The sequence below is a fragment of the Lingula anatina genome, chromosome 3 (genome assembly GCF_051362555.1).
Source record: "Lingula anatina isolate TDL-2025a chromosome 3, LinAna3.0, whole genome shotgun sequence".
NCBI lineage: Eukaryota > Metazoa > Brachiopoda > Lingulata > Lingulida > Lingulidae > Lingula > Lingula anatina.
The window spans coordinates 20,814,574-21,058,366 of record NC_141769.1 but is presented as its reverse complement, the minus strand read 5'-3'; the positions used below and the strand labels follow the sequence as shown (position 1 = coordinate 21,058,366).

Genomic DNA, 243,793 nt, shown 5'->3' with positions numbered 1-243,793 from the left:
AGGAAATAATGAAACACATTTAAAGATTAAAAAATATACTCTGTTTTATAATTATAATTTACATGTGCAAAGATAAAATTTAACACAAAAAGTTTTTTATTTGTATTAACTTTACATATGCAATATATTTAGCAATCACATAATTACGTAAAATGAATGCGTTTTCGAACATTAATTTTTTCTCTATCGAGTTTCACTATCGTTGTTTTCGGGTTACTTTTAAAATGTCTTATCTTGTTTCACTCAGGCTAATTGCCCCATTCGCATACCAGGTTTTTTCCTTTCTGCGATAAAGAGATTCTTGGACAGGGAAACGTACAAGTCCATCCTGTGAAAATAGATCGCTTAGAGTCTTCCATTCGTGATAGTTAGCTTTTGGCCTTCACTTTCTTTGTCTGGACCTGGGCGGAGAAGTTTTTATCTGCTTAGCTGCCTCTTTCAGCAGGTTGCAGTCTGCTATGTGATGCGCTTCCTTCGCTTTGGAATGCAAGGAAAACAAATACTCCTGGTGGCCGCTGTGGCTGTGACAGTCCTGTTCATTTTCTATGCCGTCATCAGCAGCAGGATAGAAGAGTTGGAGAAGACAAAGAACAGACTAGGTAAGGTGCTGCTGTTAGAATCAATGTTCCCATCCTTAATAAAATAATATTAATAGTTGCCTCAATGGCATTGGACTAGATGGCAAGGACGACTTGGTCATTTGTAATCTCTACAACCAACAAAAGGGTTCAATCAAACTGCCGAACGGCCTTACTGAATGGACTGAAATCAACTGTGGTGTGCGACAGGGGTGTGTGATGAGCCCTGATATTTTCAATCTTTATAGTGAGCATATACTCCAACAACTTGAGGACACATACTTATTCATAAGACAGTGTACTGAGCAGTGGAAGGTGCATCAAGAAGAGCAGATATGCAGACAACCACACTTATAGCTGACAGCAAGGAAAGCCTCAAAAGACTCCTAGATCTGGTTTGGGATGCCTGTTTGAAAGGAGGACTGGGTAGTGGGAATCAACTACAAGAAGACCTGTAGTATGGTTATCTCCTAAGAAAGTCAACCTCCAACATGTCACCTAGTATGGAATCCTGATTGAACAAGTCCATTTTGTCAATTACCTCGGGCCAATTGATGTCAGATGGAAGGTGTGAAAAGTTGATCAGAAGACAAATAGTAATGGCAAAAACTAGTCTTTATCAAATGTCTGCAATATTGAAGGATCAGGGAATATCAAGGGTGCTAAAAATTAGACTTCTCTGGTGGTTTGTATGGTCTGTACTTTGGTATGGTAGTGAGGCATGGACACTCGGCTGCAATGACAAATAACAGAGGCTGCAAAGATTTAGTTTTACTGTTGAATGCTGCATATTTCATATCATGCTCATGTTCTATCTCAGTTCTCAAGTGAGTTGGACAAGACCAACAACTCCTGAGAATTATAAAGGGGAGACAAAATTCACCAGCCATGTCATTAGAAAAGGTCAACTCGAGGACCTCATCCTTGCTAGAAAGATTCCTAGAAAGAAAACTAAAGGCTGACAAAGACTCCTGTTTCTAAACCAACTTAAAAAAAACGCAGAAATGAACACACAAAGAAAAATATGGGATACAGAAATGAATCGGACACTGAAACTGGTATCAAAGGTCACCGAGGGTCAAATCAACCATGGCACTAGAGAGAGAGAGAGAGAGAGAGAGAGAGAGAAAGAATAGTTGGCTCAGTTTGCAGACTTGACTCTGAGTGTGATGTGAAGCAATGGTCACTCAGTTCCACTGTTTTGTAATACATACATTAAAGGCACACAAAAGAGGGGTTTGGCACCAAAATTCATATTTAACGAATTATTTAATGACATTTTTCTTGGATTTACCAACCTTTAATCTTCCTTTCCTGACACTGGCCATAGCTCTATAACAATTTTGGAAAAATCCAGTGATCAAAACCCATGCTTAAGTCCAGATATTTCACATATGCCATTCATTTCAATTTACTCGACTTCCAGATTTTGCGAGACTCTCACCGTAAATTGCGATCTTTTCAAACTGTGTCAAGATGGCTGACTACTGAGGATGGACAGGGGACTGTGAATATGATTATTTTGTGATATTGATTACGGCCATTTATCTGTCATTTTATGTTTTAAAAGTTTTTATTGTCCTCATCTAAGTTCAACAAGAAGCAATCCATGCACTAAGAATTCATGCATTTGAAATCCTACCTTGTTTGGCTTTAACAACTTGGATGAAATACAGGTACTGGAGATGATGGTTTAAGTGGTGTGAGTGACATCCACATAATATTTCTGTTATGTTACAAAGGAGTGTTCTTTAAATGAACATCCATCCACTGAATGAATGGATTCATTTTGAAGTTGATGGACTTCTTGCTCTACCATCCATATAATAATATGATATGACATAGATCCAAGATTAATCATGTTCTTTGCATAAATATTTCTAAGTGAGAAATGTCTGTTTTGTAGTTTTTTATTGTGATGTACTACATGATCATTTTAAATTTCAGAGCAAGCTGTTGCTAAACTCCAAGTGGACAGAGTCAGCTGGGGACAGTTTAAGAAACAGACAGATGTAGAAAATGCTGATGTTGATGTGAGTTGTCCATAACATTAGCATACTAGAAATTATGCATCTCTGACAGTTTGAATCTGAGAATGTGACTTAAGGAACAAGCTTACTATAGCTGGCAGCTTTTGAACACGAGTCTGAGAAGTTACGGGTTTAAAAAAGGAATTTTTCATCATCCTTTTGTTAATTAAAGTGAGTATAAGATGGGTCTTGGAATATAACTTTTCCATGCAGTATTTATATTTGTGGTACAAACAACATAGTCATCATGTTATTTTAGTTGGGTTCTGTTTTGTTATGTTATTGTGCCACATTGTAGATGGCTGTGGCTGATAGTGATGACCTGGTGGTGATTTACAACCGAGTTCCAAAGACTGGCAGTACGTCGTTTGCAGGAGTAGCATACAGTTTGTGCTCTAGGAATAAATACCATGTTTTACACCTCAATGTCAGCAAGAATAGTCACACTATGTCCCTCGCAGACCAGGTAGACATCTCTCTTTGTTTCATTTCTTTCTTCTTTTTTATTAGATTATCTGAATATGTAATCTGAAGTGTACTGATATTTCCCTGTACTTTTTGAACATAATGCACAAATATTTTTAATGTTTTTATTCACAATTGTAAATTTCTTTAACAGCAACCTATGATTTTAATTGACTTATTATTAATACTATATATATGTGAACTTCACATGAGTTAATCTGATGTGAACCAGCACACACCTTGCCTTGAATGTGAGCCTGTCTCTTGGGATTGATTTCTGGAATTAAATATGTGTTGGGAACATTCCACAGTATTTTTCCCCTGCCATAGAATCATCATTTTTAACATCTGCTGGATTTCAACTTTATGCAAAAAGAAAATAATAACTGCAACTGCCCATCACTTTAAATTGGTTATGATAGAAGTGGAGTGCTAAACTTGTTACATACATGTATAGTTTAAAAAAAACTTTGGAAGATCTACTGGTAGGATTTTTCATATGCTAACTTCTGGTTCTTATTCAGTTGAGGTTTGTGAAGAACATCACTCGCTGGAACAGCATGAAGCCTGCCTTGTACCATGGCCACCTGGCTTATCTGGAGTTTGGCAGGTAGATCACTTTTCACAGTTATGATTTGACATCAGTGTTTGCAAGTACTACCTTATAACACAGAGAGCACTGAGGAAGTGTTTCATTTTTAAATGTCGAACATGTCTAAAGACTTGAAAGTTGTATGGACATTCGTGTAAGTTATGTGTCATTAAATCTATTTCTACATATATCTGTTTATTATTTTTTACAGGTTTGGTATAAGAGACCGCCCTGTGTACATCAACATAATTCGAGATCCTCTGGACAGGTTGATTTCTTACTACTACTTCATGAGGTTTGGAGATGATTTTAGACCTCACCTGAAGAGGAGGAAACAAGGGGATAAGGAGGTAGAGGTTGTAACTTGGCTGTTTTTGTTTTAATACTTGCAACGTTGCTTGTCCAATCTTTTGTGGAGCTCTTTGACAAGCATGTGCTGGAGGTTATGGGATCTCTCCTGTGCTTTCTTTTTATGTACAGACACAGATGTGTCTGTACATATTGCCATCACCTGCGTCTGTCGTCGCCGTCGCCGTCCCTGTCGCCGTCGCCGTCGCCGTGCACTTTCATCGTTAACACGATAAGTGGAAGACAGTTTTACTTTTTGGCTTTATATTTACAGAGCTGATGAATATTCATAAAACGCAGGTCAAGTTCGAAAATCAGCATGTTTGGGCAATTATTGTAGTATTTATGCTGTGTTTTCACTTTTTAGCATATATGCAACACTGTTAACACATTTCAACCGATAGGCCTGTTGTCATGAAACTCACAGGAGTAATTAATCTTACTAAAACGCATATCAAGTTCGAAAATCGGCATGATCGGGCCACTATTTTAGTAGTTATGCTGTTTTTTTCACTTTTCAGCATATGTGCAACACTGTTAACACATTTCAAGGAAAACCGATAGACCTGTTGTCATGAAACTCACAGGAGTAATTAATCTTACTAAAATGCAGGTCAAGTTCGAAAATCAGCATAATCGGGCCATTATTTTATAAGTTATGCTGTTTTTAAACATTTCCTCAGATTCAATTCTTAGGCATGTTAACAGTCTCATTATTTAACTAATAAGATTCGTAAAAGTGTTTGTTTGACATTTCCTGCATCTTTACAACATTGTTAGTTGATTATGTAAAAATGATGGTAAACTTGTTATCATGTATTGTATAATAGAGTTTCAAAAATGGAAATAAACTCATATCATTGCAGTTTGTCAGATTCATTCATTCACTATGTTCAGAAACTCAGAATGGAGGAAATTGGACATTAAACACTGTTCTATTGATATTTTTCCCATCTCATCAATTTTCATAGTTGATCATATATAAATGGCAGTAAATTGTTAATTTTGTTATATGTTAAAAAATTGTTAAAAATGGAAAAAAAAACATTTCAAGACAGTGCTGTCTTGTCTACATTTTGGCATTTTCAAGGTGTGACTTTGAAGTTCCTTTGGCCTGAAGACCTTTGCTAGGAACATTTTCTGAATATCCATGATACTAATATTTTATTATTAAAAATTGATGGTAATTATCCTGTTAAACATTATGTAATAGTGCATCAAAATTTGAAGACACCCCTATTTTGGACACTGCTCCCATGATGACCATTTAAGGAAAACCATGTCACTTACTGTTCTCAAACTTACAGGAAGAAACATGGGACTTAAATAAAGCTTCAGTGGGCAATGCAGACTATTTGGTAAATTTTTTTGGCAGTTAATCAGTTTTTTGTGAAAATTTAATTTTTCACATATTGGCATTTTCAAGGTGTGACTTAGAACCTCCACGGGCTTGAAGACCCATGCTAGTCACATTTTCTGAAAATCCACGATACGGATCTTTTATTATTAAAAACTGATGGTCATTATGCTGTTAAGCATTATGTAATATTGCATTAAAATAGAAGAAAACACAATTTTGGGTGCTGCTGCCATGATGACCATTATGGGAAAACCATGTTACTTATGATTGTCAAACTTTCAAAAAAGAAACAAAGGACTGGACTAAAATGCAGCCTGAGTTGGAAAAGCAGCCTAATTGGCTTCTTTTTCTGGAAGTTATACATTTTAGGGAAATATTCATTTTTATCATGTTGGCATATTCATTGTGGGACTCGAAGCTCCCATGGACATGAAGCCAAATGGTAATCAAATTTTCTACATGTCCATGCTATTTATAGTCAATAATCAAAAATTGGTGATAATTATTCTGTAATTTATTTTGTAATGTTACATCAAAATTGACAAAAATCTTTTTGCACTGCTACTACAAACATTATGAAAAGAAAACTATGTTACTTATTATTATTTTCAACTTACAAGTATGATTTGTAGGATTGGCATGCAGTTCAAATTAGAAAGCCAGCTCAAATGGGTTATCATTTATTATTGAATTTAAGCAGTTTTATGTGAAATTTTCATTTTTCTCATTCTGGCATTTTCAAAGTGTGAACTTAAACTCCCATGAGCCTGAAGCCTTACGCTTGTTACACATTTAACTTACATTGGTATTACCTGTTGAGCATAATTAAAATTTGATGTTGAATTTGCAGTTAAGCATAATGTACTTTTGCATCAGAATTGACAGTAGCCTGTTTTGTGCATTGTTATTGTCTGCTTTTTGTCTGTACATTTGACAGCTTTGCTGCCTTGTTTTTAATTAGCAGTCTTAGTTATGCTGACATGATGAGCTAAAATGTCATTGACAGCAACTATTTTGTTTTCTAGACATTTGACCAGTGTGTGGCCAAGGATGGCAATGATTGTGATCCTGTCAACTTGTGGTTACAGATTCCTTTCTTCTGTGGACATGCAGCAGAGTGTTGGTAAGTGTGGTGTGTTTTATTGGCTGGATGTTTCCAGTGGACAGACGCCAGATAATTGTTGCAATGGATCAAGAGCAGCTATTTAACAGCTTACCTGGGAGAATAATGCAAAGTAATTTTTCTGATAAATGGATGTTTTTTTCTTTTAAAATGAGCACCGATTAAAAACGATTAAAGACAATAAGATTTAGTTATTATAATTGCAAGGACAATGATAAAAAGTAAGGAAATATAATATTATTCAGGGTCCCTGGCAATGAGTGGGCTCTCCAGATGGCCAAGTACAATCTAGTTAACAATTACCTGGTCGTAGGCATCACAGAAGAACTGGAGGAGTTTGTGGCGGTGCTGGAGGCCACTCTGCCAAGGATGTTTAAAGGAGCGCTTGATATGTTTATCTCAGGTATGTTTACCACAGTGAAACCTGTTTCACAGAAATTCATTTGAAATTGATATTTGCCAAGACCTTTTAATGGCACAAGTTTTATTGTGAGTCAGAAACCTACCAATCCACCCAGCAGTTTTCTTCATAAATTCAGTCAGGAATGCATGGAAGGCTTTATGAACACTTTCTGATCTTAAGGCTTGTGTGTGCACAAACTAAAGGCTGGGTCACACTGCGCTTGCAACCTTTTGGCAACCTCTTTGCAACCTCAGTCGCAAGGAGGTTGCCCTAGGTTTTAAAGTGGTCGCATTAGGTTGCAAACAGGTCGCCTGCGATCGTTGACACACGAAGGCCATTTTTTTGGCACCGACAACCAGTGCGACTGATAATGAAAACGATTGGTAACTGAGAGGTTGCCTATAGGTCTCCTCTTGGTTGCCAGTAGGTCGCTGTAACCAGACTAAAACCAGTCGCATACCACCTGTAACTGCACGGTCGATTGACGGTCTTTAGTCGCTTAGTTGCAAATAGGTTACTAACCGGTTGCAAGCGGTGGGCAGCAGGTCGCAAGGAGGTTGCAGTTGAAACTTCATGGTCGATTAACGGTCTTTAGTCGCTTGGTCTCTAACAGGTTTCTTACAGCTCGCATGCACTCGAAAACATGTCGCGAGAAGGTCGCAAGCAACCGTGATAAAATAAGCGTAGGATGGTGGCCACTAAATATATAAATATATTTTTCATTTATATCATGCCATTAAGGCTTTCTAAATACCTTGACAAAAATCGTTATTTCTCAATTAAAACGTAGATTGTATTTGTTGTCATCCTTTTAAATTTATTTACAAGGTTTTCATAAGTATTTTTTTTCAATAAAATAAATAAATGTATGAGTCCCTATCAGCCACCATACTTGACTAAAAGTGTTGTAAATAGAAGCCGCTGAGCCCGTGTCTTCAGTCCCCAGTATGTCATCCAACAGCGTGGGAAGGGTGGCCAGAATGTATTTTGAGAAAGCAAATGCCCGTGAAGAAAGTTCTTCACAAAGTTCCAACACAGACTCTGCTTCCCACGAAGAGGATCAACCGAAAGATGATGAACGCGGAGGAGACAGGGAGCCTAAATTTACTATTAAAGAGGAATAAGAATTAGTTGATTTTTTTTAAGGAAAACGAGTTTTTCTATAACCAACAATTGAAAGACTTTAAAAACAAATCAAATAAAGTGCCAAAACAATCAATAATGATTATCACAATGTAAACGATAAACTGTTATCTTTTTATCCATTCCTATATCATGGTTAATTTTTGACAACTATTGTTGTCAAATCTACTGGAAACATTTTTAATGACTAAAGCAGCCGGAAATATCTTACTTTTTAATTTGCCAAGTCATAATTTGCCAAGTCACAATGGAAGAAAAATTAAGCAAATAGGCGGGCGCAGAGAAAAAAGTAAATAGCAAAGTTTGATTCATTCTTTTTACAATAAATTTAATTGTCAGGCATTTTTATAACAGTAAAACAGTGTCACCAATATAAAGAAGGTCAAATAAATACAAATTAACTTCCTCCCAGTACTTAGAATTCGTACCACAAGGACGGAAACAAATTGATGACGCGCAGGATCCTTCACTATTTAAAGATGTTGTATTGTAAGTGTAACGCTTGGGGCTACAAAGACAAAGGGAAAACCACACAATCGGTCGCAAATCAGTTGCTAAGCAGTCGGCGACCTTTTAGCAACCGGTTGGATACCACAAATAGGCTTTTCGGTCGCCAGGAGGTTTTCGGTGCTGCACCGAAAACCGGCGCGACCGGATAGTAACCCAGCGTTCATTTGGAGACCACTTTGCGAGTTGTTGCAACTTGTCGCCCACCTTTCTGCAACCGGTGACAGTTGCAAGTCGCAAGGAGGTTTTATGTTCAGTGTGACCATAACTGCACAGGCCTTGCGACCTCAAAGATACCAAGTATTGAAAAAAGAAACTATGCATGCCTATTATTACATTAATAAGGCTGAAAAAACATCCAAATATGTGTTTTATTACACCACTGGTTTGATATAAATGCCAATATATAGTACAAATATATTTCTTATTTATTATTGTAAGTTTGACAATATTGGTAGTACAGAAATCGACTGTGACGTTATAACAGAATCTCATAGCAGAATCATACTTTAATATTCAAAATATTAAATCATTTGAAGCTGCTACGGAACGGATCCAATCGTTGTATAATAATGTTTAAAATATTCCCTCTGTTGTCATCCGAGAGGGAAATTTACGAGAAGGTAGCTATCGTCACAACTTATAAAATATATATAGTCTGTGCAACCTTGCTGCTACCAGTTGGCAAGCGATCGCTACAGTCCTGCAACCGGTTTTCAGTCTCCAAGTGGTTGCTGACAGGTTGTTTATCGCTCGCCTAACGGTGTGCGACTGGTAACCTCTGACTTGAAGATTGTCTGTAAGAGGTTGCAGATACCATACTGTAACCTTGTTGCAACCGGTTAGCAACTGCTTGCCGATCAAAATATGCAAATTAGGTCGCAAAGTGATCGCAAGCGACCACCAGATTTTGTGGTTGCAAAGAGGTTGCCAAAAGGTTGCAAGCGCAGTGTGACCCAGCCTTAAAACAACTTTGTATGAAATGTATTCTTTCAATATACAAAACTAATTCTGTCATCGATGATATTTTGTCTGAGTATTTTTCCCCCTTTTTTAACTTTGTGCATAATACAGTAACATTCATTGTTAAATGTGTCTTTCTACAAAAATTTGCACATGATATGAAGCGATAAGTAATTAGATGGTTTTGCCTCACATTTCAGGAGAAAAATCTCATCTCAGGAAAACGACAAATAAAAAACCTCCCTCAGAAGAAACAGTGTCTAAGATACAGGAATCAAACATATGGAAGATGGAACATGATTTCTATGAATTTGCTAAGAAACAGTTTCATTTTATTAAAAGTAAAACTTTACAAGGTGACAGTTTAAAACCATTTAAGCAATTGTTTTTTTATGAGAAAATCAGACCCAGGTGATCCAAGTGGAGGTAGGACAGAGGGTTTTAGCAAAGTGCTTTGAAACAGGTCAAGTTGGAAATGGATGGGTGTAACTGACATAATCAGCTGGCAGTTGTCTGGCTAAGGTTTTGACTAAATTATTAGAGAGTAAGTAACGATAAACAAAGAGGAAGGGAGGGGTAAGTAAGGATGTACTGGGGAACTCTGCTGAAGCATTATGGAGTAGTATGTGTAAGAGAGAATGGGAGAAAATTGTGGAAGAGGTGAAGTTTAGTAAAGTTTGCAAAGGAGAGTGCAGTGTCAAAATAGTAACATCTCACATATTTTTATATATATATAGGACATTTGTTTTAAAATGTTCAACGTTTCCACAAAGTGCACCCTGCAGGTGCACTGAATGACACTAAATTTCAGCTGTCACTCTCACGGATTTAAGGTGCAATTTAAGGCATTTTCAGCTCTAAGGAAATAAACAATTTTGTAAGAATGGGCATTTTTATTTCAGTGCTGTCATCTGAAATTGCATACACACAGGGATGACAGTGTTCCAACCATCAGCCAACATTTTGGGACCTCAGGTCATATATTACAACTTTTTCACTAAATGACAGTCATTCCTGTTAGCATTCTGGTTCTGTAATATATAATTGTTTTATCAATATTACTATAGGCATTTAGAATACACCATAAGTGTTAGAATCCTGGTTCTATGCATTGAGATTAGAATGATAAACTATTGAATACCCAGAGTAAACCCTGCAGGCCATTTAGAAAGACGTCATTTACAAAGGTATACAGTTAAATGAAAAAAAAAAAAAAAAAAAAAAAAAAAAAAAAAAAAAAAAAAATTATATATATATATATATATATATACTCAGCAGTGGTCAGATATTTGCTTTTTTAATCTGAGAGAATTTACAATAATTTAGCCTTCATGTCTTTATATTAGAAGTTTGATACAAATAAAACATACAGATTATATAAAACCAATGTCATACAAAATCAGCATTATTTATGCAAAATCAGCGTTATTTATGATAAAAATACACAAAACACATTAGGTCTACATGCATTCAATACAAAAACAGCACAACTCCTCCAATCTTACTGAGCTTGTTACAAATATGTACAATCAAATATAATTTAAAAAATCCCATGAACACCTCTCTGCACATGCAGTGCTTAACAGAGGCTGAATGGCCATACATTTTTCTGTTGACCAACATTTGACAGAAATTCTTTATTGCTATCATGACAATCTAACTTTTAACCAGAATGATGTATAACATAATATTATACCAAACAGCCCTACCTGAGAGGATATATATATGGCATGAAAGCAAAGAAGTCATAAATGCAATATTCTGAATACCTTATATTTACAATACAAAATCTAAAACTTCTATATTTAGTTATAAAATATAATTTAATTTGAACACAGCTGGTTTTTGCTGGCCCATCAATTATGAAGGCCACTTAAAATGTTTACAATAAAAATACATTTACAATGCTGAAAATAATGAGGATATTAAGACTACAAACATAACAATTTGCTACATCAAAGAAATTGGTCCCAATTAAAATTAAAACTACAGCAATGTTTGACATTTAAAGCCTTAAAACTACTCATCATTAGCTGTGTAATGTAGAAGACTAGACAATATCCAATATAGTTGTGGATAATAAAGTCTACCATGTTCTAGTAACAATGCATAAAAGTTTGACCTGTATATTAGCCGTACAGATGATTCTACTGCACTTGAACTAAGCCAGAATTTTCCAAATTAAAAAATGCTCATAAATGTGATTGTGAACAAATAATAATCATAAATCCATGGAATTAGAAAAAAAATCACCCCCACCCCAAATTATTGACTTGGTGTTACTTGCATTTTACTTGATAAATACAGGCTATCTTAAAAGGAAATTAGACAAATTCAGACAATATTACCTAAGATGCCTCCCAAACTGCCAAAACTTCACATGTAGCTATACTATGACAAATGAAATGGCAGGTGCACACTCTTTAACCTGCTGTCCCTGTAAGTACTTGTATTGGTAAGTTTTCTTCACATAAAAAGGTCAATTTTCTTTTCTGCCTATAACACAGTAAAGTCACTCTCAAGTGAATACACAGCATCAGTTAAACTGTGGGGGAACTGAAAATACCTCAAGTTTAACAAACAATGGCTCTTTAAAACTGACACCAAAAGGTAACTTGTAGTTGCTCATAATATTAAAATGGTTCCAGTTCCAAATTAAAAACTACCACAAAACTCATTTCCTGTTTCTACACATTTATCTTTAAGTCACTGTCCGTTTTGAGTTGCCAGTTCTGGCTACAAACGTGACTGAGATAGAGAGCCAGGCAAGGTCTGCAGCTTGGAGGTTAACTTGGAAATCTGGAAGTATTTTTCACTGTTTTGTTCATAGTTCTCTTGTGCACTGTTTGATTCACTGAAACTGGTGTCTGTGGACCTAGTAAGAAAAAGAAATTATAAAAAATGCAATTAAAAGGCTTTTGAGGAGACTGTGGAGTCAAGCTAGGGAAAATGAACAAGAGCACATCTACTAAACATGCTGCTGTTATATCAAATACTTGTCAAAATATTATTCAAATAAAATCAGCTGGTCAGACATTTAGAAATAAATCGTTCAATTTGAAATTGTATAAACAGACACGAGCCGGGTTTTATATAAAAAAAATCTCAATCTGCATCAAAGTTGAATAAAACTACACTGTAACAGGACCTAACCACTGAATTTTAATTAATAATACTCTAACATGTTCTAGCAGTACAGACTGCTAACGAAATAAAGACTACAAAAGATAAGTCTGCAGCTTTCAAGTAATCAGTTTGTTGTCAGGGCTACAAATTGTTTTTCAATCAAGTGGCAGGCATAAGTGGAACTAGCTATTTAGATTGAACTGGTGTAACATGAAAATCTGACTCTCTCTCCCACAAAACTTTACAAATCTTGTTTTATTTGAGTAAATGAATTTTATCTTGTAGTATGTGTAATGGAGGATATATTGGCACTTTTTGTTAGTTTGCAGGTAAGTTTGTATAGATCTCCTAGAGTGTATTAGTCTTCTTGCCTTTATAATGAGAAAAGATGTGTTTGATAGAAATGTAGGTATATCGCCTACATAGTATGAGATTTCCGTACTGATATATAGGGTGCCCTTTAAAGGGCATTCCATGATTGATACAATTGAGGCATCTCACCTCTGATTGTGTTAGACACGGCAGTGTAGTGGCACTGCCTGTCAGGGGAAGGGGAAGGGTGGACTGGTTACAGAAAACACTTTCCGGTCAACAAGCGACCTTCATCAGCTGCAAGTCCAAAGGGGGAAAAAAAAACCCAGGGGAAGAAGGGGATCGGTCAGCAAAAGTGTCTGGCTTTTGTTTTGTGAATTTTCATATATGGTATCTCGCCATTGTGAATAATACAAGTCATCTCAACTTAACAGTATCATGCTTGATCACCGTTCAGTCTAAGCTGCTATATCGTGTTTTTTTTTTTCATTTTTTTAAACATTGCCATGTCTACCATGATCAGAGGCGAGAAAAAAAAAACTTCTCAAAAAATGGCCTGATCTTCGAACTCAACCTGTCTTTATAAATATTCAACGGTTCAATAAGTTTGAAGATAAAAGGTAAAACAGTTTTGAACTTAAGAGTTTTCACTGAAAGTGCACCCCCACGGCAATGGTGATGACAGACGCAGGTGAACGCTTTCTGTACAGACACATCTGCCTAGGTGAATTGCTTATGCAAGACCCCAACCAGATGAAAACTCAATTAACATCTCACTTGGAGGAGATGTATTCAAACAATGCAAATGACAAGTGAAGAAGTATTAAATCTTGGTTTACCCTTCACATTCCATCCCACTGTCCCCAGTGAGGCAACCTTCTTCCTTCTCCTCCTCAGCAGCTACTTCACTGTCCTCTGACGCACTGGTTCCCTCTACTTCAATATCCCCTGACTCAGTTGCTCCCTCTGTTTCGCTGTCCCCCTCTGTGATATTTGGAAGGTCAGTGTAAGAATAAGTACCTGGTCTCCTTTTGTCAAAGGAATGTGATTTGTGAGATATACGCCACAAGGGGGTAGTAGGGGGACAGCTGTAGTACAGGTCCAAGTAATCTGCTACCAAGCCACGGCAGTGTATAAAATCACAGTCACTGATCTGAAAAATAAAAGTCAATGTCTCTTCAAAAAAAGTGACACATCTTGGTAGTTCTGAAATGTTTGCAAATTATTGTTCACTTCAATGAAATAACCTTAGATCGAGCTATAAAAGACTAGAACTTTAACATGATCACTTACATACAGAAAACACAGCATTTAAACATTTCTTTTAAGGCTGAATTATGTAAAGACACAACAGCCCACAATACATAAAAACATTTAATCTGGGTACTAATTAACTTTTGACAACCTGTTTCCAATTTAATTTCAGAAAATTCTCTTGCATATTCGTGTTTCAAGCAAATTCGAGATGGCAACCTCATTTAATGTCCCCTCTTACACTGATGAGACACCATGTGAATCATGCAGAAAACAGGTGATGCATGCAGTAAATCAAGCATGTCTATCAAATCAATTTTAACAAAACAAATGCAATGTTTTGCAGTACATTGTACTGGTTAAAGGCAGAATACCAAATTTTTATATTGTGCTTTGGTGGGCCCTACATAGAATAAACAGTGCTACTTCTTACTTGGCAGTATATCTGCAGTTCTATCACAGCTGCCCAGAGATCCTTTGGTTCTATCTGGGTGTCCTCTAGAACACAACTTAGCACAGACAGGGCTGTGGTGGCAGCCTGAAAACATGATAGTGGCAGGACTTAACATACAACTTAATCAGTCTTAGATTCATAATTTTAAACATTAAGTGGTTTGTAATTCTTAATTTGTAAGGCATACAAAGATTCTAATGGTGCACACCATATTAATAAGTGGGTAGGCCAAATCTGTATGTCTAATATATGGCATCTTAATGAGCATTAACATCCATCTTATTAAATCTATAAATTCTTTTCAAAAATATGATACTAATTTCATTCCTGGAGATCGAAACGAGTATTACACTTGCATAAGTTTAAAATAGTTATTAAAAAGTGACAATTCAATATTTTAGTATCCCAATTCTCACCTGATGTTTTATAAGCTGGAAGTAACCCATGCAAACTTCTAATCTGGCAATCACCATATGTAAGAGCACATTATCTAGATGATCTGGAAATCTCTCAGCTAATATATCAAACAACCTTGCCAAAATGGTAAGAGAGTTAGAGGCATGTAGATTCCAGCCGAGTTTACCTAGGATGATGCCTTCCATGCGAATGAGATCTTTCACAGTGCAGCCACTTTGACTCATGTATATCAGGCCCGTAGAGGAAGGAATGTCCTGAACATTAGCAAGAACAACTACTTTCAACACACAAATGATCCCATCAGTTTTCAATATCGCTCATACTCAGGCAAAGTTCAAACACAGATCAATAATTTTCTGATATATGTAATATATATATATATATATATATATATATATATATATATATATACACAAACAGCATCTATTTGATCCATCTTATCTGATATACATTACTGGGGTCTGTTTTAACAGGACTTTGGAATAAGCTTAGCAGACTGAATACAGAATTAAAACAAATGTAAATGTTAAGCAATAGTGGTCTTCTGATAGCAGCCTTAATTGCCAGGAAAATTACAAGAGCATTATGCCCAATGATTACAGAGGCATTCAACCTTTATACTTGGTGGACCATGAACATGTAATCTGGTTTTAAAAGCTGGCAGTACAATCAGCCTGCAGTTTACCTGGGACTCCTCCAATACTTTGATTGCAATGTAATAACAGCTAGTCGTGATGCAGTGGAGGTATTTAGGGTGTGCCTGGAAGAGAGGACAATATTTGTGAAATCACTGTGGTATAAAGCAGACATGAGCCTGGAAGAGAGGACAATGTCTGTGAAATCACTGTAGTATATAGCAGACATGTGCCTGGAAGAGAGGACAATATGTGTTAAGTCAATACAGTATATAGCAGATATGAGCCTAGGTTAAAAAAAAAAAAAAAATCTCCCAACATTTACCATGTGACAAAATAGTTAATCGACTTAGGATCCGGGTCTGCCTTAGGTCCCATAAGAATCGAATCAAAATTCTAAGAGTTCCATGATTCTGCAGAAAAAGCATGTCTGATATATGTCTCATTCTACAATTTGTTACAAATGCTACTTCTGACCATATTCAAAGCCAGACATTCAGATATTTGACCACTTTTTCCAGGTCTTATTAAAATAAATTTATCATGACTAGATATCTTAGTGAACTGGATGTAACTACATAGTATTTCACATGAAAAATCCTTGTGATGGCCATGTAATATTACACGTAAAATCTGTGATACAGATTCTGAAATCCATGGCGATACGCATGCAAAAAAAAAAAAAAAAAAAAAAAACACAGATACCTTTAAGTAGGCAAACAATTGTTAGTAGTATTTACCACTAGTGCACCTTAAATGGTCTTAAAACTGCAATTTCAGATCAAAACTGAACAATTGGTCTGAAGAGGTACGCAATCAGTTTTTGGATGCTTCAAGAACAAGTTGATCTGCAGACTAAGAGCCCATTCAGAACAGAGAATCCTCAGATCTACTTATATGCGGATCAAATATGGCGCGGACCCTACATGAAAGAAACACTGCTGATTTGGTAATGGTCTCCCCAATATAAATCAAAATTAATACAATTTTAAACCCTTAGTGCCTCTAGAGAATTTCTTTCAAAGCTGCTCATGATATTCAAAAGCAGATATTCCATCCTACTTACTTTCAATGTAACAGTGAAAAAAAAAAAAGCCCTGTATCACTAATTTTCCTGATAAATTTTATATTTTTGTTATTGTTTACAGTGCTGATTTTAAAAGTTGCAAAATAACAAAAAATTAAAAAATTAACAAATAACTATTCATTTCCAATATCCACATCTTTCTTTTGAAAGAAAAGACTAAGTTGCATGATTGGTATCAGACATTCCATCATCTTATACTTGGTTTTAATAAATAAGTCAGAGTCTACTTTCTTCAACAGTCCTTTAGCAGCAGGGTGATGTTGTCCAGCTAATTTAGAAGCATGTGGCCTACATCCGACATTAACGCTATAAAATTTGACTTGTGTTTGATCACCTTCAATTATTTTTTCTGTCAGTTTATGGTTTTATTATATTAAAGATAGTAAATGAAATTATTTCAGGTTACAATTCTGATTGGAATAATGGCATTGTATTGGAGTACAGCTTTTATCAGAATGAGCTATTTTTAGCACGTATGCAATAAACCTGTTGCGCTTTTTGCTAAATCCATGCGCTATTAGCACAGAAATGTGGCCCAACCTAATCCGTAATCAAGAATAGCTGAAACAGCACACACAGAAACACAAAGAAACTATATACATTCAACCAAAAAAGTTAGGATTCATGAAATTGTTTTCAATAATTAAAAAATTATGTAATATTGTAGGAAAATCCTCGGTGTATATAAAAAATTAACAAATATTGGTTGCATTATCCATCAATATATGGTTAAAATATTGAGCTTATAAGGTTATCTTATAAGTTATAATTATTCAAAGTAACAATGTTTCCAAACTTTTTTGGTTGAGCATATATCATACTTACTTTCACTTTCCCCAGGAATCTGTCCAGTAGATTGACAGCCAAAGCCAGAGTTTCAGGACTGAAGTCATAGAACTTATGCAGACAGCGCAGTCTGTTCACAGAAGAGTCACGCTGGGATGGACTGACCCTCTTCAACTGGATGACATATGAGTAAAGGTATGTACAGTAACTATAAATGTATTGCAATGTCCCAAAGTCAAAACAAAACTAATCAAGTTAATTTTCTCTCTAAATTCAAAATTAATGCAACATTTGGCAGATTTTCTAATTCTAAAGTTACTATTTTATATATAAAAGAGATTATAACCAAAAAAAAAAAAGAAACTTTTTAGAAAAAACCAGGGACTAACTTTGAATGTAAAAATGGATTCATTATCCATTGGTAAGTATGGAAATTGTTGTTTACTCCAGGAAAATTCATTTTTTGGCCAAAACTTAGAGTTATTATCCCTTTAACTGCTTTCACATCTGGTAGTTGAATCAAGTCTGCCAAATACACAAGCTTGTATCTAGTCAGTGCAGCAGGTTATCAAAAAACCCAATATACTCTTTAAAACAGTTCAAGCATGCATGTAATTAGTACAACTGTCACTTTCTTATTAAGCCAGACAGGGAGGGGGGGGGGGGGATAACCTAAATTGCTCCTGTAATTCATTGTTACTTTATTCACTAATAAATTAGCAATAATAATTAAGTTATGGGATAATATGAAATATTATTAATTTATATTGCCTTCATTTTAGTCAACCAACATTACACGAACTGATATGCTATAGCAGGTTACTGTTTATGTTAACACATATATATATATATATATATATATATATATATATATATATATATATATATAAACCAATCCAGCCATAGTATCCTGATGGGTCTGGAAACTCTCTATTGCTTGTTATATGCCACATATATGTAGTTTATCTTTTAAAAAACTTTTTAACAGTGACTGAGGTCAGATGCATAGACATTTTATATTTGTACTGCCTAAGCAGGAAAAGGAGAATGGAAAGCAAGGCTTATCACTTACACCATCTCCTGTCTCTAAAACCTTTGCTTTGTATTTCACTGCCAAAGACAATGCTTTCTGCAGCTGTTCCCACAATTCCATCCTCTTTGATGTGATCATAGTCTTCTGAAATACAACAAAAGCAGTTGATCACAGTTATCAATATTTATATCTTCCATCATGTTTGACAAATAAAAGTTTACTGTAAATTGGAATCCCCATGCTATCTAACACAAAAACAACAGGTCTTCCAGTATCTCAATGATAAAATCAACAATATCGAATGAATTGGACAAAAACACTTTTAAGCATCTGAGAAAACATGAACTTGCCTTCACTTTCTGTGCAAGATTTTGGGGTCTCGCCTCTGCTGGACATTCCTGCTGCATCCTCTCCTCAGTCAATTTCTCGCTCATTTCCAATGAAATCGGGCCCATACCTCTCCTCCAACACTCCCCGCTGGCTCACTACCAACTTTTCTAATCAGTATTTCATGTTCATTTTAGGCCGTGCTACAAAAATATACGTTGTAAATTAAAAAGGTGCCTCATCAGCTGATGTGATTGTGAAGTCTACGTTTGAAGAGTCCGCCTAAAGTTAATCCCTATCGACGCCTTCCTATTGGTTACTTCATGGCCTGCTTTATTTTTAGGTTACGCTATTGGGCTGTGGTCCACCGCAAACAAATTTCCAAATCTCCCTTATACCCAACATCAAAAACTTAAATAAAATAAAACAAAATAACCTTGTTCTTATTTTAATATCGCTTGAATTCCATACTGTAATGCTTACCCGTTTACAATTAATTAGACGTCAAAAATTCCCCCTTTGACAGCTGGGTCGACCTTTCACCACCGCATCACATCTTTCAGCCTACACCGGGGCACTTATCAAAAAATAAGTCGTAGATTACTCAGTCTGCATTTAAATATACCCCAGTAAATATAAAATTTTTATTATTGTTATTTTATAGTGTTGTGAAATAAAAGATATACTTTGATCAAATTTCTCCTTCTTTTATCTTTATAATGAAAACGACCTTTTTGAGCGGAAGAATCTATTCAACAGCTGGCGACGCAACTTACGACGCCATTTTGTAAACACTTCCCATCACGAAAATTACCCCTTTAAAATTTCCCTACCATTTTGGAGGTTTTACAGGGAAAAGTCAAACATGGAAGCGACTAGATTGTAAAAAGTGACTGAAGACGCGTTTATGGCAAACTTAGTCGCCATTTTCCTTAATAGAGACCGTTTGAACGGGGAGGTAAGTAATACTAGTTTAACTAAGCAAGTTTGACAGGTTATAACTAAGTAGGTCAGAAATGACATTTCTCGACTTCTCTCTTTCTGTTTATGGTTATTCGATGTCTTTTTAATGACGAAAGAATGGTTATCTTTAAAATCATTTTGGATACTTTTGCAATATTCCCCCAACTGGTGAGAGTCTGTGGTTTTGATTTTCAGTGTTCATATATGTGGTGACTTTGATCAGGAAAGTCGGGCCTAAAATTAGAATTTAATGTAAATTGTAGGATCTATTTTGTTATATGAAAGGTATCAAAAAGATAAAGATTTAAGTCAATAAGACAGTTATATCAAAAGTTAAAACCTTGAATAACAGGAGCAAAGTATTCCATGTTACAGTGCAGCTTTCTTCAGGATTTGGGGTACAGGTACTAGTAGTCCATTTTGTGAATCTGTAATTTCATCATCAATTTTCAGGGATCCCATCCCATCAATTTCCTAAAAATTGCGTAAATTGTACAACCGTCTTTGAAAATATGGGCCATCTTTTGAGGCCAATGGCCATCCAAATCAGGAAGGGCAACTCTCTGGAGAAAGCCTTGCCGTGTTATGAAAAAGGAGCATATATGTCTGGTTTATATGCCCTGAATTATGGACACATGAATATGGAAAACTGACCTCATTTTATTTTTGTTATTTTATTTATTTTTTATTTTTTGGTAATTAATGCTGTTCTATGTCCAAGCTGATTAATATTAACAGTGTCATATCTATAGAATCGTACCTCTGACTCTTATCAGAAGACACATTTGCATATGTCAAGTCAAGTAACAACTGTGATAGATGTGTTACCTTCAACAAAAGATGTGACCATGTAAGACTAAAAGAATAAATACATTTAAACTTTGAAAGGGGAGGAGAAAATGGCATGAAAGGCTACATTTTTCGTGGAAATGACCTTGTCTCATGGACAATTCAATATTTTATTTTGAGGTCCTTATTTTTGTTTTATATCATTTTGGATCTCTCTTCCATGATTTAAATATTTATCTTTTAAGGAAACGATGCCTTTTTATGAACAGACTTGCTAGATATGTAGCCATCGCCTGTACTGTTGCTGTACACTTGTGACCACTATTTAAGAAAATATCTTTTTATTCTTTAAGTTACAGATATGATTCCTAAGTTTTAAATATAGTACCAGTTTAAAAAAAATAGTTTGATTAGATTGATTTGTATCTTTCAATATTTCTTTTAAGAATTTTGGCAGCAAATGCCAAGAGCTTATATAATATAAAATTTTTAGGGCCCAGAGTTTGTATATTGGGTTTGGGAGGACCAGTGCATTTATGTTCAAAAGTTAGTTTTGAGACTTGTCTTTTAGTTTTATTTTCAAAATTTCTTAATTTAAATGTGCCTTGCTTGGGGTCATTGAATTAATATTCATGTTTCTGCTGCAGTTTCTGAGGCCGAGGAGGTGTGTGGGTGTCCAGGATGAGACTTCATAGTGATATGGGCAGCATGCAGCTGTTGCACATGCTTGAGGAGGCCCTTCGCAAAGAAAGGAGCTATTGGAAGCCTAATACTGGCAGATCACAGCAGAAAAATGTAGGTATTGACAGAAGTTCAATTGTAAAAACAAATTAGTAAGAAGCATTGTACTGGTATCTGAAATGATGAAGCCATCAGAGTTTTTCTGTTGCAGGTGGAATACAATGGCTAGATTATTATGTCATCAGTTACCTGTGTGCACCTGTGACATTTATTGCCTTTTGAAAAACCAGTCTGATTGCATACTGTTTCTGGAAGCTATGCAGTTATTTGAGAAATTTTCATTTTTAATATATTGGGTTTTTAATTGTGAGACTTAGAATTGCTACGGGCATGAAGCAAAATTGTAGTTACATTTTATGAATGTCTGTGTTACGTAGAGTAGATGATTAAAAGTTGGTAGTGATTAATCTGTGAAGCATTATGTAATATTGCATCAAAATTAAAGAAAACTCTATTTTGGACACTGCCACCATAGTGACCATTTAAGGAAAATCATGACATTTACTATTTTTAAACTTCCAAAAAAGAAACAGAACTCAAGTACAGCTTGAGTTGGAAAACGGTTCTAATTAGTGTCTTTTTCTGGAAGTTATTCATTTTTTGTGAAATGTTCATTTTCACATCATGGCGTTTTCAAAGTGTGACTGAACTTCCATAGTCCTGAAGACTTTTGCTAGTCAAATTTTTTTAATATCCATGATACATTAATTATTTTATTCAAAAAGGTTGGTGATTATGCTGTTAAGCATTATGTTATATTGCATCAAAGTCCAAGAAAACCCTATTTTGGGCACAGTTGCCATAATGACCATTAAGAACAAAACTTATAATTCTCAAAATTTCAGAAAAGATTCATTGGACTAAAATACTGCTTCAGTTGGAAAATCAGCTTTTTTTCTGCTAAGTTTAGCAATTTTTTTTTCAGCATATATTGTGCATCATTTTTTTGCTTTTTGTCTGTGCATTTGACAACTTTAATGCCTTGATTTTAGTGGCATGCATTTTAATGAACATGTACATTTTAATGAACATATACATTTTAGGAAACAGAAGTTGTCCAAGAACAGCGAGATGAAATGGTGAGATGGTTAACAAAACTTAGTGATAAATTTCACTTCCATCCTGAAACATTTGCACTTGGTGTCAGTCTTTTGGATCGTTTTCTGCAGTGTGTGAAGGTAAGGGGATATTGTACACAATGGCCAAATTTTAATCTCTCCCCACACCAACTTAACTTGAACTGTTGTCAAACAAGAAAATAAATAAATAAATAAATAAATAAATAAAATGCTGGGTACAAATTTAAAAAGCATGTCAAATGTTAGCTCCCAAAAAGTTCCTTCTGTGTGACATAAATCTTACATCTTGTACCTCATAATACCTTACTGACATTCTGGTCCCATACCATCCTACTCTACTTGAACTTTATACATGCTATGTTATTGTGGACATATTGGCTTTTCTTGTACACACACAAAAAAAAATAGAAAGATAATTAGCTTGAACATTTCTTGATTCTAGGCCCGCCCCAAGTATGCTCAGTGTATAGCTGTTAGCTGTTTGTATTTAGCTGCCAAAACTTTGGAGGAAGACGAGGTAAGGATACACTCCAAGGAAAACTAGGATGGGAAAAAGAGTATTTTGGAAAACTGAAGTTTGTGAGGATGTGGTGCTTGTTACTGCCTGTTAAGTAACTATAAAGCAGGAAGAGAAATTTTGGAGAACTTTTGTGAAAAAGAGTAATTCCCCCTGTAGCATAATTACATGTTATGTCCTCTCATATAGTGTATTCAGAACGGCACACTAACAGATCCAAAGATCAAATATGGCCGACCCACTTGAATGCCTGTTGTGTAATCCTCACGCGGAATCTGTTCAGTGTCTAATTGGAGAAACAGATAGCAAGCTTTTTTAGTGGGTCGCCATATTTGATCCACAGATCTGTTAGTCCAATGTTCTGAATGCGCTCACAGTGGACCAGAGATAAATCCAGATGAAAAGAAGAATGTGTAAGGATAGGCAAGAATGCTTATACCCCCTTTACACTGGACGGCGTCCTTTCTGCATCCTTTCTGCGACCATGAAATTTGGCATCGCTGTGGTCTTAATAAGGAGGCACGAGCATTGATTTTGTATCAGAATGAATGCTCTATGATCGGCCAGTTGTCGGCACCTAAAGTATTATACTTCTTTAACTCTCAAATGGGGCCGTACTGCTGGACGCAGAAAGGAAGCCATCCAGTGTAAAGGGGGCTTTATTAAGTCAGCGCTAAGATCAAAATAGAATTACGTATTCCATTTATCTTGCTCAGTTTTAATGATTTTATTACCCTGGACATGTTAATGGTGATCTTACAGGTAATTCCTGGTTCCTTGGACTATGTGGTGGACAGTCAAAGTGGCTGCACTGTGGCTGAGGTCCTACGTATGGAGAGGATTATACTGGACAAACTACACTGGGATTTGCTGACAGTTACAGCCATTGATTTCCTGCACATAGTAAGAGGACTTGTATTCTTTATTAGTTTAACTCCCGCATAATTTATACATATGCATATTTCTTTTGATCTTTAATCGTTTGTGTTTCTCGCTTCCTCCATCTTTTTGTGTCTTTGATAACTGCAGTACCTTGGAATACTTACTTAAAGGGTATTGTAAGGGTTTTTTATCACCCAAATACCGTAAATGAGTTTTTTTCCTGCATCTAATTATTCAGTAATGAATCTATTTTTGTGCTGATTAAAAACAATAAAATTAATCTTAACGTGACCTTGAATTTGACCTTTGGCCTTCTTTTCGCCATTGAATGCACTTTACAAATTTTCTATCCCTTATTATATTTATCATTAATATTGCTTGGTGGTTCCATAATAACAAATTATAAGCTTGTTATAAGTAGTGTGGTTGGTTGTGGCATAAATTATTATTCTATGTAATATATGTTCCAATTTTGTTGTCTGCTTTCCTGTTTATTTCACCCTTTACTCATGGTAATATTATTTTCTTAGTTCCATGCATTGTTGTTGACCAAACACCCATATCTGCTGAACAACCTGATGCAGATGACCCCCTCACGTCAGCTGTCCTTGATGACCCAGAAACTGAAACATTGCCTGGCTCAGCACCAACTGCTGGCCTTCAAGCCATCAACACTAGCACTGGCCCTGGTCAGCCTGGAACTGGAACTGTTTGCCACCAACAACTGGCTGCCAGTGACAGTCAGGATGCAACAGTTAGTCAAGGTAAGATATTCTCAGTGAGGTCCAGGGGGGTTTTGTTTTATTTCTTTTTTAAAAGTAATCTAAAAATTGCATGCTTAATTACTTGTACTTATTTACATTTTTCTCCTAACTTCAAAGAAAAATGAATTCATTGTTGCATCTTTGTTCTATTTCTTCTTCAGGTTGATAACGTCCACCTTATTCGTTGTCGTGAAATCATCTCCCGTCATCTGGCCTCCAGTCGGCACATCAACACAGTCTATATCTACTCCACATTAAAGGACAAAGCCACCAAGCGCAAAGTGGACCAACTAGAGGATGAGGAAGATGTGTCTGAGAGCATCAAGAGACTGTACAATGAAGAAGGTGAAAACAGTTTGGGTCATTGTGGAAGTGAGTTCAGACAAGAACTAGATGAGAACTCTTCTCCTCTTCAAGCTGTTTCTGTTAAGTAACCAATGGTAATGGCACTAAGAAGAAAAACAAAGAGTTGGCATGCAAAGATAACAATAGTTCCTCATCTTAGTGATTAGGATTTACTTAGTTCATGTAGGGAAACTGTGATGTTAAGTAAGTATACTGTGGAAAAAAGGTGTATGAATGTATTTTGTATGGATGCACTGTTATTATTTCTATTTTAATGCCTTTCTTATTTTATGGTGTTTTAAGTGAACTTACTAAGCTTATCTTTTTGCTGTACCACACTTGAGATTATTGTCTATTTTGTCTAATGAATGTAGTTTATGGTAAATGAAAAAGGTTGTGTGAGGAATTGAAAATGTGGATGTGACATAAAGAATGTGCTGTATTTAAACAGAAATTGAAAGAGATGTCATTATAGTGTAGCGTATGTTGTCATCAAGTGAATGTTTGCTTCCTACAGCTAGAACAGCAAAGATTGGTAGTAATTGAAAAGAGCATTTTCAGAATAACATGTAACATTTAGTGAAGTGAACCGGGTGCAGTAGCTTGATCTGCACTTCAGTGCAGTTTTTTCATCTCATTTATTCTTAGTTTTATCTTGGTCTTATTAGAATGCAGCAGACAGATAATTGGTAATATTGCATAGGGTTTGAACAAGGGTGACATTTTCCTAGATATTTATTTATGTAGTACAGCTTGATGACCTTGGTGTCTTTCCATGTCATTTGGCCTACTGGGGTACTACGCCATAGAAGATATGGGTCAAGTGTCCTGGTAGAGCAAACGATTTGGGCACTGGTGACGACTTTCTACAGTGTGTAAACAGCAGTGTGGAAAAATATCCCCTGCTTTTCTCCTTCTGTGAGAGGCTGTAAACTAAGATATCTTGCCTGGAAGTTCTGTAGAATTCCTCTTTGTCATTTGTAAATTTGAATTCTGCAGAACTGTTTCATTTAATAACTCGTTCTACTGGAACAGTCAAGATCATTTTAACTTAACATTTGTATATACTTAAACCAACCGCGTCTGTTTTAGCTCTTCATTTTATATGTATAATACCCTGAGATTGAAAGGTTTAGATAATCATATAGTATGTCTGTGAGAGGTTGGAAAAAGGAAAAAAAAAGATCAAAAGTCACAAAATAATACTGCAAAAAAGTCCTTATTTTATGTTCAATTGTATTTAGCATAATGTAATCCACAGTACTCAATTATTTTTGTCATTCATTCTCATTATTCCATCTTTTTGTTACAACATTTAAGTGAAAATTATTTACCTTATATCTTTAATATTGCTGGTAACACATCTGTTTTTAACTTGAACTTTTAAATGAATGGTTGAAAGAGTACAGTTTTTCTGTTCTGAAGAACAATGGGACAAGACTGTAGTAATATATTTCATGAAAAAAAACTTTGTGATTGTATTGTGTCCAAGCCAGAATTGGGTCTGTGTGCTAGAGTATATAGGTGCTAACTTCTGAATTGAGTGCTACACTGGACAGTTAATTGATAACCATGCTTTTAGCCACTGAATTTTACTGTTCTTTATTTGAATACATTTGCAGATGTGTTACTAGCTGTAGATTTGATAATGTGTTCTGCCTGTACTTGTCCTAGTTGAATGTAATTGTACTGAAAATGCATATGCTGTATATTTACTCAACAACACAGTTTCCTTTGTCAAAAACTGGAAGTGAAAGAACCATTCAAGACACAATGACTGACAGTGTTACAAAGTAGTTAAGTCAAATTATATTTGTAGGTTTCTTAAGATCTTTTTTTCATAAGTAAAGCAGTGGAGCAAAGTGTTTGTGCATATGGATATGTGTATATATACACATATTGCACAGATACTGCTCAGAGCCTTGTATCAAGGTATCTCCCAGGTAAACTCCACACTCTGTATCTGTCACTGCCATACAGAAGACTGGGTAGCTTTGGTTGTTGAGAGTCTCAACAGTGACAAGGTGTATATACAGAGAAGATTGGGTCCAACAGATAGACCTGTGGGGTTCATGAGTAGGTACATCAAGATTTCTCAGGAAAATTTTCTTTAAATTTGCAAATAGCCACTGACTGCAATTTTCAGTACCACCTTTTGGAAACCTACATTATTTTTTAAAATTGTTATTTATTTCATTTTTAAAACAATCTTTTATGGACTTTTCACTTTTCCACTTGGAAAAAAGGACTTTTAAGTGCTTTGTGGCCAATAGTGACTGTGTGTCCAAAGTGGAAGTGTTCATATCCAGTGTTTATGGTAGGTGGGAGAGTTTCACTGGCTGGACCTCTCAGCCTAACAGTAATACAGAACTTCCAGAGTACATGTGGCTTATTTCATTTTTATGGACTTCAGTACCAAGTCTTGAGACATGGAACAGATTGCACATGGTTACTGCAATTGGAAATATCTTTACAGAGATCATATTGAGTTCAACTTTATGTCCCATTCAGAAATTAAAGTCTTAGAAGCAAAATAGGTTGTTGTTCTGTTTTAGATTTCGAATAATGAAAGTCTTCTCTTTTGTGCCCAGATTAATAAATAATTATGCCCTGGTGTTGTATGGGGTACTGGTACTCCACGGTCACCTTTTTGCCAAATGATTCCAACTCCCAAGGCACTTTTTATGGTGATACGGAACCCTCTTCATTTTAAAACAAATTGTGAAGTATCGGGAGGAAAAAAAAAATGGCAGAGAGGTCCATGTTAGGTGTCGTGCCAGGCCCTCTGTCTGTCTGTCCTCAGAGATCTGACATAAAAAAAAAAGGTGACACATTCGGAAATATTAAAAAAACAATTCTCATGAAGTATGACAAACATTTATTCAAAGCCAAAAGATACCACATTTTTATATGAATCCTAAAGCTCATATATATATATATATATACTATATATCCCAGTTCCACTTACAAATTGTTAATCGCATACACCTGATCCCTAAAGCAATATGCAGTATACTAGGCTGAATTGTATGACATGCTATCATTTTTCTTTAAACGGTGTCCCTGAATGGTAATAAAAATACTAAGGTTCCCCACTTCAATATATTTTTACCAATTCTTACATATCCACAGGATTGACTTCAACCAACATGTCAAAGTGCAACAGATTTCAAGATGAATGACATTGCATACATGAACAATTAGTAGTATAGTGGCAAAAAAGCTCATTTTGAATTGAAATTGCTGCAATTAGTCTGACAATTATTTTCACATAAACATTTCTAGCAGCTGAAAGTTCATTAACCATTTATAGGTGACATTTCACAAATATGCACAGCATTAAAAAAACATCTACTCTATCTAAGGCTACTTTACTTGAAACTAATACCCTTTGGGTTGCCTGGAATGTTAATATATACCAACTTCTAGCCATGCTTGTGGCAATGCCTCAATATCTTCCTGTGACAATATCACCCTTTCTTCCGATGATTTAAAAAAAAAAAAATTCATATATTAGATTTCCTATAAATGAATGCATACTTGGTTGACCAACATCACAGAAATGTACTACTAGGATCCATTCTACATCCTTTATAAGAGATGTGGAGACAATGTCTTGGGGCACATCAAGATTTATGTCTTCAATAAGGACAGTGTTTAGAACATTGAAAAACATGTCCTAGCGTTTCTTAAATCATAAATTACAAAATACAACATTTGGTTTAACCATCACAAGGCTATAACAGCAGAAATAATTTATATGTCATCCCAAAAACATTGTCAAGAGAAATATTAGTATCCTAAGTATAAGCAATGTTATCACAGGTGTTTCTTCCTTTGCCGCATTGAACAATGTACACCAAAACATTTGTAATAGAACTTTAGGAAAGGCTCTACAGGCTCCAACAAGATACAAAGGCAATAGGCAGTGTACTGCTCAGGAAGGCCATGGTCGGAACAGGTTCAACAAAAACCTTTGCAAGACTTCACTACATTTTTTTTTCAAAATTTATTTAGTGGCTTTGTTGAGCAAATTGTGGATTCAGTTTTAAAACCAGCTTGATCATAAGATTTCTACGCAAATTTTTATACTTAGTTTTTGGATAAATATTTGTGATGTTAGCTACATTAGCGCCAAATCACACTTATGTAAAATAAATTTACTGGGGCGCTTTAATTGATGAGCATGATCATATAATTTTTATAAGCATTCTATATTATTTTGCTTTTTGGCATTTATATTAGTAATATTCCTTTTTTTGTTGGCTGTCTGTATATTGCCAGTTTTGCAGTCTAGTTTTAACTATCAAGAACAATATCAATATCAAGATATTGAGTTCAACAAGGCATTGAACTAAGCAGCAAATAAATTTAAACAAGAAAATATGGGAAGTGCAGTTAACTTATGTTACTGTACATAAATACACTCTTGAATATTTGGCCACCATTACAGTGACACCTATGGACATGTTCAATCATAATTCAGATTAATATGACAAAGAAGCCTCGTCAGGGTTTATAAGGTTTGTTATCTAAGTTTGCTTCTACTGAAATGCACAACCTTTATTTCATACACAAATGTAACTACTGCTCAATGCTTTTTCATTTCAAAGAGGAATATCAGAAAAAGATGCATGATTATAATGGACAGATTACTGACCATTAGTAATAACTGCAAACTCTGACTGCACTACAACTTCTTGGGAAACAACATGGCAGTATCAGAAGTCCCAAGTACCACTTGGTTCTTATAAACAGGTTTCACTTAAAGAGATAACATCAAAGTGTTTACACTCGATTAAAAAAATTACAATTTCCAATAAATGTGGTCCCCTTGTTTACAGTAGAAAAGCTCACAGCATTTGCCAAAATGCACGTTTTCTTCAATCATGATATGCTGCATGATAATAGTGTGGTTAGAAAGCACAGTGACATCAGTTAGACTGCATTACATTGCCAATCAATCATTGCTCAATCATTTTTGTGTAACTCTCACCTAATCGTGATCAACAAATGCACCACACTGATGAAAGATTGCACAATGGCATTATCTAAAGTCTTCTGTAAAAGGGAAAATTGAAAAGAATATCAACAAGCATTTTACATGCTTTTCTCCATACATATGTTCTCCCAATTTTCATAGGTGTCACAACATAATAATAATAATAATAATATTAATAATAAATCCTGTCTTTATGTTTTCCCATGATAGTAAACTGGAACTATTTGACCTTTTGTTATTTCTCTATTAAGACAATGCAGTATAGGTACTGTAAGTGCAGGAAGTTAACTATTGCAAACCAAGGATGAGCACTACAGCTGCCACCGTCTCTCAGCCTCATGGCGACCTATCCATATCTATCCTGGAACTCGTGATGCCATTTATTGAAGTCAATGTTGAAGACCACTATGCAGCCTGTGCCCATGCCGGCCATCAGGTACCTGGAAAAGTGAACAAAAAACACTAACAACCAGGTCTTTAAGTTAGTTATTAATCAGACAGGTAAAATGTTCTGTGCTTTAAAGAGTGAAGCTAGACTTGAGGGTGGGAGTTACACAAAAACTGCTTTCAAGTTAACCTTTCATTATCAAAAACCACAAATATATCCTCTCAAACACGGGAAAGCAGGGTTATTTCAGCTTCAGCATGCTTACTTCTGGTCATGTGACAGAGCCAGGGAACAGATCTTGCTGTCACACTGGGGGTAGGAGTAGAGGATGTTCAAGTCATGTGTACGCCAAATGTCCACCACACCCCTTTCTCCTGCTGTCAGGAGGTACTGGCCATCACGACTCAAGATCATGTGCTGCAAAATATAAAGGCGTTGAAATTGTTGCACCTGCCACCATTCAATGGTCATATGAGGCAAAACTTTCGATGATCAGAAACAAATACTTTGTAGACATTGCACCTGACCTTCCTCATAGACCCACACAATAAACACTATTTCTTACTACAGACAAAAAATGTAGAGAAATTTCTACTTAATAAAATGTTCTGCCTTTGTGAACTCTGTCAATTGTTAACTTGCAAGAGAAATGTATATGTTCAAAGTTGACAAAAAGAGTTTTTACCCATCTGCTGTCTCTCATTTTAACAACAACAAAAAATATGCAACTATATGTTTAGCAACTATATTGTTACCCGATACTTTATACATTTAACCTGAATAACAACCCAATTTTTGTCATGTGAATTTTAAATTGTATATCAAGGGCTGAATAAACTCTTATGTTATTTTGTCACAAATGTATTTAGGCCTTAACATAGAAAAAATTTAGTAAAATATTACCTAGCTTTTTTGCAGTTAATGTAATGTTTAAAACATTTATATATCTAACACATAAAAGCAATGAGATCCACCCTCACTGGACTTACCCAAAGGTTATCACTGTGTTCTGAATGTCTTAGGAACTTTCCACTAAGACTGAAGAGACAGACATTTCCCTTGTCATAGTTAACGATGATGTAGCCTTCCCTGGTTATGCTGAGCATCTTGGGAGAAATGCAGGACTTTGGCGGCTCCAGTGACCTCAGCAGGTCGCCATTGGTGGTGTGCACTAGACAGGGGCCATCTACAGGACAACAGGAAAGAAAAGATGTCTTTTAAGAAAGAGCTACCCTTTGGCAAAATAAATGAGCATAATTTGTATTCGTAACTAGCAAAGCTATCAAATGGTGAGCATTTCCCCCACCATGCCTCCCATTGTTCATAACTGAACCCCAACACTCCTTGTCATCCATAAATCTCTCATATTGTAAACTAAACTGTCAAAATTTCATCATATCCCTTGAATATAGACCAAGTTATTACAAATAACCCAAAACATGGTTTTTTATTTCCATTCTCTTCATTAAATAATTTTTTGGTTAATTTTTCCTGTAAATGCCTCAAATTTGAACTCGGGTGATCTTTGCCCTTAGACTCACTTTAATTTCAATATTACAGAATAATATATAATATTAAAACAATCTTTGAGCTAATTTCAATATTACAGAATAATATATAATATTAAAACAATCTTTGAGCAAAATAAATGAGCATAACTTGTATTCACAGCTAGCAAATCTAGCCAATGATGAGCATTTCCTTCCCCTGCCCCCATTATTCATAAATGGACTCAAATACCCCTACAGCACTTGTGCCTTCCATAAATCTCTCTTTGTATAAAAAACTGCCAAATCTCACCAAACCCCTTTCATAAAGGAAAAAGTTATAAGAAATAATCATAAAGCATTAATCTTGACTTACATTCTCTTAAAAGATAACTTCATTGGTTTATTTTTCCTGAAAATGCCTCAAATTTGACCCCTGGTGACCTGTGACTTTACTTGAGTACAGGACATTCAATATTACAAAGCTCCCTTCAATGATTTCTTTAGACCTATAATTCAGCTGAACAATGCTACAAAAATCATTGCTTTATCTTATCTTATCTTATCTTCATAATATGGATGTGTTCCTTTCCTTACCCTCATTTTTAGATGCGGCCAATTGAGCAACAGGGTGTTATATACGTAATGACCATTTTTTATAATGAAAGCTACCGATTTGAAACTGATTCTTGATTAAATGAGCTTTCACCTGATAACAGTGAACCTTTGGTCAACCACCTGGTGCAGGTGGACCCCTCTACCTGATGGACTATTAGTGACCATCAACTAACTTCCATAGACTATTTTTATGTGGCTCCCCATCATGCAAGCAAATTCTTTTGCTTAGATGCATGTCTATCAACTCTTCAAGAATGGAAGTAAGAATGGTGCAACCATTTAAATAAGCAATGCACCATGTAAAAAAACAGTTTGCTGTCATGTTATTTTATTCCTATTACTTTAAAAGAAATGAAATTAAACAGCCCATCACTTGCCTTTTGATCCACTGATTACAAGTCCCAGTTCTGTGGACACTGCCACACAGGTCACTTCTGTGTGGTGACCGGTCAGTGTGGCTTTGGGAGTAGGATGGGCAATACCTGACAAAGCGGGGATAGCAATACATGTAAATTAAATTAAGAAAAGTGTGTGTGTGTGTGTGTGTGTGTGTGTGTGTGTGAGAGAGAGAGAGAGAGAGAGACCAAAACTGGTTATACGTACATTTGCAGCATAAAAATTTGATCAATTATGTGATCCAATTGTTAATATTTTTTAATAATTTAATAGATGTTTTACCTGTGTACTTTTACTAACCTCATGAGGGTCATGGGAAGATAAATTTTAAGATAAAGATGTTTATCATGTTTTTACCTTCAATAAATTAAGTTAAATAAATAAATCCTTGTATGCTTACTTCCATTGTCTCCCAGAATGGCAGCATTTTTAGAGCTCCAGTGCCAGACCATGATGGTACAGTCCTTGGCTCCAGTGACAATATAACAGTCCTGGTTGATGCTGCACTCCGAGCGACTGATACAGGTGACAACGTCAAAGTGACCAAATACAACCTGTTGGATTTTGGCTGAAATATTAAGACTAATATGAAATATTGTTGCCAAACTCATACTGCAGTAAAGTAACCATACACAAACACACTTAATCCATTTTATATAAAATCATTTCACAGCTTAGTTCCATTACTTAAAACCACATAAATAATTATATAAGAAGCAAAAGCTATGAAAAAACCTACTCTATTCACAGCACCCCAAATTTCGACTATAACATAAAAATACCAAGAAAAACTCAATATATGCATGACAAAAAAGTTTACCAGTGTCCGAATGAAAGACCCTGAAGCTTTTGTCCCAGAATTGTGTGGCAAAGATGTACTTGTTGTCCACTGTGGTCACAAATGTGAAGTGGTGTGGCTTGAGACGCTCATCAAAGTTATCGCCCAAGTTTCTGCGATTCCCTGCACTATGTTGGACTGAAAATGACCAGTATACCAGTGTCCAGCTATACATACTGGTTCAGTATGTACTAATGTACAGAACTACATACAGTATGTACTACTGTACAGGGATACATACAGTATGTACTAATGTACAGAGATACAGCAGAATGCACAAAGATACATACCATATGTTCAAGTGAACAGATATACATACAGTACATACTAGTGTACAGGGATACATACAGTATGTACTTGTGTACAGAGATAAATGTAGTATGTACTAATGTACAGATCCTTATACTAAATAGATATATACTGGGCACAGCACATACTAGTATATAGTATATATATATATATATATATATATATATATATATATATATATATATATATATATATATATATATATATATAGTAAAGTACAGTTGTATAGTTTATGAATGGGGATGTTACTGGGGTTTGCCCTTTTTCAACCTTCTATACATTTCAAATTATTACATTTTCAAGGTAAATTATAAATAATATTCCAATAAAATATTTCAAACTAGTAGATGACAAAATCATATCAACATTTGAAAGTAAAAACAGAGCAGTAAAATTAAAATTTCAGAAAAAGTATTGTAAATTTTAACCCGACTCCATCTTTGGCATGCAATGGGTATTTTGACTTTGTTTGTAGACTAGAACTGGACATGTATAATGAGTCCAAGATTGGAATATGTTCACTGCATGGATTGTCCAACAACCCAATAAAGTGTGGCTATTTTGTGCCTATTTCAACTTTACAACTGCCCCATGTATGACATATGATCTTATATTATTCAATTTCAGGGCTTCTTGTTCATTGTAGTAAACTAAAGCAACAGAGTTCTAAATTGGATGCAATATATTACTATAAACAAATCCATGTCATTTGTCCAATCTCTACAGAAGCTGCACTTTCTAGAGTGTCACTCCCTGCAACCTCAAAGTATTTTCCAAATGTGACATAATTACCTGTCATACCCTTTACACAATAATTAAAATCAATGTTATACTGTGTATCTAACAAGTATAGTAGCAACCTTGACTTGGCTAGGAATGCATGCCTGACTTAGGTTGTGTGCAAATCTCATTTACCTAATGCCTGATCCATAAGGAGTGGGAGGCTGGGCATGCTCTCCTGCTTCTCCCCAAGACTGGGCTGTTGGGCAGTGGGAGGAGCTATAAATCAAAAGAAGCACTTGACAACATTCATGTTAAAGCAACTGAGGAGAAACAACAGAACTAAGCACAAGATAAGACAAAACATGCTCACTCTGATCACCAAGGCTAATTGAGGACTATGGAAAAGATTGGTTGTGCTGGAAGTTGTGATGTTGAAAGGTGTAAGAAGTGAAGATTTTAAGCAGGAGCTACATGGGATCTGAGACATGAATGCAAGAAAAAGTGTTTTTTATCAAGTTCTGTGGTAAGTCAAGGGATTTATCCATTCCCCATTAGTGGGTAAAATCTTGACTTATCACAGAGGTAAATAAAAAACTCTTTTCTTTGCACTCACATCTCACTTCCCGAGTGCCTCCAGCCTGAAATGTTCAGTTCCTAAACCATTTGACATCACAACTGCCACAATCTATCTTTTCAATAGTCCTTTATTTCCTTCCAAACTTTTTTTTACCCCAAAGCTCTCTGTAGCAGTTCTGTCTTGTACATAATGCTGACACATCATGTTGAGGAACTGCAACAGGTAACCATGGAGCAGTCAGTGGCGGTCAGTCTTGTCATTTAATAATAAGGTTTACAGAGTTGCCCATGCCAAAATACATGCTGCATTCATGTAGTTACTGCAAAAATCTCTATGTACATGTAGACCCACCAATCCTCAGCACAGAAAAGATCTATAACAAGGCAGCAAAGCTGTCAAATGTACAGACAAAAAGCAGGAAATAACTATGCACAAAATAGGCTACTGTCAATTCTGATGCAAAAGTACATTATGTTAAACTGCAAATTCAACATCAAATCTTAATTATGCTCAACAGGTAATACCAATGTAAGTAAAATGTGTAACAAGCATAAGGCTTCAGGCCCATGGGAGTTCAAGTTCGCATTTTGAAAATGTATAACTTCCAGAAAAAGAAGCCAATTAAACTGTTTTTCCAACTCAGGCTGCATTTTTAGTCCTGTAATTCTTTTTTGAAAGTTTGGCAATCTTAAGTAACATGGTTTTCCCATAATGGTCATCATGGCAGCAGCACCCAAAATTGTGTTTTCTTCTATTCTGATGCAATATTACATAATGGTTAACAGCATAATGACTGTCAATTTTTAATAATAAAATATACGTATCATGTATTTTCAGAAAATGTGACTAGCATGGGTATTCAAGCCCATGGAACTTCAAAGTCACACCTTGAAAATGCCAATATGTGAAAAATTAAAGTTTCACAAAAAAAACTGTTTAACTAGCAGTAAGAATTACCAAACAGATTGCATTGCCTACTGAAGCTGTATTTTAGTCCCAGGTTTCTTTCCTGTAAGTTTGAGAACAAAAAGTGACATGGTTTTTCTGAAATGGTCATCATGGGAGCAGTGCCCAAAATATGTTTTTTTTCAAATTTTGATGCAATATTACATAATGTTTGACAGCATAATGACCATCAATTTTTAATAATAAAATATTAGTATTATGGATATTCAGAAAATGTGACTAGCAGAGGTCTTCAGGCACATGGAACTTCAAAGTCAAAACTTGAAAATACCAAAATGTAAACAAGACAGCACTGTTCTGAAATGTTTTTTTCCCCATTTTTAACAATTTTAACATAAAACAAAATTAACAGTTTACTGCCATTTTTATATGATCAACTAAGAAAATTGATGAGATGGGAAAAAATATCAATAGAGCAGTGTTAAATGTCCAACTTCTTCCATTCTGAGATTCTGAACATAGTGAATGATTGAATCTGACAAACTGCAATGATATGAATTTATTTCCATTTTTGACACTTTATTACACAAAACACGATAACAAGTTTACCATAATTTTTACATAATCAACTAACAATATTGTAAAGATGCAGGAAATGTCAAACAAACACTTTTACGTATCTTATTAGTTCAATAATGAGACTGTTAACATGCCTAAGAATTGAATCTCAGGAAATGTGAAAAAACAGCATAACTTCTTAAATAATGGCCCGATTATGCTGATTTTCAAACTCAACCTGCGTTTTAGTAAGATTGTCCACTCCTGTGAGTTTAATGACAATTGGCCTAACGGTTTTCCTTAAAATGTGTTTACAGGGTTGTATATATGCTGAAAAGTGAAAAAACAGCATAACTTCTACTATAATGGCCCGATCATGCTGATTTTCGAACTTGACCTGCGTTTTATGAATATTCATCAGCTCTGTAAATATAAAAGCAAAAAATAAAACTGTGTTCCACTTATCGTGTTTACAAGGAAAGTGCACGGCATCGGCATCGGCATCGGCATCGGCATCACCATCGGCGACGACGGCGACGACAGACGCAGGTGATGGCAATATGTACAGACACATCTGTGTCTGTACATAAAAATTGGATGTTAACATCTGTGAGATGATATAAAATAGATGATACAATTAATGCACGTATAATAAGTTCAAATGCCAGCTCCTAGGTACAGCATGTCCTGACAGTATGATTCCTATTTTTTAAGGGAAAACAACTCTTCATTTTGGAGGGAAAAGTGCCATAAAATTTCTGGTGTAAACACCTATGTTCCCATACTTTCCAGTGATTAATAAATCAGTTCTGACATTCAAAGTTAATCAATTTTTTAAAGTGTGTTCGCCGGAGGAAAGCCATCTATGAAGGTACATGTGTTCCGATGGCAAGCACAGATTTCAAAATTATTGTGATAACTGCAGTTCTGGTGGAATAATGAAATTTATGGTATTTCCATGTGTTGTTTACAATGTATTTATTGTGGAATTTTGAATCTCATATGAAGTGTTGTTATCCCTTTAATTCTCAGTTTTATTAACTTGCTGAATCCTACAGCAGGTAAACTGAATACAATATAAACCCTCGCCCAGCACTGATATATCCAGGACAGCCATCACATGACTGCTAGTTGTATTTAAGCACCACCATACAGATAGCTAAAGGTAACTTTTATATGATGCATCTTTGGATTTGAATCTTGCCTAGGCAAGGCTTTGTCTTTGGCACCTTGTTTAAGCACATACAGTAGCAAATCTGCCTAAATGAGATCCCAACAGGAATCTTGACCAGGCTAAATCACAATTGGCATCTCATCTAGGCAAATTGACTATCTGCCTGTATTTGAATCTTGACAGTGACATATTGTTTAATAATTTAAAAAAATGACAGTTAGGCATGCAAATGCACAGCACCATTATCTATAAAGCAACAATAATAAAACATAACTTGGTGCGGTCTGAACATAAAAATCCCCTCTCTCCCCACCCCCCTCACAAAATGGACAATGTTTTGATCAGTCATAAGTACATAAAAGCTCAAGAAATGGATGACATATAGAAGATGTCCCAAGTTTTGACAGACAGATAATTCTAGTATACCTGGATTATTGTTCCACTTATTTATGGAGAAGTTATGGTTACTTGCAATGGTGACCACAGCTGGGTTCGGAATGAAGGGGTGTGTGTTGGCCGTGAGATGAACCACAGGAGAGTTGGACAGAAATTTCATGATCATACACACATCATCCAAATTGTTTGAAAACATCATTGGTGTCTGGAAATAATAATAAAGACATTAAAATTAAAATAATATTGAGGAATGATACTAACTGAGACCAAGATAGCAAAAGTGGCACATACGTACACAGTTATTACCATAAAGGTATCCCATCTGGGATTTTCCAGCCAAATCCAATTTTCCCTGGAAAAAGTAATTGTCTCCTACTCACAAATCATTGCTAGATCTGTCCCTGCACTCTGATTTTATATTCATACCATTTTAATTAAATAATCATGTCCTATATGACTAACTAACTGAATAGTAATCAAATTTTCTACATGTTTATGTAGATAATTAAAAATTTGTGGCGATTATGCTGTTAAACTTTAGGTAATATTGCATCAAAAATGACAAAAAACCTACTTAATGAACTGCCACCACAAACATTATGACAAGAAAACTGTGTTACTTATTATTTTGTAACTTACAAGAATGATTCTTAGGATTAACATACAGCTCATATTGGAAACCCAGCTTGTTTGGATTATCATTTTTTTCTTAAATTTATGCATTTTTTTTGTGTAATTTTCATTTATCTCATTCTGGCATTTTCAAAGTGTGAACTTTAACTCTCATGGGCCTGAAGCCTTCTGTTGACATTTTCAAATGCAGATCGTATATTTTAAGCAAAATCATTGAAAAAAACATTATATGGCAAAATATATTGTAGATGAAAAGTTCATTCAAAAAAGAAATTCATTAAAGGGATAATAACTCTTCGCATGAGATCTATATTTCACAATAAAAACATTGTGAACAACTCATAGAAATATTATATATTCTGTTTTACCACAAAAATCGGCAGTTATAGCTATTATTCTGATATGTGAGATTGTCTTTGGACCACCTGACCTCCATTGATAATCTTAAGAGATTATAACAAAAAACCAAACTATTTAGAAAAAAACCAGGGACTAACTTTGAATGTTAAAATGGATTAATAAACCATTGGTAAGTATGTTGTTTACTCCAGGAAAATTCATTTTTTGGCCAAAACGAAGAGTTATTATCCCTTTAATTTTCATTGCATCCAAACTTAAATGTGCTTGAAAATGATGCACACTATATTTTGGTATTCATGAGAAAATTGGTTAAAATTTCTTGGAAAATCATCACTTCTTCTAAAAAACCAGGATAGTTAACAAGATATTCAAAGAAACTTACCACATGCATAGCAGAGCTTCTGGGAGGATGAGGCTCAGTGAGAAGCTGTGATGGGGTCTGACCAAAACTTCTGATCTGGTTTTCTATGGCCTAGAATAAAATGGAATGAATATTTTTCATAAAACTATATAAACAAATGATCTAAGAAACAAAAGTAAGAAAGATGATAGTCTAAATGTGGATGGAATGTAAAAGGCAGCTCATTAAAATCTTCAGAACTATTAAATTTAACTAAAAATGATCTTTTTTTTTCTACTTTAAAAACGTGCATCTTTCTTAAAATTTACTTCTCATATAAGAAAGTACCATTGAAAGCCGTTACTTGAACTACATTGAGGTAACTTATTAACTTGACACCAGTTTCCAGCTTGAGCTGGTATTCTGTCATCCACATCCTTTGTCCTTTTCCATCTTCTTCATACTCTTGTACAAATGAGCAGGGCTATATTTCATCTTCGAATTCTACATGTATGACTTTAGGAGATATTTCTACAATGACCTAGGGCTTTCAATGCAGTATTACACTGTTTTGATTGCTTATCTCTGCTAAAGGATATTGTTAAAGGATATTGTTTATTATCATCCAGATACCAAAAATGAGTTTTTTCTTGCATCTAATTATTCAGTAATGCATCTATCTTTGTGCTGATTTAAATAATGAAAAAACTCTCGAAAATATAAAATATCAGTGTTTATATTTTTTTTGTTGCAATAAATAAGCATAGGCAACTCAAAGCTTAAAGTGTTTATTTAATTCCTTTCTATTTTGAGGTGAGATAGCAATTGGTATGGGGCATAAATTCATCCCTGAACAAGATTTTATCATGAAAATTGGCATAGTGGACTGCAAGTGTATGAGTTACAATCCCGTGCCAGCATTTTGTTTTAAATGTTTTTGTTATGGATTTATGAGCCCGTAATTACAGATTTTCATTAAGCAAAGGCTTTATCAACAATTAAATCTGAACTAAGACTTATAAGAAAAATTGTTGGCAGGGTTTCGGAGTGCTAAATGCTGTTATGAAATTGGTGTTGAAATGGTGATCATAGGTGCTCAGGTAAAAGAAAAATTTGAGAAACTTAATTTTCAGTTTTTTTCCCCCAAAATTGCAATTATGACATCATCTGATAATGACATCATGTGTGTAAATGTTACTTAATTTAGTCACTGATAACTGAAAATTTACTTATTACCCAAAAGAATGTATGTAAGGCAGTTGATAAGGAGTTTTGGTCAAAAGGTGACAATAGCCTTAAAAAGTGCTTTTTGGCATTAAACCTTTTTCACCTTCAGTAGGGTTTATATTGCAGCATACTGCATTTATGTGGAATATTTTAATTCTACATAGTACAAACTCCATGTGTTACTCCTTATATTTTATTGTATAAGAAATTAGTAGAAGTGGTTTGAATGCATTACTAGGAATTCACGTTCATTTAACATGTATCTTTAAGTATCAGTTTCAGGTCAGATGGAGACCCACTATTTGGGAGGAGTTCAGTAAGAGCTGGAGACTATATACCCTTTTTGTTTAGTACCTCTTTCATGACAGGATCCTTCATGTTTTCTAAATCCACACTGCCTTCATAGGTCAGGTAGTAAAAAACATTGGCTGCTCGCACTGCTTCAGGTCCTAAAAAACAAACAGCATTATCACTATGTGCTAAGTAACTGACCATTAATTACAAGGTATATTATTAACCTAAGTAAATCTATAATGAGTTCACGTTTTATGTTTAACAGTACAATGCATTTCATAAAAATGATTAAGCAAGTGATTTTTTAAATTCTGTTTGATTATAAATATACACACAATTAGGTCACAGAGAAGAAGGTAAGTGCTACAAAAGATTGCACTATCAGGATATATTCTAACACTAATTTTCCTTACTTTTGTCTTAAAACAAACAGTATTACCTCTCTGCTTGTAACCAAATATCAAATCAATCCACTGGTGTAGCTGGCAGGAAACAAATTCAGATTCTAAAGCCTGACAAAAAAATTAAGAAAAAAATCAGTTTGGAAGCGATATTACAACATACAAAAAAATCAAGAAATAAATCACGACAGTTTAAAGGAGGATATAACAACATACAAAAAAAAAAAAAAAAAAAAAAAAAAAAAAAAAAAAATCAAGATACAAATCAGTTTAAAAGTATAAAATGTATAGTTTATATAACTTCAGATTAAAGTATGTGTAAAATTATACAGTCAAGTGATCAAAAACAAAAAGCTGTGTTTGACCCCCTACCATTCTGTTGATGCGGACAAACTCCTCCCCATTCTTTGCCCATTGTGGCAAAATGACATCATTAACAACTGTACCGTCTTCTTGTTTGCCAAAGTTAAATCCGTTATTGTTGACGAACATCTCTGGCAGGAAGAAAAATTCTGGAAGTAGCTCCTAAAATCACAACAGGGAAAAACAATTAAGTCATCAATGAACTCAAGTGATGGTGTTTTCAGAAAACACTCACTAGTTATTGCTATGGTACCACTCAATTATTTTATGAATGCATATAAAAAGAGAAATGAAACCATCAAGAAACATGCACACAGCTAAATGAAGAGATCTTTATGTGTGTTAAGAATTATGAAACCAATTGCAAACTGCATGTCAAGATGACCAGAATAGATTACATCATTTGAAAGATGCACTGAAGGACAACTGAGCAGGCTGATGGAAGGAAGAGAAACCATGAATTTAGAAGGGGTTACTATAAAATATGCTAGAAGTAATGGTGAGTCCTCAGAACTGCTCAGACTGCTAAACTACCATAGACATTAGTGTGAACTAAATAAACATACATTGTAGCTAAAGCAATCTTAAAACTCCCCCCTCCCCAATATTTACCCTAAAATACAAATGAAAATGCTGTTGACAAAACAAAATAGGTCATAGTAGCCCAATTGCTGATGCCATATGACAATTAACTTTTGACCAGAGGATTTGTAGTGCTAAAACTGAGAAATCAATATCAGAATCCTAATAGATTTTTAGAAAGAGGCAACTTATAAAACAAAGATTCCTCTTAGCTTCATCTTAGACCAATTCTTGACTTAACAGAATCTGTGATGTGTCTGTCAGGCTGGTAGTAGCAGTTCCAACTGTACCTTGACATCAGAAGTATCTCTCTGGCAGTTCTTCCATGTCTGTGAGATAGAATGGAAGGTTCTGTTGGCATGGTCAAACTTCCCGCCTTGAAGGTTCAGGAACATTGACGTAAAAGGCTCCTGCAAATAACAGAGATAATATATCAAATCATGGATTAACTGCACCTAAAGTTTTGTAGTATTTCAATAGAAGTTAATTTTCTGGGCAGGTTGCTTTTTTCAGAGAGATGCAAATTATATTTCGGATTTATTTTACAAGCTGTGTTATATACTGCAAGAAAGAGTTGCAAAGTGATATATCCATCAAATGTGTGAAATGAAAAAAGAAATTTAATTCACAATAGATCATTTCTTAAAACAGAATAATAAATCATAAATATGATTATCATATATTAGGTAGAAGAGGGCTACTATCTTACTATCCTGATCAGGAAGTTGAGTACAAATGCAGATGTTGAGTAGTGCGTCCCATAATGGAAGGGTGGAATAGACTCATGCTCCCAGGTAGAGTACCGTTCTTCAAAAAATGCACGTCGACTTGGGTTTAAGGCTCCAATAGGCTGCAAAAACGAATCAGGTATTATAAAACTGTGAACATTATTGTATTCTACTGTAAGCTAATACAATGCTTATGTGATATTTACAGTTATAACTCAAGTTTGTGCTCCTGAAGGGATCAAACAACCAACTTCTCCAGGTACGTATTGTATGTACATTTTAAAAACTGTCATTCTGATATCTTCAGAACAGTCCTCATTTGTTTAAATGTTCTTGTATTAGAAAAAATGTTTAAGCTTCTGGACCTTTTAATTTTTATCACACACAATGTTAAAACTGAAAATATGAAAACAATCTTGGAAAAAAGACAACAATGAACTAATGAAATGATTTTCACAAATTCAAAAGCAGGCTAAACCAAAAACATTCCAGGGATTGGCCAATAGCACTTTGTTCTTTTATCTTTTGAATTTTTTTATTTTTGTGCTTTTGTGTGGCACCACTGTAGTCAAAATCTAGAGAGCAACCAGTGTGCATCAAAGTTTGTGTATAGAAATACCAAAGTACCAATGATACAATGATAAAATAAGGTACCAGTAAGATGGCTCAGCCTCTAAACAGAGGAGAGGACAGAAGGTCGCAGCTAGATAAGTTTATTTAATTTTGTTTAGTAAAAAGCTACACTATCTTTACAGCCTTATATCATTAAAAACATAAATATGATTAATCACTAAGACAAAATTTTGTGAAAATACCCTGTTTTACATAAAAAAAAAACAAAAGTAAAAATAGTTTATTGATTCATTTGAAGTCAAATCTTTGCCATAAAATCCAACCAAATGCCACTATATAGGTTGAAATAGCATAACTTATTTAAATCAGTATTAACATACCAAAGGGCATCCTTTTATATATCCCCCAAAATGACATTTGAATGGGTATTTTTTGCCTTCTTTCCGTGCTATAGAATCTACAGCCCTTGATCGTTTTCAGCAACTCATTTGAATAATTGCATCTGCAGCAGCAATGTGCCATACATTACTTCACCATTTGGAGGACTTTCAAGAACTGGAAGGGCTGATAAGTTGGCCAATTTATTTATAAAATTGAAGAAGGTACAGTTTCAAAGCTCTTTTATGACTGATTGAGGGATTAATTTGGTATATGTCTAGGCATATCGACTTTATTTGAGTCGTGTCAGAAACTTATACAAATGGTTTATATGCATTATAGGAAATTTGCGCTCACTTTAAGTTGACATGAGAACCTGTAGAGGAAACTGAACTGCTAATAGGATATTTTTGGCCTTTTTTGATCATTTTGTTTGAAACAGTTAAATTGGACCTGAAATACATTGCCTATTTATTTATTTATTCTTTTAGAAATCAGGCTTCTTGTTGTATACATTATTTATTAAGATACAATGCCACACTGTAGTCACAGGTGATGGCTTTATGTCCAGACAAATACTGACTGTCCATCAAAACTATGAAATACAATTCATATATACATATATGATGCCATCTTTGTTCACTAAAATAACTACAAACATTGAAATAGAACTAAGGACAAAGTGTCATCAACCTACTGAAATGGCACACAATGACAAGACAATTTTTCTCTATATGTTCTTTGATGTCAATTACATACAACTATAATTTATCATACTTTATTTCTCAAACCTCTGACACACCTTTGATAAATCTCTGTAGTTACTAGGCAGGCTGAGGTCCAGTTCACTGGAGTCATAGTTGGATATGATCCACGGGAACACTGGGTACTGGTTCATGTCATTGTAAGTACGGCCTGGAATACAGACATATGTTATGAGATATACACACATAGTAAACCATTTATTGGTTATCTTATATCAAATTTTAAAAAAATGAATGCAATTTTATAACATGCCACTATGAACACCCCCAAAAAGATGATGTTTTATTCAAAGACACAGAAAATCAACAGTTTAGTATTCGAATAGCAGGGAACAACTGGGTCAGTGACTTAACCTGTCATCCATATCATAAGACAGAACATTTCATGGCATTTTTTCAGCATGAATAACTTATGTACCAGTTACAACAATTTTCAAACTCAACCCGACTTTTTTTTAAACATCAAAACATACTTATAACTTTTAAGTAAAACAAAAATATGGTTTGATAGTTTTAGATGTTTCAGACAGTGACTACAACAACATGGACTGATACAATTCTCAGAATGCAGACAAACACATACAGTGTCTGTACATAAAAACTCCATTTCAGTCACCTGCTATTGTATTCAGATACATGAGATAGTCATAATTGGACAGCTCACGACGTCTCCACTTCTCTGTCATATTGGATAACTTGTACAGTTGTTTGGCTGTGGCAAGGGATGACTTTCTGTAAAAGACAATGAAAAGGTTTCCAGACAGCAATCATAAAATGTGTTAAATATATATTACCTAAAAATGTGTTATGATATCTTATTACTCATCTGCAACAAAGTCACCTTTAAGTGACTGTTATTGTTGGATGCTAGCACTGCCTCTTACAAATGACCATTTCACAAAAAATTAGACAAACTCCAACAGAAGTTTCAGATACCTTCTTTGCGGCAATCCATACTTGACTCCTATCCCCACTGGGGGCAGTGCATTGATCACCTTCTTCACAGTGGCATGGTCAGGGAAGGCAAACATCACCGCAGCTAAAATAGTTAGATAGCTACATTAAGTAAGACTATCTACATAACATCAGCTACACAGCAAGGCTAATAGATCAGTATACAGTCTTATAACATAAAAATAAATTTTAATAATGTGTTAAAGAAAGAATTACACTAGGTACACAGGTGGATATGTTTGGAATTAACAAACACAGTGTTTCAATCATGAAAATTCTAAGCCTTACAAAAGTACAACTAAAAATACATGTTACAAATGAAAAGTTTTATTCAGAGCTGAACATAAATTTACTACCTATGTCAGGTACTTACTCCTGTTGGCCATAAAGATCTCAATGGCCACATTCTGCAGGAGATACCTCCGGGAGAAAATGGCACGTATCTCAGAGAAGTGCCACTTGCCATGAGCTTGCTCTATATGCTGCAGCAACTGGAAGAAAACAAAAACAATACTGTGAACATCAAGACCTTGACTTGAAGCTTTTGTACATAATTTCCTGATAGTTTAAGTGACATAACCAGCAGGAAACAGCATAGGGAAGTGCAAGCCACATGTTTGTAAGAATTATGTGCCCATATATTTATTGTCTGTACATAAGAAAACAGTTTCTGACGTATAAACCATTATTTGTAATGTGTACGATGTTAGTAATTAATTCAATCATAGCATTTCAAACAACATAAGTCAGCGACATAAAACTAGACATTAAATATAAGACACACATACACATTACACAGAGCAATTCAAAGGAACAAATCTCCACCTAGTGTCAACTAACATACTGCTGATTGTGCTGTCGACCACTGATTGCAGTTTCGCTATCATAAAAACCAAGTCAATTTCTTTGGGGTCCAGAACAAACCCCCATATGGAATTCTACATTTTTTTCCTCTCAGAGAGGGAAGAACTTTAATAGCCTTCCTATGGCATGCCTTGTGTTGGAGCTTAGTAATCTGCATGCATTCTGGTTTGGCAAGGCATTTGTATCAGTCTTTCCTCTCTTCCCATCTCATTTATATCATGAAATTGCACAGACACACCACTGGTGTGTTAATAGCTGAATGAGCAGAGGTGGAGGGGAGGATGGGGGGGGGGGGATCTGCATCAAATGGATGAGTGGAGTAGGTGAAAAGTTAAAGTGATTTTCTGTAAAATATTTTGGAATGATCACTGAATACCATTTTCAATACATTATACAATCTGAAGACATTAAAGAAAATAGAATTTGGCATTCAAACTACGATGCATTGTAGAGTTTTTAAATGCATTTGGCAATGTAAATATTAAAAAACATTATGACGGACAAGTGCAGTTCTTGCAAAAAGTGCCATAAATTTTGTGAAAATTAACCAATCCATCTGATTTTAAAACTCCCTCTGCCTTTTCAACAAAAATGCCTAATGGTAAACTAAGGGTTACACAAAAATATGGTTTTGCTCTTACGAAGCTACAAGTTAACTTCTGTAATTTTCTGAAAAATAATCTTGTCATGTTGATTTTTGAAAGAAAAATGCGGGATAACGTAAGCCCAGACTTACGTCACATAAGTGCAGGGATAATTAAATCCAGGGTTAGAAGTGGTGAAAAAGAGTGATTTATCATGGAAACCTCTATTACAACTAGGATACAACAAGTAGCATATTAATCCAACAATCTTTCTACCAGAACATTTCATACTTCATTTTCACCACCTCAGCCATTCATTATGAAAATAGAGGCCGTTTCACAGAAATTAAAACAAATACCAAACTAGAGGTTCTTTTGTAGCACTGGAATAAATTTCACAATGACAAAATGACAACTGAACAGTCTTTGCAGAGATTTACTGCTTGTTGTTTCATTCTGCATCAAGTGTGTTCTGGCTCACTCTCCATTATTCCACGTAACCCATCTTATCAGTGACATCTCCCTTCTTCCCAGCCAACAGCTGCACTAGCACTGGCCCTGCCTCTAATTCAGCTTAATTGAGAAACCTAATATTTCCACAGCAGACTCATAATTTGCTCATATTTCTAGGATTTCAGTTTATGACTGTACTTCTCTTTATTATGTGTATAGAAAGTTTTTTTCCAGAGAAGTGATTAGGCCTTCTAAGGTTTCTGGCCCATTCTTGTTGCTGGATTCAATTTGGGATACTAAATGAAAACTGGCTAACACGATGACATCATTTCATATTTGTTAGATTTCTTATAAGGTTTTCATTTCTTGAAAATATTTGCACTTAATGTAAATGATATCAAATATATACACATGTAAAAGATTTTTTACACTTATTTGTTAATGTTATTTTTTTTAAAACCGAATTTGAATAACATTTTACCACAGCCAAATGAAAGCTTTAACTAAGGAATATTAAGATCTTTCTTAGTGATAAAAACTCAAAATGTATTTGAACCACAATCAGGCCAGTGGTTGGAAACTTCAGGTCATCACATATAGCAGTTACAGAATTTCACCATGTCTTCAGAATAACTAGGCCTAAGATTTCCAGCAAAGCTAAAAAGAATCACTGATGGTGTAGCAAAGAAAGGGTCCATTGTGCAACTTTTCTGTTCCTCTGTCACTGCTCATTTTGCTATGGCTCTAATTGGCTTGGTTTGCTGATCTCCCTCTCCCTAGGTCTCCACCACACACTGAGGGAACCAGATCTCCCCACACTGGCCCACTCTTCATACCAACAATTTCTCAGTCAATTAGACAGAGAGATGATACAACAGGTGTTCCAACAGAGCTAGACCGACTTATGAAATGAAATCTTAAAAGGACATTTTCACGGTTTTTACAGTAGGTCTTCTAGTTTATCTCTGGCGTAATATATAGGGTAGCACCAATTACTGATACACAAAATGTATTAAATATCATGTATCATTTAAAGGAAACTGAATTATTATTATTATTATTATTATTTTGAGAAATACAAAGCCAATAAAATACCAAAAACAATATAGAAAAAGTGAATTGACAGTCTTTAACTTAACATATCTTATTTTAATGGGGCAATTTTTTTCCTATTTTTGAAAGAGCAAACTTGGCTTATTATTGTAAGGACATACCAGTAAAGTTGAAAAACTCTAATTATCATGATAATCCATGGACTGTTTCTCTTGTCAGTTTGTCTCATACTTTCTAAGAATTGAAAGAGGCCCTTCACAAATGAGACTGTCAATAAGCATTAAAACATATACTAGTGGGCACCGTTAAAACAATTAGAAAAAAAAGTTAACCTGATAAGAGCAAGTTTGTTAGATGTTTCAAATGCTGTGCACATTTCCTCCATGCTCCAGCTCTGGGACCCGACCATTACCAGGCAAACCCTACTGATCAGCATTGCCAGTGTGCGCACACAGCCACAACTCCTCCATCATTGTCATAATTGTCACTGTGGATTCACCAGTAATATGTTACTCTAGTCAGTAATGGAAGGTAATTGGTGAGATTAAAAAATAATGAAGCATCCTAGGACCAGTTCTTTCTCCATGAGCAGACACACACAGAGAGTCCTGGACAGAAACATAGATCATCTCACTCCAGAGAATTCCCTGGGGGGACTGATGATGAAACTGATCTCACAATATACAAAACAGATCTGACCCTGGGGAATACAGACCATAAAAAAACCTCACTTTTCTATTCTTTATTGGTTCATCTATTTCTATACTGGCATGGCACTTTGTTTCTCTGTAATTAGATTTTAACTGCTATGGTGCTTGGTTACATACAGACTCAAGCAGCCAACCAGAATTTTTATTTTTCCATTCCATGACTATTAATAATAATAATAATAATAATAATAATAATAATAATAATAATAATAATAATAAAAAAATTCATTCTTCAAAAAACTATGTAAGATGCAACTGAAACAGTATCATTTACCTTGGTAATTATCAAATACAGCCCTAAGATTTTATCTATTGATGTTATCATTCATAATATATTAAAATCTTTGAATCATCAGTATTTTGAAGATAAAGTCTGAAACAGCAAATATGCCTCATTCTTAAAACATTTTACAGAAGTTTCTAAGGCTTTAAAACCACGACTGTGTACTGGTGACTTATGGATTTTATAGCAAATGAACTGAGACCCATATTTGTTCCACTCTGATTTGTAACATTTTAGTATCTTATTTCAGTTCTGCATACAATGGAATTTATGATTGTGATAGGCCATAAATCAGAGGTTTTTGCTACCAAACTGCTTAAGTGACATGGGAAATTATCATGACATTTTAGTAAATGTGTAAACAAGGGATCTGATAATAATTCAAGCACACATGGTATTGAATTTCCATCTCAAAAGACAATTGGCAAGTTTACTACTAAGTCTATACAGAAAAGTATGAAAAGTTATACTTCAAGCTTTATGTGAACAGAAAATATGAGTAAAAAACAAAATCAGAAAACACTATGCAGTAGAAGTTTGCAGAGTCATTTTCAAAATAACAACAATAACATATAACAAATAAAAAATCCAATAAAGCAAAATGTTGAAAATGTGATCTGTTTTAACTGATTCAGTTTCTTTTCATTCATCTGCCTTAGTAATGGCCCACAAAGACTATCCTCCTGTATGGCCATCTTAGGAATAAATCCAAGCTGTAGGCTGTCCCATCCCTCTAGCTCCCCAAGCCCCCCCCCACCCCAACCCCCAGGCAGAGGACCTCATCTGCTGTCACTTATAACCTTTATCTTATCCTAACAGCAAATAGCTAGTTTAATACATCAGTGACAAAAAGTTGAATGACACATTGTCATATTCTATCCTAAAATGCAGTGTGAAAGGCTACTATTTATTGTACTACTTTTGGAAAGATTACTGCAAAAATCTTTTTATTCCTATTGATTTCAAGAGTTCTTAATTTCTACTCCTAAAATACAGTACACACAATTTACAAAATTTCCAGTTAAGCCTACTGCCACTTTAAAATCCCCACAAAACAACCTTACCATATATTTCAAAACTTTGAGAATTAAATCAATGTAAACTTTTGAAGTCTTCCCTTTAAAAGTTGATTTGATCTGAGGCATTCTATTGGCTGCATCAGTGTCATGTGGGGAGTGAAACTAAACAAAGTCCCCGCTGCATTCAATTAGGAGCATGGCGCCAGAGCTACTAGCCCACTGCATGCAGGAGAAAACAGCCAATTGAAAAGGGCACATGCTGAATTTTTTCATGTCAGGTCCTTTTTTTTTCACTGTTGTTGTTGTTGATATTTACTGAACATAAAATGTTGTTTGAATCTCAGCACTGAATAGTGTGAACCACACAATAATTTCCAATGGTTATGCACCACAACAACTATAAATGTACAAAAATATTTTGATAGTTTTACTAATTTTCAATTTAAAAAAAAAGAGATATGAGTATTAAATGCAGATGGCAATATCCACCAATAGCCTATAGTTCCACAGGCATAGTTGTATCTGACACTGCCAATCATTCTTTTTTTCATCATGTACAAGTGCCTTGCTGTACTCGGGTCAATGCAATGGAGGATAAGACGCACACAGCTTCAAAGACAAAACTTGCTTTACCTAATATCCTGGAGAAGATGAGAATTAAGAAAAGCAAATTTTGGAGCCAATTTGCCCCAACTTCAAGGCATTCTGGTGGAAAGTAGCATAACATTTGAGGTAGACAAGCTTCTCCTAATTGCCTCCCAGGCCAAGAGAGGTGCTTCACTGCTGGATTCAAAGACTCCAGTACAACAGCACACGTCCAGGGAGAGTGTGAGAAAGTGGCTGCTTGGAAATGGAGTTTTTGATGCAAAAAAAGTTGTTTCTGCTAATTCAAAAGCAACAAAATCAAAAAGTCAAAGGCTTGCTTGAACCAAATTAGGTCCAATGACTGATCAAAGTAAATAATAAAATCCTCACTTTTTACTTATTTCTAAGGCAGGTCTGTTATACTGAAAAATAATTTGATAACCAAAACCTATTCATTGAAGACAGAATACAGTTATTACTTGATCTTTTAAATGGGGGAAAATTGTGAATTTTAAAGAAACTGTATTTTCTTAAATCATAATTTCTTATAATTAAAACACTTCTATTGAGTGGTAGCAACAAAATTAAAAAGCAGGCTACTCTATAGTTCTATTCTATGTCAAAATCACCACAAATGCTATGCAGAAACAGAATTCTTATAATTATAAAATTATGTATCTGGAAGTTTGATAATTTTTGAAAAGTTAATTATTTACTAAGTTCAAGTAATTACTCTTTAAGCCAAAGAACCATAAGATCTTCCTTAATGAAAAAATATTTTTGAATATCAAAAAATTACAAACCATCTGTCCTGGTAGAAAAGGGAAGGGGACAGTGTCAAACAGTTAAAAATTAAAGGAGGTGGCTTCACTTTCTTTTCACATTTTTACTGATTTCATGATAAAATCATCCCCCATTTTCAATCTTGATTCAAGATTCTGAGCAGGGTTGCTGGCATGATATAAACATACTTGACATGACAGCAGACAAGTCAGCATAAAAGGAAGGTATTCTCTTGACTTATTTTCTCCACAGGACACCACTCAGGGCCAAAACAAATAATTCCGGAATCAAATGAACTTCATGACAGTCAGTGGACAAATCAAAATAAAATGTTAAAAAAGAATCCATATCATTGGGTTACCTGGCTGATAAGCTTTGAGGCAGGATGCAGAACAAGATCAAATTACAATGTGTGTGTGTGTGTGTAAACCAACAGCAGCATGCATGCACGATAGCTCATCACATGATCTAACCTTCCTCCAGCTGGTCTGTGTGTCACACTAAGCTCACTGTCATGGCTTTTGTTCACTGTGAAAGGTAAACACACAAAACTACATGTTAAAGCATTGTCACAGGTTGACCCAAAAGTCAGCATCCAAACTAGCATTCATTTCACATGCAAAATTTCTGCTGACCTATTAACTTTTATTCTGAATGCATCACCAGTGGGAACCGATTACTAGAATCGTCTTCTAAGAGAGAATAAAAATGTGCATTTGGATTATCTCATGGAATGATTTCCTTTCCAACTACTGCAAACATACCCCGCAATGTATGATGATTATATTACTTGATTCATTTTCCCCAGACTGTGACAGTGAAACCAGTTTATGATATAATCATGTTATTGACCTCAGTATCTTAACTGGAATCCCCGTAACAATATTTCACAAATGGAGGACTAAAGGGGTCCTGGGTTGCATGAAGACTGTCCATCTTGGCTGCTTACATTACACGGTTGATAACAGTCACTGGGAAGGTGCATCTAACAGGTTTGCATGACAACATGCAACTTTGGTCTGAGATGTTTAAACACGCACACTATGGCTGAAGCAGAGGACAGGTCTTCCATGTAGTTGAGTATCTAAGAATTCACTCCCTTACACTGTGCTAGCCTAGATATCACGCAGCTCAATGTACCTAAAAGCTAACTTGTACTGAGAAGTTTGAATAATCAAAGTTTAAGTTTAAATGATGTAAACTACTAATGTTAAGTTGAAGTTTCGTCAGTTTTATTTTTAGAGGTAGAAAAGGCAAAAAAAAAAAAGATTTCTTATGTTCATAACAACTTTTGGTGAAAATTCAAATCAGTTTTATCTGTGCATAAACTAAAAGACACGAAAAAAGTCCTAACACATACACTTTATAGTATAAAATAATGCAAGTTTTACAGCTTTTACCTCAAAAATAACGTTCCATGATTTTTTTTTTTTTTTTTTGGAAACAATAAAGTTTTTTTTCAAATTTTTAATGGAAACAAATCTCATTTGACAGTATATAGCACTGGATTTTTCCTATACTGTAGCAGATTATTTTTCATACTATAAAAAATCATTTCTATCATTTAAAAAAATGTTTAAACTTGGAAGATAAAGTTAGAGACAGGAAATTGTTGTATTCTACCAACCAAAACATAATTCATGCAGACTACTAGTAAGTCAAAATTAAATAATTAATTTTCCTCTGCATGAAATATTGCAATATATTTCAAATTAAAGATTTCAAACACTCCCATTAAAGGGGAAATGGTTTTTGGAGTCTGCTAGCTGGATACAGGATGTCTCTTCAAAGACAAACACATAATGGAGTGAATCTGTCAGGCAAGCCAAAGACACATTAAACTCAGAGTGTGCATGAGAGAGAAAAATGTACTGTAAAAACTAGCCCTGCTGCTTTGAGTTTTTTTCTCTGTGTCTATTCCCAGTTGTAGAATGAGTGAGAGTGGAAACAATGAGAACTGACAATGCAGAAACAGAAGCAAATAAATATTGATTAAGAACTGAAAATTGGAACTACTGTGTAGGATAATTATTATCTCTTTTCACTTTCTCCTTCTTTCTCTCTCTTCACACACACACACACACACGCACACACACACACAGTATATAAACACAAAATATTTCTTTACATAAACCTTAAAATGTAAAAAAAATGCAACTGAATTTTAATGCCACTTCAAAAAAGAATTAATTTTTCAAATCTTCATTAAATTTCAAATCTGCATTAAACCTTAAATAAAATTCCAAAATAAAAACACAATACAGAGTCTCAGTAAAACTATAGGCGTATGAAAAAAGGTGTCTCAAGTTTTCCAGATATTCTTAACAGTTATTGTTGTGAAGGTGAGTGGGTGCCCTGTGTGGTAGGCTCCCCTTCCTGTGGTCCCTAGCCTCAGTGTATGCTACATGGCACAAACTTAATGCCTAGAACATCTCATCTCTCCTCCTCCTAGTTGATCAATTAAAGGTAGTGAAAACAACATACAGAGTTGAACAGAGCTTAATAGAAAACTGCAAACGATACCAGAAACTCATTTAGTACTATTTTGTATTTTCAATCAGACCTAACAGATAGCAAAGATTAACTTCCAGTCCTACTCCACGGCTTCCATCAGGGAACCTTGTCAGTTCTCAATAGACAATTGTTGTGCACAGTGCATTATTGTATGGTTTTTATACTGTGTTCATCCGCAGTGAGACCAAAGCACAAAAATGGGCAGTGCTCATAATGGGACAGAGGTGATGAAAAGAGAGAGAGAGAGAGAGAGAGAGAGAGAGAGAGAGAGAGATGACTAAAACCCTAAAAAACACTACAACACCTGAATCATGCATGATATATATCACTCAAATAAACAAGTCAAAAATACCCAGGTACTCTTCCTGATCCACTTCTACCCTGCGCTACAATTGCCTAAATAACATTCCAAATTGTCATAACTTTTAAAGTCAAGCTATAAATATTATTTTTGTTGACAGCTGTGAAGCATAACTTTACAATTTATGGCCTGAACTCCCGTAGAGCACCATCAGGAATGATACAAAATGCTTGTATTTTTTGCGATTGAGTCAAATGAATTCAATGTGCCAGGCCACCTTGGGATGGCAGCAGTAGGGCTAGCCAAGGCAAACCCAGCAGAGTCACAGTTGGATTAGAACAACGTCACAATGCTGCAGCCCCGGGGGCCCTCCCCTGGGGTCTGTCTCATACACAACCCAGCTTATCAGAGCTGATTATACAGATATACACCGGTACGTGGTCGTCAATTGTAGAAAATAATAGAAGTAGCTGTATGGGCAATGTGTGACAAAAATCTGCCGAGACAATGTGATCGATAAATGTAAGGGATGGGGTGGAGATAGCATCTGGATAAAAAATTCAGCTGAATGATAAATATGATATTGAGACAACATATTTGGTTTTAAAATGTTTTCACTGAAGAATTAGATCTATGCAGTCATTTTTGACAGCGGCACTACTTCCGTAGCTATTGAAAGAAAAAAAAAACAGATGAATAACAAAGAGTTTCAGGAAATTGTTGAAAACTGTTCCTATCATTAACTTAAACTCATCAATATCCCTTCATACAAAACCTCCATAGGAGTGTAATTTCCCAGATATTGTCTTAATTAGCTGTTCTAGTGTGTGATCACAGAGCAGCACCAATCTGATGGCTATCACTTTTCACACAGTAATTATGTAAAAATGCAAATATTCAGGCTAGAGTGCCTCTTCCATTGTACTCCCAATCACCGTGGAGTCATCACACTGAAAATGACCCATCTGCCAGTGAAAAAAAATGGATGGAATATCATAAATATTTATTCAAACAACTCCAGTAACTTGGATGTCTAAAATGTGACCATGATTTTAGTCATGCAGTCATAACATTTATATAAAATTTTGTTATCAAAATCAAATAAGATTTACTTTTTATACAGGATTAGAAATTAATGCAATGTCACAACAGCAGTCTTCTGGATCAGGGATCAGAGCTTATTTTCATATAATATGTAGTTGCAATTTACTTAGTAAGTTAAGTAAAATGTAAAGTAAAGTGTAAAGTAAAAAGTAAAATGTAAGTAAGGAAAGTAAAATGTTATGGTTATTTTTAAAATTCAATCAATGAAATTCTGCAGAATATACAAAAAAGCATTCTTTTTAAAAATCATCAATGATAATAATACTAGAAAATGGCATACTAACATATGTATTTTTAAGTAAAAAAGGACTTAGTATGGCAAATATTACTAAAAACTTTTGCAAAAATATCAATTTCTTATCATAACTGACAGGACAGGAAAGTATGCAAGTACAGAGAAGAGTAATCCCTTGCATTATCCCTTAAATTATCCCCAACATTATCCCTTACATCACCCCCCCCCCCCCCCCCACACACACACACACATTATTCCTTACATCACCCCTTACATGACTCAATATTTTTAAAAAATCTCTTGGTTAGTTCTTCCTCTACTCCTCCAAAGTAGCAGGCCTTACTTCATAAGCAGAGTGATAATTTCCTAGAGAATGCTAATCAAAGTCCCATTTACCCAGAGCCTTGGCTAATGTAGCTTTGCTTGGTAAGCCCATTAAGGTAATGGAAAGTCTATTAGATTAATTTGGCATTTGTGGTTTTAGGGAACTACTTATTTTGCATTCTGCCCATTTTCAAACCATATGCACAAGTTTAACATTAATATCTTAAATTAAGGAGGGTGTTTTTATGGGGGTGACTAATTTAGTTGACTTGTTTATGTTAGCCATCTAAACAATTTCCATGTTTGAAAACAGATCATTTTTTATTTTGACCCAGCGAAAAAAAAAAAAGAGAAATTGTGTTAATATACCATCCATCCATTAATAAACAATGCAGATAAATAAAATGTAAAACATCTGAAGAATAAACAAAAAATAATTCAGTCAATCTGTCAGCCTGAATGGAAAGAGCTGGACCGTCTGGTAAGTGCCAAACAAACCTAAGCAGCACTTTTGCCACATTTCAACCCCATCAAGCCCCAATGTGAGGCTTTTAAGAAAAGGAAATACAATCAATTTTCTCTTGCTGTTTCATGGAAGAAGTCTAAAGCTATACAATTTGTGAAATCCTGTATATGACATCTTGTGATGGATTTCATAGAATCTGGGTATTCTTCGAGATCTAGAAAGAAATGTTCTCATGAAAAGCAGCCACATGTTTCATTTGTGTGCAAATTGTGCATCTCCTGTGTACGACAGCCTTCTGATGAATTTGCAGTAATGGAATCACTCCTACATTATTGCAGAGGACAAAAGGAAAATAGAGACATGTGACTGCTGGAGGTGAGTTAAGAAATATGTGTTCCCTGAGCTGGATGAGGGATCTGAGTGCCTGCAGAACAACAAAAAAGATAGCATCTCAGATATTTAATGAAAACTGAAGGCTTAAAGGAAATTTTAAAATCAATTTTACCTGGGTTACATAGTCTTTAAAATATTTTTTATCAAGTTACCAAAATATGTTAACTTTTACCTTTAATTTTCTGGTGAATCCAAAGAAATTAAAGGTAAGAAAATCAACACATTGGGTGATTCACCTGGAGAGATAAACTTTAACTTTTCATTTAACTTACCATGCCCATTTACAATTTTCATTATTCATACATGCAGAGTTGAAATATGATGATAAATAAATAAAGATACAAAAAGTTTGTTTTTTTGTTGTTTTTTTTTTTTCATTTTCATTGTATTTTTGGATTTACATACAATCATTTGGTCTGAAACAATTTATTAAACACAGCTCACAGTATGACTGAGATTTTTTTAGCTCACAGAGATTCAAAATAGGCCCACAATTATGCTACTCTGATTGACATTTTGTCTGAAATGCTGCAAATCTGTTGGCGCCTTCCATCAAGTCTTTCCAACCAAAGTCAATATAAGGCAGTGAGGCATGCTTATCATAAACTTGGCCATGCTGAAAATTATCCTTTGATTACTACCCTGTGAATATCTCCGCATAATGTGTGTATAGAGAGAACTCAATGAGACATTAAGAGATTAGCCAGTTTGGATTATTACCCAGCTCTCTTGGCAAATGAGCTAGAAAATAAGAGGAGGTTTTGTATCCCAGCGGAGACTCCTTGGTTGACATGGTGGCAGCTCTGAGTCCTCCGCCTCTGCCACACTTCACTTGCCTCACTCTGAACACACTATTGACGGCAGCACATTTGCTGGTTTCTTAAGATCTGTTGACTGTGTTTCATAACATAATGATGTATGGGTTGGCAGAGCGTGCCTTGCCGTGCTGTGCCGTATGGTCCCCTGTGTATTTGATCTCAGTCACACTGTGCCACCTGTCTGTCCACAATAACCAAGCTACCTGGCTATGTTTACACATGACATAATCCACTCCGGCCTTCATCTATAATCTGTTGATTTATTATTTTACTTAACAAAAACAAATTAAAATATTGAAGGCAGGACTACCTTAATCCTGTTACAAGACAAAAACTGCAAGTTCCCCTGCCCTAGGCTGGCTTTGTAACATTTGTTACTACAATACAGAAATTATAAGTAATAGTGTTCTGCTGGAGCATGGTCCTGTATGAGTATTTCATAAGGCACAATAATTGATCATAATGTGAAATTAAACTGTCACCTCTCAGGCCGCCTAGCTGACCACAGGCACCATGTAAACAGTTTACTGGACACAGATCCTTATGGAAATATAAAGCACACAAATCAATTAAAAAAAACTGATTTTAAAACAAGGAAACAAAATCTTGAAAATATTTTAACAAGGAACAATACCATTCTACTTTTGGTTGAACAAAAAAGTAAGGTAAACAATTCATGACTGATATCTACAAGAAGCTACAGCTATAAATATCAAAGTAAATTCCCTGCATTTAGTTAAGACTTAATAAAAGAATGCCACATAAAATATACTTAGTTTCTATCAAGAAGGCATCTATATCACTGGTTTATTGAAGGAGGCAAAAAGTGTGCATGGTTGTATGTTACATCCACAACTTATCTATGCCCTAAGTAGTAGAGGCATATGCTATACCTACTATGATGCCTGTCAGCTCTTTAATTCTTGATCATTCCCTAACAAGGACCCAGTGCACTGCCCATATGGTATGTATTCTACCACAGATCATCATTATAATCCCCAGTTCCTCCTCCTATCCAGTCTACCTTATTACCACATTCCTCCTCCTATCCAGCCTTCTTAATTACCATATTCCTCCTTCTATCCAACCAATCACTTTCTTTCCCACTGTTGCTCTTCTCTATTGTACTGCCAACCTGGGCATCGTAACATCGACTTTAGTCTGTGCACTCAACACGTCTAAGAAGATTTTTAATACGTAAAAAAAAAAAAAAAAAAAAAAAAAAAAAAAAAAAAAAAAAAAAAAATCAACAAGTATTTGACATTAAAATGTATTTTATATGTTGGATTTAATGGTTAGTCATATACTTCCTCTAATGAACAACTTACAAACTTGGATATAACTGAAACTTTCCCATACTAAAAACCTATCTATAGTTAATACAGACACGTTTCTACACTGAACCTGACATCATCCCTAAGGCTATGACTGTAGCTCCCCTTTGTTGCCTCACTGAGAGCTAAGAAACTAATCATAGTTTTCAAAATTAGAAGTAAATGCAATTGTCTGTCCCAAGAGCATGTTTATACGACTAGAAAATGAATTAATTTCAAAATGAAAAATGTGGCCAATTTTATTTTTTTCAGAGTTGCATTTCTATTTTTATTTATTTAGAATGCACTGCATGATATATTAAAGGCAATGGGGTCTTATTATAGTCATAAAATGCTGCTTAAAGCCTTTTCAAATATTCAATTTATTTCTCAACTATTAGAATGCCACCTTATTCAAAAACTGTGTCTTAACCTGCATTGCTAATCACTTTCATGTCAGATAAATGAAATTCATTGTCTCTCAACCCTCAGTGATTTATCCTGAGCCAAAATAATGAAGTTTAAATGTTTAAACAAGGGATATATAAGTTATGTAATGGTTATGTTTATCTTTAGAATATATTGGCAGGGGCGGACCCAGAGATATTTTCTGACAGTCTTCCACATTATCTTTGTTGATCCATCTAAAATTTTTGACCGTCTTCCGACAGAAAAATTTAGGTACTCATCAATGTAAACTTAGAAATTTGACCGTCTTCCGGAAGACCCAGAAGACCGCCTCAATCCGCCCCTGATTGGATATATATAGGATACCTGTAATAAACTAATCACCAATATATCGGTTGTGCTACTCTCTAAAATGTGTTTCAGAGCATAATCAAGACAGAGAGAGAAATAGAGAGCATTAATGACAACATAATGAATTCCTAAGCACCAGCTGAAATCTAGATTCTGTGATTACAATTCCTTCTCTATTTAGACCCAAACATTCCCTCTTGGCCTGGTCTTTCTTCAAAAATGAAACTAGTAATTTGGTGCAAACTCAGAATGGTAGTCAAGACAACTTTTTCTTACACTTCCAATATACATTTCATTACTAAATCCTAATTCTTAAGAGAAATGTGTTTTTTTGGCAGATGAAAAGACAATAAAATGATGATGCCCTTAAATGACTTATATATATTATGTAATGTAAAAGATTATAAGATATTTATAAGCTATAAATTCCCCTCTTCGTGTAAAGAATTATTGTGAACTCTATAGTTATAAATACGCACAGTAACACCATAGTTATACAATATCTACTTCCACCTGTCCCTCCCACCAACACAAAAATTAAGTATAACCACAAATATCAATTATCATTTACAACTAAGTCGATATGCTTTAAATTGTGGCATATCTAACACATGAAATCATAAAATGTGCTTTAAAATGATCAAAAATGCCATCCTTTCCCTACTGACTTTACATTTATGAGAGATACCAATTTAATAGAAAACATATTTAAATAGTTTAATCTTAACGCAGAGACTAAGTTTTAACATGTGTCCTTTTGTGCTCTGAGGTTTGGGTTGTACAAAAGGTGAGTGCAGCTCCAGTCATTGTATGGGACAGAGAGATCTGAGAGGCGCCATTTAATGCTGTGTTCAGTAATAGCTAGGTAAACTGTAACTGGAGTACTCTTTAACAGATTGGAATGAAGGAGAACCGAGGAAGAAGACTGCGCTGCAGCTGACGATGCTGTCAAACCACCATACAGCTTTTGACTTTTGCAGTGGTGGGTCATCTTACTGCCACAAGATTAATGAACTGATAACTGTGTGATCTGTCCCCACTCCTGACGTGTCATTTGAACTGGGTGTGAGTCAGTGCAGTTTTGGTGACACACACCAATGGACACAGACTTCATTCCTTTACACAGCACCAAAATATGCACAAACTTTGTGTCCAGCGGGAAATCTCTACATATTTTAATTAAAATTTAGCATCAGAAATGAAAGAAAAAACATCTTATTTAAAACAGCAAGCAAAGAGCTGAGTATTTTTTTTATAAAAAATGGCAACCGCAGCCAGTGGAAATCTGCATGATGATCATAATATCTGCGGCACAATGTAAATGCAAATATTGCATGAATCAGAACTATCTTCCTACCAAGTTGATAATAGAACGCAGGATTAATTATTTGTATCCCGATCTAACTTGTCATTAATTTTGTCAACAAAAGCGTAGCCAAGGTACCGGACTTCATTTCCTTCACATCAACACAAGAGATGAGAAACAAAGCTCAAACTACTCTAGAATGCAAAAAATACATCAATAATGACCCAGGACTAATTTCCCATAATTCAAGTTCCATTATTTCTCCATTTGACTAATAAATTTGTAAGTACGGGAAGAATAATGGGATTACACATGATTAAAGCTTTCAAGAGCTGTGAGCGATTAGCTTCTGCAGCAGACTTTATTACACAGAGCAATGGCCTAGAACTGACACAATCGGATCAGTAACAGGGAATTATTGTTGAAAAGTAGCAATTTCCCATCTGAAGGTCCCTAATAACTGGAAATTATCCCAGAAAGGGCATGATATAAAAGTGTGAAGCAGCCAGAATATCATCAAGGCAGTGTAGGTAAAAGCCTACCAAATGTACATTTTCAATTCCCCCGTCTCACCGCATCCATCTTTTCTGTCATAATATGTCAGCTATTTTCAGGGAAAATGTCTGGGATGTTCTTCCTCAGTAAGCACTGCCTAACCAATTTCAGGACTTGCTCTAACTTTCTCTGCATAATTTCCACATTTCTTGCTTTTTCAGCAATGTATTTGTTGCTTTTACTATAGCATGAGTCTTGCTATGTGCAAATGTAATTTAGGTAGCAGTCTCTCCAACCTGCTATATAACATATTAATTAAACAATAGAAACCTTACCCCAAATAAAATTGCACATTGGATCCCTTACTGTCCCATTAAGCCTGGGTTTTCTGTCTTAGTGCTCCACCATCTTACCCCCACCATACCCCACCATCTTACCCCCCACCACTGACCCCCACCCCACTATCTTACCCCCACAACTAACCCCACCACCCCACCATCTTACTCCTACCATTAACCCCACCTCACCATCTTACCCCTACCCCACCATCTTACTCCTAACACTAACCCCCAACCCACCATTGATCTGATGTTATGTTGCCCTCCTTTGCTGCTGTGGTCCTGGAGATTTAGGCTTCATTCACATGCAATGTCTATTTTCTAAATTCTATTTTCTATTCGCGCTATCTTATGATCACGGTCTGTGCCCTGAATATCCCGCCGCGTAATTACTGGCAGCGCGAGCCAGTTACTTATAGTAACTTATAGTAACTGGCTCGCGCTGCCAGTAATTACGCCGCGGGATATTCAGGTCACAGACCATGATCATAAGACATACCTCGAATAGAAAATAGAATTTAGAAAATAGACATTGCATGTGAACGAAGCCTAACTAGGCCTTCAATTTGAATTCATCAGTTAATAAATAGCACTGAAGCATTCCACTAAAGTGGCCAAAAGGACCGTTATTTTAAAAAGGACACTCTTCAGTTTTTGGGAACATCACTTCACAAAGTTACAATTTGTTTCATGACAATATAATTCTTGCGGTAAAATGGGGTTTTCATTGTCTTTTCGGGGCCCATCTTTTCAACAATAATAATAAAGCAGTTATGATTTCTATAGAGACAAACAATTTTAAACCATGAGGCATGGCATTTCAACCCTTCTTCAAACACATTTAAACACATTTTTAGTCTTTTTAGCAACAATTTACTTCTTTTACCAATATAATATTTTCAATAAATTTTGTACTTTTCAGATATAAAATCCTAGCTAACAGTATTCAGTCCAATAATCTGAATGACTTTTGTGAAAAAAATCATAAATTGAGGTCATTATATATCAACTTCATAAACAAGCACTCTTTATAACAATACAAAAAAAGAGATCATGTTAATATTCATATTGGAAATTGCATCAAATAAAATCACACAAGATACATACAGCTAAAATACTGCTAAAAATTATTAGTTATATCATCCTGTCAATGTACAAATTGGTTTCAAAGATAAAATTCTAAAATGGATTATTGAAGAAAAAAATAAACATTATCTATTCTTTTGCAACACAAAACAATAAAAGTATACTCTGTTGTACTCCTATCATATCATAATGGACAAATTTCAATCTTGAAGCAAGTTCTCTAGCAAGATGAGGAGAATTTGTGATCAAAAAACCATTAACAAAAACAATATTTGTAATATGTAGATAAACATACAGCTTTCCGAGATTGACATTCAAGCTGCAGTCAGTATCACAAGCCTTGCATATCCTTTATAAATATACATGCACCTGAAATTCTTCATCTCAGTTACCTTGGTTTAGACATGTTTGATGTGTTGACTGTGTCATCACTAAGGATTGCCACAATTATGTCACAAAGCCATCAGCAAAAGTTTGAAAAATTTTACAATGAAAATCAATTTTTAAAAGGGTCAAACGGATATAAATGTTGAGAAATAAATAATCCCTAAAAACTGATAAAATAAAAAGTCAGAGTTATCCTTTTGAGATGATGCAAGTTTTCATCACCTCTAAGTAAGAATGTCTTCCTAGTGCTGAGGGGCCCCATCTTCTAGTTGTAATTCGAACAAACTTGGGTGGAATGTCAGAAAAAGGGTGAAGACCTAGGTAATGAAAACCACATGAAACTGAAAGATAAAACACATAAAACAGAACAACCTGAAGTGCTCACAGTGGTCCTGAGACCAAAGGCAAGGAAATGAAACCCTTAAAAATATCCTAGATCAGCGAGCTTACTTTGAGATATCCAAGTAATCACAATAACATGATATAGAGAAGGCGCCACAAGTACTTCACCACTACTGCTGTCACATGAACTCAGCACAAACACACACACACCCCATTTCTTGAAAGCTTTCTTTCCCACAATTCTTCTTTAAAATCATTAAAACTAAATCCATAACCATATTATACTAACAACATAATAAAGAAGAAAAAAGTGCAGTATCACACTCTAACAAAAAAAGCCTGTGCAACTTTTCAAAGGCAATTTTACTAAAGTTTTTTTAATAAAGAAACCAAAGAACAAGCGTCCAAAATGTTTCATTTTCTCAATGATTTAAATATTGTCAAGAAACATTAATCCCTTTTAAAATAATCTTGCTGTAATCTTTAAGTAGAGTAGGCAGATGCACACAAGAATTATACCCAGCTTCTCCCCATGCTGTATTCAATTGGATATGACAGTGTATGCTTATCTGTCATTACAGCTCATCTTAGCTTCATAAACCAATCACTTGTGATGAAACAAGACAAGCGTAAAGGTCACATTTCGCTAAGGGCTTCCCCCTCATTAATGGTCCCAGTATCTTGGAATAAAACTCAAATTGAAAACTGTATGTTGGCATAAAATTAGCCAGCAGGGCATCCTGCCTTTGATCTTGGTAAAATAACACCTTGCTCTGACTGTTACAGTTCTCAGCTCAGGCAGGAGAACAGTGATCAGCACCATAAATAACTCAACTGAAGGAAAAGTTGTTTTTTCTTAATATCTAAAAATTATAAAATTATAATTTACATTCTACTAAAATGTTTAAATGCCGGCAACTAACAGTCTAACCTTTCAAGGCTAGCAACTCTGTTGTTAAAAAGGATAAAGCAGTCCCTTGAGACACACAGCGAGGTTATCTTACAGTTAAAAAAGCAACTTAAAAAGTTGGCTGTACCTTCCCTTCACTTGCTGACACAGGCAGATATATATATCAGGTGAACCAAGCTGAGATGACGCACGAGTTTATATTGACATATACAAACACAGCTTCAAACAAAGACACCGAGGAGTTGACTACAATATGAAGCGCCAGATAAATAAACCAGCTCAGATACACACGTATCCTTTACATGGCACGTAAGAAGCAAACTTTCCATCGTAATATTGCTTCTCTGCGATGAGTGACACGCCTTTCAGAAAGTTGAAAGAAGGGCTGAATTTTTTGTGCTCCTCTAAAAGATTTAAGAGGTACTTTCACGGCAGGCTATTGTATGTCGGGCACACCAGAGACGCGTTTTGCCGTTTTGCGCTTTTTACACGCAGATACGATCTGCTGAGAGAAATAAGCAATCACATGGAACATCCAAGAAAAACAAACGCTGAAGACTTGTATCTTTTGAGAAAAAGTTCCCATGAAATCTAATAGGAAGTAGCTAGAAATCCGGCTTAAAACAGAACGATAAGAATCCTTCCTCTTCAGAAATCAGGGCCGGAAAATTAAGTGACGTGTGCCATGGAGTGGTGTGCCGTAGACGGTTTTATTTTTAAATTAAGCTCTGGGCTTGGAAACAGAAAACGCGAATTGAAAAATGGATAAATGCTCCCCAAAAAGTTCGCAGCCCCCGCCAATTACCGGCTGGCCACAGCGTCTCCGTCTCCTCGCGCGCCCATTAGAGCCGTCAATCGTGTGCCTAGTCGCCGCAAAGTGCAGGAATTGGTAAGACAAACACAGCCACCAGGCGGGTCGCCGTGGAAGCTTTTCCTTCTAACTAACTTGATGCAATAGTCTACGTTCTTTTCATGAGTATTAAGATGGTCCTACACTACAGGAGTTCTTACGATGAATTTTCAACAGAGTATTTTTTTCTGCACACAGGAGAATTGTAGCTGAAATTAAACTATAACTAACACTAGTTTATTTCAGGAAAAACTCCTTACTGAAGCAATAAAATGGCTACCAGCAGCAGCTGCGACCACCTTGCCCTTCACCTACAATACTAAACGAACCACCACATTATACTTAAATTATAAATGAAATTATACACTGCACGAAAATTTACTGTATTCAAACATAATAGACCCCTTTTCTCCTTCCCAAAAATTATCCTGCATCTAACCCAAACATAGATGAGACTAGTCGGGGGCCCTATGTTTACAAGTATAAATTTCAATTTCAAGCGTTCGCTGATTGATACAAGAAATGCTTGGTTTAACTCGCCTCGTAGTTAGCGTCTAGATTACGGTGGCTTGATGAAAAACGGCCTTGGCATTCCACGATAAAATCAACTATATAAACAGATAAGCTGCACTGTGCGGTGCCTAAACCAGTGTCTGTTTACGTAATATTACTGACTGACGAATTAAAGATACCGCTATTCGCGGTATGGAGAAAAAATTCCAGGCTTTGGAATATTGGAATATCTCATTCAGTTTTCCTCTATGGCAGCAAGATTCTAAAATTGTTATTTCAAGATCCTAACTTTTGGCGGTGCATCATCGGTCTTTAAAATCACATTGCTAAGACTGCATACTCAACGCTATGGCCCATTGCCAATGAAAACAGACATTTATCAACAATTTAGGAGGGCATGTTTTACGTTTTTTCTTTGTTATATACATATATACATATTCGTTCTAATGAACAAATAATTTAAAGTACATGTACAACAGGGATCTATAATAATCTATCTTGACCGACGTGATCTTTATTAACGCGGCCCTAGTGATGTTATATCGCCAGCCTGTCCACGTTGTGTTTTAAAGCCCGTAAAACCTAAACTAAAAACTGCTCTACGTCGGATCTAAAAAAAATCAATATCATAAATAATTTCCCTCTTGTCCCTGTTCCCCGCAAAACACCGCGATGTGCTGTTTTTCGAACTCGACAAGTGGCATTTTTCTGCCAATTAAAATTTTCACCAAATTAAACGCCGGCAGACAGAGCTCCTCCACGTATAATTGGAAGCACTTGAAACATGGCAAAAACATGCGAGCTTATCACACGAGTCCATCACCCCTTGACCCTTCCCCATGACAGAGGATGACCACATGAAATAGCAAACCTAATTATGAGTCGAGCTTTGAAGACAGTAACAGTCCCAGGAGAACGGGAGGGCACGCGACTGCCTCGAAGCCGCCGATTGCGAGTTCTCTGGTGTTCAAAGGTGTTTGTTTGTATTATAATCAGAGCAGGTTCATCGGGTTCATTTTTTTAATTGATAGAATTAAAGAAAAAAGAATAACTATTACACCAATTCCAAATTTTTATACACAAATATATGAATACTAAAATGCAAAATGGTTTGGCTTTGTCAAACTGAACGCAGGCATTTCCACTTCCCATGAGTTTTGCCTAGTGTTGTAATTAAGCCCACTTCAAACACCCGATACAATAGTTTGTCCCTGACTGAGGCGGCTTTCAAGTCCCCGTGTTAGCGTGACTCCAGTACCATAGCCAATAATCCGCCCAGCCAGGGCACCGCTCCTCATATATAATTAGTCGATCCGTGCTATACCGCTTATAATTGGCAACAAATACTATTTACAAGGATTTAATTCCTCATAAAGCACCGCAACTCACCGGGAGCTAATCTCTCCGATTGCCATAATAACAGCCAAGTCGTATATTTCCATCCTCTACACTCAACCCGCAAATATCAACCGTCATGTACTGAGATATTATTTTTTTTATTTTAAAACAAAATTTCACAACGTTTTGCACACTATATTAGGAACAACTTAAAGAAGAAAAGATAAATAAATTAAACAGCAAATTTTGTGGAATCTCAAATATCAAACTAAACCCCTTGTATTTTTCTTAATTTCTCACAATTAACATGAAATATTGACGTACCCTGGAAGACAACAGACAGATAAAATCAAATTACCAGGCACACTCTCCCCATACCACTGGATTAACCGTATCAAATGAAATTTCATTTGTCTATAATAATTGCCTTTAAATTGGTTTTTATTAAAATAAAAAAAACTTAGCATAAAACGCTATTGTCTTAATCTTAAATATGAAATGCGGGGCCTACTCGAATATGTGCACTTGGCAACTAAATACAGAATACACTGCGATAAAATCAAATAATATTAATATTGATTTCGTATTTTATCAACGAACCTCAAAGAAAGATAATGAATAAATAAATAATAAAAAATATTAAAAACGTATTATCATATTTTTGGTTTCTTTCAAAATTACTTTCCCTTTGAAGAAAAAAAAAATCGAAAAAAAACTGCTCCTCAATGCGCCTGCCCTAATTCTTGCGTAAACCCTGTAATCTAACCCCAACAAACTTCAAACCAAAACAACACCAGCAGCAGACCATCAACTACCGACCTGGTAAATTTCGCAGAGCCGTCAGGTGCTGGGAATTCCTTGGGAGAAAACTAAGTATAATATTAGACACTGCGCGTAAATGAACAACTTTCCTTGCATCGACATAGTACTGAAATCGGGTTTTGTTTTTACGCCCTAGCACACACACAAACTCGGTACAGTCACTTCCACGGCGTGTCGTTCGAGTCGGATGGTGCGCAAGGAATTTTATTCTTGTCAGCATTAGTGCAATATTGCATTTCACCATCGCATGTATTAGGTGCTAAAATGACTAAAGAGTAAATACCTTGGAATGGGTTAATAGATGTCCCGTAACTGACTGCTGTAAACGTCTGAGGAAATCGTCGGAGAAATCCTACGGATAAAATTCCTTCAAATTCCGAGCCATCAACTTCCAAGGGAAATCCCTGCATAGACGCCATCCAGACTCCAAGGGGTGTGGCTAGGCCAAATCCGCACAAATTACCGTCAATTACCAGCAAATAATCACGCTGGATTAGGCCTGCAGTCTCTGCGCGCATGTAACGCTGTACGCTATTGGTCGATTCAGTGGCATGGTTGTCGGTGAAACATGGCAGAGGTTCAAATGACGGCTTTCATTGACTTCTATGTGACGTAGTGTTGATGGCAGTGGGGGAAGAAGTGAAAGGCCATTCTAGCAGTCCAGTCTGGGCTTTAGATACGTAAATGGCGAGTGTATTTCTCACAGAGATAGAGTAGATGACAGAGACGAATGAAGAGAAGGAGCCCACGCATCATGCCGTGCTGTGCTGCATGTTAAATACGAACTCAGGTTGGTTACAGCAGAACTCGTCCTGCCAGTGACAGATTGCAGCACTAACACTCCAGTGCCGGGAGTTACACACCACACACTCTTCAAACCTGGACCATCATCAGCTTGGGACGGGCTAGAGCCGGGCACGAGTCAGTTTCATCCTTCATTCCATCATTATAAATTGCATTTTATCACTCGGACTTAACGTACCAGTTCACGCACGCCGGCATAGCGTGCTAGCAGAGGCGTCCCAATGCGTTTCGAAGAACTCGAGTACTGCGCACCGCCCCAGTCGTATCCTCCTACCAACGGGTCCTGCAGCCCCATCTCCAGCACAACCACCACCCCCGGGGACAACATGATGGCCGCACAGTCCAAACTACTCTTCCAACTCAATAAATACTACAACGAGCGGGTGCAGTCGCGGAAGGGAGCCACGACTAAGACGGTCCGTGAGGTGTGTAAAGTTGTGCAAGATGTACTGAAGGAGGTGGAGGTGCAGGAGCCACGCTTCATCAGTTCCCTCAGTGAAGTGAACGGTCGCTTCGAGGGTCTGGAGGTGCTGTCACCCACGGAGTTCGAAGTGGTGCTCTACCTCAACCAGATGGGGGTGTTCAACTTCGTTGACGACGGGACGGTCCCAGGGTGCGCGGTCCTCAAACTCAGCGACGGCAGGAAGCGCTCTATGTCGCTCTGGGTGGAGTTTATCACGGCCTCTGGGTATCTCTCAGCCAGGAAAATACGCTCACGTTTTCAGACTTTGGTCGCACAGGCTGTTGACAAGTGCGCCTACAGGGACTGTGTCAAAATGGTAGCAGATACCACGGAGGTGAAGTTACGAATAAGAGACCGTTTTGTTGTTCAGATCACCACGGCATTTCGGTGTGCCGGTATATGGCCCCGCAGTGCGGCGCACTGGCCCATCCCACACATCCCCTGGCCCAACCCCAACCTGGTGGCGGAGGTGAAAACGGAGGGGTTTGACCTTCTCTCCAAGGAAAGTATCTACATGAAGGATAAACAGTCCTCAGCGGAAGGGGACGCTTGGGTTTTGTCATTTAACCAGGCAGAGAACAAGTTACTCCGGGGTGGCAGTCGTAAGAGGTGTCTGAGTATTCTGAAGACACTACGAGACAGGCATCTGGACATCCCAGGCCAGCCCGTGTGTAACTATAACCTCAAGACTCTGCTTTTGTATGAATGTGAAAAACACCCCCGGGAGCTAGAATGGGACGAAACGTGCATTGGTGACAGGATTAACGGCATACTGCTGCAGCTCATCTCCTGTCTTCAGAACCGCCGCTGCCCGCACTACTTCCTTCCCCACCTCGACCTCTTCAAGGGAAAATCCCCCTCTGCCATGGATACAGCCGCTAAACAAGTGTGGAGAATTCTACGAGAACTTTTAACCAATTCTAGGAGCTTAGAAAAATTGTAACTAATAGCAGTCGCCGTCACTTTTTCAAAGGAAACTAATAGAAAATCGTGCGTAATTTTTTATCAGTTTTTCAAGAAACTGGCATCTTCGGGAATTTTGAAATGTTGCAACTTACTAAGAAAGTCGGATTACTTACAATAACGTTCTCATTCATGGAAACATGGTATAAATACAAACAAGACTCCCAACTTCATTTTCCGGTGATCAACGACATCGTAAGTATTGGACAAGGCGATTGGTACTCATATAAACATATTTATTTACCGGTGTAGTTATCAACCTTCTAATTGTACTGGAAAAGCCGATGCAGCATTATGAATAATTTATTCTACTCCCATCACCTATATTATTTACTTAAAGACAACTTCGTGTTATTATTACCGAAGAGGAAGAAAATGTCAATTCTTCGTGACAAGTAAGTAATGTCACTCCTCGTGTCCTCGACATTTTCTATCAATTATTACGGAAACCACGACGGTGTTGTTGCGGCGTCCATTTAACTAAACATAAATGTCAAAGTTCTCTTATCTAAGTGGACTGCGTCATTCCTAACATTAGAAAACTTTCAGTGACAACAAAGCTTCGAAACAGCTGAACATGATGTTATTACTTGGTGTGGAATACAGCACTTATGGAATATTACTACAGATAGTTTAGAGATCCCTTCTTAAGTCTCTGAACCGCCACTACAGGACAACGCATGTCCCACAAAATTGGCCAGTAAGTGACTTTTCTACTAACGATAAGTGCTAGTAGCAATTCCTATCTAATCTGCCGGCAAATGGTTGATGATAGGAAGGAGGGGCAACAGGCCTTTGTCAGAGCATTGGTTTGCGTAATGCGTTCCGCGCCTCACGTCCCCCATGACAGAGGCCACGAAGAATTTTTGAAAGGAGTTTGATTCTATTTTCATCTCAGACTGAGCGACAAGCCAGGGAGTGTCGAGTTGTAATATAGTCTCACGTATGAAAAACTAAAAAGTTGTCGGAATCCCGTGTACTAAAAGCCAATTGCCCTTCATTCCAACATCGCTTTCTTTATGTCCATTCGCCTACAATGTCATTCGTATTAATGGACTATGTTATGTGGATAGTTATAATTTTGTCCATTTTAATTTAGATATATCAAAAATGCCTGTATGCGTTGATCCCAGGGTCACATAGAATTCAGCGTGCCGAAGTCACTTATTCACGAAGATGCCATACAATAATTGATATTTTATGTAGCGGGCCCAGTCCATCCCACCTTAGACTGAACCCATGAATTCCATTAAGATAATGATATGATAACTGGAGATAAGGCCAACCAAGACGTACACCTGGCTCCCCTTTAGATTTTTAAATTTTTGGAATTTAATACTTGGCTCTCCTTTTAGTATGCGTTTTGTGTTGAAAAGAAGAAGCATGTGTGTAATTTATTATTTTTCCAAAAGAAAAAATATCACATTTTAAGATTGTTGTCACTTTGTTTTAAATATCATCATATCATATTTGCTCTATTTTATTCATTTATTTATCTATCATTACTATTTTGTTATCCGGTCGTGTAAGATACTTTGATTCTACACATGTTAAATGTAGGAGAATTCTCCAAAGCATATTAAACGTGCCTGGCAAGTATGGCACTTAGGCTTTCTATGTACAACTTAAGAAAAGCACAGAACATTTGTGTAAAAAAATTTACTCTCAATTTTCAGCATTATGTTTTATGTTGTTCGTGTTTGGCGCTTCTATGTGAATGTAAATAATAAAGCGGTAAGCTCTTTCTTGGTATTCTAACCTGATATTCGTCTGTTCATATGATCCAATTTATAGGAACTCTCTAAATAACCCCGAGTGATGATTCACGGGGAAAACCAGGGAATAATTATGACTGGGACAAAGCAAGATACACAATACTGAGCAAACTGTCAGAAACTTCTCATTAAATAAACACGAGATAATGCAATATCAATTTGAAATATTTGAAAAGAACTGAGAACCACAACAGATATGTAACTAATCATTCAGTGTGAGACAATATTCCGTGCGACTGGGCTATCGGCTACAGGGTTCACAGAAAACGCGGGTCTCTCTATTTAAAACTGCAATCCACTTCGCATCGCACTGACAGTTTGTAAAGCGGGTAAAAGCTTCATAAATTACAACAATATACTGGAAAAGAAAATAAACAAAGACTTCGATGTTTATTTTAATTGTTAACCTGGACCTCTTGATTGTGAAGAGCACTTTGCTACTCGCCGGCATTGGACTGGACATAAATATTGTCGAATAATTCCTATTTCCAAGTGGGATATATTTTCATACAAGCCTTCACTCGTAAACTGTGAGTTCATATGAATATTTTTATTTTCTTGGTAATTTTACACCCGTTTCAGTAATATCGGGTACAGATAAAATATTGCGACCTTTATTTTTATGCTATTCGATCCGTTATATTGCATATTCTTGCCACATTATTATATACACTGAGACAAATATGAACGTCCAACGAAATTCTTCAGAAAATTATCAGTAATATATATATATATATATATATATATATATATATATATATATTCCTCCGAAGACTTACACACACGTGTGTATGTGTGTGTGTTAGTCTTCGGATGCTTCCTCTATTTTGTCTCTGTCGAATAGAGACCGGCGACGGTTCGCTGCCGCTAAGCAATCCATTCAGAAAGATTTTGATCCCATTTTTATTTTGTTCAATTCCTTTTGTAAATTACCCCTTTTCTATTCATTCATTCATTCATAATGCCGTTTCCAAACTTATTTTCTACATCATTTAAAATATTTTAAACGGCCAAAACTGAATTCATAGACACAACACTGTAATGAACAACCTCGACTTCTGCTGTACGATGTAGAATACCAATTAGGTTGATGATATTTTTACATATCGTTTTTAGATTATTAAATTTTATAATATTAATCAATTTCAAATCCCGCTAATTTAGATACGAAAAGGCCTTAAAGAAATTTCTCAAATTTACTTAAATTCAGTATGTCTATTTCATAATATCAAAATTTTGTCCTATGCTACATACACAATCGGGGTCTATAATTTACCAAAACTGAAACATTTGTTGCTGACTAACAGAGGTAAATAAGATAAGCATTTTATGATATATGTTGAGATATCTAAAAACAAATAACGCACTATTTTTTGTAAAATATCACAATTCTGTTCAGTATCAACGCACCCAATGGTAATACTTTATAGTAAATAACCAAAAAAAAAAAAAAAAACTATCGTCAGTACTTCAACATCGGATACTTATATATCTGTTAATAATATTTTCTTAAAATTTGTTGATAAAGAAATGAAACAAATGAATAAGCGGAATTTTGGCCGCAAATGTTCGTCACCTCACGGAAAATATCAAATGTCTCTATAAAATATCAAAACAGGAAGAGCTTGTAGAACGTCACACGCCTTGGTGAATGTGCCGACTAAGCTTCTGGTAATTTTCTTGACAGTTATGGTTGCCGATAATGCTCGCGCAGATTGCAATGAAGTCTCTATATTATACAGCTAGAGTTAAAATGGTACAGGGAATCTGGTTTTTCTCTGGCAATTTTTTTTTTAGAAAAATCCAATGCCTTTTCTGCCGTATATTTATGAAAAAAATTGCTTTCGGTCATACACCCAATGTGATGACACAAATAGTTTAAAGCGAGTTAAAAATAAAATAAAACTAGTTTCACCGATTACGATCGTAAATTTCTTTGTTAAAATGTTCTAGGTCGGAGAGATAGACAAATGAAAATTAACCAAAAAAAATCAAATCTCAGATTCACAATGCTGGAATTTAACACTCCTGTGCATGGAACATATTTAAATTACATTTTCTTAATAAAAACAAATAAATCAATTCACACATGTAATAGAAATAAAGTCAGATCACAATAGGAAGATCGCCGGAAACGCTGCGTTGCTAAGCAAGCATGCTACGGCTCCAGCCTGGCGCGGGTATGTTGTTCCCTCACATGGGAGTAATTCAACTAAATTATACCACTAAGGCTTTCACTGTTGGCTTCCTAGCACGACGATATCAACTATTCAACACCAACATTATTTTTCCATTAGATCATTTGATTCGCATTGTGGTCATCTTCTGTTGTGCCAATCAGGAGAATTGTACGAAAGACTCAATGAACATTCAGAAAAAAAATGCAGTATAATGTCCGAATTTATTCTCACTTAAACGATAAAAATAATCTCGTTATTAAATAAATACTTATTTGATCCTATTCAATTTTGATATTACCTGAAATAAATTTTACCAATATTTATAACATCACTAAATAACAATGATATATAAATAATGGTATTTTCTTGTTGAATAAGACAAAAGTCAAAGAAATTGTTATTCAGAAATGTGGCATTTCAATCTGAAATATAATTTCATAAATCTTTTCAATCATATTTCGTCATCAAATTATTATTTTACAAAACATGATGCCGATTCAAGCAGTGGGACTACCACACTATCAAAAAAATTCTTCGAAGAGTGCATTTTTTACGTTCGTCAATGCAGTGAAAACATGCTTAGGAGGAATTAGAATTAAATGCTTGAATTACAAAAAGAGCAATGAGATCATCACAATCTTCATCATCCTCGGTTTAACCTTAATGCATTGCCAATCACTAGAACTCTTTAATCTCCAACCTGAGTGTGTCTGTCTGACGAACTCAAAGTTATGAGACACCGAATGTTATCTATTTACGTTTCGCCCTTCTATATTATAAAAGCCACATCCACTCCGCAGACGTATCGCACATCTTCTGTTTGCCGTTGAAAAGCTCCGGCTGTCCACGGCGTGTAGAGGCTGGCGCCACCGCCGCCATACTGACAGTAAGCAGACCCTTCTTCTTGTCATACGAGACTGAAAACCGCGGTTCATCCCAAGCTTAAAATACACCAATAACCTGCTGTAATTGCGGCATGCCAAACGTAAAACAGACTGGTCAAATTTCTCTGTTAACTTCGGTGTTGCGATACGCTCAAATTATAAGTAGAGGAAAACGTCACATCTATAATAATTCTTTCAATAAAAATAATTGATATTGTCCAATTCTAGGTTTCAATTTCGCCTGCATACTGCGACATAACCGATTTTCTAGGTATCATAATTACAGCCTGCGCGTTTTACTTTTGACGATTTCGGAGTTTTCTTGATAAAACCACCACATCTGTTGAAAGAGATTTATCAGTAATATCAATACAAAGATATTTTTCTCTTTTTGCGATAGCTTTGCAGAACAGTTAGTGCAAACTGTACAAAACGCTCAAGTAAATAATGAAAATCTGAAATGCAGCTTATGTTGAGAGAAATACATAAATTTGGAAACAAGTAGATGTAAAGGTCCGCAACGTTTTAATATTTCGATTTCAGACGTTGTGTAATCGAATGGACATAATATGGGAAATGAAGACAGAACTATTTATAATTTAGAATTCATACATCATAATTCTGTTCCCAATGGCATATATAATACAACACAATGCGAGCGTACATGAAGCTGGGAAAATCAATTACAATTTACTTAATTGTTCACATATTCAGCATTGTTTTTGACAAAAGCAGGACAAGGAGAGTCCCATATGGGAGAGTACCACCCAATGTTCTAGCTATGGTCCTAAAGTAAGGTAGCGTGGGCCCTGCGACAGGTGAAAGAAGCAGACCGGGCAGGACCACGTAACATACGCGCCCCGACAGGAAAATTAATGAGTGTATTCCGTGTTTTCCATATTTGATAATTTGCTTGCTGTGCTCTACTCCCTAGTTGCTAATTAATCAAATCTACTGTCTACATAATACTTTTGCTATTGAGCTTTGTTCGATAATTAACGCCCCTGAACTTAACAGTAACTGCGCACATCAATAATCAAGCATGCACTCGTCTTTGACAAGAGAACCAATAGCCGTGGAAGAAAATGAACTTCGCGGCCGAACACTTCAACTCGGAATTAAGTACAAGAGAATTCATGGCTTGCTTCTGACTAGACCAAATATATATTCAAAAGCTGAACATTTAAAGAAAACTTAAATGTTTTCTTCTGTAAACCGTAAATGACATAAAAAATAAAAAATACAAAGGCTAAATAACTATCTGCACAACAATTTACCCATTTTAAGCACAAAAGATATTTATTTTTGGTTATAACTAAAGTTTCACGTACAATAAACCATAAGAGAGAGACTGAATTATGATTTAAATTCAAGACATTTTCTACTCCGGTGAACGTGTTGTTTGCGGTTGTCTTCGTGGTATTACATATTTCAGTGGGAGTGACAGAATTTACGTCAACAGTGGAGAAGGCGTGCAGAATATGTGGTTTGTGCCTCTGCAGCGAGAATACGAGAAGATCGGAACAATATCGGAACAATCTGAAAGTGAACCTGGCTAACTCCGTCCATATCGATACGGATATAATCAGCGTGTCAATGACGTTAGTTTATAATACGCATAATGAGCTACAATTCATACGAAAAAAAAAACCAGAGCGCCGAGTTAGTTTTTCTTATTGACTAAAAAAAATGCAAGTGAGGATTTAATGGAAACAAAAATATAAGAAAGTGTGTGTGTGTGTGTGTGTGTGTGTGTGTGCGCGCGGGGGGGGGGGGATCCCGGTTTACAGTAGAAACCCGGTCTTTTTGTGGTGCAATTGCACCCCACCTTTAATAATTACATCCTTGATTTCAGTTAATATTCATTACGTTATTCTATTGTCTTAACCTTATCGCATAATTATCTTTACTTTCCCCGTGTCGAGTAATTCGGTGACTCCCTTCGCCATAACAATTTTCACGTAATTATTTAATAGAGCAAAAATGTCTTTCCATCCCTGTAGTATTATAAAAAATATTACACATCACTAGCATTTAAAAAACACGTTTTCCTCCGCCTATCGTGCCCACTTCTCTTTTGAATAAAATAAGACAACACAAAATTATACTATACATCTAAAACACCCATAGTCTTTTTATCCTAAACAGTGTTGTGTCAAGGATCGAAAAATGTTTTTATGGCGTATTTAGGAGGTCAATTCATCCACAAATATACTGGAGACCACGAGGCACACGCAAATTATGGTTGTGCGTTTCAACTTCTTTTTTACTGTGTATGGGGCGAGTGCAGCGACCAAAATTTGCGCGCATTTCTTGGTTGACAAGCAAGACAATCTGTTTTAACAGCAACATTGTCCAATAAAAGAGATATAGAGAGGAGAATATTTTTAATAACCGAATTCTTTTTTATGTAAGAAAGGGTGATGCTAAGTTACTTCTTACGCTTGTAACAGACAAATAACAGACATTTCATTTGTTATTCAGAATGTTCGCAGGATTGGCTCATATATTGTACAAGACATCAGCCTCAACATGACCTTGGTTAAGATCCATTTGATAAATAAATTTGATTATTAACGCTACGTCTAAAATGAGCATAAATATCCGTCATGCAAAACTCGTGCATTCAGGACATCAACACGAGTCTTGTGCCGGTCTTTTATACAAATCTATCTTTTAACATATATTTCTTAACAGTCGACCCTGTAAAATACTGACTACATCCAAGGGCATCCATATGTATATCGACTAGAGATATATCTACACTACAGTAAGACAGTGCAAGGCGTGCCGTTACCGGTAAACGTGCGTGACAAATACCATTGGCAAGCTTGTGTCACTGGGCTAGATCGTATTTTAATACGACAATGGTTTTATATTCTACAGCGTCTTCAAAGCAGCCTAAAGTTGTTGCCTTGTCATATCAGTCTTGGCAAAATTATGTTTTCATATATCTCATCCTCGTAACAGAAACATATTAAGAATCATATCTTTCTCAAAGCTATCAGTTCCGCAAGAAACCTGTTCTTACGTTGTCATAGTTGTAATTATTCTTGGTGTATTTCCATCTAAAATATTTACTTAAATCACATAAATATATTTTAATCATATTTATATTTTTCCCGATTAGGAAAAATTAAAATAATTCAAAACCGTTTCTTCTTATTATTATTAAACGAGGTCGAGCCCAATATGCCAGTCCCTCAAAGCAGAAAATTTAACTTTCAACTTTCCAGTTAGCAAAGCAAACCAGGTAACGATTCACCTCGAGTATATCTAACTGCTTTCAAAACTCAAAAATGTTTCAATTCTATACTCTCATTTTCAGCATAGTTAAATCTGGAGACCTATCCCCGGAGAGCAGCTTGCATTCTTGTATATTCGTGCGCTTTCTAGGCCGAGGTAGACGCCACTGGATGCAACTGACAACACGGATTACTCGTTGCCATGCCAACGTAAACAATATCCATACATTATCTGTCCCGAGAGATATGGGGAGAAAAGGTCTAGCTGAAAATCGACTTGAAGCATGAATACTGGTGCCCTGTTTTCCTTTGTTGATACAACGGTGTTCACATATTCTTATTTAAAAACGGGGTCACTTCAAACGACCGATGCTTGCTTTAAAAAAACGTAATGCTTAGAAAATAAATCTAGAGGAAAAATGTTTCGAAACGCTAAAATTTAAAATGTTCAAACTACCATTTTTTCGGGTTTCGTTTATATGAATTAATTTTGTTGTATCGAGTGCACGCACATTTCCGTTTATAATATGGGAATATTAAAGATAAAAAGCGCACGATGACCTAAAATCTACATTTAAAATACATTTTACGGTGTATTGGCGACGACCACTTTCGTCCCAGCATGATAAAATACTGTTCATGTTCGGACGACAAGCACCAGGGTCTGAGTACTCCGCCAGACGGTCCTACAGTGAACTTTGGGATGCGACAATTTTGTACATTTTTGCTCGATGTCGGCGCCGCTGGCCAGCGCTCGCAGCGGGACCCGTTTGTACCAATTTCTACACGCGTTAATCAAATGCCTTTCAAATTCTAGGTGAAAGCTAATGATGAGGCCACTTGATTTCTGAACTATTCATGAAACGTGCGGTAGGAAAGTCAGCACAAATATGTTCTTAAGTTTTATTACATCCGCCATTACCTTATAAAACAACGTCGGAGTGCACTGGAAAAATAATATAAATAGCATTTTCTATATTCAGGGAAGAACAGTTACATAGTTAAAAAGAAAAATCAATATTTAAAATAAAATAAACAGACCACTTTCGTGCCCTTTAGCCTCTCGCCTTATTCACGCCTTATCATTTCGCCTTGGCATGGAACGCCCTATAATCTGACAAACCCTGAACCACTTTCCTAATGATGCATAGCCCCAGTCTTCGAGATAAATAATTTAAATTCCATTCAATCATCTTAATCAAAACGTAATCAAGATCAATCCAGCCTTTTTTGTTTTTTATCAAAGGTCGCTGGATTTCAAAGAAACCCTCTAATCAAACTGTCTGATTTTATTATCAGCGAGTGCCGTCTCCAAGTCGATAGTACTTTGTTTATAAATAATTGCATTGTATGTCTGCTGCAATCCGTAAGTTAATAAAAAAAATATCCCAAGGAAAACAATGTAAAGTAGCCCGGCGTGTAACAGCCCAGCGTGTCAGCCCCGTCTGGCATTATGAAGACAAAGCGGCCGAGGTCAGATGGGAAGCTAATTAAAACTATTGGGTTTCAGCGATTGGTGATCAATTTCTCTTTGCTTCAACAACTGAAAGCAAGAATGCACACAAACAGAACGACACAAGACGCGAAATGTGACATTTTTAAAACGCAATAAAATGACTTGGAAGGGGCAAGGCCGACATGCTGGCGCATAGTTGGAACTGCGTCTACCACACACAGCTCCAGTTTGAATAGCTAGCAAATGTGTCATGGGCGGGTCTGAGGAAACTGAAAAGAAAACTGAACTTTCCCCCTCTTCTGATATGGAAAAGTAATGATAAAAACCGTGAAGAGATGAAAATAATACAAAATATCAATAATTTTGTTTATTGTCTGTCATAAACAGATCTCTGGTACGCTATTTTTAGCCATTCAAAAATGTTGAATATATATATACTAGTTTTAATTAAAATAGCTAAGAATAATAACTGTATTCTGTTATAACTATAGCTAAGCATTGCAAAATCCAATGACAAATTGTGAATTTTACAACAGGTACAGTTCAATAATGACGCCATTATTTACTCAATAAAAATAATTTATAACCATAATGTGATAAGAGAAGTGTTTTTCTTAAAAAAAAAACAATTGGAAAAAAACAACATTTACATTGTTGTCCATTCATGATATTTTCGGGTTAGTTAAATATAAAGGTATAAAGGAACTAAGAACACCATTTTATGTAAATATTTTCCTATGAAGGAATTAAGAACACTGTTTAATGTAAAGATTTCCCTATTATTTTCCAATAATTAAACTTACATTTAATAATATATCAGACATTTAGTCTTGTTGTAAATATTGCTAGTTATTAAAACCATCTTTGGTTCTTGGGCCCTTACAACTGACTTTTCCTAAAAATAACCAATAACAGAATTTTTTTTTTTTTGAGAAAGACAGTAACAATTTTCAGTGCTAACTAACCATGCCTGCATGAAGTCCCAATGTTTGAAATGACTCAAAAAATGACATTTTTATGTCACTTTTTTCAACTGGCTTCAGCCAACTGTGTGGTTACAAGCATCCCATGCATTTTGCTAACTGAAAAAAATTGTCCTAGGGTTCTTTGCTTGTAAGTTTTTTAAAAGAAGCAACATGTCTTTTGGACACAAATGTGCAATCTAAATATAAAAGGATAGATATATGACAACAAAGCTCCAACCAATGCTAAAGAAATAATACAGTAACAACATTTCGAACTTGATGTGTAATTTCAAATCATTCTAAATGCCATATTTGATTTCTGTTCCCTAAATCTTACAATTTCAATGCAACATGCCAATGGCATCAATATAATTTTCAAATAAATATCAATAGATAATAACATATAATAGCAAGTTAGATTAAATTTTCCATGAATGGAAACATTCCACATCATTTTCAAATAATTCAGTCAATGAATTTTTCCACTAAAACCTCAGACCAAAGTCCCTGAAAAATAAGCAGTTTATCACTTATTTTGCTCTCACCAAATCACCTGCGCTAGAGAAAACTATTGAATTTGCAATCCCTGATATATCAGAACAAAAAGGTATATGGATTACTTTTAAGTCACACATCTCAAATGAATTTAAGAACAGCAAGAAAAAGGGAGGAAAGCAGACAACCTCGTGGTGAGTCATGCTGCCTGTAGGATTGCTGCTAAAATAAGGAGTCATTTTGCTCTCCATAAACCAGTTGTCATGGCAGCAGTGACAGACAGGTGTCACTACACAACCTGGCACTGGAGAACAAGAGAACAGAGTGATGGATATCCTCCATTACACTGAGTTGGATTTGAATTGTTCAGTCTGGAACTGGTAAGTATTGCATGCAAGTTTGACATGAACCAGTTGGAGCATGCTTGAACACAATGGCTGTCACAGCCAGACCAATCTCAACAGATGCAATCAGTAGATGAACTGTTTTAACATGATTTTTATTTTAGATTTTAAAGCTATGCTATCCTATTTAACATAATATTGTAACAGAAAAATAGAAGGTATTAGTAAATTAATTGCAATAATCATTCACAATTTCCTAATCATAAAGCAGAGTTATTTGTTCAACAACATTCCTTTTAGTTTATGGAGAAAAATATTTTAAATTCATCTAAAGAAACTAGCATACTGACTGTTAAAATGCTTTTCTTTAGAATATTATCATATTCATAAGCAAAGGGTTAATATTCACAATGTCAACCATTTTTCAGCCATAACTGAATTATGTTCCCCTAACACAACATGGGTGCATAGCCAGGATCCTGTCAACTCACTCAATTCATGCAGACAAAGAGAAAACCAAAACAAAACACTCAAAAATAACTCCAACTGATACAACAACAAGAACACTTGACTTACCTTTTGGTCAATCTTCTTATTGCTGGCATCTTCTTCATCAAGCTCGAAGTAGAGCTCAGATTTAGTGATGGACATTGTGCCGTTGATGACCACCCCTGGGGCCACTAGCTTGGAGGGAGTGGTCAAAGCTACAGGACCTATGGTAATAAACACAGCCCTCACTATAAAGCATACTGACTAACCTGATAAAAATGACCCTCTGTGGCTATGTAAAATTGCATGTTTTTGATAAACTGTTTTGAAATAAATTAAGGATGGTAAGCAAAAAAGCACTTCCTGGATAAGTTTTTTTCTTTGGCTATCTTCCTAAAACTTTCAAAATGCACTTGTATATTGGTATGAATTCTATGACTTTACTTTCATTGGCAGTACCAACCAATCATGGCTGGGAGAAGAGAAGAGGCAGCAATGGGTAGCTTATGGTTTGTAAGGCAGACTTGGCTTAGATGCTTCATAATTTTATCAGCAAAATAGTACAAATGAAAATCAGTCAGGTGTTTTAAGACACAGAAATGTGTTAAATTTCAGCTTTAAACAATCATAAACATCAACGAGAACAATTCAATGAAAATATTGTTTAATAATGACAAACAAAATTGATCTTACCTGCAAATTCAATCTCTAATTCTTTCTCATCCACTGCCATGAGTTCCTCATCAGTAAAGTCTGGCTGTTGCTGCTGTTTCTGCTGCATGGCGGCCAGGTGTGCATGGAGAGCCTCCCGTGCTGAGTTCACAGCATCCTCAGCAGCCCCTGGAGGGGAGGAAAGGAGAGGAGGGGTGTTTGATTCAGAATTAATGCATGTGGAATAAGAAATGTCACTATGGGGTTCAACATACTACACTATATTATTTTTAAAAAGTTTAAAATTTAAAAAAAGCTTTTCTTCATCTTAGGGAAATTTCACAGCACAATTCCATTACACTTAGTTCCACAGATACAACTGTCACCTGGATACAACATGAAGTTTCTGTCAAATCTTACCATGTTCTATTGCAGCTTTCAGAGCAGCCTCGGGATGTGTGGAACCATACGGATTTCTGACAAATCTTCTCCGTCGTCTAGAATCATCTTCCCATGAGTCCAACTTCCAGAACTCTTGGCCACTACAATGAATATCATGAAATCCCAGTCAAATGCAGTAGTGGGCAGTCTGTACAAATACAGAGATCCTTCTGCCTTGTACTTGTGCTTAAATCACTGAATGTTTTATTAAGATCTCTTCCCAATTTTTTTTCATTATGTTGGCATTGAAGTGATTTATAGCATACAAAAAACAAACTTTATACACCTCATATGCTCACTTCTTCATTTTTTTTTTCATGAAAAAATCTCCCCCCCCCCCCCAAAAAAAAAAAAATTGTTGGAAACAATAAAGGTATAGAAAAAAAAAACAAGGGCAATATGATAAGATAGTGAAAACTATTGGAGGAGAAAAAACAACACACCATTTCTGTAGCCTAATTTGTCCAAATTGTAGAAGTAGAAGTTACAGAGAGTGTACAGTTTACTTATTGTTAGGCTTTTTTATAAAAACTTGTAGGTCACATACATTCCCTCCTGGCTTTTATTTATCGATTATTTCCAAATGTAATTGTTACGCATGGAATCTACAATGAATGATCTCCTAACTCAATTGCAGATGGGCTTCATTCAAGGCAGATACATAAGTAATAACATTTTAGAAATATATGTAGTCAAGAGTAAATAGCTTCCTGGCCTGCTAACGCTGCCAGCAGAACAGTAACTGCCACTATCCACCAACCTCTGGTCTTCAGAGCCCCAAGCACCATGTTTGTTGGTCATAATGTTGATGACTTTGTCCCTCAGTTTGGTAGCTATGACATGGTCCCTCCTCCTGGCAGAGCTGATCAGGTGGTCACATAACTTCTCCTCCTCACGGCGCTCATGCATGCTCTGAGCACACAATGACTGAAACCAACAGCAGAAATTTTATCATTTTTCAAGTTTTAATTTTATTCAATCACTTGACAGGAATAAACCAAAGAAACAACTGATAATTATAGCAGCATATGAAATACATTTACAACATGATGCATTGACAGGTTATGGAACTGTGTATGACAACTATACCTCAAACTGTGCAGGCTATACACCTGTGTATGACAACTATACCTCAAACTCTACAGGCTATACACCTGTATATGACAGCTATACCTCAAACTGTGAAGGCTACACACCTGTGTATGACAACTATACTTCAAACTCTACAGGTTATACACCTGTATATGGCAACCATACCTCAAACTGTGCAGGCTATACACCTGTATATGGCAACCATACCTCAAACTGTGCAGGCTATACACCTGTATATGGCAACCATACCTCAAACTGTGCAGGCTATACACCTGTATGTGGCAACCATACCTCAAACTGTGCAGGCTATACACCTGTATATGTCAACCATACCTCAAACTGTGCAGGCTATACACCTGTATATGTCAACCATACCTCAAACTCTGCATGTTTCTGCACGTCCTCTGCTCTCATTCTGTTCAGAATAAACTCGGCTTCATTGGCAACACGCACCACATGGTCCCTGGTAGCATGAGCCAGCAATCTGTAGAACACACAGGAAATGATATATGTGTATAACAGAGGTGATTTGAAGAGATGACAGTACATACAGGGTATCCTACCCACCCCACTTCTGTCAAATGCTAAAATCATATACTGCTTTAAGCTTTACTTGACTCAAGAATCTACAAATAAAACATTCACTTAGCTTTCCTAAAAATATGTTTTTGTAATATTTGCTTTTATAGTTCTCAAACCTATACACAATGAACCATATATATATATAACTTCATCAATATTTTGCTATATAATTACCTTCCTTCATTGACTAGCTCTATGAAAGCCAGCCCGGCATGTTTCTGCAGGGAGTTCTGCCATTCCTGAGAACACAGCAGCATCACCAGCTCTACTACAGATGTGCTCTGTTTCAGAGTAACCAAACCTTAAATACAGAGGTACATTAGTGCAATAGCAGCTTCCTGGAGAATATCATCAAATATATCAATAAAAAAACTCAGATCAGTGCAACTCAAAAGCATTATATTTGCTTTTCTTAAGATGTGTGTGTGTGTGTGTGTGTGTGTGTGTGTGTGTGTGTGTGTGTGTATGCATAAGCACATGCAAGCAATAGGAGAGAGAGAGAGAGAGAGAGAGAGAGAGAGAGAGAGAGAGAGAGAGAGAGAGAGTTTTGAACTTAACAATACAAATATTTGGCATCAATAGGGTTAGTAAGTATGTTTCTAATGGCACAGTGGCCAGTTACCCCACTGACAGTAACAGATGAAAGCTCTACATACAATATTATTAGCCTAAGTTTTTATGTGGGTCTGGAGTGCACACTAACCTCCCACCAGCAGCTCCTGTCCATGGGACCCCATCAACGTCTTGGACAAGTAAGGAGCAAAGTCCACAAAGATCTCCCTGAGAAGTGGGGCACTGGTGCCAAGTGCTCTCTCCAGTCTCTCTGTTAAGGTCCCCTCATCCTCTGGTGCTGGTAGATTTTCTACAGTACCTGAGAACAATTTTGTTATCGATAAGTATGACAGAAACCAATTTTACATGACATAATATCTGAGATATGATATAAAATTGTCAAAAAATGTACCTGTTGTTATCAAATTCAAGTATACAAATTCCCAATAAATTGCAGTTTTATATTGCGAAGTCACCACAAACAGAAGTAGTCAATGTGCAGGTTTACCATACTGTACAGAAAAAAGTGACACTAGCAACACAAGCTGCCCCAAAGTTAAAAAATAATGTGGCACAAAAAGCAATCTAGACAATCTAGACATCTGTCATTAAGACACTTTACCTGGCATATGTTTGCTGAAGTCAAAACTCTCTGGCCTCTTACATTCCTCTTTCCCATCTCCTCCCCCACCTTCTGCACTGCCTGCAAACTGAATTGAAGCAATGGCATTCTCTGCATGAGGGTCTGCATCCATACGCTTAAATTCCTCCGGCTTCACACTGTCTCCAGCATCTGGTGCAGTATGTGGTGGTATCTGCTGCTGTTGCTGAGCTGTCTCCTGATGTTCAGGATGTGGGAACTCTTCTGCTTCCTCCTGGCTGCCATCTGAAGGGGCAATATGGTAGTCACATTTAGATGGAAACAAGAATGTAATATTCAACAAAACAGCAAATGTTGCAAATATAAAAACACTTAACAGGAAGTACATGTAGCTCTAACCGATGTTTGAACTCAATTTTCTTCTCATCAAATAATAGTCTACTAGCAAATTTAAAGAATTATAATATAACAAATACTGTTAAGCATTTATGGAGAATCTATTCATTAAAATCATACTCCGAATTTGCATTATATTTGTATTTTCAGTCCAAGGTCTTAAAAATATTTTTAACTTGAGAAAAAAAATTAAGTGGGTTGTAGTTTAACCTCAAAGGCATTCACACAATATTCTATTCTGTTATATACCCTGTTCTGGCCTGTCATTTCTTCTCTCCTCCTCCAAACTAACTTCTTCCAATCCAACAGGTTCCTGTGTTTTTTCTGTCCCACCACTGTCATCTGTAGTCTGATCAGATGTCTCAGGTTCTCCATTCTCCACAGCTTCTTCTACAAAGTGAGCAGTATAAGAGTGGTGAATTAAGAGGTAATCATGAATAATCCTAATATGTTTTTGTGCAATTTGCATAATAAAATAAGTTATAACAGTTCACCTTACTTCTCTTGAAATTAATAAAGAAAAATGAGCATTTCTTGTCAAATAAATATAAAACAATCTAGAAACAAGAGCTGTCACTGATATCTGCGTACATTCATAATTATTTGCACTCTTACACAGCTTAAATTGATCTTTAGGATGACGGGGGGGGGGGGGGGGGGGGGCAAGTACGTGGCTATCTTCTTAACCAATCAAGATATGCCAACATGTTGCATATCAATAGAAAGCTTATTCTAACAGCTTTTCATTTCATATCCTCATTATGTCATCTTGGACTTTATTTTCCCCCCACCCCCCATGGCTAAACAGTGGCCATTCTCATACAACCCCCACTACAGTAAGCAGTGAAAAAGACAATTCCTAATCATGACCAGCCCAATGACTAACCTTTTTCTGTGTCCTCTTTCTCAGTCTCTCCTTCCTCCATTGCTTGAGCAACAATATCTCTTAAGACATTAGCTTTATCACCTTCCTCGTCCACTTTAGCCTCCTCACTCTTTTCCTCAGATTGAGAGTCCAATTTCTCATCTGCAGGTTTGGTTTCTCCTTGCTTTTCTTCCTTCTCAGACTCGTTTACTTTGTCAGCATCTCCTTGTGAGGCTGTCTCTGTCCCTGTGTCATCTGGTGTGGGCTGTGGAGCAGGTGGTTCTCCTGAGGACAGGGTCTTCTCCTCCCCAGGCTTGCTGGCAGCCACCTCACCATTTGCCCTGCTCACAGCATGGTCCTCAGGCGGCCTCATGACAGCTACGTCTGCATCTGGTCTGGTCACAATCCTTCTGGGTGATACAGATTCTGAAATAATAATAATAATAATAATAATAATAATAATAATAATAATAATAATAATAATATACATTTCAATGTGAAAAATTGTAAAAATAGTTGTTATGTATAGCAATGTGAATTCTAAATATCTTTTAAAAATGTATCATCATATAGTCACAAAATCAAAGAAAATGGTGCATTAGATAGGTGCGTACATATTTGAATCGAGTATACAGACTATGCACTATGTACATCTGTGTCTGCACATAAATGTTAAAGTGATAATAACTCTTCGTTTCGGCCAAAAAACGAATTTTCCTGGAGTAAACAACAATTTTCCCATACTTACCAATGGTTAATGAATCCATTTTTACATTCAAAGTTAGTCCCTGGTTTTTTTCTAAAAAGTTTGGTTTTTTGTTTAAATCTCTTAAGAGATTTTAGCAGAGTATAGCCATCAATGGAGGTCACGTGGTCTAAAGACAAGCTCAGATATCAGAATAATAGCTATAACTGCCGTTTTTGTGGTAAAACAGAATATATTATATTTCTATGAGTTATTCATAATGTTTTTATTGTGAAATATAGATCTCATAAGAAGAGTTATTATCCCTTTAAACATGATTTACCACAAAACTCTGTCCCCTTCTAATGGTCAGCTGTAAGGGTTTCAGGCAAATGCCAATGCATAGCTCATTATTTTCAGTGTATTTGAATAAGGCATTGCAGCACTTCCATTTTTAGTAAAATGAAAGCTTTTAAACCAAATTTGACAATATCAGTCACATAAAAAATCCTGTTATGGTTTCCTACAATCCATCCGTTTTTCTTTCTTAAGCTGCATTTGTGTCTGTGCCATAAAGATTATCACTATGTGTAAAAATCTATAGACATGCACATAAATACTTAGCAACAACACTGATCTACCACAAGTTTAAAGAAAGCATAAGCCTGATTACCAAATATGAAGAGAGAGTAAAAAATCTTTAAGAGTTACATTCTGACAACATCAGTTATGTATTCTAACTGCCAGGCTGTTACCATATTCTGTGTCAGTTGCATGCACAGAGTGCAAACTTGTTTCATTCATTATCTCACATGCTCTCAGTTTGCCAGACACCATGGACTTAATTCTACCATTTTTTTCCTCTTTACAAGTCTGCCATGCATTGGGTGCAAGATTGCCATGCTGAAGTCCACAGCCAGTGTTCACTACAGACAAAGACCTTGTGAAAGCAGCCATGAACTACCTTACATGACTGAACCCCTATCCTAATTATCCTCACCACTGTGATCATATCTGCTGTCCGTAACCCTCCAGGTGTCTTCCCTGGTGTCACCATCACCACTGGTGTCACTAGCACACATATGCGCCAGCACACCACCGCTGTCAGCACCTGTGTACACTACCACTACAAACACAAGGCAAAGCCCAGTCATTTGAAAACCACTGGATGGTACAGATGATCCAACAAACTAAATGTAGACTGAGATCAACTTTTCAAAGCTTATTATTTAGTTTATAATTCATTGCATTACCACACATTTCATCCACATATCCTGTTTTAAATGTTACACATAATATAAGTAAGTAATAGTATGATACTAAATAATTAAAACCTTTTAAGATGAGCTGTTTTACTCAATAAAATCAACATTTTTAAGATACAAAGTAAAAAAACACTTTCACTATTAAAAACATCTATTTTACTTTGCACAGATAAAAACAATGGGTTTGAAGAGTGCATTTTTCTCATTCATGTACACTACACTACAAACTTCATAGATTTAAACAACTGCCAAACAAGGCTCAATATCAACAGTTCTCTAAAAGTTAAAATACTTCATCATAAACTTATTATATTCTGCAAACTCCATCAAAGTAACAGTTGCATGCACTTTTTTTTCAAATCCAAAATCACTAACACATAAAGCACAGCACCACATTTGCAAGAGAGGAAAACAGAGTAAACAGAGTAGGACATGTAGGAAGGATGTTGTGTTATATAAACAACATCTTCCATTTGAGACACATCCACACAGGCCAACTTCACTAAGACTTAACCTCAAAAATAATTGGTTCATCATAGTGGTTGATCAATCTACTTTAAAATGTCCAACTGCTTCCATAACCCTGAGCACTCCGAGTTCGTACATGAAAATATATTTTTCTTTAAAGAACAGTTCAAGAAAAGTTATAGCTTATCAACAGAATTCATAGGTATTATGAAAAAGATTCACTCATTTCTTTTATCAGTAAAACAGCAGTTGATCTGAGACCTACAATTTAGAGGTATACCCTGCAACCGTGTTTTTTTTTTTTTTTTTTTTTTTGGACAAGTCATACATGCTTTCTTCAGCCATGTGTTCCTCAGCCTTCATTTAGCTGTGGTCTCTCAGAACCTACCTTCTTCCTCCTCTATCTGTGAGGCAGAGCGGCCTATCCTGACGCCCACCGTGGACGGTGTGGACGGAATGCTGGGCGGCTCCAGAATGTCGCGGTACTTAGAAACCATCAGAACAGAGACAAAGTACACGATGGCTAGAGACAAGAACTGAGCTTGCTTGGTTTCCTCCTAATAATCAATAAAGAAGGAGAATATGGTAAAAGATGATATATAATGATATGCATTCCTGATAATATATATATAATACATATAATGCAGCAATGAAATGAAAGAGAACAGCAACAGAATCCAACATTACAAACACTGCCTACTCAATATGTGTAAAACAAGTGAAAGTATTGCAATCAAGGCAAAGGTAACATCTGTGCAGAAAAAAGAAGGATGAACCTTTTTACCACTAGAAGAGAAAGATTGGAGGTGAAAACTGACACTTTGGAAACAGAGAAAAACACTGTTCATGAGCTGTCTATCTGGACATGGTTTGCTGTGAATGCCTGTGCAAACTTTGTCAATGTGAAAGTAAAGAGCATCAGAAATGTGAACAATGCTTACAATGTCTCTGTAGACCACAGCACGGAGTCTGTTGATGTCCATCTCCTGGAGGAGTTTTTCTGGGTCCTTCACTGGGTTCTCCTGGCTGCCCAGGTGTTCAACTATGTTCTGAAATAAGATTTCATCATTCAATAGAAGTGTTTTATTGATAATTACATTCAATCTTAGATCATTTCCTTAATTGTTTGATAGTCAACTCTTTCCAAATGAACAGAAGTTTTTATGATAATTAGCATATTAAACCAAGAAGCAATGCCACAAGGTGACCTCATTGAATACCAATGTAGAACATAAACGTTCTTAACAAAAACAAAAGAGAAAGAAGAAACCCAAAAGTAATTCTTTATATTTAAAAATATATTTTTCTTTCTGTTACAGAAAATACATTAATAACTAAATTTCAGAAAACAACTCTCTGTAAAGTGGCTTACTTCAGTGGATGGTCGGATTCCATTGATAAGAGACTGTATGATGGGGTTGGCCACCTGGACACCATTGGGACCCAGTCCAGTGGGGGACGAGGTCACTGATCCTGACCTTGACCTTGTTCTAGTCCTACCGCGGGTGAATTCACGGTGACGACACTCTAGACAATTCCTTACTGCAGCTGTACAAACTGTTAAATATACAACAGAAATTTATTGCACTGAATGAATTCTTATAACAAAGTCCTAATTTATTTCATATGCAAACATCCTTGAATTGGCAATATTTAAACAAGGTGACAATAATCATATCATAATCTGTCCTTTTGGACCTCACCCATTCTCAGACATTGCCTAAGTATCCCTCCACTGGCCATGTTCTTCTCTTGTTCCAGTTCTGGGAGACTAGCAGTGCTGGCAAATAACATAATGTCTGCCAGGTGAACAAGGCGATGTAGGAAGGAAATAGCTTGCTCCAAGGTCAGACCATGGCTGGCTTCTAGTATCTCCATCTCCCCCTGATGGTGGATACATACAGTTAAATACTGGGGATACTTATGTTAGAAAATGTAATGATATACAAGGTACTTAAGAATATAAGAAGTGAATATGAAAGAGAAATGTACTGACAATGAAGTAAAAGAGTAACTTTTTAAGTGCCTCAACTGCATGATCCGATGCAGTGCTTTAAAAAATTTAATTTTTGTTGTTCACTGAGGAGTAGATTGCAACAAATACGGCTTTGTAGCACAATGTCAAATGACATTTTACCTTTAATCTCATTATTAAAATGATTTTGAAAATACTATGGTTTTAAAGATCTTGTCAACAGTTTGACCAACAAAAGCTGACTAGTTGACAAACTGGAATTATGACATCACCTGTAAGATGACGTGCTTGTAAATGTAAAATTTAGTCACTGAACACTGTGGATTTATCTGTTATCCAAAAGAATGTATGTAAGGCAGTAAATAAGGAGTTTCTGGCTAATGCATACAGATTGCTTAAACCACTCTATAGTCAACCCAAGTTAAGGTGAGATAAAAATAATGGTGTGTAACCTGACCAGTGTGCCTATATGCTACTTACTGATGGCGATGTGGCAGCTGCTAGCAGTGGCAGTAATCCCCCGCAGGCTGTGATCAGGCCATCAGCGAGCTGGGAGATCATATGGATGGTGTTAACCACAAATATGTGATTATCTGAGGCATTCACAAAATCTAACACTGTCTTACTGCTGTGACTGAAAGAGAAGATGATGGTTTAAGGTTGAGTAGGGCATCCAATTTGGTACTGTACACCAATTTATTGCTTCAATCACTGGCAAGCTGCTGAAATGTTTTCCAACATGATTCTTCTGAATACCTGCATATTTTTATTGTATTTTCATTTGTGAGCTTTAACCTGATCTGTATCCAATGCGACAGTAATTCTCCCAGAGTTATGGGATTTTTAGAATTAAATGACAATGTTTGATTTTTCATGTGCAGTGTTAACAGATTATAATAATCATAAACCATAAACATAAAAAGAGGTCTTAATCTCTTAAGGTTTCGTGTTCTATTTTTATAATGATAAAATTTAAACAAATATTTCAACTTCTAGCATTCTTTTCTTTTCTGGTGAAGCTTAATCTATTTCTTTAGTTTGTTTTCAAAACATGTAGGTATAAATTGTAAGAGCTGGCTGTGTGCTATAACTTACGTCTTCCAGACCTGGACATCTTGTTCCACTGCAAACAGCAGGTCTGACAGCAGCAGCTGGTGCAGGGTGGACCAGTTGAAGTCTGGGATCCTAAAAGGTGGCGCTCTTGGTCCTGGGCTGAAGTGGTGCTGCCCCCTGGTGCCAGCAGGGCGTTGTTTGGCACTGTCTCCTGTCTGATCCTTTGGTTGTGACTGCTGTGAGCTGCTTTCATGTTCAGTATGCTCCTGGCTTTCAGCTTTATTGTCATGTACTCCAGCGAGTGTGTCTTTCTCACTCTCCACAGAAACCTCAGTCTTCTCCTGAGCAACATTTCTGTCTTCCTTGCCATCTTTACCTTCTTCCTCAACTTTCTTCACAGCATTTTGGATCACTTCATTCAAAAATTCCCTCACACCTTTTTCCAATTCAGCACCATCCATTTCAGAAACACTCTTCACAGGTGATGATGCATTCTCACTAACTTTGGAAGGACTGTCCTCTTGTTCTTTATCTCCACTTTGTATTTGTTCTTTCCCCTCAATTGTTGATGTATCTTGTACTCTTTGTTCTGTTTCTGTTGATCCTGTGCTGTCTGCACCAGTATCACCATTCTCTTTGATTTCTGTGACAGTGACAGTGCTCTTGGGAGCTGGCTTGGTGTATGTGTGTTCATCTGAGATGCCAGATATGGTGCTGACAGGATGGGTCTGCCTGGCCTGGGGGTCCGAGATGTGGTCCACACGCTGCTGCTCATACTGACGATACACCTTGCTCATGTGAATACGGAAGTCTTCATAAGATATCTGAAAGAGGAACATATTTTTTACAAGGCACTGTCACAGGATCCACTGCACCATTTGTCAGTGAAGATACAGGAGGCCAGGATGTGACATGTACTTAGGAAAACTGATCACACTGAACCTGGCATACGTAACTTGTAATAATACTAGACATAACTCACCTTTGAATGTAGAATGGCCAGGGTATCAATCCAGACCCTCCACCCCCCATACTCTATCTTAATGGCATGGTGAAGCAGCATCTTGAAGAGAGCCATCACCATGCCTGTGATCTTCCTCTCTTCCTGGTTCCTGGGGTATGTGTAGGCCATGGAGAACAGCCAGTCCTGCCACACAGACATCTGCAGGATGGTTCTACAACGGTCAGTACAGATTACACACTTAACATGCTCTCCAGGGGAAATACTTAATGTAGAAGGGCTTCTTTAATTGATAACCATAAACTGCATATTTACGTACTGTTAATTTTGTTGAGATAGCTAATGAAATTATTTGAACACAAGAACAGGAATTGAAGCACCAATTTTATGCTGTCTACAAATATGTTCATTATCATCCAAATTGCAGTTTTCATTTTTCTTTTCAAATATTTCTATTCATACGTGGTTATAATACCTTCTGTTGTCTTTGTTGTTATTACAGAGAATCATGAGATCAGAGAGGAAAACTTTCTTGACCTCCATCAAACTTTCTGTCTGCCTTGACTGTCTTATTAGAGTGGCCACTACCTTTAAAATCACTGAAACAAAGAAAAATATGACTTTGTATACTTTGCATGTGGTGTGATACTTGATCCAAGTGTGATTACAATCATGGTACTATTTTTATAAAACTTTTTTACATTTCTTATTGTAAATAACTGAGGAATCAAACAGAACTTCTGTGAAAAACCACCATAAAAACAATAAAAACAATTTTTTCACTCTCTGAACAAAGGCAATTTCTCTTTTTCTTTTATCTTTGCTTTAAGAAAATAATTAATATCTTACATGAATTTTCTATCCTAAAATTGTTATCTGGTTCTGGGTGTTTGCCTTCAATCACAGTTTTGGACATTCTCTCTGTCAACACCTGAAGTTAAAGAATTCCAGAAAGAAATAATTTCAAGGACAAGTAATCAAGGCAAGAAATAATTTAGGTACCTTAACAGACATACTGAGCTATAATTTTGTACCCACCCTAAACAAAAGGCTCATGTGTCACAATTCATTTCACTTTCTCTTTCCCACATTACACTTTACAGTTACACCCCATTTCCATAGATTAGATCGACCTACTTTAGATCGACCTAACTCCCTGGGGGTTCACGCTAAATAGCTGTCAGCCGGGCGGACACGAAAGTTAATTACCCCCTTAAAGCTTGTAGAAGGCGGGACGGACATTTAAGTCGGATTATCTGAAAGTAATCTAGTGAGACTCCCCGCGGTGATAGATCGATCTAAAATCTATGGGAATAGAGCCTTACTCTCAAGTACAAAAAGTTGGTTTTAACTTTGAACATCATTTTACCCTCATTATGAAGAAAGGAAATATATTTGCAAACTTACTTCTTGGTCAAAAATTTTTTTAAAATATTTATTGATTAATCCTCACAACCAACTTTGGTTTCTATGCCCATTTTTTGAAAATTAATTAAAACATCTCATTCACATCTAATATGAGACAAAACCAGACCCCTCTAGTGAATTAAGGTCCATGTATTTTCCCTTACCTCAAAAAGCATATTGTATGTGTTCATGGTGAGCTGGTTGCTATGGAGACACAACCTCTCAGAGAGCAATGAGAACAAATTGTGTGGACCCATGGAGTCATGTTTGCGCCTGGAACAGTGACCAGAACTATTTAAAAATTCAGTTTATTGCATTCATTTATTGCATTTTGACTAACTATAATTCTGTTACCTAGAGAAAAATTTTCTACTTGCTTAAGTAAATCAACAATAATTTCAAAAATTGACTTTTTCCAAACAATTTATGTAGCGAGAAAACTAGAAATTAAAAAGTAAATTACAGGAATAATTTTACCATGTTCTAGATTGGAAGCATAACTTATAGACACACCCTTCAAGAAAACAACACTTTCAAGAAATTGACAAAAACCGGTACGTTTTTAGCTGTTCCCAGCACAATTAATGCAAACGCCCTGCAATGTCTGATACAAAGAATCAACACAACATTTACACGTTTGCTTACGATGTCTACAATATATTACAATGTGTATAGTACACTTTGTTCTCAATGACAATGCAAGGTCAGAAATACACAATTCCATCAGTCTTATTACAAGTTTAAATTTTGATTATGAAATCTTCAATAATGTGCATGGTTTTTGTCTCAATATTTGCATAAGCTATAAAAAGCAACTTCCAAAACACAATGGAATTACATCATGATGCACTTTAGTGTTATGGTTTGCACCAAATTTGAAGAATTCTATATCAAAATTTACCCAACTGTTTCAATTAAAACTTGGTACATAAATTTGCTATGTGATTTTGCACAAATTTGCAAAATTTGATAGTTTTGTCTATTTCTTGAAGGGTGAGTATATGAATTTATGAAAAAAATTGAAATGGTTTATTTTTAAACATTATTTTTACTTCTATATTTTTTAAAACTGCTTACTTGTGTGTACTTCTCATGAGGAAGAATCCTAAGAATTTGAGTGTATTTATCCGGATCATTTCACTGGGAGATGCCAGCAGCTTAAACACCGTCCTGGAATGAACAACATTATATACAGCACTGCAGGCAGGGAAACCAGGCCCCCGCATCAAAAAAATGACAGTTACAGGATCACCTTAATAGAAGGGGATTACTTGAAAAGTGATGAGTTTCATAGTTATTGTATGTAAAATAACTGATCATCCCAGAGAACACATCCAATGTTTTGAACTAATAACTATTGTGATATACCCAGAGCTACAGCAGTAAAAGATTCTCTCCATGAAATTTACCCACCACAATGAATTTCCCTGGGATGAAGGGCAATTATTTTCTTATACTTCCATTTCATTGTTCAACCTGTTCCTGCACTTGGATTTGACATCTTATTCCATTTTTCATTTTAATAATTTAGTTTTAAAGGACTGGCTAGTCATTTAGAATGACATCTGCCTTCACATACATTTTCTTGTTTTTACATAAGAAAATGGTGCAGTGTTTTGTATTGCAGCCATGTGCTGTGTACGATTCAGACATTGTGTGCTGTTAATGGCTACCAGAGAAGGCTACGAAGATAATAACAACACTAGGTATGTTTCAGATAATAATGGATTTTATAGTCTTTAAGGTCTAAACTGGGGAAATATAAGAAGCTTTCCAGGGCATAAATATTAATAAATAAATATGGGGGATAATCAAATGCAAGGAGTTCCTTTAAATAGTAAACATGAAAGATTTTCTACAGTCTGTCTTGTCTAGAAACAATAACCTACATATAAAATGTACTGCTTCCATCAAACACATTCAATATACAAAGCAGTCGTCCTACCTGATTCCATTCTTCCTGTCAAAGCCAGGCACCATGGAGGAGGGGTGCTCTGCCATCAGTGTCACAACAAGACTCAACACATCCGACAGATTTTCATCCTGTAAAAATTCTTTATGTATCAAACATGCACTATTCATAAATTCTGCATTAAGTAAATACATACTGACTGCTGTGTTCAACACAATCATTATAATTATTCAGAAAATAATCCCAAGAATGGTATATTTTCTTCACCAGGCTGCCTGACCAAGATAAGCTTACTATGAGCAGCAAAAGTAACCTCTCTGTTCCTTCACTTGCCACCTTCTCCACTGTTTAATATGCCAAACAACTAACTTTTGAGAGGTCACTGTTTCTGCCCATGCTCATTGATCATACCAACAAGGTTTTAAACTCTCTCTGCAATGTGCACAAAACTAGTATAATAATTCATACAATGAAGGACTTGCCTCGTGCACTGTTGTCAGGAAGTTCAGCAAACTCTGAAGTTCGTCCTCGTATATCCCAGGCCCCCTCATGATCAGCTGCTTCAGATAGGACAGCATCAAGCTTCTCAGCTTAATGATCTCTTCTTTGGCAGGACGAGGCCCATCTGTCAACCATGGCAGCAAATGTAAATTTAATCAATTCAAAAATTAAGGGGCAATATATTATAAATACATTCTGTTTTTAAAAACAGGTTATATGTACCTATTATGTTTAATTCAACTAGAAGATCAGAGAAGCACTGCTACTCCCTTGGAATTATTTGTGCCACAAGCTGGGTTAGGCACATCAAGGAAGGTGTCGCTCTTCAAAATGCAACAGTTAATATATATGTGCACATGCATGTTTTGAATTATTTTCTGTAAATTCTTATTTTGTCAACCAGATGGCCAATGTGTGTATATATGTGTGTCTGAATACCCACGGTCACATTAGATTCAGATAGAACGATGATGTCATAGGGGCCAGACAAAACAGTTTTCAAGAGCACTATAATGCTTAAAATGAGTTATTTCTGGTGTATCATAATACCCTATTTTTCAACCAAAGCCTCCACTCTATGTATGTGAGGCATTTGTAAGACCAGATAGTACCTGTTCCTTTGGGTGTGATGCCGCTCCTGTCTTTAGGATTGGTCACCCAGTAGTAATATTTAAGAGAATGCATGGTCTGCAGCACAGCGCTGACACGTCTGATGTTGGTGTAGATTTGGGCATCAGCAATGAACTCTGTAGACATGTATGTCCACAGCTTGGTCTGCACCTTGAAGTGAGAATTAGCTAAGTGAAACACTAGTAATTTCATCTTAATTCAAATATACTATTTGCCTAAAACTGTTTGGTTATTTGCCTGAAAAAATGCCCTCTTGAAGTGAGCTCAGACATCAGTACAATGGTGTATCTGAAGGTTCACTTACTGCCACAGGGCTGTGTATCCAGAGAGCAGGGTTAAATAACACATGGTCAAATAACTGCTTCAACAGTGGTCCACCATTGGGCAGTCCCACCAAGTATTTGGTCAACTTCAGGAAAGAGTTCAGGACATCTTCACTCAGGTGCTCACGTGATGCCTAGAATGCAAAATTATTTCTGAATAAATTCTTCTTCGAGATGACACATGGAATGTTGTTAGATCACTTTAAATTAGTGACACTATACTCAAATGCACCTGCACAAATTTTGCAGAATTTAATTACTTCGTTTTTTTTTTCCACACTATTTATTATATCTTATTAAAGCCACTAAATACAACAACAGTCATCACAAGATCCAGTTTTACTAAATTAAAAAAAAAAGACAAACTTTACAGCAATTCCAAATATAGCTGTATATTCAGTGCACCCTTAACACTGGTATATGCTATGGTATAAATAATAAAATATTTATAACAAAAAATAGTTTTAAATGTTAGAGAACCAATTTTTCTTTCAACACTAGTTAATACGAGTGTAATGAAGGCATTAACCATGTTTTTTGCCAGCAAACATAGGCCCTGCATATCATAAGAAGTTGGGGGAGTCCATGCTGATTGATATTTAACAAATCAGGCACTCTGCATTAAAGTCATACTCAGTATTTGCTCAGAGTGTAGTCCAGGCTCTACAGTTAGTAAGAATTGTCTGGATTAATACAGGCTACAGTTGCTCAATGTCTGTGCTGTTCTGAAGGCAACAAATTAAATCATGAAATTAAATGTTAAGTCTAGAATAATACCACCCGCACAAGCCAAGTGTTAGTTGTAGAAGGCAGATTGTATGGGTAATCACTTGGTTTGAGTTGCCATTCCAAAGATATCAGGTTTGTCTAAAAAATCTCTATCAATGTTACAGCATTCACGTGAAAAAAAACTACCAAGTGTAATATTGTGTCAAGGTTATTGCAATATGCTGGAAAAAGATGAACTGTTTGAAAGCTGGTTAGTTCTAAGGTGGAGCAGTCACCACTGCAACCGCATGCAAATAGCACGGTGTACAGTGTCCAACCAAACTGCAGTTATAACTGCATACTTACTGCATCACAGGTTTCAGAGGACCTCACTATTGCCTGGTGAAAACATTGGGAATTATATACACATTTGTTACACTGCCATTGTATCATATATGCTAATATCACAGTTATGGAAAATTTAACTTGTTTGTATTCAATATACTAAATGCTGACAATAAGCCAATCTTACTGGTCAATTTATATTCTAATTCCCTACACTGGTCTAATTTTCAAATAAGGAATCTATATCTAAATCACAGGCTACTGAATCAGTGAATTCTAATGGCATATATACGTCTCCTGATTCTAGCTAGTAAAGAAGTAGTTGACAGTCACAGCCACCCTGTGCCTAAAGATGTCAGTTATGCTATACGTAGCCTGGGAAGAGCTACAAGTTATAACATACATGTCCTCTGCCTCAGAATTTTTGTGCCATTACTGAATTGCAAAATTAAATGGAAAGAAATGCACAGAAATACATGTACATGTAGGTGGTGACCTAATGGAACCAGCATATTTTAATATAGAAGCAAAGCACTTAATTTTCAGGTTTCCAACCGTATTTAAATCAGATACATTTTGAATATCAAACCCTGACCATGTACCTTATTACTACCATACTCCAATAGCAATAGCAATGTGACACAGGTAAAGAGTTAGAAATCCACTTTCACCAAATGCTACATTAGTGAAGAGAATGGATATTATAGTTGCTGATAAGGTTATTTTTAAATGAACATCAAGTTTCTGAATGTGTGTGTGTGTGTGTGTGTGTGTGTGTGTGTGTGTGTGTGTGTGTGTGTGTGTGTGTGTGTGTGTGTGTGTGTGTGTGTGTGTGTGTGTGTTTTTTTTGTAACCTACAGATACCCCTGCCACCTACCTTCTCCAGCAAGTAACTTATCACCAGAAAACCTCTGTTCTGTAACATCTGCTGCTGGATAGTCACAGAGCTCTCTAGTAAGTCACAAAGGAGGGCCAAAAGTGTGGAGCTGAAGAAGACGACCCACAATCACATCAACAATCTAACCCAAAAGACAGTTTTAAAAAGTAATTAACATTTAGCGACAATGTTAATTGACAATAACATCCAATGATAAAAAGCTTAATTTTCTAATCCACATTTAGTAGTCTAATAAATATCACTGCTGTTTAGTTAATGATCAAAATATTGACATCATTTTAACAACAATTGAATTACCCTCTAAAATACCTGTATTTATCCATTTGAAGCTAAGTTATCTATGTAAAAAATTGACAATAATGAAGATAAACATCAAATCAAATAAAATATCTCCATGTCTGTAGTACTTCCAGCTTACCAGACTGTGTGATCTACTTTCTCCTCCTCACTGGCACTCTCCTGTACGCAGTCTAACTGACCAAACAGTGGGAACAGGGTCTGGAAGAAAACTCACATGTAATTTTACTTTTGCTTTTCAAATGTAAAATTTGTATTACCATATGTGACTTGCTGATGATACTCTAATGATGGATGAAGAGTGTAAAATGTAACATGTGTGATGTTGTATTCCACTATACCTTACCTGTATCATGTGTGATGTTGTATTCTACTATATCTTACCTGTATCATGTGTGATGTTGTATTCTACTATATATTACCTGTATCATGTGTGATGTTGTATTCTACTATATATCTTACCTGTATCATGTGTGATGTTGTATTCTACTATATCTTACCTGTATCATGTGTGATGTTGTATTCTACTATATCTTACCTGTATCATGTGTGATGTTGTATTCTACTATATCTTACCTGTATCATGTGTGATGTTGTATTCTACTATATCTTACCTGTATCATGTGTGATGTTGTATTCTACTATATATATTACCTGTATCATGTGTGATGTTGTATTCTACTATATATATTACCTGTATCATGTGTGATGTTGTATTCTACTATATATATTACCTGTATCATGTGTGATGTTGTATTCTACTATATATCTTACCTGTATCATGTGTGATGTTGTATTCTACTATATCTTACCTGTATCATGTGTGATGTTGTATTCTACTATATATATTACCTGTATCATGTGTGATGTTGTATTCTACTATATATCTTACCTGTATCATGTGTGATGTTGTATTCTACTATATATCTTACCTGTATCATGTGTGATGTTGTATTCTACTATATCTTACCTGTATCATGTGTGATGTTGTATTGTATTATATATTACCTGTATCATGTGTGATGTTGTATTGTATTATATATTACCTGTATCATGTGTGATGTTGTATTCTACTATATCTTACCTGTATCATGTGTGATGTTGTATTCTACTATATATATTACCTGTATCATGTGTGATGTTATATTCTACTATATCTTACCTGTATCATGTGTGATGTTGTATTCTACTATATATATTACCTGTATCATGTGTGATGTTGTATTCTACTATATATATTACCTGTATCATATGTGATGTTGTATTCTACTATATCTTACCTGTATCATGTGTGATGTTGTATTCTACTATATATATTACCTGTATCATGTGTGATGTTGTATTCTACTATATATCTTACCTGTATCCCCCCTAGGGAGTGGAGAGTGCTGTGGATGGAGTGGGTCACTACTGCTTTTACTCCCTAGAAATATATAGGCTACTATAACTACATTTAAATACACATGCAAACTCCAACAATCTGCTGTACAGGAATTTAATAGTTTAAAGCTGTGTATCTTAGTCTTGTGCTGGCAAACATTCCCATCAGATAAAAGTGAATAATCCTGGCTAGAAAATATACTTGGAGAAAAAATTATGGGTCACACTGTTATTGATTGTGGAAGTCAACTGATTACAGTGGGCAAAAGTGGTATAATGGGATAGAATATTTATTAATAAATAAATAAATATATAAATCATAAATTTTGGACCAGTCTTGACTTAGTTTAAAACATTCATGTAAAGCCAGAGGGGCAAAGGGTAATGGCACCTGTGTCATAGTATGGATAAAGAAAAAATATACAAACGGGGCCTGTGCAATGCTGTGTTTTACCAATATAAATAGGGTGGATGGATATTGATCACCACCAAATTCGGATTATTTATTCTTTGGTCCACTCTTTAAATTCCATCAAAATCTGTCCAAAACTATTCACATAATGTTCCTAACAGACCAAAAAAAAAAAAAAAAACAAACAAATGGAACATTATGTTTGGATTCTATCAATTATACTAAGTGTTCTACCGTCATCAGTTCTATAGTTTAATCATATTATTATAAGTGATTTTATTAAATTCAGGTAAAATGCTTTGGAGATCTGATAGTTTTTCTTGTATTACAATAATATTCAAGTTAGACAATTTAAATATTATTGTAACTGGTTTTTAGACTGTCTTTAAAAGGCAACAGCCAACAATAAAGTTATAAGATATTATATTATGATAAAAAATATCCCAATGAATGTGTACCTCTAACATGAGAGCGTGCGGCGTGTGGACAAATATGGAAAAGTTTCCTTTAGGCGAGGACTCCAGGCAGAGCTGTCCATCACAGGCTATAGGGTTGTACATCATCACAATACTGGAGTGAAACTTGTCATCAAATAAGATCTGAAATCACAGTCAGATGTTGACTATATTACAACCAAGCTAACCCTCCAATGACAACCTAAACATTACATGCTCTGACAATTATTGGCTTTTCATTGCATGACAACTATAGTGGCAAAATAAGTAGCCATTATACATACATGGGTGAAAGTTTTAAAAACTTAAAATCCTGAAAACGTTGCTTGCAATTTCTCAATTGCATATACATTATTTGAAAAATATTATCACGAAGACTGAAAAACCTTAAATCAGGGATAATCCTGAAAACTTTAACCCATGTATATACTAGGAGTTATGGAATGTTTTTCCAATAAAAAAAGAATTAACAATAATCAAATAAAAATCATGAAGATGCTATGAAAACAAATAATACATAGAAATTCTCTCCACCATTAACTGCTGAATAAGTTCACTCCCACAATTATTGTCTTCTCATAGTCTTCTTAACCTTTAAGTACTGGTGGTAATGTTTTCATCAATATCAATACAGTGTTATTGTGTATGAAGTGATGGTGTAGAAGTGGAGATTAGTGTTATAGCAACTCTGCCTTACCTCATGTCCCTGAGTGTCGCATTCATTGGTAAACCGGAACTGGCTCTGAAAAGAGGTGACAATCAGTGTAAGAAGATACACTCCACAGGTTTTTTGTTCTGCTCTGAGCAATTTTTTACCACTATGATTATGTCTCAAGACTGTTAGATGTATGTCTTACTTTCAACTCAATGCCACATAGGCAGCAATCCAAAGAAAACATATGTCAAAGTCAACAACAGCTAGCACTGATGTGTCATTTTTATTTCACATGTACCTAAAGATAAAAACAATTTGATAAAAATAAAACAAATCTGCAGAGTAACATTACTTTATATGCTGGTCCAAGGTGATATATAGCTTCTATGTACTGAGGCTGGAGAGCTTCACTGAACATGTAGATAGTGGACATCTGACCACAGAACATGCTCTCTTCTTTCTGCTCATGTGTGGTGCCTATAAAACACTTGTTGAATGGCTGGAAATAAAACACAACAAGCCGTGTGAATGTCATACATTATTCTATAGCTTCTTCCTATGAATACTGATTAAACTGTTCTTGCCACACCGTCTCGTACTCAGTAACTACATCTTTGGAAAACAATCCATTTCAATGGGTATATTTACACATATTTTCTCAGATGTGGAAATTAATAAAACAACACACTTAATTTTGTCTCACTAGGAATCTGGTTTAGCAGCACGACCTGAGCACAAGTGAATCAAAATTAGTGCATTTAATCAAGATGGTAGTTCTGTCTTTCAATAGTGCAGCTGTCCATCTTACCTCATTCCCACTGACCAACCAGGACATCTCTGTGGTGGACACCATCTGACCATCAACATACACTTGGACTTCACTCTTCCCCCATAGCCTGTACACATGGACCAGAGTGACCATGTACCACTGGGAATAATACCAGAGAACATGTAGTCTGTGATATACATATAAATATACAATTCACCGTATATAATATATACCAATATAAATATACCACTGGAAACAATACCTACCAGCACGTAGTCTGTAATATAATACACATATGTACCACTGGAAGCAGGTAGTCTGTACATACATATACAGCTTAATTGTTAAGGAAGTATAAATAAACACTAAGATAAATGCCAGTTTCATCATGAGAACAACTGCAGGTACACTCCAAGCATATAAAAATAAATATATTACAGATTTTTTTTATAAATAATTATCCTTGATATTTCATGTAAAACAAATAATTCTTACCTTTTTGGGTTGAAATTCAAAATTGACACAGTGCTGGAATCCCTTCCCTGCTATCTTCATGGCGGTGATAACCAGAGCACTTCCTATGAAGTGTGCCGAGTAGCCCAGGCCCTTGGCTGTACGGAAACTGAAATATCACTCAGCTGATACAGAGCTTGTCATATCTTTACCTATTAATAAGCTTGTCTGAATTATAGATTAACATGAATTATAGATTAACATGGCATACCTTCTTCATATTAAGGAAGTTGCAGAGAAGGTCGATTTTAAATTTCTATCCCGCTTCCAGTAGCTGCAGGGATCATCTTTGTCCCATGCTGCTCTCAGCACCAGTTCTTACACTGGCATGCTCAGTGGATATCAACATCAACAAGCCCATGGATCTTTTAAAATCGAAAACATTTCAACCATTAACAACACTGGTTGCATTCCTAACTTAGCAGACAATGTAAATTCCCATAGACTTACGTGTACAGATATGGTTTCTCTCTCTCTATGTTCCCTCCTGACACTGGGTCCAGCCTGATCCAAGTAGAGAAGGTCCAGCCATTCTGGTATGGCCATTTGGCAATAGGGGGCAGTGCTATACACTAAATTTGAAAAACAAAAATACAGTATTACACTTTTAGGGTGCTTTCCCAGAGATTTAGATCGATCTAAAGTTAAAGTTTTAGATCGACCTAACTCCCTGGGGGTTCACGCTAAATTGCAGTCAGCCGAGCGGGCACCATAGTTAATTACCCCCTTACAGCTTTTAGTAGGCGGGACAGACGCTTAAGCCGGCCAAGCTGACAGTAATCTAGTGAGACTCCCCACAGGGATAGATCGATCTAAAAATCTATGGAAATGGGGTGTTAAATTTCTGGAGAAGCAGACTATTGCAGAAAATAAGAAAGGAGAAAGGCTGAGCAATAACTTTACTTGTACTTAGGATTTTATACTAAGGGAATTTTACATCAAATAGTCGTATCGCTGTTGTTAAGATAGCTCTTTGTGAAACTTACAGCTCCTGTCTTCCCTGGAAAGCTGAAGAACTCGTCAGGTCCATGTCTTTGTGGCATGTGTCTCAAGACAGAAATCAGCTTGACAGCATGCCGAGGCTGAAATATGAAGTGAAAGCTTGCTAAATATCAATAACAAGAATGCCAAGGAGTGTCCTTTAATACATATTCACCTGACAGTAGGAGTGAGTCTATACTAATTACTGACAGCCTCATCCTCAGCAATACTGTTGATCAGTCTAAACCTACACAGAACCACCAGTTGTTCATTAGAATTTCTAAACAGAAACCCACCCATTTTCCATTGCTTGCTTTCAGGAATCCAAACAGCAGTTTCAGTTCCTTGACGGTGATGCTGTAACTTGCTAACACGCCCATCATGTCAATGAGGAGATCTAGGAGAAAACATTCAATACTAGGAACTGTTTTAAACTAATAAAAAAACACAAAATAATGGACTGGGCAACGGAATCTAGTTATAGATACCAGAGAAAACTTCACACAAAGCCATGAAAGCTATGGCCCTCTATTGTAGCAGTATTGTTATAAACAAGCTGCACTTGACATCACATCTGATGGAATACCCACCTCCCACCACTTCATCCGATTCCTGCAAATGCTGCAGTGCCTTCTCAATCAGACCAACCTCTGTGCATGCCTGCAGGTTACGTGTGCTCTTGCGCAAGATGGCGGTGAAGATGCTCCATATCTCAGCCTGAGAAAGATATTTTGTTGGTATTATTTGCAACTGTTAGAAATACAAAGCCTTCTGTGCACATGAACATTTTAACTTGCTGGAGTCTGCACTCTATGTGCAGTCTTCTATTATAAATATCAAAAGAAACATATAATGGCATACATTCCAAAAAACCATCTCTCACACATGTAACAAAAATTATTTAACTACATATGTTACAATCACAAAAACATAAAATTAATTCTGTAAAACCTATTACTTCCATTCACTAGTACTACATACACACCATCTCTCCACATATAAGCCAAAAGTAATATCTTTATCATTCATTTAGTTTTTATTCCCTCTGATAAGCCTTGTGCTTTGATAAAATGTAAGCGCTCAATCTTATGGTATACACATAATTCTACCTGAACAACATGTCTACTTATCTTCTATTAAAGGGATAACAACTCTTCGTTTTGGCCAAAAAATGAATTTTGCTGGAGTAAACAACAATTTTCCCATACTTACCAATGGTTAATGAATCCATTTTTACATTCAAAATTAGTCCCTGATTTTTTCTAAGTTTGTTTTTTTTTTGATTAAATTTCCATGAGATTATAACAGAGTATAGCCATCAATGGAGGTCACATGGTCTAAAGACAAGCTCAGATATCAGTATATTAGCTATAACTGACGTTTTTGTGGTAAAACAGAATACATATCATATTTCTTTGAGTTGTTCACAATGTTTTCATTTTGAAATATAGATCTCATACGAAGAGTTATTATCCTTCTAAGTATGATCACAAGATCTAACAAATCTCTTAATAATCTACCTGTAAAGTAGGATTGCATGTGTCTACTAGTTGCAGCATGTGCTTGATATTTTCAGGTTCTTGTATGATGAAGTTATTTTCAAGGTCCAGCTCACCACCGACCAACTGCAAGAAAATAAAAGCATGTGTTCAGTTGTTTCCTAAAGTTAACAAGGGTTGGAGAAATGGAAGTCAATGGCTTGTTTGTATCTTCATGCTGATTTTACAATATAAAATTCCCTGTTTTAAAGCACCAAAAATGTAAATTTTCCCATTACTGCACAGTGCAGAACCCTTTCCTTTGGTGGAAACCCCAGTCAAAAAGAAAAATTCTAAAAAGTATTTCAATATCAATTCATTGATGTAGCTGATGCTATACTTGTTCTCTTAAATGTAACATGTTATATAAGGCTGAGGATAATTAATAAGGAGAACAAGGAAAATGATAACCTATTGTGCTACCTTCACAAAAGCATTAGATTCAAACAATGCCATAAGCTGTATAGACATACCTTAATTGTTAACAATATGTATACAAATGACTGTAGATATAATGAGCACATCAACTACAGGCAGCTGATACAGACCAGCGACATAAAGGCATACAACACTGCCACCTTTGACAGAATGCTGTTATATCTATGTCAGAATATCAGACCAGATTTTTTTATTCAGACTCAAAACTGATTCAAAGTCCACAAGAACAAGTCAGAATGTGACTGCATGAGTATATTGTGGACTTCTTACCCAGATACTTTCAATCACTAAATATAAAAGACGTCTATCATAATGATATTGATTGCAGTTCAGTCCAACCATATAAAGCAGCAATAAAATCACCTTGTTGTAATAGCCATCACGCGAGAGCAAATTCAACAGTGCTGTGTGTGCGTGCATGCATGTGTGTTAGAACCCATTCTATGTATTATATGCTGTTTTATCATCCATGAAAAAACAAATGCACTCTTTCAAGACATAATAACTATATTTGCTACTACTAGCATATTATCTTTAAATGTATCTTGTGTGCAAATGCTGATAATACGAATATTAATTAACTAGACCTTTTTCCATTTTGGCTTGCTGTTTCTCTCAACAGAACATAATGTTATTTAAATGGTCTTTTCTTTATTACAAGTAAGCAAATGCTACACAAGGAATACAGCATATCTACAAAAACTTTATTGGTCTTTGAAAATATTAAAGGTGCAAATTTTTCTATCTGAACAGGAACTAAATATCCGAAATATATCTGGTTTTCCCAATCACGCAGTGCTATGCTCCTTAAGCACTATTTATACTGAAAGCTAGTGACAAACATCATGACAAGCATTAATTGTGGTTTATTTGGCAATCTGACAACATGTGATTAATTAATATTCTCCTGAGCATTCTTCAATTTTCCCCGGTGACTTGGGATTCTTTTTTGTCAGTAGGACAATATTACTGTCTAGATATTTCCTTAGTACATATCATAGCAATATGCACAGTCTTAGTACAACATGCAATGATTCATTACAGGCGGGAGCAATCATTAAACTTGGGCACAATGTTATTCAAGGAAAAGCTGAAGTGCAAAACCTTCCAACTCTTACTGCCATCTGAAATTCTGTATAATGTGATAAAAAAGGTTCCATCATATTCAGTTCCTTTAGTTTTTGAAATCTTTATTTGGCAAATCATTACAATGTTCAACAGTAGCAGCCGTGTGGATGGTGTCCCTGCACTTACTTCTTACCACCTGTGAACCCAATACCAGCCAAGGCACAGTGACATATGTCTGTGTAAAAGTGCTAGGTCAGCATGCTGTTTTTTTTTTCTTGTTTTTGCCTGGACATCACCATGTTCAATTATTTTTTCGGTATTAAAGAAAGGTCCACATTTACATGGTTTGATCATGTGGCACCATCACTGACATTACAGTTCTTCAGATAGGCTATCTATAACTTCCTAGACTTATAATCACTTCAAACAAGTACAGCTATATACCTATAATTTCAATCATAGCACAAGTGGAAGTAAGCATTAAGAGTGTGTGTGTGTGTGTGTGTGTGTGTGTGTGTGTGTGTGTGTGTGTGTGTGTTTATATCTGTTACAGTTTCCCTTTTAGACCATTATGAGAATGACCTTTGTGTAAATAATAGCTGCGGATACGGGCAATGCATTAATGTGGCTTTTACATGTGAACAGACAATGGTGAATCCATTATACAGCAATATTTCTCACAACTGATTAGTTAAATTTTCTACCAAGTACTGGCTGGATTTGACTTGAAATTAAACTACTATGACTGGTGCTGTAATGCCAAATGATGGACCCATTACACAGCATCTTAATTCAAAACCAAACTGCATTTCCAGATTGCTTTTGCATGTTGTAACTTGACAATTACCTCATTTCCCTTATTAACAAATTTCCATTAAGTTTAATAATTATTATATGGATTCAAACCCATTCAAATGATTCAGTGATTTCATGAGCTATTGCCAAAAAGATGTCCGGCACTGAAAGAGCAAATTTATTCATAGCAATTTCATTCAATAGTGAAGATTTATGTGTTCTTTAATAGATACATTTGTGAGACTACAGCATGGAAACACTATCCTGTTCAAAGAGAATTATATCCACTTGTGTTATTATTCCCAAAGATATCTCCCAAAGAACACACTACTGAAGGAATTTTGTAAGAAAATCCCAGTGCAGCAAGCCAACAGTCCATCATTATTTTTCAGCTTAGTGAGATAAAATACGATAGGTTCTTATTTGTGCTGTACTTTAGCTGAAGTAAAACCTGATGATATGAGCATTAGACTTGATAACTTTTTTATCTTTCTACTTATCTATTCTTTTTTTTTCTTTTTTGAAAAATACAAGTGCAAGTATAATTCAAAAGAATATATTGACTTTATTCAAGGTGAGAAGACATACCTGAGGACAGTGACATTTTTAAAGTAGAGCCTCTACTAAAACATTAAGCCTGTTATTAAAGAAACTGAATTCAAACTGAATAAAAGATCTCATACTTTAAAGTGGTAATGTAGGCAGAAAAAATACCTTAAGTTCTGAATGTAGCCTATACACAGCGCTAGCCATTGGGAGGGTTTATTCTTTAAAAAGAAGATCAAAAAGCTACGTTTCTGTCTTATATCAGGCTGAGAAAAGTTTTAATCACCCATTAAAAAAACATTTCCTAATTGACCGTTTTTACTTTTTATTTCCTTTCAACATGTTGATGTTGTGCTGTGCTCATTGTCCAACAGGACAGTCCCTTGTTTACCTGTAAAGTGACTGGAAAATAATCAATCAATAACAATATACAATTTCTCTTTCAATATGTCAGGTAGTGTCACAGAACAAAACATCAGGGCTGGCAAATACATACAAAACTAGTTTAAACCAATCATGATTTTTTTTTCAAACTCAACCAACCTTTTCATTAAATAAGAAAATTCAAAGTAAAACAATAAGGTTTGGCACTGATGCAGAGAATGTCACAAAAATACACAAACAAGTCCTGTCTTATATTTTAAGTAAAACACAAATATGTGCATTTAGGCACTTAGTGCAAAAACACATGCAAACCAATAAAATCCAATAACTGAACCTGTAACCTGAAGCATACAGTTTACTCTGTACATTTTTGATTTTATAAAATGAAAAGTTTGGCAGTTTTGGACAAACAAATGTGCTGGACTGCAACAGCATCAGCAACAACATGGATCAACAGTGACAACACAGATAATCTGAATATATCTGTCTTCATTTTAAAATGGCAACAACCCACCAAGGATAACCTAAATTATAAAAGGACAGTTGGCTGTCACCAAACTGTGCTCAACATGGTAATATAACCAACTACTGGAAGATAAATTGAATGTTTCGCAGTATTCCTTGTGAAACTGGTCCCAGTATACTGCAGTATTATTGAAAATACAGAACTACAACATAAGGGCATGAATCTTGAAGCAAACAAGAGATAATCAGTTGAAACTGATAACTTTAATTTCAGTTTAGTCTGTATCTCCACTTCACTAAATTAGCGTATCTAATTGTTTTAGGCGTTTTATCGTACTTTTAATTTCCTCCCTTGGCAGAAACTTTAAAGTTCCCACACTATTCCCACACTATTATCACTATTATCATACTAGCAGGATCTGTCTATCTCAGCAGATATTCTCATTACGTAAGGCACAGTCACTGTAATCAGCCACGCCCCCCTTGTAAAGCAACAAGAACAACATCTTGAACCACAGAGTTTTCCAAACTTCACCCATTGGCAAGTACTTTAAGTTATGAGGGGCGTATCAGAGTGTATATTTAAGTCACTTAAACTGTATGCAATTTAGCAAGATCCCAAAGGAGTTAGATCAATTCAGCTAGTATGACAGGATTATGGGAACACTCATAGAGTTAAACACTTAAAAGGTATAAAACAGTCCATCTTTAGTACTGCCCATCACAGACAGCATTAGGCTGCAGTGGTTGTGCTATCTGATCATAACCCCCAGTAACTAGGGCAAATAATACACAGAAAATATGTCAGGCTAACACATCTTATAGCCTGATATCGAGTCCAAACATGTGCCCCAATCAATAACCTGTAAATATCTGTATCATAAGATGCAGCTATCAAATAGTGCACCAGACTTAAGCCATGCAGACAGACAATAGCCCGGCACGTGAATGCCTCCATGTTGGGCACATTCCTATGATGGCCTATCTTAGAATGATAAATGGATACTGATCATAATTTTTTCCTTGAAGCTAAGTGACAAGGAAGATTTACCATACTACTGAATATGCCTTGCCAATGCTAATGTTTATTTCCATGTTAACTATACTTATCTTAAATATCAGAGCAGAAAATTGTTTGCCAAGAGCATAAAACTCCATGTAAAGGGCCATTTTTTGCAAAGTAAGCTAAACTTTTTTTGCATCTGCTGACACGGACACTCTGGGCAGACATGTGAGTGACATAAATCAACAGTCAGTTGAAACTGGGAAAGATTGAAATATGATAAAAGTGAATGACACATCCAGTCACATACAACTCTCATAGCAGTTAACAAATGTACCCACTCAGAAAGTTTTGTTGTAACTGGGACACTGACAAGATACCCAATTGTTTGTCACACCAGAATGAGACAAATAACTAATTCTTAACACTGAAAAGTAGCAACTGATCTTTTTGTTTGTTACCTTTCTTTTTAAGCCAACAAAATAATCCCTAAGGGAGCAAATATTTCAAAGATGAAGTTTTAAGATATGACCTCATGTCAATTTTCCCTCTAAAAACCAACCGATTAATATTTCTTAAAACTTTTTTCTAGTAAATATTAGGCATGCAGTGTACAATCTGTAATTTAAAGCATTTCTTAACATTTGGCAAATGATCCTCCCCTCCCCCAACCCACCCACCCCAAACAAACAATCAAAGAGTCTTTATGCACCAATATTCAAATAATGAGCCCTGTTCCTGTCCAGACAGTCAATTTAAGTAGCTGTTATTATTTCTCAATCCCTTGTCAATGTCAGACACACTTAAAGAGGATTTCTCTAAGGGCTTTTCTACATGGTACAGACAAGAAAATAACACAACATTGAGGGGCACCATGCTGAATAACTGAACAATTTTTAAGGTATTTTTTCTCACAAACTCAAAATGCACTTGTAGATGACATGCAACATGCTGACAATGACAGCGAGTTTATTCTCATTAACAAAATATGCTGTTGAGAACAGCACTTTGGATCTGACTTGGTTCAAGTGTAACAGTGTCAGCAGCAAAAATCCAATAATAACTCCTTGTACTGATGCTGAACAAAAGTAAAAAATCTATAACGTGCACTGTACAAACAGAAACAAAATAATATATAATAATCTTGAAGTCAATTTCTATGTTTTCAAACAAAAATAAACCCAACAGACCCTGCTATATTTTATTAAAAATAAAGGAAAGTCTTATTTAATATTCCTAATGTCAGACATTGCTTGTTTTCCTTTTAAACTATCACAATGACCCACCTGCCGGCACAGGTAGGTCAAATCATTGCATCTGCGGCTGTTCTGAAATAAAATAGTTTGGCAGACAAATCCCTTGACCTATGAACCATAGGTGCGCTATATTACGTAACTTACCAAGTGAAGCAATGTATCCACGACTTCTTTATTTGTCACCTGCTCTACTTTAATTAACCCGATCAAAACTCCAAATTTGACCTCGGTACTACCCGGCATTTTGAGCAACTCCTCCACCGTCTTTGCCTCCTGCGCAGGCGATGCATACACTTGCGAACTCTCACTGGTCATAGTGACTGAGTTGCAAGTAATTGAATGCTCCCGATACCACGTGAATGTAGTCGATCAATTACTCAAATCAGATTAGAATATCATGAACAAAATCGGTCGAAATAATTCTGCACTTTCTCCATATCCATTTCCGGGTCAACGGACTGAATGTGCTGTCAAATTTTAATTGGTTTAAATAGATTTTTTGTTTCAAATTTATTTCATAATCAATTAAACCATATTCAACATTTAACTGAAACATAATCATAATGTCCATAACTTTACTCTATTATTGAATATTGCCTTTTTCATATTCAATATTACTGTTTATCAGTCCCGCAGCACAATATTTCAGCTTCCGTAATTTTTCACAAAGAAATGGCAGTTGCCGAAGTGCAAAGAAACTTGGTAAGTTTTCCTCATAGAAATAAGTTGCAGGTGCTTAGAATGTTGCGTTCATGATCATTTGAAAATATTCATATTTGTTTATTAAGATATGTGTGGTATTTAATTAATTTTAGTCTGTAAATCGAATTTATCCTTCATGTCAAGATACAATCTTTAGATAATGTAAGTGAAATATGTGAAATGGCACCTATGGTGGGTGTGGACCCGCGGACGGATTCGATTAGTCTTTAGAGTCAACTTTAGAGGACTAAGAATAATTAGATCTTCAAAGTGTTTTCTTTGAAATATGTTACTGCATTTTTACCAATGATTTTTAATTAAAGGATTACCATCTCTATTTTGATATGTATTTTAAGTCTGTTCTCACGACTCTTGGATAAAACATTTCTAAGTGTTAAAACGCCATGCAGGTAGGATTCATAACAGATAGCATTAAAGGATACCTTTTAATACATCATTTGTTGTATGTCTATGTAAATCGTGACCACAAAGCTATCACTGGTAGTTGGTGCTTGTGCCTTATGGTAATGTTCCATTAATATATATGACCTTGATGCATGAAATATGCATAGTAGTAAGCTTGCACAGCCTGGGTCAATGTAGTTTTGTCTTCTCTAGGAGCCCAGAAGCCATGGATCAGGTTTGTCTGTATTCTGAATTTTGAACTTCAACGCCAGTACCATGCATTTCAAATTTCACAGGCAGGGTTGTCCACTTTGTGTTAATGTATATGTTTAACACATTTTAACCTGTCCTTTTTTAAAATACTTTTTATTTAAAACATGATTCATGATAAGCTAAATGGTAGAGACTTAAAATTATATGTAGTGAGACTATGAATTATCAGAATTTTGCCGTTCTCACTTGATCATATTACTAGTAATTGTTAACAAAGATTATGCAGTTTAAAAATTTAGTTATAATATGCATGATTAAAATAAGTTCTTGAAATTTAATTAGAGAAATATTTTTATGATAATTAAGTCAGTTGTAAGAAATTGATTCTGAAATTGATACAAACACATTTGAAGACAACATCTGGTCCAGTATCATTTGATAGCTTTGCCATCTGCCATGTGTGAGAAAGGAAAAATATGACTTGATTTTTATGATGATATATGCAAGTTTGATGTCATAGTATGTTGCAGCAATAAGATCAAGATTAGATTATCATGGCAATACCCTTGGTTAAGTCATGTTGTGCAATACATATATGTACATGTATATATATGTGTTGATGCAGTTGATGTACATGATGTATTTTAGTTGATTTAGCCCATGTTTCAGAACAGAAGACAAAATAAATGTTTCTTAATCATTAATGTCAGGAAAGATAGTAATATATCTGAATGTTGGCAGATGACTCAGGACAAACCACTTCTAGTATGGGTTGGAAGTATCTTTGAAGTTTGCCATATTTCATCATTATTATGATAATCAGTATTGTGATATGTACAACAAAACAAGTGAGATGTAGAGAATTTCCAACATTATTACAGAGAGACGTTTTCTGCTTCAGCTATTTTTTTTTAATTAGGTAGTCTTAGTAACTTACAATAACATTTGCTTTAAACAAAAGCAAAATCCAAGTGTCATGTCTATTTCAGTGTTAAAGATATGTTAGTACTTTTTGAATATATCCTTAAGGAATTTTTTTTTTATTCCTAAGTATCCTGCAAAGTTACTTGTCTGAAATTTGGCCTTAAAAATAATAAAACCTCTCAAATAAAAATACTTATAATTGTCATTATTTCCTTCTGAAATGTCAAGAAGATTGTGGTGGTTTAAAATGTCTGGCTAGGCATTTAGAACAAAATTACTAGTACCTTATTAGGAATAAAGCACTGAATCCAATGCTAGTATCCAAGTCAAGCAATGATTTGCGAGTAGGATAATATTGCCTTTTTTTTTCTCAAGGAACATGAGATTTAGCTCAAAAATCCCAGAAAGAAAACCTTTTAGCTGTTTTTAAGCAATTATAAATTGTAACTTTGAGTGAGTAAGATGAAATTCATTTGTTAGTCATCTACTATTTTAAATAAATAGTTTCTGAGCATTAGTATTGATAAGGAGAATTATAGATAAGATCGACATGTACACATTGACTTGATAAGGACAGAGTTGTTGACTTAAAGAAAAACTGTATTTATATACAACATAATTAGAATAAAAATTGACTGTCTGCTCATCAAGAGTGTCATTTATATAACCAGGAAGTACTATTTGACATTTGAAAAGACCCAAGTCCAAAAAATTTAATTGTCTACAGGTCAAGAGTTTCATGTATTGTAACCAGGAAGTAACATTCACAAAGGTGACGGAAAAACACTCAACATGCACAGCACTATTGATTGAAGGAAAAAATGAAATTTATATCCACCTTTGAGAACTGCATCTCTATTGCTTTACGTCCTGTTGCTCTACATGTCCCTCAGATTTTATTTTATTGAAACACTTCATTTTCATGATGGGACATTTCTTGTGGCAGTGCAGCCTTTATATTATGACCTTAATTTGTTGTGACAGATATATTTTAGTGATTGTTGCCATTTTGTATGCATTGATCCAAAATTTAATGATGTACAGTAATCAGTGCTCACAAATATCTTTGGTTAAATATGGTTATATGTCAGTTTTCACTGACAGAAAAGTTTCACATTACATATTTACAGTAAATAAGTTATTCTACTGATGTATCTATGAAGATCAACTATAAAAATGTAATATCTAAAGGTGGATTAGATATAACATCTTCATAGATGTATCAGTATAATAACTTATTTACTTCTTAAAGATCTATACAGTGATTTGACATGAATCTTCAACATAACATATTTGAAATGCACCTTTTATCAGACATAATTGTTATATAAACTGAAGTATGCCAGGATTTAGTTGTTTTTAAAACAGCTGTGTAACAACATATAAATATGCCTAGGCCAGGGTAGCTTTCAACTTTGGCAAGCACCTTTTACTTTTGGGATGTTTAAATAGAAGTTTGCTGTATCTGGTTGATTATGGCACTTATGATCAACACGTACTGTGGCAGAGAGTGTCTTTTCACGCCAATGTTTGGCAGATGGTTCTCTGTCTACATGAATTTTGCATTCATTTTTTCTAAATTTCCTGAAGGAGAGCTAATTAGCTTAGCAGTGTTTTGTATGTAATGAAAAAAAACTACAGAATGCTCCTGAAAAAATCGGCATTAGGGTCAAATATCTGTGGTATGTTATTGAACTGCTCCTGGTGGAACTGGTGAAATGTTCTGCAATATAAACCCACACATTCTTCATGTCATTGCAGCCTCCAGAAGCACGTCACCTGAAGCTGAATGGCCATGTTGGCTTTGACAGCCTCCCTGACCAGCTGGTCAACAGGTCCGTGTCACAGGGATTCTGCTTCAATATCCTCTGTCTAGGTATGGAACAGTATCTGCTGAATCTTTGATATTTTCTGCAGTTCTTCTTTACTTTATTTTTAATTTTTTTCAACTCAATACTGAAAATTCACCTTTACAATTTTATCAAATTATATGTATGATATGATATATATGTATTATATGAGTGTGCTGTATCATATTTCAGGAGAGACAGGCATTGGCAAGTCCACACTGATGGACACACTGTTCAATACTCATTTTGACTCCACTCCCAGCAAGCATGATCTGCCTGGGGTTAAACTCAAGTCTAATACTTATGGTAAGTGACTTGTTTACAGTGGCAGTTCCAGATTTAAGGTAACCTTAGATCATTTCTGTATATTTGTTGGCATGGTATTTACTGTACAGTATTAGCCAAGGGTATGTTTACTTACTAGTACTTTATTGAAGTGAATATTTTGATTCATCCAGTTATATTATAATAAGAGAAGAGAAATTTAAATCTACTAGTGGATTTTGCATTGAAATGGAGATCACTGCATTTTGACCTTTTCACCAGGTTTTCTTCAGTTTGTGAATTGTCACCAGTGAAATGCACATTAGATTGGAACATACTGCTTTGAAGTGACTTTTTTTATTTCCAGCATTTATACAAGTTCTGCTGTTGTTGTTGCATTTTCTTTAAGTACATTAATAAATTAAAGGATTTACCGTTAAAACTCTGTCAACTTCTGGCAAGAACCTACTGTATATTGTATAATTTCACCAGTGCATTTTATGATTTGGATAATATATATATATATATATATATATATATATATATATATATATATATATATATATATATATATATATCAACCATTCACGTTAGTGATCAGCTTGGGCTGCCAAAAAGAAAACATCGGATTACATTTGTACACTACAAAAGAACTGAATTTTGTGCAAAAAAAAAAAAAAAGATACACTTGAGATGTATGTGGACATGATTGTAAGCTGTCCATATGCCTGTCAAAGCATCATATCTAGGTATAACTGAACAGTGTGTCTTGTCTCCTAATAGAACTGAAGGAGAGTAACGTGAGGCTGAAGCTGACCAATGTGGACACTGTTGGCTTTGGTGACCAGATCAACAAGGAGGACACGTGAGTAGACACACACGGGCCATTTTTAAGAGTTTATTGTTAATGAATTGCCCATGTCTGGGTTAGTTGTACCTGCTCTTTAATTACCTTTTCTTTCCCCATAACATTAAATATGGATATTAGATAGGATAATTAACTATAAGTCTATGGAGAGACATTGCTTGTTTTTCACCTGAAGAATTGTTAGAGTACCTGCAATTACTTAGTTTAAATAAAGCATAAAAGACCATGTTGTGTATAATATGAAGCATGTTAAAAATATTTATGTTGAATATGTGTTATTGCTATTAAAATTATATATTAAATTCTATCTATACAGCTATTGAGATAGGCAATCAATGTTCTTTTCCAGATTCAAGCCAATAGTGGATTACATCAATTCTCAATTTGAGGCTTACCTCCAGGAGGAGCTGAAAATCAAGAGGTCCCTGCATTCCTACCACGACACCAGAATCCATGCCTGCCTCTACTTTATAGCTCCTACAGGACACTCGTAAGTGTAACACACTGATATGCCCTCTGGAGAGAAAATGTCAGGATAGCAGTTGCCATCATTAAGTCAATGTTATGTGAAATGTTTTGTCAGAATTCTTGAAATTGCACATAAACAATGTAACAGTGTTATAATATGACTTATTATGTTGTTGTTGTTATTTTGCTTATAAAAAGGTCATGTTTTTTATCAAGATTATCATGCACATCACATTTCTTTGATGTTGTAAATAAAAACTGAGTTGAAGTATGTAATTTCTCCAGCCTGAAAGCCCTGGATCTAGTCACCATGAAGAAGCTAGACAGTAAGGTGAACATCATTCCTATCATAGCCAAGGCTGACACAATCACCAAGAGTGAGTTGCAGAAGTTCAAAGCCAAGGTGAAATATATCTTAATTATTATTATCTGACCACATTGTTGGTTTTCATTTACAAATATGGATTTTTTACTTTTATCACCAAGTTATCATATAAAAGTTAGGTGTGGCAATTACAAAGTAACAGGTGAATAGACGGTAAAAACTCTCACCATTCTGCATATTTATTTAGAAGAATAGCAAGATTTTATCGTATTCTATTCATAACCGCGACTTAAATTTTTTTTCAAAACCTAAGACTGCCTGTATCCATATTATTCCCCCTTTTTGATCTTATTCTCATTAATTAACATGTATAAAGAAGGTTCATACCTTTTTCTTCCATTTCAGCTGATGAGTGAGCTGATGAGCAATGGGGTTCAGATCTACCAGTTTCCCACTGATGACGAAACGGTGGCAGAGCTCAACTCTTCCATGAATGTAAGTGTTTGTAGCTGATGTCTGATCACAGTGGGAAGTAGAATAGTTGCGTGCTGTTTGTCACTAACCAGTGCTAATTCTATTATTCAGTAATTAAGAATCTTTTATTATGTGTTATGTGAAAAAACAAGTTAAATGTCTCTTAAATGAGAAAGGCAATGGGTTTTTTGGTGTACATAAAAGAGAAATGTCTGTACATGCTGCCATCAAAATCTTAAATGTAAACAAAATGTTTGCGTGTGATTTTCTGACAATTGTTAAGCTGTAGAGCATGTATTGAAGCTTTATTGACAATGTTCCAGGCACATCTTCCCTTTGCTGTTGTTGGTAGCACAGATGAGGTCAAAGTTGGGAACAAGATGGTGAAGGCAAGACAATACCCCTGGGGCACTGTGCAGGGTGAGTGGTCACTTCAGACTGGACATCTACGGTAATGACTCGATCTTTTCAATTGGGGAAAATTGTGAATTTTACAGATACTGTATTTTTTAAGTCATAATTTCTTAAAATAAGAGTATTTCTATTGAGTGATTGCAACAAAATTGAAAAGCAGACTTATAGTTGTATTCTATGCATTAAAAGCATCACAAATGCTATACAAAAATATAATTTTTATGATTTTATTATGATGTATCTGAAAGTTTGATAATTTTTGCCTGTTGAAAAGATTGAATCATTACCGTAGTTCTTGTGAACAGATGTATATGTGATGAACATTTGATCTTTGCAAGGTCCTTTCCACAATCAAATTACTGAGAAATTGGTATTAATCTGAAAACCATGTAATGGCATGCTGATATGAGCTTGTGTTGTCAATATCCAAATAAAGCATCTCTTGCCGTTAACAAAACAGTGATGTTATTTGGAGTCATTACAGTGTATAAAAAATTATTATGGCAGAACAGTCAGATTGACAATTACTTACTGTTGTTTGTTTTTTTAGTGGAGAATGAGAACCACTGTGATTTCGTGAAGCTGAGAGAGATGTTGATTCGTACAAACATGCAAGACATGGTGGAGCAGACGCACAGCCGCCATTATGAACTGTTCCGGCGCTGTCGACTGGAGCAAATGGGATTTACAGATAGCGAGAGCAGGAGGTATGTACTCCAATGCTACTATGTTGTGGCAATGTGATGTTTGTGCATCATATAATTACCTGGAACACATCTGATATGTATATATATTTATATACATGCACTCATGCTTGATGTTTTTACTTACCCTAACCTCATTTTAGCTTTAACTTTTGTCTCATCCAAACAAATGTGAAGTCACAATAAATTGCGTCAGGAAAGAAAATATTAATATATAAGCATTTAATGAATTCATTGTCACTGTTTTTTTATTCATCAGCTGTCCTCGACTTTTACCTAGAAAAAAGCCTTAATATTTGTATTTGTTAATAGCTAGGCAGCGGATATTTTTGACAACCCAGGCTCAACATACATATGTGTCATTGCACCCCATCATAAGAATTTAATTTGTGATTTCAGCTTAAAGGAAACCTACGAGCTGAAGAGGAGCGAACATGTTGCCACTCTTCAGAAGAAGGAGGAAGAGATGAGACAGATGTTTGTTGTTAGAGTGAAGGAAAAGGAGTCTGAATTGAAGGAATCAGAGAAAGAGGTTGGTCATTATTTCATTTAGATTAACCATAAATGTACATGTTAAACTTTAAAATAACAAGAAAACCATTTTCTTGGAATTTTCAGCAAATTGCAATATTTATCAGCAATTTATTTTTATCCAAAATCATTTACAAAATTACAAGCAATAAACCATTGTTGCATCCCATATTTTTAATATACTGCCCTGATAGAAATTCACCTGTATCTATCTTCATTACAACAGTTACTGGACTAGAAACTGAGAACTCAAAAACCATTTATAGATGGTATTCTGGAAATTGTATAGCATGGTGGTTAAGGAATTAGTATCTGTGTGTGTTCTGATCAATGTCTGTACAACTCATTAACTGTAGCTGTCATTGTTGCCATACATCTAATATATTTGTTCAACATATAACTCCTTGTATTTATTTCATTTAATTTCAATTAAAAACTCATTCTCCTTCTGTCTGGCTAAACACCATTAGATCTATTTATCCGAATTACTGTATAATGACTATGTGTATAATGTACTGTCCCATTATCTAGTTTCTGTTATTTCAGTGTCTGACAAATAATACTGGAAAGAGACAATTTGGTTGAAGTTACTGTACATGGTATTTTGCCAATATTGTTTTCAGTTGCATGCCAAGTTTGACAGCCTAAAGAAGCAACATGCAGATGAAAAAAAGAAATTGGAAGAGAAAAAGAAAGCCATGGATGATGAGTACAACTTGTTCCAGAAGAGGAAGGCTGCCACCATTGCCTCACAGCAGGCAGCTCAGCAGGCAGCACAGGCAGCCACTCTCAGTGGAAAGGGGAAGAAGAAATAGGTGGCAGCACAGGCTAGTGAGATTAGGCGTGGACGAGGAGGGAAAGTTTTATAGCTGGTCAGAAACTTTGATAGGACCATTGAATCTTAGGAAGAGGAAATAAGAGCTGGCTGATCAAGAGTTTTGGATGGAGTCGTACTGTGCTATTAGTTAACTAACAGACTAGCTTAATATTCTATGACTTTACAAAGTTATACTTTGTCAAACAGTATAGTATTTAATGTTTCCTGAGAAGCTCCAGTTATTGCTGTGATGCTTCATTGTGCTGTCATCTCGAGTGTTTTGTAGCATTGCCTGTCTTATTTCTGTGCTTACAGCTATGATATTTGTATTAAGAAAATACCTATTTTACCCACCAGATCAGCAGTTCCAAGATGAACAGTATTACATTTTGTAGAATGTAACAATTTTGTGTTGTATTTATGGCTGAATATAGTGTAAATCTTTTTTTACTTCAATGTAGATCTTTGATGCTGCTGACTTAGCTGAGCTTCTGTAGATGAAGTTGTTGAGTAATCGGATAGTAAGTAGATTACTAGTATGTTTGCGAAGAATCAACTGTAAGTTATTAATATTTTTCCTAGGTCACAGAAGTAAGTCTTCATGTTAAAATGACTCTTTTGCCATTAAAAATACTTTTGGTTAAGAGAGGATCAAACTCTATTGGAATCTTTTTAAACATCACTGCATGCACATGATGAACATGAAGTGAAGAAATTGCATATTTTGAATCATTTTTAGGAACAGACATAACTACAGACCAGATGTATTTATGAAGTGAATTCTTTTTTCAAACTTTTTGAAGCTATGCTATATTACATGATGTTGAAAGTTTTATGAAGCATAGTTATTTTTCTTATCCTATGTTCTATATTTATATGTATGTGGGCTTCCATCCAGAATTGATCTTCTAAAAATGAATTACTTACATGTAATTCTGTTCTTGGGTTAAGAGAAACGTTTGAAGTAATTTCAAGTGTTTCTGAGCCCCTGGAGAAGTGTGAAAAGGTATTTAGTTTTAGAGTAGATTTTTACTTCTTATTATACAGTTAACTTTGTGTATACCAGTGTTTAGAGTGCTTTATGCATGCTACAGCTGTGAGACAACAGGAACAACCAGTTCTTGATATATACAGATCGGACATCCACAGCTATTGTAATAGCATCAACAGCATTAAAGCCTGTATTCAACAGTCTATTGGATGTTGTTATGAAGTTAAATCGGGGGGTACTGGTACAGCTGCACAATAACTTGGTAATGTGTTGGGTTGATAATTATAACAATAAGGCTTATACATTTTACATATAAAACACCAGTATGATAAACTACCTAGTCATTTTAAATAATAATTACAAAAAACAAAAAACTAGATAAACAGTAATTTTGATTAATTGACTTTTTCTTAAAAGAGTTGATAAAATGCCAACTTTAAAGACCTATATATCCAGAATTTGCTGTGCCTGTTATCCACCACACCTGATCACTAGGGTTTTTGGTTCCCAGGGATAGAAGCTGAACACCACACTTATTATTCCATGGATAGAAGTTAGACTTATATTTAGGCAGTGGAGTAAACATATCCAGCTTAACTTGGAATAATGCACCCAAAATACACTGGAGGATGAAAATGAATAAGCCCCTGATGACTTTGGAACATAAAAACACACTAAACTGGTTGAACACTTGGAGTGTTATTATTTCATCAACAAAGCAAAAATACAAAATAATTAAAATCGGCTATTAAACAATGATATATAATTAGTAACTGATAAATGTAACACTTCATAGAACTAAAATGTCTCGTTTATAAAATATTCCATCATGATAAATAAAACAAATATATCCTGTTCAGGGAAACATACACTCAATAAAACTATAAACCACATCTTATACATTAATGTTGACAAATTGGCATTGGTGGTCATAGTTACAATATCTGTATTTGTACGTGTCCAGGAACCGAAGACATAATATCACCTCAGTTATTAGCCAGAATTTTTTAAGAATCACTACAAAAACTTCTTTTCAATGGCAGTCATGTACCCCCTATATGTGAATTAATTTTTTTCTAATGATGTAATATATGTTATGTGGAACAGAAGCATTGTTCTCTGACAGTTACACCTATTAATTAATGATGGTTATATCAATAAAACAAGAGCATGGCTTGTATGACATATATAATTCCAGTTAAAATGTTTTGAAAACTCATTAACTTCCTCAAACCTTGTGGTCACCGTTTTGTATGAACAAATAAGATGAAGTAAAAGGACAAATGTTAAGACTAAGTTATAAATGTACCAAACCCTAGCCATACATAATCAATAAGAAAGTACATTTATCAAAATTAAACTAAGCACATTACTGTAAATAATTTTTTTTTTTATTTTTAAGAAAAGTGTCACTTACCAAAGTCTAAAATGTTTAAAATGATAAAAATTTACTTGTCCTTTTGAGTCATTTTCTGTGCATTTTGATCACTTCAGGGATTTCAACAATAGTTAAATCCAGAGAGGCAGGGGTGATCAATCAGATGTGTTATATATGCTTTGTGGTAATACGTATTATGAGGGGCCAGTGCCAAAAAGTCATGACCACAGGGCCACAAGGCCTGCTGCACCCTCTCCAGGATCCGCCATTGTGTATTTTTGAGTATCTTTACCTGAACATGAAGAAATAAATGTTACACTGCTCCAAAATGGCATATTTTCTAGTTAAATTGGCATTCCGTCCAACATCACACTCCTCGCTGGCTAGGGGTAAATGGGCCTGTCTATTTTTGGGAAGTTTTCAAACCGGATGCTCGAAGTCCTCATCCTGTGACAGCGCAAGTGCTGTCTGTGGACTGAGAGGGGAGGTATTATGGTTGCCATCAAAACTTGGTTGATATCTGGTTTCATGCTGCACCAACTTATAACATAGCCTATACTCCGCCTGGTGGCAAAATGTGTGTATTATTAATTATATATAATAGCAGATTCATGAACGATGACAAAAATTAGGAACCTGACATTGGAAATGATCTACAGGTATTCATCAATTTTGCCTATAAGTCTGAATCAGCTTTGCTCAACAGGAACCTTTAGTATTTTTTGGAAAAAAAGTTTAGAATATCTGAACTGAAGGCAGCAGTACCCACCGTGTCCTTGATCAACTCAGGACGATTATTCCGGACTCGCCTTACAGCTGAAAATATGTCCACTGTCCCTTCTTCTCCGAGTTCATCTAAAGCTTGGTTCAGAGTACAGAACACTCCACAGCGCTCAGCACCATCCCTGCAATAACAAATTGCCCCATTGCCAGCTACAAATAGATTAAGTAGGGAACTTGCATTGTATCACTTTTATAAATTTTTTCTTTGCCACCAATAAAAGACCCATGTGATATATTTTTTGTCATTTGCTCAAAAATGGCATTTTCTTGCGAAATGAAAATGCAATAAAAGTACATAAACATTATTTTCATTCTCTCAAAAATCACATTTTTATGCAAAGTGAAAATGCAACAAATATACATAAAAGTTCAATGCAATGAAGGACAGTGTGGGAATTTAGTTTATTAATATCATAACTCTGGGGTTGAGATGAAAGGCAGTTTAAGTTATAGAGCTGCTGTAAATCCTTGTAAAATCTGTTACTTTTATTATAAATACGGCATTATATAATATCTGTTAATGTTCTCACTTGGATACAACACAAACAGCAGGCCTGTCTATTCTGTACAAGGCCATGTTCTGCTGCCATAGTTCCACCAGTCTGTTCAGATACAAGATGGACTCCAGGCTCTCTGTACTCGGCTTTTCTTTGTCTGGCCAGGATTGCAGTTGAAACATGCGTACTATCTGAGTCCTCATTGCATTATTTGATTCAGTTGCTTTCAGTTTCTCAAGAAGACCAAATATAGTTTGATTTTGTTTTTCATTCTGGAAGGCACAAGGGTGAAGCATGAAATTGAAACCGAGTTGCATCGTGTGGGGATAAAACCAAAGTGAACTGCCTCCCCCTCCCCTTTCATGCAGCCTAACACAACTTTTCCTGATAACAATTACTACTCCTTTTTCCATGATCCTAATAGCAGTCTATGAAGACTTGGTAGCATTTTGATGCATTGGCCCAACTACACCCTTACCTCCACTAACTGGAACAAGTCATCCATCTTTAGCCCTGGTCTTGGTTTCTAAAAAAAGAGAAAAAATATATATATATAGAGAGAGAGAGAGAGAAATGTATATCAAAATAGAGAAAATGGCTCTTACTGAGATTTATGAAACATTATATTTTCTAACCTAGCTGATTGCACTTTTTTTTTTAGATTTACCTTACTTGTGTAACTTATTTCTATTTATCATATATATAGATCACCCGTTCAATCTTTAACGTCCTTTCCGCAACCCCCATATGCCGCCGTTCACCTATCAAAGTCACCCAGAACGCGCCGTACGAAACCTTGCGTCCAATGGCGGCAGGCCAGAACTGAGGATATTGCTGTAAAAAATGGTGACCTGGCTTAATTAGATTGACGGTCAGGGCGGATCTAGAGATATTATCTGAAAGTCTTCTAAATATCTTTGTTGGCGCCAGTCCCTCATCCCCACCCCCACGCTCTCTCTCTCTCTCTCTCTCTCACACACACACACACACACACACACACACACAAGCCCCTCCCCTCCACTCATCCGGCTCTTAAGACTGACGTGACTGGAAAAAGTGACGGGAGTAACCCCCCCCCCCCTTCATCCGCCCAACACTGCCCCTTGTTTCTTTCACACTATCGTTTGCTGGTTCATATCACGCGTTTATCTACGGCGAAGCTGTTAACGCGGTCTGCAGCTTATGGGGGAGAGACTGGTGAAATAAAGATTCTGCCAAGATGTCTGCAATTTTTTACGGCGCAAAACTGGATAAACTAATTGGTTTTTCGCCCTTTAACATTTTTTCATATACTATGCTTTTCAGAGGTTCCAAGAGTCCTAAATATTTTGCTGCCATCTTGATAATTTTCTTTTATGTGTCTCCCCAAAAACGGTCCATACACAAAAATCGATAATCGTACGGGATTTTTATACAGGCAATTGACCTACTTTCGGCCAGTGCAGTTATCAGCGCTATTTAACAATTTTTTTACTTCGGCGTGGAAACGTGATTCTCGTCTGTGATATGAAAGTTGTTTTACCGTGATTTGATTAATAAATAGCGCGTGTCGATCAAATCTTTCAAAGCTTTTTTTTAGCATAAATGAGTATTTCTCTTTAAAGATAGTGGGAAATGTGTACAAAACTCGAAATCAAGAAATATACTGCATTTTTCTCTTATATGCAAATTAGATTGCTTTGGATAATAAACTGGCCGGAAGTGATGTTCTAATCTGTAACGATGCCGGTGCAGAGATTTTAAAGAGATAGGGCCTACATAAACAATCACAATCAATGGAAATATTAGATGTTTATCGGAAGTGGATTCAAATGTTTTTAATAAAGATTTTAATTAAGTTTTAGTCGGTAAACGTACAAAGCTGAAAATAATTTATATTAGGGAGGTCAGGCTAACTTTCGAAGTAAAATTGATAGGCCCCCTATCAGCCTAATGGATATTATCAGATAGTTCAATTCAAGAGCTTTCCAAAGCAATTTATTTTTTGAAAATCAAGTAATCCAATCAAAAGTAACTAAATTTACGACAATGCCACTCGGCCACAAAATTTTGAAATGGTCTTATATGAAAGGATAGGCCTACGTTGGCCTAACAGTTTTAAAGACAAATGTGTCACCAAATTGACCGATCAACCAAAATTGAAATTTTGAGGACAGTTTAGAGTTACACTATGCCAAGAGGAATCTGACAATATATAATTTTCTGGAATTTATCCATTATTTCCATTGCAACCGTTGCTAAATATCAATAGTGATCAATACTTTATTTTGATTTTTCAACTGTAATGCTTCAAAACCACTGTTCAAAGGCTAGGGGAAACTGGGGCTAGTTGACCCAGTGAGACACTTTTGCCTTTGTAGAGCCAACAAGAAATGAGTTAGAGTAACAAAACCGGTTTCAAAGTAAGCCCCATGAATTTCGCTACGTATGCATCGTCATTATTTCTCAAATATAATGCCAGATGGTTCACAATTTGACAAAAAACGCAATTGACGCCAGGGTCGGGACAAGTTGGCACCGTTCACGAAAATGAAGTAAGTATCCCATGTAAACGCCTTGAAATACATTTTTACACATTTTTGATTTATTAAATTGATTTTGAGAGTCTTTGATGAATAAATACAGTAGTTCAAGTGAGGCAGATTTAATGAGGTTTCTGTATGGCACGCGGTATGTGTTACAAGAACCAAAATATCTATTAATTAAACTTGTTTTGTTTTAATTAAGAATGAACTAATAATGGTATAAAGCAAGTTTTTAATGAATGAAAACGAATAATAAATTTTCGTTTTAAAAGAAACTAACAAATTCAGTTTTAAACTGGTAATTATTTAAAGATGCATATAAAGTGTATTTTTGGCCACAAAAGCCAACCATGTGCCAACATATAGTTTCAAGTAGTATAACTAAGAGAATTACCAAAAGGCATTGTATAATTTCACCTGAAAATGATGTTTGAACAAATTTTTCTGCTAGCATTCTATGCTGTATGTCAATGGGGCATAAAAGTAGGTCACGAAAGTAGGTTAAATTTTGGACCAAAAATTAAAGAAAGAAGCAGTCTTTAGTTCTTTTACTGCCGATCGAGTGATCTATTGAGTTTATCCCTTCGCATGTCGAATTTATTTGAGTCGTATAAGAAAATAGTAGAAGTGGTTTATATGTGTAAATGGGAATCCATCCATCCATCCACTCCACCTATGCTCGGTTAGGATGTACCTTTAACAAACCACTGAGTTTGTTTTAAGAATGGTCTTTAGCTCTGTTGCGCGCAAAGGATTGTGGTCATATGAGGATCCAACTTGCCCCGAGGGAGAAACTAGCCCCGGGTGCACATTTTTAATTGTAAAGGATCGCAGTTATTTATACAAGGTTTCTTAGCACTATTGGATACGGTCACTTTACTAAATGATGTGATTAATTTTTACACTCCGTAGTTACTTTTTCACAAATTGATTGGGGTGGGGGGGGGGGGACTTACCCCGGGGTCCAACTAGCCCCGGTCTCCCCTTCTTTAGATGCAATTTATGCTACAAATATGAGTCATCACTAAAAATAAAAAATAAATGGCTTCGAATATATCTATAGCTAATGGAAACTACCATTTTGATAGCTGTTGCAATGGTAACAATTTGAATTTTTTACGCATTATAATGAATTTTTCAACTAATATGAAATGGGAGACACTGTTTTGGTACTCAATATATTAATTTAAGATGAATAATAAACAAATACAATGACACTGTTGCCATGGCAACCAATGTTACAATGACAATTGCATATACGATTTTAAGATTTAACTAGTATAAAATGCCAGAATGCCCAATTAAAATAAATAATATTACATTTTGTTAAGTTATCATTTTCCAAAAAATTATAACCTGACACTGGACATTATAGCAGCTAGGTTATTTAAAACCAAAGAGATCTTTTGAAGAGACTACCACAATATAATGGCAGTTTCAGGAATTTTTCTTTTTTTTAAAGAAAAAATAAGAATAAATACTACTTTTGTTCACTTTGATTGATTGCCATTAAGCATTCTAGAGTTTAAAATTTCGGCTGAGGCGTTTAATTGCTAGGCCCGCCAAGGGGAGGCGCGTTTGGAGGCGGGAAGACCATTAAGGGATTAGGAGGTCTTGCTTCCATGTCGGGTCCGCCATATTTGATCCGCAGACCAGTAGATCCGAGGATCATCTGTTCTGAATGCGACCATATACCCCCCACACCTTCAACGCATCCTCACTCTGCAAAGGGGGGGCTGTCAAAACACACGTCCTCAGAGGTCCAGCTCTGAATCGTGTCATTTTGATAAAGTGAATCAGCTTTTAATATGACCTAAACCAAACTAGGCGACTATAGTTTCATGGCATCTACTGTCACCGAAGTGAGTAAGAAAGTCACGGAAGACCGTCACAGACAAAGCAAGAAGTTCGTTAACGAAATCTTGAAAAATCTTGACCGTTTTCGGATAAAAAAATTAGCCGCCCGTCAATGTGAAGTTGAAAAATTCTGATCGTCTTCTGGAAGACCCAGAAGACGGCCTCCATCCGCCGTTGGATTGTGAGTAATTCTTTAGAAAATCTCAAACGTGTTTTATATATATTGCTGGTTTATCCATTTTTGTTAAACATTACTTAACTGTTATCATGTTAAGTTGCCACTCGTTGCCACAGGGTAAGTTCTCGTTACAGTGAAAATGACTGATGACGGCGGAGCAACGAAAGTAGAAGAACCTTAGAATTTTTTTTCATACTGAAGCAGCGGGGAGTTTTTACGGTTTTGGGACTTTGTTTCTGCTGAGTCAATTGTAAGAAATTTAATTAAAATGAAACTAAATAAAATATTGCTCTTCTACTGGTACATTGGCCTCTTTGCTATAATTGAGAAAAACATAACTCTCTAGCCTCAACTTTCTCTACCCCCTCACTTACCCACGAGGCAAACCTGGTGGTGATATGATCTAACAGCACTAATGTCGCCACTTCACAGTCATACATCATTCTCCACATGTCGTCCTTTGTGTTCTCAAGAGGCCACTGTGTAACGATGAACTCCCTTTCTCGATGGAAACTCTAGGTATATTAAAAACAATGTTTTTCATCACTTTCGGAAACTGATCCTAGTTCTTTTAACATAATTTTCTAATTTAAATAGTGGCTTAATTTTATGTCATTTTAAGAACAAAAAACTTTGGTGTATCTTTCTATTAAAAACTCTGAATGTTCCAAGGTACTCACGTTAACATAAACAGCGTTGATGTAGTCGTTTTCCCTGTAGCCGACCACAGTAGACAGGTATGGACGGCAGCTATCCCCTGAAAACCAGCGCCCGTTATGAGACATGGCATACCATAACTGTGTTCGTTATTCCTACTATCGAACAGTTGCATTAAATTCTAGGGAGTGCTCTCATCTCACATTTTGGCAATATTGAGGGAAAACTGATTAAAGAACAGATTCAAGGTAACCCTTTAACAACAACGCCATGCACAGCTTTAGTACACTGTGCAATCCAGTCGTCAGGTAAATCAATTACAAAAGCACTGCAACCAGACAGTGTACCACTTGGAAGCACAGAACATCAGCCCGCGGATCAATTTGAATGCGCTCTTAGTTCCTAACTTTTCGCTGGAATTTCTCATGGACTAACATTTACGTACTTTGGCTGACTATGGCATTATGCATCAACCCACGCTACCTTACTAAGGACATTTGGTTTTTCGTTTTCAGTTGGGAATAATTTGCCATAATTTGCATATTTGATCACAGTAAGAAATCAACTAGATAATCACATTATGTTAGAGTATGAAATTATAATGAAAAAATGAACTGGTTGAATGATGTATTTTGTCTTATATTGACATTGAACTTATTTGAAATCACAGATGTTTTATAATTGCTGGACTATTCCATCGTTTATAACCTTGCTCCAACACATCTTCCTTTGTTTATTTCTGTACAATTTACATTTCCTCGTATACGTACGTGGCAGTGCATAATTTTGTCTGTTCTTCATTTTGTTTTCTCTCCGGTGTCCGGCAGCACAGTCGCCTGTCGTCAGAGAGGGCGTCAGCTTGTTCAGCAGCTCATGGAAGACCAAACGATAACAATTCTTAGATTTACGATGCCTTTTACTCTGGCAAGATTTATAATACTAACAAATGTACCTCTTGATAGGTGCCCAACATTATTAGTTCATTCTTAATTAAAAGAAAACAAGTTTTCAGGTAAACTGCAATATATGATTAATATTTTCCCACTTTCTTTTTAGATGGTGGTGTTGATCTATGCATATACGGAGGAGAATTAAACTACTCAGAATGGTAAAATTACAATCGGTAGGTTAACCTTGACAAAAGAGGAGGGTTTTGTAAACCAAAGGCATTTGTTTTTGCCTCGGATTATCCCCCCCCCCCCCCCCCCATTCTAAAAAGGTCTATAAATTTGCTTCGCAGTTTGTCTCACCCCAAATTCTACGTCAAAACCAGATTTGCCTGAATCTGGACAGCGAAGAAGTAAGAATTTCAGTAGGCCGTCCATTTTATTTCTTGTCAGAGAAGTATCATCACAGAGAGTATGCAAGATAACGGTTTGGTAGATAAGTTGGTAACTTTGCTGCAAGCAAAATAAATCATACAAAAATTTACATAGAAAATAGATTAATATATTAATGACACCTACAGATTAATACTGCCAGATTCACTGAAGGCTCAAAATATCTGATGATCAATCCATATCTTACTATTTATATATAAACATTTATTTACTTATTAGCCACCTCATACAGGTAAATAATAAATACATACACCCACAATAGAACTGCCATAAGATCATTACAAGAACGAATGGAATAAATTTACTAAAATGTTTTCAGTTAAAGACACGCCGGGGCATTATTCAGTCGACTCGCGATGAGCATAAATGGCACTTTTAACTAAAATTTTGAAAGACTGCTAGTCCCGGGGACAAGATATCAACTTATTAACTTACAAGCGTTTCCACCATCCTAGGATTTTTCTTTCTAAGATGTAATACGAAGTTAAATATCTGGACGCTTTTGGTGTCTTCCATTCTGTCCAGGCTCTCTTCTATAGCAATGTATGTGCCCGCCATGTCAAAATTATGTCTGAATGTAAATAAACAATGACTACGCTAATATTAATATATATACTGTCTTCCGACGCAACATGAGCATGCAGATGATTTGCTAAAACTGTGAGAACAATGTAACAACATGATTTTGTATTCTATTGGTCTCTCATTATTAGGACCTGATATTCTTTAATAAAAAAAAACCTCCCAATTGTCTTGGGTATGATTTTTGCCCTACTCTGTTGAATAGGCCCCATTTAGAATAGGGGACTAACTAGTCCGATGTTCAAAAATGGCGACCCACCACAAAACTTGTCGTCTAATCTGCTAATAGACATTGAACAGATATCCCGTGGGGAAGTATTCAAGTGGGTCGGCCATATTTGACCCCCGGACTAGTTAGTCCGCTATTCTGAATGATGCCATAGGGGCCCAACCTACCCTCCATGCACCAGTACAGGGCCGCATGGGGCATTGCAGGTTCTCTTGGACTTAAGTATGTACCGTCGCACGCTAAGCAGCACAGAAGGATCCACACACGTGTCAGGCGAGGATTTGAACTGGTATTGTTCTATCTGTCTGGGAGACCCAAAACCTTCCTGTGCAAAGAATAGCAAGAGAACCCGGCGTGAAGGGTGAGAATGAAAGATTATGACCGACTTGCAAACTCATTTCAAAAGGCCCAAAACAAACGGATATTTCTTTTAAGGACTAGGCACCTGCCTGTGTTTTTGTTGTAAAAACTGATGGGGTTTATAATAATAATATTTATTTATTTGTTTGTTTGTTTTTTTCTCCGAATATTTTAAGCCTTGCACATCGATGTTTAAATAATAACTGGTCCTTTGACCTTATCGTGCATCTTTATTACGTGAAACGGTTTTGAATTTTAATTCCAGTTAGCCAACTAACTTCTGCCTGTCCTGATGTAAAGTAAGTATCCAAAGCTGTTGTAAAAGTAGCAGGGGACACCACCGTACCTTTCTCAAGCTTAAAGTTCTCTTGATCCAGTCTGCACGGGTCACTGAGGCCACCAGCTCTATCTGGATGTCGCCACAGTTGAGAGGCAGCTTTACAGACGTAGGCCAGTACTCATAGCAGTGACGCTAAGTAGAAAATTGAACCACAAAATTGTTTCCTTAACAATATGTGTTTATATTTACGCAGTCCCCATAGAAAAATGGCAAATTATATACACAACACTTGTGAGAAGTTAATTCGCAGCAACGGAAATAGCAGTAGATATAGTTTTTTTAAAGTTACTATTATTATTATTATTATTAATGAGGAGTGATATGAAAAATTGCATTGTTACTCCATTTGATCCATATTGTGGACAAGTTACGTTAAAATAAATACTTGTTGGTTGCTATCCACGTGCGATGTTTGCAAGCTTTAAACCTACCGTGTTATATGTTACAGTCGGTGTGAGCATTATTATTCGGGAAATATTAAACGTCCACACGTATTCCACGAACGTATTTAAGTTGTCTTCAGTAGGAGCTGAAATAAAAGATTAATCAAATTCCATTTCAATAAGGAACATTTTTGAGTTTGAACATAACATGGGACATACTGTTGCAAACATCTACAGGTGGCATAGGTGGACCCCGGGGGAAGTTGCCCCCCCCCCCCCCATCAAGTCTCTTTAAAAAATTACTTTAAGATGCTAAATTATTTCATTTGGACTCACTGCTGACGCTTTCTTAGCACTATTGGTAGGGGTGGGCAAATGAAAGCTTTTTTGGGAAATTTAATTTCAGACAAGTGGATTCTTAGGCCATTTTGGTTGCTGAATACAAATCTAATAAGTATTTTTGTTTTTAATTACATCTGATATTGGTATCAAGCGATTTTCAAAAATGGCCACCAAACGCTCCCTCAAATCACATATTTCTCATGTAAATCTTTAAATATCAGTTCAAAGATGGCTTGTTATATGTCTAACCATATGATTTCATGATCAATGAGTGCAAATAGATACATCATTTTGGTTGGGTCATTTCATTTTGGGTTAAAAGGGGGGGGGTTTGGTCATTTTAAGGTAAAAATCACCCCAAAATCACCATTTCTGTGTACATAAATACAAATGTTTGCAACTGTGGCTTTTAAATTAGGAAAAACAATAATACAACAAATATGGTCAATATTGTTCAAGGATAACATGAAACTGAAAAGTTTTGACATATAGAATAGGCATAATGTTAGTTACATACGGGAATATTTACAGTAAAATACTCAGTAGCAGAGCATTATGCCGTCACCCATAAGATGACATATGTAAATGTTAATTAATGTAATAACTGAACACTGAAAATTTATTTAGCACCAAAAAGAATGTATGTAAGGCAGTAAATAAGGAGTTTTGGGTGAACGGTGACAATATCCTTATTGTCTTCTTTTATAACCTAGTCAAACTGGAGGCGGAATGACCTAGAATGTAGTCGAAATGAAAATTTCTTGTTTATTCCTGGATATTTGAAGTATCTAAAAATTCTCAGCGCATTCTAAATGTTTGGGTCCATTCTTGCGTCCTGTTCAAATGTTTTGCTCATTCTCAAAACTTTTGAAGTGCATTCTAAGTGGAAAAATATCGAATGGCATTCAAGTGTATTCTAACTGCATTATGAGCACATACAACAGCATTCGAAACATTCTGATTGCATTCCAGGGAGAACCGAAATGGCAAGGCACTTCAGATCTTGTCAGAATGTTCCAAATTGTACCTCCAATGAGCATGAATGCAACTCGAATGCATCTTGATTGCAGGCCGTAATTCAGCCGGCAATGAGACCACACTTGTATGACATTCGAAGTGCATTCTAAATATTCTCACTATATTTAGACAGCATTAACGATATTCCTAATGTGTTCCAACTACATTCGAGCTGCATTTGAGAGCTTATACAAGCGAAATGTGCACGAATCATTCCAGGTGGGTTCGAAGCGCATTCTGAGGTATTCTTACTGGAATTAAGGTCAATTTGATATTACCCAACGAATGTGGCGCGAATTTTGAAAATTCTTCATTACGGCTCATTCTGCTCGATTACTTCCGATTCCAAATAAGTGTGACAGGGGGCTTTACAGTGCCCTCTGGTCTGTGTATTTCTTGTTGATGCTTTCATGGTGGTGGTGAGATACTCTTAAACTACGCAGCTGAAACTAAGTATTATTCCAAGGTCAAGAGCTTAGAGGTTGTAAGAGGTTGATGTCACCTGACAAAGTTTTACCTGTTCTGAAGAAAAGGAAAATTATACAGCATAAAATTTGTTGATACACATCCATGAAGGTATTTTCAGTATTGTTTTTATACCAAACTGTAATCCATGTATTCAGTATGTAAATAATGACCATTATTTGTACTTATCTTAGGCTCGAAGTGTGTATTGTATGTATATGTTTGTTTTAAATAACATATTTTTACAGATGTCACCCTACCAATATTGCCAATGTCTTGAATATGCTCATATTTGAACTCATCAACCCTCAAAACATATAGAAAGACATATTACACATCATTTTTATGTACTTTACTGTGAAAATATGGCCAAAAAGCCATTTCCCGCCTTTTTCACAAACAAATAGCAGATACCAATATAAATCTTCAGCTTTGGTAAAAAAAATTGTCAGATTTGTGTTCAGCAGCAAAAATGGCCATAGAATCCACCTGTTTAAAAAAAATTTTTGGCATTTGCCCACCCCTACTATTGGATACGGTCACTTTACAAAATGATGTGATCAATTATTTTACCCCATAGATTGTTTGAAGTGAGAAATGCAGATGATTTGCTAAAAAATTGAGAACTATGTAACAACCTGGGTTTTCCCCCCGAGACGTAACATCCTTTCGATGATTCTGGTAGTGACTTCAAATTTTGAGCGATTAAAGAATTGAGTAATCTGGTTTTTTTAAAACTATGTCTGACAATACTGGCCTTACGGACTTTTTGAAGAATTTGGGAACATGTTATTTCACATAGTTATATAACCACCTAAGACACACATAAAGGCCAAAAGGAATTGGCCCCAAATGTACAGGACTTTGTGCAGTGCACTGCCAAAGTGTGCAAAATGTACGTCCATAACGCCGGAACTGCCCATATACAAAACCATTTCATGAAATGATTACCTTGAAGTACAATGTATGCATTCCGCTTTTTGTAACCCTGAAGTAAAAACAATGCTGTTCACAATTGCATAGAAAGTATTCAGGTATGTAAAACACATAATTATATTTGCAACATGAATTAGAACTTTCCACTTGGAATATTTTAGGCTTTAGTTTTACGTAAATATTATACTACAGACTTGACATTTAATATGGAATATTTTTTCCAAGTCATTTTTCATCAGTTTTTTCCTATTTTGCTGATTGATAAATGAAAATAAGGATTAAAATCGTGTTTTAATAACTTTAAATTATCTCTTTGATGTCATGGTGACATCAGCTCATTGGTTGAATTCGACATTGAAGCAAACAGAAATGCATTGCCTATTCTATGTCATACGACATCCATTAAAAGAGATATTTTGGATCTCCATATTTTCCAAATTATCGTCTGTAAAAGAGTTACACGCTCCACAAAGGACTCTCATGTCAGTGTCTAGTCAAGTAACGCCTGGCCTCTTCTGTCTGTTACCAGCGCTCTCAAGCGGCAAGGCATTCCTTGAGATAGGTTTTTAGAGTTCAATTTGGTCCAGTTTTGATGTAGGGCATGTAGGCAATTGATTCGGCAAGTAATGACTTACCCACATATTGTCTATGCGGTTCAAATGTGGCGATTTTGATGACTAGGGTAGCTGCTAATTCCCTTGGTTCTGTAAGTTATCTGCTATTAAAAGTGCTCTGTGTGAACCGGCAATCTCACCGTGCAACCTAAAATTGTTCCTAAGGTGCCCCCTATCAAATGATAGTCAAGTGGTTCCCAGATTATTCCTTTATTTGATCTGGTTCAGGTTTTCGTCAATGACTACCATTGGTGTTTTGGCACCAATGTCGTATCCACACCAAATATTGACGCTGTCAATGACCCGTGTCACTTTAGACGCGGCACATGCTTCGTCGTAGACCTTTTCTGGATGTCTGTAAACTCTGTTTTGACTAGTTGGGCGGTACAGGTGAAATCTGACCTCAATAAAAAAGTCACATGGTTTCAGTGTTCTACCCAGGAACGGCCATGGCCCCCAATTCATTAGAGAAACAGACGGCGATGTTTTGCTGTTTACAGTGGGTACCTCGAAGGTCGTCTGGTATTCTAACCTGCTAAAACCAGTTTGAGGTTCGTTAAGGGCCTTGAAAAACGCATTTTGGTGGCAATTTACCCCTCGTTCTGAACGGACTGGGTGGCTTTTGTTTAGTTGCAGCAGCATATCCCGAAATACAGTGCGTCCTGTACCCTGGAGGTAAGATTTCGATGCATTGGGTGGGACATCTATGTAGGTACATCAGTCTGGACATTACTCTATAAAACTGTGCGGACCGTTCCGTTTGGCGCTATTATCTGTCTGGTAATGTCTATCTTTTTCGCGCCATTCTGCCACAAATTAACAAATTTGTAAAGCACTACTTAGCTCATTTTACGCACAGCAAAACTGACCGCTTGCATGCAAAATTTCAAATTCTTCTATGCAGTGGTTCCCGACATACGGATACTTTTTTGACAGAACCAAGCTTTGCCTAAGCCAAGCCCTGACCAGCCCAAAGTAACATTAACCAATTAAATCACCGAATATTACATAATGTAGTAGTGCAACAGACATGGAAGTCAGTCAATTGGTAGCGACACACCTGACTACACACTTTTCCATTCACAAATCTTATATGAGATCTTTGAAAAAGAGTTTTTTGAGGCATACCTTCGAAACTGAAATATTCCATATTAAATGTCAAGTCTGTATAAAGTTTCGGGTTTCAGTCTTCATGTGTGTATTTTCACGATTATAGCGATGTTTTATAAAAAAACGATCATGATTTTATTTCTCAATCTCAGATTCTTTTTATTTGTTAATTAAGTATATATTGATGCTTTTAAAAAACCGTGATGCCTACTCTTTTATACATATTACTGAAAGCACTCAAATCACTCAAAACCAATACCACAAATAAACTGACAAAAGATCCAAAGGAAAAAAGAAAACATACATTGATCCGAATGGGCGCCATGGCTGTGTACTTGAGGAACCCTTCAGCTCGCACTTCGTCTACGGCAAGGTCGCAGGCCTTGTCTGAAAATGATCATTTTATACCTCAAATTCGAATCACAAGGGCGCGTTTGTAGTAAAGTAATGCTAGGATTTTTTATCTTGGATCCTGGAGTGATGCAACACCGCTCATGTGACACGAGGGTATGTTAAAAACAATTGGATGATTAAACGACTTTAGTAAGATTTTGCAAGGAGTAGATTAAACTCAAAGGTAATGTGCTATTGTAAGGGTGTAAAGTAGGCAACTTGGTCCTAGCCTATTGTTTTATTTACATACCTGCAATCTCCTGCGTTGACAAAGGATTTTTACCACTTCGTCGGATAATCTCTCTCTCCAAAGCTAGTCTTGTGAGGGCCTGTGAAATATTTCGGTATGTCATTAATTTTTTAAAAAAGTGCCTTATTTGCGCAATATTTACATCATTATAGGTTTCACAGTTTTTTATTTAACCTCAAATTTCAGAAATTTCAGTTAAGACTTTGTGTGTCCTTTGATCAAGGGTGTATCTAGTGACATGAAATGTAAATATTGCCTCGCATACCATATGCTCATTTTTAATCCGTTTTTCGTTGGAGAAGATTTTACCGACCGTCGACTTCGGGATCGCCCGTGAATTATAATGGACACTTTCCCTGACTTGTAGTGCTATATTTTCTGCAAAAGAAGGACTCAATAAATGTAGGGAGGTAAAAAAGTTCGTTACGTGCAGGTTTTGAGAAGCATTTCATCATTGCGATAGATCCATCACTATAAACAGCTAAAAAGGAACTGTTTAATAATAAATAATAAATATCGATATGTTGCATCTAGTACCGGACAAATTAACAGACCAGAAGGTCACATTAGATGCTGTTGTCTTTTTGTTTTCTTTTCAGCATAACCATATAGATGCCAATAAGCGGTCTTGACGGCCGTTATGTATACGCGCCTAGCTATCGTAGAAAGACAACTAGACGAAATATGTTAAGTGGTAAACTTACTTTTTTCTCTCTCGTGTCGTTCATCATCTCTTTTCTTCTGTACCTTTGGAGACATCTGAATCTTCCTAAAGGAGTAAAAAAAGCAATGTTAATGTGACCAGCACATGACACACCTTATCTAATTTTATTCCAATATATACCATTTGGATATTTAAAAACACTTGGAAATGAATATGATTTCTTTTTGAAGAAAATAGACACTTATCCACAATATTGAGGATTTTAAGGAAGAACATATTTATAGCTTGGCCAGTGCATTACTTTGAATTTCCAAATCATCTCAGAAAAAAAATTCTTAAAGGGCAGTAAATAAGGGAGCAGGTTACACATAGAAAGAGTAGAGAAAAAGGAAAGGAGTTCAGAAATTTATAATTAACCAGAAGGTATAGAGCACAACTGCCGTCAAGACCAGGAAACTCCCCCCTCCACAAATACACGTCCACAGGATCCTCTCATGTGTCCATACAAAATCAGGCGTGGTTGCAGTAGAAAACACTGGAAATAGCAGATAATGTATAATATTATTTTTGAAATAGCAGAAAATAAATAAGATTCAGATTAAAACCACCAAGGATTGGGTTAGTGTTTATAAACGATAATCTTTTACTTGTAGTGTGCACAGGTAAAATAAAATGGTACCAAATTAGGCCGATTTCAGTCAACAGCTAAATAGCGATTGGTATGTATAATCCCCTGTCTTGATCACTGGCAGATCCAGGATTGTGCTGAAGGGGTGGGAGGCAGGATTTTTTTTTAACCAGGCGCGGTAAGTATAAAGCAGTAGACGAGGGCAATTTTATTGTAATATTTAGAGCACAGAGATGGGAAATCGGTTGTTTTTCCCACTTGTTATAATGTTTTTTTTTTTTTTTTTTTTTTTTTTTTTTTTTTTTTTTTTTTTTTTTTGGAGGGAGAATGGGGAAAGGGTATGTCGTCGAAGCTACGAGCTCCCAGCTTTTGCTTGGTATCTGGTTCTACAACATACCGATTCAATCATATTTTTGATGCGTTAAACTCTAAGGCCCTTAGCCAGCAATTTCAAAGGGGGGGGGTTCGTTTTCTGAAAAAGTGGACCTTTTACCATAAAATCCTCAAGTACATAGGTCAATTTTTACTCAGAGTGGACCTTTTCACAGCAAAAAGGGTGGTTCTTTCGAACCCCCCGAACCCCCCCTGGCTACGGGCCTGGCCTATATACCCACCAGTGGAGTTTTCCATGTTTACAGTCGACATATTCCCCCAGCCACCTCTCAGTATGAGCACCAAACTGTCACGGTGGTCTTCTCTAAAATCTGGAGCCGTACAAACTCTGTCCCAAATTGACTTGTGAATTGATTCCCCTTGTCACCTGTTAATGATAAAAGTACCATGAAATTACAACTAAACATAAAATAAAAAATAAATATTAAAAATAAATATTAAACCAGCACTTGTTGGAGAACCTGGTCGTCACGTTTATCCTTTCAGCTGGTCCACAGAAGAAAATTTATGTACTAATAAAAATTATAACGCAATGTTCACGAGCTCAGTATACTTGAAAGCGTGCCTGCCATGTATATCTGGTGAGGGGATAGTAGTGCAGAACTTGTCATACTTAAGAGTACAATGGAAAATCGTTTATGTTTCCCACCCCAATCCCCTAATTGTCATATTGTATAGAATCGACTGATATCACCGTGCACCTGATGATAACAAAGAATGAATCTTCCACGTTTATGCCGAAAGTTTCTATTCAATTGTGGTCACACTCCAATCATTTTCTTTTGTGTGAATGGTTTGTGATTACACTGCATTGTCAGAGAAATTGGTCAACGGTTTTCCGTGGGTAATTGGCTCATCCCATGCCCAGCTCATGTGCGTGACTTTATTGGTACCAACAATCCTTTTCTTTTGTTATCAGTCCAATGGCATGTGTAGTAAACATACACTGCTGCAGCAGACCAAGCATATTTGTTGTATATATATAAATTTTAACTTTATTAGAATCTTAAAAGATTTCAGGGGATCCCCCTACAGCTGGACATTTCCCCTACCCTCGGACCCCCTCCAACCAGGATGAAAATGTCTGCTACTATCATACATTAATGTGGGTGTGTCTCACTTAGTTTTCAAGTTGGAAAATTGGAATAGCAAACCCAATGTCCTGATTTTGTAAAGCCATGTTTCTTTTGTAGATTGAAAGTGCCTACTGTAGGTTTTCCTACTCCTCTCCCGTCTTAATCACATTTCATAAAACATTTGAGAACGAAGCAATGGTACACAGACAGAAAAATACAAACCGGTATGTCGACAAATGTATATATTTACTTGATCCCTGCTAAATATTACCAGTGGCGCATTTAGGTGTGTGTGTGTGTGTGTGTGTGTGTGTGTGTGTGTGTGTGGGGGGGGGGGGGGGGGGGGGGCCTGACTGCCCCTTCAATTTCTGGAAAAAAACCACACCAATGGCCCCCCTCTTGCAATTAGAATTTTAGCTAGCTGAATCATCGTTCTAAACCGTACCAAATGGCACCGTTCGCTCTCTAAATTACCAAAAAATTTCGGGGCCCTTCAGAAGGCCCCGAACCCCACGCCAAGAGGGGTAAGGTCGGCTTCGCATCCGCGGACCCCCTCTCCCCCTTCAATTAGTCTTGGATCTGCCCCTGTTTGACAGTTAATCGGTTAAGAAGATAAAAAAAGAAAAAAAAAAGAAAGAAAACCACTGGGTTCAGTTTCAAAGAGAAATGCTTGAACTCCACGTAAAAAAATCGCAGTGCTGCGATGTACAGGTACATGTACACATATAATATGATAGGCACGTTCAAGAGCGTGGATACACAGGATCAATACAAATGACCCATCCCATTTTTTTCTATTCATTTCAATTCACAACGTTTCATCAGCCAAAACTTGGGTTGATATTTAATTTTTCTGTGCAAATAAGTTTCACAGTATTTCAATTAAAATGAGTCTGTAACTGGACTGTTCATTTCACCACATGTACATATCTTACTACTACTACTATCTCCTATTACGCCGTTGGGCGTCTAGGGCGTCAACAAAGGTCCTCCACTCCTCTCTGTCTCTCGCTAGGTGTTGAATCGTCCCCCAACTTTCACCCAGTTGTTTCAATTCTGCTTCAACTGTCCTCCTCCATGTGGTCTTGGGTCTGCCCCTTTTTCTATGCCCCTCTGGTGTCCAGTACGTGGCTACTTTAGTGGTGGAATTTGGGTCTTTCCTCAGAACATGGCCAATCCATTTCCATCTTCTTGTCCTGATGATTTCACTTATACTTCTCTGGTTGGTTTGCTTGTACATATCTTAGTGGGAGTAAAAATAAGAGCTTTTATGAACTGCAGTTTGCGATTGAATTGTCGATGCATATATATCTTAACATGCAAGGAAATATAATATATTGTCTAAAACATTACACATACACACACACACACACACACACACACACAGTGCTTATCAGCTACAAAACTAAATTCATTGAAAATTCTACCCCTTTAAGTATTTACAGACAATAGTTGCAGCCTTCTACAGATGCTTGCAAAATAAACGGAATCTTTAGTTTGAATTAGTCATGTAAGTCAACACATTAATACATGTCAGTAATCCCACTCATGTACATTGTATATCATTTAGATGCCAGTCGCCTTAAGAATTTTTGCTTTAGCATTCCATTTACGTGTTCAGTTCGACAGCTTCCATTGCTACTGCGTCGTTGGTCACTTCAATTACATACAGTGTAATAGATACTATAAATGGGCGCAGCGCAGTATACGTAGTCAATATGATTTTGTGTATTATCCTCTATTTGGATCAAAGGGGGCAACAAAAACTTGCATTTTGATCAGTAAGGGAAGCTGCACGAATTATACTATAATCAAGGTACACTGCCTCTTTCTTTTGATAATGCAATGGTGCAATCCCGCGCTCTGCGGTGCATGATGACAGTTTTGGACGCACACTCAAGATGAGAGGCGCACTGTCCTAACCTTTACTGGGGGCGCAGATAAATTATGTGCACTTTTCTCACAACAGAAAATTGTGCCATGAATTAACTAGAGACATATCTGTGAATAAATAGATAGGGATGTTATATGACCAAGGCGATATACGCTTAAGTCGGTTTTAGGGGTGTTTTTCGGTGAAATGCGAGCGCTTTTGCTTGGTATTATGTCAAATAACATACTGCCACCCTTTCCAGACAAATGCCTGAATTCTTTTTAGCTGGCGCTTGGGGTGTTCTGGCATACATCGCTGGAATGACAGTGTATTATCCCTTTCATGTCAAGCAAACAATCAATCTATGACCGTGACAGAGGACAGCACTGTTCCATTTTACGGCGGTTGCCCAAGAGAGTGGTGTTGTTTGAAAACGCTATATAGTACCGGTAGGGTCTCATCAGCTCGAAGAAACAGATGGCATATTTGGGAGCCTGCCAATAAGTAGTGCACCAGTCTTTCATGGAGGAACGATCGAATAAATGTGCAAACCAATTTAATTCCATGATTATCATTTTATATGTCATACAGTTTTATGTCAGTTACGATTAAGCTGAAAATTTGATTTTCAACATATGGATAAAAATGAAATATAACGATTAAATTGTGAACATTACAGAATGATTGCTAGAACATTGACATATAAAGGCGAATGGAGATAAAAGCAGAGATGAGGATTAAGCACATCAATATTTTTATGTTCATACATTGTGTACACTTGTTTGGCTTCTTCTGTTTCTAAACTACCAGATGTAAGCTCGTTTTATGCGGTATCACATACAATACATATATTAACAGGGTATCATCTTTACATACAGACTTGACATTTAATATGGAATATTTCAGTTTCGAAGGTATGCCTAGGTAAAAATTCGTTCTTTTTTCAAAAAACTCCTATCTCATATAGGATTTGTGAATGGAGAAGTGTGTAGTCAGGTGTGTCGCTACCAATTAACTGACTTCCATGTCTGTTGCGCTGCTACTTTATGTAAAATGCGGTGATTTAATTGGGTAGTGTTCCTTTGGGCTGGTCAATGCTTGGCTTAGGCAAATCTTGGTTCTGTCAAAAAAGTATCCGTATGTCGGCAACTATTCCAAAGAAGAATTTGAAATTTTGCATGCAAGCGGTCAGTTTTGCAGTGCGTAAAATGAGCTAATGAGTGCTTTCGGCTATTTCACAATCAGACGTACACTTTCAAAATTGAGCATGTTACATTGCCTCTAAGTATTATCAAAACCAATCTAGTGCCCACCCTTAGTCCAATCTCGAAGATGGCACTTAGTCGGAGCAATTAAAAATTTTTTTTTGAAAATCGGACATAGATTGGCAAAAATATACTTATTTGAATCCCCTAAATACAGCTGTTTTTAGTTGTTACGAAGGGTCACTGGAGTTGTGTAATAATTTCAGGTAGTGGATATGTAATTTGGTATTGTAATTCATTGCATTTAGTTTGACTAAAGATATCAGTTGTGAGGTATAATGTTGTCTGAAAATCAGTTGGGCATAATATAGTGTAACATATGAGACAAAAGCCATTGAATGTTAAAAGGGAGCTCTGTTACGGATTTTTCTGTTTTTAACATAGTTAATTTCAAGGAGCCCCTGAAAGGAAATATTATGCTTGACAATAACTTTTCTTCAGTAAAATGTGTTTTTAAAGGTATTTCAATACATTAAAAAAAATTACTGTGTCCAAATCCATGTTTAGTTGAAAATTCCAACAATCCAAAATTGAAATCACATCTTAACACAAAATTTTGTAGCGTCCGTCCCCCCTGTAGCAAAAGGATAGCAGTTAATCTTTTTTTAAAGCCACACTCAGGCACTTATGCATTTCACTACCCATGATAAAATAATATACCTAAAAGGCCAGTAGTAAGACACACTGTGGATATACCATTTGATTAGTGGTCAAATGTAGCGTCCGTCCCCACCTGTAGCGCCTGTCCCCAATTTGTATTTTTCGCTTTATTAAGGATACACATGCTGAAATGCATTTTAATTAAGTATATTTTGTAAATACTCATTATAATCTATCTAATGTAGGCCAAGGTTGTCACTGACGCTTTGGTGCATTTCTTGTAATGAATAAATGGATACATTTAAAACAATGTTATAATATGAAACAATGTTGTTGTTTTTGCTGCTGTGAAACAACACTTGTGTACTTTTAAATTGCTACATGTATGAGACGAAGTGACATCACTGTTATAGTTTGGACTAAAAAGCCACAGTATATTTTATCCAAGGTAATAGGTTGTAATTTGTGCATTTGAGCTTGGAACAATGATGGAGCAACATTTATGTTTTTATTGTTGGTGGGGATGGGTAAACTTAGTCAAAGTAGAAAAAGAAATGCCATGGAAATGGAAGGCATAAGTGAAAGTGCTTTGAAAAAAAAAAGAAAACAACGAGAAGAACTCAAGAAAGATCCCGAACGTTTGAAAACTGCCAGAGAGAAGGACAGACTTAGAAAGGAAAAAGAAAGAGAAAAGAAGAGACTTTACTTAATGAATCACCCAATATAAGCAAAAGCTGAAAGAGGAAAGGAAACTAATAGAATGAGAAAATATAGAGAGAAAATCTGAGAACAAACAAAGATCAGTGCTTTATCAGAAGCAGCTAAAGCAAGAGAGAGAAGAGAAAGAAACAGCCCAAAGAGAAAGAAACAGAAAGATGAAACTCAGTGAAGAAGCTAAAAAGAAAGAGGTCTTGAGGGGTAAAGCATGGAGACTAAGGGTTCGGTTACAAGATAAAACACCACAAGGTAAAGACTCAAGCCCGTTTTCATCTTCCTCCACCTTGAAACAAGCAAAGAATGCCCTTCCGAGGTCACCGAGAAGAAAAGCTAAAATTGTAGAAAGGCTAATAAGATCTCCTAGAGTAAACAGCATATTAGAACAGAAAGGAATTATAGCAAGCAAGGAAACAAGCAGAAAGTTGGAGATGGGGGAGACCCTTATTCAAAGTATGTCAGAGAATTTGTAATACTGTCAGAAAATATATCTGGATACACTCCTGTTATTGATTTGTAAATGTGTTGTTGAACTGTTTGTATTCATTTTAATACAGTTAATGTTTTGGAATGGGGATATAAAAATGTTTTGGTGTAGCGTCCGTCCCTCAGTGTATTACGTACCAAGTCATGAAATTTTGGCACTCTTAACATGTTTTAGGTATTTTATTATGTGTCATTCTTATGGTCAAGGCTTTGTCGTATCAAAATAAGAGATTTCAAATCATTGATGGAATCCCCTGATTTGATCTTAATCACACAATATTTTATTTTTATTTGCAAAAGAAATGAGGCCATGCATCATGCAACCGTACATTTTGGAAAAAAATAGCTCACAGTTGATTGAAATTTTGAGGTTTTCATTGCAAGTACAATTCATGTGTATAAAATTATGCTTATTAAAATAATTATTTTCCAATTATTATGTTTTATTCATCACGTGAATGTAATTGACTTGTAAAAATGTAGCGTCCGTCCCCAGTGTGAGACCATCCAGTCATTTTAGTGTCAAACAAAAACAAAGAGAAACGGTGCAAAAACATTTGAAGGGATTATGCCCAAGATCTATACTAATGTCCTACTGATATTCAAACCTCTGTTTGGTGAAGTTCATATTTGGTCGAAAATGGACCATAAAGTGTACATCTGATTGTGAAATAGCCGTTTATAAATTTGTAAATTTGTGGCAGAATGGCGCGAAAAAGACAGACATTACCAGACAGATTACAGCGCCAAACGGAACGGTCCGCACAGTTTTATAGAGTAATGCCCAGACTGATGTAACTACACAGAGGTCACACCCAATGCATCGAAATCTTATCTCCAGGGTACAGGACGCACTGTCTTTCGGGATACGCTGCTGCAACTAAACAAAAGCCACCCAGTCTGTTCCTGAACGAGGGGTAAATTGCCACCAAAATGCGTTTTTCAAGGCCCTTAACGAGCACCAAACTGGTTTTAGCAGGTTAGAATACCAGATGACCTGCGAGGTACCCACTGTAAACAGCAAAACATCGTCGTCTGTTTCTCTAATGAATTGGGGGCCATGACCGTTTCTGGGTTGAACACTGAAACCGCGTGGCTTTCTTTATTGAGGTCAGATTTCACCTGTACCTCCCAGCTAGTCAAAACAGAGTTTACAGACATCCAGAAGAGGCCTACGACGAAGCATGTACCGCGTGTAAAGTGACACGGGTCATTGACAGCGTCAGTATTTGGAGTGGATACCACATTGGTGCCAAAACACCAATGGTAGTCATTGACGAAAACCTGAACCAGATCAAATAAAGGAATAATCTGGGAACCACTTGACTATCATTTGATAAGGGGCACCTTAGGAACAATTTTAGGTTGCACGGTCAGATTGCCAGTTCACACAGAGCACTTTTAATAGCAGATAACTTACAGAACCAAGGGAATGAGCAGCTACCCTGGTCATCAAAATCGCCACATTTGAACCGCATAGACAATATGTGGGTAAGCCATTACTCGCCGAATCAACTGCTTACATGCCCTACATCAAAACTGGACCAAATTGGACAATTTTGGACCGATGCCTGGAATAATATTCCAGATTGAACTCTAAAAACTTTTCCCAAGGAATGCCTTGCCGCTTGAGAGCGCTGGTAACAGACAGAAGAGGCCAGGCGTAACAGCGACCGTTACTATGACTACACACTGACATGAGGGTCCATTGTGTAGCGTATAACTCTTTTACAGACGATAATTTTGAAAATATAGAGATCCAAAATATCTCTTTTAATGGATGTCGTATGACATAGAATAGGCAATGTATTTCTGTTTGCCTCACTGTCGAATTCAACCAATGAGCTGGTGTCAGCATGACATCAAAGAGATAATTTAAAGTTATTAAAACACGATTTTAATCCTTATCTTCATTTATCAGTCAGCAAAATAGCAAAAAACTGATGAAAAATGACTTGGAAAAAAATATTCCATATTAAATGTCAAGTCTGTATGTAGGCGTACTTAAAAGAAAAAAAATTCTGTACAAATTGAATGGTTTTACAAAAAACTTTCGCTTGCAAACATTGTTGATTTTTCTCTTCAATGTAGGCACTCTGTAATAAGACAGGATTTAAATGCAGATAATGAATACTACAGATTTTATTTCATTCATTCTTATTAACAAAACTAGAAGCATGAATAGAAAGTCGAAAGATATAATGAAATTTAATCGAGCAAGATTGGATGATATTTTACACACATATATATTTAGTGAGCTACGAAACTTTTTCTGAACAATGGTATGTAAATAATAAAAATATATATATTGAAACAAAGCAATGGTAAACTTACCACATGGTGCCTAAAAGGACATAAGCCAGGATTTTGAAAACAGTTTAAGAGTATCTTGTTGAAATTACCTTACCTGAAGACACTTTAAAGTTTGAAAACATAAATTGACAGGTAGATAGCCTTAATCAATACCGCAAAAAGTAACCATATTCACCGTTCCCTAGTCAACCTTGGCAGCCAGCTGTTTTGAAAAAGCGTGGATTTTTGCTTTTTCCCAGAAATTGTAACGGAGTTAGGGCGAGTGTCAGAAAAGGAAGATTAAACGTTGGTAAATGGGGGAAAATAGCTGTTCACCCAGAAAATCTGTTAAACATGAGTTTTGGTGGGAAAATCCTGGCTTCTGTCATTTTTTAATATTAATATTGCACATGATGAGAAGGTGTAAAACATTTTATTATTATGGCAAATTTTCATAGAAATGTAAGGAAAACGACATTGAAAGATGAAAAAACTTGAATTCATATCTATAGCAAATATAACTTTCCTCAAGACCCTCTTACGCGTTATTTTCTAATTTCAAGCCCCTCCCCCCTAATTTTTGCTTTAAATTTTCAGGGCCCCCCATTTTCTCCTCCATCCACTCCCTTCCGCCTTAAATAATGACCGGTCCCTAAATATGACCTTAATTTCTGGAAATAGTTCAACTCAATACTTTTTATCAACATTCATTCAAATCAATGGGTATAGCCCGGTTCTTAGCACGAAGACGATTAAATTAAAATATCAGATTTAGACCGTCATAACCGAACTCTTGAAAATCTCTGTTAACCTTTTATAACCAGTTAATTTTCTCTACCTAGTATGTGATCAGGGGGATAACGATATCAAAATGCATAAAGAATTAAACAATATAATGTCACTACATAGATATATACTACTCAAAAGGAGTTAGGGAATATATAGAAAAGAAAAAAAAAGCATATTAAAAAAGGAAGTTTACTATAAAAGTAAAAAAATGTCAACAATTGCTTTATTGAATCGTGCACTGTGACTGGACTTTACTGTCAAGTATCATTACGCAAACGGGTATAAAAAGGAAGGTGGGAGTCAAAGATTAAGTTCATTGCTCTTAAAGACTTTTCAGTATATGTGTATAATTATTGTTTTAATTATGAACGTCATCCTTATTTTGATTTCAGAAAAACGTATGTATGTTGGGGAGTGGGGGGTGGGGGGGGTGGGGGGGTGGGGGTGCTATTCCTTGATCAATGACGACCTCATATGGACATTCTCAACAAATAATATTTCCTTGTTTGTTTTTTCTTGAATCAGAATAATGATGGCATTCATTACAATAATGATTATTTCAACCCTAGTGCAACGGTATCAATTTTTTTTCATTATGATGTGCGCAGACATAAAACTCTACTTTTTTGGTCATAATAATATGTGAACTTAATACTACAATTGTATAGAAAAATTATCTATTCGTATCAGCTAATGAGAACAAAATTACCAAGAGACGTGCATTAAATGCCCTTCAACAAAATCCTTTAGTGAAATAAATGAAATGTTTGGCTAAAATCCATTTAGGTTATACGGCATTTCCGGCCTTCCTTGTTTAGCAAGTTTGAATCAAGAAGATTTGCATATAAGAGAAAAATGAGTTTATTTTTCAATTTTGGATCATTTGAAAATTTTGAAATAAATTTTGGAAATAAATTTGTTCATTTACCTTTAATTTGATGTGTTATTTTTCATATCAGAGTAAAATTTTACTGCCTGGGGCCAGTTTTACATGCCCTCCCCTCTGCTGCATTTTAGTGCTTATTTTGGCTGACTGGCGGCAGCACCTTACGGGTCATCTCATGTCACTGGCAAGCTATGCCATTAATGTACCCTGATTTTTTAATATTGTTTAGGCCTTGAGTAGACGTATTTAAACCTGAAGTGTTGTGTTTGTTGATGCATGGGGAATATTTTTAAGAGAATTAAACGTTACAATGGAAGTGAATGGGATTTTTAATAGTGGTTTGTAACCTTTAGTACCTGGCAAGCTATTTGCCACACCTAGCACATTTCCATTAATTCTGCGGTAGACAGCACAATCATGTTGAGACGGGACATGCGCCAGATTATTATCGCGTACGAAAAGTTGTTTACAGTATACAGAATATTTTAATGTGATCACTACTAGTAGATGACAAATGAAATTTCATTCGTTTTATAAGATTAAAAACAATGTTGTATGTGAAATAATCATGCGATGCATAATATATGTTGAAACTTTATACGCATATGAAAAAATAGGGGGCGTCTCGATAGTCCGAAGGTTCATTGGTCCGAAGGTTCATTGGTCCGAAAATTCGTAAATTTTTCATCAGATTTTCAACAAAAAGGTTCATTGGTCCGAAGGTTCATTAGTCCGAAAATTAAAGGTCCATTGGTCCGAAGGTTCATTAGTCCGAAGGTTCGATAGTCCGAAGGTTCATTAGTCCGATTGTTCGATAGTCCGGAGCTGCTAGGGGGTTATTAACTTTCGTGTGAACTCAGCTTCTAGAATCTTTATCATTTCGTTTTGAGTGCGACCGAAACGCACGTGAAAATTATCCATATAGGTCGTATTGTTTCCGTGAACTACTCTTTACAATGTGGGGAAGTTTGGGGATATGCAATGGCTACCCTTTCCAACTCATGAACACCATACATGTTTCACATGAAATATTGAATAAAGATTGGAACGCATAAAATGAGAGGACGCCTATAATGACATTTAATCGAATGGCCTGTGCTATTATTTTTGAATTGTATAAGAAACTGATAAAAGTGGTTTTACGCTCCATCAAGGCTACCTTTAAGCGCACACTGATTATTTTCAAAAGAAAAAAACGGGTGTTTCAATTAGGCCTACGAAATTTTTTGGATTGCGGGAGAGTCTCGTTTTTCTAGAGACCGATTGCGGTTCACGTCCACCCTGTACTCATGAATATCAAGTCAACAGTTTCGTAAAAAATCAGTGATAATCGACTTTTCAAGACTGGATGAATAGGTCGGTTCAAGAAAGGCAGTTAACAGACAACTCCACCCTCCAGCGACCAATAACCGTACCACCAGCGTGAGCGTGGCGGTATACATGGGCTTAATCCCGACCCATCTCGTACGGCCTCCGCCAGTTCCGCGTCATGGGGGATACAATTAACCGTTACCGTTTCTTCACCTAGACTAAGCCAGATGAGTTTCAGGGGAGAATGCTCTAAACCCCCTTCTCCTTGCAAAGCCTGAACGTGCCCATGTACTACGCGTATATCCCTTTTTAGGAAAATTCCTTGCAGAGGAAGGCAATGGCTGTGCAATATCATGCAAAAATGGGAGGATTTACATCCTCTGTATCCTCCATGATTTTGTCTAAGCTTTTGAAAAATATCTAAAATCTTAAGTGTCTAGGCCGTACGTGGCATTTCATACTGGCATCTCGTAGATCTCGCAAGTGAGACGTGCGATTTTGGGGTCCGCCATATAGATAAACGTCCTAATAAAATATTCGTCCCGATAGATACGTCTGTTAAGATACTTCATGGTATATTACCACTTCATGGGATAAATGCTCTGATTTTACTGTCAAATCGACTTCATAGGATAAATTGCGACTTCATCTCCACATAAGATATTGCCTGCGACTTCATGGGATAATGGTGAAAAAGTACCTGTTGTTGGTCCAACGTTATGAGAGAGAACGTTTTTGAAATATAATGTTTTTGTACTGTAAATATTATACAAAATAGGTAAACTGTACGTTTTAATTCACTTGTATGACTGAATAGGGTTTCTTTAGTGGTATTGGATGCATGTTTTGAGTAATTTTAAAATACACAGGCGTATGTAGGTGAGGATCCAGTATTTCTAAAAATTAGTACATTATGGGAGATTATGATCAGCGTTGAAGAATTAGGGGGGTCCAGACCCCCTGGGTCCTCCCCTCCCAGATCCGCTTGATACATAAAACTACTGGATCAGGTAAACCAGGCTATGAAAATATAATTTACGCGTAGGTTACTGGATTATAAGATGGATAAATAAACAAATAGGAATCAATTATTAAAGATAAATAAATAGATAATAAAAAGAAGCAGAGAAGGTCTTGTATATAATTGTGCTCTACAATTATCTTGATCAAGTCGCATCCCACTCTGAAAAGACTAATTTTTCCATGAGGAAAGACACGCGCAAGTGTAATGATTTACGTCTGTCCCTTGGTTTCCGAGATGCTCTGTTCTGGTCCTACACCTGTGAATGTCCATCATGGTGTGATCAATGGTGTCCCCGAAATGTGCCCTTGGCTGGCTCTCATTTGACCCGAAAGTATTATCTGCGGCACAGTCTGCATTTGGAAACCTGTTAATAAGGCGTTCGGAGGGGGGGGGGGGGGGGGGGGGGGGGGGGGGGGGGGGGGGGGGGGAGGGTAGGCTTACTTGCTGTTTAGCAGCCTAATTAACGTAGTTGATCTGCAAGATCAACAGGCTTGTAGATTGATATTTATTCAGAATTGTGGTTGATTGTAATTGTGGTTGATTGTAATTTTTACATCGTAATTTCTGCTATCTACCCGTAGACCTTTAGTAGTGGGAATTTGCAGTCCTTTGGGGGGGGGGTATATATTTTTTTATATCGTTGTTACTGGTATCCTCTATCCATTAAAGTGAGGAACATGAGACGTTGGGGATATTTAAACTTGCCATTAGGGATGTGCACATGTCCTTCGGATTTTTGGTGACTTTGGTGACCTAGGGGTGGTTGATTATTATCTTTAAATTGTATTTTCTGCTATATACCCATAGGTCTTTAGGTTGAGGAAACTAAAATGTCGGGGTATGCACAGGCAGTTTTTTTTTTGTGACCTGGGGTGTGGCTGTCCCTGGGGATGGTACACATATATATATATTACCGTAATTTATTTCATCTCCCCCTAGACCATTCGAATTAGGAACATGAGTCTTTGGTGCATGGGTGGGCTACATTAGTGTGACTTGGGGTGTGGCCGTCCCTAGAGGGTGGAGTGATTAGTGGTTTGCCAGGCAATGAAGCTGATTCCATAGATTGCAATTAAGATTCCTTGCAGAGTTGGACCGACCCAGCTAGTACTACATCCTACCCTGTATGTGTGAATCTGATGGCGGTCTTCGAGTTAGGAAGGAAGGGGAAATGTACAGAAAGCAGCAGACAGTACTAACTAACAGACCTTCAGTCGTATTCTTGAATATAGGACAAGTTAATTAAAACCCATTCAAGACACCATACTCTCAGGAATCCTAGGGTCCAAGTCCCATTGTTCTTTAACATAAAACACACATGTTAATTACTGCTCTTGGGAAATAAACATTTTTGTTTTGTGTTAAGACACAACAGCAGTTAAACGCTAGGATTCCTGATCGAGTGTGTGGGGCCTTGAATTAGTTTTTAATTGGATTCCCTGACCTATATTTATGCATATGGCTGGAAGTCCATTTAGTTCTGTATGTGCTTCTGATGTTCTCTACATTTCTCAAGGACCCATGCACATTCATTAAAATGACAGGTTCATCAATCTCTGTTCCATGTTTCTTAAAATTTAAGGGTATAGATGGCAGAAATAAAGTTGTGAAAAATAGAATCAACCACCCCCCGGGATAGCCACACCTGAAATATCATACTAACATGAAATATCATACTTATCAGCCCGGAAGGTTTCATGTTCCCAACTGTAATGGCGTTAGGGTAGAAGCACGAATAACGATGTAAAATTTATAATCAACCTCCCCAGGGACGGCCACACCCAATGTCACAAAAACGCAGAAGGACCCATACACATCCCCAAAGACAGATTTTTCAATCCCCATAGCCTTACGTTCCCAGCTTTATTGGTCTCAGGATAGATATAGCAGGAATAACAATGTCAATTAGACTCAACCGCCCCCAGGACCCCCCCCCCAAAAAAAAAAAAAAAAAAAAAAATCCGAAGTGCCCTTCCACATTCAAAATAGTATGTAGCCACGTTTCATGCTCCTAGCATAAAATACGATGTAAAAATTAGAATAGACCACCCCCAGGGTCAACCACACCCCAAGTCACAATTGAATTCCGAAGAGCCTTTGCAAATCCCTATAATGATAGGTTTATTAATCCCCGACGTATCAAGTTCCTAACTATAATGGTTTAGGAAGTAACAATGTGAAATAGATTATGCATGTATATAATAAATTGTCCACCACAGGGAAACCTTGACCAATGTAAGCGTACCTAGCCGAGACAACCCCGTCCCCATTCCAATTCTACCTCTATAGAACTTCTCACTAGCTATTTATTGACTAAGAAAAAATTCTGGTTGCAAAATGCGTTCCGGTTGAAAAATTCATTTTCACGATTTTCTTTGCTTGCAAAATGCGTTGCAGTTGCAAAATGCGGCTCTACACCAGTTTTATGAATCCCCAGCATTTCATTCTCCCCAACATCTATCTGCACAGTTGACCGTTTCAAATCATTCAGATTTCGGACTTTCCGACCTAAGCGTTTTCATTAATTATATAGGCCAAGAGGTCAAACTTTTTAAACGACCGAGATATTTTCGAAACATATTTGTTGCATATCAATATAGAAAACCCTTTTTTGACAGCTTGTTATTGCAAGTCATAACATTTATGTCATAGTTACAAAAGAGATACTTCTATAACACGAATAATGGAATAGACGGTTTGTTAAAGATATTAATGTACACCTAGTGTAGAGCAAAATTAAAACCTCTCTGCCTAGTAGAGTTCTCTATCTACAGTGGAAAGACATACATTCTTGCTACTGTGTACTAGCCACATCTATAAACCTGTGCCGTCAATCAAACCACACATGGTCAGTTTTATGCCCTAGTTTAAAGGCAGGCAATGTGTTTATTTATACACTTCGTTTGTCTTATATATCTAGTGCCTTAGACCCGCCATGATTCAACGTCCAAATATTGTCTGTTTTTAAACGTCCTGAAATCTGAAAAATTTCAAAACTAAAAGGGTAAAACAAAAAACTAGCTTTATGCTTTCCGCCATTGGACCGGAGCTCTTGAAATAAAGTACATTATTTATAGAAGTTAATCTCACGGGTATCTACGAGAACATATGAAAATAACAGCTTCATTAAACTCCAACGAGATAACATACGCACTATCATGTGAGTGAGTAATGTTACTCCCCCCCCCCCCCCCCCCCCCCACACACACACACACACACACACGCCCCATTTCGAATACACGCGTCACTCTGGAAATCAAGGTCTATAATGAAACATCATATCGACCTTTACGCCTAATTTCCACATCCAACCAGAACTGAAACATGTTTGGATACAAAGTACCATGAAGTGGTAATATACTACGAAGTCTCCTAAGGGTCCTTATTTTTTAACCAATGAAGTCGCCTTCTATCATGAAGTAGTAATTCTTATCCTATGAAGTGGTAATATACCATGAAGTATCTTAACATACGTCTCTATACATACACGTCTCAATAGATTTACGTCTCGTTAAATTTACGTGCCGACAGATCCACCAACAGATTCCTATAAACCTTTAGATCTTTAGAACCAGGTACCGCTAGATCCATATATCTGACATCGAAATGGGCCTGGCTAAAATGCCGATATCAACTCGAGGTACAGGTATGGGGCTTTCGAGTAATAGTCTGACTGCTAGTACTGACCCACTTAATTAATGATTTAATTACAACCTGATATTTATTACCGTATAGGTATGGTAAGCTCTGAAAAGGCGCAAACTCCCTTAGAAAACAAATTTCACACGGGTAAACGGCATTTTTCCTGGACTGACTTTACCAGTCCATCAATCCAAACAATCCAAGAGCACTTTTACAATTAGTTTGAGTTTCTTACGATGTCTTAAGATACTATGATTAGAATTCAAATTCTTCTAACCTACACATTACTTAAATTATGTAAAAGTTATAGAATAATTGCATTTCCAAACAAACTATGTTGTTGTTCGCACAGCCCACTCCCCTCCCCTCCCCTCCCACCCCCCCCCCCCCCCAAAAAAAAAAAAGCCGTTCCGCCAGCAGTATTGTAATCTGAAATAGAAATGTGGCAACGCCATATCAACCCGGTGGGCCTATTTATTTATTTATCTATTTATTTATTTATCTATTTATTTATTAAACGTAAAATACAAGTACGAAGGCAGTTTGAACATGTTGAAATATTCTTAAACAGTTAAACTTCTAATCTGATGAACAACATCAAAAATGCTGTCTTTGTAACAAATTCATTTAAGCGAAGAAAAACGTACTATGCACAAAGTAGATACACTCGTGACTCGTGAGAAAATTTCCATTTGATTTTACAAAATAAACCTTTGCAGTCAACTTCCAATCCCATGAAAAACATCAAGATCTTTTTTTTTTTTTTGTAACTAATGTAATATGCTAGTATTGACGTTATTTTTGCCCGTGCAGACCTAACTTTTAAACCCTCTACCAGGGCGACTGATAGATTTTTTACAGATATTCACAGATGTGTCTCTAGATAAATAGGTGGTCATTTTGAGACACCAACAATTTTCGGGGCCTTTTAGCGGGCCCCAGATCCTACGCCAAGGGGGATGGGGGCTTTGCATCCGCGGACTCCCCTTCAAATAATCTTGGATCCGCCCCTGTACATGTAATTCACTATACACTTATACAGCGGGCTTACATTCGGACTATCGAACCTTCGGACTATCGAACCTTCGGACTAATGAACCTTCGGACCAATGCACCTTCGGACTATCGAACCTTCGGACCAATGAACCTTCAATGCACATTCGGACCATTGAACCTTCGGACCAAATGAACCTACGGACTATTGAACCTTCGGACTATCGCTACGGCCCCTAAAAATATTGACCGCTTGAAATAACTGGTGTTCTTATAACTCCATGGCAGTACTGAGGGGCTTTATGATAACTGGCTATTAAATGGTACAACAGTACATGGAAGTGGGCCTACTGACAAGAACACCCTCCCATCACATAATCCCAGCAGCTGAGTTTCAAACCTAAGGCGAATGGACATGTTTAATTTCTAAAAAAGAAAAAAGATTTATCCTTTTTCCATTCATATCAATACTTCTGGGGATCACACATCTTTCGACGTAGTCACTGTCCTACACCTCTCCCTACGCCCTACACTATCAATGTTATGATTGACGTTTGTTTATATAAACTGTCAATCAAGCTGCCCGCATTTATGACAATTATGGCAAAACTCCCATGCACCCGAGTTTCTGTTAGGAGACCAGTGATCACTGCCAAAAACCGTCCACGTCAAGTCAGACGGTATACTGGAATTCTGGAATGGTCACCAGCCAATACTGGGCATTGACACTGTTCTCAGATGAAAGCATCTGAAACGTTGCCAGATTTTATGGACGTGCAAGGGTTTGGAAAACAGCTGGTAAGAAGTATATCCCCAATTTTCTGCCTCTGGTCGACAGAACGCACCCCACATAAATTGTAGCAACAGAGGGACAGCACTGCAAACAAAAATTACCTCATGCTATCTTTGCACCGTGTGTGGACCGCCATTACTGCGCAAACGTTACAGAACTATTTGACTCCACGCCCAGACGCGTCCTCAATCCAGAAAATACTGTACAAAATACTGAAAAGTGGCTTTGATTTTTTTACTATGATGAGTTTATTTATTGCTTGTACAATCAGTAATTTTTTGTGAAAAAAATCCATTTAGAAGTTGAATAAAGAACATTGGTACATGATGATTTTCTGCATCACTTAACGCCTGGCGTACAGTGTGACATTTTTCTTTTTTGCTAGGAGAATATATATTGTTGTTTTTGTAAAGAACATGTACATGTATATTGCAAATTATATTTATATAAGTACTGGTAACTGTACACTGTGAAAGAATGATGTAAAATGATCAATGTACATTAAGTTCAATGAATAAAAACGCTGCATGATATATCCACAGATGTATAGGGTCTTCTACACTGCTACATCCTGCGGTATTTAATGTTCATTCTACACAATTGTTAAGATGAAGGCAATTCTTTTGAGCTTCTGATAACATGAATGGTATGAAGACACATAATTTTAATTAAAAATGTACATGTATAAAACTTATAGTCATATTACTGATTCTGACGTTTCATGCTGTAAACCATGGCTTGTTGTAATTCCACCTGTTCTATGACCGACACCAATGCCGTTTGATAGGGGCAACGTGCTAGGTGTACCTGATAGGGGTAGCGTGCTAGGTGTTCCTGCTAGAGCGTTCATAGCAGGCACCGTGGCCGTATCTCTGGCACCCCATCTCTGCTGCTCGGCCAACTTGATTAATTCGTAACATAGAAGATATTCTTTCTGGAAAAATAAAACAGATTTATTTTATTGTAGGGCAAATCAGTTTCAACTTGCGTAACTCTCTTTATGTCATATGTAGACAACATTAAAATGCTAAATAAGAGCAAATCTCCGCATGCATTGACTGAAGCCTGTATTTTTGTTGTGTCTATTTTATCTAATATATATTTATCAAGCATATATTTTATATATTTATCAAATATATATATTTACTGGGTCATTTGAGAACATTTTTGTCATTCCGCCAAGTATTGTACTATAGGGGGCATGGTGGTGGGGCCGAAGGTCCGACATCCATTTTGCGAATTAAAATGTACATTAATGTGCTCAGTTCTGCAATCTCCCCCCTCCTCCAAATTGAAGAACAAGGGTAAGGGAAGAGGGGAAGAGTGAAGAAGGTGAAAATAATTGCTAAACCTTTCTGCCGATGAAATATATATGTGCTGGTGTGTGTGTGTGTGTTTGTTTAGGTACGTACAGTGTACGTTTGTATAACAACTGTCTCTAACTGTATGCTTGAATTAAATAATAAAAAAAAACAAGCCCTACTTCATCTTTCACTAGCTCTGGACGGTTTGCTTTTACCAATTTGACCGTAGAGAAAATGTCCACTTTGTCTTCCTCCGCCAACTGATTCAGTGCAATGTTGACAGTGCAGAAGACACCACAGCGCTCCACACCGTCTCTGAAAGATATATGATAATTAAGATTACTGGGCACGATGGGATTTATTCAGTTTTCTTTTTTCATCTCTTTTTAAACAAACAATAAGGGATCAGATTCCTGCAGCAAAAGTTCTCAGGTTGATGTATGCTATCTTTTAATTGACTCCTTCATTTATTATAATGAACTATGAGTTACCATAAACATGTGTTAAGATACTTCATATTATATTTACACTTCATGGGATTAGCATTACTATACATTTACAGAGCTGAGTTGAGAGTATATACTTACTTAGACATAATACAAACAGGTGCATGAGTGAAACCTTGATCAATCTCTAGCTTGTGCAGCCATTCCTCTACGAGATTATTTAGCATCAAAATCGATCCCATCTCTTCCTCTGCCTTACGCGGCCAATAGTTCAGCTGGAACATGCGCACTTTATGTGCGTGTCGAGTGGCGGACTCGACTGCAAATATTTTTTTCAAAAGTGCTCTAGTTGCTTGCATATCATACTGGAAATATAGCAATTGTTTGGATAAATAAAGCGCATCAAACATGACAGATTGTGGGAAAAAATACTCACTAACATTTGAAAATGCTTTTGTCAGCATGCCTAGTATTGTAGGTAAGAGTACATACAGTTATACTGGCACGTCACATGGTGTGCTGGGTAGCGGCACTCTGACAAACCGGCTCAGATAGCACACGGTCACTATTATCGAAATTTTTCGAAAAATGTATAAACTTAGCACATCATTTGAATGACATCTCACCTTTCCCGATTGTGCCCATTTGTGTGAGCTGCGGATCACGTTCTGAAAGGGAATTATAGGCTAATTGTGATAAATCGAACCTCTTAGTGATATAGGAACATTACTTAAGAAAATAAACTGACTTATCACAGCAATTTTCTTTATTTCCTTCTGCTATGTTTCTCACATTATTTTTTATTAAAGAACAAAATAACAACAAACACACACACACACACACACACACACACACACAGAGAGAGGGAGAGAGAGAGAGAGAGAGAGTGAAAGAAGAAGAAGAAAAACAAAATGTCGTTATATGTGTACCTTTCTTATATTGAATGTTTTCGTCGTGATGTTTGGGTACCGCCTGGTCTCAGTTAGCGTCACTTGGAGTCCATCGTGTACTTCAGTTTCCGGGAAACCAGGCCAGAAATGTGGGTATCTCTACAATAAGAATCAGTGGCATTCTTTCATGGTCTTTCACCGTCTTCAAGCATGATGATGATACTCAGTTTTAAGCCATTGTCATACTTTGAAATATGTGTGGTGTGGGTGAGGTGCTTCTTTCAACCATGCCCTTTTCTAGATGGCCACGAAACTGAGTAGGCAGTCATTTATCAATATCATATACCTCAACCGATGGTTTTATTTGCAGTTACTATGGAAACCCTGTTTCATACCGGACTTACCCAACGGTCAAACCTGGAGTCCATGTGGTCCAATATCACAAGCGTTGGAATTTGAGAGTCGTACAGAAGTCGCCACAGATCCACAATAGTATTCTGCATGGGCCACTCGGTCACTATAAACTGCTGGTCGCTGTAGAAGCTCTGTAAATTGATTATGAATGAAGATGACCTTTGGTGATTTGTAACATAAAGTATTAAAGTATTTAAGTATTGGGCTCTGTAGATGAGACTCACTGTCAGCTGCCACATATTTAATCTACAATAAGAGCTAACATAATATCTCACTACATTTCAATGGATTCTCATTCAGGAACGGGGGAAGGGGGGGGGGGGGGGCGTCGTGTCCAAACGTGATATACTGTTTGTTTTTCGACGCCATGGACGCCGCAAAGTTTTGAGCATGTTCAAAATAATCGCAGAGAGAACGCGATGGAGGATGGACGCTGCAAGGTCGCTCAATGGACGCAGAAAGGACGCACAAGCATCGCCGTGGTCGCAGAGAGGACGCACAAGCATCGCCGCGGTCGTAGAAAGAAGGCACAAGCAGCTCTTTGGAGCAGAACGAAAACTCAAAGATCGTCCAGTGTTCGGCACGTAGAACATTTTTTTTTTTCACTCTCAAACGGGGCCGTGCTGAAGTATTTTTACCAGACAGGAATTCTAAGGGCAACAGTGGTCTCATATCAGCCTCCGATTGTTTTTCCCCTAAAATTCATGAACCGATCTATTTTTAGGAGGTTATTATAAAACGAATGTTTTGCCTTTTTTACAAGATGCAGTACTTGTCAGAACTTTTTGCAGAATGGGTCATCTGAAAACGGATTCAAACATTCTATGTTGTGTCAGTCATACTTTCTCGTTTTCGGCGCCGGTCCATCCTTCTTATAAGGATAACAATGAGAATCTGGCTGATTATCAGTCCGTCCATGCAAACCTTGCATTACTTTAGTTTAAAGCGTTTATTCCTATTTATTTGTTTTGTTTGCTGGAAATATTCTTAATTGGATGACCTGGTTAGAACCGATGAAAAAATATGAGTTAGAATATAGAGAAGGACGCCCAAACAACGCTCATCGGTCTAGCAGGAGGCAGAAAGATCGTAGAGTGGTCGCCATTGATTGCCGATAAAGGTACAGAGAACGCAACGAGGATGCTCAATGGTCGCTCTTGAAAACATCGCAATGGACGCCGCGGGTTGCACAGGGGACGCACAGGGGAAGCAGACCGGTCGCTCATGATCAGCGGACGCACAGGTGGCTCAGAGGACGCACAGGTCGCTCGCAGTTTTACAGGTAAAATTAAGATTCGGTCGTGCAAAGGACGCACAAGGAACGCAGATGCCTTTACACTGAGACACGATTTAATTGCTTTGGCGACCGTTGAGCGTACTGATCACATTTTGCTGAAGGATGCAGAAAGGACGCTGTCCAGTGTAAAGGGACCTTAAACAAGCAATGCAGATAAACTGCAAACGATATCTGTTATTATCTGTTATTACTCCCACCGCCGTAACATACTCACGTTAATGTAAACTGCATTGATGTAATCACTATGACTACTAACTGAATCGGCTTTTAAATAGGGTCGGCATCTGTCAGCTGAAATAGAAAGCTTTAGCTTGCATGCAAAGATATCTCCATAGAAAGTCACTAGTTTAAAGCTGAATACTCTGGCAGTATATTCTAAAACATATAAGGCCATTCAATATACTATATACAAAATAATAATATAATATAATATAATATAATATAATATAATATAATATAATATAATACCTATTGTCAACCCCACCCTTCCCATTGATTTACACGATGTGTCAAATTATTTTTCCTAGACCAATATTTTATTTCGTTCAAAATTAACAATACTGGTTGGTATCTCGTTCTTAACTGAAATCAAACTATTCCTAGGCCGCACAGACAAGAAAGTAAAAACAGTGAATACGCTTTATTTCAAATTATTTTCTCACGCGGTTACATGCTTCGCACAAGTAGACCTACATAGTTTAAATATAGATAAACAGTATATACCAGTATAGATCAGGAAGTAAATAAATGAAACTTACGAGGTAGCAGGACTGAATTCCTGTTTTTGTGCAAGTTTTCACTCCTGAATCCGGCCGCACACTCGCCACTGGTCAGGACGGGGGTCAGGGAGGTCAGCAGCTGAGACACAATTGTATTAAACAGAAATAAGTGAAACATTGAGTCCACTGACTCTTTTTATTCTTTTTATACCTCTCTTGAAGTATTACTCATTTTTTTGCTTATATTTAGTATATTTAAACCTGTAAAGTAATTTTTGAATGTGATATGGATACGTATAAGTGAGGTAGGCCATTTTAACAATGTGAGTATTTATACAATTTTCTTCAACCGGTACCTTAAATTCCTTCGAAAATCCTGTCTCGCTCCAGCCTGGAGACTTCCATGCTAAAAACTTTGTCACTCCAACAAGATCTTTTCGTTGAACAGTAGTGTCGTCACATACAGCATGGGTGGCAACTGTGGCATAAACAAATTGGTAGTTTTGCTAAAAAAGGAAGTAATTTGTTATCATTTAAGTTATAGGCAATATCGAAACCATCGGTGGCATAGAAAACGATTTATTGAATTGAAGGGGATTATTTTGATAAATTAAAATTCAAGTTTTTTTCTATCCTCCCACCAGCAGTCAACGTAGTCTTTTCCGTACCTTTCGACGATATTTGACAGTTTAAAGTAAAGAATCACTTAAGGCTTACTAATGTTTCCAGCATTCTTGGGTTTTTCTTCCGAAGATAGGCAACGGCGTTAAAGATCTGGACGCTCTTGGTGGCGTCCATTCGCTCCAAGATTGCGTCCACAGCGATGTAGGCGCCAACCTTGTCAATAGAGTTGAACCTGAAAGTTCATCACAGATTCAAAAATCAACATATGGGATAATATTCAGATAAACTATATAATTTTAGATATTTTTACAGTTTCGAGATGTAATAGCACTGTTATAGAAATACAAAATAAATCCTACTTTTCTGTGATGATGATTTTATGATAACGTTACGTTATTCAATATATATGACAAAATATTGTAAACTGACTACTTAGAAGAGTAATATTCCAGCTACAAGTTGGACTATGTTAACTTTCAAAAAGAACATACTGCAAAATTGTATTACAGGAATTTAGTGTTAGAAGGTGTGGAGTGCAATACTCAAAGGAGTTCGATACGTCATAGGCATACATTAACAAAATAGCTTTTTCCCGTTTAGTTTCTTTTATGTAAAATACTTGTTTTGATATTAGGGCAATGAAAACAAACACTTCAGAGCACACCACACGCTCTTCTGCACACAGGGAGGCAAAATGTTTATCGTCAAAATGAATTCTTCTGGACTAGCAATTTTCTCCTCACGAATCATTACGTGACCACTCCCTGCATTTGAATTTTTCATCCAATTTTTAATTAAATAGTTTAGTTTTAAATAATTGACCAGTCGTTTAGAAAGACATCTGTCTTCCATGACAATTTTTTTTCGCTTTATCTAACCAGATAAGGGGGAACCCTAACGTACCTAACACACTTAAAGATATTGCCTATTGACAAAAAAAAAAAAAAAAAAAAAAAAAAGAAAAAAAAAAAGAATGGAAGTTTTACAGATCGAGTTAAAGCAGTAGTAACAGTGTGATCAGTGCATAGAGAACCAAGCACAGTGTAAATTTCTATGTTTGTAAGAGAATAAAGAAGACCAGTAAATAAACGTTGGGGGATTGTTTTTACTATAATTACAGTATATGTACAGTGTGAGGAAGTGACACGACGGGAAAGAGGCGTGCCACCCAAGGCGACAGGTAACAGGTGGACATACGCTTCGTGCACCAACAGCGGGGTTACTTGTCCTTTTTGGGATTCGTGTGACATTGACAGGTTAACTTCTCTCCGGATATTTAACAAGAGAATTGGGTCGGGGCACCTGTGGCGCTCCCAGCTCTTCGCCTGATAATGTTGTATGAGTCTCTCCTGGTCGCAGTCATTCTGAATAGATATTGCTTCGTTATAGGTAAAATTCATAACCATTATATCATGCAAAACCACTTACAAATAATTTACGGACTGAGCCCACGTAGAGACATAATGAACTACAGTCAAATAAAGGATAACCGAAATTACTGGCATGTACCTTTCTTACGCTGATGGTCCGCTTTATCCAGTCTGCGCGTGTCACAGTGTTCTGAATCTCCACGTGATAACCCCCCGCAGTGGCCACGTGCCAGTATTCACAACATAAAATCTGAATCGGTAAAAGGTGAAAAACTAGTATGCCATACAGAACACCAAATAAAATATTCCAGAACGAGTTCTTTAACGGACATATCTAAAATTTCAGTTATTTTTGTGGCTGTTTCTTTTTGTCTATCCTGTCAAAACACAGTTCAATGTCGGCGGCAAAACTTCATCAACTTGATCTTTAGGCGACGCTTTGAGAGTAATTTTGTGGGGTTAGCTAAATGGGTTAAATCTTTGCATTAAAGTTTGATTGGATTTCAGTTTTGTTTAGGCCAAAATGGAACCACGTCCTATTAAATAAATTGCAATAGGGTTGAAAAATTTAGTGGACATCAAGTTAGCAATACAAAATTTCCCCATTCAATTTTCAATAGCGTTTGGACAAATAGCTTTTGAGGAAATTGATCATCTATTATGGACTAAGTTACACTGATATTGACGCCTGCACATGCTTATACATCATTTCATGTGTACAACGTACCCCACTGTAATCAAAGGAGGGGGTAAGTGTAAGGATGCACTGACAGCCGTGGGTCCATACCACATCCCAGAAAGATTCCAAAGTTTCTCTTGTAGGAGCTGAAGAAGATAACCACAATATCCTTCATAAAGCAAAGAAAAGGAATTTGCTAGGGGGTAATAAAAACTAAGTATCAACATAAAACAATTATTGTGAGTCACAACCATTTAAAGGGATAACACCTGTTCATTTTGGCCCAAAAAATTAATTTTCCTGGGGTAAACAACAATTTTTCTATACTTACCAATGGTTAATGAATCCATTTCTACATTCAGACTTTTGTTTTTCTTTTCTTTTTTTTTTTTTTGTAATAATATCTTCAGAGATTATTACAGAGTATAGCCATCTATGAAGGTCACGTGGTCCGATGACGAGCTCAGATTTCAGAATAATACGCTATAACTGCCGTTTTTGTGGTAAAACAGAATATATTATATTTCTATGAGTTGTTTACGATGTATTTATTGTAAAATATAGATCTCATATGAAGAGTTGTTATCCCTTTAATAATGTAGATATGTCATATTGAAAATACTTTAATTAAATGTCATCACTTATAAAAAAATCTATTAAAGTTTGAGAGCGCGTACATAGGCTCGGCACTACAGGGAGAGGTGATAAATGTGATAAAGTTTGGCGTAAACCTATATAAAGGGCAGAACACGAAATAGCCGTGTAGGGTGCGAAAAAATGAATACAGAAGAATGCAACATTGAAAAAAGGACAAAGATGTAAAAATTAAGGAAATTAAATGAAAATGACTGTCAATTTCCTGCCTTAAAAAAATATTTTAAAATTTGAATTGGTCATTAAATAATTCGTAACTCTATAAAGTTACATAGTCACTTACCAGTGTGAACAAGGTAAGCATTCCGGTTTTTGTATCCCTGAAACAATAATTATGTTCAATAATTAAAAAAAAAAAAAAAAAAAAAAAAAAACAATCAGCTCGTGACAGGAAACTTTTTTAAGCATATGTATTTGTACAACATTCCTTTATAAGGGTAAACAAACGAAAGTTCCACCCAGGTTGGAGCTGTGGCATCAAAAATGGATCCGCCTGTGTGGAGAAGAATGTGGGCCTATGAGCGTATGTTACCTACCGTGTGTGTGATTTCTTTTATATTTCTAATTTACACAATTCACCTAATAATATAGTTATAATAATTTTACAGGTGTATGGCGTAAACAGCCTATGACTTGACCTACATCGACGTAAAAAGGATTCAGCTTCGTGTCCTTGAGAAAGGCTGCCATCTTGTCTTGGATCACCAACTGGCATGCTAGATCTGAGAAAGTTAAAAGATTACTAGATATACAAATACAATCAATGAAACTAATAGTATTACAGAAATAATTCTCTAGTATGGATGTTCATTTTGAACGCGTGTGTTCAGGTATATTTCGTTTTGATTTAGTGAATCAAACTGAGGTCCAAATTCATGTATATATACATGTATATATATAACATATCTCGCAGAGTAAAAGAAAGCCTTGATAGCAGTTAAATATGGATTACCCTTTACCACTCAGACGATGCACTTGAAGGATTATCAGTTCAAAACTTGCGACATCAGTATATAATTACGAAGATAATTAAACTTTTAATACATACCGGAAGTTCGCGAACTATCTTTGGTATGAATCTTGCCATCACGTCTTAACATTTCCCTCTCCAGAGCTATTTTAGTTAAGGCCTGAAAACCATTCTCTCTGATTAGAAATATAACCAAGGGTGTATGGTATAATATCTACTTAATTATACTTTTATTTCTTGTTGTCATTATGTTTGTTTGATTATAATTTGAGGACATTAAAATTACTGTCTTCTTAAAGTGACAAAATATCCATGAGGCCAGGGGTAAGCCTCACAATGAGAGCATAATCTCTTGCTATAATTATGGCAAAAGGCTTTTAAAGCGTGACTGTATGCATGACTGAGTGGGCACCTGCATAATATTCTTTAAACGCCATCACCAGGTATACAGTGCATCCACATTCGACTGTTTCTCACATGTGGATATTTGGTTTTGCGTTCTGGCCGACATATTAAAAAAAATAGTCCCATTTGGTATATGATGTTGGGACGTGGCGTTGGAGCGTGCGGGGAGGGGGGGGGGGGGGTAGGAGCTCTTATTATCATTCAACAGATTTGTTCTGGCTATGAAACCTTCATATGGATCTTGATGAATTTTATTACCAAGACGCCTGAAAATATAATTATCACGCAACAAACCTGATGCTCCTTTTCAATCAAGCCTTTATCTTGACTTATTTGCAGGAATTCAGATATTGTTCGCCCTCGTTGATTTTTAAAAACCACGACCCGGACTGAGGTTTCCAGATTTCCTGAAAAAAAGGCGTCATTCTCGAGATAAGCACATTCTATTAACTAAAACGAAATAGCAAAGGAATTTATTATTCAGTTATTAATTGTGTTGTTTTATAACATTGTTTTGCGTAATATTGTGCTCTACATAATAAAACGATGCAACATATAGAACTCACTTTTATCTTTCTTAAGTTTTTCCTCTCTTCTTTTCTTTTTCGCCCTGGGCATTTTGCGGACCTTGCTAAATGTATCAGGTAACAATAGTTAAACACATTTCCTATGCCTTACAAACAGCAATCAGACAGCAATAAAAAGACATTATTTATTCTAAATATTCATTTGAAATTAACTTTACACAGTGTCAGTTTATAAAGGCAAAAATGTCTCGGATACATATGTATCCACTCTGTATTAACCCATACCTTATTTATCCAATTTATTAAAACTGATATTAAAATTAAAAAGCAGGCACGTTCTTTTTGGCATTAAGTCAACTTAAATAGCTTTGTATATCTTACTCTGTACTCGCCCTTTAAAGATGCCCGGTACACGTGTAAAGCAACTTATTCATTTCTCATCTAATTTTCAGTAAGGCATTTGTGGTACGTGAAGTAAAGAAAATGACTATGATGAGAGAGATGAGTAATTTGATACATATTATTTTCTTTTATTTTTTACCTTATTATCTGTCATGCGTATAACTGTTTACCATACTTCTTAGAGAGGGCAAAACTATTACAAGGATAATCACCTTGTTTACCGTGCTCACCTTATGTACGCTACTGTTGCTGCTATGAAACACACCCCTGTCATGGCGCTACAGACTACCAACCATATCAGCTTTTCTTCGCTAAGAATCACTCCACTGGTTGGCGCAAAATCGGACGCTACGTTTGGTTTTTGAGAAAATATAAAAAAATGAATACTATAAGGTGATAAGTTCAAGCTAAGATATGTTGGGTCTTAGGTTCAAGGTATACTGTCTGCGTTTGTAAAAGTCTTTCTTTACCTAAACATCCTGTAAAGCTCATTATCTCTCCGAATCCAGACCCTAAAATACCTCAAACTAAGTACTTGATGACAATTATCTCAAATGTACAGAAAGATATGACGGTCAAATTGTTTTGAGAAATATTTAGAACTAATTTATTTGATTTAAAATGATAGAAAACATAGAATCCAAATGCAGAGACGGGTCAATTTTGGTCGCGTTTTCCATTTCTTTGCTTTTAATGTCCATTATGAATATTACCTTCAACTTCTATATTCAGTCAACACACTGCATGTATGTACGCGAATGAAGTAAATATTGTAAAGAGAGGTGTTTTTTTTTTAATTTAATTATGCGCACTTTATAATTTTAGACATGTATGTTTACAAAATACCTAAACAAGATGGAATACATACATACATACATTGTGGTAAAGTGTACGATCTAAAACGACATAGTTTCACAAATTATAAAATCCCTATGCTGCATTTACTTTGAAATTTTAATTATTTAAATAATAATAACTGATATTAAATCACACAGCACGTGTCACGTTGATGGACACTACACCATTGTTATGTCTTACCTGTGCTGTTCTCCATATTCACAGTGGATAATGAGGTTCTCAAAATACGCCTTTTAATCAGATAATACCCGATAAGTTGAGAACTTTTTCGCTGTCTTCTAGAAAAGAAAATATTATTTTATTGTTTTAGGGAAGTCCATTAAAATGGCGAAAGGTTTAAAAAATCGTTTACTTTCAACTTGCGTCATACCATGCTTCACTTTATGCCCTTTCTTTTTCGCTATTTTCACAGACACACTAAATAACAATGCCAATACAGTAGAAGAGGCCACCTGAAATTTATACCTTAAGGCAGTTATTGCAACATATAAAACATTTTATTCCATGTTGTACACATCTTTTTTGAAAATGCATCGTACGCACGATCGGTCGTGCGAGAGATTTCGCGTCCCTGATCTCGCGAAAGGTGTTACAGCTTCTTGAACAGAGTACACCAATTTTGGGAAGGCCCGGTACGAATTATCGTATTATACCCATTTTCATTTTCGGAAAACATTATTACTGAAGACCATAGTTACCTTTAGATTTTGATTCCCTTAATCTTATAACTCCTTTATGTATATGTAAGTACATGTACCAGTATAGATAAATTTCTTTTTAACACCAACTATGTTTTACCTTTCTACACCACCATATATTCGTCTCTCTTTTAACGCGCTTGTCTTAAATATCCACCACTGTTAATTTTGCACGTTATTTTTCTTGAGGACATGAGACAACCCTTCCCCAAACTGCCCCCGGCACCTCCTCCCCGGAGTGACAGACGGTGTTGGTTGGACAATTAAACTATCCCCATTCCTTTAATGTCATGGTATTGGTAACTCTGGTCGTGAACAAAAAGATGTAAATTGCATTCCATTTTTGTAATATCCTACACTGCACCTGTGGTGTTTACACAGAAAAGTGGAATAGCGAATTACCTGGCTCAAAACACGCCTTTTAACCGGATGACATCTTAATTTTAAATGTTTATCTCAGTCCTGTTATCTGACTCATCATGCACCCGGGTATTCATTGCACAAGGATATGCAGAGCAGTATTTCACCGACCATGGCTTTTCTCATGCAAATTGTGAAGAACTGTCTCAGTCATAGTGTACATATCTGATCTCTTGTGCATATGAAATATATCTTCACTACCACCTTAAATGTAGAGAACAACCATTTTAATAGTGGTGTGTTTGGAAAATTGTTATTTAGTAGCCCGATATTTAGATAATGCACAATCGGTAGTAATATTGCTTGTTGTGTCGATCGCTATAATAAGTACACTATCTTTTAACCCCAAACTGATGTTGAAGTCTTGGTAAATCTCACGCAACCCTACTATTTGGTTGTTACTTTGACTTTGTGCCACTATATAGCTGGGATACATTTTAAGGGGAAAAGTTTGCTTGAGGGGTTAAACAGAGCTGTGTATAAAGACATACACGACTGATCATGCGTTTCGTAAATGTAAAACATGGGAGGCAAAGAATATTGATGCGGAAGTGGGTTGAGAGAGTTGGTAAACGAATACACAAATACAATACGCATAAAATTGTGCAGCAAGGCCGATATAAAGAAAATGAAGATTATCTAAAAAAGCACGCCAAAGGCAAACCCCGAAACCAGTGAAACTGAGGATGCATTCCCATAGATTTTAGATCGATCTATCCCCATGGGGAGTCTCACTAGATTACTGTCAGATAATCCGTCTATAATGTCCGTCCCGCCTACTACAAGCTGTAAGGGGGTAATTAACTTCCGTGCCCGCTCGGCTGACAGCTATCTAGCGTGAACCCCCTGGGAGTTAGGTCGATATAGTTGGATCGATCTAATCTCTGGGAATGGGGTCCGAATCTCTCTCTCTCTCTCTCTCTCTCTCTCTCTGTGTGTGTGTGGGGGGGGGGGGGGGGTGGGGGGGGTGGAGGGGGGGGTTATGCATGAGAAACACCTGAATAAATTTGTCGGGTAAAAATGAACTGTCTTTGCAGTTTACATAGTTAAATGTGTTTTTTCGATACTGCTGAGGCCAGTTGTTGTAGAGACAGATTAGGGGAAGAAAGAGACGGAGGTGGAACACACAAAACAAAGTAAATGCTGTTAGTGTATCATTTTCATAGGAAACTAGACAGGCATTCAGAAAGCGCAGGCCTCTGCAAAGGCAAAAATCTTACAATTAATAAGTCAAATCAATCAATGGATCATCACCAAACTCTAATAGATTTTAAGTTATCCCTTTTTTGACATCTGAAAATTTTTTTGTCAAATTCCGTCCAAAACTTCCGGAGTTGGGATTTTAAATAGCAGTGCGACAAAGACAAAAACATGACTTCTTGGCGGAGGTAATGATAATTAGCACGCCAATAATCGCCAGTGAGACTGCAGGCGTATTCCAAAAGTTACTAAATGAGAGGGCCTTTTTTAAACCCAGGAATAAAGTTCGAAATCAAGGGGAAAAAGGAAATATGCTAATTTTGATTGAATTTTTAAACAATATATAGCCCTAACACGATTGATAGGACGTAGAAATAGTAAAATTTCTACTTTTAGAAGACCACACTATTACTGATTAGATGCGCATGGTGTCGGTGGGCAGGTGGATCTGTGAATGTGTGGTTAGCAGGCGGTTGTGTAGTGGATGTGTAGTAAACAGGTATGTGGTAAACAGGTGGGTGAGTGGTAAGCGGGTGGGTGTGTAGTAAACGGGTGAGTGGTAAGCGGGTGTGTGGTAAGCGGGTGGGTGTGTAGTAAACGGGTGAGTGGTAAGCGGGTGTGTGGTAAGCGAGTGGGTGTGTAGTAAACGGGTGGGTGTTAAGCGGGCGGTTGTGTATTAAGCGGGTGAGTGGTAAGCGGGTGGGTGTGTGGTAAACGGGTGGGTGAGTAGTAAGCAGATGAATGGTAAGCGGGTGGGTGTGTGGTAAGTGGGTGAGTGGTAAGCGGGTTGGTGTGTGGTAAGTGGGTGGGTGAGTAGTAAGCAGATGAATGGTAAGCGAGTGGGTGTGTGGTAAGTGGTTGGGTGGGTGTGTAGTAAACGGGTTAGTGGTAAGCGGGGGGCGTGTATTAAGTGGGTGTGTGGTAAGCGGTTGGGTGTGTTGTAAATGGGTGTGTGGTAAACGGGTGTGTGGTAAGCGGTTGGGTGTTTGGTAAGCGGGTGGGTGTGTATTAAGCGGGTGTGTGGTAAGCGGGTGGGTGTGTGGTAAGCGGGTGGGTGTTAGTAAGCGGGTGGGTGTGTATGTGAGTGGTGAGCAGGAGTGAGCAGGTAGGAGTACATGTGGGTGGAAACACAGCGTAGGTTACGCTAATGTTTAGTTACAAACCTGACTTCAATCCTGAAAAATATGCTACCTTACCTTACAGGCGCAAGAGGTAGTTTCGGGGCGTTCTTTTCTTCTTCTTTTCACAGCACATTCACCTGCGTATACGCATTTATGATCATCAATCTTCGACTGTGGCGTTTCATATCTTTTTGTCCTTTTACCCCGATCGGGTCATGCGCCGCAGGTATGATATCAGCTCAAGCAAAAAGACACAATAATAATGCTTAGGTGTTTTTGAAAATGGTGTGTAAGGAGATATTTGTATCCAGTCCACTTATCAGTAAACTTTCTGGTTCAGTAATGATTGGGCAGTTTTGGTCTTCACAATCTTTTTCTGTGCAGTGTGTTGTCAAGATAACAAAAAGAGTATTCGAGTATCGCGTATGGTATTTTTCGCGAAGGACAGAGTTAGACAGAGATATATTATATGCCTTGTCCTCTTATATTATATTATTTCAAAATATACAAATTTGAATAGACTATGGGCCTCAGACATTTTGAAATAAACAGCTATCACTTCTTAACCTAACATAGGGGTATCATTTGCGTTTTATCCTGAGGCAAAAATAACAGGATTTTGACTAGAATGTAAAATTGCAATCATAAATACATTAGAACTGCACCAGTTGTTTTGAAAACATTTTGACTGGAGATAGAGCCTATGAAGTCTTGAGAGCAGAATCTGGCAGAAGCGGCGTCAAATATACATATATGAGGGGGGGAGGGGGTCAACGGGTGCGCGTGCGCGCGCGCGTGTGTGTGTACAGTATAAAAATATTGTATTGTATACGTTGCAGATAGAGTGCAGTATCTTTACCATTTTGTTACAGTAAAAGTAATAGTGTCATTTTCAACTTGTGCATCCAGAGCCTTCGGGCAAAACGGCAGTAAGGCAATTACAAATGGAAGAAGGTGTATCAAGTGCATCATTTTATGTTATGCTGAGGATTATAGACAACTAGAAATGATAAACTTGCGGATTTAGTGAGGAAATTTCCACAGCTTTTGGGTGTAACTTTCAGTACTACAGTAAAGGCGGTAAATAATCCTGAGAATAAGAGAAAATTTTAAAAATGTGAAAAGATGGTAAAATCAAAGGCTTTAAGAAACATTATTGTCATCGGTAAGGCTGATGTTAAAAAATCCCTGATAAGTTTAAACGAAATTTTTCTTTTCAGGAATAACAAAATTCAGGATCAAAACGATCAGTTCATATGGTTTACAAACATCATAGAAGTCTAAGCAATAAAATGTTGCTTGATTATGCTTTCCTGGTGATGGACGCTGTATAATGTTACCTATGTGCAGCATATGTATAGCCATCTATTCCTAAATAGATTTAAGTGTATTCTGTATCGACATCAATCCAGATAATATGGCTGGATTTAGATTGTTGAAGTGATTTTTACAAACAACTTTTGAAGATATGCGTTAGCAATAGCGAATGTAAAGATGCATCAATTTTATGGAATAATGTTTATATCAAATAAAATAATATACATTATTGTTTCACTCCCTGGATAAAGAATTCCATTATTTTTGTGAGAGATGTAGTTAAAGAAAATAGGCCTTGTACATATGAAATAAGATCACAGGTGGTGGGACGTAATGGTCTCACATTTATGGAATAGCAAGTTTTAAAAATTGTATGAATGATCAGTCAATTAAGAATTACGGTAATGCAGAACAGTATGAATTGACCTTGAAAGGGATAAAAATAAAGATATTACTCCCCGGGAAGTTAAAAAGTGTCTTAAACAAATCAGAAGATATTATATTCCTCGACGAAAGGGTACCGTATACGTATGTAGTATAGGAAAGGAATATTTTTGGAATTTAATCAATCTGTATATAGAGCAGTTCAGTGGAAATATTTGGCAAGGAATTTATCCCCCCCCCAAATAATAATAACAATAATTAAAAGCAAGAATTCAGAAGATGATGTCCGTAAATATTGTCTTTTTGTGCAAGATAGTATGTTTTATTTATTTATAGAATGCTCTAAAATAAAAAAATATCAATTGTGACAAACTAGGTAAAGAAGGAAACATAGGAAACTTTATTAAACGAAAGAGTTGTAGAAAAAGGTAATGATTGTTACATGTATGTATATAATCCATCTGTATAAATATAAAGAAGAAAAAAGTATATCGAGCCATTCTTCGTTCAATATTATTCCTTATTTTAAATTAAAGGCATTTAAAATTGACAAAAAAAGTTAACTAAAAAAAATTATGTTCATTAAATATTGCTGATTTTCTCAGTTTAGCTTTTTTACTATTTGACCAAACAAAGTTTATTCAAGATACATAAATGTGCATTGTACATCTACATGAAAAACAACCATATGCAAATTTTTACAGTTGGGATTATAGTTCAAAATATTCATCTCAACAAAAGCAATGCCTCTCTTATCTTCTTATGCTATTGATTCCTTGTAACCTGTTTCTTTATGAGATCTGTCGTCATCTGCCACGATGAATATTGATGGATATTTCTTCAGCTTTTACAAAGGCTCGCTCCTCCCTCTGGTTCTGAATGATGAACAGCATCGGGCCTGCACGTTTAGATCATTCTATATATCGACACCAATGCTTCAAACCGAAAAGAGCATGTCCTCGTTATTCTTATTTTATGCACAGGGATTCTGCTTTCTAAACCTGCTTCATTGAAACAACACAATCCAAGTCTTTTCAGCAGCCAATAAAAACAACCCTCTGTTTTCATTGGCTAATACTTTAGCCAATCAATAGAGTTCGACAATGACCAAAGTTTTATAGTAACGTTTTGTAAAGATAAACCCAATTTGTGGTAAATGCGCTGCTTCTCATCAGAGAGCAATGCTTCCTAGAATGAGCTAGCTACAGAACATCAGTGACATAAATCGCCAAAGCGAGAACTCCAGGCTACGTTCTGTAAGGAAACAATTCTGTCAGAAGGTGTGCGTAGCGTGTGTTGGAAAAAAAGTGAAAAACGCCCACATCATGCGTTACTGCCGGTCAGCTGTCGTGGGATTACAATACATTTTTCTTGTGCACAATGGTAAGTGGTATGGGATTTGTGAATAGTCAGGGTTTAGTGCTTTTGCCACGTTATGCCTTTAGAGCCCATCATAATTCTATCAACTTCAAGCAAAGAGTGTGCGTTTGCCTCAGAACTTAGGTACTGTATGTGCGTCCATGAATACTTTAAAGGATTTTTTTGCAATATTCTTTTGCCCATGTGTTATATTTGAATACAGCTTTTAGGAATATTAACCGATTTATGATCAGCATTCTTCTAAAAACTAAATGTCCAAAGGTATATGCATGTGTTATATACCATCATTTGAAAAGATTTTCATTTGCTCGTGTGCACACTCATCCGACTGTCACAGTCAGAAGCAGCATGGAGCGAATTTCTTCGCGCCAACCAAATTTTATATCGTAGTCTGTATAACATTAGTGATTGGGTTGGTAAACTTCAAATGAAGACAGCTGAAGTTCACGCGTGGCAAGTAATCGTTTATGGACATTTGAAAACAGAGAAACTAGACAGCGTCGTCTTTGTAACTATGTATGGTAAAATCCGGAATAACATCTGAAGTCACGGACTCGTATTCAGTAATTTGAACAGGTGCCCGAACATTTTGTCAGATATAACCAAGATTTGTACTGCACTGCATAGTTATCAGTCTAAAAATATTTAGATTTTTTCCACGAATGATCATTGACCGAGAATGTACCTCAGTTTTTCTCATGAAGGGGAAAATCGCCGTAAAATATTACAAATGCTCTCATCTAGCTATGCCATAATTCTACGATTGATGAGACTGACAGACAAAAAAGGTAGAAGTGTCTTATGATAGACCCACTTCCTGTATGGAGGCGACATTTAGGCATAAAACACATTTGCATGTGGTTTAGAATCCGTCCTCAAAAAAAAAAAAAAAAAAAAAAAAAAAAAAAAAAAAAAAAAACATAACTGCATCTTTTACTCAGAACACTGTATATTATACTATACTGCCTTGTAATGGATTCGTCGCATTGGTTACCTCGGTGTTACATCAATCTTTGCTATCCCTTCCATTCGGTAACAAATGTGTCTAGCGCTCAGTAGACCACTTATTGGGTGTCCCCAGCTCATGAAGGAGAGCAGGGTTACACTGGGAACCGAAAGAAACCTCGAGGTATTGCCTAGTTTGGAGTGGGTTGACCCGTCTGAAGCTTTTCTCTGGGCGCGTATCAGGTAAAATAAAACTAGAGAAAGGTGATTTTATCGACACTAAATTAAAGAAAAAAGAAAGACGGTTTAACGACATTGAGGAATGTAATCCATAGTAAATACAGACAATCGGGACAGTAGAAATATGAGACCGTGAAAGAGCGCACAGCCGACTGATATCGTATTGCTAAATGTGTGACAGCTATTTTCACAAAACCATGTCCAAATATCTCAATGTCTCCTGGGGTTAAACTGGTAGGGAAACGGAGCAAATCAGAAAAGACAATCAGAATATAGATGGCATTCATTTGATTCGCTCCACGTCGCTACCGCCCCTAAGACGTGGGGTTAGATATGGAAAACAGCCGAGTCAATACCAGTTAATGAGAGGTTGGTCTTCGGGGACATCTTTGGTTCAATTAATGCAATTTAAGATTTAGACGCCGCTCCGACGTTCAGACCATGAATGCATAAGAATGGGAGTGCACCCTTGTCAAAACCTTGTCTTTCCTCTTCAAAACAGGTTCATATTTGAAATACTTTTAGAAATGAGAAAAAAGAAAAGTGAACGAACTAATAAGTGACATGATGCAAGAATAGTGTCTAGAGCAATCAGGTCAAATTTGCATAAAATTTAATCTTCAGTTGAAGCACACCCTGTCTAAATGAATTTAAACCGTCAATCCGCCGCTCACAGTGATCTAAACAACAGCAGCGATACATGTACAAAGGACAAGAAAAATTAAAACTTTACGCGACTTTTTCACCTTTTAATTGCGTATTGAATTACCTCTGCGACATCAAATAAACATTTTTACAAACTATACTATATCTAATGTGGAAAGTGAGAGATGAAAAGGAAGGTTTTCTGTTTACTTTCTTATTATTAAAGCAAACATTTCTCAGACATAACAGTGTACAGGCGTGGTAAATTCTACATTGTAACTGCTGTGACAACTCTAATATGATTAAAATCACATTCGTATTCTATGCAATAAAAGAATATGAGTTACCAGAACCTAGATAGGACAGGCAATTGTATTAACAAGAGTTCTAGTTCAATCACATTATTAAATCGATCAGTTATAGAATACTGGCACACGCATGTCACACTTAGTGACACACCCCCTGTATTGACCTTGGAAAAAAGTCAACACTGAGGTCATTCTTGTCAGTCAGAGATGATGAATACACATAAAGTGGCAGAAAGCAACCCTACCTTGCTCACAAAGCACTTAACATTAGATTACTTTGATCTATTTAGCTTTAATCTCTATGAAGTGTCACAAGAGACAAACATCTTAGTTATAAAGAAATAACAAAATAAGAAAAAGAGATAGAACTTATGTCAGGCTATGTTGATATCTGTGTTGACACTCGATAATGCCAACTTTATCAATTATAAAAATGCAAATTAACCTAAACTTAGAGTGCATCGGCTGACCAGTGTACGAAATACAAACCCAATTTTCCACGCAAAATGTGTCACAAAAATAATTTAAAAAATAAATAAATAAATAAATAAATAAATAAATAAATAAATAAATAAATAAATAATAAAAAAATACATAAAAATAGAAACCCACAGTCATGTTTTAGTTATGTTAAAGTATAATGGACGTGAATATAATCTCTAAAACCACGCAAATGCTGTCAAAGTTTTGATAGACCATCCCATTACAGATGTGGATTGTAGTGATGTTACAGTATAATTAGTAGCCAAAACAAGTAGGGAAATACACAGTGTTACTCACATAGGGAACGGGTAAAATTCCAGACGTGTCTACTATATCTCACGTACTCAAGACCTAAAATTTGACGTCTATTGAAGAGCAATCTGGTTGAAAATGTCAAATTGGTTTAAACTGGTGGCTACCAAATGTAAGAGCACTCTGGGCATAGAGTACCACAGAGAAAAATGTACTCATAAAATCATAAACCTAGTTTACTGAACATACATACATACATACGTATGTACTGCCTTACTGTTATGGGGTTTAATGTCTTGATTTTCAAATACTATTCAAATATTGCATTTTGAAAGGCAAGACACCAGTTAATTCGTCAAACCCTGCATCTACAGCTACATCCTTCTTTTATGAAAAGGAAATCACAGATATACAACCTTCAGTGTACGACCTGCGAATATGCCTTAATGCGTAGGCTACTAAGATGGAAGACCAAATAAAAATGGAACATATGAAGTGCACCTCTTACCGCAGTCTTTAATAATGCAGGAACATCGCGGACATTATGAAAGAAGAGTGCATTAGTAGGAACTATATCCTCCTTAGTCCTTCACGTAACCTGGTTAGCATTTGAGCCTAGGACATCTAATGACGATGAATATTGCAAAAAGGATATTTCTCTTTCACATAAAATACAATAAATACATTTGATAAAATATAATAAAAGTAATAAGCCACGAGATAGTACATTCAAATAAAATTTTAGGGGTTTTACGCTGTGCTAAAAGGAAGTGAAAGCGTTTGAAGTTCTATTAGCCTTTTTGCCAAGAGAATCGTAACAAAGCATTTCCCAGTACGGTCACATCTAGACATAAAGTTCCATTTGCTTAAAACAATAGATAACAAGTAAGCGGCTTTAATGTACATCTACTGTCAGTATTGTGCCCGGAATCCAATAAATACAGATGGCTGGGCACAGCAGAAAGCTCCCCCATTGGCATGTAAGTTTTATTCCCAGTTAAGTATCCTATCTAGCATATCGCAAGTAATGCGGCGCATTGTAATCATTGCACACTTAGTACCAAATCAATCAAAGGAAGTATTCCGTCGAGGCCCCGTGCCGCATGCTAGTGAGATCGATGCGTAAATCTAAACCCATCGAATGTAGCGTTTCCCGAATAGAAATCTAACATGTGATATGTGTTATATATGTAAATGTGTGTATGTGCATGCGTGTGTCCGCGTGCTCGCGCGCGCGCGTCTTTCACAGTATTCCCTGATTGTACCCTCTCTGAACACACACTGTCTCCTAGGATGCCATTTATAGTCTACCGAAGACAAGTACTATTCCATTTTACATGTACCTGGTTCTTCTGTACTTCTTATAAATGGAATTTACAGTTTATACGATAAGCAGCTTCTTGTTCATCGTGCGATTTGCTTTACTTTGAAGATGATTTTTAGTAAATATTATATAGTTTAATTCAAGTATACTTGTTTATCCAGTGGATGAAAAAAAAACGCCTAGAGCTTTTAATTTAATTAATCACTACCTTATAGCAATCCCTCAGGTTCTATATGGCACAGAAATGCTTTCACTCTATTCCAATAGCCTGGCGGTATTCATGACATAATAGTTTATTCAAACGTCCTCTATTTCTCTGTTTCAGCCATGGCTTCATCATCCTGGTGGGGCTGGTGGACGTATGAGGGGATATCAGGCAAGTGGAACGTGATTAATGAAATATACCAATTAACGGCCATATGGCTAATTATTGGCGCGAAATAGCTTTTACTCTATATATTTAGTGTAAATGTTTTCAATGTGAGATGGATATGTTGCATAATGTTTAGCAATAACAAAAAAGATTCATTTTACTTTGTCGGTTTACTCTTCCCTTTGTGTACTCTACGTAGCTTTAACTATCACTTTCCTCGGGTTTCCATCGTTATCCTGTTGTTAATAAAGCAAGTTGACAACCATGGGATTGGTATATTATATCTGTGGTCGCTCCACTGAACCGATGTTACTTTTTACTGCTAAGTGTGTGTGTTGTGGAAATGGTTAAATAAATTTTCACGAAGAAGTATGGGCCAAATACGGACTTTTTTATCCTGTACTCAAAATGCTATATAAATGTCATAATAACGTGCGTTTTGTAGTCTGAAGTTTCAGGTGCGATGCAGTTCTGTTTCTTGTTTCTTGTTTCTGTTTCTGTTTCTTGTTTCCTGTTTCTTGTTTCTTGTTTTGGGTAGGAAAAACTTAATCCTTGCATGCAGTCGCATGAAAACCAAAAATAGAGCTTAAAAATGTTACATGTTTAATCATGCCGTCATGTTTGCAGAATTATCTGGAGTGCCATAAGTAAATAAATGTCTTGACATTTGTAGCCACCTCAGAGTATTCGGATAACCTTTATTTTTTATCTCAGTGTGAATGCGTGGTGAAGATGGAGACAGATTACTTTTATTTGTATTTTCTTGGTTTCTGAGTTGGGAAAAAGATGGGTTTCTTTTGAGAATCAGCACATTATTTTACGGCTGTTACTGATTTTTCTGTTTTTAAATGTATTTTGGCAATTTTATGTCGAATTTTCTGAGTGCTTTTTAGTGAAAAGGAAAGTTCTGTCAGAAATCGACAAAGTCGGATTGTTTTTACGAAAGTTATTTGGTATTTTTACAGGTGTTTTTGTGATGTTGGCCCCAAAAGTTTTTTGATGAAAAGGCAGATTGAGTTCGAATATCAACGGTTGATATTCATAAAATTATGGCACGTTTTGTGGTGTTTTCTAATCGTGTTGCCAAATTTTTTCTTTATCCCAATATGTTGTTTTATTTAATGGGATGTGATATGATGGAATCGTATCTTATATAGGCTACTGGAAAACATTTACCAATTTTGTGACTTTTTAAATATTGTGATGACAGCATATTTATGAATTGTAATTTCAAATAAAGAATAAAGACCTGAACCTGTGCATTAGTTCAGTGGCCAGTCACAAATCAGTTGCGATGCGTCGGGGATGGGTAAAACCCGGGAAATTTGAACAAAATCTTGAGACAGATCTCACGATTTTTCACCCGTCGGAGGCGCTCTCCGGACGCCTGCGGGTTGTCGCAGATTTTTTATACATCGCCACACCCGTCGCGGTCCCCAACTTTGAACTTAAAATTTTAAGATTGCTCGCAAGATTTTTCACCCATTTTGGGCATCCCAGACACAATCTCCGATTACCTACGATGCCCTCCGATTAATCGGAGGCGTCCTCCGAATAATCTGAGACTAGTCGCAAGATTCTGTGTGGGATTGGAAAATCAGGTTGAGATTCAATGTCTGCGAGTAGTCTCCGGCGCCCTCCGACTGAATCGGAGGCGCCCTGCGACGATTCGTACGCTTTATGTGATCGTCTCCGACGAATCGTACGGTGGAATCGTAGTTTATCGCCGTGTATATAAGGGCGCCTCCGACCGGATCGTTAAAAGTACAGTGTACAGAGAGAAATACAGATGACCGAGGTCAGAAAACCCTCCTTTTCCCCCACATATACCCGGGGGGGGGGGGGGGGGGGGGGGGGAATTACAAGAAAAGACGCTCGCAGATATCCTCCGATGCAATCGGATGCAATCGGAGGCGATCGGAGGCTAATCCCACGATTTTTCGACAAAACCGGGTCAAAATCCTTGAATAAATCTCAGACAATGTGACTGCTCCACTTTTATTAGGATTATTGCTAGGATTGTTCAAGGATTCTTTATTTTCTACGACGACCCCCGGCCAAAACTAATCCCCGACAGATCGCCGACATTTTGACTGGGCCATCAGATTGAGAGTGTAAATAGAAAGTTCAGTGTAAAAGAAGCAGTCATGTTTTTGAAGGCAAGTATACACTGTCCATAACATAGTCCCCACTGTTAACACTGATAACTTAAATAAATAAATAAATAAATAAATAAATAAATAAAAGGCGTGTAATGGAATGGGTCTGTTTGTGTTAAAATGAAGTAACTGGGATGTTTCTTTATGCAAAGTGTCTGTATATTTGCCAGCTTCGCTGTTTAGTTGACATAAAGATTGGAATTCGTCTCCATTACAAAAAGTGACTAGAAATTAAAGAGTAAGATCTCAAATACAAGTTTAAAGATCGTAATGCTGTCAATGTTCTTTGATTTGCTGTGCCTTGGTGATTAGGCGAAGAGTCGAAATTGGTAGAAAAACATTTTGCACTATATAAGGTATATACTTTTACTATTTTTTCCACGCAGCTCTCCTCGCATTTCCATATCGCGGCAAGTTACAATTTGTCAGCATGACTTCATTATTTTAAAAGTATCCGACTTGCCTCCGGGTTATACGTATTGGCAACCCACAGAGAATAAGAAGATTTAAGACAACAAAAAAACCGTGTACGGTATTTTTAATTGATTCTCTCCCTTAATAAATCATTCGAATGTCATGTCGCGTTATTTTTGGTACTCGAGGCATCGTGGATTGCAATCTACATTACACGCTGTACACTGTGTTGTGTTACTAAAAGTGTAGGGCGTATTTACCATAGTTAACATAACCGCACAAGCTGCACCGTTCCTCAGTGGAATATGAATAAATGTTGGTAAAATGTATTCTTTACGCACCCATGTTAGTCACGCATACATGTAACAGTCCACGCCGCCCCACTGTTATTACGTGTCCGCACAATTGAGTGAGACATGCAAACAGTGGATAAAAAGACAATCGTGTATAGGGAAATGATCCTTTCATCCAGCATCCAGAAAATCATTGGAGCAAACACTTACAGATAAGGCGTGTACGGTGACACAGATCACTCTCTCCGGAACAAATACGATGGCCGGAAACTAAGATGATATGGATCTAGCTTTGTCGCAATTGGAACAATCAGACACAAGGTAAACAAACAGTCTGGGTGGAAAGACTGCCCGCGGAGAGCGGCTCCTCGGAAAAAGAAAGGAAAGTGACGAGCGCGGAAGCCAATGTGTTCGTTACCAAAGACGACCGGAAAAAATATAAGCACTGAAACAAATGACCGACTCGTGTGGCTAATCTGTTTTTGTTAACGATCATTAGTTGCACCAGAGAGAGAATATTGTTATAACCACAATGAATAATACCATCAAATTGTTCTTTCTTAATTTTCTGAGAATTAGATGTGCGGTCTGCCAGTTTAAAAAAGAGGACAATTACTAAAGGCAAAAACATCTAAAAAAAACAACGAAACATCGAGATCACATTCTGCAGCTAATTATTCATCTATTGTAGTCTCATTTCACATATAATTGGTCAAGCTTTTCATTAATTTTAAACACGCAAGGGTCATTTCCTCCAAACACGAGCTGAAAAGATATTGAATACATAGTCTGGATAAAGCTTATACGGCATCATAATACCTCTCCCATTCCATAAGCGACTCGTATACCCGTGTAATGTGAAGAAATCGTATTAAGTTGAAGCATCTGTCGGGTCCCTGTACTAGTACACGCGCCGAGATCAATAGCATAATGTTGCCGCTACTTATCTGCGATGATCCCCGATGCTGTCGCCTGCTGTCCACTCCGTGAAACTTTTCCAAGAACCAGTTTATATTTATTTGTCCTCCAGTTAATTGTATATTTTGATTTCTTGAATGCTTTATACACTGCAGTTCCTACGGGCGAATTCTATTTTAAATATTGAACAAGTACTTAACCGAACAGTTTCAAATGCAGACACATAGTATATTGGGTCCTAGCATGTACCAATGATTTGTCGAGAGTCAGGCTGACATTCATTGACACTAAATGACATTCAATGAGAGACCATTAAAGGAATTCGCGGTCTTCCTTTCATGTAGGTCTGCCATATTTAGGTCTCGGCCTTGGTAGACCTCGGCTCTTCTCGATGTGAATGATCCCTATAATCTAGCTTTATTTGCACGGTCTGCAGGCACTTACGTGTGGCTCAATATGACTTGCTTTTATCTGTAGCCTTGACAATTAGCATCATCCGAGATTACCCAAAGTCTCGCGAATTACAGTAAAACAGCGAGATTTGGAGGAGAGTAGGGTTAAAAATAATGGCCGCCTAGCGACTACGGAGCGACAACGAATAAAAGCTGTCAAATTTATCCGTGGATATTTTGTAGTTGTTTTCTCACAGGTTCTATTGAATGACGGTTTTTGGTACAACTGTATGAAAACATCTCGTTTTACGTTAACTTTTGTAGGCCCCTGTTGCTTTCTATGACTACATTCTTAATTTCATTTTTATCGCTTAAAAAGCAGGTTCCCGAGCCTTTTCTAGTCTCGCAGCATGACGTCACGCACCGTCGCCGGTTTTTGTAGGATAATTTGATGATGTCCATTGCCAGTGATTGTGGTTTTTGGTTACCTCGCTCATAATCAGTCACGTCTATACGTTATGTAAGATTCTAGAAGAATAAAAATTCATCCCCATATTACTTTTTATATTGATTCTAAATATATGGTCAATATGAAAAAATAAACGTGCAATCTTGACAATTTAAGTCCTGTCCGATATGAAACATATGTTCTGAAACATACCAAACGATTTTACAAAAATCGACCAAAGCAAAACTATCTCTTTTCGAAAATATAATGCATAACGCTCAAGCATAAAGGCAACAGTGTCGAATAGTTTTTGCTCACGTATTTGATAGGCTGCCATTTCCATTTGCGTGTGCCACAGCCGCAGCTGCAGCCGTTTCCCGGTATATGTTCACATTTGACCTTCAAGTGAAGAACCTGAGTGGGTTTTATGTCAGCGCCATTCACAGCGAGGCATACCATGTTATCACTGATGTGTACTTCTAAAGTGACAAAAAAAAAAAAAAAAAAAAAAAAAAAAAAAAAAAAAGAGAGAGAGTGCAAATGTTGTTTGTCAGATCATTTGTCATGGTATGTATTTTACAGATCTCGCATTCAAATGCTGCTTGATCACCAGCCACAAATGCGGATCGCAATGTCACCCAGTCAGTTTTTTTTATTTCTAAAAGTCGCATTAGACACAAAAAGGATCCTGCAGCACTAGCAAATGCATCATCGTGTCACTTTATCAGTTTCACTGAACAGTACAAATGTCTACTGTCGAATTCCAAAAAGGCATCATTCTATTCACGTATCTTAAAGATATTATCACAGAGGCCCGATCGATGTCGAGGGCGATGATTATGGTGATTAACGATATTAATGAATGATTAGAAGTATGTTGTACGCTAGGTGGATGGCTCCTAGAATTAATCAGTTTCTGCACAAACTGGTTGATGCTATATTTTACTTTTTCCATGTTTCCGTTAATCAAATTTCACTTTTCCCATTAGCTGGCCAACTCCAATCATATCTTACAAAAATACCATTAATGACAGCTTGGATAACTAATATGAGCAAAGAATGTTGCCAGCCGGTAAAGTCCTTGCATAGACCTCTGAGAGGGATGTGGACATAAATATATGTCGCCCTGTATATAAGGATATCAAGTTCTACTAAATACTTTTCCCAATCTTCAATTCTCATCTTGACTTTGCTAACCTCACAGCAACCAGGCATTTTATGTTGCAGGTAAAAAACGTACATGTTGCGTGTCGTGACTGGACCGTCAGCGAAAGAACAATCCATTCTTTGGCAGGTCTACGTTTCAAGTTGCCAGAAGACACGCATATTTCCTATTTAATTTAGCATCTATCGGCAACGTGACCGCACATATTCACGTACCTGGCGGTAGCTGAGCCAGACTTTGAAATAAAGAGCAATGTCTGAGGTGCATCTGTTCACTGCTAATTTGGCTGTATGATCTGCAATGAACAATCAATACTATTTTCATTATCTTTGTTTTGTTTTTAAGGTATCTTATCTTAACCATCTTACCACATAACAAGATATGATAAAGGTGATATATCGATTCGATAATGACATTTATGCTGACTCGCGTAGTGCCCATAGCCATTATATCTCCGTCCCAACGATAGACACCATTTTCATTATCTTGTTCCTTCAAATCAGTATTAAACTTTTCAACATAATCTTTCCACGCATTGGCAACCAAACGCTGTTTTATAATTTGTCCCAACCATTGTATGGTATCTTATGACCTTTTCAGATATTTGAAACCACCTTTATAGGTTTGGCCTTAGATCAACTAATTCATTGTTTTCGACCTAAAAGTGATCTTGGAAATTAATCTATCACTAGCAAGTCATCGTCAGTTCCGGACTGATAAGTTTATTACCAAACATCGAGCCACGTTATATTGTTTCTGTCTGCTGTTTCTGCTGGTCATAGCAGTTTAGGGAGTGACATTATCCGCAGTGCTAACATCGGGATAAGGCTAGGCATTTACGACACAAGCCACCGAGACCTGGGCATGTTACCAAATCCAAATAGTCGTGCTTTCCACACGCCTATAAATGTCATCTATCAAGCGTCCGTCAATTGACAAGTGTCATTCAGCAAAATGATAACGATATGACACTGTCACTTCCTTTATTTGTACTTCAAATGGGGAGCAACGCAACACAAATTGAACATTGAATAAAAACATACACGGGTAAACAAATTTCAGGATGATAATGCAGATAAGAAAGTTACAGTTGACACACAATGAAAAGATGAAGACCATCTCTTTTGTGATCTATCCGATGCGTGTTCTCTGGAAACAAGACAACATTCTTCTTTTTTTCACAGAACAACCTTTAAGTGTTGGTTTCAGTGACAGACCATGTTAAAATTACCACGTTGACCTCACTCCTGGGAACGCCTATGGACTACCTGCCTGCGTGCTGATATTATTATTACCGCTTTTTGTATGTGTGATGCCCTATTCATTCTGAAATGTCACGTAATGGAATATACATGTAAAAAATTACTTGGCAATGTTTCTTGCGTATCAAACCAAAATGTCCGATAGATACCTGTTTTTTCCCCATAACATTATGGTCAATGTGGAAAATTGAAAGTCATTGCGACGATTATACATGTACTTATTGGAGTACTTTAATGACCTTCTTTATACTCTTCACACATGGTGATACGTTAAAGGGATAACAGCTATTCTTCTGAGATTCATATTTCACAATAAATGCAAATAAATTATAAACAACACAGAAATATAATAAATTCCATTTTACCGCCAAAACAGCGGTTATCGCCATTCTGGAATCTGTGTTTGCCAACAGACCGCGTAGACCTTCATAGATGGCTATACCTCCGTAATAATCTCTTAAGAATTTATAACAGAAACAAAACTTTTAAGGAAAAAATCATGAACTAACTTTGATTTCAGAATTAATTCATTAACCCTTGGTAAGTAAAGGAAATCGGCGTTTTCCCCAGGAAAGTCCCTTTTTGGCCGAAACGAACAGTTGTTATCCCTATATTTCATACCATCGACAGTGATCACATACGCAGAAAATAACTACAACAAATTTATGTTGCAATCGCCTTACAAAGCAAGCAAGAAACTATCTTGATTAATCGAAAAGAAAAAATGAATTAATCGGCATCCTTTTTTGAAAGTGTCTATTTTAACGGGTGTCCCTTTGATTCGGAAATACACGTGTATATTACCAATCAATGCATTTCAAGATGTCAGTATTACATGATATCGATATATTTTGCTTGAAATATTATTTAATCTACGTGAAAGTTGTTCTGATATGTCACGATAACAAAAATAATTGCTTTTTAGCGGATTTTTATACTATATCCCAGTTTGATGGAATGGAATGGAATTTGAAACTGTGGAGATATATTCAACTCTTAAGAATGTCCTGTTTCCTCATTCCAGGGCCAGATTATTGGGGTTTAGCTTACCGAGAGTGGTACATTTGCAGCAAGGGAAAGCACCAATCGCCTATAAACATCGAGCCGAAGACGTTATTGTTTGATCCTAACCTGAAACACGTCCACATAGATAAGCACAGGGTGAGTGACCTGGTTTTCATCTGTTCAAAAATTCTAATATACATATGGAAACATAAATATTGGTTGCTTTATCACTGTCTTCTGTTAGACGCTTGAAACTAAAATGAAAGTGTTCAGGTTCAGGGAACGCGAGTGCATATAAGCCGATTGAACGTGCACGCACGCCCATACACGTGTCGTGCATTTATAAGTGCAGTTGTCATAATCTGCCTTTGTAAACTATTTCATGTCATTGTCATATAAAGTTAATTTGCAAACGGAAAAAAACACATCTTTGTTCGAAAATGGAAGAGAAATGTTTCTAAAGACGAATTTTTATTTGTACGTTCTATTCAGTATATCTCTGCTCGAAAAAGGAAGAGAAACGTTCCTAAAGACGAGTTTTATGTGCATTTCTATTCAGTGGCACCGTGTTGAGGACCAGATCAATGCGTCTCATCTGGAGAGCTTCTTTCAGTGTTTAGTTATTAATACAATCCAATTCATTAAAGCAGGCAATCCATATGCGCTCCTGGGTGTGTACAGCTTCACTCTGTACAGCCGCCAGATAGACAAGTTTACTTCTCCGTAAATATTTGCAGATGACTAACATGAAGTTTGGTAAAAGTTCTATAACTAATAACCAATAATACTAAGTGCTGGTCTTTTGAACGAATCATGATATATTCGTTTCGTTTTGGGTTCTTTTTTGTTTTCAAAATGGTGCGCAACTGTAATAGAGTGTAGTTTCATTCGTGATATTAGAATTTTGGTAACCAAACAAACTGGAGAAAATATGAAAATTTAAGAGAATAGATGTGCGGTTTGAGAGGCCGATCCATACGCGTCTGTCACATATAGCATGGCCGCCAAATGGGTCTATCATTTCCCATCGCTCGGCAGCCCTTAAGCTGCGAGCTTTCAGATACTTTAGCAATCAATGAACAAAACTTAAACAAGGTGTCATCGTCCGCAGAAATGGGATAGGCAACAGTGCGCGCACTTAGGATGGCAATTGAATTAGACCTGCGGCAGTATTAAAAGAATGTTTCATATCTTGTCAATTATCCACTGTACGACCACTTAGCCGCAGGCAGATAGACATGGGACAGCCCGCTCAGTGAGCCAACTTATTGGTCAACCCTGCTCTCTGACCACAGGGTCCCTTAGTAGTCTGTTACAAAATCATCGTATACTAATTTCGAAGCCCCTGATACCAGGGGGTTGGTGAACCTCAGACAACTGCCAGTAAGTGTGTATGTGGACGACCGTTTATGTCCCAACAACCATATAAAAACCATCGTCATCTATTTTGGAACAGACCAGTTCCCTATACTCCCCTTCTCTATTGTTCCTTGCAACATATTGCAACATATTTTGAGTTTATACATTCAGAATAAATTCTCTTTACTTCCAGGGTTTCTAGTATCTTTTTTAATTACTAGTCTCTCTATGGATCTTCTGAGAATTCCTTGGAATTAACCGCGAATCAATAATAATGATTACAGTATTCAGTACGAAGTTTTGGGGCAGCAGTCTTCTAAAGAGATGTCAACAATGAGAGGGAAATTGAAAGGCTGTCAAATTGGAGTAGATTAAAAGGGGAGCGGATTTAGTCAACTCAATATAAAATATAATCTCCAGATTCACGTTATCTTGAGATATTCTGTTGATAATAATGGTATTCTGGAAACGTGCACCCGACACAGAGCAAATGGCAGATTGGAGAAGTTAAATGTACTAAAAACACTTGTTCGTGATATTTTAGTGTTTTTTATTTGCAAGTATTTTAACATCATTAGTTTTTCTTGGAAAGGATGGGGAACGGTTTCTTGGAAGGAAGGGGGTAATGTTTCAGTTCACGGCATTCCACGTCAAGTAAGCTGTATATCTGTAGAACCTGGGATCTAACCACAGTCGGCACTTTTCTCAATTCATTCAGGAAATTACTTTCACGTACTGTAAAGGTCTCGAATAATCACATATAAACACTAATTTCCATTAATAAACGCACAGGTCATGGTTAGGAACATATAAGGATTGATCATCGGAAATTACTTAAAATGGACAGGCATAGACAAATAGTCCTGATTGCAGTTTAGCATACAATCTGTCGACATTAATTGGCCATAACAATGCCCAATATTACCCTAAATTGACTTTCAGATGAATAATAAATATGTGTACCAGTCCCATAAAACTCCTTACACGCCAAGTGATTATAACATTTGTTCACTTGTTATTCGAATACAATTTGGTTGATGACTGTATTGCGTTACGGCGCCTAATCAGTACATTGAATGAACGAGCGTATGCGATGAAACTGGTTCAATTGATTATTTTTAGTATTTTCCTATCTTTTTATCAGTCTAAAATAGCAATATATCTAAGGCACAGTCTAAGTGCGTTTTTCTAGACTAAAATGTATTCTAATCACAACAATCCATATGAACTATATTAAGTAACAGATTAACGGCTATTCCAATCTGTTTTTATCAAAATAATATTACTGGCATTCAACAGGTCCACTGCTGCTATCGAATATAACTGCAAGTAAGAGGACTTATACTGCTATCATTTGGTATCTATCACTTAAATATTAAATATTGGAAATCAATATGTAAGACTTAACGAACCCTACAGATTTCTACAGTGACGATGTTATGCGCCAGTTTTGCCTAGTTGATTTCACATCGCAAGGTTCACAGACTACCTGGGCCCCGTAACTCGATAGCATCGCGCATTGCGACCGAGCGCAAGCGTCTCGATTCCATAATTCTCCCATACTCGCCCCATATAATACATTGTAGCCTCTATGTGATATCGCTATTCGCAAAACGCGATGCTTTCGAGTTACGGGGCTTTGGACAACATGCTGTTAACAGAACGACCCTCACCACATCAACGCGCAGTCAATACCATCTATCTTGATGCAGAAAAATGCAAACAACTCTAAAAGACTTCATATTGTCATCAATATACCACGAAGAGAGAAATCCAATCGCTCACTGTCTGCTTAAATTGCCACTTCCCAATAACTTTATTGTCCCTCTTTTCTGAAGTGACTGCTCATCGCCGCCCATTAGACTGAGGTCCAGGTAGATGGACTATCGATGACCAATTTAAATGTTAAAACAGGTGTTCATGCCAGCCTGTAAGACCACGATATTAATAAAGAGTGCACCCTCATGTCCATGGCTTTTTTGACAGATAAGAAGTTAATACTGCTTCAAAAAGAGCAAGTTTCAGTTGAAAAAAAGATTAGTGAACAGAACTGTTAAGTTATAGTGTCACCATTTCATTTCTATGGTTACATACTGTACAAGTATGAGAAGCAACCCGAGGAGTTCACAGAGAAGTGCGTTAGTGCATCATTAAACCAATATGAATATACATCATAAATCACTTTGACATGTGCTGTATGTTTGATGCCTTCACATTAAAAAGATATCATAAATTTATGACAGAAAGTTAAGAATAGATATGGAAAATGCAGAATTTCTATAGGTACGAAGAAGGGTAAAAATATTGTAAAACGGTTGCTCTTTTTAAAATGGCAAGTGTTGCATCAAGAAATCATCAGTATGGTGGTTGAAAAGGGCAGGTCACTCTTCCAACTGGTCACTATCTACCGACCATGGTGTCTGCGAGCCATCAGCTGGAGTGATGCAGCAACATGTATTACACTCGGTTCAATTGAAATCAGTTTTAGGCGATTTTCCTTTTTTAATTCAGGTCCACGGTTATTTGACCAATACTGGCCACGACGTGACGTTCTACGTTGACCAGAGCTCCAGCCCTAAAATTATCAACATCACCGGCGGCCCGTTCTCCTACACATACAGGGTGACAGAAATCCACTTACACTTCGGCAGCATAGACAACTGGGGATCCGAACATTCCGTCGATGGCTATAAATACCCGGCAGAAGTATGAAGATGTATAATTAGCTCCGCCAAGGAGGTTATGTTTTCACCCCTGTTTGTCTGTTTGTTTGTCTGTCATCAACATAACTAAAAAAGTTATGGACCAATTTTGATGAAATTTTCAGGAACTGTCAGAAGTGGGCCAAGGAAGAGATAATTAGTTTTTGGTGGTGATCCGGATCAATAATCAATCAATAATCAATAATAATCAAAAATTGCTGCCTTGGCGGAGGTCTGCGCTCTCGAAGTGCTTTTCTAGTTTAGAGATATATTCGAAGTCATATTTTTGAAACGCATTAAGAGACCTAAACGTGTGCACCTTATGTTAAAATCAACGTTAACGTTGCAAAGATACGTTTGTTAAGTATTCAAAACCTTATGTAATGAAATATAAAGACATAATGAATCTCACCGTCAGCTACGGATGAAGACAGCTGTGACAAAAGGCAGTAATATTGCCCTGGAATACTTTACATGCTTTCAAATAAATTGCTCACGTACTTAGCCGATGAGAGCATTCTCTTGAAACTTAATACATTTTCTTTCAGATCCAGATTCTTGGCTATAACAGCGACTTATACAGCAACATGAGTGAAGCAGAGACGTCTCCTGCAGGATTAGCCATCGTGTCACTGCTAGCTAAAGTAAGTAGACCTACTTGGTATCAACTTGTTAAAACAATTAAGTTGAAAGTGGATTGAGTTTGAACAACATCCACAATCCTCCCTCGGTCCACGATGCCGTTTGTTTGAATTATTTACATTGCTTTTTCTATTCTGATATGCGTCGGCGATAATTGCCTTTAAAACCCATTTTGTACAAGGTTAGCTAGTGGCAAGTGCTCTTAAGAGGATGGTGATCAGTGTTTGTTCTCTTATCAATGTTTCATATTCTCCCGTACAACATCTACCCCAAATTAATGTGGCGCTGTACCAGAGCGCTTAACACCCACAGTTATATGGTGGAACAAGAAAAAGATACAAGATGCATCAAATATGTTAAAACGTACACTGAAAGAGAGTAAATGAAAAGGAATAATGAAATCTGCATGCACATGAATAAATTCTAGAACAACAGCATACAAATTTGCTGTAAAAACGATAATTAAAAGCGAGACATGGTGGCTAAAGAAGTGGGATTTTACAATGGAGTGGGATAATAAAAAAAACATATTTTAGATTGTTTTGAAAATGTCAAGGAGAATTGGAAAGCATCCACAGGAAAATGCGATCTTCTGCAACACTGACAGCGTCAAATAAGTATTAAAATACTTAGAAAAGCGTAGGGGTACCTAGTGTTTTGTAAAAAGTGAAAGTTATTACCATTAGAGACTGGCACGATATGGTGTTAAAAACAGGAGTAAATAAGACAAAGATTGGCGCCATTACTAGAAAGTTTGAAAGGGGCGTGAAAGTATAACTAGTGCGATGATCCACATAAGCTTGTATAAAGGGATTGTCGTCTCTGGGTGTTTTCTACCACATGCAGAACGCAGCTGGGAGGTACCCAGTATATCTATAAGTGTTGAATAAAACAAAAGTTTATAGTCTTATCGTGCCATTCAAAAAAAGAAAAAAAATAAAAAAAAAAAAAAACTACTGAATTCTGAAAAAACAATTCTGCACGGATAGTTTTGTAACAGGGGAATTCAAATGACGCAGAGTCGTGCGTGAGAGTAACCCAACTCCATGTAACTGTTCGCGGTAAGTAATGTAACATTTATTTAGCTGACATAGTTGTCATGACCAGGGCTGGGACGACACGGCAGGGTATTGTGAATGTCTTTTAAAATAGAGTCTTTATATATTGTTAAAAGAATGCCAAATCTTAGTTAAGGGAATTGGGTTTCGGAAAGATGTGCACGATATGTATTGTCCTCACGAAAATGCCTCCACAAATGCAAGATGTTGTTGTCTGATAAAAGGCATCTCAAACAATTCGCCTGAAGTAATTTCGAATTTTCAAGAATAAACAAGATGCTCCAGGTAGCAGGTTAGATGTACTGTTGTTCACGCCACTGCTGGGTGGATCCTTATAGGGGGCTTCACCGAGGGTGAATAGATTTTGTGCCATCATGAAAATCTTTGCTGTGCGAGAACAATTTCTGTCCATCTTTAATGCATAACACCTACCAGATCATCACAGCGATATGGAGTTAATGCAGTATACGCATTCTGTCTTAAGAAATGAAGATGAGTCTTAGATGACGCCCTAGACGGCCCTTATCTACAGCCGCATACGAACCACTCGAATGATGAATGTAATTTCATAACCTAGTGATAAATTACCGAGAAGATAACCAACGATATGGTATAATTGCCTCTGTTTCCTAGAAGATTACTATAATGTACATAATAACGTTAAGGGCCTTTACTTTGATGGTGATAACAAATCTTCAGCGCCGTGCTTGTGTTTCAAATATTTCAAGCCTAACGGCGAATTGGGCAATATTTTTACGGCTTGCTCACTTGAGAAAAGTAAACATGAAATATGGTCATTTTCAGGCAGTGCAATTAAGTCTCGTCTATATCTGGCAAAATCCTCACTTAAGCGTATATCTGTGTAAAATCGGTAGCCCTTTTCAAATAAACTACTTATTTCTCACAGGGACAGTGTTGCTGCATACATTTGGGGCATAAACAATGTCAAATATTCTAGCCAAAAAAGCAGAGTGAATTGGATGGCATTCCGACACTCGCCCGTTTATCACTTGCCTACTCCGAATGACCCATGATGGGTATGGTACATGTATAAAAATTTCTTTTAAATATTATGCAGAATGGCTTTGAGGATAAGAAGAGCTCACTTTTGAGATATTGCACCTCTTTATTTCAGTCAATCTAAATGAAACTTTTGTATGTAATTTCGGTACTTGTGTTGTTACAGCGTCGATAATTCCTTTTGGCAAAAACTTTGCAAAACGATTTTATATTCCAGAATTTAAAGTAGTGACGCAAGTAGATATAGAAAGCCAAGATACGCAGAAAAACGGATTTTTTAAAAAGTCAAATACATCAAAATATACAGCAATGCGTTTGTTGCATGTAACTTCAGTAGTGAAGAAGAGGTGACAGAAGGCCTTCAAACAGACATTTATTGATAGAAATATTTTCCCTCTCTGTAAAAACACCCTTAGCCTACCGTGCGAGCACCGGAAACGTCTCTGGCATGTAATTTGCCAAATATGAATCAATCAGGCAGTGGGTTTCGACAACTTCGGGTTCCTTATCTTTCAAAAGACATGACCACGTTTCCTTTGCTGATTAATGCGACGAAGCATCTAGTTCCAGTGAACGTTTTATCTTCAAAACCTATCAGGTAAACCAATGATTAATGTCGCTAAAGATTTCTTTCATCTGGCTCTCTAGGGACGCAGCGAATTGTCTTAAAATCTAGTGAGCCTTAAACGGTCTCATTATTCCGTGTTTGCCATCTCTCTCGGGCTTTGAACAAAACGTATGTTGTTGTTCAGAAGCCATTAGAGAGAACGCCTGATCGTCTGCCGCTATAGTTCTTACTGTAGGAAAACATGCGATTCTACAAACTAATTTTGGATGGTAGTTTTGTGATATACCTCATGCCTTGCGATACCTTGGAATATGGATTAGTACTTTTAGGCTTTGGAACAGCAAATAATGTATCAATAACTAGTTGTGCTATATAAATATATTCACTTAACCGCCCAAAAGACCTTTTGTCTAATTTGTCAAAATAAAGATAACTTTCTAAGATATGATATGTCGCTACGTATTCATGGTCTAGAGTTTTATCTGCGTTTCAAAGGTTCCAATTCTTGTGGAGTATTTGCTACTGTAGCTTTTTAAAAGGTTTTCAATAATTGATCAAATTGTATCAATATTCGGTATATTCCAGGTGGACCGAACTGGCAACAAAGAGTTCGAGAAGTTGTTAAAGGACATCCGAGGCATAACGTACAAAGGTAGGTCAGACCAACTGCTGCTGGGACTGCACCGTTCGGTGCCGGTGGTGAAGATTTACACGTACAGCCAAACTCGACAGTGATCACCCGGTTTGCTGATTAAAAACGGGGTGGATGCTAGAGGCACAACTGTAAAATGTCTGCAAAGTTGCAAACCTGTTGCAATTTAACTCTATTGCATTCACGGTGTTTCAGAGTTCAAACAGTACATACATTTTTAACTCTACAGACTAGAAGACAACCCAAAACACTAGTAGATTATAAACCTGGCTTGTGAGGTTCCCCATGCTGATATTGTCTTAAAATATGCTTTTATTGTTTTCCCAAAAATGGATATAAGTAATAGTATTTCTTTTAACATGGTATGCGGCTGTAATATGTACAGTATATACATTTGCATGTGCACTTAATGTATATATGCAAGGTCTTGTTAGGTACATGTAGGAAATAACTTGTATGTACGTGGAAACATAACATTTAACAGTCGTTACTCATGAGAAATACTACGGCAAACTACCAACACGTGGCAGAGACGATGAAAAATGATACTTCAGTAATCTATACTCCACAGTGTCATCATGAGGTTGGTAATTACTAATGACAATATTTGTACGAGTCTCACTTAATTTTTAGATTCATCTTTCATATTATATTAATTGTACTTTATTACATTGTTATGACATTGGTCGATATTACTACCCTTAGCAAAGTATCAGGCCTGCCGCAAACTCTCGAAAATTTGCTGCAAATCTGCTACAAATTTGCAAGAACATAAATATTTTCTTGCAAACTTACTGCAAACTTAAGATGTTCTTGCAAATTTGCTGCATATTTGCTAGAACATAAAGACTTTATTGCAGTCTGGCTGCAAAATTAAAATGTTATTGCAAATTTGGAATATTGCAATATTGCAGCAAACTTCATTTTTCGGTCTGCAAATGGTAGTGGAATATTGTCATCTATGATGAGAAGATATAGGCCTACTCAGTGACGTAAAAACTATCAGTAACGAATAGTGAATTCTCATTTTCATAATTGTAAAATGCCGTTTTATATTCTTCACTATTTATGACATGATCTCTGCATGACGTTCTGTGAAATTTTCTCTAAATTATTGAAGTACACGCTATCTAGTCTCGTTTAAATACCGTTAAGAGACAACGAACAGTTGTCTTCTGCATCATTATAACCCATGATGGCATTTTTTCATGCAAGCAACCTGGAAAGGGACTATATAACACATTTCTGAATGAAAATTCTATTTTCTCAGTTGATGAATAGAGTTTCTAGGATAATAAGTACTTTGAGGCGTGTGTAGGTCTATAGGGACTGGGTATAAGAGGAGTGTAGCCTGAAAGTAAACATTTTCTGTAAGTGTTCAATTGGAATTGGTTTCATTTGACTTTGGAATTAAGCTGTGTTCAATGATTAATGGAGGTAGCTTTAACCTCGGCTTCCATCCACACAGCTACATTTGTTTTTCTCATCTCTTGATATTTTCTGAATATTTTTGAGCGAGACGTTCTCAAATGGCAGGACGAAATCAGAGCGTGGCATTTTACTTATTAATTGCACAACCCATTGTTTATTGGGTGGGATATTTAACCCAGTAGAATTTTTTTATCGAAGTAAAAACCAAAATGCGAGGCAATATAGGCAATGTTAGTCTTCTCAGTGATAAAAGACCGATTTACAGTATGATAAAGTAACGATTATTCATAGCACCAAGAAAAAGTTGCTTAATTAATCTGCCAACCTTTACTTTTCAGGAGACAAAGTAAAAGTTAGTCATCTGTCTATTCATGAACTTTTACCGCCAACCCAGAGTTTCATGACGTACGACGGATCGCTCACGTGGCCTGGCTGTTACGAAACAGTCACGTGGGTAATCATGAACAAGCCCATGTATATGACACGTGATCAGGTAAATGCAATGAGTCTCTATAATTATACACTGTAGGATAATATGACAGGGACAGGGGGGAGGTGGGAGGAACCCCTTTCTTTCTTGAATACCAGAAATGAGTCGTGAATTTTGAGACATCAACGAAGACAATAAATAGGCATAAGCATGACAAGTTTATTACATATGTCTTATTATCTTACACTATGCACGATCATCATTTTTTCGTTTTTTTCTGTGACTTTAGCATGTATGTAATGAAACTTTGTCATATGGCATGTGAAAACTTGCTAAACGTCTAATGCCAATTTAACATTTATCAATATGACCATACATGCGCAGGTATAATGCCATTGGACAAGTAAACAAAACCTTTATTCGCTTATAAGAGCAAATGGACAATATGAAGGCGCATTGCAATTTTATTCCACACAGCACTCTAGTTTATTTTATTTTATTTTTATTTTATTTGAACTTTATTTAAAGAGGTTAAACATATTAAGCGTAAGCTTATCTTCCACATGGCCCTCTGTTACTAGTCATTCAACAGTACTGGGTTTGTTCCCTGCTTCATACTTTCTATGCTGAGTGCTAAGCAAGGAGACAGTAGGTACCATTTTTATGATGGTCTTTAGTAAAGCATAGTGATGGACAAGTTATAGCAGAATAACGTCTTGCATTTTTTTTTCAGATAAGTAGTCTACGAGATGTCAAGAGCAACCTGAAGGAAAAGGCAAAGGTCCCCATGGTGGACAACGTGCGCCCCACAGTCTCCCAGAACCACAGAGTAGTTAGAACCAATATCAATTTCGCTCAACCGGTAAGAAGGGGAGAACACTGTGAATAGCTTGTGTTTATTGTAAAAAGTTACCGTACCGTCTGCTTCGTCAAAGGGGGGGGGGGGGGGGGGGGGGGGGGTATGCGGTGCGCACCCTTCTTCCAAAATTATGATATATAACCTCCTACTTAAAAAGTGTCAACTTTACTGTATTTATAAACACTGCTACAAGGGTACCCATATTTTATTTTACTGTTGCGTAACGACTAAACAACCGATTGTGTTGTAAATTGAGGATGTGAGAAGTAGAACTTTGAGCTATCTAGCGAAAATGTGTGGGGTGCAATTGGAGAAGGATTTTTCAAACAAAAATGAACTCATACTATCTTTGCACTGTATGTGGAACGCCATCTCTCCGCAGACGTTACAAAACTCTTGGACTACAAGCTCATACGCGTCAGGTGCGTCCTCCAATCTAGAAAATACCGTACAAAATACCAAAATGTGACTGAATTTGCTACTATGGTTAGCTTATTCATTGATTGTACACTTAAAAAATTTTGTGAGAAAGCAATCTTCCTAGAAGTTGTGTAAAAAAGCATTGGTTTATGTCTTCTTTTTCTGCGCATTGCAGTTAGGGGTGACATTTTCTTGGTATGGGCAAGAAGTTACAACTTCTTGGTATGGGTGTATAGCTGAGAGTGCACCCCCCTCCACCAGTTAGTCCATGCAGCCAATAATTTCACGAAAACGTTCACGACATCTTTCATGTCGCATTTTAAGAGGGGCGTCAGATTTTTGTCTAGTGATACATGTGCAGTATTTTCTTGCATTTCTCACTTGTAACATCTATGATTTTTGTTATCTGTTTTGCGACCATTTCATAAAACAAAACAGATAACAAAAAAATCATATCCAAGTAAAACTAAGGAGCATACACTATTTGTATGTAAATGCTTGGTGCCAATGTCACCTTGGTACATTGGACTGGACAGAAAAGTGTGCTTTTTTATTTTACGAAGAGAGTAAGCAAAACCCCAAAATAAATAAATAAATAAATAAATAAATAAAAAGAAAAAAAGGTGGTCGATTCCTCGAGGAAAGGATGAGTATGGTTTGAATAGAATGTTATGTTGAGTATTCTTAATTTTAAAAATCTTTATCGCTTAGTAACCGGAGTTTTGTAACTAAACCAATATGTCAAAGTTTTTTCTCTCACTATGCGGTATTTGTAAACATATGGTTTGCCTTTATTCTTTCAGGAATGCTTTACCGGTTTTGCAGAAATAGCTTTAGACTGAAACTGAAAAGTTCAGCAATTTGCCCTTTATTTCTAATAAGCCCAAAATTGTTGAGAAAATTGGGCTCTTTAAACCTGTTTTCAAACTCTTAATTTTCCATTTTATGGTGATGGGTGATATTTATCAGTTTCCATCTCTATTACCATTATGACACACACACAAACAAAAAAAAAACTCTATAAACTCGAGTACGTCGTGGTATTTATGGATTTAAGTTAAACATGTAAGAACGTATTCTCGCATTATTGGAGAGTTTGTTTACAAGTTTTCTTCTTTATTTCAGGGGAAAGGTTGCAACATGGAACGAAATCTTAAATTTAAAGGTAAATTGTGCTCCTCTTTGAAAAAAAACCGCACTGTGAAGTTGTATTGTCAATCAAACGAATACCTTAGATCGTTATAACTCGTGAGAGTATCAGTGACAAATATTTCATAGTAAGCCCCACTGACGTTTCACCATTTTTTTAGTTAAAACGTTTTTTTGCTATTATTGGGATAACTAACAAATATCAATACAAAGAGAATCGATATTCTTTGTTGCCTTCTTTCTTGTTGTGAATGGGACTGAAAGTTTGCGGTACACTGCGATGGAGGGGACATAAAAGTAAAATTGTAATGCTGAAATTTAGCTTTACATAGTTTCTGGAAAAATGTCTCCTTCCAGATAGATAACTGCGGACATTATGCACATTTCCCCGCAGGATGGTGAAACACCCAACGTAATTAAGGTGCCATTTAACGCGTTCAACATGTTGTGTCTGAATCCATGAAAAGGGCTGGTCGGATGTACTTGTCTCGATGTGATCTAAACATCCATCACAATTTTTTTCGATTTCAACATGATATCTTAACATGTCATCTTACATGCATTTTCAGCAAACATAGTGGACAACAAACCTTGATCATCTGAGATCACAATCGTTCAAGGAACAGATGGCAGTAGACCGTGCGACATAGAGCATCACCAGTGAATGGGCAGATATTGACCTCTGTTTCTTGGACCAGGCACGGAGTTCCTGAAAAATATAACCTTTATTGCAGATGAATGAGAGACTCCAATAATGGCGAATAAGGTCACAGGAGAAAGAGGCTTCTACAGTGATTGTGGCCACGGTACAGCGTGTGTTGGAGACAGCTGAGACGAGCAGCACTCACCACGGTGCATGCGCTTTTCGAGGAAAGAAACCTTTGTGAAGTGCGATAGCCACGAGTTTTTTTTTTTTTTTTTATATATTTTTCTGTGAATTTGAACAGTCTCTCTTTGGTGAATCACTGATCAATTTATAATATAGTTTAGTAATGTAGCAGCTTACGGCGAATCACTGCAGGCCACACCCGTATTTCAGTCTTCCACGTCAACACAACGGAGGTCTACAGACCTATCTCTGGACAAGGAAATCTACATGAACTGGAGAACGTTGTCTTCTACCTACTTGTAGATCAGGTGCAGGAAGCTCGTTCTTCACCAACCGTTACTGAGTCGGTTACTTATGGACAGTACAATTCCCATTATCGCACATTCATAATGAAGAATCAGTGACACGCCTCTGAGAACAGTGCCTGCATGTCATTCATTTACAATTTCCATCTCACCATATCAAACTATTAGAAGTGCCAAAGAAGTGTTTGAATACCTGTATCAATATATATATATATATACATATATATATACATATATATATATATATATATATTTCAGACAGTCCGCCTTCGCCTACGTGTAGATAAAGATATTTTAAGGCTTAGAACGACGCAAGTCGTATTTGATATTAACCACAGTCTCTTTCCAGTTTCACTTAAATGTTTTTGTCGAAATCTACTAATTTCACTTTTTGTTTATTTTAATAATCTAATCTTAGCTGTGGTGCAGAAAATCTGTAACATTTCAAACTAGGACAATACTTAAGCTAAATCCTGCACAAATCACTTCTCGCGGGACGCGGGAGAACGTGATGAAGATGAAGTAGGTACGTAATGCAAGCTCCTGAGTAGCCCTCTCCTTGCTGTCAGCAGAAATGATCAACTTAACTGCTCCTCTTGGGACGCTGAGTCATTCACTCGGATCTAACTGCTTCAGTGAACAAACAGGCGGACAGTCGTGATAATATGATTTGAAAATCAAGTACTTTTCCTGATTCTTTTCGGAAGGAGTTGTGTGTTCTTTGGCGATCTATTAATTTATCATATATTGCTTCTATGTATGGTTAAGTGTTAGAAAAAATCACATCGGCTTTGCTAGGATTTTGGCAAGGGGTGAATCGCAAGGATAAAAAGGATAAAACATATTCGGTACTAGACGAGAACAATTAAATAATAATATGTAGGACACAGGGACGGAAATTCGTTTAGTTTTGGCATACTAATTTTTTCGAAGCAGGTGGTGTTGATGTGTATGTGTGTGTGTGTGGGGGGGGGGGAGTACTCGCTATGCCCCCCCCTCCTCCTTCAGCCACCATTGACTTACAGAGGAAATGTCGAAAAAGGTCTGTATATTTGATTGTATGGGAACAATCAATTATAAAGAGCGGTTTTCGCTGTCTGTATTCAGCCTCATTATCACAGAGCGAGTTCAGTAAATACGAAGAAAGTGCTCTGCTCTGGAGCACCAAGTACGTTCAGTAAGTGATTTAGATCAACCTTTGCTGGGTTCATTTCCCGTCTTACTGTTGTTCGTGTATCTCGGGACGAGAATGAGGGGTTAAACAAGTCAATTCCTAGGTTCCAGGTCGCCTTGTATTTTGCAATGTTTGCACGACAACATTCAAAACAGAAAGTCAATATCCGCTCTGTCCATCAGAGACCTTGCAACCGGGATGACATTCCAAACATACAGTAGATCAGGTACAAATTTCTGATCTCGCTCAGCGACAGCCGCATTACAGGTATGGTATAAAGTAAAATCTGAGAGATTGATCTAAAGGCCCTTACATTTGTGTTGTGGGCAAAATTGAAAAAGTAACAGTAGGGGGGAAAGTGGTGCCCTATGGTTGGTCTGCTTCACCTCTATGTTCCTTTTTTTAATTATGCAATTTACAATTTTAAGAAACTTAAGTATAGCAGAGAATGCTACGGCTAAACTGAATGTAGTTCATATCTATGCAGTGTTATTCATTAAACAAGGTGACCGTTGTTTGAGACGCCAGAAAAAAAATTACATTCGTCGCTCTTCGTCGAGTGCCAGACATGGTAATTTACACACTACTTGCTGACGTTGATTACTGTTTAAGGTCATTCTAAACTCCTTGTACATAAAATAATAGAGAATTAGCCCAGAAAGTAACAATGCATATAAACCTATGTACAGCAGCTGCAGTGGTTGTTTCATAAGGCTTGATATACCTCTCTTGTTATAGTTAGTTGTAGTAATATAGTGATTTGGTAAATTTTACGCAGAGGAACCTGTTCACCTCTGATGAAATCTCTTTGTCATTATAGTCTTCTCAACTTGTCACCGAGTAACTGTGCACTATGCATTATGCGCATTTTATCTTAATGGTTACATTAAATGAAATATCATTGTATCTTCAATTGCGTCTTGTTTTTCAAGAAAGTCTTTGTAAGCAATAGCACCTCGCATTAGGCATGGATAAAAGCTTTTCCATTCTCTCTTGAGTGTACATTGGATATGGGCACATGTCATTAACATTGTACCTTTGTGTAAAGGCTTTTGTGTAAATAACTAGCTGTTTTCATTCCTTATGTAGTTGATATTTAATTCACAAGGTCCGGTGGCGTGACATTGGCCCGTGAACCTCAATTGCAAATGTCCAGTAATGCTTTAAGAAAAAACTCCGCCGCCTCATTTCCATCGCTTTACTTAAGTTCCATTAAAATTTACTGGCGATTTGCGAAACAGAATGTAAAAGCAGCGGAAACGGAAAGTAACCCACCCAGACTCAAGATCTGAAGATGGAGAGCGGATAATGTGAACAGTGTCTTTGCCACTATTTGTTTGGGCTTGCTGTCTTGGGGCACAACGGGCCAAGTGGCCGTGGCAATCGCTGCAGTCTTTCTAATTCCTCATTCAATAATCTGTAAGAAAAGCAACACACATTCTGCCAGCTGACATTAAATGATAAAACGGAAATCAATGCCACTAAGGCAGATTCAATTTAAGCCCGCCCCGAAGGATATCGAATAATCCCCACGTGTTTCTCCTGGCGGATGAGTACATGATTTAGCTGCCAAAACCTTGTCCATTTTGAAGATTTCATCTGTTTGTCTGGGTAAATGCCGCCGCCGTATTTTTGTGTATGGCCTTGGAGGCGCAGTGTTGTATCGAAAGTTACTGTCTCACCTAGCGTATGAGAAAAATTACTCATACGCAGACAAAGGCAAGGGGTTCGATAGGTTTACGTCACATGCGTCTTTAGAACGTTTGCGTACCCGGAGGGAGATAAAATGTTTTGAGCGTGTTCAAAAACTATGCCATTCGCTTCTCGTATTTTCATTAAATACGCTGAAAACAGGGTGATTTTATTCGCTCAATAAAGTTGTGCATAAAAATCGATGTCACATACGATACTCATACTTGTACGTACCACTTTACGCTAGGTGTGACAGAGCCTTAAGGGGGTAATGACTCTACGATACAACGATAATCTTACTTATTAAATGCGTAGTTAGCGTGTGATGCTGTTGTGAAATACTTTGTTGCGCAGTTTTTAGCCACAATATCTATATTTTCCCTTAACATTAATGCAGAGAGGAGGCGGAAGAATATTGAAAAGGGGTGAAATCTTCCCATTTTTCCACCCGACATATTCCTCGTTTGGATCATTTCATACAAAACCCGACTGTCCACGCCTTCATTTTCACAAGAATAAATGGAAATCCGACAAAAGCAGTAGTAATATCATTGCTGCCACCTTTTTCTAAATTCAAAGAACGCATTCAATCAAGCTGTCCAGATCTTTTTGGTCCCTGTAGAAATCCACTGCTGTCTGGAAATATATTCCTTTGTACATATTTCAATGCTCTGTGGAGAATGAGTTTTAGACGGGGGACATTGAAGTCAGAGCGGGAATCAATCACAAACTTTGATTGACACATTAGCCTAGCTTTCAAAAAAAAAAAAAAAAAAAAAATCCATCGGAACATTCATTGTGGGACACAACATATATTTTATTACAGATCTTGACGAATCTCAGGAACCATCAGCATTGAATTAAAAAACGCGGAATTCCGCATTTCCACGGAAAAAGCTCATGCCTGAAAATTCACGTCTTGGAGGCCTCTAGACGCCCTTCCAACAAAAGTTACCGAGTTGATTTTTCCAGAGTTCTTTTTTTTTTTTAATCCTAAGAGCCATTTATTATTTTAACATCAGTTGGAATAATAATTACAGGTTCCTTCCCGGGAGATCAACTTGACTGAAAAGTGTATTTAAATCTTTGACCTTCTTTTCGAACGGCACCACCACTGAAAGACCGAATATTTACGTCAGCGTTCAAAATGAAACAATGCCATTATCAGATAGCTTTATTTTGCCATATTCCTGCATCTATAACGTAAAGAAATGAAGAAAACCAACACTGAAAAAAAAATGTGAAAATGTCAATTAAAAAAAAAAAATCTAACGTTTAATACATTTGGTGGTAATTTTTTTGTGTAATTACTAAAAAACGCTGCTCAAGCAACACACCACCGAAATGTCATGTCTATCTGTTTACATTTTTTGGTGGATGTAATATTAATGAAACCTTCCAAGTTTTGAAATTTCTTTCCCCATTATGAAATGATCTATACAATACATGACATGAAAAAATAAATGTGCAAATTATTTATCGAATTACCAGAACAGATGTCCCTGAATTTAAATGTTGAATATAAATTTTATTTGAATACTGATGAAAAGGATTCCCCGTCAAATGTTTCAGACAACATATTGTGCCTCGTCTATATACAGTCAAATACTATAAGATGGCATATATCATGTAACAAAAAATGGTTTGAGAAAAAAAATTGTCATGCTTCTTCGATGCAACATATAACAACACTACACTTGGAAAGAATAATTATTGATAAAAAAATGTAAATATCGTATATCAACTTTCTGAATCTAACAAAAAATTACGTAACAACTGTCAATATTATGAATATTTCAAACGGCTTCCGTGTCATTTCATCCTACACACTTCAAAATATTCAAGTTTTTACAATAATATGTACACAAATTATTTTATAATTGTTGCTCCCAAAACACCTGTGAAAGGAGCACCAGAATTGCAGCACACAAGGTTTAGCAGACGATATGGAAGCGACCTATTGTACTGCCTTCATTGCATATGGTCAGATTAACAGGAACAAAAGCCAGACATCCAAGTCTATAGCAATTCACACAATATTTTACAATAAATACCAATTTTCCCTTCAAACTGAATAACATGGGTCTAATGCTATACCTCTCACTGCCATTATAACTCATTTTGCCTGTAACATTATGTTCTCATACTGAGGCAATTCACTATTATTCTCCACAAGACCATTTCAGCTGACATCTGTGGATAATAATTCATAAATATCACAAATAACACAGACATATGGCCTTATATGAGATCATTGAATTATAAGAATCCATAGCAACAGATAATTTGACAGACATAGCATCTGTTATTAAAGTGTAATTGTATCTGATAATCTCCAACTGCCAAGTTGCCATAACGACCAGAAAACTGGTTGGTGTCACACAGCGCCATCTATTGTGTTGTTCTTGTACTTCACTATACAATAGCAAGCAGTCATGTGTCAGTGTTAGACTACAAATATCCTACACCAGTTGTAATTTTTAAACTTAACATCAGGATCCAGTCCTTTCTTCAATACCGCAACAAGTAAAGGTGAACTTAAAGAATGTACAACCCAGGGAAGAACAAATAGATGAGTTTTCTCTGTCACTATGGTCAAAATTGCAACCAAAGTTGACATCTCCATCTTTGTAACCTGTCAGTTAAGTGAAGAAGGCTCCCGGATATATCAGTGTGTATGATGCCCATGTTGTGTAATCAAGCACACATTACATGTATAAATAAAGAACAGGACATGGACAGTGTGGACCATCTGTGGGAAGTCTGGAGCTCTATCCACCTCACAGCTTGTCTTCTCAGTACTTGTGTTTGCCTTGAGCTGGGTCAGCTGAAAGTATGCAACATGTTTAGGCATATCATTTAAATTGTATAACATAATGTAAGAATACAATGCACTTGTCTGCTTCTAACTTTAACAGGTATATACTCTTATAAACACATAAATGCTTGATAATTTACTCAATGTTAGTGGCCAGGTATGTGACAGTAATGATACCATGTTCCTTCGAACTCTAAGGCCGTATTCAGAATAGTGGACTAACTAGTCAGAGGGTCAAATATGGCCGACCCACTTGAATACTTCCCAACGGATATCTATTCAGTGTCTATTAGCGGATTAGACAACAAGCTTTTTAGTGGGTCGCCATATTGGACCCGCAGACTAGTTAGTCCATTGTTCTGAATTCGGCCTAAGAATTTTCCTACATGGCGCGTATATTTCTAACTCATAACTTTAACAAAATGATTGGAAAACCTTAACATTACAATATTTATGATTATCAGACCATGCCCACCCCCACCCCCATCAGATCACAAAAAGCTTCATGTGTGGATCCCTGCCCAAAAAGTTTTGTTACCAACAGCATTTTTGTTGTTATCACAGAAACAGACATTCCTTCAAACTGACAAACCAAAAACACATAATTCAATTTCATTTCATATTTTCTTAAATGTGTAATCACAAGCTCCTTTCTAGCATGTTAGTGAAAATGTCTATAGTCGTGCTCTCATTGCAGATAGACCCTTCTCAGTGCAGGCCATGTACTGAAGCCAAGATCACCAGAGGCAGAGAGCATAATATCCCCACTGCTCAAAAACATTCCTTTGGCAACCCAGAACAGGTCAAGGTAACAGATAGGAAAATAAGGGCTTCTATCTGCTTAGCTTCAACAGAGAAGGACCTCTCTGCAATGTGATTCATGACTTAACACTAGCATGCCTGCCCCAGTATACAAGTACAATAGGTGTAGATGCTGCCACTGATCAGAGGGCCAAAAGACAGACTGGCAGGCTGTAAATTTTAAATATAAACCTTTATTTCAAACCATGTACAAGTTGTACTGCACATACAAGAGAATACTTAGTGTCTGTGAGTATTACACACCTCATCACCCTTTGGCTTACAATTCTTATACTGAATATGAGAGAGTGCTCTGGCTGCTGAGATTGTTACAAAGTGAAACCCATTGAGATCACCCAGCCCTACCTGTGACGTGCGTCCCATACGGCAGAGTGTTAGGAGGTAGATGATGCAGCGGTGAGGTAGTATGAATTGAAGGATACATATCTGGAAGGCAGGAGAAGCACAAAGCATTAGACAAGCTTACTGGCAGAGTTAATGACGGAATGAACAGAAGCAGATAGGAGAGAAAGCTTTATTACTGACAAATATATACATTGCCAGATAGAGCTGATCACCAAACCAACAATAACTCCAGTGTTTCCAGGGGATCTGGCAGATGGGGGCTTTTAATTCTATGCCACCCCAAACTCTACCCCTGCTTTAAAGAACTTTTTGGAAAATAACCGAGTGTATCTGGGCCTTAGACCATTTCTTCCTTTCTTTCTTTCTTTCTTTTTTTTTGATACTGGACAGGGACTGAATCCATCAGTGTTTTTAAAGAGTGGAAGTACCCCAATGTCAATAACTTAACAATAAGGAATAGTTAATGGTTGTATCAATTAATACTTCATTAAGAAATAAATGTTACACATCTACTTAATTCCCCCTAAACTACACACTTTAATAAAGAATGGCAAACAATAACCAATCTGAGGAAATCAGTGGGCATGAGCCATTAGATAAAAGTTGTAATCTGAAGCAGACTTTTCCCTGCTGTGTATTTATGAGTCTACTTTGAAAGTGCTTTCTCAGTGTTAGAGCAAGTGAAGACAAGGACTTACGTGGAGTTCCCAGTCCGTACTGTGCTGCGTGGCCGTGAAGTGGTGAAGTTTGTTGGTGGAGCGGGGATGGTGTGGAGTGGCTAGGGGAGTGGCCAGCACGAGGGGGCGTGGTCTGCTGGACAACCACTGGACTGGTGTTGCCAAACTGACCACCATGTGCTAAGGAAGAAAATGGAAAAATGTGGCCAGTTTATTTCTAGTATTAACTTTTTTAAAATCTGGGTAAATAAGAAGTGAAACACTTTTAATAAAACACATGAATTTGAGTTATTTAATTGGTCCGTCTGAATTGAAGTATGAGGCATTGAAATCACCAGATGTATTACATACCTGGTGAAAGGTCAGCTGCAGATCTTGACAAGGAGGTAGGAGTGACAGGGGAGCCTTTCAAGTATTCTACAATATCAAACCCCCCAGCTCCAGCCAGAGTGAGGGACGGTGGGACCCCTGGGAGAGCACTGGTGACCCCAGCCAAGGACAGGGTGGGGGACACCCCTGGTACACCACCAGAGGACAGACTCCGCATGTAGGGGACACAGAACGCAGAGTCGGGTTTCTGTGTGGCTGCTGCCGCTGCTGTTTTGCTCTTGTAGTTCAACCCCTGAGAGGGCGCTACGTCTGGGGAAGTCAGCGCTGATGAGTAGATTTGCTGAGCAGAGTCGCTGGTCCATGCAGAAGTGCCTCCTGTCAACAGAGACCTTGACTGACCTTTCTGTTGTTGCTGTTGTTGAGCACTGAGAGTTCTCTGCATCTGTTGTTGTTTCATATGCTGTAACAGAGCCTCATTGCTGCTTTTTCTCTTTGCTTCTTGTTGAGAAGCGGTGGAGGACTTTTGTTGAGACGGTTTCTGTTGTTGTTGCTGTAATACTTTCTGCTGTTGATGTTTTTGTTTCTGTTGAATTGCGGCCTTTAAATGTTGCTGCACCAAATCTGCCTGCTGGTACTCTGTCAAATGCTGCTGCTGCAATAACCTAGCCTGAATTTGTTGCTGTAGCTGTTGTTTTTGTTGTTGTTGAGGACTTACAGTTTTTTGCTGCACTGCATCCCCTCCTCCTCTGTGGCTGTTACCCTGCTCTTGGCCTGAGTGTGAGGTAATTAGATCACCTGAAAACAAAGTCTTTACCACTTTATCTGTGTGATTAGCATCCTGCTGCAGACCACCTGTCTGCCCTTGTCTTCCAGAACTGGAAGGTGTTCTCCCAAGAACAGAATTCCCTTTCTGGTCCAGCAAGTTAGCTGCTGTAGACATGATGCTGGACTGTTGCCCCTGCTGTAATCTTACTGTATTACCAGCTGCTGCTGCTGGGACGCTAGGTTTGGGTTTGGTGCCCTGATGTGTGGGGCTGACAGTAGCCCCCTGGGGTCCAGCCAGCCCCCCTGCTTTCTGTCCCTGATCTTTGTGGAGAGAACTTGCAACATTGGCAGTGTGTGAAGTTTTTCCCTGGGCCGACTGCATAGATGAGGAAGAAACTGAGTTTGTTTGAACTGGTTGCTGAGATCTTTGAATGTATACCTGCTGTCCACTGCTGGTCACTATGCTGGCGTTTTGGCCCTTCAATGGAGCCACCGGGGAAGTTTTTGGAGAGGTTTTTGTTGTGTCCACTACTGAAGTATTGTAAACACCAGGAGAACTCGTGGTTTTGATCAAATGGTGGCCTTGACCTTTCATGGCCCCTGAAGACCCTTTCCAAGTGACCGTTATAGGGGACTTGGATTTAGTTTTGGACACAGTCACTGTGGTCTGCATTTTGTTTTTTAAATCCTGGCTCAGGGTGAACAAGGACTTGGTAAGAGGATGCTGAACCTGAGAGGAAAGCTGGGGAGATTGTTGGCTATTAACAAAGTTTTGAAAACTCGACATAAAGTCAGAGGAACTATTTGTCACTGTACCAGGGAGACTGGATGTCACCACTGCTGTCACAGGTGTATTTGACACAGCAGGTGACCCTGTGGACAAACTTAGAGTCTTCAGTACTTCCGAGGCTGGAGAGCTGCGCAACAGTTCAGACACTTGAGTTGATGTCAAAGGTTTTGTGGTTATTTGAGTCTTGGGTCTCTGACTGTAGGCGTGGTCAGTCCGTTTCTGCTCTCCTAATCCTAGAGAGCTAGGAACCGTGTTCATGTCGATCTGCTTGTTCTCCTGGGAAACTGTCGTCCCTGCTGTTACTGTTGATGATACACTGGTTGATGTTGTTACTACTGCCACTGATGTTACAATCTGTGGCTTGGGACTTGTAGTCACAATCATGGTTTTCTTTGGCTTTTGTCTGAGGTAAAAAAAAGGAATTGCACATTTATGCATTTTATATTTCATTGCTGCAACAGTCTTCAGACTAATGCTGGTTAGCTCATTTCTATTGCTTTAAGATCTCAAAGTATTTAGTGTATAACATTCAATTTGATTAACGTGTGCCAATGTTTATTCCTTATCAGCTACCCAGTTATATAATTATGTTGTGAAAACTTTCAAAACTGACCAAAGTAAACAAACAAGAATGTACTTACTGTGGACCTGTAAGGTAAGAGTGAGCCGATTTACTTTCTTTAAACAGCATCCTGAAATAACGAAGAAAAAAAATTCCACAAAATAGTCACAGCAGCTGCTGTCATTGTGACCTGCCCACATTGTGACTAAGAACATCTCTTAATTTCACTTCAGAATGAAAACATTCACAGAGCACTGAATCCATACTACAAATTCTGAGCAAGAACATTTTTAATTTATGTATGTACCTAGGCATTTTGTGCCTTTGTTTAACAATAAGCCCAGTATTCAATCTAAAATTCTGTTTGATTTAATTTAAGCTTAAGGAATTTGGAAAAAAAGGTCATATATCTACAAAACTTTGCCACCTATCCTCTGGGCTCAATGTGCAATGTTCTTCATTGTAGACAAACAGCTGTTTTTTTTTCTTTTTAGCCCATTCCAAATTGGGAACATGATTGATGAGAAAATGGTGACAAATACATTTTTGAAGTATGAACATACATGCTTAGCACTTAGTTATAAGTTCCAATCCTTATATCTTTTGGTATACAGACTTTGTGCCTTTTATAGATTATATTTATACTAGTTCTAGTTAAATAACTTGAAATAGTAATTACATATTAGTTTCACATGCAATAAATGTAGTTTAGATATTAAGTTCCAATAATTCAGTCTGAGTGTGCCCACCCACCTTGTCTGCATCCATCCCTTGGGCCACAAAGTTTTAATTTCGGCCTCCAGGAACCCCTTCAGGTACTCCTCGGCAGTCTGCCCCTTAGCCCTGGTGGACTCATAGCCCTGGAGCTTCAGCCTGACCACACGACACAGCAGCTCTCTACAAGGGGAAGTTAGGAAGATTCATTTGTATGAAGTCAATGTTATTAAACCTGATTCTGGGGTAGCGCTAGCAATTTTTTTCGCTTAGCCAAATCACCACTTTTTTGTCAATATGTAATCCAAATGGTTATAATTTGAGTAAAACAAATCAAATCAAGCCCTTTTTGTTTAGCCAATTTAAATCAATTTTAGCATTTGGCTAAACTGGCAAGTGTTAGTGCTACCACAGCAGAATACAAAATCACTATAAACGAGAATTAAGCTATTTTGTTGCAAAGAGAGACATAAAGGTAGAAATGTTTCCAATCTGCCCATATTCATCAAGAAAAACTTGCATATCCAAAAAGCAAAGCACCATAGTTGTTAAAATAGCATCTGACCTTAGTTTAAATCAGTACTTTCTTATCCTGAGGCAAACAGATGTCGCGCTACTCTCAGACTTTGGAACCAAGATTTAATTTCCATTCACAGCTACTGATTAGGCCAACTGATTTGGATATCATGCTATTAACTACGAATATGTCACAATAAAACTCTTCAGTGGATTATTAATACAACAAATGGTAACTACTAAAGTACCCCTTAAAAAATACCAGCCTTTGTTACTTTTAAAATTGAATGGTCATCAGACAAGAAAATATCTTGGTGAGGATATGAAACCATTATCTTAAGGTAATATTCTGAAATCGCCAAGCCTCATTAATCTGGTTTTCAGATCTTCGAGTAGCAGCTAAACCTAATCTTTCTATTAATTTCACAGCAGGCAACATTATAACCCTTGGCTTGCACACTAGTACAATGCTACATTACAATATCTTTATAACCCAGCTCATGCATTAAAACATACTTTCAAAAATGGAAAACTAAGCATAATCATAATTAAATGAATGGACTGTAATAATTGAAGTTAATGAGAATAATATCATCAGCTACTACAACCCTGCATTCATTGCACCACTTGGCCAGTCTTCTAGGTGAGGCACGGTTGACCAGAGATTTATAAGTGTCATCTTTTTCAACTGAGAGTAAAATGTGATAAACTATCATACATCATTTAATCTACAGAAAAAAACTGCATAAATTCAGTTTAATTGGACCCATTTCTATAAGCTACATTTGATTTTTCTTCTTATAGACCTTGAAAAATGAATTGACCCTGACGTGATTTGAACACGCAACCTTCTGATCTGGAGTCAGACGCGCTACCGTTGCGCCACAGAGTCATACATGCTCTAAACCTCTTACAATACACTGGCTTATTAATAAGCTGATATATTCTGCTGCTTATTATCTTCTTATATGCATGACTGAGTTGTGATAATGAGAGTTGTAACTCGCTTACACTGGGATGGGAAAAGCAACAAAGGAGAGCCTACAGTCTTTTTTCCTTTTTCCATTTCTCAACTGTTTGTCCTGCCAAATAATAGAATATGACAACAATATTCACATAGTATATGCTACATGGATTATCATTATTTCATTGAACTGTAACATCCTGACCCCTGCTATAGAATGTACATGTAATTAACTTAGTTTTTAATGAAGATATTCTCAAGATATCTCAAGATATGACAAAAAAAAAAAAAAAAAAAAGACTAAGTGGATTTTGTATATGGGCTATCTATCATCCTACACTCCTATGCAAAACAATCTTATACAAATAAACACTGTAAAAAAGTGCACTTAATGATGGAGAAAAGAAGTAACTATTAAATATACTGGATAAACTGAAAATGTTTTATATAAAATCTTGATGGTTTTAGGTGTAATAGAGAATGTTGACTATTGGCATTGATAAAAATTTTATTACAGTCATAAAAGATCTCAAATTGTTCTTGTTATCAATGATAACATCATGCTGACACCTTTTGGGAAAGTTTTTTTTCTATTTTTAGACAATAAAGCCGGTAGATACGCAAACCTTGTCTTCCCTGGAATTATGTATTGAATAATAAATGAACAGTCTGCAGTACCTGTCAATAGTACCTGTAAACCTCATACCTGTTCTAATGGCTACATATAAAATATATCATGTCATTGACTGATGTGTACGTGAAAATAATTTTCATTTATTAAAGAAACTTCCTAAAACAGTAACAGATAAGCCCTGACCCTAAATTCTGCAGTCGAGGCAGGTGATAAGGTCTGATAACACAGTTTACTGTATAATTATGTCAGTCAGTCAGGTAATTAGGTTATCTCCAACTTGCCTACTTGTCTCTGATAACATCAAACAATGCAGCAGTTTTAATGAGCATTTGAATGGGGCCATAAAAATACACTTCTATAACTACATCAAAGAATCAGCTGATTTTACCTAAGCAGCCTTTTAAGTTAAAATGGCCTAAATTGATCAAAATGTCTCTCCCCTCCAAACTGCTTCTTTCATGTAAAACACATATAGATATCTAAACATTAGTGCAATAAAATTGTACACTTTTAGAGCAAAAAGTTCTTTTTTTCATTTTCAATAAACAAACCCACACATTTCTACTTTTAAGCTACACACCTGCTTTGTAAATTGGTAATAGAAAGTTACTGTTCACATGCTTGTCATTACCAAAACTGTTATTGTTGACAAGCATGTGAACTACAAGCCTGTGCCAGTTTGATTTTAAATTTTTTTTAGAAGATAAGAGCTCCTTATTACAATGTTCTATCTACTAAAGGCATTATCTCACATTTTACTGATAAAACCAGGAGTAAGTTTTTTGAGAAAATAGTACTCTTTGTTGTGATTAAAATGGTGTAGATAGCTGTTCCGGTGAAGGAGATCACCACAAAACTGCTGCTGTTAGATCATAGCTCAAATTAGACAAGTCAGCCATGTGAATTTTTGAAGTGGCAGAACTAACTCATAACATAACAATATTTAATTCTGCATTATTTCAGCAGATAAGAAAATAAATCCTAATGTATCAATCTGTCATTTCTGTCATCATTCAATTTCCTGCACATGAAAGTTGTTCAATTTCATGGTCAAAATAATATCAATCACCTAAAAATATGCTTTCATTTTAATATCTCCATATCTACCTATCCATCTGTAAAATGACATACTTATAGTCAAATAAGAAACATTGCAATATCAGTTTTTACTTTGCTTTTGTTTGCCTATATTGAATGAATAAAATCAATCGCATAGTTGTTGTTTTTTTCTGTCTGCCTGCCCCTCAATCTAGGTACAAGCTTTAAGTATCAAAGAATAACATTTATTTACAAATAATTTTTAACCATTTTTTTTATTTTGAACAATATCTCAGTTTTTACCTGATACTTTCAGTCCACTCAAACTTCTTGCGAGGTGCCATGATTCTCTTCTTATCTCCCTGCTGGCTGGCTTCCGCATCCTCGTCACTCTCCGTGGAAGCTCCTGTAGCTGATGGGACAACGGCACCATTTTCTGTTGGCTTCTCATCCTTGCTGCTTTCTAGTTTGTCCTTAGCTTCCATAAGCCTGGGGGAAGAACATATGGTTCGGTAACTGCCAAATATAAGATTGCCTAATAATAACTGACAAATATGAGGCTTACAATAATATCCAGACTTCCCATCACAAATTTTCATGCTGTTTTGGATTTAACCATATAATACACTTACACCAAATCAATGATCAGTGGTATGCCACAAAACACTATAAGATGGATTAAGCTTCTGGCATAAATTAATTAATATAAGTAATCAATGAAGGCGCTATTCTAACCTGTCATACCTGGCCTGGTGGGCAGCAGCACACTCCACCTGGTAACTGTCCAGCAGAGCAGGCATGGCGCCATCTATGGCTAAAATGTAAACATGGCATGACTAAAACAAATATACAGGTGCTTGGACCGTGAAATAATATTGATTACCTGTTCACAGTGGCATCAGAATATAAAGTTTAGCCAGGAGTAAGTGATTCATTTCTATTTGTGGTTTCATCATTGTGTCTTAGATATGTCAGTTTACATTGCTAATAATCAAATGCTACAAATTATTGAATCATTGTAATTTACAATACATCTTTTGCAAAGAATGACAATACAGTAATTGTTGACACATAATTTTGAAATTTACCCCCAGTAGATTAAACTTTTTTCTTTAATAAAGTAATATTCAATCACATTATGATTATAATAGTAATCAATTCTAAGTATGCCACTGAATGTGCATGTTCTACTCCATTCCAGCTGGCCATAACCTCAATAGGTAGATAACTCTGTGATGAGCAGTCCCTACCTTCTTTGAGTTTGTTAATTGGATCCTTTAGTTGGTCATCCTGCGCATTCAGTTTCAGTTTCTTCACCCGTTTTAGCAGAGTTTCCTTGTTACAGGGTAGGAAGGTGGCCATGTGGCTGTAGATCCCTGATCGTTGTGAGCAACTGATTTCCCTGGTATCTTGTTCAATGCTGGATTGCATATGAAATATGTGAAGGTTAAAGCAGTGCACATTTGCCAATGCTACATAGCTGTCCTTAGAACAATGCATACAATATTATGTTGATTTTTATTCTGCTAGAACAATGAATATATGTTGACTTTTTTCCGCTTCTTTGGGGTAGGTTGGATGCAAGATAATTGGCTTGTTTCATAAATATCAGGTTTTGGTGACAAAAATGCACACATTTCTTCTTAAAAACCAATTAAAGAAATGTAGCCCACCCTGCAAGTTAAAATAACCTAAATAACACAAATTTCATAATTTAGTTGAATTAGTAATAGTTTTATTATATTTATCTCTTTAAATCATTTATTTATATATATATCCTGTCCCTGCTAATTACATTACTTCTTAAGAAAACTATCTGAACTAACATGTACTTACTCTAATAAAAGTCTATTGACAGCAGCTGAAAAGAATTTACACTTTCCCTCTGTCGATTGTTTTGCTGCCTAGAAATATAAATCACCGTTATAATGCAAGAAACACACTTCTTCGTCTCTATGATCTTAACCTGCCAAATTACAAACAGGGCAGTCTTCATGTGTTACCCGTAAGCTGCCTATGACAAACTTATACTTAGAGTTGCATTTTATTAACCCTCTTACAAATATAATAGGTACTTCCTAATAGACTATTATAAAATGAACTTTATTTTTACAATAAAAAGAAAAATAAATAATGACCACAAAATAACTAACCCAAGATAAGATTTTATTAAGCTTTAACTCATTAGAGTACCTTTACAAATGTTTTCTACCTTAAAGTTTTCAAAAACAATTGCACTGACACTTATTATCTTATTATCTTTTCTCACCTTTTTAATGAGTTCTATCTTGTTCTCCAGGTCATCAGACAAGCCTGTGGGGAGTCTGGGGGCTAATTCCCCAGGGACAGCAGGAACCGACCACTGCCCGTCCCCCTGACTGCCCTCCTCTTCCTCAGACTGAGCCAGGGTCAACGACTGACTGATCACTGATTCTATGGTGGAGTCGATCTTCTGTGCCTCTTCCGGGTCTGTCACACCGTTATGGACGCCTGTACTAAAGCTGCCTGTATCGCCCCCTGTATTCCCCTGAGATGTGGGTGAGATCTCATGCTGTTTAAGTAGGTCAGCCACAGAGGGAGCCACCTTCTGTTTCTTTGGACGACTGAAAGTTATAATGCACATCTCTCATATGAATTGACAGTTAAGTTAGAAAAACGGGGCAGACAGGAAAGTAACATTCTGACTCTTCAATAGTTGATGCATAGTAATAAATTGATGAAATGTATAAAAAGGGGTGATTTTGTAAATTTCCAAGTATCAATGTGCCTAAATTGTAAGCTATTATAACTTTTATTTCTTTTATGAGGTAAAAACAAGCATAAAGTAAAATCTTTAGTATTAGGGTATCTCACCCCCTCTCTCTTTTGATCTTTTTCAACAATTCTTCTCCTTTCATTTCTCCTGCTGACTTCTTTCTCTTCTTCTTTTCCTTTATCTCGCCATCTTTTGACTTCCTCTTCTAAAAATGATAAATGAATGTATTTATGAATGAAGCCTAATGTAAATACTAAAATTGCTTTTCTGTTGTATTGTTTTTTAAAAATTGAAAAATATATCAACCCTATAAAAAATCAATGTCACTTTTTAAAAACATTTAAGATCATTTTCTATTTTACCTTGGGACCTCTTTTTACAATTCCTCCCTCTCCTTCTTCATCTGATGTAATTCTCTGCAATAATAAAGTTCACAGTTTATCAGTCTGCTTTTATCTTTGCAACACCACATGCAACTTGCACAAAAGACTGACCTGGTTGTGAGCAAGCACAAAAACCTAAATGATATCTAAAAACGTTTGATATAACACTTTACACATTGGTAAAAACTATACATTATTAAACTGTAGTAGAAAAGACAATACTTCCACAAAACTAAGTATATATACTTGTCTTTAACATATAACCAGTTATAATCCATTATCAAACTGTAGTAGAGAAGACAATACTTCCACAAAACAAAGTATATACATGTCTTAAACATATATCCAGTCCTTGGTTTAACAAAAAACAAACAAAGAAATAAAAATTTGAAGTTGAAAAATTATGAAAAATCAGCTCAAGTACCTTAATCTTCTTCCTTTTCTTTTTTGTTACTGCCTTGAGGTCTGCCTCAGATTCGTCCTCCTCCAGGGTTCTGAAGTCCAGCGCCCCCTGGTTGATGTAGAACCCACCAAGCTTTGTGGTCAGGCAAGATGGAACTATCTCATCATACTGAAATCAGAATTTTTTCAATTGCAAATCTGAGTTTTCACTGAGCAGTCAGTGTTTAGATTCAAATGTTGCTACCAGCATACAATAAATATTATCTTTTACATTATATCAATTAACAGTAAAAAAAAAAGCTTACTGCTTCTGTATTGTCAATGAAAGGGTCATTCTCATCGTAGCCTTCCCCCATGTCTATCAAGTCCTCCAGCCGCTCTTCACGCCTTCGCTTACTGGGCTTGCTTCCCTGGGGAGAACAAACAACAAACAATAAGAAAACAGAAACCATATGACCTTTTTTTGCAATATTGCAAAATTTGAAAATTTAAAGTTTTTTTTTTCTAAATAAAAGCTGGCTATACCTTGACTCTACTTTTTAAACAAGGCAGCTAAGCTGTCATATGTACAGATGCTAATAAGAAAAATATTCCAATCAAGCTGGTTTGCCAATTTGAGCTGTATGTCAATGATTCTTGTAAATTTCAATATTGATAAGTAACACAGTTTTCTTTTTAAAGCATTTGCATTGCCAATATACAAAACAGCTTTTTTATCAATTTTGATACAATATAACAAAATGCTAAACAGCAAAATCACCACCAATTTTTAATAATATACTAAAAGTATCATAGATATTCAGAAAAAGACTAGCAAACGTCTTCAAGTCCATGAAGTTCAAAGTCACACCTTGAAAATGCCAATATTTGAAGGATTAAAATTTTATTATTAATGGTATCACTTCTAGAAAAGAGTCCAACTAGGCTGTTTTAGTCCCATCATACTTTTCTGTAAGTTTGAGAATCACAAGCAACATGGTTTCCTTAAAAGGTCATTATAGTTCCCAAAATAGGATTTTCTTCAATTTCGATACAATGTTACATAATACTTAAGAGCATAATCATCACCAATTTTTAATTATGCACTGCAGGTAACATAGCTATTTAGAAAATGTGACTAGTAAAGGTCTCAAGGCCCATGAAATTCCACTTTTCGTTATAAAACTGAAAGTGCACAGTGGAGACGACCACAATAACGATAGACGCAGGTAATGGCTATATGTACTGACACAACTGTACATGTCTGTACATAAAAAAATCAAAATGATAAAAGAAAAAAAATGCCAGTACAAAAAAAAAAAGTAAATCAAATAGTAAATGACAGGTAATTAAAAATTAAACTACTGAATTTTACAAACGTGAGGGCCAAGTGTGCCAATAGTTGTAAAATAAGTGTGTCACATTTCTGGCAGCAAACTGCTTCATATCTACTTCATACAATCAAATGACATTTAAGGTATAAATCAAGGTAGCTGTGAACTTTCTGCAAATTATTGGAATTTAAAAGAAATATTCAGTATCTAAAAAATGCAATCTTTACAATGAAACTTTATACATAATTATAATAATAACAATAATAATAATAATAATAATACATAAATAAATAACAATTAAACTACATACATATTTTTCTTCAAATGACTTTGCCAGAGCCACCATCTTGTCTCTGTCATCCACAGCCAAGGGATCATCTGGGTCCAAAAATGGGTTCGCTTCTTCATTCTCCTTAGCTTCATTCTGTGAAAAAAAAAAAATCAGTTCAGCTGTTGTACTGTCTTATTCCCAACACTATTGATGATCTACATAACATAAAATATGAAAAAGTTTAAAATGTGAGTCTCTGCGTGTGTGATAACTAATAACTATATTTTGGTACAATTTCAAAAAGAGCTGCCTTAGATCTATGTCAAAAGAGAATGGGAAATTCAAAAGCCATATAATGCCAAATAAAATAAATTTGACTAACGCACAATTCCTCACTTTTAAGTTTCAACTAAAAAGGTAAATAAGTACACAAAAAATAATTAGCATGATACATTAATCCACAGTTCATACAAGATGAGTTTTATAGTTACCAATCATTTCAAAAATAATTTTTTTTGCTTAAAACAGCAGACAATTTTCGTTATCTTTTTTATCCATCTTCCTTTTTAAAATTTATGTTCTACCCTAGTAATGTTACATTGCAAAATGTTTAGCATTACACAGTGCAAATTTCAATTACAGAGGGAAATTAAGAGCAATATGCACTATGACATAATTGGCCAGTCATAACATGAAAAAGAAAGTCCTATAATAAATTTTTAAAATAAATGTGTGACTTTAAGATCGGCTGGGCAAAACTGGAAAAATATAGAACTTCAGAAAAAAATTGGCATTAATCCCATTAAATGCCCATATCATGAAATTATCTGTATCAGAAATAAATATAAATAAATAAAATAAACAAATAAATAAAAATAAAGATAAAAAGACATTCAAATGTTCAGGCTCCTATCTTAAAATAAGAAAATGTAAAAATGTTTGTGAAAAAAAATTATGAATCTAGAAAGAATTGTCCTCCCAAATAGCAATTTTGTCTATAAAAACACTTTTTAAATTTCCCGCCACGCCATCCATCAATAGTGATTGACAGCTGTAATCAATCAGCCGTGACCTCTGCCGCGCTTTAACAAAAACTCCCACTAACAACGCATCTGCTGAAATCACTAAATAATCCACTTCACTGTCTTCAGTCTACTGATCTATAAATAGAACACGCTCAACGCCGGCTCTTCTGCTCGGCTAAACTTCCCATAATCCTCTGCTACCAATCAAATCGATGTGATCAATAAAATGTAGGTCATGCTGTATCATTAAATCATCGATGAGGTCTCCAGGTAACCCCACTAATGTCTAGTGAATCGTAATCTGACAAGTTGCTTCGCGCAGGTGTCTCGCGCTGCTGCTAGGTAATACAATATGTTGACCTCATTAGCATAATGCTATCCTGTAAAGATTTGTGTATTTTTATTTCCTAGTCAAAATGTTATGAATTACTTACAAGTATTCCTGAAAATCCATACAAAATTACCACAGTCGGTCTGAGCACTATATACGTCTTTCTAGATATCGTCTTTGCTCTAAGCCGGTGAACCAAAAACACAGCCGTGATAATATTGCATGAAAAGTAATTTTCATCGGAAAAATGTTTTCCTTGTTATCCAGTGAGAAATGCTCAGAATTAGAATCTTGTCACGACAAAACAACATTAAAGCAATATTTGCAAAAAAATATATACGCGCAATGCGCTGTGCAATTTCGACCCCTTGTCTAGGTAAACTCCACAGGCAACATGGCGGCTCATTAATCGGTCGCATTATTGATAGCTTCTGACATATGTGCTTTCTTTCCACCAACCAAACACTGATCTAAATCATAAGATTCCACTAATGTTCGATTTTTGTGATGCCCTATAGTTTTTATCAGGAGTGAACTCCGCTTACGGTCTAGTTTTCCATATAAAAACACGGATGAATTCAGACACCTAGAAAATATGCAAGGAAAAATACTAAAATGGCGTCGCTCCCGGTCAGGCTATTTAACAGCATAAGGGTACACACATACTATCGTCTAGCCGCCATTTGCACGACTGACAAAGGATGTGATCATTTTTATTCACAATTTCTGAAGGCCCCCACCCCTTCCCACGTGAGGGATACCCCCTACAAACATAGTCCACAAACTGCTTTAGTTTGTTTTCAAAACGATTTTCATTAAATACTGGCTGTAGAAGGAGACTTGATGGACGAAATTATGCAGTTTTTATAACTTACCAATATATTACGAGTAAGTTCGGTGTATGAGAACTCCGGGCAGGTCTTTGAAGTGCTTTTCGTGAGGGTCAAGTTAAATCGAAGCGTTGGGATTTCCTTCTTTTCCTTATTTTTCGACTGAACTGGGCCTACAGCAGTCAGCTGGATCCTCTTCGCTTCTGCCATGGTGCTTTCATTTGCAATCTAGTCATATCTTTTCCGAAAACTGAGATGATTGGATCTCCTATATTAATTTCTCGTACAATTCTGCCGCCATTTTGTGCCTGTCTAGGGACAATGCGCACGCGCGACCTATTTATAGCAACTCGTGCAAAGGAATGTAAATAAAGCCACGCGGTTACAGAGCGAACCATATATTCATAATTTCTTTTGTTATTTATTTCGCTATCTTTATTTCAAATAACAGACAAATAAAAAGTATACAACCGATAAAGACGGAAATATGATTAAGCAGTTTGTCATTTCATTATGAACTCTTGTTTAAAATGCAACGGCGTTTCAAGACATGTACATGTACCCAGTACATGTAGAATTTAATAGATTCGGGGACAACACAACATTATTGTAGATCCAACTCCGTGTAAGGAACGACAAAATCAACGCAAAAACATAAATGATATTTATTTTGAATTTGATATATGTATAAAGGCTAGATAGGCTCAAGTTTTGCTGTTTCATAGTGTCATAGCCAGTCATTTGTTCAACTGCAAACAAAACTTGGATGACGCCAATTATGACAGAGAAAATCATAGATATTTCCTTTCCGACAGGAAATTGGAAGAGTGATATATCCCCGCCACTTGTCCCTCCCCAAGTAATAATAAAAATAATAATAATAATAATAATAATAATAATAATAATAATAATAATAATCAAAGTTCTATGAGGACGAAAAAGACGGCAAAATGGCTACATTAAATGAAAATTTGTGGTGATGGTGTTGATGGCAGTGGGTGGAAAACCATCTTTTCCTACAACCGGGTATCTCTTAAGTGCTCAATGTTGTCTTTGTTTAAAACCTTTAAAGCGTCCGTTATGGCTAAGGACTGTTATTGTATGATATCGATATTCTTCTTTTTATAGACTAGCGCTAGGTAAAATTCCCCATCAAAGCAAATTATCATGCACCTATGCGAATGCCTGATCTATCTATCTACATGTATCTATCTATCTATCTATTTCAGCAGGTTGGGGGTGGGGGGGGGGGGGGTCTGATCCATCCAGCATTTCCTGTCCACATATTTTTACAATAAGTTCTGATTACTTATTTGACATGTTAATCTGAGTTATTTAATGCTTTTCAAGTGCGAACTGTACCTGTTCTTTTGTCAGTGTCAAATGAATCACGCTTGATGTCAATGTGCCTTATACAAGTGTACAATATTTCATTCTATTTGTGGTCCCTACGACTACCATAATCCTAACTTCACTGCCTTTATACTGATGTAAATGTATGTGTGTGTGTGCGTGCGCGCGCGCGTGTGTATAATACATTAATGATTAACTCTGTATAAATCTAATGCCTCAAGTTTCTCTTTTAGGAGTCTAATTTGCTAATAAATGGACGAGTGAAGGCTGCTACTACCAAATGGAGTCACTGGTCGATCTAAGATTTGGCTAAAAGTTGAGGCGGGACAGGGGGAAAAATTAAATAATCATAAAAATATAGTATATCTTATATTAAACAGCATACGAGTGTTTACCATAATATGCAAGACGCACAGAGGGGAGATTGCCTCACTCTATTTTTTTTTCTTATTTATTTATTTTATTTTTTGGGGGGTGGATGGGGGTAGAGGTACTCCTGGACCTAAGGGAGGGGTACTTGCCCAATCTGCCCACCCTGGATCTACCTATAATACTGTAGTAGTTAACCAGAACTTCGAGGAATAAAAAAAACGTTTTATTCATTCTGTATCAGAAACACCAATTATCCTGGCGGCTGAAAGCACATCAGCTCATGAAACTCGATAAAAAAAGAAAGGTGCTGAATCCCAAAGTCATAAATAGCCTATTCTTCTCTTTTTAACAAGATTACATTATCTGCCTTTCAAACATGGTAATACAAATACGTTTGAGTCCTTTTTTTCCTTATATCAAGTGATGCATTGAAGAGAAGGCGCATTACATGAAATTTGCTGTCCAAAATGTACCTTTTCTTTTTATCTTGAAAAAGAACCTTTTCATTACAAAGGTATATATTACATCAATCATTAATTAATTCTTAGGATATATAGCAATCAACATTTCTAAGTGTTTCATCCGTATAAAGTAACATTAAAATACGTAAAACATAAGTATATGAAACATATCTACAAGCTTCTTATCAAGCACACGTCTTTCAAAAGAAGTATTCATGACAAGACCTCAATTTTGTCAACTGATTTTTTTAAAGAATTAAGAATCATCATGTAAAAATTACATTTCAGAAGAAATTAAATCGATGTTTTGAAAACTTAATTCTCACATTCACGTACACATTCTGAAAATTCTACTGGCCTAAACAAAATTTTACTGCCCGTGGGGGTACATCTAGAACCAGTGGCTAACGTCGCAGATTGATATCATGCATGCTTATTCTGTAGCATTAGTAATCAGTGATACAAACAAAAAAGAGATAAATGTTCTTTTCAAGGCTCTTCAAAGGCAGATAATAAAACGTTTTCAAAGTCTCCATTTTGAACAGCTGATAAAATCTTCTCCAGCCACGTGTCAATTGCTGCCTGGCCGTGGTAAAATGGCACTCCCACCGTGTGACGTATGTACCAGTACGCCTTCTTCGTTCCTATACGAAAAAAGTCTATTTTAAGTGTGCTGAAATAACTAATAATTTGATCCTTTAAAGATTTAAAGTCGTAAGCAGTAGTAAGCACTTCAACTTAATTTTGAATTATGATTTTTGTCAGGACTTCCTTTAACCATAATTATTCCTCATAACGGTCTTAATTTTAAAATGTTCAATTATCAAAATAAAATAAAATAAAAGCAGCCTACCTGTTCCTAGACAATCAACAGTCCCTAAATGACCATTACACGCATCAGACATCAGTGATTTCATAGCGACACATATCTCATTTCGGATGTCTTCTTCTTTGTGACCATTTTTAGGAATTTTCTCCGCAAACTTAGCTGCAGATTCCTCTGGGTGGAACAGGAAATCATACCATTTGTTTTCTTTAAGGAACGTGGCAAGGAATTCCTTTTGGCGTTTCCCCATTTTGCGCATTGAACTTATTACCTAAAAAGATAACATTCGCTTTCAATGCAGAATAGTTCCGATTTTCTTTTTCATTTAGATTGTTTTGATATTCTGGATGTGTCTATCTTGTTATCGAACATGAATTCACATTTATGTAACTGGAGAAGCGATTTTAAATGTAACACGTTCTTTTACTTCAGTTTGTTTATATGATGATAAAAACAACTTGCCATACATTCCAGTATTTTTTTCTAGCGCGACTGGGATGCTATCTTTCGCGAAATAATGTTTTTTAAACAACACGTGTTCAGTATGTGGTAAATGCTTACCTCATTACGCAGATATCTCAGGTCCAAGGCCTGACACAGTAAACACAAATGATTCGCTAGCATCATCTGTAATATCTCCAGCGCTTCTCGAGTAAGACGAGAACTGACGAGAGCCATGGAGTTGACAGATTGATTCTGGCATTCAGCAGAGAGCACGTGGTTGGACATTGGATTGGCCAGGTGATCTAACTCTGACATGTACGATGCCATGGCAGTATCAGCTCCTTTGAAACCAAAATCGAGATTGACGTCTGATCCGCAGAGATTTGGCGGAAGGTCGTGGTTAATGCGATGGTTGACGATTTCTTGCAATTGTGCCAATAGAAGCTTCCCACAGACCTGCAGTGCTTGGCGAGTTTGATCTAATGTTATTGAAAGCGTTTCTCCTTGAAAATTGCCTCCATGAGCAATGGTGTCGGTGCGGTGGTCGATGACCGGGTTGTCATTGGCACAATTCAGTTCCACGTTTATTCGTCGACAGGCCTCTTTGAGAGTCTCGATCACCGGGCCTAGCCATTGTGGGGCCGTCCTTATGCTGTAGCGGTCTTGTTTCAAAGACCCGTACGTATCAGGTAGATGCATCTCTAACGTCGAAACGGCGAGTCGACTTCCGTCCAATATTTTTAACATGTTGTTGGAAACTTCTTTCAAACCGACGTGCTGAAGGCAAGCATGGTGGACTGGATGGAAACTTTCCATTTTACCTTGTAGTGCTTCTACGGCCAGCCCTGTGCAAATCTGTGTTAGAAGGACAGCAATGTTGGCTTCATAAATGGTTTGAGCGGCGGTACCAGCAGCGAAGGAGGTGGCATTGATAATGGCGAGTCCTTCTTTTGGTCCCATCACCAATGGTTCTAGATTGGCTTCTTTAAGAGCAACAGGACATGGCATGATTTGACCTCTGACCATTACGTTGATATCTTCTCTTCCGATCATGGCTGCTGCTATATAACCCAAAGGCATCAAGTCACCACTGGCGCTGACAGAACCACGCAGAGGAACGATAGGAACGATATCGTTATTAATCATGGCTACCAGTAACTGTACCACGTCTGGTCGTACTCCTGAGTAAGCCTTAGCGAGACAATTGGCCCTTGTGACCATCACTGCGCGCACCATGTCTGGAGGAAAGGTTCGACCCATCCCGGCATTGATGTGTTGTATCAAAGCTTTCTGCAACTTTTCTAACTCCAGAGTGCGGGTATCAGCGCTGTTTCCAAACCCTGTATTTATACCGTATATGACGAGCTTTTCCTCTGTGATTTTCCTTTTAAGATATTTAGCGTTCAACGCCATTTCATCTACGGCCTGTTCAGAGATTTCCAACTTTATGTTTGTGCTATTACTGCATTCAACCACCTGTCCGTAACAAAATTCTCCATATTATCCAAAATGGCGATTATTTAACAATAAAATATTTAAAGATATAATGTACACAGGGGTGTTCGTAATTTGATCCTAATACATATACTTGTATCACTTACGACTTGGAAAATAAAAGCTTTTAAGATTTTAAGCATTACAGACATTCGAAGACATTTTTTGATACAATTTACATTTTATAAGCTATTTATAGTATTTAATAAACTGCTGAAATCATACGGTAAATAATTTACTTGTGCGAGGTTGAGGCAACTGCCGTCTATAGTAACTTTTTCAGCGTTCTTGAGCAATTTTCTCTTCTGCATTAATTCCACTGTGAGTCTGATATGAGTTGTGTCGTCCGACATCATTATGTTTTCAGGAGTGTCAGAGCACTATTATATACTGCTGATCCTTACTGCTGAAAAGGACAAAATGATCATTGAGTGTGAGCGTTTGCGGGCCAGGGACATGAGAGGGAGAGAGAACAGACTTACGAGAAGTACCATTCATGGTCAACAACGGTTTTTACTAAGATCTGGCATTACTTTAAGTATCTAAAACGTATTTCATTTCTCTTCCTATCTTATTTCTCTTTCATTAAGCACACGCGGGGTCGACTGTTACCTTTTAACAGACTTGTTTTAGCTTCACTCACCTCAGTTTTAGCACACTCCGGATTATTTCGCTTCTGGTTCAGTCTTCTTGTTTGAATGCATTTGTGTCCTTCGTGGGCTGCGCACCTTCATTATATATGGTCAGTGCACGTGACTGATATTAATTGAATACAGAGGCCTATCTATCTTGACCATGTTGACTGGACCTTATGTATTATTTTGTTGACGTATCATTCTGACGTTATCTTATTGCTGAATTAACACACACACACACACACCTATGCACGTGCATATACACAGTGAATAAAGTGAGGGGAAATATCAAATATGTACTGAAACTCGCTGAGAATGAAGTGCGTGGCATTGACCCCGCGTGACTTATAATTTTAAATAAATTAGTATACGGACTGCAAAACCAAGCCTCTGTTTTCTCTCAGATTCACCAATTGACGTCCAACAGCTAAGAAGAGATCATGAAAAAATTGCAAATATTGGGACGGTCCTCAAATTCGCATCACTGGGTTAAAATAATACATGTATATCAAAACAGCAAAAATCAATTTTGCAACCTTGCTACCAAATCGGAAAATGACTGGTATGCTTTTAAACAATCTATAACGTTTCGTAATAGGCAGGCATGAGACAATGCAAGAATTGAAAATCGCGAAAGTGCGTGATACATGTGACCTACTGGCCAAGCCCACCACAGAGTTAAGTGTTTTTTTACGGTTCAAGCTCGAGCAATGCCCCCTCCCTCACCTTTAAAAATAGCCTTCACCCCTGTCCCCCCCCCCCAAAAAAAAACAGTATAAGCACCAAAGCGAGATAAAACCAAGCACTTTTTCTTCATTGTGCCCTTACAACATCATTATCCTCATGTTAAAACAACTTTGTAATTCCCAACAAGAAGATAGGGAAAAAATTAACATTGTGCCCCACACCCCTTAGGAATAGCCGGATTCTGGTCATGGTTACAGATGTAGAACAAGAAAATACATTTAACAGAACATCTTCCTTCAACTTTTAATTTAACGGCTAGTAGGGACAGGTGTCATGATCATTACATTATTATAGTTATCATTTTACGATCTTATGTAAATAAATATACTCCAGTTGCATGTTGAAATTCAATAAAAGAAAAAGACACGCTAACATGATTAAATATACATGATTTACTTTTCATGTCAAGCCTTACTAGAATATAATTTGATGTTAATTTAGATTATGTCCTCTGTAACTGGCTATGGTCTCTCACTGCATAATCTCACCGATTGTCCAAGAACAAATGTAACCCAAGAACGTGATCAGCATTTATTTGCTGTTTACAGACTATATACAGCCCACGTATTTCTAAAAACTAGAGAAATTAGTAAATATACGGAAACAAACAACGCGTCCCTTGGGGGTGGAGGTGAGGTCGATGAATGCGGAGACCACTCAGGTTCCTGTTTACAGTTGATGAGTCGGTTAAGAAACTTCTGGTCCAGCCACTCCAGAGAAACTTTTGCTGTATGAAGGGTATCCTCATCTTGCCGATACCCCGTCTAAACCCTTTTTGCACCTTTTAGCTCCTGAACCCAAGTCCATGCCCATGAATAATTTATTAAGAATCCCCCCCCCCCCACTCCCCGTCCTCAACCTCCAAATTTTATTCTGACGGATTGAATCTACAGGAACATCCCAGAGCAGCAATCACTCAAGAAATCGGAGCTATTTCAAAGGAAAAGTACATCAAAGTCATCGACAACTTCGCCCGTAGAAAAGAAGAGTGTCTTTAGCAGAAAGGAGCACATTTGGAGCATCTCCTCATAGCATATTCAAATAATAAAATATTTGCCAGTAGAGCTACATATAGTGGCATTTTGTTTGTAACAGTAGATTTGTAACTTCTCTGGGTTTCAAAAATATATGGAGTGTATAAAGTTTGTTAACATAAAATAAATGGCATTCAAGTTCTTAGGTTACATTTATACTCAGGCACACTGTAATTTGTCACGTCCAATATTACCTTACCCCCTTTGTGATGTATCAGTGCTTCTCTAAAATCTCAAGAAATATTTTGACACATCATACATCACATAAGCTTAGAATCTTTGTTATCTTTTCGTAATCATCTACCATTTTATTGTTATTCATCATGCCAACTTAGAATGCCCCTCTGTATGTAAAATTAGAAACAAAAATCTCAGTAGAGTAATTTATTTAAGTAATTGAAGATACACCCCTTTCAGATGACAGAAAATGGAAACCCGGTGCCGACTCTAAAATTGTAGAAATACTTTGGCCTCATTATAGTCATTTCGCTCTTTTGATCTCTTCCACCAAAAACAGTCACTACACCTGGGGAAATTTCAGTTGAGGCCATTCCCAGGTCCGAGCGTTATGTAACCTTCCTACCCGGAGAACATATCCGTGTTCAGGGCTACTATGGAATGTAATATAGTCCCTGTATTTAGTTTTCTCATACTTCCTATTAATCACGTATGTTACCTTTAGTTCCTTTATTATTCCTATAAATTACACACATTTAGTAATAGTTATTGGGCACGCAGGACTTAGAACGATTCCCTATAAAATGATGGCTTCTCAGTTAGTGAGAGAGAGACCCCGGGAGATCGACGAGACAGACCCTGCCTGCGTGCCAGACTGTAGACCGTGTATGAGGAATAAAATCGTCATGAACCACATCTGAAGTTGTTGTGTGATTCCAAGCCGTCGCTCTCATAAAAATAAGTAACCAACCAGGGTTACAGTAATTTACTGTAAATGCTGAGACCAAGTAGCAGGTATCCAGAAATAAATCTAGAAGTTTTCGAGACACTCGTATGAGTTTGAGGTAGACTGTGACTTGTGCACACAGATGTCGTTTGTTTTAATATACAGCCAATGATGATTTGATTGGATTTATGTCGATCCACCAACTCCCCTAGTATAGTAAAATTCCTCCGTGTTAGGCTCGCCGTTGCACGGTACAATATTTTACAGCGGTCATACTAGTATTTGGTAACAATTTTTTGACAGAATAATTAATGTGCCTGTTGTGGTGGAGGGACACGACCTCTTCAGATAAAAATATATTTTTAACGCAGAATAAATGCCATACATAACTCATGATAAGTCTTCAATAAATCATAAATGTGCGGGTCTAAAATTCTACAGCCCAATGTTCTTCACCTTTCACCCTCCATTGTGGGGATTTGAATAAAATCAGGTTAGCAGAATTCTGGCAAAGCGAATACGATTTTTGTAAACCATTATTAGATATGCCTTTTGTTTTCCATTAGATTGTACTGGTATTTGGTGTTTATGCTTTTATATTCATATTTGACCAATGCCCTAGTACAATTTGAAAGCTGAATCCGTGCGTCACACTCACATTTCAAGGGCATTATTTGCAGCTGTGGAAAAATATATAAGTCATCGCAGTTTTTATTATTGTTATTGAGGTTAGTTAAAAATAAGTTTGAAAAACTGCGGTTATGTGTATTTTATTCGGCGGTGCCACAGGGAAGTTCCATCCCTTATGTTTGACGTCTTTTCAGATTTTAAAAATGCAAAGACTGCCTAACAGAGGAAGGTATGGAGCTTTCCTTTGAAAGTTCAAAACTTCTATGCATGTGCGAATATTTCTTGAATTTTACCAATTTCGTACTTAGAAACACATTTCCTGCAATATAGTCCTAGCACCTTTTTCCAAAGGACATCCTACTGTTAATATTACTTAGTTTCTTTTGACACAGGGCCTGTGAGTTATTTTCGCAGATTCATATCTTTTAATTGTTATTTCTATAAGAGCTCGTTTCCACTAGTTCATCTGAATAAGGTAAGAAAAATTAAATAATAAATACGCTTAAAATACGTTTGTTTTATTTTTGATTCATCACAAGAGAATTTTCCTTCATTTACTTTCAATTTAAAATAAGGTTTAAGCCGTACAAAAGTCGCATTTACAGTTACAGTACGTCCACATCAGCAGTAAGTGCTTCTCCTTAGTGAAGTTTTGAAGGAGACTGCGACTGATTTGTCCTGCCAAAACTGCCCTCTACATAATGACTCAAAATGACTTCATAATGACTCAAAACCAGGTCGACAAATAACAACACTTACCCCAAAAAGGAACGTAGAGACTCTTAAATGCCCTGATACTGGATAAACGGCGTGTTTTTTACGTCTCTTAGTGTAAACAAATGTAATCAGGGGATGGTGCTTAATAAAAAACAATTCTTTGTAAATATGTGTACTTGCTCTTTGCGAACTTCACCTATACTCACATAATAAATGACTGATGACTGGGGGAGGAGAGGAGTGGAGGTAGAATTATCCGGAAGTGGGGGCACAGAATGTGTTTTCGGTTTTTATACAGGCCTATTTAGGAAGCAAGAAGAAAAGGTGGAGGCAAGCAAATCTGTACCGGTATATTCCAATTCCTTTCGATGGATCCATCTTCTCTACTGTATATTTATTTTCATTCTTACTGAACATACGGAAATTCTAGCCGTTCCAGTGAAATCGTAAAAGGTCTAGATCTCTGTCGTTATACGTCGTGGAGATCGTTACTGGGGGTGTGGGCGAATGTGACATTTTTTGTAGTTCTTGACATCAAAGACTATCCTTTAATGTTCAAAAGAGGTATGTCCCCATTCTACGTGTACATCAGGAAAAAATAATTTTGTATATTCACAGTCCCGATATTTTAGCATAATACCCGATGACAAGCTGTGCACAATAAAACTTTCCTACCAAAGCTTTCCTTCCAAAACTTCCATACCTAGATTCATACGACGGAAAATAATAGTAATATATGCGCCTAGCGAATAAAGTCCTGATTCATAACGGACAGGTATATAATGGTTAGCTTACGGTTTAATTTCGAGGTTAATATCAATGTAAACTGCTTCAAGTTATCAAAAAGTATACATTTAGTAGATTTTTTCCAATGTAAATGCTATTTAAGAATTTAAACCAATTTAGATATGTCACTCTTCAAAAGCTCAAAATTGTCATGCGAGAGCTCGTCCGGATATTAAAGTAATATTTCAGTGGATAAAATTAGCTTAAGTTATGTGCTTGCAGGGGCGGATCCAGAGATATTTTCTGACAGGCTTCCGAATTATCTTTATTGATCCATCCTCCACTTTTGACCGTCTTCCGACAGAAAAATTAGAATTAAACTTGAAAATCTGACCGTCTTCCGGAAAACCCAGAAGACGGCCTAAATCCGCCCCTGACTTGTTTATGCCGACAAACAACCTGTTGACATCTCTGGCTAATAGGGCTAAGTTTCACCAAAATAGGCGCAGGGTGACGTTAGGACGCTACCCGTGTGACGCATTTCGAAAATAAATGACTGTTGACAAGTGGATGGTGACCTGGCGAGGCTGCACGAACACTATATAAAAGCTCTGATTATTAACAGTTACAAAAAAGTGAAACACGAGGTAACACGACACGTAACGTACTGTGAGTGGAAACAGGTAAGTACAGATATACCGAATAGAGGCTACAATATGCTACATAATTACACATAGCAGAGTCAACGCGGTGAATTTTTTGCTTTTAATATTTTCTTTTTGCAGATACTGCAGTTGCTTAGTTTACTGTAGTTGGAAATGACATGGTGTGTCTAACTTTTCTTTCATTTTCCTATTTCAGAATAAAGAAAGAAACACAAGCAATACAGAAAAAAATAAGAAGCACACGCCATACGGAAGAAAATATCAAAATGGGTGAGGACAAAACTCATCTCAGTCTCACATTACAGTTAATGCAGGAGCGAAAGCTGATCAGAGATGAAGAAACCTTCACAGTTGACGGGAAAGGGCTGAATATTGCACACGTACGTACATTAGTTTTCTTTGCAGTTATCAGCTAGATATTAACCTGCCCTGTGTATATTGAATTGGCACTTTTATCCACATAATGAAACAGCTCGTCATTTCTAACATATTGATCTGTGGCATTTCCAGAATTGAGAATATTCAACCTTGAAACTGTGTGTGTGAGTGCGTGCGTGCGTGCGTGTACTTTTGCTTTTTAATGTAAATCCATCTATTTTTAATGTTCACATTGAGTCTCAAATGCAATAATTTTGAGAGATATTATTCTTGGGACCTTATGACGATCACCTCTCTTTACAGGTACATGAGAGCAGCAAAAATACGCACATCAAGCTGTCCATTTCTGACCATTCCCTGAATGAAATGGCTCAAAATGCCGAGTATCTTCGAAAGAAAGTGACCGAAGATAGGTTGGTTATATACGGTATCAACACAGGGTTTGGAAACAGCGCTGATACCCGCACTCTGGAGTTAGAAAAGTTGCAGAAAGCTTTGATACAACACATCAATGCCGGGATGGGTCGAACCTTTCCTCCAGACATGGTGCGCGCAGTGATGGTCACAAGGGCCAATTGTCTCGCTAAGGCTTACTCAGGAGTACGTCCAGACGTGGTACAGTTACTGGTAGCCATGATTAATAACGATATCGTTCCTATCGTTCCTCTGCGTGGATCTGTCAGCGCCAGTGGTGACTTGATGCCTTTGGGTTATATAGCAGCAGCCATGATCGGAAGAGAAGATATCAACGTAATGGTTAGAGGTCAAATCATGCCATGTCCCGTTGCCCTTAAAGAAGCCAATCTAGAACCATTGGTGATGGGACCAAAAGAAGGACTCGCCATTATCAATGCCACCTCTTTCGCTGCTGGTACCGCCGCTCAAACCATTTATGAAGCCAACATTGCTGTCCTTCTAACACAGATTTGCACAGGGCTGGCCGTAGAAGCACTACAAGGTAAATTGGAAAGTTTCCATCCAGTCCACCATACTTGCCTTCAGCACGTCGGTTTGAAAGAAGTTTCTAACAACATGTTGAAAATATTGGACGGAAGTCAACTCGCCGTCTCGACGTTAGAGATGCATCTACCTGATACATACGGGTCTTTGAAGCAAGACCGTTACAGCATAAGGACGGCCCCACAATGGTTAGGCCCGGTGATCGAGACTCTCAAAGAGGCCTGTCGACGAATAAACGTGGAACTGAATTGTGCCAATGACAACCCAGTCATCGACCACCGCACCGACACTATTGCTCATGGAGGCAATTTCCAAGGAGAAACGCTTTCAATAACATTAGATCAAACTCGTCAAGCGTTGCAAGTCTGTGGAAAGCTCCTTTTGGCACAATTCCAAGAAATTGTCAACCATCGCATTAACCACGACCTTCCGCCAAATCTCTGCGGATCAGACATCAATCTCGATTTTGGTTTCAAAGGAGCTGATACTGCCATGGCATCGTACATGTCAGAGTTAGATCACCTGGCCAACCCAATGTCCAACCACGTGCTCTCTGCTGAATGCCAGAACCAATCTGTCAACTCCATGGCTCTCGTCAGTTCTCGTCTTACTCGAGAAGCGCTGGAGATATTACAGATGATGCTAGCCAATCATTTGTGTTTACTATGTCAGGCCTTGGACCTGAGATATCTGCGTAATAAGGTTAGCATGAATACATATATTGTTATTATTTTCTTTTTTTTTTTTGCGAAATTTTATTTAGAAAAATTTTTCTATCCAAACTTGAAATACAATAGCAAGTTATATAAATTATTGTTTAAGCAATATAGTAGAATAATTATTCCTTCCATATTTTATTCAAATCGCACTCTAATTACAACATTGCGAATACATTTAGTTTCAAAACAGACACTTCCTGGCTGCAAATAAATAAATAAATAAATAAATAAATAAATAAATAAATAAACAAAATAAAAATTGTATCAATTTGAGCTGAAACTCATTTTTATCTTTTTTAGGTACTGATGACAATTGACAAAATGGGGAAACCCCATAAGGAATTCCTTGCCTCTTTTCTCAAAGAAAACAAATGGTATGATTTCCTTTTCAACCCAGAGGAATCTGCAGCTAGGTTTGCTGAGAAAATTCCTAAAAATGGTCACAAAGAAGAAGACATCCGCAGTGAAATATGTGGCGCTATGAAATCACTGATGTCTGATGCGTGTAACGGTCATTTAGGGACTGCTGACTGCCTAGGAAAAGGTGAGCTGTTTTATATTGCAATTTTTGAAATTGGCGTATATTGAGCGTTTGATCTTGAGACGTTGTCTTCAAATAAAGACGTTTTAACGAATTGCTTAAATAAAAATTAATAGAATCGAGTCTTCGGCCGCTTTACCTATTACTAAGATACCTAGCCTGTATCTGATCTGAATGATTTGATCACAGTTAAGTTGTAGTTTATTTTATTTTAGGTTCACAGAGAGCGTACTGGTACATACGTCACACGGTGGGAGTGCCATTTTACCACGGCCAGGCAGCAATTGATACGTGGCTGGAGAAGATTTTATCAGTTGTTCAAAATGGAGCCTTTGAAAACGTTTTAATTTCCGTATTTGAGGAGGCTTGATTTTCAAATTATGCAATGAACATTAATATGCATTTATTTTGTAATTCATTGCACTTATTTTGTATGTTATTTTTCGGAATATATATATTTATATGATCTCCACTAAATATATATGACAGGGATTCTCTTTCCGAAAAGCATGCGCTTGAGTAGGAAATTGGAAGTATGTTTTAATTACGCATTTAAAATTTTATTTAGAACGGGTATATTGTGGCTCTTTAGATTACGTTATACCTCTACACCATAATTAATTTTTTGCAGGTTATTATTTATGTTATATTTCCATTAGAAATGGGACATGTTGCATTAAGTCAGTTTTTAAGTGAGGCCAGTAATTCATCATACAGACTTGACATTTAATATGGAATATTTCAGTTTCGAAGGTGTGCCTAGGTAGAAATGCGTTCTTTTTTCAAAAAACTAATATCTCATATAAGATATGTGAATGGAGAAGTGTGTAGTCAGGTGTGTCGCTTCCAATTAACTGAATATCAGGTTTGTTACGCTGCTGCATTATGTAATATGATGTAATTTAATTGGGTAGTGCTCCTTTGGGCAGGTCAAGGCTTGGCTTTGGCAAAGCACGGTTCTGTCAAAAAAGTATCCATATGTCGGCAACTACTGCATAGAAGAATTTGAAATTTTGCATGCAAGTGGTCGGTTTTGCAGTGTGTAAAATGAGCTATGCAGTGCTTTGCAAGTTTGTTAATCTGTGGCAAAATGGCGCGAAAAAGACAGACATTGCCAGTCAGTTAATTGCGCCAAACGAAACGGTCCGCACAGTTTTATAGAATAATGCCCAGCCTGATGTACCTACATAGAGGCCACACCCAATGTATTAAAATCTTACCACCAGAGTACAGGACCCACTGTCTTTCAGGATATGCCGTTGCAACTAAACAAAAACCACCCAGTCCGTTCAGAATGGGGGGTAAATTGCCACCAAAACGCATTTTTCAAGGCCCTTAGCGAACACCAAACTGGTTTTTGCAGGTTAGCATACCAGACGACCTCCGAGGAACCCACTGTAAACAGCAAAACATCGTTGTATGTTTCTCTAATGAATTAGGGACCATGACCGTTTCTGGGTTGAACACTGAAACCTCGTGGCTTTCTTTATTGAGGTCAGATTTAACCTGTACCGCTCAACTAGTCAAAACAGAGTTTACAGACATCCAGAAGAGGCCAACGACGAAGTGTGTGCCGCCTCTAAAGTGACTTAGGTCATTAACAGCGTCAGTATTTGAAGTGGATACCACATTGGTGCCAAAACACCAATGGCAGTCATCGACGAAAACCTGAACCAGATTAAATAAAGGAATAATCTGGGAACCACTTGACTATCATTTGATAGGGGGCACCTTAAGAACAATTTTAGGTTGTAGGGTGGGATTGCCGGTTCACACAGAGCACTTTTAATAACAGATTACTTAGAGAACCAAGGGAATGAACAGCTACCTTGGTCATCAAAACCGCCATATTTGAACCACGTAGACAATATGTGGGTAGGCCATTACTCGCCAAATGAATGGCCTACATGTCCTACAACAAAACTGGGCCAAATTGGACAGATTTCGACCGATGCCTGGAATGTTATTCCAGATTGAACTCTAAAAACATATCCCAAGGAATGCCTTGCCGCTTGAGAGCGCTGGTAGCAGCCAGAAGAGGTCAGGCGTAACAGCGACTGTTACTGTGACTAGACACTGACATGAGGGTCATTTGTGGAGCGTGTAACTCTTTTACAGACAATAATTTGGAAAATATGGAGATCTAAAATATCTCATTTAATGGTTGCCGTATGACGTAGAAAAGGCAATGTGTTTTTGTTTGCTTCTCTGGCTAATTCCATTAACGAACTGATGTCACAATGACATCAAAGAGATAATTAAAAGTTATTAGAACACGATTTTAATCCTTATTTTCATTTATCAGTCAGTAAAATAGGGAAAAAACTGATGAAAAATGATTTGGAAAAAATATTCCATATTAAATGTCAAGTCTGTATAATATACATTACAAGGTGTGATATCTGTATGCAATAACAACTATTTCATTTATTTTATAATACTTTTATATGGACACGGTATTTGTATACATTTTCAATAACACAACTAAAGAGACGGATTAGGTAAAAATCTTCCATAGTTTTGAGTTCAGGACGAGAAAAGTCGGTTTGTCAGCAGAAAAGTCAAAGGGGTGTAAACAGAGGAAACGGGTACGAGGCCACTTCATATCTTGGCCTCCTTTGTCCCGAATTTGCCCTTAGAAATACCCACGGATACTGAGCTAACTTTTAGGTTACTTTTAAGTAAAAGTAAGCTTAAAGCCCTGATTTCCATTCACAAGTAAACTCAGTACCGAAATGCCGTATATAATAGTTCCGTTCTTATTGTTCAACCTCTCTCTCTCTTCATTTATTTTAATCTATTTTAATCTCTATATACGTAAGAATGATTCAGAATTTACTCGATGGGGAATCAAAAATTGACACAGGGTTGATATAAAAAGTCGTTCTATTTTATATTGAACTGGGTTTTTAATGGTAGACAGTAACGCGTCTTCTCATGAACGGAGCAATTTTTGTAGAGAGCAATAGTCCATTCGCTGTCTACTATAGAGACTAGTCCAGCCTAGGTTTGTTAATTTTATTGATACAAGGCAGTCTATCTTCCATTTTGAAGACCAATATTTGGTTTACATGACAAAATCACAACATCAGTGGCTTAATTCAAAATATATTGGGGGAAGCCCCCCTCCTCACACACATACGGCTGCCCAAGGCAACGGATTTTTAGTACAAGGCTATAAAATGAATGGTGTTTTAAAAGCCCCCAACCCACTTTTTTTTTCGCGTCAACACAGGAGGGGACGGGCTGGGTTTTTTTTTTGTGTGGGAGCGCAAACTGGTCGAAAGTTAACACTTTTTGAGACCTTTCCTGCCGTGCTTAAGCACAACCAGTACAACGCATGAATTTTGTGCTAGCCGTCACAATGAGGCCGAGATCGCAGCACAGGCAAAACTCTCAGTCTAAGCAGTGGCGGGTTAAGGGGGAGGTAGGTGTCCTACCCCCCCCCCCCCCTTTCGGTTTCTGAAAAATAAATCACACAAATGCTCCTCTCTTGATATTAGAATTTCGACTAGCTTAACCATAGTTCTAGCTTTATCATACATGTAGTTCTAGCAAATGGCACCGTTCGCCCTCTAAAATACCAAAATTTTCCAGTACTCTTCAACGGGTCCTGAACCCCACGTCAAGGGGGGTGGAGGAGGGGGCGAGGGTCGGCTTCGCATCCGAGGCTTGTCATTCCTGAAAAACCGGACCCCACCCCCTTCAAATAATCCTGGATCCACCCCTGATATATCATATATTTTTTTCAATAAAACAGAAGAAGAAGAACGGTTGAGCGTGTCGTTCATACGGTACTGTATGATAATTTACATGTCATTTATAATGAACATTATACATGTAGCAAATTATATATGAAGGAAAATCTGGTAAATGATAAAAACGTGCTGACTCCACTTTTAAGCATTTGACCCTGAGATCAACGAGAAAGAGGAACAATATGAATTAAGTGGCTGGAATATTAAAGCAAGCACATATGAAAATTCAGTTTTGGGCAATCGTCGCAACCAAACTTCACACCTAATACAATCATTCCATTTTCTGTATATAATGAATCCCTAGCATAAACAAGATTTTTAGCCATTCAGAAAATTAAAACTATATATGTAATAAAACCATTACAGACAATTCCTCATCTTTATTTGAACGAATACAGATCGTAATCAAATTTAGTTAAAATAAATGTATAGACAGCGTTGATCAAAAGTCACAAAATGGGAGGGGATGATTTCGATTATGAAGTCATAACAAAAAAAGCCCTGTTGCTGGCTTACCACCCTTGCAAATTTGTGTCAAAAATGCATCCATACGTAAAGACACAATTTTGCACTTTTTTCGTTTATCATGATTTCCTGCACTTCTGCATGTTGAAATACTAGTAGCCCATCTAGAAAAGTACTCCCGCATTCTGCATCTGAATCAGGTTCAGCTTAAAATACATACTACCCTAGCAAAAAGAGTGTCACCTGAACCCGATATACATGTATATGCGAACCAGGCCCAAACAAACACGCCCCACCAATGGCCAGCTAAAAAAAATCCCTAGAACAGAACCTCATTAAGAATGTGTGGAATAACCTCGGGAATGGATAACGGAGGGATAACTCTGTAAAAAATAAATGATATCAAACTCTGCACCGTATGTGGAACGCGATCAATGCCCAAACGTTACAGGACTTTTTGACTCCCCTCACAGACGCGACAGTGGTGCCCTCTAATCCAGAAGATGCTGTACAAAATACTGAGATGTGGCTTTGATTTTTGACAATCGTCAGTTTATTCATTGGTTGTACAATCCGTAAATTTTTGTGAAAAATTCCTTTTAAAAGTTGAATGAGGAACATTGGTTGTGTATCACTTTACGCATTATGTTAGGGGTGACACTTTTTTTGCTAGGGGAGTATATATATATACATGTATTTGCTCAAATTGGAGAAAAATGACTGACAGACGGGACAACCGGATAAAATACTCAGTGCCTAGGATGATGAACTAAGGCTCACTTCCATGCTGTTAGTCAGTG

General features: G+C 36.6%; 12 protein-coding genes and 1 non-coding gene across 19 annotated transcripts; 6 read left to right on the top strand and 7 right to left on the bottom strand.

The window, feature by feature from the left end:
• Positions 1 to 269: 269 nt before the first annotated feature.
• Positions 270 to 10,400, top strand: LOC106180574 (heparan sulfate 2-O-sulfotransferase 1). The gene is made up of 8 exons (XM_087008947.1): positions 270 to 599; positions 2,526 to 2,611; positions 2,907 to 3,074; positions 3,598 to 3,683; positions 3,877 to 4,015; positions 6,399 to 6,496; positions 6,742 to 6,899; positions 9,713 to 10,400. The coding sequence occupies exons 1-8, from the start codon at positions 464 to 466 to the stop codon at positions 9,925 to 9,927; spliced, it is 1,086 nt and encodes a 361-aa protein (XP_086865073.1). The 5' UTR covers positions 270 to 463; the 3' UTR covers positions 9,928 to 10,400.
• A 390-nt stretch (positions 10,401 to 10,790) lies between these two features.
• On the bottom strand, positions 10,791 to 19,575 carry LOC106180569 (cyclin-G1). Of its 2 annotated transcripts, none has more exons than XM_013564585.2 (9): positions 19,427 to 19,575; positions 18,967 to 19,146; positions 18,656 to 18,760; positions 17,623 to 17,757; positions 15,761 to 15,835; positions 15,075 to 15,329; positions 14,638 to 14,742; positions 13,790 to 14,103; positions 10,791 to 12,387 (listed from the first exon to the last, which is right to left on the bottom strand). In XM_013564585.2, the coding sequence occupies exons 2-9, from the start codon at positions 19,069 to 19,071 to the stop codon at positions 12,249 to 12,251; spliced, it is 1,233 nt and encodes a 410-aa protein (XP_013420039.2). In that variant the 5' UTR covers positions 19,072 to 19,146; positions 19,427 to 19,575; the 3' UTR covers positions 10,791 to 12,248. The 2 variants fall into 2 exon arrangements, with proteins under 2 accessions (XP_013420039.2, XP_086865071.1); XM_087008945.1 differs by having other exon boundaries at positions 18,656 to 18,757.
• Positions 19,576 to 19,701: 126 nt separating this feature from the next.
• On the top strand, positions 19,702 to 27,557 carry LOC106180568 (cyclin-I). Its single transcript, XM_013564584.2, has 7 exons — positions 19,702 to 19,901; positions 21,343 to 21,490; positions 22,480 to 22,614; positions 22,958 to 23,032; positions 23,795 to 23,935; positions 24,445 to 24,678; positions 24,840 to 27,557. Exons 2-7 carry the CDS (start codon positions 21,377 to 21,379, stop codon positions 25,110 to 25,112), a joined length of 972 nt encoding a protein of 323 aa, XP_013420038.1. The 5' UTR covers positions 19,702 to 19,901; positions 21,343 to 21,376; the 3' UTR covers positions 25,113 to 27,557.
• Positions 27,558 to 27,886: 329 nt separating this feature from the next.
• On the bottom strand, positions 27,887 to 114,730 carry LOC106180567 (neurobeachin). 2 transcript variants are annotated; one of them, XM_087008940.1, is made up of 58 exons: positions 114,414 to 114,730; positions 108,297 to 108,401; positions 107,367 to 107,493; positions 107,073 to 107,173; positions 106,782 to 106,877; positions 106,246 to 106,367; positions 105,778 to 105,904; positions 105,322 to 105,441; positions 104,866 to 105,012; positions 104,556 to 104,600; positions 103,862 to 104,002; positions 102,972 to 103,034; positions 101,733 to 101,812; positions 101,294 to 101,402; positions 100,438 to 100,470; positions 99,345 to 99,497; positions 99,022 to 99,190; positions 98,392 to 98,534; positions 97,943 to 98,040; positions 97,075 to 97,167; positions 96,162 to 96,270; positions 95,440 to 95,521; positions 95,066 to 95,189; positions 94,612 to 94,804; positions 93,672 to 94,453; positions 93,057 to 93,210; positions 92,305 to 92,485; positions 91,974 to 92,158; positions 91,543 to 91,650; positions 90,990 to 91,158; positions 88,205 to 88,609; positions 87,568 to 87,708; positions 86,944 to 87,207; positions 86,473 to 86,640; positions 85,944 to 86,070; positions 85,563 to 85,671; positions 84,856 to 85,022; positions 84,075 to 84,196; positions 83,697 to 83,843; positions 83,091 to 83,227; positions 46,366 to 46,483; positions 45,975 to 46,077; positions 45,655 to 45,770; positions 45,077 to 45,189; positions 43,305 to 43,445; positions 42,886 to 43,005; positions 42,023 to 42,175; positions 41,689 to 41,761; positions 41,310 to 41,404; positions 39,771 to 39,860; positions 38,426 to 38,600; positions 34,977 to 35,060; positions 33,735 to 33,890; positions 33,315 to 33,482; positions 32,896 to 33,000; positions 31,403 to 31,599; positions 30,679 to 30,830; positions 27,887 to 30,465 (listed from the first exon to the last, which is right to left on the bottom strand). In XM_087008940.1, the coding sequence occupies exons 1-58, from the start codon at positions 114,582 to 114,584 to the stop codon at positions 30,372 to 30,374; spliced, it is 8,370 nt and encodes a 2,789-aa protein (XP_086865066.1). In that variant the 5' UTR covers positions 114,585 to 114,730; the 3' UTR covers positions 27,887 to 30,371. The 2 variants fall into 2 exon arrangements, with proteins under 2 accessions (XP_086865066.1, XP_086865067.1); XM_087008941.1 differs by lacking the exon at positions 100,438 to 100,470.
• Positions 69,226 to 72,928, top strand: LOC106180566 (protein mab-21-like 2). The gene has a single exon (XM_087008946.1). The coding sequence runs from the start codon at positions 69,966 to 69,968 to the stop codon at positions 71,148 to 71,150; it is 1,185 nt and encodes a 394-aa protein (XP_086865072.1). The 5' UTR covers positions 69,226 to 69,965; the 3' UTR covers positions 71,151 to 72,928.
• A 66-nt stretch (positions 114,731 to 114,796) lies between the features above and the next one.
• On the top strand, positions 114,797 to 124,422 carry LOC106158824 (septin-6). Its single transcript, XM_013534925.2, has 11 exons — positions 114,797 to 114,971; positions 118,275 to 118,389; positions 118,556 to 118,669; positions 119,411 to 119,492; positions 119,845 to 119,985; positions 120,249 to 120,366; positions 120,694 to 120,783; positions 121,086 to 121,182; positions 121,727 to 121,883; positions 122,280 to 122,412; positions 123,035 to 124,422. Exons 1-11 carry the CDS (start codon positions 114,942 to 114,944, stop codon positions 123,224 to 123,226), a joined length of 1,269 nt encoding a protein of 422 aa, XP_013390379.1. The 5' UTR covers positions 114,797 to 114,941; the 3' UTR covers positions 123,227 to 124,422.
• A 480-nt stretch (positions 124,423 to 124,902) lies between these two features.
• On the bottom strand, positions 124,903 to 142,745 carry LOC106171301 (receptor-type tyrosine-protein phosphatase mu-like). Of its 2 annotated transcripts, XM_087008942.1 has the most exons (21): positions 142,694 to 142,745; positions 142,362 to 142,507; positions 141,537 to 141,654; positions 141,160 to 141,224; positions 140,721 to 140,833; positions 140,456 to 140,534; positions 140,117 to 140,199; positions 138,104 to 138,140; positions 135,377 to 135,474; positions 134,952 to 135,077; positions 134,413 to 134,570; positions 133,870 to 134,005; positions 133,345 to 133,494; positions 132,865 to 132,964; positions 132,118 to 132,194; positions 131,812 to 131,952; positions 127,589 to 127,711; positions 127,356 to 127,403; positions 126,911 to 127,149; positions 126,367 to 126,502; positions 124,903 to 126,161 (listed from the first exon to the last, which is right to left on the bottom strand). In XM_087008942.1, the coding sequence occupies exons 2-21, from the start codon at positions 142,390 to 142,392 to the stop codon at positions 126,018 to 126,020; spliced, it is 2,202 nt and encodes a 733-aa protein (XP_086865068.1). In that variant the 5' UTR covers positions 142,393 to 142,507; positions 142,694 to 142,745; the 3' UTR covers positions 124,903 to 126,017. The 2 variants fall into 2 exon arrangements, with proteins under 2 accessions (XP_086865068.1, XP_086865069.1); XM_087008943.1 differs by lacking the exons at positions 133,345 to 133,494; positions 142,694 to 142,745 and having other exon boundaries at positions 142,362 to 142,562.
• Positions 142,746 to 160,113: 17,368 nt separating this feature from the next.
• LOC106172276 (receptor-type tyrosine-protein phosphatase mu) lies at positions 160,114 to 175,114 on the bottom strand. The gene is made up of 21 exons (XM_087009906.1): positions 174,958 to 175,114; positions 171,624 to 171,721; positions 170,816 to 170,933; positions 170,223 to 170,287; positions 169,951 to 170,063; positions 169,330 to 169,411; positions 168,924 to 169,003; positions 168,565 to 168,601; positions 167,676 to 167,773; positions 167,088 to 167,198; positions 166,776 to 166,942; positions 165,672 to 165,810; positions 165,311 to 165,460; positions 164,994 to 165,093; positions 164,450 to 164,526; positions 162,929 to 163,069; positions 162,564 to 162,683; positions 162,261 to 162,302; positions 161,776 to 161,999; positions 161,368 to 161,503; positions 160,114 to 160,818 (listed from the first exon to the last, which is right to left on the bottom strand). The coding sequence occupies exons 2-21, from the start codon at positions 171,637 to 171,639 to the stop codon at positions 160,582 to 160,584; spliced, it is 2,253 nt and encodes a 750-aa protein (XP_086866032.1). The 5' UTR covers positions 171,640 to 171,721; positions 174,958 to 175,114; the 3' UTR covers positions 160,114 to 160,581.
• A 2,616-nt stretch (positions 175,115 to 177,730) lies between these two features.
• LOC106172281 (carbonic anhydrase-related protein 10) lies at positions 177,731 to 206,100 on the top strand. Its single transcript, XM_013552919.2, has 10 exons — positions 177,731 to 177,966; positions 182,486 to 182,536; positions 190,609 to 190,745; positions 194,460 to 194,654; positions 195,199 to 195,294; positions 198,524 to 198,590; positions 200,360 to 200,514; positions 201,185 to 201,313; positions 202,856 to 202,895; positions 203,449 to 206,100. Exons 1-10 carry the CDS (start codon positions 177,909 to 177,911, stop codon positions 203,472 to 203,474), a joined length of 954 nt encoding a protein of 317 aa, XP_013408373.2. The 5' UTR covers positions 177,731 to 177,908; the 3' UTR covers positions 203,475 to 206,100.
• A 1,938-nt stretch (positions 206,101 to 208,038) lies between these two features.
• On the bottom strand, positions 208,039 to 225,490 carry LOC106172285 (uncharacterized). Of its 3 annotated transcripts, none has more exons than XM_087008478.1 (17): positions 225,210 to 225,490; positions 223,018 to 223,131; positions 221,700 to 221,804; positions 221,417 to 221,563; positions 220,972 to 221,025; positions 220,708 to 220,814; positions 220,124 to 220,457; positions 219,691 to 219,758; positions 219,105 to 219,274; positions 218,590 to 218,668; positions 218,158 to 218,343; positions 214,742 to 214,885; positions 214,068 to 214,118; positions 211,893 to 213,829; positions 211,563 to 211,721; positions 210,865 to 210,945; positions 208,039 to 209,706 (listed from the first exon to the last, which is right to left on the bottom strand). In XM_087008478.1, exons 1-17 carry the CDS (start codon positions 225,372 to 225,374, stop codon positions 209,675 to 209,677), a joined length of 3,933 nt encoding a protein of 1,310 aa, XP_086864604.1. In that variant the 5' UTR covers positions 225,375 to 225,490; the 3' UTR covers positions 208,039 to 209,674. The 3 variants fall into 3 exon arrangements, with proteins under 3 accessions (XP_086864604.1, XP_086864605.1, XP_086864606.1); XM_087008479.1 differs by having other exon boundaries at positions 218,599 to 218,668; XM_087008480.1 differs by lacking the exon at positions 210,865 to 210,945.
• Positions 216,039 to 216,110, bottom strand: Trnaw-cca (transfer RNA tryptophan (anticodon CCA)). Its single transcript has one exon. It is a non-coding gene; the product is annotated as a tRNA-Trp (tRNA).
• Positions 225,491 to 227,090: 1,600 nt separating the features above from the next.
• On the bottom strand, positions 227,091 to 230,941 carry LOC106161379 (uncharacterized). Of its 2 annotated transcripts, none has more exons than XM_013538318.3 (5): positions 230,758 to 230,941; positions 230,354 to 230,520; positions 228,738 to 230,096; positions 228,204 to 228,447; positions 227,091 to 227,994 (listed from the first exon to the last, which is right to left on the bottom strand). In XM_013538318.3, exons 2-5 carry the CDS (start codon positions 230,468 to 230,470, stop codon positions 227,840 to 227,842), a joined length of 1,875 nt encoding a protein of 624 aa, XP_013393772.2. In that variant the 5' UTR covers positions 230,471 to 230,520; positions 230,758 to 230,941; the 3' UTR covers positions 227,091 to 227,839. The 2 variants fall into 2 exon arrangements, with proteins under 2 accessions (XP_013393772.2, XP_013393773.2); XM_013538319.3 differs by having other exon boundaries at positions 230,354 to 230,517; positions 230,758 to 230,921.
• A 5,405-nt stretch (positions 230,942 to 236,346) lies between these two features.
• Positions 236,347 to 239,504, top strand: LOC106161385 (uncharacterized). Its single transcript, XM_013538326.2, has 4 exons — positions 236,347 to 236,552; positions 236,854 to 238,212; positions 238,530 to 238,773; positions 238,986 to 239,504. The coding sequence occupies exons 1-4, from the start codon at positions 236,439 to 236,441 to the stop codon at positions 239,138 to 239,140; spliced, it is 1,872 nt and encodes a 623-aa protein (XP_013393780.2). The 5' UTR covers positions 236,347 to 236,438; the 3' UTR covers positions 239,141 to 239,504.
• The last annotated feature ends 4,289 nt before the right edge of the window (positions 239,505 to 243,793 follow it).

Coding starts and splice junctions, on each gene's coding strand:
- LOC106172285 (XM_087008478.1), bottom strand. CDS start 225,374: ATGGCAGAAGCGAAGAGGATCCAGCTGACTGCTGTAGGCCCAGTTCAG. Junction 221,026..221,416: donor AGAAAAGGAAGAAGATTAAG/GTACTTGAGCTG, acceptor TTATTATTGCAG/AGAATTACATCAGATGAAGA. Junction 220,458..220,707: donor AAGATCAAAAGAGAGAGGGG/GTGAGATACCCT, acceptor TATAACTTTCAG/TCGTCCAAAGAAACAGAAGG.
- LOC106161379 (XM_013538318.3), bottom strand. CDS start 230,470: ATGATGTCGGACGACACAACTCATATCAGACTCACAGTGGAATTAATG. Junction 228,448..228,737: donor TGAGATATCTGCGTAATGAG/GTAAGCATTTAC, acceptor TTATCTTTTTAG/GTAATAAGTTCAATGCGCAA. Junction 227,995..228,203: donor TGTTGATTGTCTAGGAACAG/GTAGGCTGCTTT, acceptor TTTTTCGTATAG/GAACGAAGAAGGCGTACTGG.
- LOC106180569 (XM_013564585.2), bottom strand. CDS start 19,071: ATGGGCCCGATTTCATTGGAAATGAGCGAGAAATTGACTGAGGAGAGG. Junction 14,104..14,637: donor AACTGCAGATATACTGCCAA/GTAAGAAGTAGC, acceptor TTTATTTTTCAG/ATCAGTGACTGTGATTTTAT. Junction 12,388..13,789: donor AGTGGGATGGAATGTGAAGG/GTAAACCAAGAT, acceptor TTTTCTTACTAG/GTCCACAGACACCAGTTTCA.
- LOC106161385 (XM_013538326.2), top strand. CDS start 236,439: ATGGGTGAGGACAAAACTCATCTCAGTCTCACATTACAGTTAATGCAG. Junction 236,553..236,853: donor AAGGGCTGAATATTGCACAC/GTACGTACATTA, acceptor CTCTCTTTACAG/GTACATGAGAGCAGCAAAAA. Junction 238,774..238,985: donor TGCTGACTGCCTAGGAAAAG/GTGAGCTGTTTT, acceptor ATTTTATTTTAG/GTTCACAGAGAGCGTACTGG.
- LOC106172281 (XM_013552919.2), top strand. CDS start 177,909: ATGCGTTACTGCCGGTCAGCTGTCGTGGGATTACAATACATTTTTCTT. Junction 177,967..182,485: donor CATTTTTCTTGTGCACAATG/GTAAGTGGTATG, acceptor TCTCTGTTTCAG/CCATGGCTTCATCATCCTGG. Junction 200,515..201,184: donor TGTATATGACACGTGATCAG/GTAAATGCAATG, acceptor TTTTTTTTTCAG/ATAAGTAGTCTACGAGATGT.
- LOC106158824 (XM_013534925.2), top strand. CDS start 114,942: ATGGCAGTTGCCGAAGTGCAAAGAAACTTG. Junction 120,367..120,693: donor TGCAGAAGTTCAAAGCCAAG/GTGAAATATATC, acceptor CTTCCATTTCAG/CTGATGAGTGAGCTGATGAG. Junction 121,183..121,726: donor CCCCTGGGGCACTGTGCAGG/GTGAGTGGTCAC, acceptor TTGTTTTTTTAG/TGGAGAATGAGAACCACTGT.
- LOC106180567 (XM_087008940.1), bottom strand. CDS start 114,584: ATGACCAGTGAGAGTTCGCAAGTGTATGCATCGCCTGCGCAGGAGGCA. Junction 91,651..91,973: donor GAATCCGACCATCCACTGAA/GTAAGCCACTTT, acceptor ATCTTATTTCAG/AACATAGTTGAACACCTGGG. Junction 85,023..85,562: donor AGAAACATGCAGAGTTTGAG/GTATGGTTGACA, acceptor TGTTGGTTTCAG/TCATTGTGTGCTCAGAGCAT.
- LOC106171301 (XM_087008942.1), bottom strand. CDS start 142,392: ATGTCGACTGTAAACATGGAAAACTCCACTG. Junction 140,535..140,720: donor GGATTAAAAATGAGCATATG/GTATGCGAGGCA, acceptor AATATTTCACAG/GCCCTCACAAGACTAGCTTT. Junction 135,475..138,103: donor TGCATACATTGTACTTCAAG/GTAATCATTTCA, acceptor CTTTTATTTCAG/CTCCTACTGAAGACAACTTA.
- LOC106180574 (XM_087008947.1), top strand. CDS start 464: ATGCGCTTCCTTCGCTTTGGAATGCAAGGAAAACAAATACTCCTGGTG. Junction 3,684..3,876: donor GCTTATCTGGAGTTTGGCAG/GTAGATCACTTT, acceptor TATTTTTTACAG/GTTTGGTATAAGAGACCGCC. Junction 6,900..9,712: donor GCTTGATATGTTTATCTCAG/GTATGTTTACCA, acceptor CTCACATTTCAG/GAGAAAAATCTCATCTCAGG.
- LOC106180568 (XM_013564584.2), top strand. CDS start 21,377: ATGAGACTTCATAGTGATATGGGCAGCATGCAGCTGTTGCACATGCTT. Junction 21,491..22,479: donor GCAGATCACAGCAGAAAAAT/GTAGGTATTGAC, acceptor TATACATTTTAG/GAAACAGAAGTTGTCCAAGA. Junction 23,936..24,444: donor CCATTGATTTCCTGCACATA/GTAAGAGGACTT, acceptor TTATTTTCTTAG/TTCCATGCATTGTTGTTGAC.
- LOC106172276 (XM_087009906.1), bottom strand. Junction 167,199..167,675: donor CCTCCTTTGATTACAGTGGG/GTACGTTGTACA, acceptor TTACCGATTCAG/ATTTTATGTTGTGAATACTG. Junction 165,811..166,775: donor CCGCTGTTGGTGCACGAAGC/GTATGTCCACCT, acceptor ATGAACTTTCAG/GTTCAACTCTATTGACAAGG.
- LOC106180566 (XM_087008946.1), top strand. CDS start 69,966: ATGCGTTTCGAAGAACTCGAGTACTGCGCACCGCCCCAGTCGTATCCT.